General features: G+C 40.0%; 8 protein-coding genes and 2 non-coding genes across 16 annotated transcripts; 8 read left to right on the forward strand and 2 right to left on the reverse strand.

The window, feature by feature from the left end:
* Window positions 1-2,143: 2,143 nt before the first annotated feature.
* On the forward strand, window positions 2,144-12,778 carry prim1 (DNA primase subunit 1). Its single transcript, XM_042492144.2, has 13 exons — window positions 2,144-2,630; window positions 7,598-7,755; window positions 7,843-7,949; window positions 8,035-8,108; window positions 8,196-8,332; window positions 9,356-9,414; window positions 9,596-9,705; window positions 9,826-9,917; window positions 10,013-10,145; window positions 10,238-10,307; window positions 10,403-10,515; window positions 12,311-12,409; window positions 12,487-12,778. The coding sequence occupies exons 1-13, from the start codon at window positions 2,522-2,524 to the stop codon at window positions 12,504-12,506; spliced, it is 1,281 nt and encodes a 426-aa protein (XP_042348078.1). The 5' UTR covers window positions 2,144-2,521; the 3' UTR covers window positions 12,507-12,778.
* Window positions 12,779-14,353: 1,575 nt separating this feature from the next.
* On the forward strand, window positions 14,354-23,300 carry naca (nascent polypeptide associated complex subunit alpha). The gene is made up of 9 exons (XM_042491378.2): window positions 14,354-14,473; window positions 15,933-16,007; window positions 18,526-20,346; window positions 20,915-21,000; window positions 21,296-21,373; window positions 21,464-21,610; window positions 22,623-22,751; window positions 22,848-22,970; window positions 23,181-23,300. Exons 2-9 carry the CDS (start codon window positions 15,938-15,940, stop codon window positions 23,193-23,195), a joined length of 2,469 nt encoding a protein of 822 aa, XP_042347312.1. The 5' UTR covers window positions 14,354-14,473; window positions 15,933-15,937; the 3' UTR covers window positions 23,196-23,300.
* LOC121947599 (small nucleolar RNA SNORD59) lies at window positions 21,118-21,191 on the forward strand. The gene has a single exon (XR_006106089.2). It is a non-coding gene; the product is annotated as a small nucleolar RNA SNORD59 (small nucleolar RNA).
* On the forward strand, window positions 23,031-23,104 carry LOC121947596 (small nucleolar RNA SNORD59). Its single transcript, XR_006106088.1, has one exon. It is a non-coding gene; the product is annotated as a small nucleolar RNA SNORD59 (small nucleolar RNA).
* A 3,489-nt stretch (window positions 23,301-26,789) lies between the features above and the next one.
* On the forward strand, window positions 26,790-32,798 carry LOC121946797 (prostaglandin E synthase 3). Its single transcript, XM_042491552.2, has 8 exons — window positions 26,790-26,998; window positions 28,675-28,788; window positions 28,932-29,001; window positions 29,136-29,234; window positions 29,380-29,469; window positions 30,796-30,852; window positions 30,954-30,981; window positions 31,756-32,798. Coding segments are annotated over exons 1-8 (480 nt in total). The 5' UTR covers window positions 26,790-26,996; the 3' UTR covers window positions 31,776-32,798.
* Window positions 32,799-35,301: 2,503 nt separating this feature from the next.
* baz2a (bromodomain adjacent to zinc finger domain, 2A) lies at window positions 35,302-56,338 on the forward strand. 3 transcript variants are annotated; one of them, XM_042491044.2, is made up of 30 exons: window positions 35,302-35,415; window positions 36,728-36,851; window positions 38,032-38,940; window positions 40,451-42,520; window positions 43,492-43,767; window positions 44,169-44,543; window positions 44,661-44,724; window positions 45,759-45,867; window positions 46,009-46,110; window positions 46,270-46,492; window positions 46,926-46,987; window positions 47,079-47,144; window positions 47,240-47,620; window positions 47,709-47,963; window positions 48,702-48,916; window positions 49,210-49,284; window positions 49,393-49,567; window positions 49,651-49,713; window positions 49,807-49,951; window positions 50,463-51,082; window positions 51,185-51,542; window positions 51,758-51,913; window positions 52,132-52,292; window positions 52,501-52,566; window positions 52,683-52,966; window positions 53,052-53,187; window positions 53,309-53,455; window positions 53,786-54,006; window positions 54,152-54,295; window positions 54,482-56,338. In XM_042491044.2, the coding sequence occupies exons 2-30, from the start codon at window positions 36,728-36,730 to the stop codon at window positions 54,639-54,641; spliced, it is 8,142 nt and encodes a 2,713-aa protein (XP_042346978.2). In that variant the 5' UTR covers window positions 35,302-35,415; the 3' UTR covers window positions 54,642-56,338. The 3 variants fall into 3 exon arrangements, with proteins under 3 accessions (XP_042346978.2, XP_042346976.2, XP_042346977.2); XM_042491042.2 differs by having other exon boundaries at window positions 35,333-35,523; XM_042491043.2 differs by lacking the exon at window positions 35,302-35,415 and adding an exon at window positions 35,646-35,806.
* Window positions 56,339-59,837: 3,499 nt separating this feature from the next.
* Window positions 59,838-91,906, forward strand: LOC121946417 (aquaporin-4). Of its 4 annotated transcripts, XM_088081981.1 has the most exons (7): window positions 59,838-60,036; window positions 60,701-61,122; window positions 61,515-61,709; window positions 62,505-62,666; window positions 62,765-62,929; window positions 90,019-90,099; window positions 90,587-91,906. In XM_088081981.1, the coding sequence occupies exons 2-7, from the start codon at window positions 61,108-61,110 to the stop codon at window positions 90,800-90,802; spliced, it is 834 nt and encodes a 277-aa protein (XP_087938107.1). In that variant the 5' UTR covers window positions 59,838-60,036; window positions 60,701-61,107; the 3' UTR covers window positions 90,803-91,906. The 4 variants fall into 4 exon arrangements, with proteins under 4 accessions (XP_087938107.1, XP_042346897.1, XP_087938108.1 ...); XM_042490963.2 differs by having other exon boundaries at window positions 59,838-61,122; XM_088081982.1 differs by having other exon boundaries at window positions 59,838-61,122; window positions 61,518-61,709.
* Window positions 91,907-94,495: 2,589 nt separating this feature from the next.
* Window positions 94,496-97,012, forward strand: mipb (major intrinsic protein of lens fiber b). Its single transcript, XM_042491823.2, has 4 exons — window positions 94,496-95,291; window positions 95,582-95,746; window positions 95,828-95,908; window positions 96,170-97,012. The coding sequence occupies exons 1-4, from the start codon at window positions 94,932-94,934 to the stop codon at window positions 96,353-96,355; spliced, it is 792 nt and encodes a 263-aa protein (XP_042347757.1). The 5' UTR covers window positions 94,496-94,931; the 3' UTR covers window positions 96,356-97,012.
* Window positions 97,013-99,116: 2,104 nt separating this feature from the next.
* rbm38 (RNA binding motif protein 38) lies at window positions 99,117-123,877 on the reverse strand. Of its 2 annotated transcripts, none has more exons than XM_042491718.2 (5): window positions 123,750-123,877; window positions 119,673-120,094; window positions 118,171-118,294; window positions 115,597-115,651; window positions 99,117-100,764 (listed from the first exon to the last, which is right to left on the reverse strand). In XM_042491718.2, the coding sequence occupies exons 2-5, from the start codon at window positions 119,892-119,894 to the stop codon at window positions 100,413-100,415; spliced, it is 753 nt and encodes a 250-aa protein (XP_042347652.1). In that variant the 5' UTR covers window positions 119,895-120,094; window positions 123,750-123,877; the 3' UTR covers window positions 99,117-100,412. The 2 variants fall into 2 exon arrangements, with proteins under 2 accessions (XP_042347652.1, XP_042347653.1); XM_042491719.2 differs by having other exon boundaries at window positions 119,673-120,090; window positions 123,750-123,859.
* Window positions 123,878-126,714: 2,837 nt separating this feature from the next.
* LOC121946689 (nuclear receptor coactivator 3-like) lies at window positions 126,715-205,126 on the reverse strand. The gene is made up of 23 exons (XM_042491374.2): window positions 204,861-205,126; window positions 159,014-159,102; window positions 150,566-150,673; window positions 148,934-149,094; window positions 146,962-147,062; window positions 146,310-146,484; window positions 144,337-144,519; window positions 143,794-143,880; window positions 143,492-143,632; window positions 141,767-141,914; window positions 140,936-141,465; window positions 139,220-140,340; window positions 138,947-139,079; window positions 137,867-138,028; window positions 137,012-137,242; window positions 136,247-136,352; window positions 135,965-136,136; window positions 135,321-135,647; window positions 134,230-134,328; window positions 133,061-133,313; window positions 132,558-132,735; window positions 131,506-131,710; window positions 126,715-130,079 (listed from the first exon to the last, which is right to left on the reverse strand). The coding sequence occupies exons 3-23, from the start codon at window positions 150,652-150,654 to the stop codon at window positions 130,068-130,070; spliced, it is 4,614 nt and encodes a 1,537-aa protein (XP_042347308.2). The 5' UTR covers window positions 150,655-150,673; window positions 159,014-159,102; window positions 204,861-205,126; the 3' UTR covers window positions 126,715-130,067.
* Window positions 205,127-218,492: the final 13,366 nt, after the last annotated feature.

Below are 218,492 nucleotides of genomic sequence, written 5' to 3' on the forward strand. Positions count from 1 at the left end.
AGTAGTGATGTTGGTAGAAAGAGACAGTGTTCATTCAAAATCCATTTCAAATAATTTCCAAGAAAGGATTGAGAAGAGAAAAACCATCACCACCCTTATGGCTTGCAGCAAAACTATTTGCATAATTCAAGTAAGACGTGGTTGAGAGCGTTTGCATTATGTAAATCAGGGTATGATTAAAGAATATTACCATAAACACAAGTGCAATCATCAAGTGGAAATGTATTGGCATGCTTGTCTAATAATTGCTCCTGAATGTAGCACAGTTCAGCAGTTCAGGAGAAACCGTTAATCCAGTGCACATGTATTTCACATATTGTAATATATTCTGCTAACAGCTGGGTAATTGCAGTGGTGGAAGGTGCTCACTGTCAGAGCTAGCTATCTGAATGCTGTGAAAAAAGTGCATGGGTTAAATGGAGTGCAGAAGAATGGAGGAGTCTTGGTTGTGCAGAAAAAATATTGATGTGCTTCATTTATATATTTATTTTGTGTCTTAAAAGCTTCATATTTACATTTCACATGCTGCAAGTTAAGATGTGAATAAGGGAGAAATTATTACATCTGATGGCAGCTGCACTGTATTTATATGCAAAATGCCCTCCCATTTACATTCTGTCAAATTTCCATTTTGTGTGAAATAAAGACAAAATGACAGAGGCGTGGAGGGAAATTGGAGCGAGAGGTTTAAATGAAAACAATGGCCAAGTCAAGAGATGAGACAGAATGAATAAAATTGCGGAGAGACTCATATTTAACGTACAGCAGAGGTAGACAGGGCGACTGGTATTTCATATCAGAAGTACAATAACTGACAAGGGCTCTTCTCACTGCTCAGCCCTCAACCTTTGGTGTGAACAGCGCCACTTTAGCAACGTGGAGTTTGAGACTCTCTGGCTGAAAATACAGCAGTAAAACCGCATCGTTATTAAGCAATCCATGTTGCCACTAGACTGTGTGAGGAGTGGGTAAGACAAAAAGAGGCACCAGTGCTCCTTCTTTTGTCTTGAAAGTAAAAGTGCCCTTTTCAAATGTCAAAGCAAAGGTTGTCCTTGCAGAGTGCATGTACCTACAACTGTGTCTGACTCAAAGGGGAAAGGCATGAAATAATGAAATGTATCCAAAACAAAAAAAGACAGTTGTGTGTAAACATAAACACGTCACAACCCTGCATCCCAGCCACCTATAAAACCAGGGAAGTGACTGTTAGATTTTAACCTTTTTCCTGAGAGTATCTGTATCTTTACTTGTATTTTGTCTGGTTTTATAGTATTTCTGCAGCCTCAAGAAAACAGATGTTAATGAATGTTTCAGCATCATTTATCTGCAATGATGATGATAACCATGACATTCCCTAAAATGGGGGGTGAGGGTGTCAGTGTGGAAACCCTGAAAATATTCATATTAAACTGTACTGCCCCCCAAAGGTGCAGTAAAGAAATTACAGTCTAAACTGATTACAACACATTCAACAGGAACTCTGCATTTACAACATAAAGCTAGAGTCTTTTTTTCCCCCAAATTCACAGCAGATCTATACTAGATTAAATGACATATATATATTTTTCTCACAAACATGTTATTGTTGTAATGAAGCTTATATTATAAGATTCTCTTCTGTTTTTTGACTGTTACAACTATTTTCATTAGATTATATTAACTCCCATGTCTTTAAGATTTTTGCTTACTATATTACGTGTAATATAATTAATCTGTCATCTTGTCTTATTCTTATACCATACCCTGATTGTTTGTGTGTGTGTGTATATATCTATCCATATCTATATTTCTATCTATCTATCTATCTATCTATCTATCTATATAGATAGATATATAGATATATAGATATAGATATAGATATAGATATATCAACCTTAGGTGTAAATAAGTAAATCTCCCTGTCCATTCTTTTTTATTTCTCTTTTTTGTCCACTGTATTAATTTTTTTTTTTTAATTATTCATTGCTTTTGATTTGTTCGGGTATTCTTTTAAATTATTTCGGGTCTATCTTTTAGTTGTTGTATTTATTTCACTTTATAATAAATAACTGACTAACTAAATAAAAAATCAATATATAAATAAATAAAACAGCACAGTCAAATAACTACAAATCCCACAATCCTCTCTGTGTCTAGCAACACTTCCGCCTTCACTTACGTCGTAGGACATGCATTAGAAGGTTGAGTCAAACGTTGAAAATTTAGGTTTCATAGCGCAGCAAACATTCACATTTTTCTTTCTCTTAGCAAATTGTCTTTACTTATCATTGTTGCCTGATCCGGTAGAGAAGATATTTTGGGATAAAGACCGATTGCTTGCGAAAACAGTTTCCGCATTTTATGACGCGTTTGTCTCGTCCTTGTCCCATTGGTCTTCTCCTCCGCTCAAGAGATTTCCCGCGCTGCTCGCTGTAAAACAACACACTGAGCTGTCAGCCTGTAGCAAAAGCAAGCTAACGTCCTAAAAGCGATTTCACGTACTTTTCCGCCGGTACCGGGGCAGTTTCTTTATAGTCAGGTAATGCCGTCCTCAGATTATGACTCTGCCGCTCTGCCGGATTTGTTGCCGCTGTACTACCGACGGCTGTTTCCCTTCTCACAGTATTACCGCTGGCTGAACTATGGAGGAGGTGAGTGTCCTCAGACAGGCCGAGATAGCTTCAGTAATGTTAGCAAGGTTAGGTATGACAACCAGCCTGTATTTATATTTACCTAGCTGTATGTGTTAATGACATAGGGGACAGTAGTGTGCCAAATTGTCTGTGTCTGTGTCTGCAAAGTATGTGTAGCGTTATACATACAAGGAATTTGAATCAGTTTTTCTGCATCTCTTTCATACACAGAAACAGACATAACAGCTAGGAACAAGGATAACAAAACTTGACAATCAAGGGTAGTAAATAGACAGGATGTTATGTACAAAACTATGTGAAAAATAGACGCATAAAGGTTTATTTATATATATATATATGGGAAGAGTGGAGTCGTAGCAGAATGACACCACGAGAAAGTCAAGTCAAGTCAAGTCAAGTCAAGTCAAGTCAAGTCAAGTCAAGTCAAGTCAAGTCAAGTCAAGTCAGTTTTATTTATATAGCCCATTATCACAAAACAAGGTTTGCCTCAGAGGGCTTTACAGTGTACGACATCCCTCTGCCCTTAGACCCTCACATCACCCAAGGAAAAACTCCCCAAAAAGAACCCCTGTAACGGGGAAAAAAAGAGGAAGAAACCTCAGGAAGAGCGGTAGAGGATAGTGAGGGATCCCTCTTCCAGGACGGACAGACGAGCAATAGATGTCGTAAATAGCAAGTGAAATACAATCATGGCAAAAAGGAAGAAAGAGAGGGGGGAGAGGGGGAGAGGGGGGCACAGAACAATAGAAACAGATGCATGTCAAATTACAATAATGGTAGGTGTGAAATTAGTAATTGCTGTCTATGATGATGTTGATAGAGATGATAACAGTCTCATGCATATGTGAAAGGGAGTTGTCAAAGGCAAGATCACAAGCATCGAGCAACCAGGACCAGACCACGATCAGAGGCCAGGGGCACAGAATCAGTACAGCCACAGCACGAGCACAACCAAAGGCAGGGTAGCATCAGCACAGCTATCACCACGGTCAGAGGCACAGTCAAGATTCTGACGGCCAGGATCCAGGAAACTAGGAAACAAAGGAGCAGGAGCGCTCCCGAGAGAGCAATGGGATTAGCGTGGTGCAGTTCAACAGACCCAGGCTCTGTAATTGCAGGCCCCAGGCAGTGAGAGTACCACATGGCTATCACAGAGCTAAGTTAAGCTTGCACATGGCAATGCAGTAAACAGACATGCATGATTTCTGATGGCAGCATTGAGAGAAGGAAAGGAGCTCAGCGTATCAGAGGAAGTCCCCGGCAGGTTAAACCTATGTCAGCCTAACTATGGGCTGGACCAGGCAACCTGAGCCAGCCCTAATTATAAGCTTTATCAAAGAGGAAGGTCTTAAGTCTACCCTTAAAGTTGAAAGCGGTGTCTGCCTCCTGACGAAAATGGAAGATGGTTCCATAGGAGAGGGCGTGGTAGCTGAAGGCTCTGGTTCCTAACCTACTTTTGGAAATATTAGAATCACAAGTAACCCTCGTTTTCAGAGCGCAGTGATCTTGAGGTTGGTAAGGAACTATGAGCTGTGACAGATAGGATGGAGCCTGACCATTTAGAGCTTTATAAGTAAGGAGGAGGATTTTAAATTCAATCCTGGATTTCACAGGGAGCCAGTGCAAAGAAGCTAAAACAGGAGAAATATGATCCTTTTCTTGCTTCCCGTTAAAACCACGAGCAAGCGTTCTGCACCAGTTGGAGAGACCTAAGAGATTTGTTTGGGCAACCAAATAATAGGGAATTACAGTAATCCAGCCTAGAGGTGACAAATGCATGTACTAATTTTTCAGCATCTGTTTGTGATAGGATATGTTCTAATTTTTTGCGATGTTCATGAGTGAAAGAAAGCAAAGTCCTTGAAGTTTGTTTTTATATGGGAGGCAAAGGATAAATCCTGGTCAAATAAAACTCGAGGGTTCCTTACAGTTGTGCTAGAGGCCAGAGGTAATGCCATCTAGAGAAATTAAATTGTTGGAAAAGGAGCTTCTGAGGTGTTTTGGGCCAAGAACAATAACTTCAGTTTTGTCTGAATTCAACATCAGGAAATTACGGCTCATCCAGGCTTTACATCCTTAAGACATGTTTGAAGTCTAGATAGCTGATCAGTTTCATCTGGTTTCATAGATAGATATAATTGCGTATCATCAGCATAACAATGGAAATTTAAGGAATGTTTTTCTAATTATGTTGCCTAAGCGGAAGCATATATAAAGTGAAAAGGATTGGTCCGAGCACGAACCTTGTGGCACTCAAAGCAGACCTTTGTATGTGCGGAGGGTTGATCATTGATGTGAACAAATTGGGAGCGATCTGATAAAGTATGACCTAAACCAGGCTAGTGACGTTCCTTTAAGGCCAATTGAGGGATTCAAGTCTGTGCAGTAAGATTTGATGGTCAATGGTGTCAAATGCAGCACTGAGATCTAATAGGATTAAAACAGAGACCAGACCTGTGTCAGAAGCGATAAATAAGTCGTTATTAATTTTTACTAGTGCCGTCTCTGTGCTATGATGAACTCTAAAGCCTGACTGAAAGTCCTCGAATAAACTGTTGTCTTGGAGAGAAAGTCACAGAGCTGATGAGCAACCACTCTCTCAAGGATTTTAGAAATAAAGGGAGATTAGATATCGGTCTATAGTTAGCTAAAATCTCAGGATCGAGAGTGGGCTTCTTTAGAAGAAGATTTAATGACAGCTACTTTAAAAGACTGGGGTACATAACCTGTCAATAAAGGCAGAGTTGATTATATCTAATAAAAAGTTGTCTAATAATAAAGGTAAAACTTCCTTAAGGAGCTTAGTTGGGATGGGGTCTAGCAGGCATGTTGATGGCTTAGATGCAGAAACCAAAGTATAGAGAGTTGATGAAGGTCAATGGGGAAATGGTCTAGATAAATTTGGTCTTGCTGCCATAATCAGGCTATCTGAGTCCGGGGTCAGGTCAGTTGAGGGTAAGTGGTTATCTATTTTATCTCGAATAGTTATGTTTTTATTATTAAAGAAATTCATAAAGTAAATGCAGTACTGCTGAGGCGAAGGAATACAGGGCTCTATAGAGCTGTGACTCTGAGTCAACCTGGCTACAGTGTTGAAAAAGAAACCTGGGATTGTTTTGTTTTCCTCAATTAGTGATGAATAATAGTTTGCCCTGGCATGGCGGAGGGCCTTCTTATGAACTTTAAGACTGTCCAGCCAGACTAAGCGGGACTCTTCCAGTTTGATGAGCGTAATGTCTTTCAAATTTTGGCGATGTTTGTTTCAATTTGCGAATCTGGAGGTTAAACCATGGGGCTAATTTTTTTGTTTCATTATTTTCTTCTTGAAAGGGTTAACAATTAGAGCTGATGGCTTGTGAGCCAGTAGCATTATCGATGAGACAGTCAATTTGGGAATGACTTAAGTTAGTAGTAATTATTGCTCAGGAGTTGTAAGACATGGTAATGATGTCAAAGCAGAGGAATTAGTTTCTTAAATTCAGCCACTGCTGAGTCAGATGAACATCTAGAAGAGTAGCTCTTACTGGAGGCTTGTAGTCAAGTAATAAAAAATTAAAAAGTTATCAAATAATGGTCAGACAGAGCAGGAATCTCAGGAAAGACTGATAAATCTGCAATATCAATGCCCGATAAGGACTAAATCGAGGGTGTGATTGTAGCGGTGGGTGGGTTTATGTACACACTGACTGAAGCCTATTGAATCCAAAAGTGTGGAGAAAGCAGAACTAAGGCTGTCACTATTAACATCCATGTGAATGTTAAAATCCCCTACGATAATAATTTTGTCTGATTTGAGCACTAAACATGATATAAGCTCAGAGAACTCAGATAGAAATTCAGAGTATGGCCCGGGGGCGCGGTACACTATGACAAATAGAATTGGCTGTAGAGTTTTCCAGGATGGGTGAGAAAGACTAAGAAAAAGGCTTTCAAATGAATTATAGTTTAACTTGGCCTTAGTGTGAATTGCTAAGCTTGAATCAAAAATAGCAGCGACTCCCCCTCCTCGGCCAGTGTCCCGCGCAACGTGACTATTTATGTGACCAGGAGGAGTGGATTCATTCAGGCTAACGTACTCTTCAGGACAAAGCCAGGTCTCAGTGAGGCAGAATAAATCAATATGGTTATCCGATATTAAATCAGTGACTAAATGAGCCTTGGTTGATAAGGATCTAACGTTCAAGAGTCCGCATTTAATTCTCCTGTTATGATGCTGTATGACAGGAGATGAGTTAATTTTTATGAGATTTTCATGTACAACTCCCCTTTTGTTTATTTTAGTATTAAACAAATGAAGTGGTCGGGGGACAGACACTGTTTTTATAACATTTACATTATGGGTGTGTGACTGTGCTAGAAACAAGAAAATACATAAAGAAAAATAAACAACAGCGTAAATTTGACTTACTTTGTTGTTCTTTCCTTGTTTATTTGATTATGTCCTTTCAAGCAGATAATGAGGAATCAAATGTCTTTTTTTCACTATTTGATTTATACAGAAAAACAAATAAACAAAATTCTCGCTCGTTTATTAGCTCTCCAGGCATAATTGAATAATTGAATGAACGGATGATACACAGACCTGGATGAATCACTGCCAAACACTATTTGATCCAGATCAATGGTCTACACTGAACACAGCAGAGAATTAATTGTGACCTGCAGTATGCATATTGGTGCATTAAAAACTGTAAAATAATCATCTTTCATGGGAGCCGCAGTGGAAGTTTTGGTGTCACAGTGTTTTTGACATTGAAAAACTAATTTAGAGTGACAGCTGTGAGGAAAAGGTGTTCATTTGTCTGGTTGTTTTGGCGTACAGGGTCCTGTAGAGCCTAACAGAGGTGAGAAGTTTGATCAGTGCAGTGATGTCGGTGCTCCTCTGCTCCCTCCCATGTCTGCATCACAGCATCAGCAACACTATAGGAAACTAATGTGTCTTTTTTTGTCTTCCGCAACCTCAGTGCAGAAGAACTACTTTCAGAACCGAGAGTTCTCCTTCACACTCAAAGATGACATCTACGTCCGCTACCAGTCTTTCAGCACGCAGACGGAGCTCGAGAAGGAAATGCAGAAGATGAACCCTTACAAGATTGATATCGGAGCCATCTATAGTCACAGGGTAAGACTGCATGCATCTACCTGTTCTTTCTGTTTCTGCATCACTGTACACACATTATGGATAAAGTTTAATCTGTTTGTCACACAGCCCAGTCAACACAACACAGTGAAGTCAGGAACCTTCCAGGCCCTGGAGAAAGAGCTGGTGTTTGATATCGACATGACAGATTATGACGATGTCAGAAGCTGCTGCAGGTAAATTGATCACGTGACTCTTTTTTTTTCTATTCAGTATATTCTGACAGTCACATCACTGAGAAAACACAAACTCTGATTTTAGTGCTGCAGACATTTGCAGCATGTGCTGGACCCTGATGACCATCGCCATTCGCATCCTGGACAGAGCTCTTCGAGGTTTGTTTGGCATCGATTTTGTGTCATATGACCTTCAATGTTCTGCAGAATTAGAGTCCAACACTTTTTTTTTATGTGATCTTCCAGAGGACTTTGGTTTCCAGCACCTGCTGTGGGTTTATTCGGGCAGAAGAGGAGTGCATTGCTGGGTGTGCGATGAAGCTGCGAGGAAGCTCTCTGTAGCAGCGCGCTCGGCCGTTGCAGAGTACCTCAGCCTGGTTAAGGTAACAGTATTTTAACTTTTTATTTGATCTTTAAGACAGATTTATCTGTTTGCAGCAGGGTTTTGTTTTCATCACTGTGTTTATATATCTTTGTTTTTCTCAGGCAATCTAGAGCAGTGTGAGCCCCATAATTTGTCCATTTTATCTCAGATATTTTGGCAATGACAAAAGTAACAAAAAATTGTGCAAAAAAAAAACTAACTAAAAATGAATTTCGGTTATTTTCAGTGTCTTCCAAACAGAACTTCTCAACCAGAGAGAACTCAAAAGTTTCAAAAATTATTTATGTATAAAATATATATTGGTATATAGATCATTGTCAGATCATAACCCTCAAATAGAGATACTGATACTAGCCCTAAATTTATTTAAATTTGGGGCGTCCAGTGGCTTAGTGGATAAAGCAGACGCCCCTTTAATAATGGCACTGTCCTTGCCGCAGCAGCCGCGGGTTCAAGTCTACCTCGCGGCCCTTTGCTGCATGTCATCCCCTCTCTCTCCCCCTTTCACGCTGTTGATCTGTCCAATCTAATAAAAGGCAAAAATACCCCAAAAAATTATCTTAAAAAAAAATAAAAAAATTAAATTTGAATAAATACATTTTCATCACTGTGATGTTTTATAGACCAAGCTGTTTATTGCCGAATTGTGGGAATAATCAGCATATTAATCAATAATGAAAACAGTCCTTACTTGCAGCCTTTGATGGGACACAAGAATTCCCATAAATCTTCTTTTCCTCCAACTAGATACATTTTCAGAAAGAATCATTAATACTAATTATAATAACTTACCACAATTTACGTTTTTTTCTTGTAATGACTTCTATATAGAAAACCAATGGGTTGATTTTTTTTTTTTTTGCCCCCGTTGAAGGGTTATTTAACCTCATCTGCTGTGAGGGTCCAAGGACAGAGGGATGTTGTATGTTGTAAAGCCTTCTGAGGCAAATTTCGGTTTGTGATAATGAGCTTGATTAATAAAACTGACTTGGCCTGATATTTATTCACTGCTATTTAACAGGGAGGAGACGAGACGGTAAAGAAAGTTGTGCTCACAGATCCAATTCATCCTTTTATCAAGTAAGAATCTGAACATTTTCTGAGTGGCGTTACAGTTTGAAGCTGTAACAGTTTGTTCTGTTTTGATGTTTGTGTCTAACTGAGGATGCTGGTGTGTGTGTGTGTGTGTGTGTGTGTGTGTGTGTGTGTGTGTGTGTGTGTGTGTGTGTGTGTGTGTGTGTGTGTGTGTGTGTGTCCACAGAGAGTCTTTGTCGGTGGTGGAACGATACTTCCCCCGCTACGCTATACAGGAACAGGACATACTGGGCCGCAAAGACTCTGTAGACAAAGTGCTGGCACTTGTTCCTGAAGATATCCTTTTTGCAACATTTATTTATTTAAAAAAAACTGCATTTTCTTTCTGTCAGTTGTAAATTAGATATGAGTCTGTGATTGTTTTTATGATTAGGATTTGCTTAACTCAGCCCTTACATGTAAGAAAAGAATTACAGCAGGACTTCCAAAGCGAGAAGAAACCAGAGACCCGTTGGAAACTGCTGAAGGAACAAGCCAACAGGAAACAGGTCATACTGACAGCTGTTTAACCTTTAATTTAACGTTAAATATTACAGCAGGAGCGCTTGTAATAAACACAATGATAAACTCTGTCTTCCTTCAGGCCACTGCCAAAAAGAGCCAACACTTTGAGAAAGAAATCATGCTGCAGTATTGTTACCCCCGGCTCGATGTGAACGTCAGTAAAGGCGTGAACCATCTGCTGAAGAGCCCCTTCAGTGTCCACCCCAAAACAGGTGAGCAGGAATCGAATGAGATTTAATCAAGACGGTGCCCTGAATGAACCATCAGTCTCACTGTGGTTTCTTCTCTTCTGAACTCTGACCAGGGCGAATTTCTGTTCCCATTGACCTCAAAGAGCTAGAAACGTTTGATCCCTTCGCTGTGCCCACAATCAGGTAAGCGATAATTTAATATCTCATGCTTTGATGTGTGTTGTGCGGATATTTTCCAGAGCTGATGTTATTATGTTGGGTTTTTTTTTTTTTTTTAGTCAGATCTGTGAGGAGCTGGATCGACCCAGGACGGGCGAAGAGGAGGAGAAGTCAGAGGACACCAAGGAGAAGGAAAACGGGACGGACGCAGCAGAGAGACGAAAGATCAGAGGTGAAATACTGAAGTCTGAATTTCAGGCTCCTCGTGTCACACACAATGACCTCACCTGTTAATTTAATCAACAGGTTTAATCAACTGGCTCAAAATGAAGGATATGATACATAATCAATGACGTGCTGAAGCTCACTTCATTTGTCTTTGATGTGAAAATTATCTAAACATGTAATTTAGCAGATGTGTGAAGGCCTCGTCTGCCTCTCCTCCTAAAAGAAGTTCAATTAGGGATCGCTGAAATTAGGCTCCTGTTTTAGCATCATTAAATGATTCACTAAAGGAAAACTTCAGTATTTCTGAACCTGGACTTTATTTTCTTGTTTCCCATCAATGGTTTTTGAAATTGGTCCAAGAGAGAGCACTGCAGATGCAGGGGCCACACGCGCTGCAATGTAATCCCTGTCTGCAGATATGAACCCTCTAATTTACATCCATTAGAAGTTTTAAAGTGTTTTTGCCAATGACGGGCTCAGATCCATCCATCCGTCCATCCATCCATCCATATTCTTCCGCTTATTCGGGGTCGGGTCGCGGGGGCAGCAGCCTAAGCAGGAAGACTTCCCTCTCCCCGGCCACTTCGTCCAGCTCTTCCCGGGGAATCCCGAGGCGTTCCCAGGCCAGCTGTGAGACATAGTCTCTCCAGCGTGTCCTGGGTCTTCTGCGGGGTCTTCTACCGGTGGGACGTGCCCTGAACACCTCACCAGGGAGGTGTCCGGGAGGCATCTTAATTAGATGCCCGAGCCACGTCATCTGGCTCTTCTCAACGCGGAGGAGCAGCGGCTCTACTCCGAGCTCCTCCCGGATGACTAAGCTTCTCACCCTGTCTCTAAGGGAGAGCCCAGCCACCCTACAGAGGAAGCTCATTTCGGCCGCCTGTACCCACGATCTTGTTTTTCAGTCACTACCAAAAGCTCGTGACCATAGGTGAGCGTAGGAACGAAGATCGACCGGTAAATCGAGAGCTTTGCCTTTTGGCTCAGCTCCCTCTTCACCACGACAGATCGGTGCAGAGTCCGCATCACTGCAGCCGCTGCACCGATCTCCCGCTCCATCCTTCCCTCACTCGTGAACAAGACCCCGAGCTATTTAAGCTCCTCCACCTGAGGCAGGATCTCTTCCCCGATCTGGAGAGGGCACGACACCCTTTTCCGGCAGAGAACCATGGCCTCGGATTTGGAGGTGCTGATTCTCACTCTTATTTTAAGTCTCCGACAGCATTATGTAAAAGTTCCTACGGAGAACTTAAAGGTTTTTCCAAATATTTCCCTGATCCAGTCCGTTTGATAGTGTGTCTGTCCAAGACATTCACATTTTCAAAACCGGTAATTGAAAATCTTTTAGACTACTCAACAAACTCCTCTCTCCAGCGCTCATTAATGTCTCCACTGCTCACCTCCTGCAACAAGTCATCTCTCGCGAGATTTCAGAACAAGACTTCTCCCTGAGCGAACTTAGTCAAAATAAAAAACAGACCACTAAAAGTTTCTCTGAGGCTCATCTTCACAATAAAAATTTGAGCCTGTCAGTGGCAAAAACAAACTTTTGTTAATGGACATAATTGACGATGCGCAATTGCTGCAAGGAATAAACTGTAGCCTGTTTAGCTGCGGCGGCTGCAGTGCTGTCTCTCATTTTGACAAATCGTCTCCATCAGCCACAACATGTGAAAATAGGCTCCAGGTTGAAATATACTGGACTAACCACCAATTAAAACACATAGTTTTGGTTTATTATAAATTATTTGAGCAACTGAAGAATGATTCAGCTCGCTGATTTTTTCTTTTTTTGACAGATTACAAGAGAACAAGTCTGGCGAAGTACGTGAAGCACTTTGATCGGTTTGTGGATGGGATGGCTCGCTCGTGGAAAGGAGAACTTCTCAAAAAGAGCGGTACGTTTTATTCTTAGGAGATGAAGTAAGCGCGGAGGGAATTTTCTTTCATCTTATATTTTTTTCTTTTCTTTTAGATCTTCAGAAAGACTTCTGAGCTGGATCGACGATCAGGCAGTGAGACACGACAGAAACTGTTAAAGCTCCTTATTACTTTCTGTGGATGACGACACAAACTTTCCTGTTTTGGGGGTTTCATTTTTTTCTGTAATGTTGACATTTTTCTGATGAACAGTAATTTCATCCAGATCTAATTTCCAGATTTTCCTAATACAATAACAGTTTTACATTGTTTGTTTGCTCTTTCCTACATTTTTCTGTTGTACAGTCATTTGTGAAAATAAATTTGGTATTTCAACTTTTTCAAAATCTTGTATTCTAGTTACTTTTAATAAGAATAGAAAATGGTTTGAATATTTAATTTTTTTTTTTGATATTTGGAAAAACAATCCTCTGGGTTTGTTCATTTAACAATTATTCTAAGTAAATATTTTAAGATATTGTATGCCAACACTGTCACAAATTTGAAAAAAAGCAAACAAAAATGTATCTTACCAATTAACTTACATTTTTCACTGATAAATACTGTGTAGGTCATAGACTCTTGGTTCATAGTTGTAGTACTTTGCACTTTGTTTTTTTGAATGTTACAATTCTGTAGTGTACGGTCCAGGTTTTGCTGATAGACCTATTGTACATTGTGTGTCATTTGCCTGTAAATGCAAAATTTGAAGTCTAATCTTTTTTTTCTTTTTTTTTTTTTGCAAAAGTACAGAAAAAAAATAACAAGAGAAATACCATTATCAAAAGTACAATTATTATGCACAATATCATATAGGATTATTATGACTTTACTGCTAGGTGATATAATTTATAATAATTCTTCAAATTTAATAAGCTGATCTTATTTGCGTTGTAAGTCCATAGTCCATATATAGCTGTCAAATAAATGTAGTTGAGTAATAATATAAAATGATGAACCTTATATATTTACAATTAGCCACCTACAACCAGTAATTTGTTGAGCAGAGGTTCAATATTATTATTATTCAATATTGACTGATATTATTAAAAGTATAGAAGTATGAAGTTATATAAAATAAAAATAACTGTACAAATACTCAAAATTGTGATTAAGTGAAAGGTTTTTTTTAGTAACAGGGATAATTTCTTTTGCTTAAAATTGGGAAAAGTATAATGTAACATAAAAATATCTCAATAGCCCTACAAATACCTCAAAATTTTGGCCTACTTGAGTAAAATGCTGTGTTTTTTTTCTTATGACAGGTAACATTTATACAGTTCTATTGACTGGAATTTGTAAAATTATAAATATAATGTGACATTTAATGAAATACATAAGTACAAATACTCAACATTGTACTGTATGGAACTTGAGTGAAATGCAGATTTATTTGTTTTTTAGTTACAGATGCCAGATATTTTGACCAACAGGCCTAACGTTATTTAAGTTCTTAAAATATTGAACTAGGGTGACATTTTTTTTTTTTTTTTTTTGGCAACCGCTGAAGGTCATTTTGACTGACATTTGTAGTCTCAAAGTAAAAGTATAGCAAAAATGAAAAAATGCAAGTAGGCAAGGCAAGGTGGATTATTTTTATAGCACATTTCATACAGGGCAATCAAAATTGTTAAAAGTGCTTTATAGAGCAAAAAATTATAAAACATTATAAATAATACAATAAAGGAGTAAAGGGATAAAGTATAAAAAGTCAAATTAATTAGTAAATGAGTTGCATTTTTTTAAAAAATAAAAACATCTATAGAAAATAACAAAAGATAAAAAGATTATTTAAAATCAGTTTCAACCATGAGTCATTACCAGCCAAACTTGTAACGTAAAATACGTTTTTTTAGTTAAATTTGCAGTGTGTGGGTTTAATTTTAAGTCGTATGTGTCAATGAAATCGTAAAAAAAAATACCGATTGTGCCTTTATTGAATAACCCGGAAAAAGAAACCGTCCCTGTAAACCGGATATTACCGAGAAACGGAGGTCAGAAGTTCTCTCTCACAGCCATCTTGGATATAGCGTCCCGAGTCGGTGAGTGTCTCTGCTGATAATCCAACATAATCCAGCCGTTTCTAACATTTTCCCATCTGTATCACAGGTTTCATGTGTTAGAGGAAAGTAGCATCACCGGGCTGATACAGATATTTGATATCCGCGGTGCCTCTGTTCAGTGATATATGCGCCGTTGTTCCGCCGTTTACCGGCTCAAAATGGGGGGACATGGTGACTGCTAGTTTACTAGCAGCCTGTCAGGCCCGCACGGAGCTGTGTGACAAGCGGCGTGGGGTGTATTTGAGTGACAACTAGCTGGTCACTTTTATCAGTTTATATTTGGTTGAAAAGTGACTGTTGGTTTTTGTTATTCGCCGTTAGATTTTCTCCCGTTGAGGCAGTGAGCTAACCGAAGCTAACGTTAGCTAAATGTTGTTCCGCAGATAGTAGAAGAGGCTGAGCTAAAAGCTAAAGCATGGGCTCCGTCACCTGTTCAACCAGTGTGACAACTGCAAGTCAGCCCGTGAACCGGCTAACCACACCGAGCTAACGTGTGATTCTCCGCCACATAAATGATCTTTACTGCATTTAAAGTGCAGCACTAACTTCAGTAGTGTTGGGTCACTTCTGTTTTGTAACAACATTAATGTCCCCACCAACTACGTCGTCATATATTTTTTAAAATGTGTTTCAAATAATACTTGACCTGAATATATATATATATATGTATATATATATATATCATATATTGAAAACGGGTTTCATTTTATTTTCCACTGCCCCCCCTTTTCACGTGTAACTGCGTAAATTTTTGTTTAGTAATGTAAAAACATAAATATATAGATAATGTGCAAAGGTTAAGGCGGTTGTACGTGTGAAACTTTTAGATTAACTCATTACCTGGAGAAAGCATGGGAGAAAACAAGCTCTTTATCAAGATAAACTATATAACTTGGAAAAAGTATTCTTCACTGTATTTTTTTTTCCAGAATATTGGTCACATATTAGTTTGTAACTTCATTTATTGTGTACCTACTTTTTCTTTTTTTGCTGACATTGTTAAAACTGGAATATGACACATGCTATGTATTGTGATAGTGTCATGTAATCTCACGCGGGAGGGGCCAGAAATGGCATGACACAGACATAAAAACTAACTAACTAAAATCTAGCTCGACATTAAGGTATTCTTTATTACAGATATAGAATAGTGCATGGTAAAAAATAATTTAAAAAGAGAGAAGCGGGGGTGAGGGGTTGGTAATGTAACATGCTTGGTTTTTTAAATGTACCAAACTACAAAAACAGTATACAGTAACAGTATACAGTACAGGGAGAAGCAAACAATTGAATGGCCTCATTTGAATTTTCCACCAAAAAAAATTGACAGTGAAATATGTCACTGTTACTATATGATGAAACAGACAGTTATGAGGCTGGAATTTTGCTGTATAACAGGTAAGAAATAGGTAATTAACTCTTGTCTTTTCCTGAACAGCAACCATGCCTGGTGAAGCCACAGAAACGGTCCCAGTCACCGAGCAGGAGATGCAGCAGCCTCAAGTGGAGACCGGTTCGTATATTTTAACTCCTCCATAAACGCGCATGCAAGAATGCATATTAAACAGCGGGGTCCTGGAGCTCAAAGAACGGGTGAATTGTACAACAAATGGCCTTTTATAGAAGATAATTTGTTGAGTTAGAGGAAAACTATTGCATCTTTGGATGATTATTTGCTTTGGGGAGTTGACCCAGCTGGCTGGTCACTAAGATGGTGTAACAGGTGATAGGTGGTTATTTTGACGCAGCCATGTGTTGGGACATTTGCCCTCGGAGGGGTCTGCAGTGGGGATATTGCAGTGCTTCGTTTGAAAAGAGTAATCCAGGACCCTTCATTTTATTTACACAAACTCACAATGGTGTGTGGTGACTTGCACTGACAACTGGATTTAGCACACAATGCATGGTGTTGTGTGTTTGTGTGTGTGTGTGTGTGTGTATGGTATCCCCTGTGCACAATAAATGCCCTGAAAATCCACTTTTGTAGATTTAAAGTAGTCTTGTCAGCAATGGCACTAAATCTTTCTTTTTTGCATTTTTATTTTAGCTTGACTTTCAAACGGTACTATTGCATATTTAAAATAAGAACTGTTGGATCATTATTATATAGGGATGTGTTTGTGTTGACATTTTCTCACACCAATCCATAACTGCAGACCACACTGCTCTTATCTTTGAATTAAGGCCTTTGAAATGGATTACAAATCGATTTTGAATGCTAACCGAATATTCAGATGTTAAGTGGACTCCACTAAGACTTTGCCATGAAGCAGTGCAATAATTTACACATACCGAGCTGTCAAATTTATTTAAGGCTTTAGTTAATATAACCCATTTTCATGCATATTTGTGCATAGATCCTCTGGTGTTTATCTCACATTTGAACTCTGCATGGAGTTTGGGACATGGTGATGTTTTTTTCTTTTCCTTGCTGCACCTAACACCTCCCTTTTTTATACTTTACCAAACCGAGAGCCAGTAACACGCCGATTAACTTCTCACAAACTCATCGTTCCTGTTCACGTGTCGGGCACAGTTTCTTTTCCACTTCACGGTGTCTTCACGAAGCTCTTGAAATTTGGGTTGAAGTAAAATTTCCCCCCAAACAACTACTGTGATTGCTTTTACCCCATTACTCCTGCTGCCTTTCCTTAATCAGCTGCGGGAGTAGTAAATACTTCTGCCCCTGCTGAGACGGCTGCTCCCGAGATGGCCATTCCTGTGAGCAAAGCAGTTACACAAGATAATCCTCCAGAAACCTCTGTTCCTGCTCCAGAGAAAGGCTCCTCAGAAGAATCTAGCAATCAGATTCCTGGTGATCAAGCTAATGGTGTGCCGGAAACTCAAGAAATGACCGAGCAAACTGAAGATACCGGTTTGGCGGCAGCACCTGTCTTGCAGCAGGAGACGGCTGCTGACCCAGCAGAGGCTTCAGCTGACTTGTCAGTTCCTGAAGAGTCTGCACCTTCTGCTGAGACTCCTATTGTTTCCTCAGAAGAGCAACAAGCTCCTGAAGACGCAGCTCCAGCTGCAGAGGTCCAAATTCAGGAAACTGTTGTTGCTGCTGAAGAATCGGCCAGCCAAGAAGTGGAGCAGATTTCTATGGAAGCAAAGGCCTCTGGAGATGAGCCTAGTGCAGTGGCAGAAGAAATTCCAGATGATCTGAAACCATCTGCTCCCGAAGGCATCAGTGTAAACACTGAAGAAGTGAAGACAATTGAAGCCCCAAAGACTGAGGTAGAAGACTCAACAAATCTTTGCCCGGACGCAGCTCAAGATGATGTATCGTCTGGTGATGTGAACGTTGACGTGGCTACTCAAAATGAAGATCTTGGCAAGGAAGAGGCTGTTACACTTCTCTCCAAAGCCGTTCAGTCAAAGGAGTCCTCCAAATGTGATGGCCCATCTCTTTCCTCTCGCCACCTTTCAGGTTGGTCTATCATGAAAAGCCAGCCCCTCTCCTCACTTGATGTCGCAATTTTTTAAACCATCTTTTTTACCACGCTGGGCATATTTTTTTGATGGTCATAATATGAGTGATACAAGTTTAAATTGTCAAAAGTTTACTCCTTCTGCGTCCTCTTTTATAGTGGTTTTTGCAAGGGTGGATCACGGCTTTTTTGAATCTCTGTGTTTGTATATTGTTGCACAAGGAGAAGTTATCATTTCTATTTATATCTCTATAGTGATACATGCTCAGGAAATTTCAATTGCAATTGCATGGTTATTTAGCTGTGTTTATGCACCTGCCGTGTGCAAATGTGATGTTACATCATAATGTGATGTGATATGCATTGCAATTATGGTTTTAAGTGCATCCTGACTAAATATATAATGGTTTTCTGTGTGGAAGTAATTAGTGTGTACTTTGCATTCTGAGTGGTATTTTGCTCAAACTCAAGTTGGGCAGGTTTGTCTTTTTCCTAACTAAGCAAGAAGTTTGCGTCATGGTTTGTGATCACTTTAACCCGCATGAAAAAGACCACCCATTTTCCCGTCAATTTATTTTAAAGAATGATTTCTTTGTTCAGCTACACCTCCTGCCTCAGCTTCCTCCCAGAGCCCTCAGGCAGCTTCTGGCCCTGCAAAGCCCAAAGGCAAAGATGCCAAGAGTGCACAGGGTCCCTCTGCCCCAAAGGCTGTTCCTGGCAGAAGAAAACGATCCTCCATGTCTGCCTCTTCCTCCTCTCCCACCTCCCCAAAATCAACTTCATCCAATACCCCCCGGTCCCCTGTCGCATCTCCCCTAGCTACCTCACCCGGCGGTGCATCTGCTAATCAAGCTAACCGCTTCACCCCAAAAGTTGTCAAAGCTGGCAAACAAACAAAACCTAAGAAAGGAGAGGCATTTGTGCCTGCTCCTGCCCCTGTGGAGTGCAAGGTCACATCAGAACATGAAAAAACAGTTGAGGCCATCCCCAAGCAAACTGTAGTTGAAGCTAAACCTGATGCATTTGTGCCTGCTCCTGTGGAATGCAAGGTCACACCAGTACATGAAAAACCAGTAGAGGCCACCCCAAAGCAAACTGTAGTTGAAGCTAAAGCTGTTGTAGTTGAGGCAAGCAAACCCATACCAGCTGCTGCTGCAAAGCCTGTTGTACCTCCACCTGCTTTTAAAGTTACCTCAATGCCTGCTGTGGCAGCTCCAGTTTCATTTTCAGGTACTCTTGCCTCCAGCCCCCCCTCGTCATTTGAGTTGAAGACAGCTTCACCAAAAGCTGCTCATGTTATTGCAGCTGCTGCTGACGATGATCTGCCTCCACTTATCCCACCCGAGAAGCCAGTTAAAATGCCAGAACCAGAGGAGCCCAAGTCTGTGCCTGTAGAGGTTGCCAAAGCAGCAGCCGTGGTAAAATCTGCTCCTGTGGAAAGTGCTAAAGTGGTTGCTAAAGTTTCAGCTGCAGCTGTTGAGGCTGCTAAACCAGCTCCCATTGAAGCTCCTAAAACTGCCCCACCCAAAACTGAGGCCATTAAGGAGGCTCCCGTAAGCAAACCTGCTCCTGTTGAGGCCGCTGTGCTAGCTGCTGATGCCAAACCTGCTCCTGTTGAGGCTGCTAAGCCAGCTGCTCCCGTTGAAGCCATTCAGCCAGTTGTTGAGGCTGCCAAGCCCGCTGCACCTGTTAAAGATGTTAAGCCAGTTGTTGAGGCCAAACCTGCTGCTGTTGAGGCTGCTAAGCCAGCTGCTCCTGTTGAAGCCAAACCTACTGCTGTTGAGGCTGCTAAGCCAGCTGCTCCTGTTGAAGCTGTTAAGCTGGCTGTTCAGGCCAAACCTGCTGCTGTTGAGTCTGCTAAGCCTGCTACTCCTGTTGAAGATGTTAAGCCGGTTGTTGAGGCAAAACCTGCTCCTGTCGAGGCTGCTAAGCCAGCTGCTCCCGTTGAAGCTGATAAGCCAGCTGTTGAGGCCAAGCCTGCTTCTGTCAAGGCTGCTAAGCCAGCTCCCGAGGCTAAACCTGTTGCTGTCGAGGCTGCTAAGCCAGTTGTTGAGGCCAAGCCTGCTCCTGTAGAGGTTGCAAAACCAGCTGCAGAACCCAAACCAGCAGTCGCTGAGGTTATCAAGCCAGCTTCTGAGTCTAAGTTGGTTGAGGTTAAGGAGGTAGCTGCTGAGGTTCCTGAGCCTTCCAAACCAATAGCAGAGCCTATATCTGCTCCCCTAAAACCCACTCCAGTTGAGCCTGCTGTTCCTGCCCCAGCTCCCCATAAACTAACGTTTGCTGAGGCTGTTGCAAAACCCGCCCCCGTTAAACCTGAAGTAATCAGTAAAGCTCCTTCTGAACCCATCTCACCACCCAAACCTGCCCCTACACCTGCTAAAACCCCAGTCAAGGTGGAGCCTGTGATCAAGAACGACAAGGGTATTTTCTTCTTTCTTTCTCCTTTTGTGCCATCTGTTTTTCCAACTGTCACTGCATTCTGGGAACCGCTCAGAGACCTAGATATGTCACTCCTAAAAACCTGAAACTGTCCTGTCCTGTACTGATCTAGTTGTTGATGTGGATGCTTCTGTTATCGGAAACGGTCAGTTCTGTTGTTGCATACTGTCAGCCAGGTTGTGTATTCCTAGGATGTGTAATTGTCAGTTTTTATTTAGTCAGTCAAGAAGTTCAGTGTTGGTCCGGCGAATGTGGTATTGAATAGGAGGGTAGTAATTTCAGCATACTTAAGAATACAAACATTAGATTTGAAGTTAAATAGTTATCGCAGTGACCCTTTTGCAAAATCAAGTTAACAATTTTTTTTATTTTGGTGAATGTAAGTTCATCTTGGGTAACGACAAACATAGTTGGGTGTTTTTTTTTTTGTCACTATTAACCTTCATATTTTTGTTCCCCAGGATTGATGCATAATGACTTGCAAATATACATGTATGTGAAAGTTTGCATGTTGTGACTAAATTTTGTTTTCTGTCGGTGGTGTCTGTAGGATCTGGTACTGAGTCAGACAGTGATGACTCAGTTCCTGAGCTGGAGGAACAGGACTCTGCACAGACACAGACACAGCAAGCTCAGGTGAGAGTTCAGTCTGGTCTTAAATATTGTTAAATATTGTGTCTGGTGTCGACTTAAACCTAAACAGAAAATAACAACAATGTGAAACACTATGAGTCGATGCTGTTTGTCCTTTACTCTTCAGTGATGATTTATACAGTGACTTTCGTTCTTCTGAGCCTCCTGAAGCCATCATTTCTGTCCTGAGAAGAGAAAGTGTTTACACAATGACGAGCATTACATGAAACTCATCAAATTCCTTAGTCTACATTTACCTCTTGACATTAATCATGGATGGATATTCTGTCTCTTACAGCTTGCAGCAGCTGCTGAAATAGATGAGGAACCCGTCAGCAAAGCCAAACAGAGCCGCAGTGAAAAGAAGGCACGAAAGGTAATGACCTAAACGTTAGTTAATGTAACTAACTCTTTTCTGCCGTCTTTGTGAAGGCCGCATTTGTAAAATGACTCATATTTCTTGCAGGCGATGTCAAAGCTTGGTCTCAGGCAGGTAACAGGGGTCACCAGAGTCACCATTCGCAAGTCAAAGAACATCTTGTTTGTCATTACCAAACCAGACGTCTACAAGAGCCCTGCATCAGACACATACATCGTCTTCGGTGAAGCTAAGGTATGTAGCCAACAACACTGCAAGTCACCTTAGATCACATCCACTCGAATACGTTTTCATTATAAGATGGCATTTTAAAATTAAAACCAACTCTATACACACAAGCGCACCCAAACACACCTAAAAATGCATATTACATAACCATTCACATACACTATAATAACCACAACAATAAACTTTATTTATATAGCACTTTTCTTAGGGTTACAAAGTGGTTTTCAGAGAAACAGATTAAAAAAAGGTAGCAATGTAACAATAAAATAACATGCACTAACATGAGCATGTCAGTGTAAACAGGAAGCAGACTGTCTACTGGTTGGTTGCTTAGTTACAGAAAATACTCCAGAGATAACAAAAAGTAAGACTGGAGATTTCTTTGCTCAGACAGACGACGTGATAATGTTAATGAAAGTAATACATGACTATAAGGCAGTCAAGGTGGTGGAAAACGGATTAGGTGTTGCAAAGGAAGTACAGCGACATATTACAGTGGGACCTGGAGCTTTATCCATTGCTGGAGGAAACTTATGAAATTGAGTACCTTTTATCCACAAAAAAGGGATAAATTCGCAAAAGCTGTTTAGGACTAGCTAAAATAACTTGGCTTGGCACGTTGTAGCAAATAGGACCCATTCATGAAGTGAATAAAGGTTTCTTCATTATCGTTTTCAAAGGTCTCCATTTCCACGTGTCAAGACTAGAATGCAACCCAGTGTCTGCAGTGTTTTTTAAAGATGTCTGTTTTAGGGTTTCAACTTGTCAGAGGAATGTGGATGCTAGGCGTAAATGTACCAAAAGTTACACGATTAAAGTGTTACGGTAGCGTGGATGCAGCCTCAGTCTTCAAGTCTAATGATGATTCCTCTAACTGTCCTGTCTAGTCTTGGCTTTCTGCAGTGCAGCAGAATACTGATTGAATCATGGTGATCAAAATTGTTCAAAGGCTCTCATCTGAATTTTTCTTTGCCAAATAATATTGTATTGACTTGTCGTTTTATTCTTTGTTCCCTAGATCGAAGATCTTTCCCAGCAAGCCCAGCTGGCAGCCGCAGAAAAATTCAAGGTACAGGGAGAAGCTGTATCAAACATCCAGGAAAACACACAGACGCCAACAGTACAGGAGGAGAGCGAAGAAGAAGAGGTACGATGCAGTTTGATTCAAGCGAATATGACTTATGAAAAATATTATCAAAAGAAATAACAAATCATTTGACTTATTTATTTTCCTTTTTTAAAGGTGGATGAGACCGGAGTTGAGGTCAAGGATATCGAACTCGTCATGTCACAAGCCAACGTGTCGCGGGCGAAGGCTGTACGCGCCCTGAAAAACAACAACAACGACATTGTCAATGCTATTATGGTAAGATTTCAGAAACTGTTTCAAATGGCAGTAAAATGGTTCAGATCTCTGTCGATAAACTCTTCAGTGATGATTAACACAGTGACTTTCGTTCTTCTGAGTTCACTGAAGCCAACATTTCTGTCCTGAGAAGAGAGAAAATCTTTAAATTACGGTGAAAAACAAACTAATACGTAAGTTAACAAATTTTTTTTTTGTTCCATTTTGCAGGAGTTGACGATGTAAGGGAACCCTGGCAAAAAAGGGGTTGAAGAAAGGTTGCTGATTTAAGCTCGTTTATACAATTTATACCCAAGATGGAAATAAAGTTGTGGCTTGATAAAATGAAAATTTGATGTTTTTGCACTTCATTGGGAAATGACTGGGAGTTTTTATTGTGGTCTGGTTGTGGGATTGTTAGCCTGATGAAGGCAGGTATCCCTCAGGAGGGGACGTAAATTACTAGAAATATTGTTTTATAATGTGGATTCTTCCATATATTTTCTATTTTAACGTATTTCTACTGAAGGGTCAGTGAACTGGACCGATCCCGGTGTACAGTTGACGTAAAGACCCGTTCAGGGACTAAAACTGAGATTTAACCCTGTGTTAAACACTAAGCCACTGTGCTGTCCTGTCAGTCAATAAAAATACATACATTTAAAACTACATGTGTTTGATGAGCCCAGTTAATTTGCTTTTCACTGCCTTGAGCATAAACACACATCACTGGGTAGAAAATAGATTGATCCAGAATTGAGCAGTTTTTGGGTCATGTGTTTTGAGAGATCTTCTGAGCTGCTTGAAGGAAGCTGAAAAATGGGCCCATTTGGAAAGTTTTTTTTCAAAGGCCACATGCCGATAAAGGTTAGATAGGAACTACTGGTATACTCAAAATTTTTGTATTTTAAAATGTAAATCCTAATTCTAATAATTAGTAATTACAGCCATTAAATAAATGTAGTGGAGTAACCAGTACAATATTTCATTCAGAAATACAGTGTAGTACATATATATAAAGTAGCTTCAAATGAAGATACTCAAGTGAAGTAGAAATACCTCAAAATTATACTTACAGGTTCACTTTGGAGCTTGATCTCCAGTTGCCTTTGGAGCTGTTTTTATCAGTTAGTCCCCATCTGTTTTATCTCATGCATGCAAAAGAAGGCGTGCACATGGGTGACACATACAGTCCTATCAATGGTGTCCCATTACTACACTGGTCACCAGGTGGCTGTAACACCCCATAATATGCATCAGTGTGGCAGTAAAGATGGTGAAGAAGAAAACTGCAAGCTGGTAAACATGAATGTAAGCAATGTGGTCTTAAAATACTCCAAAAAGGTCTTATGAGTGAGGAAATGCACTTGGTTTGTTGGAGCGTGCACTGCATTCTGGTTCTGAATGTTAATGTAACTTTAGTTTGTTTACAGGAAAACTCTGGGCTTCCTGCAGATCCTTAAAATCTTAACAGGCATTGACTGCATTCAAATAAAAATATGGCCTTAATTGGTATTACAATTTCTAAAATCAAACTTTTAAATGTCTTTAAAATGCTAATACATGGGAGGGAGGATTTTATGATTTTTTTTCTGACGTTGCACTATAAAATCTTGAGATAAATGGTACCTTTAAAATTAATAATTAACAATTAACAAAATAAAAAACAATGGAATGCCTCTCACATTATGCCATTAAATCAACCCAAAAGTCAGGCCTTATGTTTCAATAAATATTAGGGCAAAATTATCCCTCATTGATGTGGGTTTATTTTTTTTTTTGTAGTTTTTTCAACAATATTGTTTTTTTTTATATATAAAAAATGTTCTTGTATTTTATTCTGGTTGGCATTAAAACATCCTTAAAAAGTCTTAAATCCCACTCGCCTTAAGTTGTAGGAACCCTGAGCACCAATCAGCCCCTTTTAAGCAGCATCTTACACCACTGGGAACAAGCGTATTAAAAGTTAATTCTGTGTTAATTTCAAAATGCTTCTTGAATGTTCAATTCTCTCACTGACAGAAAATCACCAGCATGGACAGCCATTTTAGTGTTAGCTGCATTGTTATTAGACTGTAGATTAAAAAAAAACGCTCAGAACTCCATTTTGTACATCACAATACTGTGATGCTGAGTCACTCAGTGAAAGAGATAGAGGCAGATTTACACAATCGATGCAGCAGTGTGGGGTCGGCTCATAAATAAATGGGATCCTTCTGTTTATTAGAGCCTTTAACATCGTTTAACCTCTGCACCCCCTGTGTTTAAAACTGACTTTCAGTGAAAATGTGTCATCCTAAAGTCCAAGCTGAGGTTTGACAAACTTTCTCTGGACCTACAGAGGACACTCCCACTGTTTCATCAGGCTGATGACTCATGACTTTTGTGAGTTTGATCTGTTAAAGTTGCCCTTTTAAAGACACTTAGGGCATCCACACGCCCATCCTGCTGCACTTGTTTGGGCAGGACAGATTGTATAGTATTGACTTTTATAACAACTGGTATGTAGGGTTTACTGACTTAGTGAGACTCCCAGCTGAAAATCTGCCCAATCACCAAAAAACTGAAAACACCTGTGTGGGTGTGCAGGTAGCTACTTCTTGCCATGCCCTCTTAAAACCTAATTTCTTTGGAGATATTACATGTATGGAAGCGTTCACAGTCTGCCCTTGCTCACAGCTGGAACCAGGTTTCCAAGGGAGAGAAGCAAAAATATGCAACTTTTTAATTGAGTAAAATACAGCAGATGTGTGGAGGATTCAGTGGCATCTCGCAGGGAGATTGCAGATTGCAACCTGCTGCTCACCTTTCCCTTTTATTGTAGCATTTCTTGTGGAAATCATATGGGACATAAATGGATACTCCAAGTATTATTCTAGTATGTCTTAAGGGGATTTTTAACCATTTGAGGGCAACACAAACTGAGGGGGACTGTGAAATGCCCATTGCATCCATGAACTAGAGCATTGACTCAATGGATCTCACTGAAAAAATATATCACTATAGCTATTAATGTTATGATTTAGTCGCTCATATTATGTATTAAATTGTTAACTTTATATTAGAACTTTGTTGTGTTTTTTACAATCACTGCTACACATGCGGATAGAGCTAAAAGGGATTTTTGTTTTTATTAAGCTGCGAATCAGCAGCTACTTTAAGTGTTTGCTGATATTTACTGTCTATAATGGTTAATTGGAAGATATGGGGATATGTCAATTTGGTTCTCCATTATATCTCAAACAATACTTTATTACAGTCATGTCTATAGTCATGTTTGCTTTTTAATGCTGCATTTACTTGTATATTATATAATATTATATTTCTATCCTTTTTGTTCTCTACTTTCTCTAGTTATCTGAATTAATTTCAATCCTCGAGCTACTGTGCCAAATTTGTCCTCTGGGGATCAATAAAGGCTTATTTTATCCTCCAGAGTTTATTTTCTATTCTTTTGTGCAATTATTTATATATTTACCTGTTTGTTTGTTTGTTTGTTGATGAATGCACCTAAATGTAATAATAATAATGATAATAATAATAATGCTATTATGATGAGTGATTATGAAGATTGTGATTATTATTATTATTATTATTATTATTATTATTATTATTATTATTATTATTATTATTATTATTATTATTATTTGTGGATTGCGTGACGCCTAACCTGAAACCCTACCAGTTTCTTCTGTAAATGCTCTGCTCGTGATGATTATGTTTTTTTCAGGCGATCATCCTGTGTGGTAGGGAAACCATAGCAAAGCACATTAAATGTGATCCACATGAGATTACACGGTGCCTCCTTCACATCACCCGCAGCTGTGGCTGCTGCTGCTGAAACCTCTAGAAACGTCTAGTACGCTGCATGTGCGTCAGCGCCGTGATTCTCATCCCGGCGTACGTAAGAAGATCCGGAGTAGAGTCCACGGGCTACAGGCGTTTTCATTGCTCGTTTGTGGGCAGCATTCCTTCTTTTTGCAGACATAACCTTTCTTTTCATAAGATTGTTTTATCACCAAAAAGAAGATCACTTCACTTCGAGACATGTAAGTGGTGTAAAGTTAATAATGAGGGTGAAACGGAGGGAAAGTGCGATAGTACGACCTGCAGAGCTAGCTAATGTTAGCCGTCTAACAACATGCTTTTTGCAAAGGCGGGAGGTTGGCCTTGCCTCGGTGAAATGTGAGCTAACGGTAACTCGTGACCTAGCTTGAACCTTGTAGACTGTGCAGAAAAATGCAGGGTAGCTAAGGTGTTATTATAGCAAAGCATGTTCCCCAGCATTTCCTGAAAACTGTGCTTTCCTTTGCTCATATCATGAACCCGGCGCACCGCATGGCTTAACTAACGTAGCGGCTAACGTCAGCGGTGTTAGCCTGGTTAGCAGAGTGGTCACTGAAAGCTACCATAAGATTAGCATCAGGTCTGTGTGAGAAGTCGTGATTTCAGCGCTAGAAAGATGGGATTTGTTTGTTAAAATCTAAGCTAACCATATCAAGAGATAGCGGCTTGATCGCAAAGTGAGTGACCAACGTTTAATCAACATTTTTAATGCTAGCTACGATGAACGCTAGCTCTCGAGCGCTGCCGTGGCTGGTCCACGTTAATGTGAGAGGATTTAGCTAATGAGTCCATCAGGTTAATGTCAAAGGCGATAAAATGTAAATATGCAGATGAAGAAATGGTTAAGCATCCCTGTAGTTCACATAAAATAAATAACTAATCAATAAGCAGACCAGCGTTATTGATAAACGGTTGTTGTAACCAGCGACATGTATCTGTACTGGAAGTCTATCCCTAGTTTAAGTATAATGTATATATAATTACATATTTATACGTTAACCATTAGATTGTTAATCCTTACCTTTTGATGTTTGAAATTGTAAAAGATGAGGACGAAATACGGAAGCTGATTTTTTTTTATGCTCGAGGGTTAGTTCATGCAAATGGTTTATTTGTGACCAAATGAAAAATCATTATGTAAAGCTCAGACAGAAGCTTTCCTCATACGTTGTTGTAGGAATGTTGATTTGAAAATAGACGATAATTTCTGAATTTTTCATTTTTTAAAGAAAAATTCTGCAGTAAAATAAATACAAAATATAGCCATTCAAATTTGTATGCCCCCCCCCCCAACACACACACACACACACACACACACACACACTCATAAATAACAAACAGTCACTCGAAATATTAGTCTCACTCAAGATTTCTCAAAATGGATTGAGCATGATAATTTTTGCACCCATAAGGTTAAAATGTAACAGTACTATATAGGGAAACCTAAGCTGATCCGATCCAAATATCTTTTTAATTTGACTTCATGTGTAGCGTGCACAGATGTTTAATGTAAGCTTTGGGGGCCTCTTGATACAAGAGTGCACAGTGTAACTGGATGCTGTGTGGAAATGTGATACATAGGCTTTTTGATGCCTGAAGTCTTACACACCAGGTGTCACCAGCACTAGTACCCTATGCTATGTATTTTTTATGCAATTTGTGGGTCTGATGTACTTCTACACCACAAATAGAAAATGTTTAATTGCTTTTTTGGGGTTAAACTGATCCTAACATTTTGTTGAAAGCTCTGTCTGAAGGGCCATGAGTTGAACTCTCACTGAGCATGGTGATTTAAAATTGTCTGCTGATTTGTCTAGAAACTACTTACTCTTTAGACCATTTACTCGTGTTAATGTTTTGGTGTTTTTTTTCTTTACAGGCATCCAGCAACTGCCAAGTGGTACGATAGGAGGGACTCCGTTTTTATAGAGTTCTGTGTAGCAGACAGCAAAGATGTTAAAATCAATTTCGATAAAACAAAGTGTGGTTTCAGGTATGTTTCATGTTGATAAAAACCTTTAGTTGTATGTAACCATGAATTACTTGTTTGATATACTGTTGTTGCCATCTATTTTTGGCAAGTAACCTGTGTTTGTTGTTTTATTACATGTTGTTTCTTTTTTTTTTTTTGCACAGTTGTCTCGGAGGAACTGACAATGTCAAACATGAGAATGAAATAGACCTTTTTGAAGCCATTGATGAAAGTGTGAGTTACACTGAATGTCTTGAGTTGCTTTAAATGATACATTAGGACATTAAAACTGCATTTTTGGTTGCATTTTACAAACCCAGGTTAAAACTGACCACATATTTCTTCTTTTCATTTTCATGTCAATGCAGGAATCCAAACATAAACGCACAGATCGCTCAGTGTTGTGCTATTTACGAAAAGCACAGCCGGGGAAGCCATGGCCGAGGCTAACAAAAGAGAAGACTAAGGTCAGTTAAACATAAGCACAGTCAATAAATGTAAAGGACAGTGTGTCTCAGAAATATAAATATAAATACTAACAGTTAACAGTACAGCACAGTTAAAAGCACTATAGTGTCATAAATGAGAAATCACTATTATGTGTGTTTACAGCTGAGTTGGCTCAGTGTCGACTTCAACAACTGGAAGGACTGGGAGGATGACTCGGATGAGGAGATGGGCCAATTCGATCAATTCTCAGATGTAAGCACAATAAGCATTGATCAGTATGGGTGAAGTGATTGTAATTGCTTGACACAATGTTAGACACAATTAAGAGCTTTTCCAAATTATTGGCTTTTAATACCATCTGTTGAAGACATAAATGGGTTGAAGAACTTTCAGTTTTCCGGTTTTCATCCAAGGAATGTTTTTTGTTATCATTCATTTAATATAATCTGATGATACAAAGAAGAAATTGGATATCTGTATTTTTCATATAACAATAGAATATATTCACACTGCATATAAAACACCAGTCAAGTACCGAGCATAATTTAAAAAAAGAATGGGAGCGTTCCTGGTTTGTGCGTGACAGATTGTTGCATGTCATTTCTGACCTTTCTCTCCCCTTGTTTTACATCTTATTCACACTTTCTCTATCTAATGATAGAGAGAAATAACTATTAGAGAAAATAAAAAGAAGAAAATATGGCATTAGTGTTTAATTGTCACTTCATATAGGTCAGTATTAGGCATGTCACGATAATTACGTTATCAAAATGGACATGACTTCCATCATTTTGCCTACCTCAATATTGCCCGTTGTGTGTATGTGCATGTTTGTTTACATACGATAGTCACCAACACAATGTCAGAATAAATTGCAGAGTTATTCTGACCATTGTGAGACTTGGGGGAAGGAATTCACTTTTTTCTTTCTCCACACCCGTCTTCTTAAAAATACACACTTCAAAGAGAATACAGCATAGTTTACCAGGAGCCTGCAGCTGCGCTTGTAGAGGTAAACCACTGGTAACGTGCCAAAAAGTCTGTCATTTGCAGTTTTACCCTCCAACGACTTTATCTTCCACTCCGTCAATCCACCAGTAAACTGCCTGGCTCCCTGGCCGTCCATCACCAGCGGCACTCAGGCCGGTGTTGCCGTAACTGCGGTGTCCTGAAGCTTTGCTAACCTTGTCTATTAGTTGCAAGAGGCACAACTTTTGTTCTTTTTCCCATAATTTTGTGTTAACTCTCATACTGAGTCCTTCTGGGCTTCTCCTATAAAGGGTCTGTAATTTCATACATACTTTATTGTTTGTATTAATGTGTGAGTTTTTAAAATGTCAAAAAAAAAAAAATCCTCATATTCCAAATTCTGAATACTTCCACGAATATTCTTTGTTCCTTGCTCTTTAAACGGGTGCACTTGCATTATTTTGCTATTATGTTTATATTTGTGCATAAAATTGACTGATAATTATAAGTGCTGAAGGTAAATTCAACTCAGCAGCTCTGTGTTTGAATCATTCTGGGTGCCAGTTTGACAATTTTGATTGATGTATGAATCAAACCTTAATATTTCAGATGATGAACAACATGGGAGGCGATGATGACCTGCCTGATCTAGATGGTGCAGATGAGGTAAGGATGTTTTTCCCTTTCTTTGGTGCAGTAAGCCAACAAGTAAGGATTAATGTTAAACTTTGTTCAACCTTATCTCTCTTTTTTTTTTGTCTTTTTAGGATGATTCTGCAGATAGCGATGATGAGAGTGAGTATTGAAAAATTACATCTGTGCATGAAGCTTTCCATTTTTGGACAATAAGTGTGTTGTGATTTTAGGGTTTAAGCAGGGTTCCTGCTGAGAGAGAAATGAGGCTTTAATTGGGGGAAAAATCTTCAATTTTAAAATCTATTTTGAAAAATATTTTGAATTTTTTTTTTCTGAAGTTGCATTTTAAAATAAAAAATGGAAATGTTTGGTTTTCAAATAATTCATTGAATGTATCTTGCACTAATATACAGATAAGGATAGCAAAACCACCAACACTAATATACATTTACCACATTTCAATAAATGACAGATTAATAAGCTTTTTTTAAGCCAAACCAAACTGATACTTTTATGATAAGATTATTTAGGTAAATAATGAAAAATATGATTATATTTTTCAAAATCAGAAAAGGATTTATTGTCACTTACAAAGAATTCACTTTGGTATTTTGGTGTATATATAAAACTTACATTAAACATATTAAGAGGAATAAAAATCAGGTTTTGGTCCTGATGGGCGGCAGCCTTCTGCCAGAGGGGAGTTTAAAATAAAACGTCATGTTTTGTGTTATAATAAACATCTGTGCAAAATTGTCCCTAACTCTTAAGAAACTGATGTTTTTTTTTCTCTTTCAGTGTTGGTTATTATAAAATTGGCCTTAGATTTAAATCCAAGTGGCATTTTAAAAACAAGTCTTTTAAAGTCCGAAGTCTAACTTTCATTAAGGTATGACCGCTGTTAATGTTGTTTCTGCTCCTTTTTGATTTCAGAATTGCCAGATTTGGAATAGAAGACTGTAAGACTTTTGAAAGGAAATGGAAGAAAACAGAGGGCAAGAGGAATCATAACAAATGTATATCTTGAAAATGAAGGCAGTGACAGACAACTGTACATATGAGTCAGTAGCCATATTTAAATCCATAGCCTCAGCTCCAAAACTCTTGACCGATCAGTACACTGAAGGTTGATATGCATGGTATTGTACAGAGCAGCTATCTCCACTTCCATTTGCTGTACTGCACCTTTTGGGTATCTTGTTTTACTGTTAAATATTACAAGTAAGCACACATTATTTGTTGGAAAAGCTGTATAGTTGTCCTCAACTGAGCAATACGTGTTAACAGATTTACAATTTGTTTTCAAATTAATTGTGGTTTAAAAGGATTAGGCCCACCCATTCCCAATGTTGTGGTTTTAAGTAAGTCGACCAGTGTAGTTTATCTCTTGATTTAAAAAGACACTAGCTATGTACATCATAAGAATTAGAAGAATTTACTGATTGGGTTCCTCGAAAGCCTTCCATGTGCTGTGAATTAGATATCCGGGAAGCCAGTCTTTTGTTTCTGTGGCTTAACCTTCCAGCTTACATGTTTCCCTTTTACTCCTTGTTTAATGTTTGTAAAATTGGAATATTCTGAAATCATTGCAGCATCTTCCCAGTTTATCACCTACTTTGGAAATCTGAACAAGTTCCACATATTAAGTATCTTAACAGCTCCTCCCTCCATACCCACCTAACACGCACTCATGTTCAACTGCAAAAGCAAGGTGAAATGTTTCGATAACGAGGCCCAAAGCTCAGTCGGGCCTCGGCATCATGTGGTTTGTTGCTATTCTCCAAGTTCTTTCCGTTTGTTCATCTAGAATGATCCTCCCTTCTCAGCGAGGGTGTGTCGGAACGATATGGCGATGTGTAATGACCAAATTATATTTGCACTGTCAATAAAATGTAAGGGGAGACAAATAATGTTGAATTACAGTGGAAATTCTTTTTTTATTGTCTACATCTTTCTAATAAACTGTTTAAGAATCATTTTTATATGCTTTTTTTTTCTTAAATGACATTTCACTTGTGTTTTATTAACTTTTGCTTAACCCTTAAAGACCTAGGACAATTTTGGGGGGTGCCAGACTCTCCTGTTTTCCAGCATCAAGTGCCATACATTATTTAAGTCAGGATAACTCTAAGTTTCAGCGTGGCTCATTTAAATTCCCAGTAATACATTTAATTTTTTTTTAAATTAGTCTTCCAAATGAATTATGGTCCATATCAATCCTTCCCTAAAGAGGTTACAGCCATTTATTATATTTCTATGTTAGTGCTTTCAGTGAAAAACAGGTGTATTCCTGTATTTATTGTAACTGCAGCTTCTAACCTGGATGTGAATGTAAATTTAAGAACTCTGTTTAATATGGTTTTGTAGCTTGAGAACATCCACAAGTTGGCACATTTATTTCTACTGAAATATATTGTGGATAAATTATTTTAATTATTGAAAACCTAACTAAAACCATGCTGTAATGAAAATTTGAACTTTCTCTCATTTGTTGTTTTTATGAGTGGGTCACGTTTAGAGATATTCACTAGATTGTAGAGGGATTAATGCATATTTATAATGGAATTTAAAGATATACAGCCACTATTTGTGTTGTGCAAAATTCAAAGTAGTTTTAAAACATGTTTAATCTTGGTCTATAATAGAGGTAATACTTATAATACAGTATTTCTACTTAAATTTTATGATGCTGTAACTCCTATTTCGGTGCTAGGACCCAGGAACCTGCAGGCTCCTTGGCCCAGAATATTAGCATACTTCCTCAACAGGCCTGATTTCCTCGCTGCCGTTTCTGAGAAGGTGGCTGTAATTTGCAATAGTAGTTTCCTGTTCTCACCATGAGGCGCATTAAAATAAAAGCGTAATTTGATGGTCAGTTTTTAACTGTAGGAGGATGACTAGATTGGATTATCACTGCATACTTTAAAAAGATTTCATGATCTAACCTGGTCAAACAACTAATATCACCCCCTCCCCTCTCATAAATAACAAGCAGAGCCTTAATTTCAAAAGTAACCTTCCAACGCTGAAAAAAGCACTTTTATTATATACTACCAACCATTATAGATCAGCATATAAAGGTATGGCAGGTATCACATTAATGTTACATATTTATGCATCAATAACAAAGCAATAATGCAGGATAAAAACTGTCAAAAGCAATTCTTGCATAATGAATAATTTTATTTAATTTAATTGTATTTTTTGGTATTTTAATAACATTTTGAGGACACTCTTTTTTTAGTACTGTAGGGGCACTTATTATTATTATTATTATTATTATTATTATTATTAGTATGATAATAAGAATAATGAGACCTTAATTTGTATTAAAATGTCATAAATCAATATTTCAAAAGTCTTAAAAATGCTAAAACATACAAGAAGGTAGCATCTGAAAAAGACCATCTAACATGACCTGAAAAGTCATGTTTTCTATTATAATAAAAATTTGGATATAATTGTTCTTAACCCCCAGTAATTTATATTAGTGTATGTTTTCATACATTTTCATTTCATTTCATTTATATTGGTTCATGTTTTCATTTAAAAATATATAATTTATTATTATTGTTATCATCAGAATTATTATTATTAAAAGCTTAATTGATATTAAAATGTAGTAAATCAATCTTTCAAACGTGTTAAAAATGCGAAGACATGGCAAGTAGGATTTGTGAATCTTATTTTTTTTCTGAAGTTACATTGTAAAATCTCAAAAACTGGTAACTTCTTTTTTAAATAAATACTGAATGTTTCTTATATCAACATCACGCAGATTAGAATAGAGGAACCACCAACAGTCATATACATCATGGCATATCCCATCAAATGACAAATTGACAACTGACAGATGAATAACTTTCTCATGGGTACTTTTATAATAATTAATAACGTATAATAACTAATAATAATAATTAACCCTTAGTAATTAATGTTCTTTAAGTTTTTTTAATAATAATAATAATAATAATAATAATAATAATAATAATGTGAGTTTTCATGTTCATGTTAGATGGTCTTTTTCAGATGCTACCTTCTTGTATGTTTTAGCATTTTAAGACTTTTGAAATATTGATTTATGACATTTTAATACAAATTAAGGTCTCATTATTCTTACATCTTACATTATTCTTATAATAATAATAATAATAATAATAATAATAATAATAATAATAATAATAATAATAACAATAATAATAATAATAATAATGTGAGTTTTCAGGTTCATGTTAGATGATCTTTTTCAGATGCTACCTTCTTGTATGTTTTAGCATTTTTAAGACTTTTGAAATATTGATTTATGACATTTTAATACAAATTAAGGTCTCACTATTCTTACATCTTACATTATTCTTATAATAATAATAATAATAATAATAATAATAATAATAATAATAATAATAATAATAATAATAATAATAATAATAATAAAATAATAATGTGAGTTTTCTTGTGAAGTTTCGTGCAGTAACGTGACCGGATGTGTGTGTGGTTGTTGTCGGGACGTTTACACCGCTACTCTCCGCTCTGTTCTGTGATCATGGCTGCACCGGACCACACCAGCCATGTTTGCTAATTTAAAACCCAAAGGTTAGGGAATAGTTGTTTATTATTTACCGCTGTGCCATCTTCACCCGCATAACCGCTTAGACGAAGGTTTAGGGGCGTCTTGCGCCTCTGAAATCCCAGGACTGAAAGGTTGGAGAGCTTTAACTGAATTACCAGAGAAACTTTTGATGGTGGTAGTGTGGGAGGATGATGCTCTGCAAAATTTGTCTGTGTGCGTGCAGCGTAAACAATGTAACTTCATCTGGCTGCTAGCTAACGTTAGCCCGTGAACAAAAGGGGAGCACGCCTCCCATCTGTTAGTAAGCGAGGCTGAGTTAGTTAACGTTTGTCGTTATCAAGAGACCGGCTGATATTTATTTTCATCCGAGGGGCTCTCTATCGGGCATCATGGATCCACAGCAGCGTGGTTGCGGTACCTACTACCTGGCTATTAGCTAACATCGCAGCTTCTGTGCTTAAACGTTGATGATGCTATCAGTTAGCTATCTAGCTAGCGTGTGTTAGCTAGGTTCTATTGTGATGATTTAGCTAAATAACCTTGGAGCTGGAGCTGGGGGTGTTTTTACCCCATGTTTCACGGCGAAGTTAACATTATGTCAAACCTAGTAACGAGTTTAACTCGTATTTAACGTTTACAGTATCAGTTGTTAGCTCGGCTGACTAGCTTTAAAGTGAATTGTTCGTTTGCAGCTAGCGCGACTTGGCTAACGCGGCGTTTGCAACGGCCTTGTTGAATTAGGAAATCTAGTATGAATTGAAAGCACTTTTGTATGACGAGGACATGGAAGTGTTAAGCAGCGAGTGGTGTGGAAACGGTGCTTCAGGCCTCGGAGTGACTGTAAAACATCGCCGTTGATCTCCATTGTTTCTTGGCCGAGGCTGCCGGGTCTTGGGTACAGTGTGTGCGGCTGTATCTGCCCGGGCCGGGCATGTATCACGGTAGATTGGGGAGGATGTGCTCACATTAGCAGCGCCTCATCAGCGGCGGTGATGAGCCTCTATCGTAATATTTCGTTTTTCCATTACGGCTCGGTAGGGCCTGGCATCTGCTGTTGCTGGCTGCGACATTTTGACGGTTGTTGTTGTTGGAGCGAAATGGTGCTGTCACAAGATGCAGCTGCCAAAATCATTTAAGAAAGAAATGTGTGTATTATGTAGCGTTTTTAAAGCTGCATGGGAATGAATTAAATAATACATTTGTGAATCAAAAAAGTGATGCATAGCGTGCATAATGCATCTTAGCACAGTGAAGCAATCTACTTCTATACATTTTTCTGAATGAACACGAGAGTGAAAGTCTGTGTATTTATTTATTTATTTCACTGTTTTTCAGATGGAGTCAAATAATCATTTCAACTATGGCACCCACTCCTCAGCAAACTCAGGACTGAAACTCTCCTCAGGGGATTCTCTTTATACTAACGGGTCCTCCATGAGTTTTCCTCAGCAGGGGAAGAGTGAGTATTTTCAGCCATGTGCACTCAGTGGGGTTCCCAGGGATCCTTAAAAAGCCTTAAAAGGCATTAAATCCAGTAATCTAAATGTAAGGCCTTAATTGGCATTGCAATGTCTAAAATGAGTATTTCAAAAGTTTAAAAATGCTCTGACATGGGACGTAGCGTTGTTTTTGTTGTTGCTGATCATCTTTCTCTGACATTGCATTGCAAAAGCTCAAAATAATTGGTAACTTTAAAAATACTACTACTAATAATAATTGATGGTTTATTTTGTGTTAACTTTACTAAAAAGTCATTCTTCACATTACAATATTCATTTAAAAGTAAGTAAGTAAAATGAAATTCTCCCTAACCTTAAGTTATTGATGTCAGTTTATACTCCCCCCTCATTATTAGCTACTGTAAAACTGGTCTAAAATTTAATTCCAGGTGTAATTTAAAAAAAAGTCTTAAAAAATCTTAAATCCCACTTTTTAAATCCCCACATTTAGTTATTTACAATATTCAAAAAAAAATTCAACTGGACAGAGAATCTCATTTATAAAGGAGAGACTCAATAAATAGACTTAAAAGATAGTTTCAAATTAGTACTAAAGCATGTGTTCAACTAAAAAACATTCCTTTGAGGATCATTTTAACAGATAATAATAGTGTATTACCATATATCGTGAAACTGTGATATTTTCTGAAATGGTATCGAATTGTGAAAAAATCAGACCATTGCAACCCTAATTAAATGAGCTTTATTGTAAGAAAAAACAAAAAAACAAACCCAAAAACTATGTAATCTATAGTGGTGGTTCGCAGTTCAAAAGTGGGTCACTGGTTATTCTGAATGGACTGCAAGTGGCTGGGGAACATGTCAAGTTTGTTATAAGAAAAACAACTTTAAAATAGCAACTTTATATAAGTACAATGAATTTCCAGCCCAGAGCTTTTATGTTGAAGTGATGTTTCTGTTTATTCTTACAGTATATTTTATTTCTTCGTCTTATAAGCCACTGTGTTGTTTACATTTTGTAAAATAAAATCAAATATGTGGTAATGTATAATGTGTGGACCTTTAACAGCTAAAGAGAGATCTGGACTTGTTGGGAACCTCTGCTCTTTAGAAGCAGATTTCTCTCTCTCTTTTTTTTTTTTTACTTTTTAAGTTGACTCATGTTCTTGTGTCTAACAGATATGAACGGCGAAATGAATGTGAATGGCGTCACTACTGTACTCGGGTCCGGTGTGTCTGGTTCCCACCCACCAACAGCTCCTTACCCACACATGAGCAACCACCACCAGAGCAACATGGGCTATGACTACTTGTGGGGAGGACACCCTCAGTATGGTCCAGCCATGGGCTCCGCTCCTGGGCACGGGATGCACCAGAAGCAGCCTACACCTGGGATGGTGCAGCCTCAGTCACAGCACCACTTCCAGGGTCACGGACAGTACCAGCTGAATGGGGGTATTGAAAGCTCCCACCAGCCCCCTGTGTCAGGCCCACCAAACATGCCTCTTACTGGGAGCCAGTACTGGAACAGGAGTAACCCTGGCCCACAGCAGATAGGTTATAATTCCCACAGTATGTACGGATCCTACCAGAGTCAGGCACATCCTGGAATTACACCGTCACAGCATCACCAGCAGCAGTCTTTACAACCGGCTCCACATCAACCATCACAGCAGCACCTCCACTCCCATCGTCACCCACACCACCATCACCAGCAGCACCAGCAACCACAGCATTATGGCCTCATGCCTAATGGGATGCCCTACTACCAGCATCAACCCCAGCACCCGTCCCTGCCATCTCCCCAGCAGCAGCAGCAGCAGCAGCAGCAGCCGTCACAGCAGTCCCAGCCCCAAAGCCAGGCTCAGATGATGCCCCCAGCTGCCCAGAATTTTACTCCTCCACGTGGCAGCCCACAGCACCACAGTTTAGGCAGAGGGGGCACTGGTAGTCCTCTACCCGTGGGGATGTCCTCAACACCAATGATGTCAGCTGCTTCAACAGTACAGGAGAGCGGATCACCCAAGAGCCACAGCAGGGAACGGAGCCCCCATGCTAGCAATGTGGGAATGTCTACTGTCATGCAAGGTGACCACAGTACATTTTTTACTTTACAGATGTGTTTGTAATACTTTTTGACTCATTTTTTCCCGTCATTCCCTTTGTGTTTCTGTAGTTTTCCTTAAAAAGTAATTACACTTATGTTTGTGGCTGGAATTAATTACTTTTAATATGTATTTGTGGTATCTAACAAACTTCCTCATAAATTAAACTGTTTCCTCTACTTTACATTTCCTCCTTTAATGCCACCGGTTGAGTGACACTCGTATAGTCATATGGTCTTCTTCCTCTTTGGCCTGCGTGGCCATCCCAGCTGCTGATCATATTAAAACCTGACACTCCCTTAGTTTCCAAAAAAATCCATTTGTATAGGAGAGTATTTTCCAGCACTGGCTAACCATTCTTCAGGCAAAAAATGTACTTTTTGCAACATTTATGGTTCCAGCTTCTCAAATGTGAATATTTGTTGTTTTTTCAGTTTCTTTTTGTTGTTGTTGTTGTTAACACTGTTTTTTTCTTTATCTCTTTAGTCTTACATTATACTAAACATTTTGCACTTTTGGTTATGCAAAACAAGACATTTGAATTGGTCACTTTTGGCTCTAGGAAATTATGATGACCGTTTTTTGTTATATTTACAGACAGAAGGATTAGTTTAGAAAGTAGTCAGCAAATGACTTGAAAATGACAGTGTTGAGATGAAGGCCTATGAGTTATTTCTTGCTCATGCTCATGTGGATCCTTAAAAAGTCTTAAAAGGCACTGAATTCTTTCATCTAAAAGTAAGGCCTTTGTCAGTATGCAAATTATTTTCTTTTTCTGATGTTGAGTTGTAAAATCTCAAGAAAATTGCTCACATCTGTTTCTTTTGAATAATTTACAGTATGCTTCTAGCAATAACCTCATGGAGATCAGGAAAGAGGAACCAACAGCATGTTGGTCAAAGCTGAGGATCCACTGTCAAATTCAACAAAAAAACGGCTATGTAACCAAGATTTTGCAGCATGTATGAAACAAGTTTAAGGCAAGGAATACAAGTCTTGGTGCGCTTTATGCAAAAAAGTTTTTAAACTCGACATGATGGGAATTAAGGTAGTGGAATGTCACACGCAGAGTGAGAAACACAAAATTGCTAAGAAAACTACCCTCTTCTCCACCAAATATGATTATTCTACAGTAAAAAATTGGGCAAAATTTGTCCATAACCCTAATATTGTTTTTTTTCCTTTAATTGTGGTTATTGTAAAACTGGTCTTCAATCAAATTGAAACTGGCATTAAAAACACTGAAAAAGTTTTCAATTGAACTTGCCTTAAGCTGTAGGAACCCTGACATCAAAGTCTTGTGTTGGGCCAGTCTCACAGTCGCTGCTCAGCTGTGATAGTGCTGAGATTCAACCAGTAGGTGCCACTGTTTGATTATGTAAAACAGTGACCGTCAGCCTCTTCAATACTAAATACCCTCTCTGTGAATTCATCATATTAAAAAGGCTTGATTTTTTTTAATTGACCTTTTTTCGAAATTCCCTTCTTTTTAGGGCATACGAGAGAAGCTGTCAAGGAGATAGACTCAAGCTATAATGGCATGGAAAGGGCACCTGTTGCCCACAGGCTCCCCAAAAGTGCCGCTCATGTGGGACCCGATTATCGTCAGCACTCTGAACAGCCAGCAGCTCAGCGTCCAGAAATGGCTTCCCCTGTCAGAGAGACAGCCGTTAACACACCTTCCCAGTCTGTCTCATCTCAGCTCTCTGAGTCTACCAAGGCCTCAACACCTCCTCAGGTCCCTGCAGCTCCTGCTGTCTCTGAGTCTCCCACATCCGCCTCTGGGCCCCCTGTAGTATCATCTGCCGATGTAGAATCTACTCCACCACAAGTCTCAACGCCCCCCAGTGTGTCCTCTGCTCTGTCTCCAGCTGCTCCTCTAAGACATTCCTCACCTTCTCCAGTGAAGCAAGGCCTCAGGCCTCCCACTTCTGCTGTGACTGAGACGTGCCCTGCTGCATCCACACATCAGTCAGCAGGGTCCTCTTCCTCCTCCCTGCCTGCATCACCTCAGAAGCTATCTACACCTCATGCTTCGACTGATAGTGCGTCTAGACCTTCAGAAGTTTCTTCAGTCCCTCCAGTCTCCTCTCATTCATTGGAGTCTGTGGCTCATCAAACCAAGTCTTCACTGCCTCGTACAGCTGTTACAACTGCACCCATCTCCTCCCTTCAACAGATGGTTCAAGGGTCAAATTCACCTTTGACCACATCTTGCTTTTTAGACACATCTGGAGCTCAGCTTGAAAAGCCCGGACCACCAAAATTAGTGTCTACTGCTTCGTCACTGGGTGCAAAATCCTCATCTGCCGGTGTGGTTCCACCTCTAATGTCTTCAACCTCAAGACCACCTGGCTCTTGTATATCAACATCTGCATCTCCCATGTCTGTGTCAAAAACTCCTTCAGTTGTCAGTAAACTTTGTGACCCCACACCCCAGCGTCAGACCAACACCCCTCCAGCTGGTGACTCTGGTCTTTCCACTGCTTCTGCAGCATCACCACCACCAGGAGCGGAGAATTTACCCTCCCTAGCAGCCCGTGAAAGTCTTACAGTCCGACCTCTGTCTACCCTACCTCTACTAACCACTCAAGCCTCCAGGACTGCACCCCTGTCCGCCCCTCCTGCCTTGGTGTCTCTGCCCTTTGCAAAGGGTACGTCTTCTGGAGTGGTCCAAAGCTCTGACTCTAAGCAGCATCCTCCTGACACCACCACTCCTCATGCGCTGAAGCAGTCGTCTCTCAAGCCTGAGCACCAAAGTGATAGTGAGGATAGGAAAGTGTTGGCTAATAAAAGAAATGGGGAACCACAGGAACACCTCCCTCGACTTGATTCAGGTGTAATAAAGACAGCGCAGAGGGTGGAAGCTACTGAGACGAATAAATCTGACATTCGCTCACTCAAACCTCTCACTGATCTTCCTGTGAAACCTTTGCAGACCACAGTCGCTCCTGATCAAAAGCCCAAGAATAAACAAACCGCTTCTGAAAAGCAACTCATGCAAAGCTGTGAAGCAGACGACTCCATGGTAGAGCAGACTCCACCCAAGATAGCTTCGCATCTCTACAGCACAAGAGTGGAAAGTCTGACTGATGAAGAAAGTTTTGATAACTCTTCACAAACAGCTTCTCGCTTTGAAGGCAATTCAACATCCGACACCCCCTCAAGAATCGATGTCAGCTCTGTCTTTGAAAAGACCTCTCTTCTAGGCGGCGACAGCTCACATGTAGATGACTCCGCTCACTTTGACAGCAGCTATCACCTGAGAAAGGACACTTCTCAGTTTGACAGCACTTCTCATGCAGAAGAGGAACCATCCACTGCGTTTGACACCACTAGAGAAAGCAGCTATTCTGTGGAGGACTCCAGAGGCGACACGCTGGACTCCAGCAGGGGAGAGGGAACGTCTGAGGCAGAGGAGACCCAGGACAGCTCTCAAATCACTGGAGAGTCCATGATGGAGTCTTCCCTGAACAATACCTCTCAGATGGAAGAGCACTCTGTCGACTCCTCTGACGTGTCCGACTCACGCTCATTTGTGCCATCGCTGCCAGGCCGTCAAGGTACATCCTGACAAAGCATACTTTGCAGATTTTCAACCAGCTTTTTATGAAAACAATGTGGGTAGTATGTGTAAACGAACTGTGGTAAACTTAGCTCCATCTAACCAGTGCCCCCCCAACAAAACTCAGCTAGATGACACAAATTAATGCAAAACACTTCATCTGGCAGAGTTTTGCTGGCTCTCCTAGGTTGTTGCTTGAATTACAGGCTTAATTTGCACATTTTTTAATTGCCCACCACCCACGCTGCCATTGTGCACACAAACTGTATAAAAATGCATCAAAAGACAGACCCGCCCCTCCCCTTTCTCAAACTCAGACCGAAATTTGATCAAACAGTAAAACATGGCAGTGCTGATCGAATTTGAGTCAAGAATATGTTACTGCACTACGGATATCTTGCCTAAAAAGTTTCCAGAAACACATTTTAGTGCCCGGTTTAGCTGTAATAGCGAGAGTTTGAGAACAGAAAGTGGGCACCATACTGCTTCCTGCACAGTGGAAACACAGGCTGAAAAAACTCTAATCAAACTGTAAAACTAGGCAGCACTGATCAAATATAAACCAATAATCTCTTCCTGTGTTGCCTATTTCTTGCCTCTGTTGTTTTCAGAGATGTGTTTTAGCTTATCGTTTAACTGTAATACGAGATTGATTCTTACTGGCCGGCCGCCACCCACTAGCTGGAGCGTTAATTGGTCCGATGCAGCGCTGTGCATTTTGGTAGTTGTAGGTGTTCTACTTCTCATGCAAAAGCAAATGCCACAGCCCTTTTTCTCTGTTTTCTCTGGTCACGTAGCACCAATTTCAAACGTATTTGTGTCTTTCTACTGCCTTATTTTATTAAAAGGCCAAGTTCATAGTCATGGAAGCTACTATTTAGACCACTGGTCAGTCTGTTTTGTATATCTTTATCCCATATTTCTAAATTCAGCTTACACAGTTTTAACGTTCTTGTTGTTTCATCTCAGGACCTGACACAGAGTGGGGACCCAGAGGACATGACACCGCAGACTCAGCTGGACGCATTAGCATCAAGACCACTGTTAATGAGGCAATGACTCCCCCCAGTTTCAAGATGAGAGATGAGAACTTCATCGCTTTCAGTACTCCAGCAGAGAGCCCAGCTGTACACCCTCTGCAACCTGTAACTGATCAGACTACACCAGTTGCTGGGGGACTTCTGAAAACCCCAGGGAAACCACGGAAACCTCGAACTCCAAAGGCTATATGGATTAAAACATCAGGTATTAAACAGTGTGACTTAGGGTTGGGTAGCATTTTGTTTTTTCCCAATAGAGGTGCCAAATTGATACTTTTAAAACAGTACTTGGGCCTTTATGGTGCCTTAAATGATACTTACAAAATAACGGTTAACAATGTGAAAAAACTGCTTTTTTTAATTGCACTTAGGCGGTATATGATGTATCACTGTGCGGCGCTCACTCTCTCTCAGCTGCACACTCGCTATGCACGTAATGTGCCACAGAAATCTGCATTATGATTCAGTCCACTAGGTACCATTTGAATAAGAACTGGTGCCATAGTAACCTGGGTTTCGGCACCCATGTCTGATTTCAGCTAAATGTAAATGGTAAAATGTTAGATTTCATCTAAAACATTTCTGTTTGTCTTTTTCCCATTGAAGCTCCTGACGAGGCCGAACGGAAGCCTCGGGTTCGAACCCCTAAAGCGGAGAAGATGAAGACCGATGAAGAAGGAGGCGTTAAAGAAGAGGTAACCAAGGGCAGGAAGAGGAAGAAGTCTCTGAAGGTGGATGTCAAAGAAGCGTCAGATGTGTGTGGAGAGGCCGGGCCTCGCACAGCCGGCGTTGATCCCATCACAGCCACGATTGACGCTGTTCTGGCCTCAGCTATCAACACAGCAGTCGAGAAGCCCAAAAAGGCAAAAAGGGTCAAGAAACAAGATCAAGACGGAAATGAGGCAAAAACACCCAAACAAGAAACTGAAACAGCCACCGCTGATGATGCTGAGGAAAATGAGGATGATGACTCCACTGCAGGTAATAAAGAGGGTTCATAATTTTTTTGTGAAGAGGTTCCACATGAAGAAATGGTATTTTGTTGCAACATGATAAACAGTCTAATCTAAATGTGGTTTTGTACATTTTTCTAAACAGGTGAATCTAACAGACAGAGGAGGGTTGCAACTGAGGAGCAGGTTCAGTTCCCAATGCAGCACGGGTAATGTTAAATTTGTCATTACATTATCTCATCATTTGTCTTCTTATGCTGCTGCACTGTAGATAAGAATCACAGTTGGCTTGCGATGTAAACTCATTTTCAAAGTAGAATTTATGCAAATTGAGTTGTCAGAGGACTGCCATAGTCCAAAATTTTAGTGTCTGCACAGTTGATTTCTTTTTTCTCTTGAAGCCTCATTTATTAGGAAAATCTTAATATTAGATAACCCTGATTATGGGCGTGAACCCTCACGGCACTCAGGTGAGGTTGGAGCTTTTTAAAATGAAAGCAACCCTGTGCTAGACCGTAGTGACACAGTGTCGAAAAAATTCAAGTATTGCAAAGTGAAATGCCAGACGAGAGTGAATCTGGCTTTGTCTTTCACTTTCACTTTCGCTGGCAAGCGAACATAAACCAACAATCCTGCATAGTATACCTTCAACCAAAACAGGGCAACATGCATGATTTCTAAGTTAGCTGGATAACCACCATAACTAGCTAACCACCGTTTTACTCAGCAAAGTCATACAGATCATTTAGTAATCTTAAAGTAAAGTTTTCTAAATTGACATGTCCGTCTGACATGTTGATTCTAGTAAAAACATATCCCTATATACAATTCATATCTATGTAGGAAACATATTCTCTCCCATGGAGCCTGCCATGTTGCACCTCTTGTTTCTACAGTAGCCCAGAACAGACAAACCAAACACGGGCTCAAGATAAGGCCTTTTTTGTTTTCACATAACCTGAAGGCCACCGTAGGTTCTACTACATGCTTGGAAGGGGAGGGTTGAGGGGAAGGGTGTTAAGTTGGTTGCAGTCTGCTACCTCCCTGCTAGATGCTGACACTCTGCACCTTTAAAATTAGCCGGGCTTACCACTGTAACACATTTGGTTTGAGGTCTCAAAAATGTATGTTTTTATTAAGCTGTGAAAAGGTTCTAAATGTGTGCAGTATTTATATTATTGTTACTTCACCGCCAGTTTGTTGGCCATGCTCCTGTTGTAATAATGAACTCTTTTACCTGCAGCTGGAGGAGGGAGATCCGTGTGAGGAAAATGGAGAACCGCATGAAGGGCGAAACCTGGTACTACACACCTTGTGGAAGGAGGATGAAGCAGTTCCCAGAAATAGTCAAGGTAATTTTACGTTGCTGTTAAAAAAAACAAACTATAAATGTATTTTAAGTGAGTAAAATCAAATTGAGAACAGATGATGTGTTGATGTTGAAACACTGATTTTCTTTTTCTGTTACTTTTCCTCCTAATTGCTTCCTCCAGTACTTGAAGAGACACACGGACAGTGTGGTCAGCAGAGAACACTTCAGCTTCAGCCCACGCATGCCTGTTGGAGATTTTTATGAAGAAAGAGAAACTCCTGAGGTCTGTATATTTTTCCAAGTACTGCTCAGTTTGTTTTTCTTTCTAAGAACATCAAGAATAAGAAACAAGATCAAAACAGCTGCACACTCTCATTGTGTTACACACAGAAAAGTGTTGGAGTCTTTTTGGGGACTCATCATTCTGTACAATATGTTACAGGGTAAGCAGTGGATCCTTTTGGCCAATGAGGAGGTTCCCTCTATGATCATGGCCATCACGGGGCGGCGAGGTCGACCTCCAAACCCAGATAAAGATAAACCTCGCAGGGTTCGTGGCCTGAAAGGAGGGCAGGCCCGCCGCCCTGGTCGACCTCCCAAACCCAAGATGATTGACCTCCTCAGCAAAGTGGATGCCAAGCTTTTGAAGCGACTTGAAGCCAAGGGTGAGTGTATGTAGACGGGAAGAGGCTCTTGAATACAAGCGAGACAAAACCAGTGCAGAGTTTAGATAAAAATTAAAATAAGAGGACAAATAATGCAAGATGTAGGATGGAAAATGTCGGTATAAAATAATACAAAGAGACAGAAAAAACAACAGAAGCAACTAGAATCAATAAATCTACGATTAAAACAAAATAACATAAATAAGACAGAAATGAAATAGGTGAAAAAATAAATAAAAAGATGACATCACATAAAAACAAGTTTAGAAAAATGGGTTTAAGAAGTGATTTCAAAGAAGTCATTGATTCTGCGAGCCCTATCTCCTCAGGCATGATGCTCCAAAGCAGAGGGGCCCCTGATGGCAAAAGTGTGTTGATCTTAAGATTTAAGTGTTCACTTTTATATTTAATTGTTTGTATTTCTGTTTTACAGAAGCCCTCACGGAAGAGGAAAAGGAGAAACTTGCAAAAATCAAAAAGAAAATGAAGAGAAAGGTATGTAGCTCACTTATTGTAGATTGCAATTTTGAGCTGTTGATGCTGTTGATGATTTATCCTGATTCTGTTCCTGCTGTTCATTATTCAGGCAAGACTGAAGAGAAGGGAGGATGCGAAGATTAAGAAGATGAAAGCAGAAAAAAAGAGAGCTAAGGTACAGACAAACACTCATGATTTGTCAGCTTTTTTCCTCAGCAGCACCACCTCTTCCTCACCTCCACTTGTTCTTTTGTTTCTTTCTGGTTTCAGCTTGAACAAGAGGCCAAGGGCGTTGAGCTGAAGGCTGAATCAACCGACCTGACAGCCCTTCAGGTCACACAGCCAGCGGCAGAGCCCAAGAAGCCTGGCCGCAGGAGGTCAGTCAAAGTCGAGGCTCCTCCACTAGTGCAGCAGACTGATGAAGAGCGGATTGCACAGGGTAAGAGGGTCCTGGGTGCTCGGAGTAAAGCCAAGGCTCTGGCTAAAGCCCAGGCAGAGGCGGAGGCGGCAGCTCGGGCCGCTCTGGCAGCTAAAAGATCAGCAGAGAGGAGAGCGCAGGCCCAGAGACGTTTAGAGGAGCGAAAGAGGCAGCAGTTGATTGCAGAGGAGCTGAAGAAGCCCACAGAGGACATGTGTCTCACTGACCACAAAGTGAGTTTTATCATTCTGTTAGTCTGCTTTATTTTCACTGTGATTCCTGAGGATTTTAATCAAAACATTTGAACTTTGTCTCCATCAGCCCCTGCCAGAGCTGTCCCGTATCCCTGGTTTGGTTCTTTCCGGCAAAGCATTTGCACATTGCCTGGCTGTGGTTGAGTTCCTGCACGGCTATGGAAAGATCATCGGTTTAAATATACCCAAGGACATCCCCAGCCTCGCTACGCTCCAGGAGGGCCTGTTAGGCCTGGGCGACAGCCAAGGAGAGGTCCAGGACTTGCTGATAAAGCTGGTGGAGGCTGCACTCCATGATCCAGGCCTGCCCTCATTTTATCAGGTCTGTGATACGCTTTGAGTATTTTCTTCATTAATGTACTCCCTGATTAAGAATGATCAAAGCTGTTTCTCACCAGTGTGATGCACGAATACGAAAAACGGTCGTATATATTTTTAGCATAACAACTTTGGTCACCGGGTCTGGTGTTAGTCATCAGCATAGCCTATTCCATTTTAATCAGACATAAATAAATAAACAACATGCATGAGGCCCAATGAGATTCGTCTCAAATACAGCTCGTTTCCAATCAACACAACAAAAACCCTCCAGACAGGGGATGTCTCAGGGGCAAACGCTGACTGCACAATACATCAACTAATCAAACCCCAAATTTTGTTTTGTAAGCAACATATATGTTAGCAAGTGCGTATCGGCTAAATCAACATCTTCATGGCATCCCAGCTGCAGGGTGATCTCGAGCCATATATTGACCTTTGTTTGGTTGTTGAGGTAGTCTTCGCCATGTTTGTTGTACAAAATCAGGTATTGAAAAACCTTATGTTTCATGTTTCCCCATTTTGGCAGTAAGCTAACAGTGATCTGGAGGTATGACCTCAGTTAAACGATTTATTTAGTCAAACATATTTCTGTGAGTGGAAATCCGCTGAAATCCACCCAGATATGTTTTCCTCACACAAATGTTATGTTCTGTGTTGTTGTTTTTGGATGAAAAGCCATGCTTGGTTTGAAACAACATCAAATCTTTAAATCTTCATTTCGTCTCCATCCAACCTTCAGTCAGTAAAGATCCTTGGGGAGAAGCTGGTGGAGTTGGAGCTGACCCGCAGCACCATCTCAGAGGTACTTCGTGTCTTTTTGGAATCTCATGGTTATGAAGCAGAAGTGTGCAACACGCTGAGGACCAAAACATTTCACGCCCTGCCTCCTGACACCAAGGCGGCCATCCTTGGTTTCCTGGTGGACGAGCTCAACGGCAGCAACATTGTCACAAGGTCAGAACAAGCACTCATTATTTACAGGTGCTTTCTGTAACTCTGGAGAAAGACAGTTGACTGTTGAGTCTCATTTCCATGTCGTAAAATACCAACGCTTTCAGCTGGTGGTTCAGTCCGACCACCAAATCAAAGCATCAGCATGTGACGACCTGGAAAATGAGACTCAACAATCAACCATCTCATTCCAGAGCTACATACAGCACCTTAAATCTGTGGGATGCTCTTTATCGTAAAGGTTTGTCACAATCACATTTCTGTTACTTTATTAATGTACACGTTTTCTTTTCCAGTGACATTGACAACACATTAGAAAACATGGCAACTTACAGGAAGAACAAGTGGATCATTGAGGGGAAGTTGCGCAAGTAAGATTTTCTCTCTTCAAATAAAGAGAAACTCAAACATTACTCAGATATTTTCTGTTCATGAAGTCCATTTGACATGTTGACCCTGACTGTTTTACCTGCTTTCAGACTGAAGGCGGTGCTAGCGCGTCGCACAGGACGCTCGGAGGAAGAGCTGTGTTTTGAGGAGAGGAGGCGCAGTGCCAGAGTGGCCGAAGAAGAGAACCTCAGTCTGGAGGAGAGTGGCCTTCTTCCGGAGAGAGGCAGCCGCCGTGCACGCAAAGAAGAGCCTAAACTCAGCGATGTACGTGCTAGCTGTTGTATTTTTATTTTCAGTATCTGAAACTGATCACTCTCACATTTTAACGTTTATCCTTTCTGTCACAGAGCGAGAGTCCCACCACTGCCAGCATTCCAGAGCTTGAAAGGCAGATAGATAAGCTAACTAAGGTAAGCCTGATGCCACACAGACACAGTTCATATTCACATAATACATTTATGTTGCTTTCTATAAAACACACCTCTGCTTTTGGATCTTTACAGCGCCAAGCATTTTTCCGTAAAAAGCTGCTACAGTCGTCTCATTCCATGCGGGCCGTATTGCTCGGCCAGGACCGTTACCAGCGCAGATATTTGGCTCTACCTCATCTCGGAGGAGTTCTGGTCGAGGGGCCAGAGGAGCTGCTGAGTGAGTCTGAGATTAAATCTGAAGGAAATGTCATTGCTTGTACATAAATAGGGATGCATGATAATATCAGCACGTCATTGGTATCGGCAGATATTGGCTTTAAAATTAAATATCGTAATTGGACAACATGCTGATTTCTGCCATTATAATAATGAGACATTTTATTTTATTTATTCTTTTTTATTAAACATGTAAAAAACATCAACCCTAATTGGAAATATTTTTCTTATTTTTGCACAATGAATCAATATTACATACACTGAAAAGCATTGTATTTTATGTCTCCATCTGCTGATGGGGCATTACGATGAGAGTATGCATAATATGATGTTAATTCAACTACAGAAGAGACTGACCCCTAAAATTAGGGTGGCTTTATCAACACCCGTGTCAGTTATCGGCCAAATGGATATTGGCAAAAAGTCTAATGTAGTGCATCCCAATTTATAGACTGAACAAACCCTTTATTTGTCAAATTTTATCTAATTTTTTTCGCATTTCTGTTGTGCAGCTTCTGGGGAAGTCCTTGTCGCAGAGGTTCCCGTCACCTTTCTCAAAAAGGAGCCCAAAGTTGAGGAGACCCCGATGCCTACTACCCCGCCTCCTACTCTACCGTCCTCTCCTTCCTCTGCTACCCCTGCCCAGCCTCAGCCCTTGTCAGCAGAGGACGACCCCCTCCCTGGTACTGCGTCCCTCATGAGCAGGCCGAGAGGACGAGGGCGTCCCCGAAAAATCAAACCAGAAGTGGAGCTTCACCTCCGCACAGCAAAGATTCGTCGCCGGCGTCGGAGTAGCGCCAGGTCAGCGGGTGAAGAGGGTCCAGGATCCCCGAATGGCGGCATGCACGACCTCACTCAAGCTGCTTTCCAGAGCTGGCTCAGCCAATCACAGGAAGTGGTGACAAACGGCACATGCTCAGCAGCAGGGGATGCTCCGGAGGGCAATCGACCAGAGGAGAGTGTGAAGGAGATGGCGGAGAAACAGGGACAGTGGTTCAACCTGCTCCCCAAACAACCGTGTGACGATAACTCTCTAACTGATCCCCAGACGCCCTCCTCACCCAGCTCGCCCCCAAAACTCTTCCCTCAGATCCCGAGCGCTCTGCCCGCACTCGCTGCTCCGCTCTTGCAGGTTTGCCACAATCACAACTAAAAATACATTTTATCACGCTAAAATTATGCACTTTGAGTCTTCTGTGTGGTGTTGATTAAATAATCTCTCCCCGCACCTCAGCCGGACCCGCTCTTGCCTGACCTGACTCCTGCTGACCCTGTGACCTCAGCAACACCACAGGACATTCCCTCTGTTCTGCCTGCTCCTGATGCTCCTGATGCTCCTGCTGCTCCTGCTCTTGCACCAGCACCTCCTCTCCCTCAACTTCTTCCAGCTCCCATTCCTCCTGCCAGGCCTGCTCTCACCACCCCCACCAGGCCAGGTCGCAGGCGGCGGAGAGGAAGCAGAGGGAGCAGTCCTGCTCGCAGAGGGTCAAGAGGAGCTGCAGCCAAACGCCGGGGCCGCCCTCCCAACTCTGTGTTCCAGGAGCTCGAGCAGCAGTACTTCACACAACTGGTGGTCAAGCCCACACCAGCTTGTACGTAGTATCTGGTTAAAAGTCTCTTTTTATAATTTTTTTTTGACCGCTACCACATTTAAAAATTCCTGAGGACAGTTCAGAACTGATCGAAGGTTTTATGACTTCACACTTCTGATCGTTAGTGTGCAAAAATGTCATTTATTACTCTTGTTGAAAACCACAGGTAGTGTGAGTCTTTTTTAAATTGTAATGTGCATATGTTTCTTTCCCAGCGATGGTGCGTGGCTGGTGGTGGATCAAGGATCCAGAGGAGCTGTACAGCACCTTACAGGCCCTCCATCCAAGGGGTGTCAGAGAGAGGGTGCTCCATAAACATTTGGCCAAACACATGGAGAGTTTAGCCGAGATGTGCACCAAACCTATCGATGGTGAGTGTTGTTAGTAAGTGGATGAGCTCAGTTATGTCTTGGGATTTGTCACTGGGTTAACATCTCTCCCCCTTTCACGCTTAAGCCGTCCTATCAAATAAAGGGAAAAGGCCCGAAAATAATCTTTAAAAAAAAGATTGTGTAGAATTTCCTCCTGCATGTTTTCCCCTGTTGCTCTGTGTTCTCCTTACTACTGTCCATGTGTTCTCTCCGACTAGACCCGATATTTGAGTTGAAGGTGGAGGCGAAGGATGTGCTAATGGAGGCTTTGCAGCAGCCATGGCAGGTACAGGAGAAAGCCATGGAGACTGACATCAGCGCCCTGCAGTGGGTGGAGGACCTGGAGCAGCGGGTCATCGCAGCTGACCTCCATCTCAAGGTGAGAGATCGCTTCTTTTTGTGTGTCTCTTCATTGCATCGTCTGATTAGTTCAGGTATCCCAAAACAACAACTTTAAAGTTCCTGATCTTTTTTTCCGTGCCAGAGATAGCCGGACACCCTTAAGTTAGAGCTGTGGTGGGTCTTACTTAGAAAACATTTGGGAAATAGTAAAATCTCATTATATCTGCTTTTTGTGTTTCCTCAAGGCACTTCCTCAGAGTGCAATGAATGAAGCTGAGTCTAACACAGAGATACAAATGGCAGAATTTCAGGTAACCATTAAAAAAACTTCATAAAATCCTTGGACCTTAAGTTATTTTTATATAATTCTATATAACTGGTTGGTTCTCTCCCTCACTGATACTTACGCTCTGCCTCTTTTCTTAAGCCCTACACAATCCCAGATCCAGACTCCACACGTGAAGACCTCCAGTACTACGAACATGACGCCGACCCGCGTGATGACTGGATTGTACGGACTAAGAAGGAGTGGTCTGGCCTGCCACGCATCGCCACGCATCCACTGGATTTGGCCGTGCTGCGGTTGGCCAACCTGGAGCGAAACATTGAGAGGCGCTACCTGAAGGAGCCGCTGTGGAACCCATCCGAAGTGATGCGCCTCGCTCCTCTCACCCCGACCCCGGGAGAAGAGCATCCCATGGACGTCATCAGGTGAGCACGGGGCTTCTTGGGAGTGGAAAGGAGGGACTTGTTTTATTTTATGAAGTTTTTTTCTCATCATTTTCTTTTGTTCCAGTCTGGAAAGTGAGATCACTTCTCGACTACGAACGTGGCGACAGGCTCTGGATCGCTGCCGCAGCGCTCCCCAAGTCTGTCTGTGTTTACTGCAGCTGGAGAAGGCCATCGCTTGGGAGAGATCCGTGACTAAAGTGGTAAGTAACTTGACTTCACAAGATTGTTCTTGGGCTCTTGTGTGCTTATTTTTTGGACAAATGACACCAAATCAAATTTGTCATCAGTTTAACAATAAGGATATTTTCTTTGTGATTGCAGACTTGCCAGGTTTGCAGGAAGGGAGACAATGATGATTGCTTGTTGCTGTGTGACGGCTGTGATCGTGGCTGCCACATGTATTGCCTGAGGCCCAAAATCACCCAGGTGCCAGAAGGAGACTGGTTTTGTCCTGCCTGCGTCGGCAAGGTCAGAAAACAATTTCAAAAGGAACTGAACTCAAATTCAGAGCATTTTTTGAATGTCAGAGCATTTTACAGCAATTGTTTCCTTCCAAGTTTGTTTGTTCTCCACTACATCATAAACACATTCATTGCTAAGTAGGTTTTCATTTACAAGGAATTTGCCTCGATATTTTGGTCCACAATGAAAAAAAGTACCACAAAAGTCAAGAGTCATAATAACAAAGTCGAAATTTACAATAATATATATTGAAAAATGTTCAAAATATGTCCGCTAAAATGAAACGAGCTGTTCCTCTTCAGCTCAACCTGCCTCCTTATTTGCTCTGTCTCTCAGGAGGAACATGATTCTCCGCGCTCGTCCAAAAAGAGGAGGGTGAAGAAGAGAAGATATGAAGACGACAGCTCTGAAGATGAGAGGACACCACGTCGTAGTAGCGGCGGCATGGCAACACGGCACAAGGAGACCGCAACACCCCCCTCATCTTCCCGTCACTCAGAGGGCGCAAAACGTCGTCGCATGACAACCCGCAACCAGCCTGACCTCACCTTCTGCGAGTGAGTCCTGCCTTCAGCACACGCAGGATGATCTTAATATCGTTACACAACAGGATTTTAGAGTCATGTCTAAGTCTGCGGGGTAACATCTGGTCCGACAGTTATGTGGTGATGGATTTGTGTTAATGACTTTATTTTCTGTCAGGATCATTCTCATGGAGATGGAGGCCCACGCAGACGCCTGGCCATTCCTTGAACCTGTCAACCCCCGACTGGTGCCCGGTTACCGGCGCATCATCAAGAACCCCATGGACTTCCTCACCATGAGAGAGAGACTGCTACAGGGAGGGTAAGGACGGGTCATGCTACACTTCTCATTACTGCTTTATTTATTAGCTCTTACGCACACATGTTTACTAGCAGCTCTCTGTAACGCCGCCATCCAGCCCTGAAAAGAAGCTCTCCAGGAATATTTTGTCCCTCTCTGGCTCTTTCCAACATCAGTCCTTTCCGTCCTCTCGTTTCCTCGTCACAGGTACTGCAGCTGTGAGGAGTTTGCGGCGGACGCTCAGCTCGTCTTCAACAACTGTGAGCTGTTCAACGAGGACACGTCTGAGGTGGGAATGGCTGGACACGCCATGAGGCGTTTCTTTGAGAGCCGCTGGGCGGAGTTCTACTCAAACAAGGACAAATAGGATCCTATGCCGTTCCCCCTGATGGTGGGGCTGTAAACTGTTGGTGCTGTCACCGTCCCAGTCACACTCTCCATCACTGCTCTGACTGTCTGGAGGTTATTCCAGCTCTGTGTACTCCCTCATGTATAGATATATATGTATAGATTTTGGCTATTTGTCTGTTATTGTTTCCTCTACCGGCCGAATCTTTTCCAGGCCCACAGCTGAGCTGGCCTGAACTCGTACCCATTCCCCGTCACACAGAGAGTGAAAACACTCTTCACTTCTCCTCGTGTCTCCTCATGTTCACCTCAGCACCTCATCTCCTGTTGGCGTTCTCCTGTCACGTCCTCTCACGAGCCCCATGTCGTAGCGAGGCCTTCTGTCAAACCCTGCTTGTGGGGTGATGACATGGTCTCCGGCCCTGAGTATTTTGGCTCTCGGACTCATACTGAAGGTCAGGGACTGATCACACTATGGCAGCCTCGCTGCTGCGTACTGGACCTGCTTAGCGCCGCTCGACGACTAAATGGATCAAAACTCTTCACTGAGCTTGGGCCATTTCTTACCTGTTCAATGGAAATGTAATGTACCGTGGTCTTATGCCTAGAAGTAATTTTTTGCTCAATATATTTTTATTATATATTCTATATATAAATATATATAAAGATTACAATAGCTGGGATTATTTAATAGCAATAGCTTGTAGTGAATGTGTACAGATTACCTTATAGAGATGTCTAGACGATTTTTCGAAAAGGCCAGTTAAACTCAAAGGAATCTGTTCTTGGACTGTCACGAGTAGACGTTGTATAACCTCCACTTAAAGTCTTGCACGCCACACAAACACATGTTTCACCAACACACACATTGACATGCACATGATTTCACACACACATACCCACCTTCTGCTGCTGTGTGAAAGACACTGGTTTCTGGAAATGGGTTGTTTTTTTTATTCGTGTTGGTCAGTCAGTTTGGACTCATATTTTACTGTCCCTCTTGTTAGGGTTAAATTATCAGCTAGTTTCACCTGATCTGTGTACTGAAAGGATGCTACTGCAACGCACGACTGACATTTTGCTCTTTTATACCAGGAAATTGCCCTGAGACAAGATTGTTTGCGGCTTCAAAATTGCAATTGATCATCCGATCCGCGTTGAAAATGTACTTTGTCTGTAGCTTGTCAGACCAGGTGAAAACATCGAAAGGTGGTTTTGTGCGAAGCTAAAATCCTCCCATTTTTAAGACTAGACTTACAAAGAAGCTCTGATAGTGCGGCACATTCCTGCCCAGTTTTCTGTCTTACATTCCTTTTTTATTTTCGCTGAACAAGGGCCAATGTATGATGTTGCGCGGCATGGTCGGTGTGCTATGAAGGCGACAGGATGACTCCACAGTCTTTGGTTTTATTTAAACGTGTTTCTTACACTGAATTCAAATAGGAAAATAAACTTTGATGTTCCTTATTACACTTAAAGGGACAGACGTTTTTTCAAAAAAGACAAAAAAAAAGACATGAAAACCAAACGTGGTGTTAAGTGAATTTTTAATAATGTACAGTTTTGGTGACTTTAAATTTGTTCCTTTATATTTTTAGGACCAATTCATCATTTTTAAGAGGAGGTATTACAAGACTCTGTTGTATTAAGGTGATGTAACACGTGTGCATCTGTAGAATGTACTGTGAGTTGAATAAAAACCACATCTAGTAGAGAGTTTTTTTTTCTCCGGCCTTCTGTTTAAATATTTTCTGTGTATGTTTTTCATGTTTCTCTTAAATTTGGGGGTTTCCCATTTCCTCTCACAGTCCAAAGACATGCTGGGTAGCTCACTTAGCAACCAAATAACCCATAACTGTGGATGTATCTGTGTAGTGCATGCTATTTTTACACCCACCTGACTCTGGACAGGACTAGAGAAATCTTTATGAGCCATGTGCATATAGCGCTCACACTGTAAGCTGCCAGCTCAACCACCTCCATGTTGAGAGCTGTATGCACACAATCCCAGCTCAGATACTGAATTAGAGATATACTGCTTTTAGGAGTAAAAAAATAAAAAAGAGTCCTTAACCATGATGGAAACATGCTCAAGTGTTTGAGCGCTGCTCCGTGGAGAGTCCTGTCTGAGGCACATGCTGCTGGGAACATCCTGCCATCACTCCCAGCTGACTCGAGTGCGACACGCGCTCACACACACACGCTTGTATTCTAACACTTTAATCTACAAAGCATCAGAATAAAAATAACATAGATATACTCAGATTTTTTCAAAAAAGTGTATACAGTTTTTTGGTGCATTTCTCCCTCTCTTTTTGCCCTCTGTTGCTCACTCAAATCCCTTAGCTGGCACTTTGAGTGTGTGTATATTTTTTTTGTGTGTGTGTGTGTCTGTGTGTGTAAAATTGTGTCAGTGTCAGCACTCTGGGTGGAGGGGGCTGAAAACTCCCCACGCCAGCGGGTTCCAGTGCGCCCCCCGCCCGTCCCGCTCCACACAGTTGGGCTTAGCCCCACAAAAGGGGGGATAACAGTTTAACAGTTGCCGTGGAGAGGAGGGGGTAATCCACGGCATAATGGGGCACACCAGCAGCACCCCGACACCCCCTTCACCGACCAACCAACCAGTTCATTCTGGACTCGGTCTGCCAGATTGAGGGCCCCTGAAGCCTGGAGGGTCAGGAGAATCAGATCCAACCATCTCCACATCATGTCAGCTTCTAAAACACACAAACTGTAGTAAAATAAAAACACATTAACCCTTTGAAACCTGGACAGACATCACTTTTTCTTCAAATTGCAAATTGTTTTGATTTAATTCAAAAACATGGGAAGAAGGCAGAATGTCCCGCAAAAATTAGTAAAAGGTGAAAAGACTATGACCTGGAAAATATCCTTATAAAAAGAGAGAGAATCATTATACAATTATCAAATAACTAGGAAAATATATGGGGGAAATTATATTTATGATTATAATTGTACATTTAAAATTAGGTTTTATTTGTATATATGTATAGTTTGTTTTTGTTTCATTTTTCAGGTAAATCCCTGACTGTTATTTCTAGGTTGATTTCAGGTGATTTTACCACTTTTTTGGAATTTTTTTATAGAGTTTTTTTGTTAAGCTGCTCAGTCTCTTTTTTCATGTTTTTGAAAGAAATCAAGCCATTTTTTTCAGGGCTTTAAAGGGTTAAAAACATCGATATTTGGATGCTGCAAAGCAGCTGTAACTTGTTGCATCGCTGACACTGCCATTATTCTCAGTTTTTAAATCGGGAATTTTGTCGGTTTTACAAAACGTCTTTACAAGGTGTGTGTGTGCGTGTGTTAGAGAGAGAGAGAAAGAGAGAGATATTCAAAGAGTGAAAATGAAAAGCCTGCACTGATGCAGCATCACAATAGGCTCTATGGCAACAGCATCATGAAAGAGTTTGTCCCCATGGTGATCAGAGCACAAGGAGATTGTGGACGGGGGGAAAACACAGAGGGTGGGAGGACATCATATTTGAAATCTCTGGGTTTACAGTTATGTAAGGTTGTACCTGTAACACCACTCTTACTTGGACTAATATCTCTTTCACAGTTTAACAAAAAAAAAGCCTACATAAAATGAGAGATGAAAGGAAGAGTCTTTTTTTATCTGATACTGAAATGCATCAATTTAAAGCAGAGGATGTGGTCGATTCTTGTTGCTGTGGTCCTCTTTGCTCTCTAATTGTCCTTTTTTTCTCCCTATAATTGATATGAAAATCAGGCTGAACAGCGGTGATGGGCGCCAGGTGCTCAGGACACACCACAAACACCTTTATATTATGTTAATAATGTTATATTGTAGTCTTTACTTTAAAGTTTTGTTTTTTTACCTGAAAAAAAAAGACAAAACCAACAAGTATCTCTCAGTATTTGTTGGTTTTATCACTTCCTCTGTTATCGTCACTATGATCCCTAAACACTAATCAAGATTAGAGTCTACAGGTGTGTGCGAAGCAGCTCTGTGCAGCTTTACTGCAGCACAGGTTTTACTTATGACACTAACGATCACTTTGTGGTATCCAAAACTCAAGTGACAGTGAGCAAAGCATGGACAATATCAGGGAACCGGAAGTACCTGAGCTGCTGAATTCTCCTAATGTCAAGGACAGATGCGTCAGTGCTTCCTCTATAATCTCCTTTAGCATAGGATACACTGGCTTTACCAAAGGAAAGAAGATAATTCATCCTACAATTCTTTGCGGCGACGACTTTTAAAGTGACGCGCGACATCGGCCGCTATTTGGGGAATCAGCTGTTTCATTACATCACACATCCACAGTCTGTATGAGCCGAAACAACCTTAAAACACTATCACGTCAACACGGAGCTGCTTACTGAGCTGTAAAAGCTGCTAATATCTGATTATAAGCCTGTGTATATAAAAAGGCTTATAATCAGATCTTTGCCCTAATTTAGGCTATAGACCTGTATTTAGCAAAAACACATTTATTGCTTCTTATATTCTCATTTTGTTATTTTTTTTATCATGTTTTATGTGTATTAAAAATGTACTATTGATCGCTCTCTCTAATAGAGCTTCTAGAGAAAATATAGTTACAATAAACACCTGTTGCCCAGAACACCAGGGGATGTTTTAAGACAAGTAATGTTTTTAATTCATCACGTTTGAAACATAAGGATGATCATATGTACAGTGGTGGATCTAATGCGGCGTACATGTTTTCATATTTAAGTGGGCTATTTTCATGAAATCATATAAGGATTCATGACGATAAATATGAGGGAAAGGAACAGTGAGTTTTTCTTTATTTTTAATTCTTACCTTGGTAATAATGCAATAGCCTATTTTTCACCGGGTTGTCCTCATTTAGCCTTTAAAATGCATTAAACAACGTGGCGAGTACGCACGGAGCGAAGTAGTTCTGATTAAGATGATAACGATAACAATAATAATATTAATAATAATAATAGCCAGAATATTAATACTTAGAGATTATGGCGCACTTTTCGAGATCCACATTACAAAGGGTTTGAAGAAGGTAGCAAATAAAGTTTTTAAAAGAAAACACAGATAAAACAGTTAGGAAAAAAACACCTTTTTTTCTGCATAAAAACCAATCCAGTGAGGATGTCCTTTTTGTAGTCCATTGTGTGAAAATTGTAGTTTCATCACAGCAGACCTACGTCAATAACATCCGCCGTCGCGTCATCACAGAGCCGAGGGGAAGTGCAGTCTGTAAACACCAGAAATCACAGCGATCATCTTATCTTAGTCCATATCAATTAAACTTCACATCTTTTCTCGACCTCGTTACGTTTTCTCTGGAGGTTAAGGAAAAGTGTTTAGAAAAGGAAATTATTTAAACTTTTCGACCGCAGCCTTTGACCCAAAATCAGAGCAGCTAAATGGAGTTCAGAAATTGGTAATTGAATTATTTACACCTGTGTTGTTCCTACTGTGACCTGTGAGACTGTCTGCCCTGAAAAAGGCATGTGCTAACGTGACACCAATGTGTTCACTATGCCAGAGCTAACATGCTGAATTTTAGCAGCTATACTGTTCACTATGTTAGTTTAGCATGTTGGTAGCACCAAGCATAAAGAGCAGCTGAGGCTGATGTGAGTGCCTTTACCTCACAGGGTTAGTATTTGGCCCTAAAGCTGAACACTGTTATTTTTTAGCAAACAGAAAGCAGTAGATTGCACATATATTGGGAAAATGTTGCTCTGTGCTGTAGCAGGACAATGCATTGACAATGGATTGACTCAAGATAGATAATCTAGCCACTAGGACTAAAACAGACAACTGTCACTTTCGAGTGCAGAGGTATCATAACTATAACAGCTAGACGATAATGCCGAAACACCAGTTTGGATACAATGCTTCTCAATACTATTTAATATGATATATTTCTGTTGATTAATTTTTGGAAACTTGCTGGAATTTAGAGATGATTTGTCCTCTTTTGAGCTTTGTATGTTGTGTATTTTAGTAGCCTACTTTTACTGAGCTGATGACTGGCAACCAACTTTCATCACTTTTAAAATGACCCACTTTTGCAACAGTGCTTATATTTGTGATTTCAGTCCTCCTCCAGAAGTGGTTATATCATTTTATGTCCCGACTGCCTCTTCTGAAGTGGCCACAATCACTTCAGCTTCGAGATAAGTGAAATGCTCCTTGTAGTTTCCTGAAGATGTGTTAAATTGGTCAAGGTCGGTAGAACGAGAGACGTCGTTTCAAGGGCTTGCGCTGACTAGTGTTTGTGCACAGGAGGAGGTGATAGGGCCTGAGGTGTGGGGTAAGGAGAGAGGGAAGCTGAGAGGGGGGAGGCTGCTCTCATCAAAGGACCTCTCAGACTCTACAAGTTAATGAGGGATGTAGCAGAGACCCTGACGCCCTCAGACTCCGACAGCTACACACAGACGCACCAACAGGCAGAGAGACAGACGGACATACAAAAAAAATAAATAAATAAATTACAGAATTTGAAATGACGTGGCGGGAGGTAAGCTTTTCTTTTAAAATTACTTTGTGTTGAAATTATGTCATGATTTGTAGATGTTTTTTATGTAAAGAGAGTGTGTTACAGTGTTGAAAAACAGGTTTCTGACACAAAGTGGCTTGTTTATGTATAGTGAGAGAATCAGAGTTTTTTTTATGTGTTTTTGGATGTTTTTAGCACTCCTTGGGTCATCTTTAACAGATTAAACATATTTCAATATCAGTTTAAGTGATTTTTAAAGAAGTTCATTGTAAAACGTAATCATCAGCATAGTATACGTCTGACGATATAGATTAGATCAGCATGTCTTTGATTATGTTTCCCAGTTATGTTTGTGAAAAGGTGTCTGGTGATCTAAATATAGGCCGCCTTTGTTTATGTCCCCTTCCTCCGAGGAGCTACGCAGTCGGCAGTTCTGGCGCGCCATAGTTGCAGAGCTGCTCGGCACCCTGGTTTTAGTGAGCGCCGTGCTGGGTGCCTCTGTGCCGGGCCCTGGAGAGGCCCCCACGGGACCCCTGTACCCAGCAGTGGCAGTGGGTGTGGTGGTTGTTGCACTGGGACACTGTTTTGGAGAAATAAGCGGGGCACAGGTACTAACACTTACCTTTAAAAATATTTTTTTTGGTGGTAAAGATATGATAATTTACTTGAGTACCAATACTACAATGTTTTGCGTAAAAGTCTGGTATTTATAATGCTACTTAAACACAAACAATGCAGCATTTTCCTAAAAAACAAAAAAAAAACAACCCAAACATGATCACTAATGATTCACTACAAGTGTGTGGCATTGTATTTATCTGCATTTCAGATTTATAAGGGTTTATAAGTTACACTTAGAGTCTTTGTTCACTATCACAGCAGAGCGTATTTTTTTTTCTTGTTTCTATCAATAAACAACAGATTTTTAAAATTCGGGTTATTTCTATTTCTATATCTCTGCTTTTATTGTCTTATTTTTTTTTTTAAAAAAAAGGAACGTTGAAACTTTTGAGTGTGAAATACTTAATTTTCTGCATTCTGGTGATTTTTTTTTACACACACGTGTGCCTTCTCTGCATCTATATAAGGTGGAAACATCTTTAATTTCATCAAAATAAAAGTCCTCTGTTACGTTCATGCTTTACATTGGGGAGGATAAATGTACATCTTTAGTTTTTAAAGTTTAACTTTAAGTAACTAGAACTGCAGGTTTCAGATAAAGGCAGTGGAGTAAAATTTCCTTCTTGCAATCAAAGAGAAGTATAAAGTATCATAAATGACACATACTCAAGTAAAGTGCAATAACCTGAGTGAAGTACTTATTTTATATCACAGTTTTTTCATTCATTTAATTATTTTTCAATATTTGTAACATTGTTAGCATGTTTGTGCTCTGTGACCAGGTGAACCCTGCACTGACTCTGGCTCTGCTGGCCACTCGGAGGCTGGATGTCCTCAGGGCCGTTGTTTACATGGCTGCACAGTGTTTGGGGGCCACTTTAGGAGCCGGGGCACTCTATCTGGCCCTGCCAGTCAAAACGACTGCCGACCACTTTGTCAACAAGGTCAGATTATTAATTAATGAAGACATTACATTAGACATAAGACATTAAAATATTCCCGCTCCTCTTACTCCTGCCCTACTGCTGTTTTCCTTACTCAGGTTCCCATAGAGCTGAACGCAGCTCAGGCTTTGGGCATCGAGGTTTTGTGCACCTTCCAGCTGGTCTTTACTGTGTTTTCTGTGGAGGATCAGCGACGGAGGGAAAGTCCAGAACCAGGAAACCTGGCCATTGGATTAGCACACACTGCTGGAGTCCTCATAGGGGTAAGAGGAGCTTCCATACAGAATGATTGTATACATGTTAAGTAAACTCATATTTTTTGGGTCCTGCAATGTTTCCACAACTGTAGACAATTCAAGTGAAAATAACTTTCTTAATCCAGTGCCATGATCGATTATTTTATAGCATAGTATATGATATATTTTTTATGCAGTACTGTCACAGCCCACAAAGAGGGAGATCACACAAGACTAATGTAAACAAATATATTTTTTATTTGAAACTTTTTTTCATTCAATATTTATTGAAGAAATTAAGAAAGTGTTGTACATGAACCGAAAGCTATTACAAGATGCTTTTTCAGTTTTCTATTCAGTATTGTGGTTTCTTAACCCAGAACCCCCGTCCTCCTCCCACACAACTAAAACAGACAGACAGGGCAAAACAGCAAAAATAAGTAAGCACACACACACACACACACACACACACACACACACACACACACACACACACACACACATATATGTGTACATATTTGATATTTGGACAAAATACTACAGTTTGTTTGACCTTTTTGTGATATTTTGGATGGCATACTGTTTACGGCAGATTATAAGCTTTTCCTTTTGTTGTTATACAAAAGTAAAAAATATATATAAGTATGTTCTCCTCACAGTACGGTGATTTATTGCGATTGGTGATTTATGCCTATTCTAGGGACATGTCAAATTTCGACGTTTTTCCCCTTACAATAGTATTGCATTTTTGGTTATTTTTTCGACATGCCAAATTTTTGTGTTTTTGGCATTTTTTTTCCTATGCCATGGGGTGTTTCTGCAGGCGATTCTAGGCAGTTTCCAGCTATTTTTGGGACATTTCAAATTTTCACATTTTTCGCCATACTGGTGTTGCATTTTCTTTCATTTTTTTGACATCCTAAATTATAGTGTTTTTGGTCCTTCTTTGCAAATTTCTATGCTGTTGGCTGTTTCGACAGGCTGTTCTAGGCTGTTTTTGCCACATGTCAAACGTTGACATTTTTCGCCATACTATAGTATTGCATTTTCTGTCATTTTTCAACATACCAAATTATGTGTTTTTAGTCAATTTTGCAAAATTTTTTGGAAAATCATATTTTGACATTTTTGCCATACTATAGCCTTGCTTCTTTGGTCATTTTTTCAACATGCTATATCATGATGTTTTTGGCTGTTTTTGCAGCATCCTTTACTATGGTGTGTTTCGGCATGCTGTTTTATGAGGTTTTAGGGGGTTTTCAGCAGTTTTTTGGAAAATCATATTTTGACATTTTTGCCATACTATAGCCTTGCTTCTTTGGTCATTTTTTCAACATGCTATATAATGATTTTTTGGGATGTTTTTGCAAAATCCTTTGCTATTGCGTTTCTCTGCATGCTATTTTATGAGGTTTTTTGTGGTTTGCAGCAGTTTTTTGGAAGTGTCATATTTTGACATTTTTGCCATACTATAGCCTTGCTTCTTTGGTCGTTTTTTCAACATGCTATATTATGAATTTCTGGGATTTTTTTCCAAGATCCTTTGCTATTGCGTGTTTCGGCATGCTATTTTAGGAGGTTATATGGGCTTTTCAGCAATTTTTCGGAAGTGTCATATTTTGACAGTTTTGCCATACTATAGCCTTGCTTCTTTGGTCATTTTTTCAACATGCTATATTATGATGTTTTTTGGTCGTTTTTGCAAAATCCTTTGCTATGACGTGTTTCAGCATGCTTTTTCATGAGGTTTTAGGGGGTTTTCAGCAGTTTTTAGGAAAATCATATTTTGACATTTTTGCCATACTATAGCCTTGCTTTTTTTTCTTTCATGTTTTTCAACATGCTATATTATGATGTTTTTGGATGTTTTTGCAAAATCCTTTGCTATTGCGTTTCTCTGCATGCTATTTTATGAGGTTTTTTGTGGTTTTCAGCAGTTTTTTGGAAGTGTCATATTTTGCCATTTTTGCCATACTATAGCCTTGCGTCTTTGGTCATTTTTTCAACATGCTATATCATGATGTTTTTGGCTGTTTTTGCAACATCCTTTACTATGGCGTGTTTCGGCATGCTATTTCATGAGGTTTTAGGGGGTTTTCAGCAGTTTTTTGGAAAATCATATTTTGACATTTTTGCCATACTATAGCCTTGCTTCTTTGGTCAATTTTTCAACATGCTATATTATGGGTTTTTTCAGATGTTTTTGCAAAATCCTTTGCTATTGCGTTTCTCTGCATGCTATTTTATGAGGTTTTCTGTGGTTTGCAGCAGTTTTTTGGAAATGTCATATTTTGACATTTTTGCCATACTATAGCCTTGCTTTTCTTCAGTCATTTTTTCAACATGCTATATCATGATTTTTTTGGCTGTTTTTTCCAATAACTTTGCTATGGCGTGTTTCGGCATGCTATTTAATGAGGTTCTATGAGGTTTTCAGCAGTATTTTGGAAATGTCATTTTTTAGATTTTTGCCATACTATAGCCTTGCTTTTTCGGTTGCTTTTTCTTCCATGCTATGGTATTGCATTTTCGGTCATTTTCCCAGTGTTATAGTATGGTGTTTTTGGACTTTTTTACGACATACTACACTATGATGTGTCTGGACATGCTAAAAGTGTATTTCAGCAATTTTTTTGAGGTCGTATGTTGACATTTTTCACTATACTATACTGTGCCATTGTCCGCTGTATTTTCAACAAGATATATCGTGAAATTTTTGGCTGATTTTCGACATGCTGCACTTTGACATGCTTCAACATGCCATCCTTTCAAGGAGCCTTAGCTCTCCTCTTGAAGAGTCTGTGTCCCCCCTTTACTCATTCTATATAACTGAATTCTACCTCAGTCCTGTGAGACAGAGGCTCATTAAAGAGCTTAGGTGTGTTTTTATTTTCTGTGTGATGGATACTCATCAGTGTTTACTTTCACTGATCACCAGACCAGGAGATTAACCCCCTACCACTCAGGACGGGGGAGCATCTCCAGTCCATCCCCTCTTGGGGAATCCAGAGCAGCTCTTGGATTACCTCTGATATTACCCTCCTTTGGATTTTTGTGAGTTTTTATTTATTCATGGTTGGTCATAGCCAAGCAACAAACTGAAAGTTCGCTTTTGTTGGGCAACCTGTGTCTTCTTTGTTATTCACCATATTCTCAAAAGGATGAACTGCGAACACCCAAGGATGGTAAAAAAAAGGTTAAAACTGCTCGAGGCAGGCTTTAATCACAGATAAAAATATCAAAAGCATAAATCAAAAGCAACAGTTACCTCACTCCCTTTTACAGGAGCTACATATACCGTCTAACACAAGATCTAAGCAATATAAGGCAACACCACCAAAAGCCCCAAAAATCACAAACAGTGATCTGTTGTTCCTCTTCATCTGGAGGTCCGACGCGTCATCACTCTCTCCACTCTCCGTCTCTCGTCATTGACTGGCCCAGGGGTGGCATGTTCGAGTAGAAGCCTTCTCCTGCTGCTTGGAGTGTCATTTTTGGGTAGAAGCTTCTTTCTCCTGCTGCTGGGGAATTTCCACCCCTCTGCCTGTGGTTTCCTGTCACTGATTGCTCAAACGGCTGCTGCTGCTGATTTATGAATATGTTAAACATGCTGATGAGCCACGGAGCGGCTGTTTGCATTTTCATGAAGGGGTTCTGTTTTTACAAAATCCCTTACTATTGCGTGTCTCGGCATGCTATTTTAAGAGGTTTATGGGGTTTTCAGACATTTTTTGGAAATGTCATTTTTTACTTTTTTGCCATACTATAGCCTTGCTTTTTCTGTCATTTTTTCAACATGGTATATTGTGATTTTTTTGGCTGCTTTTGCAACATCCTTTGCTATGGCGTGTTTCAGCATGCTATTTTATGACGTGTTTTGTGGTTTTCAGCAGTTTTTTGGAAAATCATATTTTGACATTTTTGCCATACTATAGCCTTGCTTCTTTGGTCATTTTTTCAACATGCTATATTATGATGCTTTTGGCTGTTTTTGCAAAATCCTTTGCTATGGCGTGTTTCGGCATGCTATTTTATGAGGTTATATGGGGTTTTCAGCAGTTTTTTGGAAATGTCATTTTTACTTTTTTGCCATACTATAGCCTTGCTTTTTTTCGGTCATTTTTCAACATGCTATATTATGATGTTTTTGGCTGTTTTTGCAACATCCTTTGCTATGGCATGTTTCGGCATGCTATTTCATGAGGTTTTCTGTGGTTTGCAGTAGTTTTTTTGAAATTTCATATTTTGACATTTTTGCCATACTATAGCCTTGCTTTTTTCTGTCATTTTTTCAACATGCTTTATCATGATGTTTTTGGCTGTTTTTGCAACATCCTTTGCTATGGCATGTTTCGGCATGCTATTTCATGAGGTTTTCTGTGGTTTGCAGTAGTTTTTTGGAAATGTCATATTTTGACATTTTTGCCATACTATAGCCTTGCTTCTTTGGTCATTTTTTCCAACATGCTAAATTGTGATGTTTTTAGCTGTTTTTGCAAAATCCTTTGCTATGGTGTTTCTCTGCATGCTATTTTATGAGGTTTTCTGTGGTTTGCAGCAGTTTTTTGGAAATGCCATATTTTGACATTTTTGCCATACTATAGCCTTGCTTTTTTTCTACCATGTTTTTCAACATGCTATATTATGATGTTTTTGGCTATTTTTGCAAAATCCTTTGCTATTGCGTCTCTCGGCATGCTATTTTATGAGGTTTTATGTGGTTTGCAACAGTTTTTTTGAAATTTCATATTTTGACATTTTTGCCATACTATAGCCTTGCTTCTTCGGTCATTTTTTCAACATGCTATATCATGATGTTTTTGGCTGTTTTTGCAAAATCCTTCGCTATGGCATGTTTCGGCATGCTATTTTGTGAGGTTTTCTGTGGTTTGCAGCAGTTTTTTGGAAATGTCATATTTTGACATTTTTGCCATACTATAGCCTTGCTTTTTTCTGTCATGTTTTTCAACATGCTATATTATGATGTTTTTGGCTGTTTTTGCAACATCCTTTGCTATGGCGTGTTTCGGCATGCTATGTTATGAGGTTTTCTGTGGTTTGCAGCAGTTTTTAGGAAATGTCATATTTTGACACTTTTGCCATACTATAGCCTTGCTTTTTTTCTTTCATGTTTTTCAACATGCTATATTATGATGTTTTTGGCTATTTTTGCAAAATCATTTGCTATGGCGTGTCTCGGCATGCTATTTTATGAGGTTTTCTGTGGTTTGCAACAGTTTTTTTGAAATTTCATATTTTGACATTTTTGCCATACTATAGCCTTGCTTTTTTCTTTCATGTTTTTCAACATGCTATATTATGATGTTTTTGGCTATTTTTGCAAAATCCTTTGCTATTGCGTCTCTCGGCATGCTATTTTATGAGTTTTTTTGTGGTTTGCAGCAGTTTTTTGGAAGTGTCATATTTTGACATTTTTGCCATACTATAGCCTTGCTTCTTTGGTCATTTTTTCAACATGCTATATCATGATGTTTTGGGCTGTTTTTGCAACATCCTTTGCTATGGTGTGTTTCGGCATGCTATTTTATGAGGTTATATGGGGTTTTCAGCAGTTTTTTGGAAATGTCATTTTTTACTTTTTTGCCATACTATAGCCTTGCGTCTTTGGTCATTTTTTCAACATGCTATATCATGATGTTTTGGCTGTTTTTGCAAAATCCTTTGCTATTGCGTGTTTCGGCATGCTATTTCATGAGGTTTTCTGTGGTTTGCAGTAGTTTTTTGGAAAATCATATTTTGACATTTTTGCCATACTATAGCCTTGCTTCTTTAGTCATTTTTTCAACATGCTATATTATGATGTTTTTTTGCTGTTTTTGCAAAATCCTTTGCTATGGTGTGTTTCGGCATGTTATTTCATGAGGTTTTTGGGGGTTTTCAGCAGTTTTTTGGAAAATCATATTTTGACATTTTTGCCATACTATAGCCTTGCTTCTTTGGTCATTTTTTCAACATGTTATATTATGATGTTTTTTGGCTGTTTTTGCAAAATCCTTTGCTATGACGTGTTTCAGCATGCTTTTTCATGAGGTTTAGGGGGTTTTCAGCAGTTTTTAGGAAAATCATATTTTGACATTTTTGCCATACTATAGCCTTGCTTTTTTTCTTTCATGTTTTTTCAACATGCTATATTATGATTTTTTTGGATGTTTTTGCAAAATCCTTTGCTATTGCGTTTCTCTGCATGCTATTTTATGAGTTTTTTTGTGGTTTGCAGCAGTTTTTTGGAAGTGTCATATTTTGACATTTTTGCCATACTATAGCCTTGCGTCTTTGGTCATTTTTTCAACATGCTATATCATGATGTTTCTGGCTATTTTTGCAAAATCCTTTGCTATTGCGTCTCTCTGCATGTTATTTTATGAGGTTTTCTGTGGTTTGCAACAGTTTTTTTGAAATTTCATATTTTGGCATTTTTGCCATACTATAGCCTTGCGTCTTTGGTCATTTTTTCAACATGCTATATCATGATGTTTTTGGCTGTTTTTGCAACATCCTTTGCTATGACGTGTTTCAGCATGCTTTTTCATGAGGTTTTAGGGGGTTTTCAGCAGTTTTTAGGAAAATCATATTTTGACATTTTTGCCATACTATAGCCTTGCTTTTTTCTTTCATGTTTTTCAACATGCTATATTATGATTTTTTTGGATGTTTTTGCAAAATCCTTTGCTATTGCGTTTTTCTGCATGCTATTTTATGAGGTTTTCTGTGGTTTGCAACAGTTTTTTTGAAATTTCATATTTTGACATTTTTGCCATACTATAGCCTTGCGTCTTTGGTCATTTTTTCAACATGGTATATCATGATGTTTTTGGCTGTTTTTGCAAAATCCTTTGCTATGGCGTGTTTCGGCATCCTATTTCATGACGTGTTTTGTGGTTTTCAGCAGTTTTTTGGAAAATCATATTTTGACACTTTTGCCATAGTATAGCCTTGCTTTTTTTCTTTCATGTTTTTCAACATGCTATATTATGATGTTTTTGGCTATTTTTGCAAAATCATTTGCTATGGCGTGTCTCGGCATGCTATTTTATGAGGTTTTATGGGGTTTTCAGCATTTTTTTGGAAATTTCATATTTTGACATTTTTGCCATACTATAGCCTTGCTTCTTTGGTCATTTTTTCAACATGCTTTATCATGATGTTTTTGGCTGTTTTTGCAACATCCTTTGCTATGGCGTGTTTCGGCATGCTATGTTGTGATGTTATATGGGGTTTTCAGCAGTTTTTTGGAAATGTCATTTTTTACTTTTTTGCCATACTATAGCCTTGCTTTTTTCGGTCATTTTTTCAACATGCTTTATCATGATGTTTTTGGCTGTTTTTGCAACATCCTTTGCTATGGCGTGTCTCGGCATGCTATTTCATGAGGTTTTCTGTGGTTTGCAGTAGTTTTTTGGAAATGTCATATTTTGACATTTTTGCCATACTATAGCCTTGCTTTTTAGGTCATTTTTTTCAACATGCTAAATTATGATGTTTTTAGCTGTTTTTGCAAAATCCTTTGCTATGGTGTGTTTCAGCATGCTATTTTATGAGGTTTTCTGTGGTTTGCAGCAGTTTTTTGGAAATGCCATATTTTGACATTTTTGCCATACTATAGCCTTGCTTTTTTTCTTTCATGTTTTTCAACATGCTATATTATGATGTTTTGGGCTGTTTTTGCAACATCCTTTGCTGTGGTGTGTTTCGGCATGCTATTTCATGAGGTTTTCTGTGGTTTGCAGTAGTTTTTTGGAAATGTCATATTTTGACATTTGTGCCATACTATAGCCTTGCTTCTTTGGTCATTTTTGCAACATGCTATATTATGATGTTTCTTGCTATTTTTGCAAAATCCTTTGCTATTGCGTCTCTCTGCATGCTATTTTATGAGGTTTTCTGTGGTTTGCAGCAGTTTTTTTGAAATTTCATATTTTGACATTTTTGCCATACTATAGCCTTGCTTCTTTGGTCATTTTTTCAACATGCTATATCATGATGTTTTTGGCTGTTTTTGCAAAATCCTTCGCTATGGCATGTTTCGGCATGCTATTTTATGAGGTTTTCTGTGGTTTGCAGCAGTTTTTTGGAAATGCCATATTTTGACATTTTTGCCATACTATAGCCTTGCTTTTTTTCTTTCATGTTTTTCAACATGCTATATTATGATGTTTTGGGCTGTTTTTGCAACATCCTTTGCTATGGTGTGTTTCGGCATGCTATGTTATGAGGTTATATGGGGTTTTCAGCAGTTTTTTGGAAATGTCATTTTTTACTTTTTTGCCATACTATAGCCTTGCGTCTTTTGTCATTTTTGCAACATGCTATATTATGATGTTTCTTGCTATTTTTGCAAAATCCTTTGCTATTGCGTCCCTCTGCATGCTATTTTATGAGGTTTTCTGTGGTTTGCAGCAGTTTTTTGGAAATGTCATTTTTTACTTTTTTGCCATACTATAGCCTTGCTTTTTTCGGTCATTTTTTCAACATGCTTTATCATGATGTTTTTGGCTGTTTTTGCAACATCCTTTGCTATGGCGTGTCTCGGCATGCTATTTCATGAGGTTTTCTGTGGTTTGCAGTAGTTTTTTGGAAATGTCATATTTTGACATTTTTGCCATACTATAGCCTTGCTTTTTAGGTCATTTTTTTCAACATGCTAAATTATGATGTTTTTAGCTGTTTTTGCAAAATCCTTTGCTATGGCGTGTTTCAGCATGCTATTTTATGAGGTTTTCTGTGGTTTGCAGCAGTTTTTTGGAAATGCCATATTTTGACATTTTTGCCATACTATAGCCTTGCTTTTTTTCTTTCATGTTTTTCAACATGCTATATTATGATGTTTTGGGCTGTTTTTGCAACATCCTTTGCTGTGGTGTGTTTCGGCATGCTATTTCATGAGGTTTTCTGTGGTTTGCAGTAGTTTTTTGGAAATGTCATATTTTGACATTTGTGCCATACTATAGCCTTGCTTCTTTGGTCATTTTTGCAACATGCTATATTATGATGTTTCTTGCTATTTTTGCAAAATCCTTTGCTATTGCGTCTCTCTGCATGCTATTTTATGAGGTTTTCTGTGGTTTGCAGCAGTTTTTTTGAAATTTCATATTTTGACATTTTTGCCATACTATAGCCTTGCTTCTTTGGTCATTTTTTCAACATGCTATATCATGATGTTTTTGGCTGTTTTTGCAAAATCCTTCGCTATGGCATGTTTCGGCATGCTATTTTATGAGGTTTTCTGTGGTTTGCAGCAGTTTTTTGGAAATGCCATATTTTGACATTTTTGCCATACTATAGCCTTGCTTTTTTTCTTTCATGTTTTTCAACATGCTATATTATGATGTTTTGGGCTGTTTTTGCAACATCCTTTGCTATGGTGTGTTTCGGCATGCTATGTTATGAGGTTATATGGGGTTTTCAGCAGTTTTTTGAAATGTCATTTTTACTTTTTGCCATACTATAGCCTTGCGTCTTTTGTCATTTTTGCAACATGCTATATTATGATGTTTCTTGCTATTTTTGCAAAATCCTTTGCTATTGCGTCCCTCTGCATGCTATTTTATGAGGTTTTCTGTGGTTTGCAGCAGTTTTTTTGAAATTTCATATTTTGACATTTTTGCCATACTATAGCCTTGCTTCTTTGGTCATTTTTTCAACATGCTTTATCATGATGTTTTTGGCTGTTTTTGCAACATCCTTTGCTATGGCGTCTCTCCGCACGCTATTTCATGAGGTTTTCTGTCGTTTGCAGTAGGTTTTTGGAAATGTCATATTTTGACATTTTTGCCATACTATAGCCTTGCTTTTTAGGTCATTTTTTTCAACATGCTAAATTATGATGTTTTTAGCTGTTTTTGCAAAATCCTTTGCTATGGCGTGTTTCAGCATGCTATTTTATGAGGTTTTCTGTGGTTTGCAGCAGTTTTTTGGAAATGCCATATTTTGACATTTTTGCCATACTATAGCCTTGCTTTTTTTCTTTCATGTTTTTCAACATGCTATATTATGATGTTTTGGGCTGTTTTTGCAACATCCTTTGCTGTGGTGTGTTTCGGCATGCTATTTCATGAGGTTTTCTGTGGTTTGCAGTAGTTTTTTGGAAATGTCATATTTTGACATTTGTGCCATACTATAGCCTTGCTTCTTTGGTCATTTTTGCAACATGCTATATTATGATGTTTCTTGCTATTTTTGCAAAATCCTTTGCTATTGCGTCTCTCTGCATGCTATTTTATGAGGTTTTCTGTGGTTTGCAGCAGTTTTTTTGAAATTTCATATTTTGACATTTTTGCCATACTATAGCCTTGCTTCTTTGGTCATTTTTTCAACATGCTATATCATGATGTTTTTGGCTGTTTTTGCAAAATCCTTCGCTATGGCATGTTTCGGCATGCTATTTTATGAGGTTTTCTGTGGTTTGCAGCAGTTTTTAGGAAATGCCATATTTTGACATTTTTGCCATACTATAGCCTTGCTTTTTTTCTTTCATGTTTTTCAACATGCTATATTATGATGTTTTGGGCTGTTTTTGCAACATCCTTTGCTATGGTGTGTTTCGGCATGCTATGTTATGAGGTTATATGGGGTTTTCAGCAGTTTTTTGGAAATGTCATTTTTTACTTTTTTGCCATACTATAGCCTTGCGTCTTTGGTCATTTTTGCAACATGCTATATTATGATGTTTCTTGCTATTTTTGCAAAATCCTTTGCTATTGCGTCTCTCTGCATGCTATTTTATGAGGTTTTCTGTGGTTTGCAGCAGTTTTTTTGAAATTTCATATTTTGACATTTTTGCCATACTATAGCCTTGCTTCTTTGGTCATTTTTTCAACATGCTATATCATGATGTTTTTGGCTGTTTTTGCAAAATCCTTCGCTATGGCATGTTTCGGCATGCTATTTTATGAGGTTTTCTGTGGTTTGCAGCAGTTTTTTGGAAATGCCATATTTTGACATTTTTGCCATACTATAGCCTTGCTTTTTTTCTTTCATGTTTTTCAACATGCTATATTATGATGTTTTGGGCTGTTTTTGCAACATCCTTTGCTATGGTGTGTTTCGGCATGCTATGTTATGAGGTTATATGGGGTTTTCAGCAGTTTTTTGGAAATGTCATTTTTTACTTTTTTGCCATACTATAGCCTTGCGTCTTTGGTCATTTTTGCAACATGCTATATTATGATGTTTCTTGCTATTTTTGCAAAATCCTTTGCTATTGCGTCTCTCTGCATGCTATTTTATGAGGTTTTCTGTGGTTTGCAGCAGTTTTTTTGAAATTTCATATTTTGACATTTTTGCCATACTATAGCCTTGCTTCTTTGGTCATTTTTTCAACATGCTTTATCATGATGTTTTTGGCTGTTTTTGCAAAATCCTTTGCTATGGCGTGTTTCAGCATGCTATTTTATGAGGTTTTCTGTGGTTTGCAGCAGTTTTTTGGAAATGCCATATTTTGACATTTTTGCCATACTATAGCCTTGCTTTTTTTCTTTCATGTTTTTCAACATGCTATATTATGATGTTTTGGGCTGTTTTTGCAACATCCTTTGCTATGGTGTGTTTCGGCATGCTATGTTATGAGGTTATATGGGGTTTTCAGCAGTTTTTTGGAAATGTCATTTTTTACTTTTTTGCCATACTATAGCCTTGCGTCTTTGGTCATTTTTGCAACATGCTATATTATGATGTTTCTTGCTATTTTTGCAAAATCCTTTGATATTGCGTCCCTTTGCATGCTATTTTATGAGGTTTTCTGTGGTTTGCAGCAGTTTTTTTGAAATTTCATATTTTGACATTTTTGCCATACTATAGCCTTGCGTCTTTGGTCATTTTTTCAACATGATGTCATGATGTTTTTGGCTGTTTTTGCAACATCCTTTGCTATGACGTGTTTCAGCATGCTTTTTCATGAGGTTTTAGGGGGTTTTCAGCAGTTTTTTGGAAAATCATATTTTGACATTTTTGCCATACTATAGCCTTGCTTTTTTCTTTCATGTTTTTCAACATGCTATATTATGATTTTTTTGGATGTTTTTGCAAAATCCTTTGCTATTGCGTTTTTCTGCATGCTATTTTATGAGTTTTTTTGTGGTTTGCAACAGTTTTTTTGAAATTTCATATTTTGACATTTTTGCCATACTATAGCCTTGCTTTTTTCTGTCATTTTTTCAACATGCTATATCATGATGTTTTTGGCTGTTTTTGCAAAATCCTTCGCTATGGCATGTTTCGGCATGCTATTTTATGAGGTTTTCTGTGGTTTGCAGCAGTTTTTTGGAAATGCCATATTTTGACATTTTTGCCATACTATAGCCTTGCTTTTTTTCTTTCATGTTTTTCAACATGCTATATTATGATGTTTTGGGCTGTTTTTGCAACATCCTTTGCTATGGTGTGTTTCGGCATGCTATGTTATGAGGTTATATGGGGTTTTCAGCAGTTTTTTGGAAATGTCATTTTTTACTTTTTTGCCATACTATAGCCTTGCGTCTTTGGTCATTTTTGCAACATGCTATATTATGATGTTTCTTGCTATTTTTGCAAAATCCTTTGCTATTGCGTCCCTCTGCATGCTATTTTATGAGGTTTTCTGTGGTTTGCAGCAGTTTTTTTGAAATTTCATATTTTGACATTTTTGCCATACTATAGCCTTGCTTCTTTGGTCATTTTTTCAACATGCTTTATCATGATGTTTTTGGCTGTTTTTGCAAAATCCTTTGCTATGGCGTGTTTCAGCATGCTATGTTATGAGGTTTTCTGTGGTTTGCAGCAGTTTTTTGGAAATGCCATATTTTGACATTTTTGCCATACTATAGCCTTGCTTTTTTCTTTCATGTTTTTCAACATGCTATATTATGATGTTTTGGGCTGTTTTTGCAACATCCTTTGCTATGGTGTGTTTCGGCATGCTATGTTATGAGGTTATATGGGGTTTTCAGCAGTTTTTTGGAAATGTCATTTTTTACTTTTTTGCCATACTATAGCCTTATGCCTTTGGTCATTTTTGCAACATGCTATATTATGATGTTTCTTGCTATTTTTGCAAAATCCTTTGATATTGCGTCCCTTTGCATGCTATTTTATGAGGTTTTCTGTGGTTTGCAGCAGTTTTTTTGAAATTTCATATTTTGACATTTTTGCCATACTATAGCCTTGCGTCTTTGGTCATTTTTTCAACATGATGTCATGATGTTTTTGGCTGTTTTTGCAACATCCTTTGCTATGACGTGTTTCAGCATGCTTTTTCATGAGGTTTTAGGGGGTTTTCAGCAGTTTTTTGGAAAATCATATTTTGACATTTTTGCCATACTATAGCCTTGCTTTTTTCTTTCATGTTTTTCAACATGCTATATTATGATTTTTTTGGATGTTTTTGCAAAATCCTTTGCTATTGCGTTTTTCTGCATGCTATTTTATGAGGTTTTTTGTGGTTTGCAACAGTTTTTTTGAAATTTCATATTTTGACATTTTTGCCATACTATAGCCTTGCGTCTTTGGTCATTTTTTCAACATGCTATATCATGATGTTTTTGGCTGTTTTTGCAAAATCCTTCGCTATGGCATGTTTCGGCATGCTATTTTATGAGGTTTTCTGTGGTTTGCAGCAGTTTTTTGGAAATGCCATATTTTGACATTTTTGCCATACTATAGCCTTGCTTTTTTTCTTTCATGTTTTTCAACATGCTATATTATGATGTTTTGGGCTGTTTTTGCAACATCCTTTGCTATGGCGTCTCTCGGCATGCTATTTTATGAGGTTTTCTGTGGTTTGCAGCAGTTTTTTGGAAATGCCATATTTTGACATTTTGCCATACTATAGCCTTGCTTTTTTCTTTCATGTTTTTCAACATGCTATATTATGATGTTTTGGGCTGTTTTTGCAACATCCTTTGCTATGGTGTGTTTCGGCATGCTATGTTATGAGGTTATATGGGGTTTTCAGCAGTTTTTTGGAAATGTCATTTTTTACTTTTTTGCCATACTATAGCCTTGCGTCTTTGGTCATTTTTGCAACATGCTATATTATGATGTTTCTTGCTATTTTTGCAAAATCCTTTGCTATTGCGTCCCTCTGCATGCTATTTTATGAGGTTTTCTGTGGTTTGCAGCAGTTTTTTTGAAATTTCATATTTTGACATTTTTGCCATACTATAGCCTTGCTTCTTTGGTCATTTTTTCAACATGCTTTATCATGATGTTTTTGGCTGTTTTTGCAAAATCCTTTGCTATGGCGTGTTTCAGCATGCTATGTTATGAGGTTTTCTGTGGTTTGCAGCAGTTTTTTGGAAATGCCATATTTTGACATTTTTGCCATACTATAGCCTTGCTTTTTTTCTTTCATGTTTTTCAACATGCTATATTATGATGTTTTGGGCTGTTTTTGCAACATCCTTTGCTATGGTGTGTTTCGGCATGCTATGTTATGAGGTTATATGGGGTTTTCAGCAGTTTTTTGGAAATGTCATTTTTACTTTTTTGCCATACTATAGCCTTTGCCTTTGGTCATTTTTGCAACATGCTATATTATGATGTTTCTTGCTATTTTTGCAAAATCCTTTGATATTGCGTCCCTTTGCATGCTATTTTATGAGGTTTTCTGTGGTTTGCAGCAGTTTTTTTGAAATTTCATATTTTGACATTTTTGCCATACTATAGCCTTGCGTCTTTGGTCATTTTTTCAACATGATGTCATGATGTTTTTGGCTGTTTTGCAACATCCTTTGCTATGGCGTGTTTCAGCATGCTTTTTCATGAGGTTTTAGGGGTTTTCAGCAGTTTTTGAAAATCATATTTTGACATTTTGCCATACTATAGCCTTGCTTTTTTCTTTCATGTTTTTCAACATGCTATATTATGATTTTTTTGGATGTTTTTGCAAAATCCTTTGCTATTGCGTTTTTCTGCATGCTATTTTATGAGGTTTTTTGTGGTTTGCAACAGTTTTTTTGAAATTTCATATTTTGACATTTTTGCCATACTATAGCCTTGCGTCTTTGGTCATTTTTTCAACATGCTATATCATGATGTTTTTGGCTGTTTTTGCAAAATCCTTTGCTATGGCGTGTTTCGGCATGCTATTTTATGAGGTTTTCTGTGGTTTGCAGCAGTTTTTTGGAAATGCCATATTTTGACATTTTTGCCATACTATAGCCTTGCTTTTTTTCTTTCATGTTTTTCAACATGCTATATTATGATGTTTTGGGCTGTTTTTGCAACATCCTTTGCTATGGCGTCTCTCGGCATGCTATTTTATGAGGTTTTCTGTGGTTTGCAGCAGTTTTTTGGAAATGCCATATTTTGACATTTTTGCCATACTATAGCCTTGCTTTTTTCTTTCATGTTTTTCAACATGCTATATTATGATGTTTTTGGGCTGTTTTTGCAACATCCTTTGCTATGGTGTGTTTTGACATGCTATGTTATGAGGTTATATGGGTTTTCAGCAGTTTTTGGAAATGTCATTTTTACTTTTTGCCATACTATAGCCTTGCGTCTTTGGTCATTTTGCAACATGCTATATTATGATGTTTCTTGCTATTTTGCAAAATCCTTTGCTATTGCGTCTCTCTGCATGCTATTTTATGAGGTTTTCTGTGGTTTGCAGCAGTTTTTTTGAAATTTCATATTTTGACATTTTTGCCATACTATAGCCTTGCGTCTTTGGTCATTTTTTCAACATGCTATATCATGATGTTTTTGGCTGTTTTTGCAACATCCTTTGCTATGACGTGTTTCAGCATGCTTTTTCATGAGGTTTTAGGGGGTTTTCAGCAGTTTTTAGGAAAATCATATTTTGACATTTTTGCCATACTATAGCCTTGCTTTTTTCTTTCATGTTTTTCAACATGCTATATTATGATTTTTTTGGATGTTTTTGCAAAATCCTTTGCTATTGCGTTTTTCTGCATGCTATTTTATGAGGTTTTTTGTGGTTTGCAACAGTTTTTTTGAAATTTCATATTTTGACATTTTTGCCATACTATAGCCTTGCGTCTTTGGTCATTTTTTCAACATGGTATATCATGATGTTTTTGGCTGTTTTTGCAACATCCTTTGCTATGACGTGTTTCAGCATGCTTTTTCATGAGGTTTTAGGGGGTTTTCAGCAGTTTTTAGGAAAATCATATTTTGACATTTTTGCCATACTATAGCCTTGCTTTTTTCTTTCATGTTTTTCAACATGCTATATTATGATTTTTTTGGATGTTTTTGCAAAATCCTTTGCTATTGCGTTTTTCTGCATGCTATTTTATGAGGTTTTCTGTGGTTTGCAACAGTTTTTTTGAAATTTCATATTTTGACATTTTTGCCATACTATAGCCTTGCTTCTTTGGTCATTTTTTCAACATGCTATATCATGATGTTTTTGGCTGTTTTTGCAAAATCCTTCGCTATGGCATGTTTCGGCATGCTATTTTATGAGGTTTTCTGTGGTTTGCAGCAGTTTTTTGGAAATGCCATATTTTGACATTTTTGCCATACTATAGCCTTGCTTTTTTTCTTTCATGTTTTTCAACATGCTATATTATGATGTTTTGGGCTGTTTTTGCAACATCCTTTGCTATGGTGTGTTTCGCATGCTATGTTATGAGGTTATATGGGGTTTTCAGCAGTTTTTGAAATGTCATTTTTTACTTTTTTGCCATACTATAGCCTTGCGTCTTTGGTCATTTTTGCAACATGCTATATTATGATGTTTCTTGCTATTTTTGCAAAATCCTTTGCTATTGCGTCTCTCTGCATGCTATTTTATGAGGTTTTCTGTGGTTTGCAGCAGTTTTTTTGAAATTTCATATTTTGACATTTTTGCCATACTATAGCCTTGCTTCTTTGGTCATTTTTTCAACATGCTTTATCATGATGTTTTTGGCTGTTTTTGCAAAATCCTTCGCTATGGCATGTTTCGGCATGCTATTTTATGAGGTTTTCTGTGGTTTGCAGCAGTTTTTTGGAAATGCCATATTTTGACATTTTTGCCATACTATAGCCTTGCTTTTTTTCTTTCATGTTTTTCAACATGCTATATTATGATGTTTTGGGCTGTTTTTGCAACATCCTTTGCTATGGTGTGTTTCGGCATGCTATGTTATGAGGTTATATGGGGTTTTCAGCAGTTTTTTGGAAATGTCATTTTTTACTTTTTTGCCATACTATAGCCTTGCGTCTTTGGTCATTTTTGCAACATGCTATATTATGATGTTTCTTGCTATTTTTGCAAAATCCTTTGCTATTGCGTCTCTCTGCATGCTATTTTATGAGGTTTTCTGTGGTTTGCAGCAGTTTTTTTGAAATTTCATATTTTGACATTTTTGCCATACTATAGCCTTGCTTCTTTGGTCATTTTTTCAACATGCTATATCATGATGTTTTTGGCTGTTTTTGCAAAATCCTTCGCGATGGCATGTTTCGGCATGCTATTTTATGAGGTTTTCTGTGGTTTGCAGCAGTTTTTTGGAAATGCCATATTTTGACATTTTTGCCATACTATAGCCTTGCTTTTTTTCTTTCATGTTTTTCAACATGCTATATTATGATGTTTTGGGCTGTTTTTGCAACATCCTTTGCTATGGTGTGTTTCGGCATGCTATGTTATGAGGTTATATGGGGTTTTCAGCAGTTTTTTGGAAATGTCATTTTTTACTTTTTTGCCATACTATAGCCTTGCGTCTTTTGTCATTTTTGCAACATGCTATATCATGATGTTTTTGGCTGTTTTTGCAACATCCTTTGCTATGACGTGTTTCAGCATGCTTTTTCATGAGGTTTTAGGGGGTTTTCAGCAGTTTTTAGGAAAATCATATTTTGACATTTTTGCCATACTATAGCCTTGCTTTTTTCTTTCATGTTTTTCAACATGCTATATTATGATTTTTTTGGATGTTTTTGCAAAATCCTTTGCTATTGCGTTTTTCTGCATGCTATTTTATGAGGTTTTCTGTGGTTTGCAACAGTTTTTTTGAAATTTCATATTTTGACATTTTTGCCATACTATAGCCTTGCTTCTTTGGTCATTTTTTCAACATGCTTTATCATGATGTTTTTGGCTGTTTTTGCAAAATCCTTTGCTATGGCGTGTTTCGGCATGCTATGTTGTGATGTTATATGGGGTTTTCAGCAGTTTTTTGGAAATGTCATTTTTTACTTTTTTGCCATACTATAGCCTTGCTTTTTTCGGTCATTTTTTCAACATGCTTTATCATGATGTTTTTGGCTGTTTTTGCAACATCCTTTGCTATGGCGTGTTTCGGCATGCTATGTTGTGATGTTATATGGGGTTTTCAGCAGTTTTTTGGAAATGTCATTTTTTACTTTTTTGCCATACTATAGCCTTGCTTTTTTCGGTCATTTTTTCAACATGCTTTATCATGATGTTTTTGGCTGTTTTTGCAACATCCTTTGCTATGGCGTGTCTCGGCATGCTATTTCATGAGGTTTTCTGTGGTTTGCAGTAGTTTTTTGGAAATGTCATATTTTGACATTTTTGCCATACTATAGCCTTGCTTTTTAGGTCATTTTTTTCAACATGCTAAATTATGATGTTTTTAGCTGTTTTTGCAAAATCCTTTGCTATGGCGTGTTTCAGCATGCTATTTTATGAGGTTTTCTGTGGTTTGCAGCAGTTTTTTTGAAATTTCATATTTTGACATTTTTGCCATACTATAGCCTTGCTTCTTTGGTCATTTTTTCAACATGGTATATCATGATGTTTTTGGCTGTTTTTGCAAAATCCTTCGCTATGGCATGTTTCGGCATGCTATTTTATGAGGTTTTCTGTGGTTTGCAGCAGTTTTTTGGAAATGCCATATTTTGACATTTTTGCCATACTATAGCCTTGCTTTTTTTCTTTCATGTTTTTCAACATGCTATATTATGATGTTTTGGGCTGTTTTTGCAACATCCTTTGCTATGGTGTGTTTCGGCATGCTATGTTATGAGGTTCTATGAGGTTTTCAGCAGTATTTTGGAAATGTCATTTTTTAGATTTTGCCATACTATAGCCTTGCTTTTTCAGTTGCTTTTTCTTCCATGCTATAGTATTGCATTTTCGGTCATTTTCCCAGTGTTATTGTATGGTGTTTTTGGACTTTTTTACGACATACTACACTATGATGTGTCTGGACATGCTAAAAGTGTATTTCAGCAATTTTTTTGAGGTCGTATGTTGACATTTTTCACTATACTATACTGTGCCATTGTCCGCTGTATTTTCAACAAGATATATCGTGAAATTTTTGGCTGATTTTCGACATGCTGCACTTTGACATGCTTCAACATGCCATCCTTTCAAGGAGCCTCAGCTCTCCTCTTGAAGAGTCTGTGTCCCCCCTTTACTCATTCTATATAACTGAATTCTACCTCAGTCCTGTGAGACAGAGGCTCATTAAAGAGCTTAGGTGTGTTTTTATTTTCTGTGTGATGGATACTCATCAGTGTTTACTTTCACTGATCACCAGACCAGGAGATTAACCCCCTACCACTCAGGACGGGGGAGCATCTCCAGTCCATCCCCTCTTGGGGAATCCAGAGCAGCTCTTGGATTACCTCTGATATTACCCTCCTTTGGATTTTTGTGAGTTTTTATTTATTCATGGTTGGTCATAGCCAAGCAACAAACTGAAAGTTCGCTTTTGTTGGGCAACCTGTGTCTTCTTTGTTATTCACCATATTCTCAAAAGGATGAACTGCGAACACCCAAGGATGGTAAAAAAAAGGTTAAAACTGCTCGAGGCAGGCTTTAATCACAGATAAAAATATCAAAAGCATAAATCAAAAGCAACAGTTACCTCACTCCCTTTTACAGGAGCTACATATACCGTCTAACACAAGATCTAAGCAATATAAGGCAACACCACCAAAAGCCCCAAAAATCACAAACAGTGATCTGTTGTTCCTCTTCATCTGGAGGTCCGACGCGTCATCACTCTCTCCACTCTCCGTCTCTCGTCATTGACTGGCCCAGGGGTGGCATGTTCGAGTAGAAGCCTTCTCCTGCTGCTTGGAGTGTCATTTTTGGGTAGAAGCTTCTTTCTCCTGCTGCTGGGGAATTTCCACCCCTCTGCCTGTGGTTTCCTGTCACTGATTGCTCAAACGGCTGCTGCTGCTGATTTATGAATATGTTAAACATGCTGATGAGCCACGGAGCGGCTGTTTGCATTTTCATGAAGGGGTTCTGTTTTTACAAAATCCCTTACTATTGCGTGTCTCGGCATGCTATTTTAAGAGGTTTATGGGGTTTTCAGACATTTTTTGGAAATGTCATTTTTTACTTTTTTGCCATACTATAGCCTTGCTTTTTCTGTCATTTTTTCAACATGGTATATTGGGATTTTTTTGGCTGCTTTTGCAACATCCTTTGCTATGGCATGTGTCAGCATGCTATTTTATGACGTGTTTTGTGGTTTTCAGCAGTTTTTTGGAAAATCATATTTTGACATTTTTGCCATACTATAGCCTTGCTTCTTTGGTCATTTTTTCAACATGCTATATTATGATGCTTTTGGCTGTTTTTGCAAAATCCTTTGCTATGGCGTGTTTCGGCATGCTATTTTATGAGGTTATATGGGGTTTTCAGCAGTTTTTTGGAAATGTCATTTTTTACTTTTTTGCCATACTATAGCCTTGCTTTTTTCTGTCATTTTTTCAACATGCTATATTATGATGTTTTTGGCTGTTTTTGCAACATCCTTTGCTATGGCGTGTTTCGGCATGCTATTTCATGAGGTTTTCTGTGGTTTGCAGTAGTTTTTTGGAAATGTCATATTTTGACATTTTTGCCATACTATAGCCTTGCTTCTTTGGTCATTTTTTCAACATGCTAAATTGTGATGTTTTTAGCTGTTTTTGCAAAATCCTTTGCTATGGTGTTTCTCTGCATGCTATTTTATGAGGTTTTCTGTGGTTTGCAGCAGTTTTTTGGAAATGTCATATTTTGACATTTTTGCCATACTATAGCCTTGCTTCTTTGGTCATTTTTTCCAACATGCTAAATTGTGATGTTTTTAGCTGTTTTTGCAAAATCCTTTGCTATGGTGTTTCTCTGCATGCTATTTTATGAGGTTTTCTGTGGTTTGCAGCAGTTTTTTGGAAATGCCATATTTTGACATTTTTGCCATACTATAGCCTTGCTTTTTTTCTACCATGTTTTTCAACATGCTATATTATGATGTTTTTGGCTGTTTTTGCAACATCCTTTGCTATGGCGTCTCTCGGCATGCTATTTTATGAGGTTTTCTGTGGTTTGCAGCAGTTTTTTTGAAATTTCATATTTTGACATTTTTGCCATACTATAGCCTTGCTTCTTCGGTCATTTTTTCAACATGCTATATCATGATGTTTTTGGCTGTTTTTGCAAAATCCTTCGCTATGGCATGTTTCGGCATGCTATTTCATGAGGTTTTCTGTGGTTTGCAGCAGTTTTTTTGAAATTTCATATTTTGACATTTTTGCCATACTATAGCCTTGCTTTTTTCGGTCATTTTTTCAACATGCTTTATCATGATGTTTTTGGCTGTTTTTGCAACATCCTTTGCTATGGCATGTTTCGGCATGCTATTTCATGAGGTTTTCTGTGGTTTGCAGTAGTTTTTTGGAAATGTCATATTTTGACATTTTTGCCATACTATAGCCTTGCTTCTTTGGTCATTTTTTCCAACATGCTAAATTGTGATGTTTTTAGCTGTTTTTGCAAAATCCTTTGCTATGGTGTTTCTCTGCATGCTATTTTATGAGGTTTTCTGTGGTTTGCAGCAGTTTTTTGGAAATGCCATATTTTGACATTTTTGCCATACTATAGCCTTGCTTTTTTTCTACCATGTTTTTCAACATGCTATATTATGATGTTTTTGGCTGTTTTTGCAACATCCTTTGCTATGGCGTCTCTCGGCATGCTATTTTATGAGGTTTTCTGTGGTTTGCAGCAGTTTTTTTGAAATTTCATATTTTGACATTTTTGCCATACTATAGCCTTGCTTCTTCGGTCATTTTTTCAACATGCTATATCATGATGTTTTTGGCTGTTTTTGCAAAATCCTTCGCTATGGCATGTTTCGGCATGCTATTTTGTGAGGTTTTCTGTGGTTTGCAGCAGTTTTTTGGAAATGTCATATTTTGACATTTTTGCCATACTATAGCCTTGCTTTTTTCTGTCATGTTTTTCAACATGCTATATTATGATGTTTTTGGCTGTTTTTGCAACATCCTTTGCTATGGCGTGTTTCGGCATGCTATGTTATGAGGTTTTCTGTGGTTTGCAGCAGTTTTTAGGAAATGTCATATTTTGACACTTTTGCCATACTATAGCCTTGCTTTTTTTCTTTCATGTTTTTCAACATGCTATATTATGATGTTTTTGGCTATTTTTGCAAAATCATTTGCTATGGCGTGTCTCGGCATGCTATTTTATGAGGTTTTCTGTGGTTTGCAGCAGTTTTTTTGAAATTTCATATTTTGACATTTTTGCCATACTATAGCCTTGCTTCTTTGGTCATTTTTTCAACATGCTTTATCATGATGTTTTTGGCTGTTTTTGCAAAATCCTTTGCTATGGCGTGTTTCGGCATGCTATTTTATGAGGTTATATGGGGTTTTCAGCAGTTTTTTGGAAATGTCATATTTTGACATTTTTGCCATACTATAGCCTTGCTTTTTTTCTTTCATGTTTTTCAACATGCTATATTATCATGTTTTTGGCTATTTTTGCAAAATCATTTGCTATGGCGTGTCTCGGCATGCTATTTTATGAGGTTTTCTGTGGTTTGCAGTAGTTTTTTGGAAATGTCATATTTTGACATTTCTGCCATACTATAGCCTTGCTTTTTCGGTCATTTTTGCAACATGCTATATTATGATGTTTCTTGCTATTTTTGCAAAATCCTTTGCTATTGCGTCTCTCGGCATGCTATTTTATGAGGTTTTCTGTGGTTTGCAACAGTTTTTTTGAAATTTCATATTTTGACATTTTTGCCATACTATAGCCTTGCTTCTTTGGTCATTTTTTCAACATGCTATATTATGATTTTTTTGGATGTTTTTGCAAAATCCTTTGCTATTGCATTTCTCTGCATGCTATTTTATGAGGTTTTTTGTGGTTTGCAGCAGTTTTTTGGAAGTGTCATATTTTGACATTTTTGCCATACTATAGCCTTGCTTCTTTGGTCATTTTTTCAACATGCTATATCATGATGTTTTTGGCTGTTTTTGCAACATCCTTTGCTATGGCGTGTTTCGGCATGCTATTTCATGAGGTTTTCTGTGGTTTGCAGCAGTTTTTTGGAAATGTCATATTTTGACATTTTTGCCATACTATAGCCTTGCTTTTTTTCTTTCATGTTTTTCAACATGCTATATTATGATGTTTTTGGCTGTTTTTGCAACATCCTTTGCTATGGCGTGTTTCGGCATGCTATGTTATGAGGTTTTCTGTGGTTTGCAGCAGTTTTTAGGAAATGTCATATTTTGACACTTTTGCCATACTATAGCCTTGCTTTTTTTCTTTCATGTTTTTCAACATGCTATATTATCATGTTTTTGGCTATTTTTGCAAAATCATTTGCTATGGCGTGTCTCGGCATGCTATTTTATGAGGTTTTCTGTGGTTTGCAGTAGTTTTTTTGAAATTTCATATTTTGACATTTTTGCCATACTATAGCCTTGCTTTTTCGGTCATTTTTGCAACATGCTATATTATGATGTTTCTTGCTATTTTTGCAAAATCCTTTGCTATTGCGTCTCTCGGCATGCTATTTTATGAGGTTTTCTGTGGTTTGCAACAGTTTTTTTGAAATTTCATATTTTGACATTTTTGCCATACTATAGCCTTGCTTCTCTGGTCATTTTTTCAACATGCTATATTATGATGTTTTTGGCTGTTTTTGCAAAATCCTTCGCTATGGCGTGTTTCGGCATGCTATTTTATGAGGTTTTCTGTGGTTTGCAGCAGTTTTTTGGAAATGCCATATTTTGACATTTTTGCCATACTATAGCCTTGCTTTTTTTCTTTCATGTTTTTCAACATGGTATATTATGATGTTTTTGGCTGTTTTTGCAACATCCTTTGCTATGGCGTGTTTCGGCATGCTATGTTATGAGGTTATATGGGGTTTTCAGCAGTTTTTTGGAAATGTCATTTTTTACTTTTTTGCCATACTATAGCCTTGCTTTTTTCTGTCATTTTTTCAACATGCTTTATCATGATGTTTTTGGCTGTTTTTGCAACATCCTTTGCTATGGCGTCTCTCCGTACGCTATTTCATGAGGTTTTCTGTGGTTTGCAGTAGTTTTTTGGAAATGTCATATTTTGACATTTTTGCCATACTATAGCCTTCCTTTTTAGGTCATTTTTTTCAACATGCTAAATTATGATGTTTTTAGCTGTTTTTGCAAAATCCTTTGCTATGGCGTGTTTCGGCATGCTATTTCATGAGGTTTTCTGTGGTTTGCAGTAGTTTTTTGGAAATGTCATATTTTGACATTTTTGCCATACTATAGCCTTGCTTCTTTGGTCATTTTTTCAACATGCTTTATCATGATGTTTTTGGCTGTTTTTGCAAAATCCTTTGCTATGGCGTGTTTCGGCATGCTATTTTATGAGGTTATATGGGGTTTTCAGCAGTTTTTTGGAAATGTCATTTTTTGCTTTTTTGCCATACTATAGCCTTGCTTTTTTCGGTCATTTTTTCAACATGCTTTATCATGATGTTTTTGGCTGTTTTTGCAACATCCTTTGCTATGGCATGTTTCGGCACGCTATTTCATGAGGTTTTCTGTGGTTTGCAGTAGTTTTTTGGAAATGTCATTTTTTTACGGTTTTGCCATACTATAGCCTTGCTTTTTTTCTGTCATTTTTTCAACATGCCATATCATGATGTTTTTGGCTGTTTTTGCAAAATCCTTTGCTATTGCGTTTTTCTGCATGTTATTTTATGAGGTTTTCTGTGGTTTGCAACAGTTTTTTTGAAATTTCATATTTTGACATTTTTGCCATACTATAGCCTTGCTTCTTTGGTCATTTTTTCAACATGCTATATTATGATTTTTTTGGATGTTTTTGCAAAATCCTTTGCTATTGCATTTCTCTGCATGCGATTTTATGAGGTTTTTTGTGGTTTGCAGCAGTTTTTTGGAAGTGTCATATTTTGACATTTTTGCCATACTATAGCCTTGCGTCTTTGGTCATTTTTTCAACATGCTATATCATGATGTTTTTGGCTGTTTTTGCAACATCCTTTGCTATGGTGTCTCTCCGCACGCTATTTCATGAGGTTTTCTGTGGTTTGCAGCAGTTTTTTGGAAATGTCATATTTTGACATTTTTGTCATACTATAGCCTTGCTTTTTAGGTCATTTTTTTCAACATGCTTTATTATGGTGTTTTTGGCTTTTTTTGCAAAATCCTTTGCTATGGCGTGTCTCGGCATGCTATTTTATGAGCTTTTATGTCGTTTTCAGTAGAAATTTGGAAATGTCATATTTTGGCATTTTTGCCATACTATAGCCTTGCTTTTTAGGTCATTTTTTTCAACATGCTATATTACGATGTTTTTAAGCTGTTTTTGCAACATCCTTTGCTATGGCGTTTCTCGGCATGCTATTTCATGAGGTTTTCTGTGGTCTGCAGCAGTTTTTTGGAAATGTCATATTTTGACATTTTTGCCATACTATAGCCTTGCTTTTTTCTGTCATGTTTTTCAACATGCTATATTACGATGTTTTTAAGCTGTTTTTGCAACATCCTTTGCTATGGCATCTCTCCGCATGTTATTTCATGAGATTTTCTGTGGTTTGCAGCAGTTTTTTGGAAATGTCATATTTTGACATTTTTGCCATACTATAGCCTTGCTTTTTGGTCATTTTTTCAACATGCTGTATTATGATGTTTTTTGGCTGTTTTTGCAAAATCCTTTGCTATGACGTGTTTTGGTATGCTATTTTATGAGGTTTTATTGGGTTTTCAGCAGTTTTTTGGAAATGTCGGTGAAATATGGTGTCCTTGGTCCTTTGCAAATTTCTATGCTATGGGATGTTTTGGCAGACAATTCTAGGCAGTTTCCAGCTGTTTTTGGGACATGTCAAAGTTTGACATTTTTTGCCATACTGTAGTATTGCCTGATCGGTCATTTTTTCGACATTCCAAATTATGGTGCTTTTACTTTTTTTTTTTTTTTTAGAAATTTCTATGCTATGTTTTTTTTGCAGGCTATTCTAGGCAGTTTCCAGCTGTTCTTTGGACATGCAATCTTGACATTTTTTGCCATACTATAGTATTGCATTTTCTGTCATTTTCCCAACATTCCCCATGCATATTTTTGGCCCTTTTTGCAAATCTCTATGCTATGGCATGTTTTGACAGGCTATTCTAGGTGCTTTCCAGCTGTTTTTGTGCCATGTCAAATTTTTACGTTTTTCGCCATATTATAGTATTGCCTTTTCGGTCAATTTTTCGACATCCCAAATTATTTAGTTTTTGGCATTTTTTGTGACTTTCTTTGCTGTGGCGTGTCTCAACAGTCTATTTTAGGCAGTTTCCAGCTGTTTTTGTGACATGTCAAATTTTGACATTTTTCGCCATACTATAGTATTGCATTTTCTGTCATTTGTTTTCGACATCCCAAATTATGGTGTTTTTGGCCCTCTATACAAATTTCTATGCTATGGGGTGTTTCGGCAGGGTACATACAAAACTGTAAGTTTTTTTTCTTTTACAATGTTCTTCATGAAATAGTATATTACTACGTTTTCTATGTTTTTTTAAAATAAAATACTATATTATTACAATTTTAGTGATGTAACTGGGTACCATGAAAGGCTATTAAGTGAAGACAAAGATACCTTGCAAAATTATTTGATTATTTCCAGCTAATAAGCTAGAACTTCATTTACCTTTCTGCATATAATTAAATTAATTATTTGCTATACAGAAGTCTGGAAAAGATGATGATTCACATGGAATATGGTAAACAAATAAGAGTTTAAATACAGAATAACTTGAAAAGCAAATCTATATAGATTTCTCATCTTCCCTTGATAACTAGTTGTAAAGTGTGTGCTTGTGTTGTTTTTTGCATATTTTAAACAACAATATGCGCACGCGCGCGCGTGTGTGTGTGTTTTCAGGCACGGTTCTCTGGTGCTAGTATGAATCCTGCACGTTCTCTGGGTCCCGCCATCATTACGGGCTTCTGGGAAAACCACTGGGTGAGAGAGAGAGAGATGTGAAATCCAAATCTTTCTTCATGGATTTTAACAATGCTGTTTATGTTTGAGGTCCACTAATGGTCAGCGTAACAACATAGCAATAATATTCACTGACTAATCCAAATCAATTAATATTTGATATTGATTGAAAAAAATTGTATTGCAGAAGTACTGATATTCTTTCTTTTTCCATCAATCATCTCATGACCTCTCATATGTATTTTATGACCCTTTGGGGGGTCATTTAAAAACTTTAAATCAAGACTTTAAATCTAGCTTCACATTGAGCAGCAACAGCAGTCTAACAGTATCTAATAATGTTATGCATAATATGTCAGTCACAGCATTTTGAGACTTTTATAGTTGCCAATACTTGTGTACTTGTCACTTTGAAAGAAACTTTTACCTGTTTCATTCTCCATATAGAGTAATCATAGTGTCGAAAATGTCCCTTAAATCTCATTATAACCTGTTTCATTTTTTTTAGGTTTATTGGATCGGACCAGTGATTGGTGCCATACTTGCTGGGGGGTCCCATGAGTTTTTCTTTGCACGCAGCGCTTCTCGGCAGAAGCTGGTGGCCTGTCTGACCTGTAAGGACATCGGGATTGTGGAGACGGCCAGCATGACGGGATCGTCTCTGTCCACGGTCACACAGAATGCCATGAGAGCCAAGCAGGCCAGCAAACAAGAAAACAACTGAGGACACATGAAAGAAAAACAACACATTAAAACACATTCTGCAGTATTACAGTGATTCTTATAAACGTGCTTAGTGTGCAGCTCGTCTGTCAGGTTTGTGCAGTGACTCCAAATCATTCAAGGGAGGCGAAAACGATCTCATGGGAAAATAGGTGTCGGGGTTTATCCATTATTTAGTGTTACTTTTGAGTTGGAAAGCACTTTATAAAGAATTACTGTATTGTGATAGAAAAATACTAAAATCCTTTACTTAAGTGGAAGTAGTAACACCTTATGAAGTTTTAATTGACATACTGATGGTTTGATCCTCGGCTCCTCCTGTTGAACTGTCTTAGAAAGACACTGAGCTCCCAAAATACATCTTAATGTAATTAATCTGGTGGATCCTTTCTGTATGTCAGAATTTGTCGTTATCATTACCCAGAACATCAGATTAAGTATTTAAATGTTTTGTCTGACCAACAGTCTAAAATTCAATGAATTCAGTTTACAGTTATATAAAACAAACAACAACAAAAAACAAGCAAGTCATCATTGCTGAGAGCTGGAATCAATTAATGTTCAACATTTTTGGTTAAAATACAATTTATAAATTATCCAAATAGTTGTACATTAGTTGTCTGAAGAGTGTGATTTACCTCAAATTGGAGATACAGATTTTACACCCAGTGAAATATACTGTATCTCTGGTGTTGGAGGACTGCTCCACTTCAGATACTGTCCAAATGTCAGTCTGTCACTGAGCTGAAACAAAGTAAATATTCTGTTAAAACAAGACTTCTAGACCTAAACAGCCATTTTTTATGAGTCAGTGTAAAATCAAAGGAAAACTAATTAAAACAGACATATTTAGTGAAAGAGTATTATTTCAATATTTCCCTATAAAGCAAAGTGGAAAAGACCCAGAAGGTGACGCGTTACGAGCACATTCTGGGTAAAATGACTCATTCCTTGATGTTTTTGTTGCACATGAGAAAGCTGTATTTTTAATGTGACCTTTTAGGTCTTGGTCGGCTGTCATTAGTGCATGTGAAGGTGTAGCCAATAGTGTGAGATTCAGCATTGTCACTTTCAAATTTGCACATCATTAAAATGTATAATGGAAGCTCATTGAATCCTTGCTGAAAAACAGCCTCATGTGTGCCATTTTCATTTTCATCTCGTGTCTGTGAATGCTTTGAAATGCTAAAGAGGTCCTTTCCCTGCACTGTGGGTTCAATGATACTCTCAATCAGTCCAACGTCTCTCTCATGTCTGTGGCTGTTAGCGGCCGTCGCCTCTCAGGCCTCCTATTCACAATCAAATGGGCCTTCATACCTGTAATGGCTCTAAAGAAAGAAGACAGTTTGTTATATGATGGATATAATAAGGGTGTGAGAGACAATACTTTTTTGTTTTCGTGTAATCCTTCCACATATGTGTGTTGTTGCCTCTTTTCTCTTGTCTCAAGATGTAAATTTGGTATTTTTCGACCTGAACTCTATTCCCATGTGTCTGTGCCTAAGTGACAAATGGAAATGACAATTTTTTGATCTTGGTCCAGATTTTGGTGAGAGGACTACAGCTGGGACACAGGCTGCAATATTACCACTTGTGGCGTGTGTGCACCTTCAATTTATGCCAACTAACAATAATAATAAAAATGTATAAAGGACTTAAAAAAATGCTTTGACAAACAAAACAAAGCAGAAGTAAGAAGGGTTTCTTGCAGTGGGAATTTAACTATAGGAACCAAACAATAATACTGAACAAAGGTCAGACAAAAATTAGAATTAAACAAGAGATGACAGGCAAAAATATATTAGCAAGAAGACGCATGTTAATGAGAAAAAGAGATAAATACAATTTTTTAAAAAAGAAAAAGGAAAAAGAAAAAAAACATACCAACTGATCCTGTCAGTGGGAAAACAAGTTATTTTAGTGAATGTAAATTAAAGATGTTAACATGCCAAGTGTATGCGTACAGCCAGTTTCGTCGCTGCTGGCTGCAGTGCTTACGCTCAGTAATGGACCAATATTAAAAATGGTTGTTTCCATTAGTCACGTAGAAACATGAAAACAATTAAAATATGGTTTACATGTAATAATTACACACACACACACACACACACACACACACACACACACACACATATATGTAACCTTTAGTGATATATAGACATATGTCTTAATTTTGTGACAATGATCTCTTTTATAATTTTGATGAACTGAAATTAATATAATATAAAGTACATTTATTATGTATAATTATTCATAATTGAGGTACATATATTTTACACTATTTTCTGGATATGACAGCAAGTCTAAAATAAGACCATGTTAGCGTCAGTATCACTACAGCAGTGTAATTTAAATACACACACGTACGTAAACTATTTACACACACACAACGTTCACAATAGCTATAACTGCTGCAGTGCTGCCAGCATTTTGCATTGTGTGTGTTCTTTCTAACATGTATAAAAGGGAGTCAAAACAGCAAGCTCAGCACTCTGCATTCATCACTCTCTCACCCTCCCTCCTCACCCCCCCAACAGTGATGGCTCTCGACTGGTCAGCGCGATGCCCCCGGTGCCGTCAGTAACCCCACGTCCCCCCACACATCCCTGCTGCCCTGCTGCACCTCTCCCTTTGCCCCAGCTCCACACACACGCAGAACTTTCAGGGCTTTAGTCGTACATCCTCCCGCAACAAACACACACTCTCACATAATGCCGAGCACCTCCTAGAAGCCGCAACAGAACACACAATCCGCTGTGTTGTGCGAATTATTGTTGGGTTGCTGCTTGATGTTGTTCCTCATTTTCTCAGTTTTCCCCCTCCATTGTTTTTTCCATCTTCTGCTGTCTCTGCTACGTTGCCGTCGGCTGTGGAGCAGCCACAGTGACGGCTCTGAGCTCGGAGGCAATGTCAAGTTCACGTCTTAGTGTTCACAATCACAGGCCTCAGCAATGACCGCTGACACTTCCCTCCATTTAAAGATGACTAGTTATCATCCAGAAGCAATAAATGCCGAACTTAACCTTTGCAAATTTAAGAAAATGCTTTGTTGTCCATTGCTTCTGTGTTTTAGTTTAATATGTATTTTTGTCTCCGTCCATACGTGGCCCACATGCTGCGTTCAGACAATGGTTTCACAGGGTCAGGCATTTCAGTGTATGGGTCAGTTCAGCACTGTTAGCTTTGGGCACTTCCGTCCGGGGCCCCAACTGTATTATCTGCACGTGTGTATATGTGTATGTGTGTGTGCATGCATGTGTGTGTTTTCTGTCCTTGTCCATCAGCATTTGTGTCCCCTGATTATGACAGTTATGATATGTCAACAGATGACATATGCCCCAAAGAAAACTTTCTCCCTGCAGCTCCAGCTGCTCTTCACTGTGGCTGTTCTTCCAAGTGTCCAACTCCCCCCTGAATATAAGACGCAAATCTTCCAGTTGTCTCTTTATCCGAAATGTCTCCCAGTAAATGCTTTTCACAGATTTCCAATCATTCTCGCTTTATCTGTTTCTCTTCTCGGGTACACTGCCGCTCTTTTGGTTCTGTTAAAGGGGGGCGACAGAGGGGTTAAGTTTGTTTGATTTAGGATGTCCAGCACTGCCGCCCCCCGCCCTTGGCCCTACAGGGGGATTATGGCGTCACCTGGGGCCCCTGGGGGGGTATTATAAAGCCCCTGTCTGGCCCTCTCCCCTCCGTCAGAGAGGCTAAAAGGTCCACCGGACACTCTGTCTATCCCCGTCTCTACTTTAGAAACACCCCTTTAGCATTGATGCCCACCTCCTCTTGACAACTCATCTCACCTGAGATCTCCACCCACACTCCCACACTATCTCACACCTATGTCTTTGCGACAGGTGGATAGAGGTGGCAAGCAGCTGAGTTGACTTTACCAACCCAGTTCACGGCTTGGTAAAGATCCGTTGAGTGGATTCGTCCGTTGACGTCCTGAAATCCTGTTTCGTCTTTGAGCTGACTCTCTGATTGTTTTCCGTCGGCTGAGTTAGCTGACTACGAAAGGGAGATCCTTTTTTGTTATTTTTGGCATCTGAAGAGGACCGGAAAGGTTACCTTTTCTAGATTTATTCCTAAAGAATCTTCATCTGGTGGAGAGCCTCAAGTGAACAGTCACCATGTGGGAGTTCCGGTCCATGAATTTTTGGCGGGCGGTCTTCGCAGAGTTCTTCGGGACCATGTTCTTTGTATTTTTCGGCATGGGTGCCGCCCTGCGCTGGACCACCGGGCCTCATCATGTCCTCCATGTGGCCCTGTGCTTCGGGCTGGCAGCTGCCACTCTAATCCAGTCCATCGGCCACATCAGCGGCGGCCACATCAACCCTGCCGTCACGTTCGCCTACCTTGTTGGCTCACAGATGTCTCTTTTCCGTGCCATTTTCTACATGGCTGCCCAGTGCCTGGGTGCTGTAGCCGGGGCTGCTGTGCTGTACGGGGTCACACCCGGCAACATGAGGGGCAACATGGCTATGAACACGGTAAGGACCCGTCATGGATGTTTAAGGAAACAAGGACACAGATGATGGGAGCAGTGAGGTAGAAGTTTTTCCATTGATGGAGCACATGGTGAACATTTTAGAGTTTTAGGTTTAGGCCATCTATTGAAACAATGGATTCAAATACAAAAAAACAAAATACAGTATGCCTAATTATTTCCAATAACTTGTAGTTTTTCTGAATAAAAGGAAAAGTAGTTTGTGTTCAATATAGCTTGAAGATTTTTTTGACTTGCGCAAAAAAATGTTTTTGTTCATTTGTGTACCTGCAGCTGCAGCCGGGCATCAGTCTGGGAATGGCCACCACAGTGGAGGTTTTCCTCACCATGCAGCTTGTGGTGTGCATCTTTGCCGTGACTGATGAGAGGAGGAATGGACGCCTGGGATCTGCCGCCCTATCCATCGGCTTCTCCGTCACCATTGGACACCTCATGGGGGTGAGACACTTGGAAACACATATTCAAGTGACAATTAAAAAACTTAAAACACAATGCAGTAACAAGTGTCTTGTGTTTTAGATGTACTACACCGGTGCTGGAATGAATCCTGCCAGGTCCTTCGCCCCTGCCGTGCTCTTCAGAAACTTCATCAACCACTGGGTAAGACCTGCAGTCACACTAGTTAAGTTTTTTTACTTGCACATTTAGATCTAAAAAAAACAACAGAAAAAAAGAGTTATAAAAGAGTTCATGTGTGCAGGCGAGACAGAAACCCTCAATAGGATTTTCCAGGGACCTTAACTAAAGAAAAGAATAAAAGATACAAACATTTGAAAATACAACATAACGCAATCACTGATGACATTGATCTGATGTTATCAATGACAGAAGCATGTGTTAAGTGATGTTTTTTGCTGGCAGGTGTACTGGGTTGGCCCCATGATAGGAGGTGCAATGGGCGCCCTCCTGTACGATTTCATGCTGTTTCCACGCATGAGAGGTCTGTCCGAGCGCCTGGCCACACTGAAGGGCAGCCGGCCCCCCGAGAGCGAGACCCAGCAGGACACCCGCGGGGAGCCCATCGAGCTCAAGACGCAAGCCCTATAAACCTGCCCCTGCCCCCTTCTCCGACTGGGGCCAAGGGATGAGGGACAAGGCCCTGAGCTACGCCGACCCCACCTCCACTGCCGCCCCACCACCCACCATGCCTCCACAAACACAGCACAAGACTAACCCAAATACTCACATCTAGACTAACACATGATCATTTTTTTCCACTGTAAAAACAGAAAAAGGTTCACAACCTTCAACCTCAACACACAACAAGACTCCTCTTCCCTCCCAGTCCTCACTCTGTATTCTGAACTGGACATGTTTTTGATAAATGGTGACCAGAGCTGGAACCAGCCTCGTCTCTGCCTCGCCGACCCGCCTGCTTCCTCCTCTCAGCCGGGCGCTTATCTGCGACCCAGAGGAAACCCTGAAATTGAGCAGACATGTTGAGGTGTTCAGGGGGAGGGGGGAGGGTAGGATGAGGGTGAGGCGGGGATGTGGGTATGATATGAGAAGGGTATGAGGGTATGGGGCAGGTGAGGGTGGAGTAAAGGGGTAGAGGTTGGGGTTTGGGTAGGATAGAGAGGGCAAAACTCTGGGTTTGTGGTCGTTTCAAGTTGGGTTAGACCAGTGAAGATGGGCATGCTTTTCATTATTCATCTGAATTTATCTCCATTTTTAGTTTTTTTTTTCATTTCGTTTTCTGCACTTCAGACACAAGACGTGGATGTATGATACCATTAGATTTTACCAGGGTTTCACTATTTTCAATCACTACATTTTATCTGTGGGTTTGTGTTCGTGTGTGTGTGTGTGTGCGCGCAAGTGTGTGCGTGAGAGTGAGCGTGTGTGCATGTGCGTGCGCCTGCCCGTGTGCGTATGAGTGTGTTTGCAAGTGAGTGTGTATATGTGTGTATGTGTGATCAAGATTGCCGATACAGTACTTTTTATTTCGTTTTTATTTTCATTACCGCTCTCCTGTTTCGTACCATTAACTGTGTTTCATTTTGTCATCAATTTTTAAGACATGATCATTTCTCCTCCCCTCACTGTGGTATTTGCTATGATATTCATTTTTACATAAACCATCTGCTTTTTTTGTTCTGAACCAGCGCAATCCAAAGGAAATGTTGTATCCCAGACTTTGATAGTAGGTCTGTTCACTGCAGATCGGCTGTGCAAGCTTTACATTGAGTCTCCTTTTATTATTTGATCCTTACTGGGAGCACAAGGCGTTTCAATAAACATTTCAATGATAATAAACATAAAAACTTGCTCATTTTTGTTCCTTTAAAAGTAACATTTTGTTGAGTTACTGCAAACATGGAAGAAAAATCTAATCTACAATAAATAGCTTTGGCCAGAAGAGGGCGACTCACGCATTTAAAATTAAATTAGCTGAGGGAAGCTGAATGATTTTTGGACAGAAATTGAGTACAGTTCAGTAAGAGGTGACAGTTCACAGTAGTAAGTGTGCTTTAAGAAACATAATACTGTAATAGATTATATTTGGGGTAGGTGGGGAAGTGTAGTTAAGGGAGCGGTTCTTTTACTAAGACAGACTTCACCCAAAGGAGGACGATTGCTCATGTTTGATAAGAAACACAATCATTTATCTTCCCTCTTCTGTTCTTGTGCATCACAGCTGATAAACTACAGAATAACTCCACCTCTAGAGCCCCAGCAAAACAGAGGAAGTTAAAGGATGAGTCTGGTAATAGTATATATATATATTTTTTTACAGTCAACAAATCTCAAAAAACATCACAACAGCGATTGGTCTCTGCACTGAAAGCTTGGCATATCTTATTTCTCTTTCCTAAAAGAGCTCCTTTGTTGTATAAAAACTAGAAATAAAATACATAAATGAGCCACACAGTTGCAGACTGATGTGTCCCAATGCAGGTCCTGTTAGCGATTACAAGCCATAATGTACAGGAAATAAGCCCCCCAAAAATAGAATTAACACCTCATGGTTTTATGCCTCTGCCAAGCAGTTTCAAGTTAGTTTACATCCATGTCTGTCCAGACTCAGATGTAGCCATGACAGGTGACAACGCTTCAAATTTTGCTGCAAAGAAGCTACAAGTTCTCAAAAATCGTCAACCCCCCAGCACAGAAGATTGGCAGTCAGCAGTTTTCAAGACCCAAGATTGTTGAATGAATGTTCTGTTCCTGAGTTGCAAACTGTTACATGAGAAGATTGATAGCAATAATATTTATCCTACAGTCAACATTAGACAGACGCAGCTGGTTTGCTTTGTTTAGCAAAAACACTGGAAAAGTGGAAACAGCTAAACGAACATAATCTACATACAAGTCTCTCTAAATTCACTAATTAACATCTTAACTGTAAAGCTTGTTTTTCTGATAACTACAAACTAAAGTGCAAAAACAACAATTTACTGGGGTTGTGAGCCATACCATTTCTAACCTGGCAACTGGAGGAAACAGCATAAAAACACACTGTATTATTTTGATTTTGTTTTGGTACAGATGAAACACACAACATGTAAATATGTTCAACAAACAGTACATTTACCGTACTGACACGAGACTGAGAACGCTCGTAATCTAATTCTCAACAAGAACGCAAATAAGCGTATTCACTCAAATGTTGAACCCTTATAACCAATATAGCGTTCACCTCAACACTTTTACCACTCCTTTAGTGCAGAGTATCTCAGTGACACAGTGAGAGTCTTCTATGACTCATGTGTGACTCTCCAGCCTCACAGTCTCAAGCAGCCGCTGTTTCACACAGTTCACCACACTTAACTGTCATTCGACCACACTGACAAAACAATAGCATGACTTACTTAGAAATATTGACTTTATTTTGCATATTTGTTTTAAATGTGATGTATGGCTTGGTTCATGACTTTACTAAGGTGGCGCCACAGCACCGTGAGACTCCAGTTTCATCACTTAAGCATCAGTCTGTATTCTGCAGCGAGAGAAGAAAAAAAAACTAAACAAAGAAATAACTGAGCAGTACAATGGGCTGGAGACAGAGCTCGGTCCTGACACTGGCGTATACTGCATCGCTCTATTTCTCTCTCATTCAACACACACACACACACACACACACACACACACACACACACACACACACACACAGAGAAACAGACACCAAATACACTCACACATATTCACTAAAATCACCTACACCCACACACATTGACTTGATATGTAATTGTAATTTAAGTACCATAAAACCAAACAGTCTCCAAAGACTGAATCCAGACACTATTGCTCCAAAAGTTACAGGTGTAAAATAGCCTAATAAGCTGCTGCAGGTGTTTCATGTGATGACCGTTGTGTTTTTAGGTGTTAACAAAGTCTCAGTAATGTTCTAGAAGTAGCAATACAAAAACAAAATATCAGTGTTGTCTACCTTATTCATGCTCGTCCTTTATCACCATAATTGCATATTCTGTTAAACTGTTGATTATCACCGTGTAATGACTTGCCAGCAGCAGATAAAAGGAACTAAAGGGAGCACAATAAACATTTTGTTCATTTGAGATGAGAGACTAATAAAACTGACAAATTGAACCAGGTACAGAGAGAGAAAGAGAGAGAGAGATCTCTAAGGCCATGGACAGAAAGGTAACCTTGAAGAGGAGGTAATTGAACCTTTGTTTCTGAAAGAGGAACTGGCTCTCAGCTTGGCGAATATCCAGCGTTCAGCTCGGTACAATTGGAGAAACTGCAGCCGCAGCATCATGTCAAGCAGACATATTTCTCATTGTCTTCACCTGTCCACTCTCCAGCAGTCGGCCTGCCTCCAGCCTCGGTGCTGAGGGTCAGCCGTGTGACAGAAACGTCCAGAAGATTACCAGTCGTCTCACTCCAGTCCCTGACGTCCTCGTGTATGAAAGACATTCAGATCCTGTGCTGATGACAGTAGCAGTAGAACATTTTCATCAACTATTACAACAACAATAATATATATATATAAAAAAACAGGAATGAGAGTGCTTTCTAAAAGCCCTTTTGATTACACCACACTCTCTCCCTGGTTAGTCTCATCCTGATGATGTCACAGGCCAACAGTCACTCTGTTTTGAATCATCAGTATGGCAGCTGCAGCTCCACTCAGAGCAGCTCACTGCATGCGGTCAGGCTGGTGCAGAGGGTAGTGCAGGAAGGCCTGCGGGGCGGCAGACATGGTGGTGAGGGCAGCCAGAGGAGGATGGATGGCAGCCGGAGGGGTCGGGGATGCGGTGAGAGCGGGCGCCGGTGTGCCGGGGGAGAAGGTGTAGCTGAGGTAGCCAGCAGAGGGCGACGGTGAAGGGGTGTAGGGGTACTGCTCCAGTCCTGTGGGGGCGTAATGGCTGTAGGCAGCACTGTAGTCCAAGTAAGGGGAGGCGAGTGCCGTTGCTGTGGGGCTGAGCTGGGACTGCAGCACCAGGCTGGGCTGGAGGAACGCCTGGGGGTAGACGTACTGCTGGGCGAGCCTGGACGGACAGCAGAAGAAGAGTAGGTTAAATGATGCCAATTAACTGACTGGACTGAGCGTTGGGATGATAGATTAACACTTTCAAACGCAAACAAAATGTCTTCAAGCTCTTCAAATGTGAATTTTAGGATAGATTTGAATGTTCTTTTGAAGCTCTTAATGGTTTGGGACCAGCCTGCTGCAGACTCTCAGTCGTTCTATAATCCCTCACGAGCTCTCAGTTCTTCTGCTGTTGGCTTTTTAAATGCACAAAAGAAAAGCACAGCTTTTGTTAACCATGCTCCAAAATTATTGAATACCCGTCCAAAAGGTAGAAAAGAAGCGGGCTCTATGAACATTTTGAAACAACAGCTGAAAACTTATTTAGTTGGTCTGGCTTTTATAAAAAAAAAATAATTCCTGTAATTATTATTTTATATCAGTTCTCTTATTTTCACTATTCTTACTACTCACTGTAGTTTTTACTTTGAGTTTTTTATATTGTTTATCACCACCTGTCGTTTGATTGTCTAATCTTGTCTGTTTTTGTCTTTTTTCTTCATTCATGATTATGGATTATGGTTTTCACGAATTTGTGCATAAAATTTGGATTGAAATTTGGATTGTTTACATTAAAAATGTGAGCACAAACAAAAGTGATGCATATGTTTTTTGTTTTGTGTATTTGACAGCTTTGACCATGAAATTGTGAGAAAATAGTGAAAATACTCATTACCTGCAGCACTAGATTTGGAAACATACTGTACACTCACATATATAACGCCACATGTAAGTGGACGAACTGGAGAGGCAGCATTCTTTGTGTGTTTTCATATAAATATACTGTAGGCCTATGCATATGCTCTTACCACTCTCTCTCTTTCATCATCTTTGAGTAACTTCTTTAAACGTTGACTCCCATAAACCAGACGGGAGGATAACCTTCACTTTCTTTTCTGTAAAACCAGAACCTAAGATATCACGGTGCACAGTTGTTAAAAAGTAAAAGACATGCCACTTTGACATGTTTTACTAGACTGTGTATCTTATATTGGATAATCTGGTAGTTTTATTTTGTTATTTTATATCTCAATCTTTTGTGAGCCTCATATTTTCCTTTTTTCTGTTTTTTTTTATTCATGTTTTTTATGTTGCACTTTTAGCTGGTAAGCTGCTGTGTAAACCCAGGGGAACTTTATGTCACATTTGTTTGGAGGATTGTTGTCTTTTTTGTGTGAGTTTGTTTAAGTCTTTAGTGTAGTTAAAGGGACAGTTCACCCAAACTACTCCTACTAACCATATCACCGGGCAGAAGGAAGCCTGCATCTACTCAGTCAAAAGGCTCGTGCTTGTGACAGCATGAGGTGTAAACATTAACAATGTCCTCCTCTGCTGAGCTGCAATGTTGGTTGGCTCAGTGGTGCTAGGTGAGCTAGCACTAGAAGTACACATTAGGCAGCTGTAGTTCAGTTTCAAATGATTTTTTTTGGGCACCACAAGCTGAGTGCCATCTAGTTCTTTTTTTCGTGAGAAGGCAGACAATCTCCAATACTTGGCAACTCACACCAAAACAATGTAGACTGATGAATACTCTTACAGGTAAGATGAAAAATACTGTCCCTTTAAATGTAAAAAAGACAAAAAATTAAAACATCTTTATGCTAAGCTAAGTCCCAAGAGTAAGAGATGTAATAGAAGAGACTGTTTCATAAAAATAGAAAAATGGCACACACGGGCCTGATCACATCCATATGAGATTGAATATCTGATGACAACATCTGCAAAATCTGATTAAAGCATTGAGAGCTGCCACTCCGTGTGAGATCTGATCTGATTATTAAATGTCATTTAAACAAGAGTAACAAACACATTGCATGTTTGAGAAATGGGCTGCAGTTTTTTCAGTGACAGCTCCTTTTCTTTATATCCATGCATTAAAAACTTGAGTCTTATCACGGTGTCTTCCACCTCTTCCTTTAAGAGCAATTATCAGCACTGATAATTACAGATCTAAATAGACCTCCTCCCTTGTGTACTAGTTTAATTAGCACACTGCCTTAGAAATGTTCAAAAAGAAACGCTTTGTGCCGAACAAAATGTCAAAAAAAAGAAAGAAATAACTATCAGTCTAACTATTAGTCTTGTTTCTTAAACGAATAATTAAAAATTAGGCCTCTGAGTTGAATGCCTGTGCACTCACTCACACACTCACACAAGCTGCCACAACAGATGCAGTGTTTGAGTGTGTTGATACTCCGAGCCACGGCAGTAATGAGAGAAAAAAGTGCTCCGCTGTCCTCCTGTATTCACTCATGCCCTTGCCTGAGGCTGCCCACTTAACCTGAACTGCCTCAGTTACATCTGGCAACAGCTACAGCGATCATATCAGAGGAACTGGGTTATGCTGCTTAAGTAAAAACAACAGAACATGACAGTATTTAACACTTACGCTCCAGTGATCAGTCAAACGTATTAACCTGACACTAACCTTGTCACTGAGTCTGAACAGGTGATCTGAGCAGCGAGAGGCAGCCTGCTGCTGCTGCTGCTGCTGCTGCTTACCCCTAAACAGAGCCGGAGCAGGGATCAGGTGTGCTTACACAACAAATATAGAGGGACCAGGTCTGTTCACACCCTCTGCTGTATACACAACGAACAGGCACACACCAGTTCATGCAGCGTGTCTGCTAATACAGTCCCATATGACCCATATTTTAGTTTTAAAGTTATTTAACCTTACTTAGCTCTTCTATGAACATATTTAACCCTACTGTTTCCAACTGAGGGACTCTTAAGCCTCCAAAATTCCTGCTAAATTTCTTTAATAAACTGGTAGACTTTATTCTGCCAGAAATACCCACTTTCTGAACACACGGGTGTTTTTGAAAACGTTTTTTTTTCTCTCCTTCATTCGCAAAAATCAATCCTGTCCACAAGCACTGTTTAAAAAAAAAATATCCAAATGAAAGCGCAAAAACACTTCTGAAGTGCTGCCAACATTTTCATTCTGGAAGAAGTTTTACAAAAGGTCAGTTTTAAAATGGTAACTTTTTTGGCTTTTTGTCCAAACATTTTGTATAGACAAAAGGCCAAAAAGTTATGGTTAAAAAAAATATCTGTGTACATGTGAACTAGGCTAAACTCTCTGCCAGAGGGCAAAAAAGTATATTTACTAAAACTGTCAAACTATTCCTGATGACTGTAGATGTGTTGAGCATCATATTTAACACACTTCTTAGTTATTCTGTCTGACACAGTTGATACTTTTTTGAAAACGGAACTAGGATTTCATATGTTCTCAGAGTTCAAATAAATATATAATGAGGAAACAAAAGGGGGAAGTTATTATTGGCTCTGTCCAATGAAAAAAAATCTGCCAACCACCAAGCACCTCTAAAGCTCACTAATTAACACTTAACCTTCATAAAAACCCAAGAGTAAAAAACAATTAAAATGTTTCCTTAATAAACAAATAAGACAGAAAGCATTAATTTGTGAGCTTTAGGGGTGATGTTGGTGGTGTTAAATTGTTAAGGCTTTTTTTTATATAACTAGGGTAGCTCTCAGTAAATTTGGCCTTGTCTGTACATTCAAGAAGACAAGAAGGTTGCACAAAATCTTTAATATGCTAAAAGTTCTGTAAAATCTCAGAAACAATGCCTGTGGCCTTTATTATTGGTAGAACAGTATGTGAAGTTTTTGAAGACAATATTGATCATGATATTTACCACTTTTTGTGTTAAAGCCCAGCAAGACATGTTTGGTCATGCTCAACCTGCAAGCAGGATTTTAGTTCGGCCTTTAGGCTGAAAACACAAGCTGCGCAAGGTGAGGTAGGTGGTATAGTGGCCTGGCAACGTCAACAAACAACCACACAACTGTCATCACATTTTGATTCAAATGTAAAATATGGTAACATCACCTTCATCCAAATGGGCCTTGTCCAAACCAAACTGGAGCAGAGAGTACGAAGTGCAGTGTGTGAACAGTTTAGGCTATTTGTCAATGAATAAATGCTACAACTCCTCAAGGCCCAAGCAAAGCTCTGATGTCTTGCTTACCAACCACTAATAAAAGTAGAGGGGGTAAGCTCCAAAGCTAGCAAGCTAGGTTGGCCTCTTAGGCTCCCTTAATTTGGACTGTTGAGGTGGACCAGCTGTTCTCATTGTAGTGACAGTCTTAGTCACTCCTGAACAGATAACAGAGACATGTCTGTCTGCGAGACAAAATATGACATGTCAAAAAAACAGCTGAAATACACATAGTAGAGTATGTCGAGACACGTCATGTTGAAAAAACGGCCAAAATCATCATAATATAGTATAGTATGTCAAAAAATGTCAAAATATTACATGTAAAAAAAAAAAGCTGAAAAACACATAGTATAGTATGGTGAGACACGTCACAGTATAGCATGTTGAAAAAAACGGCCAAAAACCGTGATAATATACAGAACAACATCACTCCCTCTTGTGTGATATTGCTTAAGTATAGTATGCCGAAAAATGTCAGAATATGACATGTCAAAAAAACAGCTGAAAAACACAAACTAGACCATGCAGAGACATATAATAGTATAGTATAAGTATAGTTACAGCAGTTTACAGTCCATGTATGAGGGACAACAACTCAAGAGAGACTCAAGTCTCTCTTGAGTTAGTGAGGCAATTACAGATCCCAAATCTGAATTTATTTTGCTGTTAGCCCTGTGAGTCTTGTAACTGTTTTTTTTTAGTGTTAAATTAATTAAGTTGAGCTTATTTTTATTTAGAAGGTGAATTTGTTGATAATGCTTTGCATTTATCCATATTTAACCTGTATATTTAAGTGTACTTTAAATCATTAAGTATAGCTTGCCTTTGCAAGAAAAAACAAATTCTTTAGTGTCATCTTTTTTTGTGTTTTTTTTCTTCCAAGTATCGTTTCAGCACCAGCACAGTTTTTAAAGTATCGTTTCAGCACCAGCACAGTTTTTAAAGTATCGTTTCAGCACCGGTATCGTAACCATTTGAACTGAGTTTGGTCTGCGTTTGGGAGAGAGAGAGAAGAGAGAAACTCTTTGTGTCTGTGGTGTCGGGCAAACAAAAATGCAGAATACAATGTGTAGTTTGAGCAAGCCAAAAGCCCCTACATGAGGCACTGAGGGAGATGAGCAGGGAGATCTGGGCATTGGTAAGATGAAGGTTTACAACAGTTTGTTTACACAAACGACCCACACTGTTATGACACAGAGCTGGTTGAAAATCTTCAAGTATCCCTTTAAAGGAGTCAAAACTCACAGACTAAAGACATACAGCTGAGGCTGATATCGGAGCCCTCCTCGACCCCTCTGTATCTCATCCCTCCTCACTCAAACTCCCTCAGTCTCTCCCAGAGCAGAAGTGCAGTGTCATTCCCACGGCTGTGTGCCGCTGCCTGCTTGTGCACCGGTCTGACTGATTCAATGTGACAGCGGCATCGTATGAGAGAGAGCTGCGCCTCGCCTCTCTCCTCACAGTGCCTAGCATCATTGGGGGCTGTCAAACACACATTTATGTATACAGACACAAACACACACACACACGGGCATGAGACACACATGCACACAACACACATCAATTACAGAGCTCAAATGCTGACAAAAGTGAACACGCAAGTCTGAAAGAAAGGCGTATAAGACACACTTAAAAGGTTGTTGCAGTCAGTTAAGCAGCTTAGAAGAGGATGTGAATGTGTGTGTGTGTGTGTGTGTGTGTGTGTGTGTGGGGCGAGTGGGGGGTTCAGGCGTAGCAGGGCTAATTGGCGCAGCTGCATGGGTGTACGCTCACTAACAGACCCACGAGAGCAGAATAACCTCCACCGACTTCACTCTCCCTCCCCTCGCTGGGTTCACTCCCTCACAGCCAGCTTCCTCTGCACTCCCCCTCACTGTCCTTCCTTAAAACCAGGCGGTGGCGGCAGCAGGATAAAAGAGATAGGATGTACTGAATAAAAAGAGGGTCGAGGTCAGGACTCCTTGGGCAAGGAGGAGTGAGCGGGAGGGAGAGATGCTGAGAGGTGAAGGATCAGCCATCATATCCCTCATGCTGTAGGACAGCCGCGCTTTTAATAGTTCAGATCAGGGATGTGAGGAGGGTGAGTCAGACGAGGAGACAAACACACACTTATGGAGACACACACACGACCATCTCGATAAACACACACACACGGCTTGAGGGAGGGTGAGAGATAGAAAGGCCAACATCAGCGCTGGACACTCAGCTCTCATGTCAGCAAGAAAGACTTTTGAATTAATATATCAGTATAAACGGGGCTGCGTGATATCAGAGAAAATGTACAGTAACTGACATGTTTACCCAGTAAACATCATTTCAATGTGTCTCAGACTGTACATGCTAAAACTAAGAGATTTGTCTTTGTATCAGTGTAAATGAGATTAAGGTCTGTACGCAAATTTTTTTGTTTTGTTTTGTTTTTTAAATGGCGACTGACATACCTGTTTTTAAGAGGCTGTACCCACTCACTACAGTGGTCCCTTGACCTCTGACCTCAAAATATAGCTGAATGAAAATGGGATCTATGTGTACCCATAAGTCTCCCTTTAAAAAGTAATGTCCACTTTCTGCTAGTCCCATTCAGTTCGACTCCTAATCAAGACAATCTGGTAAGAATCACTTTATCTTGTCAATATGGACTCCAAAACTGTTTTGAAATGCAAAATAATGGAATTGAAAACATGATTAAAAATGTGATTGCAATTAACTATTGAAATTCTGCAATTAATAGCAATTTTAAAAATCAAATGTTTGAAAATCCTACTTAATAAGTCTGGTAAGACCATCCAGATGACCTGAGCTCAAAATTCTGTTTCACTCTGTGAATCAGTCAGGACTCTCTGCTGCCCCAGAGACTTTCAACCCACTGCAGTCCAGTCGGGCCAATCGGGGGTCCACTCTGTAGCTAAAAATGTCGGCAGCTAATCAGGGACTGCGTTATAGCTGATGATGTAGCATGCAAGCCTCTGCTTTGAAAACAGTAATGGCAGCTCCTGCAGCAACTAGTGCTGACTTTAGCATTAGCAGAAAAAACACAGCGATAAGTGAAATTTATTCAGTAATAGAGTTGAGAACAACAATTAAACAAGAGGACACATTTGAGAATACTTTTTTTGTCATTCTTCTAATCACGGCCATAAGGATCGGTGTTCACAATGTTTCGGACAAACAACAAGGACACTGCCAGCTGGTATTTTGCAGTCCAGAGGCAGCTGGGTGCTGAATGAGAAATGCCGAAATATACTGGCAACGCTAGTGTATCAAAAAAACTTAATGGGGATTGTTGTCAACAAGGTACATGTCACATCAAAACGGTAAATATAAATACACTGTATTTTTTAGACCATTACTGTCTAACTAAAAACGTATTTGTGAAGAAGAACAGATGCTAATGCTAATGTCATGATTGGCTGAAGACGTTTGTCTGTCAAAGCGTGTAACTCGTGCCCACTGAAAGTACTGTGAATGGCAGCGAGTCAAGACTGACACAGAGAGAGAAACAGAATGTAGAGCTCACGTCATCAGGATGGTGTTACCAGGCTACTACTTGTTGCCCATCAACAAAAATTTTAAAAACATCCAGTTCTGATCCACTAACAAGAAACAAGAAACTAATCAATCACAGAAAAAGATCTGACCTTAGATCTAGATCAGCTTATTTCAAGTTACTAGTAAGCAGCTGTTTGTTCAACATCACCTGTCTGCAGATGCCTTAGATTAAAAGTAACACTTAATTTTAACGTAATTAATTAACAATTGACAAGCATTATATAAAACCTTGGTTTGGTTTGTAATGCACATAATGTAGCTGTAAACAGTGGTAAGAACATTTTATCATTTTAAAAACGTGAAACTAGAGTCCAAGTTGGAAAAAAAAATTGAGGTTACCCTTTAAAAGTCAGCCTCAATCTGGATTAATCTTATATTTCATATAAATATAAAATTTTGTTATCAACATCAGTTACTGCTGCAAAAAATCCAGGAGAAGAAAGTGACTTTAGTGACAAAAAACAACAAAAGCTCAAAATGCAGATGAAAATGTGTCATCTGCTAACAGACAACTGAACAAAATGGGAGCTTTCTGTGCTATGAAAAGCTTTCAACATGACCTTTTTTTTTTTTATTATATTGTTTTTCAAATTAGGTTTTTCATCCGACAGAAGTGCCTCTCCTAATTGGGTCCCTGGATAAGAGAAATATACACTTGAGGATTCACCGTCTCCCTAAAACCCCCTCGACAGACAGATAAGAGTGATAACTACAGGCAGAGAAAGAAAGATCATTTAGAGGGGGAGGAAGGCAGCCAAAGAGGAAACCGGAGGAAGAGAGAAAAAAATCAGAGATGTAGAAAGAAAACAGTCGAGGACTTGAACATATCAAAGGAGTCAAAACTCGTCTGTGCTGTTTTATGATTCGTTTTTCACTGAACCATAAATCTTTTTCAAACACAGAAACAAGCTCCAGCGTCACGTCGACCACCAGGCCCTACAGCTTCACTGCACCCAGCCACAACTACACCCGGCCACAGGTGTGCTCTTAGTCTGTCACCCCCCCCCCCCCCATTAAACTGCTTCAACAGGAAGTACTGACACCCCTCCACCTTCAACTGCCTCACCACACATCCATCCCCTTTCTTCTCTGAAAAAATAAACACCACAGCACTTTCCCCCTTTTTTTTGGAGAAAAAATAAATTTCACTTCTGCCAAGCACCGACGTTGGGTGCTAAAGGCAGACAGCAGGCAGCCATGGGCGACAGATGTCCCCCCTGCCTCAAACGAGAACAGCCCCCGCCTCCTCCCCCCACGACTCAGCTGTACCTCAAAGCCACATTTGGCATCAGCCCGTCCTCTGTCCTCTTAAAACTTAAAGCAAATACACAGAAGCAGCAGACAGAGCTGTGCTTTGTTTGAGTTTTGCTGTTTACTGAGAGTGTCAGACCCTGAAGCCCCCAGGAGCCCCACAGCAGTGAAGACGGAGGGCAACAAAAGACCTGCAGACATATTTAGATCTATAGCACTCATGTTTACAAGAAAAAGAATAAAAACTGAAACTCTGACAGTACGTGTAGAAAGACTGGTTAGATCTCACCAGTATATAAACCACAAAGGAATAGTTAGGGGTTGTTTTTCAGGGTCAATACTAATACCGTTTATTAGTAGTTAATGAGATCAGAAACAGATATTTGGAACCAATATGCATTTAAATTAAAAATGAAAATCTTTCTGTCAATACTTAAAATTTGGAATAAAACAAACTCTAACACAGACCTTTGTTTGAATGCCTTCAGCAAACATTTATGCAAAAGTGAAACTTTCAACATCATATATAGCACGTTCCCTCTAACTTTTTTTTATAAAATCATCTGAAAATTTAAATGAAAATGAATAAACTAATAGCTTGCTAAAGTTTTAAAAAGTAAAAGTTCCTGCCATGCTGGTGCTTTCGTTGCACTTTTTAATGAATTTATTTTATCGGCAATCATTAAAATAAAACGCCAGATATCAGCCCCAATAATCGGCCAGGCTAATAATCTGTCGACACCTAGGAATCGTTCAATATTTGTTGAGTTTGATGAGAAGATCGACACCACTCTCATGTCCGTATGATAAATGCCAAGATACAGCTAGCAGCCCATCAGCTCAGCACAAACAGTGAAATCAGGAGGAAACAGCAAGCATCACTCTGTCAAATGTTTCCAAAATTCTCCAAAACACACCTCTAAAGCTCTTTAATAAACGCATGATGTTACTTATCATGTTGATTAGTGAGCTTTAGAGGTGGATTTTGCTTTTCGACAACGCAATACAAGCTGTGTCTCCCTGTTTCCAGTTGTTTAGCTAGGTTAAGCTACCCTATGTGTGTGTGTGTGTGTGTGTGTGTGTGTGTGTGTGTGTGTGTGTGTGTGTGTGTGTGTGCGAATGAATGAAAAAAAGTGCCACCAGTTTGTGTGTCATCTAACCTAACATAAAATTGAAACTGTATTATAGAGATTTTAAAACAAAGAAGAGATATTGCTGTCAGTGAATCCTGGGTAATTTTGTGATGGATTAAAACGGCTTCTTCTCTTTATCAGCTGCAGAGGCCTGTTTAAACCTAGGCTTGTTCCTAAAATAAAAGGTCCTTCACATCGCCAAGAAATGTTTGAATCTGACTGCAGTCATACTGATCATGTCAAAGGCTCATCTTGCCTCAGAGCAGAGAGATCTGAGCTGGACAGATGCGCCCTTTGCATGTACTAAAGGCTGAAAAATATTAAGATATGAGAGCCTGTATGGTTTACTTATCTCATACTTAAACATGTACTGTGAGTCTCTTCTGTAATGTAGAGGAATTAAATCACAGGCGCTTGCAAATTCATTTATAGAGTCAATATTACCTCAATTCTCCTTTAGACAAAGAAAAGACCTTTATTAGTGAGCTGTTTAATTTATATGTAGTTGGAAAGACAAATATAAGGTGTGATAGTGATTTAACATGAAGTGAGTTTCCTGCTGAAAAAAGTGAATCTGCCATTCATTTAAAGTGCAACACATCGTGCAGCTGTGCAGTACTGAGATCTCTTGAGGTTACAGTTGTTGCAAAAACTGGTATCGCTTCTTCTTCTAAAACAACAGATTTTAAATACACACCAGACAACGAAACTGACTTGAGTTTTCCAGATACATCGTAAACAGATTTCTTCCTCAGTGTGTTGTTTTGAAAAGGAAAGCCATTCAATTATTATTTGATTAAAGGGGAACTACAGTCATTAAGCAATGCACTTCAAACAAGTTGTAGGACTTTTGAGAGATATATACTGTATAAATATGTATAAAAGAAGGATCGAAATCAGAGCAACAGAGGACAAAATAGTCTGACATAGTTTCCTAGTCCAACAACACTGGATCCAGCAAAACACTGGAATCTGTCTGTTAGCAATTTGTTTGCTTCTTTTCTCGACTTTACATCTTTATAGATTGAATATCTATCTGTTTAGGCAACACATTCTCACATGCCAGTGGCCCTTCACATCAAAATATGACAAGCCAGGTACCCCTCCTGCATCAGTTTTGGATGGTCAGGAACAGTATGTCAATTTCCAATTCAGTTTCTGCTTATAATATGCTTCCAGTCTTTCAAAATAAACTTGTAACACTGGTAAACACTTTGTTCTTATGTGTACTTCCCTAGGTTTAGGCAACAAAAGCATCATGCTTTTGCATAAAATTAGTAGGTTTGTTACTTGAATAATGCAACATCACATGATATATGTAACATATGTCACTAGCACAGTAGGCACACTCCACTGACTTTTGGTTTTACAAGGGACACAAACAGCAAGCTCCTGGGTTAAAGTCTCGAGTTTGTTTGACCCGTCCACCTCCCCCTTCCATCTGCCCTATGGGAACTTTCATGCTCTTCTCACTACAAACGTCAACAAATACTACGGTCTGAGGCGTCTCATACCGTTGCTTAAGGGTGTTTAAGCAAGACTCTACATTTTTTTATATGTTCTGATATTACATAAACTACATAATTTGTTAATTACTCAAAATGGAATTCACAGATTAATTGATAATTGAGTGACTGGGTTGTGCTTTCTGGAACGAGACATTGCTGTTGAGTTTTCAAATGTAATTTTCGGGTGTTTTGAGCACCACAAGCCGAGTGACATCCAATTCCAGAAAAGGCAAACATCTCTACGGGCAATATCTCCAACACTTGGTAACTCACACCAAAAACAATATGGATTGGTAAAGAGCACTACAAGTAAGAGGAAAAATATGTAGCTCAGATTTTGGTGTGAACTATCCCTTTAACGCTTGAATTTGCAGGTGTTTCTACACTGATAAACAAAGTGTTGTCCTCTGTGTGTGTTTGCCTTAAAGGTGTGTTAGTTATTTAATGTGCCAGGTGATGTTTCCACCTCTTTTTTTTCAGTTTGCGAGGTGTCAAAGCTGTGAGACTCTTCCTGGAAGCAGAGATTAAAACTCCCTCTGCTTCGAAAGTCCGATTTCACTGCGGGAGACTTTCAATCAACCCATCATCACTCATTCATAGACTCATCTGGGTCAGCCTCAATTCCCTCATCACTCATTCAGAAATTGAGGACTGCAATATTAATAGCACTCAGAACAGTTGAGGTTTTTAATGGACTCTCTGTAGCCGCAGGATCAAAACTTGTCATTCTGCAGAAAGTCAGTGTGAAGAGTTCTTTTTCTAAAATAAGACATCATACATGTTACTTAAAAACACCTCTAAAATAAAGAAGATCCAGTCGGTAAACTTTCTTATCAACCAAAGATCAAAACATGTTTTGCACTCTTTTCTCTAAAGAGCAGATATTTCATTGTCAAAGTCAATAACACGCCCACAAACATCAAACAGCTGTGACATTAGCTGACAGCATCTTCATCTAAGATTACCTAAACAACATTCATACACCAAATATCTGAGTCAAGCCTCAGTAGGTGCTGTAGGTGTTCGACCTGCAGCGTCACTCTGCTGTCTTTAACAGTCCTGGGAATGAATCATCTTTCCATGATGTTTCACTCAGGAACTGAGTCATTAAGGTTTCCTTTTGAGTTCACACTGAAACTCAGAGAAACTAGATGAGGAGTTTCCGGGCTGGTCAAATTCCTGACAAAAACACCAGAAGTTCCCATGATGACACTGTTCAGCTATCCAAAACATTAGGAGGAACAAATCCTTCATCATGGTGGATGCAATATAATTCTGTAATATTGAAATATTTTGTGATATAGCAAATCTTCCAGAAAATCAATCAAGAGACTATTATTTGATAAGATCAAGAGAGGAAGGTCTTTGTTTCCGATTTATCCAACAAATTAAATACCAGACAAATAGTTGCCTGATAGATTAACTAATTGATTAATAGACTTACTGTTGCAGCTCTGACGCCATAAAAAAGTCCTGATCATTAATTTTCAACATTGCCTACAGTGGAATACTGGGGTGTCTGACCTTTTTGCTAAAAGTAAAATCTATAAACAGGACAAGTTTTGGTATCAGAAGCTTTCTAATTTATGGTTTTATGCTGTTTGTAGTCTAGGTAAGTAGAAGTGACAAATCATGTTTGAGCCGCAGCTAGTCTGTGAGGAGAGGCAGAATGCATTGGCTCAAATGCAGTTTGATTGGCCATTGTCTGATGATGATTTAGTTTTTTAATACATTTTTCTTATTTATATACATCCATATGCAGATATCTGTTTATAGAGATTACCTAAAATTAATGCCAAACAGAAGAGTTGGCCTTGGCCAAGTCTTGGCCTGACTATCAGCAGGCTACACTGGATCGCCCAAAATATTGGCCCTGAGCATGAAGTTTGCCTTTCTAGCAGAAATCTATTGACAACATTTTTTTTCATTTCACCCCGTCACAGCACCACTACAATGCAACATGTATCAATGCGATCAATGATTGTAACAGATTTAAGGGACACTGTCTACCATGGAAAATCACCAACAAAAGGAAATTCCTCAAGTTTCAGGATATATGATCCAAAATCAGGGAGAAATTAAATACATCAACAACCGAGATAGCATTTTCCCCAACATTAGCATGTAGCTACATGCAGCAGTATACTTGAAGTCAATGAATGACTCTAACTGAGCCATGAAAAATCACCAATAAAAACTTTTAAACCAAAATCTTCATAACCGGACATATTCCAACTGGAATATGAATCAAAATCAGGGAGAATGAAAAACATCAGCAACCATAATTACATGTTTCTCTCACATTAGTATGTAACTACATGTAGCAGTATAGGCCACTTAATAAGACACTGTAACACTTTCAGTAGCATGCCGAGAGCACACAACCATTACAAGTAATCGAGTTGAAAAATTTCTGGAAACAGAGTATTCAAAACAGTCTAAAGCCCAAAGACTGTATGCTTAATATTAATATCTGACTGTGACATTATATTTGGCAGAATATAAGAAAAGGCATGATAGGTCCCCTTTAAGGAAAAGGTTTGCAGTGAAGACGTCTTGGCTAGCTGTATGTTACTGGAAAGAAAAAGACAACTTTCTGACCAATCACAGCTCTTGTTGTCTCCTGCAGTTCTGTATCACAGTGGCCACTGTAGCTCAGACGTGTAGTTACATGTATAAGGTCTACATCTGTAACCCCTTATTTTCAGAACAATGAATTCAGTTTGTGACCCATTGTGGGACTTCTCCTCCCCAGGCTGGGAATCACTGACCTACACCCAGAGATATTATATAGATATGAACATGTCTCTACATGCACGAAGATGAGAAAGAAAGCAATCTGAGATAATGGCAGCAGTGTGCATGTGCATGTGCGTGTGTGCATGTGTGTGTGTGTGCATGTGTGTGTGTGTAGAGGAAAGAGAGAAGGGATGCAGGGAAGTTTGACTGAATGGCTTGATGCCTCAGTAAAGCCCAACTCATGCGAGAGAGAAATTCACAATTGAGCCTCTCGTGTGTTTAATGGCCCAGAAAGAGAGAGAAAGAGACAACAGGAGACAAATCCAAATACGATGTACAGATACAGATATGAGCGCAGGGCTGAACACGTCTTTGAAGCATCATTTGTGCTCTATGTGATGGCTATTTTTTTCTTTCACATTGCAGAGTGGCATTAACTACCACAACCTGAGTGGAGAACAAGAGTGCTCACAAATGTCAAGGACGGAGGAGTGAGATGTATTGTGTTGAGGAGGAGGCAGGTGAGAGAGAGAGAGAGAGAGAGAGAGAGAGAGAGAGAGAGAGAGAGAGAAAGAGAGAGAAAGAGAGAAAGAGAGAGAGAGGTGGAAATAGAGGTATTGATTCTTCTCCGTCTTACCCGTATTGCCTCTGAGCCCACGTAGGATGGACTTGCTGAACTCCAACGGAGAGACCTGCAGACAAAGAGAGGCAGAGCGGTGAGGAGGGATATTTTAGCTACCGGCTGCACAGACAACGAGAAAGACGGGCAGACAAGGACAGAGCTGATTCTCTGCCTCTCTGCCTCTGCTTGTTTGTCTCAGATGTTTGCATGTATGCGGGGTATCTGTTTTTCCCTCAGCGCACACACATGCTCGACACAAATAATAATGCACTCTATTGAACACAAACATCTGTGACCTCGCTGCCTCCAGAGTTCACCAGGAATCAGCTGAGGCTGACTAAGAAAGAAGAAACCTATCCTCCTCCTCTCTGCCCCGCCTTTGACTTCATGTTAACATTCCTGCAGCTATACTGTTCCTCCTTTCACAGCACAGCTATGACTATCAGCACTCCTCTTGTTGTTAGAACATATATCTAAATGCGTTTTTCTTTCTTTGGCAGCACAAAGAAGAGACAGACACACTGTTATTTCTTGCTCTTAACAGTCCCATCCCCTCCTGCTCTTCTTATTCTCTCCCTCTCCTATTCTCTCTCTCTCTCTAACACACAACAACAAAATACCAAGCGCTGCCATCTCCCATCAGCTGCATGCTTGGGGAGTTGCGTTGCGAGCGGCGGCCACGGAATAAGGACACACAGTCAGTTGTTGTTGGCGCCACTGTTTGTCAATCACACCTACGCTCGGCGGTATCTCAGCCAGCGAGCTGTAAATGAAGCAGCGAGGGAAGAGCTGCTGTCAAGGTCTGGTGTGCAATGAGACGTCGGAGGGGAAGTGCGGAGCGTGTGCGCTGGTGGTTAACATAGAAAAAGCCCGGCGGCATGAAAGCTGTGTGTTCAATCAAATACACAAAGAGTAAATGTATGGTGGGAATGAGCAGAGACTGTTGGCTGAAAGAAAGGTACCAGTTATTTTGCATATTTTATCCCACTAACCTCAAAATTTGTACACATATATCTGTTTTTAGATTTATGTCCTATATTCCATGCAGCTGTGGGGGTGTATTCAATTCACAGCAACATGAAAACCAACATAAAGAGACTTGACACTTGCTTGAGAGCCATTAACAGTGATTATTTAGCTGCCTTCATTTTTCATCAAAGTTAGACTATTAATCATTTGGTAATGTCAAGACAAGCGAGAAATATCTGGATGTGTTTTCCTGCACTTGTGGGAAGATGCGATATTTGAGATGTAACAGCTTCTGAACATCAAATCTTTTCATGCAGGAAACTAAGAAATATATCCACTGATATCCATGTTCCAAGTTGAATAAATGCAGAGCTTTACAATTTGACAGAAATATCTTTGACCTAAAAATGCAGAAAACTTCTGTATTGAACCACGGTTCTTGACTAAGCTTCAAGTCTCTGCAAGCCATCGGCTACCTGGAAATTAGGACACCACTTTGCAAAACTACAGTGCCCAGCAGTTTTAGTCTTTTTTAAAAAAATGTGAAACTATCTGTTCGTTACCTGTTTTTAAAGATTTCTTCAGTAGGAAACACTGAGGCTCAGGAATGAGTGCCGCAGGCAGGATATGAAGTCAGAAAGTATTAAGAGAAGTATTAACACATTATTGGTTTTGATCTTTTACCAGCTTAATCCTTTTTTAGGTATTGGTTTAAAACTATAGACTGTTGAAAGAAAAAGACATAGCCACTGTGACATCAACCATTGGTTTGTGGACTACATTTGGAAGCCTCGTGTTTGGCATTTTGCCCATCGCCATCTTGGATTTTTAGATTAATAAATTACCATATTTGGACGAAAGGGTTGAGCTCTTGAGGAGTGAGGGGTGGATGTCCCTCATGAGATATTTTTAAACAGAGATCCTGCTTTAAGGCAGCAATGGTGACCCTTTATTACACCTGCTTTGCTTCTTCATATAGAAACAAACAATGCCAGCATCATGCTGCCTCACTGCTTTTTAATCTTTTCAAACTGATGATGAGTCAGTCACATCAGTCCAGTCCTGCCACCTGTCCCTTTAACACAGGCGTCAATTTGGGGTTGTTACTACCTCTGCTGCCAGTTTAAAGGCAAAACAACTTTCCCTCATTCTGTGATTGTACCTTTAATACAGACCAGTGAGGTGGAATAACAGATTAATATTCCCAGCTTGAAACATGCAGTGTAAAAGGGGCTGTGGTGACACCTCACAGTCTATCATTATGCACCTCATTATGCAATCATGCGTATCTTTAAGACTTACAATGAAAATGGGTGAGTTACATAAAAATTCAACCCCTGCGCAGTTGTCCTGAATGTGTAAATTAGCTATAAAGATCAAAACCTTTTTTTGAATCAGACTATAAACATGTTTATTTTTGCTGTAACGTTAGGCATTTTAACAGGGACGTCTATAGAACCTGACCCGCTTCAGGAGCCAAGAACGGCAGTTTTAAACATTTCTGCGTTGGCTTCATTTTTCAGCCCTCAAAGTTGCCTCTTGGTTAAAACATGGTGAAAAAAAACCTACTGATTTGACCCTGTAAATCATGTGTGTTATGCAGTGATCTAACACACTTACTTGTCTGTGAGCTGCGAGGCTTTGCTCCCAGGTACGCCAGGTTCACATTGGCCTTCCTGCCATCGATGATGGGGTTTGCATCTTTGCATGCCCGCTCTGCTGCTCCTCTGTCCACCATGGTCACCTGTTGACAGCGTCACAGCATTATTGATTGACAATCTCTCTTCAAAACTTCATAATAGCGTGTGAAAGCTTCTCTATCCAGGGTGAAGGAGTAATATTAACATGATGTAGCAACAGAGCGGGGAGAGGAGGGGGGTGGCCCTGAGGTAGCTGCTGTCCTTGTCTCTCCTCGAATGATTCAATCTTTTGGCTAAATGCGTGAGGAGACACTGACTCCACCAGATGAAGACAGCCATCAGTGTCTTTTAACGCTTCCAGTGGAGCTTATGTGGGAGGCAGATCTGTTTTTTCAGACCGAGCTGCCAAGGATGAGATACTGGAATCTACCTTGAGGGAGTGAGTTGAGGAGTGGGCAGATAGCAGTGGGAAGGGGTGGTGGAGGTTAAGACGCACACAGTGCAGTTACACTTAATATGTGAGGTAAACTACAGCTCCAGTGCCAATAAATGGGACACTGAAAGCTAAAACTGCCCCCGCTTGCTTTCGTTTCACAGCGTCAGACTCTGGATTCTTATGCAAACTGTGGCAGCGGATGGTTTGAGATCGCCAGGGTTCAAGAGGCTGCTGCAGGGAATTAAGACTGCTAAGAGGAAGTCAGGGGTGAAATAAGCATTGCTGTCCTTAAACAACTCAGCACTGGTCGCCTCAGCTGATTAGCAGCTATGCAGAGGCTTATCTTTTCTTTCACATATCTTTTTCTCTTTAGCACACAAACTGATAGTCAATCAACAACCAAACACATCCTGGCAGACCGGGGGGAAGGGCTGCATGGGAGGAAGTCAAAATGAAACTACTGCAGCCTTATCTTGCAGGGCCAACTGACGTGTCACACCTCTGTGACCAAGGAACCCCCCCCCCTCTCCTTTGTCTCACACAAACACAGCAGAAAGAGAGACATCTGTCCACAGCTTAACTCAACTTGTATCCCTGTCTCTCTCTGTGTATCTGTGCTTCTTTCTACACACACTGTAGCACAGTCTGTTCATTGTACACTCCTGTGTGTCTGCCTGCCTGCTCATTTGTTGCTCACTTTGGGACCTCAGAGATAATTGATGACACACTTATAAGAAATAATCTGCTGCTCATGCTTCAAGCATGTGACTGCCACCACCAGACACAGTGCACATGGCTGCTTGCAGGAACAAAGTGGCAATATGTGCAACTTCCCAAGGCAATAATAACATACAATTAACCATAAAGATAAAGTCGCTTCAAACTCATTACTGGCTGCTACAGACATGATCTAGTGAGGCTTCAGCCCCTCTGACTATCCAATTAAAGCCAGAGCAGCTGATAAAACCTTAATTAAAGCCTATATTTCACTCTACATGTGTTAACTCATTTATTCGGCCAGAAAACAGCAACTTAAATGAACTCACAAAGCCGTATCCTCTGGACTTGCCCGTCTGTTTGTCCGTGATAACCACCGCCTCGTCGATGTCCCCGAAAGTCTCGAAATATTTCCGAAGTGAAGCGTCGTTGGTGTGATACGGCAACCCGCCGACAAAGATCTTGGTGTAAGTCGTGTCTTTCTCCATGGTGGGGTGCATTATTTCTAACGGGACCCCGACCAGCTGGCCTAAAAACAGCGGGGAACTCATGCGGCTTCAGATTAAAAAAAGAGGAATAACACAAAGAAAAACAAGAAAGCAGCAGGACAACTTTACGCTCCTTGGTCACCGAGAGGCTATAACGATAACAGCGCGTCCATGGTTGAACACAGCAGCCTCCAGTTGCATCACATACAGCTTCTGGATATGTAGTCCTCCTGACAGGTGTCTCTGAACCTCATGTCTCCTGCCTCGGAGAAGAAAAAAAAACGAAGTGTTAAAGGCTCGGTAGGTGCGTCTTGTGTGCGCCCACTCCGCGTCTGGGCCAATAGACGAGCGGTGCGTCTTTTTCATTGGTCCATCCCGCCTCCTGCTCCACCCTGCTGCACACACACACACACACACACACACACACACACACACACACACACACACACACACACACACACACACACACACACACACACACACACACACACACACACACACAGGAAAACCCCCAAACAGCAGCTGAAACTGTTGAATAATTTGATATAGTGATGAGCCTGCACCAAATGTTATTGTAAAGACTGCCAAAACATGACTCATAGTATATTAATCAAATATATAGCCTACTGACATCTCGGCTGTAGCTAAAAGAAAGAGAAACTGACATTTGTTAACATCTAAGGACTGAAGATAGTTAAAATTAGACATCAGCTGCCTCATTCTTAATTTAGGATTTTTCAGAATGGTAAAACCCCCAGTGTTGGGGAAGTTACTCTGATAACAGCTTTGCAAGCTACTAATAATTTCACACTCGAAGAAGTTGACACTAGAGCAAATCCCAGGGAGAAATCTAGTTAACTTAATAGGCTACATATAAAAGGTCACATGCCAGCATAAAAATGCCTTTTAACTGAGATTACTGAAAAAAAGTGCCCACTTCTTCGAAGTTGTTGTCATAAACAACAACAAAAAATTAAAATACCCCTCTATTCATGAGAAACTGCACCAGTGTCAGCTTTGGTTTCGTATGTCCATCAGTCAGACGCCTGTCTCCATAAACTATAGTTCAGATGGGGGGTACTGCACCAAACAATCAGTTAGCCAGGTAATTTCTAAAATAGCATGCAGCAACTTCTCTGGTCATTTTTTGATAAGTAGCAATAATCAAAAGAGAGTTAATCACAGTAGATTAGCAATGGCAACATTTAAAAACCCTATTTTATGGCCCCAAACTGGTTATAGTTTCAGTAATTAACAACAAAAAATGGCTTACAAAAAAACCCTACATGTGCAAACATGAATGTAGTTCAACAACCAGCAAAACACTGCAAAGTGTAGTTAATTCATTGTTTACTGACACATAGGTCGCTACTCCCCCACACTGAAAATCTTATTTAAAGGGGTTCCTGCGGGCTAAGGGCTGATCCTGCGTCTGCAGGAAGCAGGATGAGGTCATCTGGCACAACCTCATCTACTGCCAAGGCGTATGATGAAGGGAAATAAATCTAAAGGGGTCGAAACTTCAGCAACATGTATTGTATTTATAACAACTTTATTACTGACTGGTTTGTTATTTATTTAAGAGTCTTAAAAGATATAAAACAAAATAATCCTGACGGTTAGCTATTCATGAAAAAAGGTTTTGTTTTTTATTTTTTCCCAATTTGTTACTTTTTTCAAGAATCATCAGGGCCCTTGGAGACCAAACAGAGAAATAAGCTTCAATCAGTCCAAACTTACGAAGACATTAAGCTACATAGACCTTTTTCAGACAGTGGGTTAAGTTAATGACAGAGAATGCATCATTTCAGTTAATGATAGCCAACCAGCATAACTGTAGAGAATCATATTTGCTTGTATTGAATCGTTCACTTCCATAAAAGGATTAAACACATCATAGGAGCCATACACTATAATGCACTGACCTTATCTGCTTTTTGCATATACATCTCATGTCATACTAATATTATGAATATTTTTGTTGGGTTTTGTTTCTTTTACTTTGGGTGTACCATAAGGACTTATCTTTGTGTTCAGGCTTGATTTGGAGAACAGGTCATTAGATGTTTCCTACAAGGATTAGTGCTGTGCTGATGGACTTTTGATTCATTAAAACCCTTAAATGGTTTCTGTATCCTGGGGGATACAGTTATTTGGCAGGCTGTGGAGGTAGGGGCATTAAGTTGGTGAACTTAATAATAATGTCAAACACTGAAGGGGGAGATGGGTCAGCTACTACGGTCATGTGACTTCATGCCAACATTACAAAATATACTCATAATAGGTAGCAAAATCCAAAATATAATCTTACATTAACGAAGTTGATGGCCATGAGGTACGCGTCATTGTTTTTTTCATGTTTATAACAACAATTTGCTTTGCTGCGCCACTCTATTCTTCACTCTACTAACCAAAACAAAAGTACCCTGAAACCAAAGCAGGTAAATAGAAATTGGGCATTGTTAACTTTATTGTTTACAACTGTGTTGTTCCCACTGTGTACTGTCCTATCCTCTAGAACAATCTTTCTCAGTTCATCAGATTTTCTGAGACCTTAGATTGTTTTAACCATTTGAAACCTGAGTAAACTGGCTTGATTTCTTAAAAAAAAGCATGGGAAGAAGGCAATGAGCAACTTTAGAGGAAGCAACCTATTCTTCTTTGTAAAAGGTACAAGAAAATTATCTAAATAATTAATAACCTTTTTTTTTTAAATCAACAACAAATAAGAAAATAGCCTTAAAATGTGCTTCATAATAATAATATTAATATTAATAATAATGTTAAATATCTTTAAATATATACTTCAGACAATTATAATTGTTTTTTGGACCTTTTGTCCCTAATTTAAAAAAAAAATCCAAATCTACTACTTTCCTGCAATTTGCGGAACACTTCCTGCCAAATTGCTCATTAAGCTTTACCCCATCTTTTCAAAAGAAATCATATCAATTTGCTCTGGTTTAAATACTTGTTAAGGAGTCTGAATGCAGTCCAAGAAAAGTGATGCAAATCCACGTTTCAAAGGGTTAAATGTCTTCTAAAAACCCACCTTTATAGGCAAGCCTTACTATAAAGCAACTCCATGTGTTTCTCTTGGTTTGTTTTGGTCTCGTCTGTCTCTGCACTGTGTTCCATATTGTAATTTATTAAAACTGGATTAATTATTCATTTCTCTCATTTTTAAAAGTTTGTGTACATATGTTTGCTTTAAAAAGTGCTATATAAATAAATATTTACTGACTTACATGTCAAAATGCCTTCAGTGAAAGCGGCCTATTGTTAAAAAATTCACTATTGCCTGTATATGGTAACCTTGGTGTAACTGTAAGGGGTTTAAGTTTAAGTTTAAGTTACTAAATTACGACTACTACCGTTACTATTACCGTTAGCCTACTATCGTTACTGTGACGAACAAGGGGGTCTACAGCTAACCTTTAACCAGCAGCACTCTTAGCATTAGTGGTGGCGGTGCTTTAAACTAAATGCTAACAATAACATTAGCCTCCAGCAGCATTGGTGATAATATTTACCATGTAATGTCTTCGTTTAGCATGTTAGCATGCTAGCATTTGCTAGGTAGGACTAAAATAAAAGTACAGTGGAGGCTAATGGGAATATCGTTGAGGGAAGTTCATGAACTAATGTCAGTGTTGAAAAAACATATCTGTTTCCAGTATTTGCGTGAAAATAAAGAGCGACACATTCACATATTCCCAAACCGCACTTAAATATTGCGTTACTTGTCTTGTGATCAGTGTCAGTGTTAGTAACTTTTCTAGCTAGCTAAGTCATTCAACTGTGAAATGCAACTAACGGTTACAATTTAGCTAATCCCAGCGCCGCCGAAAAACAAACATATAAACGTTGCGAATTACATGTGTTTATGCAATACGCTAACAATAAAAATGTACTCACCATCAGCCAAATATTTACTTTCGTCCGCCATGTTTCTGACGTCGAAGTCGGCGTAAGTCACGTAGCGAATTTTCCGCCAACTTTCCCTGTTGTTGTTGAGCCTGACGGAGAGTTCAGGTGAATTTCCGCAATCGGAAACACGAGTTTCCGGTTCTCGTTGAGATTTATAATAATACATCCAGTAGTTTCTCTCAAAATTCATGTTTCCGATTATTTCGACAGCACCTGAATGCGCTATATAACCAAATACCTAACACCAGATAAAAATTTATTTATTTATTTATCTATTTTTAAGATTTGTATTGATTTATGTAGGCTGTTGATATTACGATTATTTATTATTATTATTTATTTTTTATTTTATTTCTGTGTAGAATGTCAATTATATGTGCCCTCATGTATGTTTGTGTTCTTGTTTATATGGCATATTTTGTACAGATTTTTTTTGTTCAATAAAGCTATGAAAAAAAACAAATCTAAGCTATTGATTTCAGATCATCCTGAGGGGAACATAAAGATATTGAGTAAATTCCATGATAATGCATCCAGTAATTTATTTTAAAACCATACAGTATGAAGGCCTAAACCTGCTGGTGTCAGTTCGGTTGGGGGGAAAAGATATAACTAATAATAACTAATAATAAAAGCAATTTTATTTGTGTGTGGCAATATTGTATTGACATACAGAAGCCAAGTATCAGTTTTTTTCTATCATGCAAATTATCAATATTACAAATACATATTAAACTTCTGGTATAAAAATCAATTGCCTTTTCAGTCCACTATACATTTTGCTGCAATGCAAATATTTGAAGTGAGAAACTTTATCTTTTTAAACTTTATCTCATTAGATAAAACTTATGTTGACCATTTTTGTCTTAAGGGACATCATTTTCAGTTGAAAAATATATACATAAATCACAATATGGATTGCATTACATTATTGCAATACTCAGTATATTGCAAAACATTTAAAATCACAGTAATATTGTATTGTAACTGAAAAATTGTGAAAATATTGTAATTTCCTCCCTCAAAGTCAGCTGTCTTGAGAACAAGAATGTCTGTGCAAAATTTTATGTCAATCTATCATTGTTATGAGGCTGAAGCAAATGAGGATCAAAGACTAAAAATCAAATAGATACAACAAAAATATTAGTGTTATTTCCACAAAAAATTATCACTGCATTTAAAACTCAGATGAAAGAAAAAAATGCCTCCTCTCAAACCATTTCTCCAGCTACAAAAGGTTAGGTGAGTCAGCCAGCAGTGACATGACAGACTCTGTAATTTTAATACAAATGACTCTCAAGTCTAAAAAGAAAGTTATTTAAAGCTCGGGACAGGTTGACAGGGTTGTGTAGGTTCTGGTTACAGTAACAGCAGCAAGCAGCAGGGCTGTGACAGCCTGGAGGTGTGAGATGTTACTGTGGGGTGCAAAATCATTAAGAGAAGGGGAAGAAAGTGGGATGATTGATGACAAAAGCTCAAGGTCTGGGGAGTTGACCAGTGGCAGGAAACAAACAGCAGATGAAAGCGAAGCTGCAGACGGCCGCACGACCTTCAGTGTCACCGACAGCAACAAGTCTGAGAGGAATCTCGTCCTTTTCAGCTCGCTTCTGAGGATTTGTCACACAGTCGTCCTTCACACTATGAACTCCCTCCTTCCATCCACACACTCACCTCCCATTTCATGCAGACTGGCAGACTCATGTCATTATAAATGATGTGGGGAACCTCTGGTTATAACTTGACAAGCAGTGAAACACACTTCCACTAAAATCTACTGTATTTGCTCTCTGCCTGCTGACAGACTGGACTGTGGCTGCAGGACCATCAAGTCATGTACAAAATGTTTGGATGTGCAAAAAGCAGAAGTGGGTGCAATTATTTTGCATGTCACAAGACAGTCTCAAGTTTGTGCATGCAAGTGAAGTCACAAGTTAAGACTGATGAATCCAAAGTCAAATCCCAAGTACTAAACATTTATTTTCGAGTTTTAAACAAGTCATAATGTGCAACTAAATTAAAGTAATACCAGTGTAAAATAATCAAAATCATGAATGCTTTTAAAAAATTGCATTTATTTGTCAAATTATTGCTAATTACATCAAATTGCTGTTCTTTGTGCAACTTCATTCTTCAAAGTTAGATGTTGTTGGTTTTTGTAATATTTGATGCACATGTTTTGCATACTGCAATCCGTTTTTGTTGATCACTGCTTTGTTTTTGTTTTTGTACGTAAATTAAATTATCATTGGTGTAATTTTTTCCAACTCAGTAACGTAATGTTTGTTCTTCATGGTTCTCTCTCGCAAATTGACTGGATGTTGCTGGATTGGTTCAAACAAAGTGGATAATCTGGGGAATTAAGTGTCAATTTACTGAGATTAAATAGGTTAGGTTTCTTAAATATGTTAGGCCTAGGTTATGTTTTAAGGAGGGGTTAAGGGGTCCAAATTTTTTTAGCAACATATAGTTTATTTTCTGCATTCTGATGCATATTTTATGCACCAATTTATTCCCTTTCTTAATTATTTTTTGGTGAAAAGATCTTTAATTTTGTTAAAATAAAAGACCTCTTCTACTTTCTTGGGTTTTTTTTGGGTTTTTTTGAGGGTGCAAATGCATGCTCAAAGCATGGAGGGCAATGTGTCCCCTGCATCCCTCCTGAAACCTGTGCTTAAGAGCGTTAACATGAGTTGATTCAAGAAATGGAGAAGACTAATTTATTCATGGCACCATTTTTAAATAACATACATTTTAATCTTTGGGCTTGGTCATGAAGTCTTTTCAAATTAAACGGCTCAAGTCCAAGTGAAGTCACAAGTCATTGGTATTAAAGTCAGAGTCAAGTTGCAGTTTGATTGTGTCAAACTGAATCTAAAGTCATCAAATTTGAGTCTTCAGGCCAAGCCATGTGACTCGAGTCCACAACTCTGGCAAAAAGACAACAGAGACACTGTAATGTTTAAATATAAATTTGTATTTACATCGATATTAACATCAAGAAACAAGGTAAGAAAAAAATGCAATAGTATTTTACATCCTGTAATAATAATGACTGTAAGTTTCCCAGATGTGTTTTATCTTTTCTTTAGCGCAGACAAGGCGCTGAGAGGAGTTCCTTTCCTTTAAAGCAAAAAAGACATTTTTTTGTTTATATTTGTAGATGTCATGTTCGTCATTGAGACTGGGGTTTTAAAAAAACAAAACTCCAAGCTAAGACATAATGACATCAATGATGAAACCTCCTTTCCGGCTTAGAAAAATCTCGACATTCTCTTGTAAAATAAACATTTGCAGCACCACAATTCAACTGGCCATAAGTTCTACAGAAAGGAAGAAACAACCACAAACAGAAAACTCAAACCACCTCAGCAGAACCAGACTCGTTTCTACTCTATGTCATACAGATGGGGGATATAATATATGCAATTAAACATGTTAAGTTCAATGTATATTATAGGTTATGTGCGACAGTAAAAGCACACATGAGTACTTGCACGATCTACGTCAGGAACTGTTTCTACGCACTGCAGAATGACAAACAAAAATCTTTGGATTGAGCGTGTGTTCAAAGGTAGATTTCTCAAAAACAGGAAATACAATAAAGGCAAACTTAAATGGAAAAGAGGTTGATGGGTATTCAGGGGATCACACTACATCATGTGTTGCTTCCATCAGGATTTTAAACATCTGCGAACAAACCAAAAGGACTTATGGACAGTTATACAGCTGGGCTGATTTTCCAAAATCTGTAAAATTCAAAGCACATAAAAGCTCAGGAGTGAAACTTTAAGTCACACATGGAAGCATGAGGTTCGGTTCAGAAAACATCAGCCGCCACATACTGGTAAGACATCCTGGCCTCTAGAAACCTAACACAATCATGTGTCAACTCCTTTCGTATAGGCATATTTTGTGTGTGCGTGTGTGTGTGTGTGTGTGTGTGTGTGTGGGTGGGGGGGGATGGGGGGTTGTCAAAAGAAAAATAATTTATATAGAAAACAAAATTACACACTAGCACCTCTTTAGCTAAGACTGTCCTCAGAAAACAAAAGGCTGCTTTCTGAGAGAAACAAAGTGGCAGTATGAAAAAAAATCTACACGCACCGCTTACAAAAAAGGAGGCCCTTCCTTTTCCAACTGATGTACTGAAAATAAAAGCTGACCTATGGCAGATTAAGAAAATTACACTTTTAAATATCAAGCCTTACAATCTGTGCAAAAACAGTATGTGACCTACAAAAGCATATATATATTTATATATAGTACATTTGAAGCATATTTACAATTCATATTCACAGACAAAAGAAGAAAGGGGGAAAAAGCTCCAAACAAGACATCATGTCTAATACTGCAGTGCCGTCACTTTGAGTCAATGATACTTCAGCTTTGACCTCAGAGGAAAACCAGGAGGAAGGATTATTGCTAGAACTTTTCTCTTACAGTGGGAGCTCATAGAGACATAATTTCTCAATTGGCAATTTTTATTTCTGCACTTCTTGTAAGACTGTAACTTGGTGTGAGGTAACCAAAATATCTGCAATATTTGGGTTAAAAATGACCTCTGGAATGATAAAACAACCAGTGAATCTGTATAAATATAAGCAGACATTAATAGAGGTGTGTTTGCCTCCAGCATGACTTTAAAATTACTTAAAAATTTCTCTTCTTGTAATAAATCACTGTAGATGAGAGCATTGGATAAAATCTGTGCTTGACGCCTTTCTACTGGTTCCCACTTTAGAACAAAGACCCATTTCCAATCAACAGCCCCTGTTACCCACACTGTAAAATCTGACAAATTGAACTTACTTTTTAAAAGTTTTAAAACCGACTGCCTTGTAAAAGAAAAGTAACTATAACCACAAATCTTAATTTATGTTTACTTCATATCTAATTGTTAAGTTTACTTAAAAAATTATCTACATTTACTTTATGGTGTGAAGTTGTTGCAACTTAAAAATCGCAAGTGGAATTACCTTGTTCTTTTTGAGCGTTAGCAACTTCGTAAACCAAATTAGTCTGACTTTACTTGATCATGACAGAGAGGATTTTGCTGATGGCAGCTTTATATAAATAAAGCTGCCTTGCCTTGCCTAATGATGAAGTTAGGAGATCTGCAAGTTCTGTTTCCTTAATATGTTTAGGAAAATACAAATATGATTGACGAGTTGGCAACCAAAAGAATTCAGATATATAGCACCGTAAACTGAAGTTGCTTAAACTTAGAAAAATTGATTTAATTGAACTTGTCATTTTTAAGTTGCAAAAACTTCCCAATATTAAGAAAATATAACAAAATTTTAAGTAAACTTAACACTTAGATATACAGTAAACATCAGTTGGACTAATTATATTTACTTACATTTTTCAAGGCAATCGGTTTCCCAGATATTTTTAAAAAGTTAAATCAACTTGTCAGATTTTACTGTACAGAGCGGAAAACACACACACACACACACACACACACACACACACACACACAAATAATAACTAAAACAAACAACTGCTGCTATGCATTAATTCTTGGGTAAAGGCCTCTATATTGCCACAATCCTTTTGATGTTGGCCTCTCCTTAAAGTGCAATCAGCCAACAAGTAATTCACTCGTACTTTAGCTCAGCGGCGTCCTGGAGGGACGAAACAATGTGCTACTGCTTTAATGACATTCATCTGAGTGTCACAATCTGGCGGCTCGTCATTTTGAGCCACATTTACTCTAGAGATCCTCCAGGAGCAGCAGAGAGACGGCGGGTAAAAAAAACCAAAAAAAATCCCACGAAGTTCAGAAACAAATAGTGGAGTCTCACATTTTAAATCTGAACACAGCTTCATGGTACATTCGACAGAGGAGAGGATGTCTTTAACATGTTTGACCAAAGTGTCCGTCCACCTTCACTGTTTGGTCCAGCGAGCGGCGTGTGTTCACTGAGGCACACACACGCCGCTCATAAAGAGAGAAATATTAATCTACAGTCTACGAGAGGAATCACAGGGCTGTCTTTAGGATTTGTGTGTAAATGTGTCACAGTGTTTCTGATTTTTATGAACGCTGTGTGTTTTCATGTACGTGTGAGACAGTCTGTCTGTTTTCCTCCACGGTTGCCAGACTGCCGTTACTGGCCACGAGTCCAAAGGAAGTTCACTCCCCCGTCTGGTGGGAGAGCAGCACTACACACAGACACACACACACACACACACACACACACACACACACACCGCTGGGTCCTCCACACACACTCCAGAGCTGCAGCCGTGTCCTATCTCTGAATGGAGATCACAGTGAGACAAATGCTTCTGTCACGATGCTCAGCAGTATTTCTAGATTGAGGGGAGAAAAAGAAAAAAAAGTGAAGAAGAGGAAATGCACAATTGACCAAAAGCATTGTCTGTTCTCAAAACAGCTTACAGAATCAGACAGGATAGATTCACTATCTTTAAACAATACTGACACGTCGATATGAACACTGAAATGGTTATTAGTTACTGTCATTGTTCCTCCTGTCCATACTGTCCACAAAGAAATATCTTCATAAAGCAATTTCAATTTAAGCAATGTGGAATAAATCCACAGCCCGCAGCTGAAATTAAAGCTACAGCAGGTAACTTGTCATATTTGCTGAACCTGTTACTGTATCCTGACAGTAATATGTCAGAAAGATAATCTGTGAAAAAAGAATTACAACAATCCCCTGTGCCTGAATGAAAACAACCAATCAGAGCCAGGAGGAGACTCTAACGCAGCTGTCACTCACTGCTCATATACACGGCTATAGTGACCATCCTAATGTAGCCTCAAATTTTAACAGAATTTCCAGAAAATCTGCAAATTTCAATCCAGTACCATTATGTTGTCTCCAGTCAGGTGTCATTAAACTATTGCAGATGAAGAGGATGCAACGAGATAGATGAGAGCACCAGTCAAACCACATATATTTGAAAAAAATGTAGAAAACATGATGGTAATAATAGTAAAATAGTTTTATAGTTTTAATAGTTTTTTTACTATTTGACACACTTCCCCGAAATAGTCCGAGGCACAGACTACTTGCACGCCTGAGCTATTTATGCCGAAGTGTTTTAATAGGATATGTGTGTGGGTAGTACTGAGCATAGGACTGGATAAATGAAATTTGGATAATGCTGCACAAGTTGTGTGAGAGTTTGTAAACACATTCTGAAATTGTTTTGCTCTTGCATATCTTCAATTCATCAAGATTTTTATTTCAGGTTTTGGATTCTCTCTTCTCTGGCATGTAAGAAGTTTTGTTCACAAACTCAGTGTAACATAGGGTGAGTAATTATATATGAATGATCATTCGGGGGGCGGAGTATTCCTTTAAGTTGCATGCTTCATAAATGTTAGGATGTCTGCTTCCATTGCATTTTGCCATATTTTGCTTTTATTGATGCACAAACTTTTCCACCTCAGCCAAGAGAGAAATGTGCATAAAAGCAGGTGGATGAATGCACTCAGTGTTTCCTTGCTGAGCTGAAGCAGACACAAATTTGGTACTAAAAGATAATAAATGTGGTTGGTAAAAAAAACTCAGACTCATTTTGTCCCCCATCTCTTAAATTTCAGTTTCTAAGAAGATATTTCTTTGCGCCCACTATTGACGGGAGTAAGGATTACATGTACACATTTCAGTGTTCGTGTGAGCATGTCAATACTCATTTAAGATAAACCTGAATAAATGTGAACCTGTCCTTCAAGCACTCAGACTCTCCCCCCCTCTGCACCTACCTGATCAGGCCCCATCGGCATGCGCCCCATCACCATTGGGTTCATACCCATCTGCCCTCCCATCTGGCCCATGTGACCTCCTCCTCCGCTGGCTGGCATGCCCCCGTTCATCATCATGCCCCCATACTGGCCTGGATTCCCTTGCTGCCCAAACTGCTGCTGCCCTGGAGGTCCCTGCTGCCCAAACTGCTGCTGAGGGTACGAACTGATGAGGGAGAGCAACAGGGAGGAAGATGCATTCAAGAAGTAAAAATTAAAAGTCAACTTTCTCCCATATCTGACGGCACAGTGTTCTATTATCTTCTCATCAGGGGTCGACCGACACTGTTTTTCAGGGCCGATACAGGTACCAATTATTAGCACTTAATGAGACCGATAACCGAGATTTAAAACCGATATGCATTTACCATAAAAATGAAACTCTTTTTGTCAATATTTAGAATTTGAAATATAACAAACTCCATCACGAAACATTGTTAAATGCCTTTAGCAAATGTGTTATCAAAACTAAAACTTTAAACATCATATACAGCAAGTTCCCAATAACTTTTTTATCAAGTCAAGTGAAAATTTAGATAAAAAATGAATAAATATGAATAGCTCCCTGAGGTTTTACAAAGTGAAAGTTCCCCCCATGCTGTCACTTTCTTTGCATGTATTGCAAACTGCCTTCTCTGGTGTTGGTTGACTGTAATAATACCGTACTGCACTTTTGGATCTTTTCTTTACCATCACAGGGGTAAGTGGGGGCGCATCATCCATCCTTATATAGTCTGTGGTGAATCTGTATCATCGATTATTAAAATAAAATGCTGATAAAGATAATTAGAAAAATGCCAGATATTGGCCATTTTATAATTGCCCATGCCTATAATCTGTCGACCCATATTTCCCATCCTTTGTATAACTGTCTTATAAGACTTGATTTAAGTCCCATCGTCAGTCCATCGGTAATCACAGTTTTATGTTTCATTAGGGTTTCATTCTAGAGAATATTGTCCTTTCATTACTGTTTTAAGTATTACCTGTTCTGTATGTGTTTGATTTCATACCTGTTGCGTCCCATGCCTCCCTGCGACCAGCCTTTCATGTCTGCCCCCTGGTACATGGGACCACCCTGCGGGTGCTGTTGCATCATGGGGTTTTGAGGCCCCAGGCGGCCGGGCATCATGGCGTTAGGAGGACTGCCACCTGATGGGCCAAACGAGGGGTCTCCCTGCTGGCCCATCCCTGTGGAGATAAATCACCAGCCTCAGCTCTCCCCTCTCGCCACAGGAAACACATAATTGATACATGGAGATAAATAAAGACAGATGATGAACTTGCTGCGTGGAGTGTGCTCTGAAACTTACTATCCCTTCAATGTGATGTGTGATGTGATCTGATTATAAAAAATAGAGATAAGAAGGGTGTACAAGCAGAGCCTACTGACAATATTTTTTCATAAATCAACCAATATATATACAAATATAACAAATGTGAGAGCCATGCAGTGCGTCAACTCACCACCAGGGAGCAGCAGTATACTGTTGGGCACCAGTCCCAGTGAACTCACCATAGCTCCCACCATATCCAAACTGCTGGGGGCCGGGTTGGCCCATGTTTGGGCCTCCCATAGGGTTCTCCATGCCACCAGGAGCCGTGACGTTTGGAGGGGGACTGAATCCTCCCGCGGCTGCAGCTGCGGCGGCGGCTGCCTGCTGCTGCTGTTGCTGCTGCATCAGCATCATCATGCGCTGCCTCCTCATCTGCAAGGTGACCATCTCTCTGCTGCGCTGAGCCATCATCTGAGCATTGAGGAAGCCCGGCTGCACGAAACAACACAGGGAGTTTGAGGAGGGTTGACACTTAAATACAATTTAATTATATTTGGAGCTTTAGTAAAATATATATGTTATAAAATATACAGTATGTAACGCTAAAAATGGATGGCTGACAAAGTCCTATGTGGATGCAGGAGCTCTAAATTGTTATATAACATCAGGATGACGATTAGAGAGATGCATCAAAAATTTCTTTAGATAGTAAAAATATAACATTCAAGCAAAATGTTACCAAATACAATATATTTCCACCAAGACTGTAAAGGCTCTCCAACAAATCAAAGTCAACAAACAACACTTGCATCATCTGATATGGTGACGAATATGTATACAGACAAGAGGTCATAAACACTCGGGCTCCTGTCTGCCTCTTAACTGAACACGATCCAGTGAAGACAAAGAAAATGCCCCCAAAAATAAGATGTATATGAGACAGTAAAATGCATAATTCAATAGGACTGTGGTAGCCATGGAAACCTTCAGATTTCTGGGATCTATAATCTCCCAGGACCCCAAGAACGACTGCAAAAGGCTCAGCAGGTGATGTATAGTTGCTGCACTTGCTGAGGAAGTTGAAAAAACCGCAGGCTCTGATGAGAACAGTTCTACATGGCAATCAGTCTGTTCCCTTCACGTCAGTCACTGTCTGGTTTAAACTGGCTACCAATCTGGACAAGAGGACAATCAGGTCAGCAGAAAGGACCTGTTCTGTATTCTGATAAGATGTAACTAAAACGTTGCACGTAAGTGCATCCAGAACTACAGTGTGGTGGACATTCTTGGCAAACTTGATTCTGATATTAATTCAAAATCCATGGCATTAAGTCTTAAATCACACAATCATTATTACAGTGTTTCATCCAAAAGTTATCATTTAACCGAAGAAGTTTTGGTCGTCTACCTGTCCTCCCATGCCGGGCTGCATGCCGGGCCTCATGCCAGGGTTTCCTCCAGGGTTCTCCATCTTCATGCCCATGCCCTGTCGCGTCTGATTCATGAACTGAGGAGGGGGAAAAAAAACATTCAAGATAAGAGGGAGGAAAAAATGTCACTCTTACCTTCTTCCACATCCATGCTGTATATTTACAGACAAATTATACATATAAACTAAATGCACTAGATAGTGTACTATTTGTTTGCATCTGTATTAATGTTGTGACTGTCACATACAGCTCCTTAACCCTTTGAAACCTGGAGCGACATCACTTTCCTTGTGCTGCCTTCAGACACCTTTAACAAAAATGTAAACATTTGAACTCTGAGCAAAGTGGTGTGACTTTGGAAAAAAGCTTCACAAATTGCAAGACATAAGTAAATGTAGATTTTTTATGAAGATAGGGAAAGAAATGTCTAGGGCAAAAGAAAAAAGCTAGGGAAAAACTATATTCATGATGTTACTAATTACATGTTCAAAATCATTGTACTGTTTTTTCCAGGTCATTTCTGTGTCGTTTTAAACTTTCTCCTCTTTCTTTCTTTTTGTTTTAACTTTTTACTGAAGTGATTTTCTTACTTTTTTACCAAAATCTTGTAATTTTTTGGGTCATTTCTTCTTTCGTTACTCATTGTCTTCTTCCCATGTTTTTGAAAAAAATCAAGCCAAATTGGTCAGGTTTCAAAGGGTTAAGTAAGTGATTTTTGTAATACAGTAAATTATGGAGCTCCAGGATGATATTCACTATTTAATAATTTCAGTTAACAAAAGATAATAAGTTAATAGCAGGTAAAATATGCATTGCCAAGTTATTTTTCATCTGTTTGTTCATTTCCGGCCATTTTTGCAACACTGACATTTTCATTACTTTCTCTTGAATGTGATTTGATTTTAAACTGCATGCTGGCATTTATAGTTCACCTATCTTGGTAATTCTTTCAGTATGAAAACACTATATACTACCATGGTTAGATGAGAATCTACACCATACTGGATCAACTGGGAAAAAAGCTAACTGTTTGCAAGCTGGTGAATCAGTGAGCTTCCTGTGTTCATACCTGCTGTCCCTGCAGCCTCTGCTGTAGCTGGAGCCTCATGGGCTTGTTGGCGGTCATCATCCTGGGCCTCATCATGTTGGCGCGAGGGTGACCCATGCCGCCCATCCCACCCATACCAGGGAAGCTGCCGCCTTGGCCCATCTGAGAGAGCATGGGCCCAAATCCCCCCTGCTGGGCTTGTCCCTGCATGGGGTTCCCTCCATAGCCGGACTGCATCGGCATGGCGGGGGGTCCGGGATAGCCCTGTCCGTAAATAGGCTTCTGGTCCAGCACCATGGACGGGTCTTGCCCTGGAAACGGCTCCATCTGCTGCTCGCCTCCCTGGTTCTGGAGCAGACAGGACAAGAGGACAAAAAGAGAACTTTGTCAAAGCTCTCCATCTAATTGATTAATTTCCAACTGGTTGGCTCTGTAATTGTCTTTTTCTAAGCAGCACAGACAGATCCCTCTGGGCTCATCTATCTCCCTTCAGTGAGAGAACAGTCTGAACACGGTGAGTCATGACTGAAATATCTAATGCAAAGATGAACGTACGGCTCACTTATGAGTCATGACATGCAGACTGATTATTTCTCCTTTCACTTTACTTCTGAAGGGATACAGAGGAGCACAGAGATGAGAGTGTCGTTTTTCTGATGGCCTACCTGGCTGACGAGGTCTGGGATGCCAAGTGCTCGGTCTATCTCCTCCAGAGCGATGCCGTCTGTGTTATTCAGCAGAGAGTCCAGCTGGTCCAGAAGCGCCCGCTCGTCGCTCTGGCCCTCACTGGTGGTGGGAGGCACCAGGAGATCATCTAACGTGTTGCCAAACTGGCGTCTACGAGGCAAACACACACACACACACCATCAGGTTCACTAACAACTCGCTCCTGAACTTATGGCAGCTCATGATGAATAAATACAGACGATGAGGGATGTTGCACTAACCTGTTACCCTCCATGCCCATTATAGCGTCCGGCCAGGAGGGGGACTGGTTGGGCTGGCCCTGCTGGCTGAAGGGGCTCATACCCATGCCCATGTCAGCAGAGCCTCCTAAACCACAAAGACAGTACATAATTCATATATACACAAACAAGATACAAACATCAAACTCACATCAAATTCCTGTTAAAGCAGCTGAAGAGACAAAAGCAGCAGGAAAAAATGACTGAGTGAAGAAAAACAAAACAAGATACAACACCACAAAAATAATACAACTAAGTTGGAGGAAAATGGTAAACACACTATATGCATAAATTTATCTCACATTTCATTTATACAGAATTTAATTTATACAGCCCAATATCACAAATCACAATTTTCCTGAGAAATCTTTTCCAACATATCAATCCCTCTGTCGTTGGACCCTCACAGCGGATGAGTGTCCTCACATTTTTTGGCCAGCTAATGACGTGAATCACAGTGCTGCAATGTCAGTCTCTTAGCCAAGACTGAAATATCTCAACAATCATAAAATGGAAGATTTAGTGCAGGCATTCGTGTTTCTCTCAGAATGAACTGTATTAACTTTGGCAATGCCAAATCCTTTCATCTAGCGCCATCAGGTTACATTTTTTATTTGATTTATGACCCATTACATTCACATCAGCTTCAACTGTATTTTATTTTCATACTTTTTTATTGTCACATAAATGTGTTGATGATCATTTTTCCAGCATCATCAACACCTGGCAGCAGTATGACAGACGTACCCATATCCATGAGCTGTTGCTGCAGCATAGACCTGGTGCCCGGGACGCTGTTGGAGCGGCTGACCATCGGTCCTGACATCATGCCCTTACTATTGTTGTACTCCATACCCTGACGCATCATGGAGGGGTGTCCTGCTGAGCCTACTGGACTGCCACTGGAGCGGGTCATGCCCCAGTCCCCTGAACCCCCCATGGGAGACCTCTGGGGGACCATGCCGCGATTCATTGGTCCTGGTGATACATAAACACCATATGTGCATGTGTCAGTATCAGTGAATTAGTTTAGGAGAATACTGTGGCATACTCATGGTCCTCAACATTTAATGTCCTAAAGCTGTGTCTTTAAAGGGGCAATTCACACTAAAATCAAAAACACATATTTTTACTCTGAGCTGTTGTGGTATTTATTAATCTAGATTGTTTTGGAGTAAGTTTCAGAGTGTCAAAGATATTGGAAACAGAGATGTCTGTCTTCTGCCAGAAATCATGACCTGGTTACTCAAGATAAGTTTTAAGTAGGAGCTAATTTCTTTCTACAAAACTGCACCCGCCAACTGCATCACTGCGCAGAAGAAACCTCACAGATGAGAGGCTCGTGCTTATGATAGCATGAGATGTAAACATTAATGGCGTCCTGCCAGTTCAGTGGTGCCAGATGAGGTAGAAGTAGATGCACCCTTACTTCGACACTATGTTAAGGGTGGCAGGTGTAGGTTTAGTAGAAAAGAAAAAGTTTTCTACATAAAACTGCTGAAACTAACAGGATAAAAATTCAACTATACTGAAGGACCTAAATTAGGTAACTCATACACAATGAAAATGTGCTCAAAATGTGCTGAGCACTTGAACACTCACCCATGTTTCCTGGGTAACCATCTGGGCTGCCCATCATGTTCTCCTGCTTGATAAGCATGGGGCGTCTGCCTGCTCCTCCAGGCCCACCAGGACCAGGCTTCCCATCCATGGACATGGTCCTCTGGAAGGGCCCCCGAGGGCCTGCACCCATTCCCGGACTCCCTGTAGACAAAAAAGTACAAACTTATTGGTCATGCGGAAAAAGGTAGAATAAATCTGTGTTGCATGACATTGGGAGTGGGTGATATTGGGAAAACTAATATCTCAGTACCCTCTGGCACTTTGGGAAATATTGATATCTTATGAGATTTTCAGTGTTTATAAATTTCACCTACCAGTCACCCACCATAAATAATAAAGAATAGTTTCATAAAGTTCCTCATAACGTAGACACATTCACCTCTTCAGCCTCACCAGTGTGGTCTTACAAAGCATCAAGAATTTAGAGTGTGGATGTATAGAGGTATATTTTTAATACTGCTATAAAAATAAAAAAATAAAAAAATAATACAAAATGATTTAATCTGAGCTGTCTACTTCTTTTATTGCATTCTTATAGATTTTTATTTCTTGTTTATTATCTTGATTTTTAGTTTTAGTCTTGTTGTATTTTATCCTGGTGACCTTTTTGTCACATTTTAGTTCATTTAATTCCCCTTGTGTTTTAAATGTGTTTACTTTTAATGTAAAGCACTTTGTAACTGTGGTGTAAAAAGGTGCTACATAAATAAAGTTTTTTATTATTATCATTATTATTTTTGAAAATTACCAAATCATGTAGAAACACACTTTCAAATAGATGCATTGTTTACAATTTTCTCAATTTTCTAAATTAAATGTAATCAAATTAATAAGTGTTATTCCTACAAATAAAACAACAAAAAAACATGGCGAAGGGAAGAGAGTCAGAAAATAGTGATGCTTGTATTTGTAGCATGAAGACCAGAACTAAAGCTCAGCACACACTGCCAGGTGCAGCTTCACTGGCATTTCATATTGATATCATCATGTATGATGTCATGAAACCTGCCCTGCATGTAACTGTCACTTCTTAAAGGCTTTGGTCTTTGAAGCACTTACCCTGCAGGCTGTCGTCAAGGCAACCCTGGGGTTTGCTTCCTGTGTCATTAGCCCCTCCGCCACCAGCCTGATCTGGGTAAAAGTCAGAGCTTGAACCCCTTAAATCTCCGAGGATGGACTCCAGGTTGTGCAACTGAACATGAAAATAGGCCAGATTAGTTATTACGTAAATGTCTATGAAGATTTAAAGTCAAAGTGCAGATACACTCTTCATGGCTCGCGAAACGCCGATAACAATATTAGAGCTGCAATCATCGAATCAAGCAATCTTACGTCATCAGGTGGCTCTGACTTGATCTTGCTCTCAGGATGTTCAGGTGCAGGGCCGGGCCCAGATCCAGGGCCGCCCCGTGGAGGACCGCCAGCGGCCCCTGGGGCTCCCTTCCCCTCCAGCTCTTCGAGTTTAGGCTTGACATCCACTGGCTCTTTGGAATCATCCTTGTTGAGGAGGTAGTGGAGGAGGGCGTGGGTCTTCTCCTTCTTGGGGCTATGCTGCTCCTGCTTGGGCTCCGTGACCATTCCTGGCCCAGCCCCGGCCCCTGATCCTCCAGACCCAGCCTCACCCCCTTCCTGGCCTCCCAGCGTCACCTTCCCTGTCGCCTCAGCTGTGATCTTCGCCACTTCATCTGGGGTATTTCCATTTTGAAGAAGCTTGTGGAGGATCTTGTGCTTTTCTTGCAGCGTACCTGTGTAGTGCGCTGACGATATCGATGCTGACACTCCCCCTGGCCCGGTTGCCTGGCCTGGATTGGCACTGGCTGATGAAGAGGAGGACACCCCAGTAGATGAGGGGCTGGTCATGCCTCCAGTGGGGTCCTTACTGTCTGAGCCTGCAGGAGTGCTGCTGCCAGTTGATGGGGGCGGTACAGGCGGCCCTGTTGGCCCGCTGCCACCTATTCCCAGCTCCTCAGTCGGCGAAGTCAGTAACTGCAGCAACTTCTTGTGCCCCTTACTGTCTGGCACCCTCCGAGGCGGTTCAGAGCTCGCCACCCCCGCCTCATTGCTTCCCTCTCCAGACTCTTTAGTCGCTGCAGCTGCCTGGCTGTCTGGTCGGTCTCCAGAACTCTCAGCCTGAGGATGCTGATGATGGTGATGATGGTGCATGGGGTGGTGATGGTCGCCGGGACCAGGCCCCAAGCCTCCCGCTGGGCTTTTGGAGCCGTCTTGGCCCGGTTTGGCCGGCTGACTGGGCTGAGAGGAAGAGGACGAGGAGTGGACGCTGGGAGAGCTGTCTGGTTTGTGGGCTGGGGAGGGCGACGTTAGGGTGGAGGGGAGGGAGCTCCCTACTCCTTCACTGATCGCTTGTAGGGCATTTAGGGAGCTGCTGGAGAAGGTGGTGGTGCTCCCTCCGCTTCCTCCACCACCGACAATACCACTCATGGGAGAGTGTATGCCTGGGGAGGAAAAAAATAACTCAAATCAAACAAACAAATGACTCAAATCAAACAAACAATCAATCATTGTATAGCCTGGAAAGGAAAAAAAACTCAAAACAAGCAAACAATCAAAACAATCAATCAATTCATAAATAATTGATGCTTGAGTCTTTGTAACCTGGATTGACTTCAGTTTCTTTTGTTAGGTTTGGACACCTTTAACAAGCATTTAAACCTTGAAAACCTGAGCAAATTGGTTTGATTTCTTTTGAAAATATGGCTAAAAAGGCAACAAGCAACTTGGCAAGAGATGTCCCACAAATGACAAGAAAATAAACTGAAAGTTAGTTAAGAAAGAACAAATTAATAAAAAAGACTGAAAAAAAGAGTGAGAAAAATATCAGAAAATAGTTAATGAGTAATTATTTAATTATAATTACATATTTAAAGTTAATTACGTTTACATTTTAAGTTTTTCCAAGCCATTTCTTTTTTGTGTGCTAATTTTCAAATAATTTTTTAAAAACCTTTTACTATTTCCTTGCTAATTTGGGTAGCAATTAAGCCAGTTTGCTCAGGTGTCAAGGGGTTAGTTAGACTCTGATAGACTAACCTCCAGGTGAGAACTGGTTGGCGCCCATCTTTGGGCTTCCTCGGTTACGGGGTGACATCAGGAGTCCCTGCTGGGGGCCGCCCATTCTGGGGCTTCCCGAGGGGCTGTTCATGCCACTCAGCCCAAACCCTCCGCTGCTCTGAAACGGGGGCTGCTGTGGGTGCTGCTGCATGCCTTGGCCCGGGTGATTCATGGGACCCATTTGATTCATCTGATTCATGTGCCCCACCTGATTCATCTGCCCCATCTGATTCATCTGCATCATGCGGTTGCCCATGCCTCCACCTCCATTTCCCCCTCCACCGCTCCCTCCATACATAGAGCCGCCTCCCATCGGACCCATGTGACCCATGTGGCCCTGCTCGTTCATGCCGAAGCCCCTGCTCATGCCGCCCATGCCGCCCATGCCCATCCCTCCGCCAGTGTTCATGTTCATTTGGGCGTTGGGGTTGGGGCCTCCCATGCCCTGTTGTCTCATAGTGTTCGGCATCATGTTCCCACCCTGAGCTGAGCGGTAGCCGTTTGGTTCCCTGTATGGAAAACAAGCACAAGGTTTGAAAAGATGCCGAAACCTTGAAAACGCTGTATCACCCACAATAACTGCTCTCAGACTGCAGACGCTCACTATAAACGCAACTAAGATACAAGTTCATGTGTGGTGTCTTCTCACTGTTCACAGGACTTCAGTGTATAAAAGCTACTTCAGCTGCTACTTCAAGTATTTGTATGGCATGAAAGCCTTGCATAGATATGCTTGAAGTGCCTTTTTGTCATGATAGTAAGTGAAAAATCTTTTGCTGTGTCTGAATGTTTGTATTTTCAGGTTCTGACCTCTGCAGCAGATGAGTGGAGATGAAGCCCTGCGGCTCGTTGCTCATGGGGTGACGGTACAGTTTGCTCTTGGTCTGGGCTGTAACCGGAGTGCCATCGGACAGGGAGAAGCGGTACAAGGGTGTCTCAGCATGACCCTGCAGGAAGGCTGCAAAGACGGGTAAAACGACAAATCAACACCCTGAAACACTTATCTGATAACAGACATCATCAATCACTGCCTTGACGTTAAAACCAACTCTGTGATTACGGTGAGGATCAATGTTGTAGCGCTCAGACATTTGTATTCATGAGATCAATATTGATACACTGATGCATGAGGTGTGTATGTGTTTATATTATTAACCAGTAGGTCTCATGAGATTCATTTCTGAAGAGAGGCCTGGCCAAGATAGGCAGTAACAACAAATTAAAAACAAATAATTCAATATAACTACAGCATTGAAAGAGCGGAGATTGAATACACAACTGAGCAAACAGTTAATTAAATACAGCTACATCCTGATGATTTTGCCTCTGGCTCTTTCTTTGTGGATTTAAAGGAGCACTTCACCATCAAATGATCATTTGTATATCAATTACTCACTGCGTGTTACACTGAATTCATGAAGAAACCTTTGTTTTTCTTGCATGCCTCAATGGTGAACAGTCAATCCAAATACAGAAAAAACTCTTCATGGATTTAAGTCAACAGGGGTCCATGTTTTAACAACAGCAAATCTATATCAAAACATCTGTCTACAAACTCTCACACAGCTTGTGCGTTATAAGTCTCATTTATCCAGTTGTATGCTCAGTACCTCCCAAACACACAGCCCTTTTTAAAGGGAACAAAAAGTAAAACTTAACTGTGTTCTCTTTAAAGCCAGACTTCATTGACAAAAAACGTAATTATACCTCTCTGACCATGGGAGCTGCTGTTCTACCACTATCTCTATCAGTTTGTTTGTGTTATTGTGTGACTTTGGTGTTTCAATGAGTTTGTTTAGATTCACCAAACTTATACAATAACACAATCACACAAAATAACAGAGGCAGCGGTAGACCAGCAGTTCCCGTGCTCATTGAGGTAAAATTAAGTTTTTTTGGCTTTGAAGAGAACATTCAACTTTCAGTTCAGTTTCCTGTCATGAGGGGCTGTCTATTTGGGAAGTACTAAGCATTCGATTGAATAAATGAGACTTATATTATACTTAAATTATACTGCACAACTTGTGTGAGAGTTTATCAATGGATGTTTTGAAGTTTCAAACTTTCTCAGGTTTTGAATTCATCGTTCAACGCGGAGGCATGCAAGTGAAAAAATCTTTTTCAGAAATTCAACATAACTCTGGGCGAGTAATTCTTATACACATGGGCATTTTAGTGGCAAAGTATTCCTTTAAAATACATGATTTGGTTTCTGAGGAGAAATTTGGGGCTTTAGGGTTCCTCAGTCAGACACATTAGGAAATACTAAGTTACCTTAGTAAATACTAACTTTAAAACTGTTTTGGTGTTTCGAACTTTCTCTGTTTTTGGATTCTTCGTTCACCATTGAGGCGTGTGTGGAAAACAAAGTTATTCTCACAATTTCAGTGTAACACAGGGTGAGTAAATGCTGTTCAAATGGACATTTGGGAGAAGTATTCAGTATTCATTCAACAGCCACCCTACAAGATTAATTCACTCAGTTTGAAGTACTTCAGTTGATTCCAGGTGGGTGTATTCGTGCGTGTGACCCACCCTCATGGTAGTGGCGTTTGTGCGACCATGGCTGCCCGTCACTGTGCTGAAGGAACATTTGAATGCAACGCCTCAACAAATCCTCCCAGCCTGGACGCATCGATGCTCGCAGAGAGTTCTGGTCGATCTGGATCAGTTTACCTGCCGGGGAGGACAGAAAGAGGGCGAACGGAGAGGAGGGGAAAAAGAGAGATGCAAGAAGAGATGAGTCAAACCTGGTCATGGATAAAGAATGAATGCCACAGCCTATTTGGGCCTTCTGTGTTTTCTCAGTGAGCATTTAGGGCGATGCCGCCCCTCACCTGAGAGCTCATGTCGGGTGTTGAAGCTCTCCGTTCTCTCCATGGCTGTCACCCGACGGGCCACACAGATCATACATGACTGGAGGTCTGCAGGTGAAAGGAGAGGAGGGTCAGTCATGTTTCCATATCATGTGCTTGAGGCTCATTGTTTCTGGTTTTTAATAAATTTCTTTCCCTTTATTCATTTATTTACCAATTACTGCATACACATGCAAACCATATGGACATTCTAACAAAGACAAAAAAAAGCAACAAAAGATGCACAGATGTTACCGATTTACAAAACATAAAAGGACACATGAGGTAAGAGGGGACAGCGTTTGAAGAAAAGGAAGATACTAAATAAAATAGCTTGAAAGGGAAAAAAAATAAATTGAAAATCTAGAAAAAAAGACAAGAAGAAGACAAATTGAAAAGTAAGCAGAAGGGAAGAAAGTACAAAAAAAGAGATGAATGTGTTATTTTTGCAACACTGTAAAATCCTAAAATAAACTCCTTATCATGAACTAAACAGTGTGTATATTTGTGACTTTGCCAGCGTACCTTCCCCCTCCTCGATCATGGCCTTGGGCTGAGTAAGAGCAAAACATTGCATGGTCTCGTAGCGCGGCCCTCCTGGCCCCTCCTCCATGGGGCCGTGGGTGTGGCCAAACTTGACCAGCATCCGGCAGGTGAAGGTGTGACTCTTCTGTCGGGCCGCCTCGCTTCCCCACGACACTCCATTTACTAAAAAGAAGGAAACACAAATAAAAAGGAGATTTACTCTTGTGAGTAAAAATGGAAAAGAGGCGTGCAACACAACAGCTCACACCCTCTTCCTGAGAGACACACACACACACACACACACACACAAAACAAACAAAACCAGACTGCAACATGTATTTTTCCTTCTTAAATAGAGAAGCAGAAGACTCTCCTGCTGTCCGGATGCCTGGCTAAATGGACCATGGGATTAATGTAGCCAAGGTGTCGATTTCCAATATCTCTCCCTCTCAGTCTGCTCTGCAGCGGGCAGAGGCCAGGGACACTCAGCCATCTATCCTCATTTAGGCTCTGACTTCTCATCACAGCTCACACACACACTCACACACACTAATTTAGACTGGGGTCACCTTCATAGGGGAAGAGGGAGGAAAAGACAGAAAGGGGAGGCAAACTTCAGAGAGACATCCAACTGTCCTCCAAGGTCTGCGTGGAGCCTTATCAGGGGCCTTGAGTTGGCCGGAGGTTTCTGTCTGGCAGGTGCAGGGAGGATACAAGAGAAGACCCATGAGAGCGTGTTGTGGTGGGGGGGCGCTAACTGATAGTGAGAGGTGATTTAACAAGGCCTTGGGACAGCGAGAGCGCAGCCCAGTCACTGGGGCCGACACCTCCCCTCAGACACAATTAGCCGACAAGACAGAGGGGTCAAAAAACACACTCGAACAAAAGCTCCAACATGTTTTGTGCACGAGCGTCTGTTTTTGTTAGTGTGTATTTAACTGAAGCTGGTGTGGTCAGTGGTCATCCCACAGGAATGTGCAGCGAGAGCGCATTTCATTCATGGGCCCGAAAGATAATGAAGGGGCAGAGCAGCAGAGCGAGACACAATGAGGGGTGGGAGAGAGCAGAGAGGGAGGCAGGTTGAGAAACAGACAATATTTCGTCTTAGCAGGAAGCCGTATCAAGTATGAATGAGGCTGAGAAAGAGTCGAGAGAGAGGCACAAGGGACACTCGGAGGAAAAGTAGATAAAGATGAGTCTTAAAAGATAAAGAGAGTGACTGAATAAAGGAGCGTGCGGGGGGAATGGGAGGAATAAGTGAGAGAACGTGTCAATGACATGTCGGAGCCGCCGCTGCTTAGGAACATTACTGCGGAGTTAATCGAGTAGCAGGTTCAGTCGAGCACACATATCCATAATTAATCAGCTTTATAAATAGTTCTCTGTGCTCGTGGGCTTACACACACACACACACATGCAGGCTGCAGCTTTAATAAATACAATCCTATTGCTGACATAGGCATGTAAATATATACAATAACACACATGCACATGCAAACACAAAGTGAATTAAGTAGCAGGAAAGTGTGGAGGTGCATTATTCAGCAGTAAGTAGTTTCCAGATGGCTGCCATGGGATCTGAATAGAGCTCAGGCCTGTTTTACACTGTCTGGACCACTGAGTGTGACTGACAGCTGCGCTACGCTCTGCCTGCTTAGCACCGAGTGGGTGGGTGCTCCCGTGCACATGTGTGTTTTGTCAGGTGTGCGTTTCTGAAAAGCTCTCGTGCACAGGCTTCCCAGGAGCTCCTCATTATAACGAGAGAAGGAGTTAAGAGCGAGGAGCATGAATAAATAACTGAGTGAGTTTACGTTGACGTGCGAGTTGTTGTAACCTCTCAAAGTTTGTTTTATACCTCGGCCCTGCGGAAGATGTCAAGCAGGGTTTGCTTGTGAGCAGATGTGCAGCTTCCTTCTGTGTGTGTGTGTGTGTGTGTGTGTGTGTGTGTGTGTGTGTGTGTATTTGTGTCTCACTGCTGGTCTTGGGCAGGTTCTTGTGGAACTCCTCCCTGTCGTCCTCATGGAGAATATTGTACACGCTGGTGTTGATGAGTTCCTCCTGTTTGTACTGCAGGTACTGCGTCACGTTGTCCGACACGAACACGATGCTGCCCTCCCGGTTCACCACAAACAGGAAGCCGTCCAGAGCCTGAGAGCACAGCGACAGGAAGTCACCATCAGCTCAGCAGGCCCATGAATACAAATTGTCTGTTTACGCAATATTTCAAATGACTGTCATCAGATATGAAAGCTAAGATAAAAGTACTGATGACTTTGTGTATGCACACTTACACGTGCTGATGTGTGTCTGTATATGTGTATGCATGTTGTCATGTCCTATGCTGGCCAAATGTATCCTCTCACTTAAGTCTATGAGTTATTGGTAAATTATACTTACGAATTGAAATTTATGTGACCAGTTTATTTTTTTTAAATATCATCTTACATATATGTACCAGTTATTTATTTATTTTTTTTTACTTATGTTTTGTATTTTTAGCTTTTTGTATTTTTTAACATATATTTTTTCTTTTCTAATGTACTCAGTAACTCCAGTGTTACATTTTTCTTAAAATGACAAAAAAAACAAACCAAAACAAAACAAAAAAAAAACATCAGTTCTCACCTGCAGCAGGAGCGGCCCCAGGTGGTCCTTGTCGATGACCCCCTGACCTGTCGAGGACACGTCTGATTTCTGGACGTCGTCGTCGTTGGATGAAGCTTTCCCTATAAGAGAAAAAAGAGATGAAATGCATTACAAAAAAACACGAACAGCCATTTCAAGCCAAGCTGCCGACAAAGAAGCAAAAAAAAAGAGCAAAGGAGAAACACAAGGAGAGATACCTGAAACTGGAGGAAACAGTCATTCACTACTACATCTGCGCCAGCAGGGGGCAGCGTTTCTCAATCTTCACTTTTAATTTTTTTTTTAAATTTAAAACTACAGGTGAGGAGGGAGACGGACGGAGGCAGGTTTCTCTGAGGAGCCCGTCAGGAGGAGTAGAGGGCTGGGTGCATGTGGAGCAGGTAGCAGCCGTCCTCTTGCTTTATATTCAGTGTCAGACTCTGAGGGACTGTCTGGTAGGCTGGGGCTGAGAGAGAGAGAGCGCGGGAGAGAGCTAGAGAGGCTCTGGAAGCCGTAATGGTGCAGGGGCAGGAGCTGAAGGCACCTGAATTAATGGAGGGGCTGAGGCTGAGAGAGAGAAAGAAAGATGGAGAAAGCGAGAGACAGGGAGGACCGGAGCTGGACTGGAGGGATGTGGACGATGCTGACAGAAAAACGGCTGGTGTTTTGGTTGTTGTATTAATGCAGGGTTTGGTCTGAGGAAGAGGCGGGGGCTGCTTGGCTACAGGAATCATTCTATCTGATTAGCTCCCAAGGGGCACTGATACCCACACAAAGAAAAAAAGCCACTGCTGCTTACATCCAGGCACAAGTAAAGGTAGAGAAGGACGGAGAGAAAATGAGACACAAACAGAGTGAGCGTGAGACAGAAAGAGAGATGCTGCACTCCATCAGTTCACTCAATATCTTTAAGATGCTGGGAGCAAACCTGAAGATGCTGCAACTCATTGTGCTGAAATACAGATGAGAGGGTGGGAAAAAAATGGGGAGCAGAAGAAGAGGAGGAAGACGCAGGAGCAGAGTACATAAGTGAGATGAAAAACAGAAGTGATTGATGGAGAAAAGAGCAAAAATGAAGAGCGGCAGAAAGAGCAACTGAAAGTGAGAGGAGGAGAAGAGGAACAGGTAGAGAGCGAGAGACGAGTCTAAACGCCCGTGTCATTTCTGTCTTCACTTCCTGTAACTATGGCAACCTGTCAGCAGCCAGTCAGGGCCAGCTGTAGCCTCTTCCCCTTCCTGTCGAGGTGGCAGACGCTGACTGAGCCGAGCAGAGACATGAGAACAAAATTCACCCCTGATCTCCAGAAATTCACTTTGAACAGAAAAAACTGACACAAAGGTCCAAATGTGAGAGTTAAAATATGTCCGATCTGCGCCGACTGACGTGTGTGCAAAGCAAGAATCTTAGTCCTAAGCTTTTTAAACTGTTCTCTGTGGAAATGACCGCTGCATAATGGATACAGAAGCACAACAACAGCAGCTGTAACAGAACTAATAATTTGGCAGTTCAGCAAAATGGATGGGCATGTGATTACCTGCAAACGTCCAATTAAACAGCCCCTGGCGAGGGCAGCACACAGCTGTGGATGCCCATAACACACACACACACACAGTCAGTCACACACAACACACACATGAATGACAGGTTCACAAAGCACTGCCAATGTTTCCTCCCAAACATAAACAGTTGAGGCTGTGAATTTTGTGGGAGATGAATGACTGATTCGTCCTTGCACCTGGGCTCTGAGAAAGCACGTGTGTGTTTGTTTGTGTGTGTGTGTATGTGTGTGTGTGTGAGTGTGTGTTTCCAGCTGTCTCTTCTCTCTCTCTCTCTCTCTCTCTCTCTCTCTCCTCAACACCTTCACCATGTTTCCTACACACACTTCTCAGAGGTCTATCTGACTCTCGGTGCACCTGTCCAGCTCCGGCTCTCAGCAGCCTTCAGTGATTTCAGACGACGGCGTCCACTCACCCTGCTCTTTGATCTGACGGATCTGGCGCACCGTCTCTTTGAGGATGGCACATTTGTCTGGTTTGACGTTGAAGCTGTCGATGTCGCTGAGGTTGGCAGAGATCAGCTCCGCCAGCTCCTCTATGTATTTGCTCTCTTGCTCCCGTCGCTTCCTCTCACACCTGCAGGGGGCAATGTGCAAAGATGAAAGCTAAGCTAATGCTGCCCCACTTTAATCAAATGTCAGCGCTGTTTATGTATCTGAAACCATTACAACTACATTCCTAGATTAAAAGTCAGCAGCAGTTTTGATTACATCTGGAGCACACTGACTGTATTGCTGATGGCATTCCTGAAATTAGCTTGCAGAACTGTCCACCTTTCATGCTGAGAGTTAGATGTACAGATCGATAACACTCTGAAGTCTGTACGCTGAATATGAAGCTCCAGTCAGTGGCCAGTTAGCTTAACTAAGTATAAAGTCTGTAAGCTGCAGGAAACAGCGAGTCTGGTGACAGGTTGTCTTTTTTTGTTACGATGGTTACAACAAGACTCCAGGAAGTCAGTGCACTACCACAAATGTCCAATTTGTCACTTTTCCACTTCATTTTTGTCTGGATGAAACAAAAATGTGCTATGCTCATACAGCGGTTACCGCTGATAACGCCATCTTGACCCACGATGGTGGAACAGCAGCTCCCACCCTCCAGCTCTCAATCTCCTCCAGGTTAACACCTGAGCTCTGTCAGCACTGTTGTCATTGTTAGTGCGTTTTTTGGTGTTAGCACCTGACTGAGTCACCTCCATGTAAAAAAAAAAAACATTTACTGACAACCTCTGAATATAGAGATCCCGCAACAAAGACTCTTGTGTGATTTTAGGTAGCATGCTGGGAAGCAAAACTGGCGTGATAGATGTGACATATGATATACCAGCTTTGTCCGCTAATGTGCATGTGACATACAGCACTTTCTGGACGATAACAATAGAATTTCAGTCAGATACAAAATGATGAGGTAGAATAACGTTGTGACAGTCCCTCCTTAAACAGTATACTCTGAAAGTTGCATAGAGCTTCTTCAACTTTGGATCAAGCAAGGTGAGTCATTTACTGTCTTTATGCTCAGCTAAATTAACTGCAGCTTCATTTTTAGTGTACAGACATGACATTGGAGTCCATCTTCATATCTAACTTTTGACACTAAAGACAATAAGCATATTTTTCATATTTCTTAATTTATTACTACTGTACATTATATCTGTATTTATGGCCTTTTTTGTTGTCTTTATTTCATTACGTTGAGTCTCACTGTTTTGGCAATGGGATCGAAATGTTGTCTGCTTAATTAAATTTGTAGTTTGGAGTTTGTGCATATCCCTTATTTTTTGGGGGGAGAAGATATTAAACACAATTAATCTTTCACCACGTTAAATCAAATTATAAATAGAAAATAAAAAAACATCTTTAAAAAAGGAAACGGGGTCTAAAAAGTGCTTTTCCTAAACAAACTACAACAAAATCTTCTTATACTTTTGTCCACATTTAGCTTCTTACTCATCACAGCACACAGAAAAGCCACATGGCCCGGCCTCCAGAAGCCACTGACCCAGTAGCCCACTTTCCCCTCTCTCGTGCTGATCAGACACACTCACCCCAGACCAGGCGTGTCGCAAGTGGAGAGCTTGCGTTTCCGGTTTTCTGAGCTCAGAGGCTCCATGGAGTTCTCCCCCAGTCCGCTCATCGTGTACACATATCAGCACCTGAGAGGAAGGAGCACACACACACACACACACACACACACACACACACACACACACACACACACACACACACACACACACACACACACACAAGTGTAAATAAGGCTTTAATACAGGCAGAGGAGGGATTATATAGTCCCTTTTAGCCCTTTAGCTCTTATTATATACCTAATTGTGAAGGGGAGAAGACACGGGAATCGTCCTTTTGAACTCAGCAAAAATAAACCAATACAGAGGCAGCGTGTAAAGTGGATACAGTGAGAAACAGAGTAACACAGCAGAGTAAAAATATGCTTATATCATGCAAATCGTATTCTCCTGGCAGAGACTGACGAACATAAACATGTCTCGTCTGCCTCCTCCTCGTCCTCAAAAAAAGAGAGTAAGCATGTGAGGTTGTGTTTGTTTGTGCGTGTGGGCCTGTGCATGTATGAGTTCATCAGCTCATATGGTGCATCCACACACACACACACACACACACACACACACACACATATACACACAGGATTAGCAGTGTCTCTGATGATAAGCCACGCTGCACAACTAACCCCGTTAGACAGCCGTCTGTCTCCCATAATGCATCACATTTCGTCTCCAGGAAGTGAGCTGATAAAGGTTGTGGGGAAGAGAGGCAGATGGGACGAAAGGAGGCGAGGAGGAGGAGGAGGAAGAGGAACGGAAGAAATAAGGAAGGGAGGGAGATGCTGTGAAGCGAGCTCTGATTGGTCACTTTCTTTGCCACAGTGACAGCAGCTGACACTGGGGAAAGGTAGGAGGGAGGGCGGGAGAAGAGGATGGAGGAAGGGAGGGAAGAGAGGAAAGTGAGCACAAATATAGTGGAAGGATGTACAGAGAAAATGCAGAGGGAGAAAAAATACAGAGGGGGGGAATCAGAGCAAAAAGAGGCGGAGGCAGTGGGAGGGAGCGAACCGAGAGAAAGAGAGATAACAGCGTGTCAAAGAAAGACGGGAGGGAAGGAGAACAGGTGAGAGGGGGAGGAATCAGAGGAGGAGATGTAATGTTCAGACTGTCTGGTGTGTGTTTTGAATGCATGTGTGGCACACAGAGTGGGCTGAAAGCTTCCAGTACCCCTCTTAACCTTCACAGCCAGAGCGGCTTTTTCATTCCATTGATTACATGGTTATCCTCTGACCAGAGCACTGCCTCTCCTGCATAGCAAATCAGGTCAACGGCAGGGGAGAGATGCCGGGCCTGTTATTTAATCACCATGCACCATCATCTCATGCTCCTTCTTGTGGGATCAGAGCGGTTCGCGGAAAACGTCTGATTGCGTTCAGTTCCTTTTTTTTTCTTGGATAGAGTTTTAAATCTTGGCTCGCAAAACAAGATCCGGCTGAAACAAGCCGCAAACGCGCCTTCTTATTGAGGCAGAATCAATGTGAGGGGCTCACTTTCATGCACATCTTCAAGACCAGGTGAAACACAAGTGTATTCCCTTGCAAGACAACAACGGGGAATACTCGTGAATCTTCTTCTAAAACCAAGAGAGGCTCTGAAGACGCGCCGATCCTCTTGCTCAATCCCTCCCGCTTTGGGTTTCTTTCAAATTTCTCTTTTAATCTCTCCCTTGAGTGCCTCCCATCTGACTGTCTGTCTGACTGTCTCGTTGCCTTTGTCTGCTTGTCTACCTGCACCTCCTCTTGCCTATCCTCCTCCTGTCTGCCTCCCTGCGTGCCTGTCTACCTGCCTCATCGTTAGACAAAACCCCCGCTTGCTGTTGTCTGATGAAACCTACCACGAGGGAGCCGAGGAGCAGGGGAGGCAAAAAGCAGAGAGGGGGAGGTACAAAGTCGGGAGGGCTCAGAACTCGAAGAGCCAAAGCAAAGTGTTTGAGTGAAACTCCGTCTTTGCTCCTCTGACGATCCAGCCCGCCCGCCGCCTGCCTGGCAGCCTATTGATGGAGTTCTCAAAGGGGGAGTTGCTCTAATTGCGGAGTGAATGAGGCGGCCCCAGAGAATGGTTGATTAGGAGGCTGCTGAATGCCCCAGGGAAATGGGTCACCTCCAGCCTGGCGCGGGCCGCCCGCTTTTCCAGTGCAGGGAGAAAGTCAATTACACGCCACAGGCAGTGTGGGGCCTGGTGGCAGAGAGGCAGCGGGGCTGCGGTGGGTACAATATAGCAGCAGGGGGCGGCTGGAATGAGACGCGTAAAAGAGGGAAATGGGAGAGGGTGATGGCGGGATGGAGGACAGCGAGAGGGAGAGGAGAGATGGGCATGAAGATGGAGAAAGAATGAGGAGAAGTCAACGTGAGAGTGAAAAGCAAAAAGCAGACACCAAGTCATTTTCTCTGCACCTGGAATAATGCACATTTTGAATTAGAGCATTGAAAACATTAGAATAAGAACTCTGGAATTAAAAAGACTTGTATGAGTTAAAAAAGTTGTTGAGAAGATGTATAAAATCTTTAAAACAGTAGAAAAAAACAATTATGTCGACAAAGGAAGCAAAAGATGAATGAAAATAATGAATAATAAACCACTGTATGTATACATAAATTAATACAAGGAATTGACCAATTATTTATTTATTTATTTTCTCAGATTGCATCACAACATGAACTTCTAAATGTACCCCGCTCAGTTCGATACACACCTAGCATGAAGAGCATATAAGAGAATTGAGATGGAAACGGTGAGTGGGAATTGTTTTGTAAAAGGGGCCATCATTCATGACATCGACAGAAACAGACACAATGCTCCTGACCAACTGCATGTTCATTTAACCCTATAAAACCTGAGCAAATTGGCTTGACAAAGAACTTCGGCGTAACAAGAAAATTACATGAAAAAAGACAAGAAAAACAAATTTTCAGTGAATTTTCTTTCCTCTAATTTCTTGCAGTTTTTTGGGACAGTTCTTGCCAACTTGCTCATTGCCTTTTTATCCATGTTTTCAAAAGAAATCAAACCAATTTCCTCAGTTTTCAGAGGTTTAAATGCATGTGAACGCAGCACAAGGAAACTGATGTTGTACCAGGTTTTAAAGGGTTAAGCCTATAGACTAAATCATAAAGTCGAAGGTAACTGGAAGGCAATAATTGGGCCAGACGTAATAGTAGGAAACTGGTAATCAGCATGCTTACTAAGCAGCTGCTTGTGGTTCGGTCGGAGAAACAAATAAAAAAACTGGACAAAGACTTGAGCTCCCAGCGGCTGAGCCGTCATGGTGGCGTCCTCTGTCCTCCTGATGACATGTACAGGTGAGTGCACCCATGCAGGTAAACAGCTCTGGAACTTTCACACTCAGTTTGACCCGGGTCTCAACCCTGATCTTGACCCAGTGATTTCAAGGGGTCAACGCCCTCATGCTGACAGCTGACCCACATATTTTCCGGGTCATTAGATGGGCGTGAAAGGAGGATCACGCAGGTCAACGGTGCCATGGCATCACCTGGGGTGAAGCTAAACTCCTGCGGCCGCTATAGGACAGCGGCCTGCCAGTGACCCCGGAGCCTGACGCCCAGTGGGAGCGCTGCTCACGGGGCACCACGGAGTTTATGGCAAAAGCAGAGGAAACAGCTCCCCTCGTAAACTAGAAAGCATGCAATCCAATCCTAGTAAAGTTCACAAGCTTCAGGACAAACAAATATCCCCTTAATCAACACTTTGTTTCCATGACAAGGTAACTCGAACATGTGAAGGCAGGTTTCTGTGACTTTTACTGTAGATATTCACCGTTCCCAGAGGATTTCTTGTTGACTCCCTGACCTTCCTGCTCCCCTCACAATCAGGCCAAAGTTTCCTTTTTCAAACAGGAAATATAAATGTTTATTTAAAGCCCCTTTTAGACATGGAACACATAACATTGCTGGACTCATCTTTCTGTTACAGCTACAGTTGGTAACTTTTGTATATGGCCAATCGGTAAATAACTTTTTGTCACCGTTGCTTAAACTGTCACAATATTCAGTACGGTACTAAAAGAGACAGAAATCAGTGGAAAAAAATCGTGTTACTCTGATTCCTTTTGTAAAGCGTACAATAGCATTATCACACGTAAACCAAGAATACCGAATTAGAAATGAGAAGCCTTTAACGCAGCTCTCAATCTTGACCGTCACTTCTCTTAAACTGCTGTCAAACTAGGTTACTACATAGCCTCTTGCTCGCCTTAAATGTTTTCAAGAACATATTTTAGTGTACTGATTAGCTCCATTACCTGGAGCAAACTTTCTCATTTTACAGTTAAACAGCGCAGTAACATATGAATGAAGAAATGGGCAATGCAGTAACAAAATCCTGATTCATATTTGGCTGCCTAGCTTGACAGTTTGACCGCAGTTCACGACCAGTGACTGACATGACCGACAGCTGCATCGGCTCAGATTGGTTGCTTTCCATGAGTTGCGGTGGTTTCTAGCAAATGCCATTAGGAGACCCATGAGGAGAAGCATGATTTTTTTTATTTAGGGGTTTTTTTTTTTGTTTGTTTGTTTTTTTTACAGATTATCTGTCTCACGTACTTCAGTGTGGATGTATTGACAGTTTCAGCATATATGAAAAAAGTCGTTTTTTTATAAAAGTTGACAAATGCATCTGTTGATTGGCCACTGTGTAAGATTTAGGGGGATTTATGGGGATTTAGTGGCATCTTGCCGTGAGGATTGCAGATTGCAATCAGCTGAAACTTCTCCCAGTTAGAAATCCTTCAGTGGTCACTGTTAGGTGGTTTCAGTGGGAGCTGAATTATCTGCAAAACAAACAGACCAGGTCATCTGAACTGGTAAATGCTGCTCGTCATGGAAAGGCTGCTTACTACTGTTGCCAACGCAAAAAAGCAAATGGCCCCGTCTAGATTCAGTGTTTGGTTTGTCCATTCTGGGCTACTGTAGAAACAATATGGTGGAATCTGTGAAAGAGGAACTACTCCCTATGTAACCTAAACGGCACCAAAAAAGCACAATGATTCTTACCTTCAAGTATACAGTAAAAAAACATACTTATAATATTATTTTCCATGTTTTTCAATACATCTCCTAAAATCGCACACACACACCCTTTAAAATTGCAGCTTTTTATCATTCAGACACTGGTCTCTTCACATAAATATTCCTTACTTCAGACATCACAGGGCTAATGGATAAAAGTCAAAAAGTTTAATATTTATTTCTATGTTGCATGTAAGTCATTTAACTGGATTTAATCATTTTCTTCATGGAGCTGGCATGTTATGTATAAAGTTACGTTGTTTGTTTTGTATAACTGAGATGGATGTGACATTTCAGCTTCTAAGATTTCTGTTTTGTATTTCAGTTCAGAAGAAAATTAAGTTTGCAAAGAGATTTTATTGTTTCTAACAATAACTCTGAAAAAGTTTGTAGAGTTTGTGGATTAAACATTCAATATTAACTTTTCATTTCACGGATATCAATCAGATAACATTTGTTCTCTACAATTTGAGAACGGAATTAGTTCTGTTTTCAGTGTTTTGGGAGGAGGGAGAACATTTTTGCAGAGAGCTGTGAGTTTACCCAACATAACTATATATTCCAGACATCCTTTACAACTATGACTTTGCACAATGGTGCAGTATCCCTCTGTGTGTGTGTTTTTTGTATACTTCAGTGTACACAATAAAAGTAAGATGCAATAAGAAGAGCAGAGCTTCAATAACGCTGATAAACTCATGGACTCCAGGGGAGCAGAGTGGAAATAGATGAGCAGTATCTACAATCTGAAAGCAAAAAAAAAAAAAAAAAGAGGCTTTGGAAGACAAAGTGGAGAGACGACAGACTTCCCACGACAGAGTGAGTCACGGCAGGAAAAAAAAGCAATGCAACAAACAAGAACGTGTCAGAAAGAGTTACTGAGAGCAGACGACGAGTGCACGGGAAAACTGGCAAGAACAGACACAATCTAGATTTATCTTTAATCTGTGATGTACTTAGTCTGTACACAGGCGGGTTTATTTCTGTCTGAGCATCATCTTAGGTCCCCAGAGTGAATCCAGTCAAGCTTCATTCAGGGTCGAACCGAAACTCTTACGGCTTGTTGTGCACGAGAGACACTGTGTAACGCTTCAAGGTTACACAGAAAGTTTGTAAATATAATAAAAAGTTAAAAATTGGGAGTTGTTTGTGTAAAACAGTGGTTGGCTGTTCATTCACCATCTCTCAAACGCTGAGGTGGCAGAACTGTGGCGCTCAAACTTCCTGTGTGTTTGTTTGACAAGCGTCTCCATTCTTTCATTTTTAGCAGATAGGAAGGCAGAGGGAGGGAGGAAGGGGGAGGGGAGGTGACAGAGTGAGCAGGGCAGGCGGGTGTTTCTCAGGCCGGATGATGCAAAAAGCCCCGCTGTCGCCTCCCCTCTCCACCTACCTGCCTGCCAGCCGCTGTTTTATAATCTCTGTTGACAAAACAGAGGCACGCGACCCTCATCTGGCCATGTAAACTCACAACAGTGACGTTACAAGAGCTGCTCTGCCTGGAGGATTCGAGTCACGACAGTCCTCACCGCTTATGAAGAAGGATGTAGAAGAAAGTGGCTCCCAGCTCGACGTCTGATCTGATTCTGCTGATTTAAGTTGGTCTGACCCAGTAGGATAGATTTCGGGAATATTTTTCCCTTCTGTAAATTCCCATTTCAACATTTTCTTTTAATGATTTTGTCATTGGTCCTCAAGATTCAGAAGAGCTTTACTGTCTCTGAATGACTATGCACTTCACTGGAGAAGCAACTGCAATGTCAAAGAAAATAATAACAACATAAGAAAGAAGCACATAAATAATATAATATAACGGATGATCATCTACATAAGTAGTATTATTTAGTTAGTATTATTTGTTTATATTATGGTCATCAGAGACAAATTGTGATTTGTGATAATGGGCTTTATAAATAAAATTTAATTTAATTGAAACTGAATCAGTTTGAACTATTTCATCTTTATCGGGCATGATGGATGGTGGCGCTGCATTATTCCATTAACTGTTTGGTCTACAAAATGTCACAAAATTGCGAAACCGAGAGCCTAGAGTAGAGATAACATATTTTTAATGGCTTGTTACGAGAGCTGCCCCTTAAAAGTTGGAGATTTGAATCATCAGTCAGAGAAACTGACATCCATAGAAGTTACATCTCATTTTGAACCACAGTATCTGCAGTTTAATTCCATACTCGACATGTTATAAATCATTAAGTCATCCTTAGTTCGAGAAGATGAAATAAAATAGTGTTTTTGTTATCCTCACTGCCATCTTGACTACCTGACCAACCAGTAAGGATGATTCTATCGGGCGCAGCAACGCTGCATATATCGCTCAGAGTGGCTACAGTAAGTTGTGGTGGAGATCTGCGGTTTCCGAGCTCACTTTCATAGTTCAGTTCTGTGACTGAATATTTCTCACCAAAATGCTCACACTGTCCTTATGTTTCATGCACACCGGCTTGTACCTTAGATTTTTACTAAGATAAATTTGGGAAGCACAATGGCTTTTTATTTTTAAGTGCAATATCGCAATCTAAATTGTTTTTTAATTCAACCGATTATTCATCACAAAAATATCATTATTAGGCCATTCAACAATGTTAGCGCATATTTTCCTAAAACTCTGCAGCCTTAGATTTCATGCACTTGCAAATTTTAGAAGTGCACCAACTGCCAGCCACCAACATCATCTCTGTCAAACACAGACTTTTTACTTTCTTGCTTCAAATCTTTGTGGAAGAATCCAGGAGCCACCTGCCTCCTCCTCATCTTCATCGTCTCTATTTTTCCTCCTGTTCATACCCAGTATCTCCTCTGCCTCCTCCTCTCTCTCACCGACCTCACTCTGCACACAATCACCCCTGCTGTCTGTGCAACGGTCTGCAAAAGCGTGTGTGAGACTGCACGTGAACGAAAGAGAAAGTGTGGTTTGGTTAAGTCTGGGCACATTTATATATATGTTTGTGTGTATGTGTGTGTGTTGTTGTCAACTGCAGACGGAGGTAAAAGATTAATGCTCTCTTTCAGCCTCTGTGGCAGGTAGAGCACAAAGAATAATTTGATTTCTCCTCCTGTCTCCCTGCTGCCTTCCCACTCTTCATTTTCTCATCTGCCTGAAAATCAGCCGCTCAACCCTCTTTGTTTCCACCATCACCACCACCAATCTTTCCCAAAAACTCTTCCACCTTCCAAAAAACATCCAAACCTCAAACACAAAACACCTCCATAAAACATTTTGCTCCAGAGAACACGCACTGCTCTCCGTGTTTCAGTGTTCAGGTCAGGAGGATGTTGCAAGAATGTGGCAACAACAAGAAACTGTCTCTGGCAAACCGCTCAACCTAAACCCAGCAGGCCGTTACCATGCCAACCATATGGGATGTTAGCCCACCTTGTGACGGCGCCCGAGATGATGGACGATCAGATCCCCCCTCCCCTCTCTCTGGGGGGTGTGGTCCTATGTGGGCTGGTCAATGGAGTCTGGAGAAGAAAAGAAAAAAGTTTATGCTCAACAGTGCATGTTCATCGTGGTGAAATTAATGAATAACAAAGCAGCATTATTAATCAGCGGCCTGACGACACATGCACAGGAAGAGCTGCATTAACAGCTTAATGAGCAGGAGGAACTGTGAGGCAGCCGTGCCTTTCACTATGTGCTTTTGTCTTCATTACGGGTGAACGCGTACGGAGAAAACACACTGTGGCTCCTGTGCATTTGCATTAAAGAAATATTTCACTGCTGGAAAGATGGCCTTTTCATAAAACTGGGCTGTTTATGCAGCAGAAAGACAGAAATACTTTTGAAATTTGTCCTAAGTGACAGGGGTGGGCGATATGCCTCTAAAATTATAGTCACAATATTTCAGGGTTTATTTGTGATAATGATAGTCTGGCTGATTTGACAAAATACTGAAAAATACATCATTTATTTCAAGAACATAAAATTGCAACAAAAAAGTACTATAGTTTTAAATGTCAGCATAAAGTTTGCTTTTAAATCTTCAGTGTGGAGATTTTGCCTTCAGCCATGCTTGTTGTTGCCATGCGAATAACAGTATGACATAATTACATCAACAAGTCAAAATATTAGCATTATCATGACAGAAATATTTGTTAATCATACTAAAACCATATATTGCATCTATATACCAGAATTACCACAAATGATATGATATGGCACACCCCTACTACATGACTAGAGAAAACCAAAAAACAACGCTTTTGCATAAAAGGTAGAAAACCACAACTACCAGATTGCACTGCGCTGCACCAGACCGATAAATGCTCCAGCTGGTGGGTAACACGATGCAAACTTTAACATGTGACACAATGGAGGCAGGCAAAAAATGATCTCATATAACAATAAAAACAATAAGCTAAAACCAACATGTTCTCATCCCAAGTCATCACATATCGCCACTTTTTAAGTGTACTTTCACATCTACATATTGTACTCTAGGTATGATGTGTTTTAGCTCAATTTGTGTCATCCAACAGAGTTTCACCATGGGGGGAGGAGGGATGTCTCAGCACTGGTTTGATGGAGAGAAGTTTACCATAGTTCATCTACACATACTACCCGCATCGTTTTGATACAAAGCTGGTTGAAAATCAACAAGCTTTTTGCTATGTGCTTTTGTCTTCATTACGGATGCACTCATACGCAGAAAACACACCGTGGCTCCTGTGCATTTGCTTTAACACAAACTGCTCCCACAGCCAGACCACACACACACACACACACAAAAAGGGATGTTGAGACACAAGTTTTACAGGAAGCCAAACCGTCAAAACCTGAAACTGACGACATGCAATTCAGCTCAAACTATAAAAGGTAAAAGTAAGTGCCTTTCCACTAAATGTGCACTCCCGATCCACGCAACTGGATTTAAAGCCTTTATTGGCAAATATCTCTCATGCTTTGTGGACTCTGAGCAAGATTACGAAAACAGACTATTAGGCTAAATCACCGCTCTAATCCCAAAAGCACATAATAGGCTAATTTGTGTCCATTTAGATCCTGATAAGAAACAATGTGTGTGTGTGTGTGTGTGTGTGTGTGTGTGTGTGTGTGTGTGTGTGTGTGTGTTGACCACACCGAGTTGTTGTAGTAGCTCAAGTGTTCTGTCTGAACAATCATAAGAGTGTATCCCGTTGGGGTAAAGAGTGCGTAACCATGGAGAACGTTGGGCGTTTCCATGACACCCTGTCATCAGTGAAGCACGCCGCCAGGATGTCTCATGTTCATCTGTCACTGTGCCTCAACGTGTGTATGTGTGTGTAAATGCTTGCATTGGCTACATTATGAGGACCAAAACATGTCTTTTACCAGCAGAGTGAGGACATTTTGGGAAAGTGAGGACATTTAGGTCGGTCCTTACTTCCTTAAAGTCAAGTCACTTCTATTTATATAGCACATCTAAAAACAACAGGAGTAGATCCAAAGTGCTTTCCAGTCGGTTAAAATCTGCCTCAATACAGGTTTACACAATGAAAGAAGTAAAAGGTGCATAAAAGACAGCAACACAGACTGCAATACAATAAAACAAACCGAAAAAAAATAGTTAATGCATAAGAAAGGTGAAGAAGGCTAATAAAAGCATGCAGAATTCAGAGTAAGAAAATTAAAATTTAAAAAGGTAAGAGGATGTTAAAGGGTGAGCCTCAGGCTGAACTAAAAGCAAAAAAAACATGTTTCTTTAATTTTGATTTAAAGGCCTGTTTGAGGGTAAAGACTTGGTTTTAAAGTTTAGGTTACAATTAGGTTTAGGCTCAGTTAAGAGCAAGGGCTGGTTGAAGGGATAGTTAAGCAACCCCAGTTTGGAGAAATGGGCTATCTGGGGCCAGATTTGGTCCATGGGCCATAAGTTGAGTATCACTAGGCTGGGGAATGCATTATGTCAATGAGGGTCCTCACAAATATACAATTACAAGAATGTGTGTGTGTTAGAGAGAAAATATAGTTTCATTTTGTCACCAGGATGTGTGACAGCGTCATGTGAGAGCGCACGCTTACAAGCAAATATCTGGACACGCCTACATGAGCATGTGTGTGTGTTTGTGTGGCTGACCTCATGCCCAGCGTGCCAATGTTGTGTATGTTTACGTGTGTGTGTCTGTGTGTCTGTGTGTGTGTGTGTGTGTGTGCGTGTGTGTGTGTGTGTGTGTTAGGGCGCCATTCACCGTCAGCGACCTGACCGCTGGCTGCACCCATGATTGGGAGCAGATGGGAGCTGTCGGTGTGTGTGTATGTGTGTGTGTGTGTGTGTGTGTGTGTGTGTGTGTGTGAAGAGGAAGGAGGAGGAGGGGTGGGTGCTCTAGTTTAGGTGATGTATGGACTCTCACACACCAACAAAGACCCTCCTTCAACCGATGTGTTTCCTATTAATTGAAAGGGGAGAAAAATAGAGCCGGAGAACGGCTGCTTAAGAAGGAAGAATTTATAGCTCCGCTGTGACAAAGAGTAACGGACTCCATTTTTTTGGTGCAAAAGTTGAACAAAAAAAGTATTTCTCCTCTCCATGCACGAGTTGGAACAAGAGAGCCTTCAGTGTGATCATTAACGCTCTTTGTGCTCACTTTGACACAGACATGAAAACCGGAGTGAATAAAAACGGTAGTTAACGGCATGTGGCGTTGCTCATACCGCCGTAAAGCCTTGAATATAAAAGCAGTGTGAATGAGCTCAAGATGCAGAGGTTGAGTCTACGGAGAAATGTGAAGCACGCAGTCGTGGCAAAGGCCTTTTCACAGTCCGCTCTCTAACTCTCAACACACGTTTGTTGTGCTCTTCAATTACTCGACACCAGAGAGCGAAACAACCTTTTATTGTGTGTGTTTGTGTGTGTGCTCGATGCACTTGAGCAACACAATAAATATCTTACACCGCAGCGTCCTCCTCTTGTTAAAGCAGCACACTTTAAAGGATGCAATAAAGATGCAGCCAGAGTTCACATTTTACTGTGTATGCTCGTACAGAAGCCATTAACTTCATGAACTCGATCCGCTCAGTATATCATCAACAGTGGAGAGGAGCTGATATCAGAGATCTCATCGCAGTGACAATTCTGCATCTCAAAGCCGTTTCAAAGCTGATTTAACTCTGTGGTCAGTTTGTTGTTGTGACTTCTGAGAGATTTCTTCCTCTTTCCATGTTACCATAATGCAGAACTCACTGCTGATGAATCAATGTTTACTGGGCCTCAAAGGTGGGAGTAAGTAACGCCCAAATCTAAGGTAAGTCCCAAGTTACTTCAGTGAGATTCAAGCAAGTGGAGTTCCTGCTATAAGTCATGCATGACAAGTCAAGTCATATGAAATTCTGACCATCAGCCAGTAAGACAATAACTTAGCTAAAAAGACAAATTCCTTCACTTTTCAATGTTGGTTGTGTAGTCGCCTGCTCACCGGATGTAGACTGTGGATTTAAGCCTGTCATTATGCTGCTGATTGCATTCTCCCTTCATTCTGCTATCTGAGTGCTACCATTTCCAAATCGCCTTCAGTACAGGAAACAACAACAATATCCTCCAAGCTTACAACCTACACACTGAAAATGGCTAGTTTTGATGAAAATTTGTATGGTGCAGTAAGGTATGCCTGCTTTCTTCTTTCTGTGAATTATCATAAAGATCTACTACAAATAAAACAACTTGAGAACGCACTTTGGAAAAGCCATACCTTTTCAATATATGGAAAAATGACATTATTTAATTAAAAGAAGTCAAGTCTTTTAAAGTAAATTGTAAATGGACTGTACTTGTATAGCGCTTTCTAGTCTTATTGACCACTCAAAGCACTTCTGTCATCTGTCTGAAGTCCTCAAGTTGAGTCTTTTACCAATGTTAGTCAAAGTCAAGTCTGAAATTTTTGACTCGAGTCATGTGACTCAAGCTGACAAAGAGGTCCACCTCTGCTGTGTCTCTAAGTTGCTTTATAATACTCTCTTAAAATTGTGTTTTGTTAGATCTCTATTAAAGCTGATATTTGGGGGGCGCCCGGTGGCTGGGTGGATAGAGCGGCGCCCCATATATAGAGGCTGCGTCCTCGCTGCAGCGGCCGCAGGTTCGATTCTGGCCTCGGCCCTTTGCTGCACTTTCCTTTCAAGGCATAAAAGCCCAAAAATAATAATCTTAAAAATTTTAAATAAAAAAGCAGATAATTGGTCATCTTAATTTTATTTAAATGTAATCAACTGAAAACTGTTCCAAGTTATTAAGTGTTGAATCTTCATGACATTTGATGCATGTCCAAAACAGGAAAAACTGCTTTTCACATTGAGTGAGAGGGACTTAAGGAAATATTTGCTCAAAAATACACAAACTACTGGGTCCATGAACTGAATAAACTAGAGTTAAAGAAAAAGCTATTGCCTTGTTGTTTCTGTCACTTAATCTGAATGCACCCGAACCAGAAAAAAGAAAGGACGCTTTCTAAGTTTGTGTGTTAGTGATGAGTGTGAAGGTGCACACAGCCGAGAAACAACCCTGATAAGATAAAGATGGTAAAATCGCACACACACGTCCTCATCTGTCACCTTCAGCTGAACCCGGAAGAAAACTGAGAGCCACGTGCAAAAACTGGGTGAGAGAGCGACAGCATTATTTCTTTTGGAGACAAAGTTCATTTGAATTTTCATCCGTATGAGATTAATCAATCAGTTTGTGACGTTTGTCAGGATCCACTCAGGTATTTGACAAACTGATACGACAACTTGATACCTGCGGCGACACAACATCATCCTGTTAGAATGAGGATAGGTGAACATTCAGACCCCAAAAAACAGCCCTGCATTAAAAATGCATTAAAATGACAAATGCATGGACTTTGTGTCAATTTGGAAATATAAATCTATGAGTTTGAAAATGTAGCCGATGCAAAAACAAATGCAACACTTTAAACACCTTTTAAAAAAAAGCATTTCATGTTGAGACAAAAGATTCTCCACCTTTAAGAAACGTCTTCAGGTGACAGAAGAATCGGAAAATAATATTCAGGAACATCCACTAGTTGTTTCTTTGTGAGCTTTAATCTTTTCTTTCTTCTTCTTGCTGGTTCTGTTTTTTTATAACAGGATTTTTCTCTCCATGTGTCCGTCTTCTGTAATGAATGTGAATAAGGGAAATTGTGAGCACCGGCCAGCATACACAACGGCACAGTGAGCAACGCATAAAAGTACATTGTGTGTCAGTGTGTGTACTCCGGGTAACTCCGCTTTAGTTTTGCTCTCGCTCAGACCCCTCCAACAAATACAGCACTCACACTGGAGCAAAATAGGAGCCAAGCCACATCTTGGCACCTCGCCTCCCCTTAAACAAATCAGACCACAGAGGCTAATAAAAAACTCCACGTCCAAAGCTCGCCTCCTCAGACGTGGGGGTACCGAAGAGGGGAGCCATTCTCAGCTACCCCGCTCGGTCTAAAACGAACAAGACAGAGCGCTGCTTTTCAGCTCAGACAAAAAGTGCCAGTCTCTCCACTGTCTCCATCATCCCGACCCCCTTTTCTTTGCTGTTAAATAGCGCTCTGATGTTACATTGTTCTTAACTAGCCTCCCTTTTAAAAAAACACTCATTGAAAACAAATTGCTTCTTAGTTCAGTGACAAAGTGAGCGTGAACTTTCCATCTTTAGACCAATTACTGCTATCATAGCACACAGCCTGCTGCTTCAAACTTCACACTTCAGAGCAGAGGGATAAGAGGGGGAGGAGGATGAAGAAAAGCAGTGGGAAAGCGTCTGGCTCAGGGCAGAAATAGGCCAGGCAGGTCTAAAAACTAAAACTCATCCAGCCGCCCAGGGTGTGTCTGCTGTAGGCTGCCATCAAACATGCATCTACATATTCAAAAAAGGAAACAGGCGTTTGCATGAGTCATCCTTTCCAAGAAGGTAGAGGAAACTCGCAGCACAAACGCATCACGCTTCAGTGTAAAAAGTACACAACAATGAATCTGCAGTCACATGAGCAGCTAACTAAACTCCCGGAGAGGACGAACCGTAAAAAGAAATAAAGAAAAAATTATTGTATTAGGGTTTTTTGTAATAATAGCTCAAGGCCACTTTAAAATGACTTTACTGTGCAACATCTGTTTTGAGTACGGGCTGACACTCAATGTAATAAAACAGGCAATTTTCTTCTCTTAGAATTCACGGAGTATCAAATACTGTAAGACCACGTTTGAAGATCAAAAAATGAGGGGATCACTGCACACACGCACCGCTGCTCTTCAACAGCGCTTTATTTCTGTTTATATTCTTATTCCTCCTGATGAACTTAGTCTACTATTGAAACTCGTGCAGCCTGACTGTGGTTATCTGTGGTCGTGTGAGCCTGAAAAGCTCATTTATCCGTTATTTGGTCCTGTATGTGGCAAATATACAGACAGCATAGATAAGTATATAGAGCCAAGTTACAATTTAGACATGCACACTGTGGCAGCTTATTAATTACATTTTTTCAAAGCAGAAGACTTGTATTTGTCAGACTATCGTTCCATTACTTTGGTCCAGACTAAATATTTGAACAACTTGAAATTTTTTTGGTTGAAATGTATAACAACTATTGGATGGATTGCTATTAAATTTTGTTCACATGTTCATGTCCCCTTCAGGTGTAATATTTATCACTTTGGTGATCCTTTAACTTTCCATGAAGTGCCATCATCAGGTGAAAATACTGTGCAATACTTTTTGGTACATACTTTCACATAAATGTGTCCATGATACTTTTTTTCCAGCACCATCAACACCTGGCAACAGTATGAAAGATGTGCCCATATCTATACAATCCAATCGCCAGAATAAATGCTGGCATTGCACTTTTCTGCAAACAACAGTAAATTAACACTAATTACATCAAAACTTTACATTTCTTTACATTTGAAAAACTGGAGTTATCATGTGTTTTACCTTAGGCACAAAAACCACTCGCTAGAAACACAGCGATTTCTTGCTTAAACACAATTGGTTTTGTTATTTGTTGGTCTCAAAAAGTGGTCTGCAGCTTGGCAGCTGTCACACCATCCTTCCAACTCGTGATGACAAAGTCAGCTTATATACGTGCAATCAGAATACGTCACTTTAGAAACATCAATATAAAACATGCAAATGTGACGTATCAGCAGTTTGCGGAGGCATAAAGTGCCAACATTTTCTTTTGGCAACTGGGCTGAGCTGTTGCTGCAGCATAGTATACTGTGTTATTGTTTTATAACATCCTTTAGTTCAAATTAAAGAGTCTATGCAAAATAAGTCACTGCAGTTGTTGCTTAATACATAACAAGTTTTGTCTGATGTGATGCATAACGGAAAAAATTCTAAAGTTTACTTAAAAGTATTTTGTTATTAATATCTTTGTTATTGAGTTTCAATGCTGACTAAATGGAAAATATCAGTTTACTATCATTCAGCAGGTTTCTGTTAAGATCACATATTGGGGAAATAACTGCAGGTAACAGAGGCAACATTATTTCATTCCCAGTTCCCACACTGGTGAGAAGTGACCCAAATAATAGCAAAATTGACTCAAAACTTTTAAAATAGAATATGAAAATTGAAAAACAGTCTCTCTTTATTTCTTTTGATTTGTGATCACAGCGTTAGTAGTATAATTCTTTCTGAGTTGTCCTGAAATAGAAATAAAGGACTTGCAGGAGGGAACACCACCTTCGCTTCACATTGTCAGCTTCATTTTGTCCATTACTGTGTTGTATCGAGGAAAAAAATACACTGATTAGTGACAAATTAAAGGAAAAATCAACTTAAAAACAGGGTTCCCAACTATTTTCATGACCAAAATTTCAAAATATTTCCAGGACTTTTCTTTTTTATTTGTTTACCATCACATGCACTTTACCATCACATTTTCTCCCAGTATTCCCTTTTTTTTTTTTAACTTTACTGTTTTAACTTAATCAGCAGCCTTATGTCTATTTAACCAACTTCATCATTGTAAGAGTTGGACAAATACAGTGCAAAATATTAAAGGATGCATGTTTATTTGACCAATTTAAAAAGTTTTATTGCATTTTGTTCCTGAGTCCATTCTTCTCCGGGGATCAGGATAATCCTCATTTTTGGATTAAAGGTAACCAAATACTACTAAAAAGTCCTAAGTATCAACACAACAGATCGAGATCAAAACCAGGAATGGATTACATGGTCTAATCAGATTTCAGATACCTTTTTACAAAATGCAATCTAATCCAATAGCCATAATTTTATCATATCACTGAACCACTGGGTCCAAAAAATAACTGTAACAGTTATTTTTATCACAACAAAATTCCATGACTTTTCTGAACTTTTAATGAATTACAAGCATTCATTGATTTTTCCAGTCCTGGAAAATGTGATTTGAAATTGAAGGACTTTTCAAGTTTTTCCATGACTGTAGGAACCCTGTAAAAACCATCCAGAAGCCACCAGAAAAGCTTCAGTGTTGGAACCATTCAATGACCCTGGTAAACCCTGTACGGAAGCATCTGTATGTTACACCTTTCCGTTTGTTAAGTCACATTTTCCCTTTAATTCGTCACCAGTCAGCAACATTATATACGTAGAAAGACTTTGCTTATTTTTCTTTGTCAAAACTTGCAAAACAAGAATTTAACAGTGTTTACTGTGACACTGTGTTTGTGTGTACGGTAAATTAGCGTTTCGACAGTCAAGTTTTTCTCCACAGTAAATGAGGGCTGACAGAGGTCATTAAAAAGCTTCACTGAACTGTAATCTCACATTGCAGTCAAACTCTGACAAGCATAAAGACTGCATGTTGTCAACAAGAGCTCCTGAGACTTCATCTGAACCTGTCCACGTGCATCTGAGGGAGCGAACGCTTCCTTGTGTGTTAAGTGATGACAGTAGTGTTGCAGAGCAAACAAACGGCCTTGATAAGATAAGGACAGTAATCCACACATGTCCTCATTTGTCTCCTGCAGCTGAACCAGGAAGAAAACAGCAACACGTGGACGCATTTTGTGAGTCAAGGTGTGTAGAAATCTCAGGGTCAGGACGCGTACAGAGAAGTGCAACACGTATCAAACTCACAGTCTAAACACGCTGCATAGTCAAGCGAAGAACTGGGTTAAATAAAACGCCTCATTGGAAGCCATCAATTATGCAGGAGCTGTACATTATCATAACATAGGGGAACATTTCTGTGAGTTAATTAACAATGAACCGAGAGGCAAGGCTGTCATATCTGAGAGCGATGAATGACTGGAGCTTTGGTAAATACTTAAAACATTCTTGTCATCACAAAGAGTAAATTACCTAGTTACAGGCCTCATGGGGTCGAGAAAGAAATGCAATGAGACGGCAGGAAAACAGTTGTCACCTGCTTTTAGTTACCGCTGGAGAAATGAAAACGAGGGAAAAGCACAAAGAGGCTGAGGAGCTGGGTTGTTTTGTGGATTGTTCATGCCTAATTAGTGTCAACAGATCAATCAAGGACACGCCCCTCCATCTTTAACCCCGCCTCTCATGGTCATTCTGCTACCATGGCAACAAAAAGCCAAACACAATGATCCACACTGATAACAACTTGAACTAACTGCAGAGGACTTTTAATTTGAAACAGAGGAAGGAAAGTTTGAGTAAAACAGATATGGTTGTATTTTCTCATTTCTGGGACACATAAAGATATAAAACTGTAATTAGGTGGTATAGAGTCTATATAATTATTAAAACACAATTTTCACTGTATTTTTACGCTGACAACCGCCACTCTTTAATCTGGGTCAGGTGGAAGCTAGATAGCAGCACCGCCCATTCGCCAATTACTGTTAGAAACACCGCCCTTCCTCGGGATGTCAACAGGGTTAAAGGCAGAGAATATATCTGCACCTCAAGGGTCTGGTGGCAGCTATCCTATCAAAAATGTATAGATTTTGATTGACTTTGATGTTTGACTGTGCAAAATGATTTCCGTAGAGTTTGTGTTCAAATTCATCTGCTGAAGTCAGAGGTCTTTTTCAAAGATTTCTAATTTTCCCAATAAGGCAGAAGCCCTAGACACACTTTTATTAGATTTTATTATTTGTATACATCTTAAAAAACATGTCTGAAGAAAACCTTTTTTTAATTGCTACTTAACAAAATACATTATTTGCATTTATTTGTTTTTGAATGTTTTTACATATTTATGTGAGCACTTTCAACTGCTTTTTATTCATGAAAGGTGCAAATATCAATAAAAATATCTTATTTAATTTATCGTTCACATTTGCAGAGTAGTAAGTGATTGCCTTTGTTTGCATGAGCATGTCAGCTTTTACAAAGTGTAAACAACATTAGTGGTTGGTTTTTTTGCTGCACTGCATTATGGCCTGCGAGGCTGCTGATGAAGAGATAGGCATCTCTGCTACAATTAAATACTTCCTGTATGACTGAGACAGAAGACAAATGTTGGGACTCTAAAAGTCATTGTTTTTTTCATGCCGTGAGACCCAAAAAAACAGCTGTTTCACATTTCAATATATGAATAAAGGCTGTCCTGAATGTCTTTTTGGACATTTGAAAATTTCTATTGAAATTTTGAAATAAAGCTTTGAATGTATGTAACCATAATTTATTGTGTCATCTCCATGAAAAGGAAAATCCTTGAAGGAAAATCTTGATTACAGTAATTCATCGGATAAAATTAGACTTTTTTAAAATTATTTAAATCAGCTTTCTTACATATATAAATGTTAATTTATGGTGCTGTTAGATTCTTGCTATAACGCCTTGTTAATGCAGGTGTGTTTTTTGACTGCTCACTTTCACTGCTTTTCACATTTTTGCCATTTTAGGATTCTCTGAGCTTGTTTAGACCTGGTAACATGTGTTTGGGTGATCCGAAAAGAAGTGGACAGCCAAGACACATCGCTGTTCACACCTGTGGCTATTATGCGGCTCCAGCTCAACACTTGTGTCCAGATTTTCTACCTGCCCCGCTTATGCTTGCTCGTCACCTGAGTGGTTTTGTCAGTACAGCTGGAGATCTCGTTGTCTGCAGATTTCAACACGACTCCTTCCACAGGACAAAACAATGGATGGTCATGTAAAACTTGATCCAACTCAACATAAAATGGGAGACTTATAGAAGTTAAGCTCGCTGTCACCAAAACAACACCACATCCTGCACTGATACTGTAGTCCTTGTGGGGGATGCATCTGAACGCATTAGTGTTTACAATACAAAAGACGTGTGGTCAAATGTGTCCCAGACCACCTCCGAAAGTGGTTTGATTGAATCACAATACGTCTTGGTGGTCGTTTACACATGTATTTAGTCTTGTCCACTTGTGATCTCCTAAGACGCATGTTAAAACCAAGTGGAGACAGAGTGAAGTCATAGAAAAAAACACAAATTCAATGCAACACTGTGAGTAACTGATATACAAATGGTGGTTTTGCATGTGAAGTATTCCCTTAAGTCTTTGAAACCTGGAGTGACATCACCTATCTTATGCTGCTTTCAGATGCCTTTCACAAGTATTTGAACCTTTGAAACCTGAGCGAATTGGTTTGATTTCTTTCAAAACTTTGGTAAAAAAGGCAATGAGGAACTTGTTAAGAAATGTTCCACAAATTCAAAAGACATGAGTACTTTTAGAAAATTATTTCTGGGGAAAAAAAGAGAAAAGCAAGGAAAAACTGTATGTATTGTTATCACAATTTCATATTTAAAATGTCAGATTTATTGTAATTTTTAAAGCACTTTTTCCAGATCATTCTGTTGTTTTTTTGTTTGTTTGTTTTTAAACTAATTTTCTTGTAATTAGTTAAAAAAGACAATTTTGGGTCGTTTCTTCTTTCATTGCTCATTACCTTTTTCCCATGTTTTTGACAGACATCAAGCTAGTTTTCTCAAGTTTAAAAAGGTTAAGTTGATTTCTCTTTTACTTTTTTGTGAAAGATCTGAGTACTTCTTCCACCACTGTATGAAACAAGTAGTGACAACCAGGAATAAACCTGTGACAAAAGTCAAATGTGAACGGTCAAACATGTTCACAATAATGCATGAAATGCAGGGTTTGTTGGTGACTGTGGTTTAAGATTGAAAGGTTAAATGAAATTTGGTGGAGTTTAAAAAGATTTTTTTTCTTTTTAAATGATGAGGGCGGACTAAGTTTGGAAGAACAGTATGTCAGTGTAAAGGTGTCCCCCCCCAAAAAAAATAATTGGATGCAGATAAAACTCAAGCTCCTCACTGCTCGAGCTGCCAGGAGAACGAGCACTTCTTTTGCCGACGCGCGTGTGTGATGATGAGTGAGTGTGTCTGAGTGAATAAGCTGCGAGACTTTCTTCAGTGGGAATGGGACATAATTGGCTCACAATGACCCATCAGTGTGGTCTTAGCGAGAGAACACCATCTTCTCCTCCACCTCTACTTCCCTGCTCGCCTCCTTCCTCACGCTCTCGTTCTCCGCGGTGACAGTGAGGGAGCAGACTCACCACATAAACACCCCCCTTTCTCCCCCCTCCTCCCTCTATTTATTTGCTCAGAGTCCAAAAACTGCACAGCACAGGGAAAAAATGATGGGGGGTGGTGGAAGAAGAGAGAAGAAGAGGGGAGGAGGGAGGGAGGTGGATACACAAACACACACTGCAGATTCAGCTGCACACACGTGGATGGGACACGCACGCATGCACACACAAACACACACACATACACACACACACACACACACACTCCTGGTGGAGCATCTAAATCACATTAGCTGCCTGCCTGACATCCATCACTCCCACAGACAAAAGCACATGCCGGAGAGGAAGGGAAACTGCATGGCAACATGCATAACCACCCACAAACAAACACGGTCACAGAGCAGCCGACACACCTTGAAACCAGACGACAGCGTGCAGCAGAAAGCAGTCCCTCCTCACACACAATATTCCCCAATCAGAAATCAACTTGCATTCACTTGCACGCACATCACTGTCAGCGCACATCAACCGTACGTTCTGGGATCGCCTCATTCGCCTCTGTGCTCCGCTGCTGCTTCTGTGCACTCGCCAAACTTGCATTAACATCACAGAAAATCAACAATTCCATGATAACACAATGGGGGGAGAAAAACACACCATGGTTGCTTTAAATATTTAAAGCGGAAGGAGCTAAGCAGGAGCAGAGCGACATCTTGAGAAATCTTTTTCTTTTCTGTCCGTATCAATCTTCTTTCCCATTAGAGGGGGATGGGGCCCTTATCTAACTCTGTGTGTGTGTGTGTGTGTGTGTGTGTGTGTGTGTGTGTTTGTGTGGACCCAAATGTTTGTTGGGGGCGCCTCTTATCTTGAGGATGGTGCTGGGTGCATGTCAGTGGGGTGCTCCTTACCTAATGAGTTACATGGTGAGTGAGTGTGTGTGTGTGTGTGTGTGTGTGTGTGTGTGTGTGTGTGTGTGTGTGTGTGTGTGTGTGTGTTATCTAATGGGCTTTCTTGAGTGACGTAATTGGTTGGCAAGATGTTGAAGGAGAGGAAGACTGAGAGAAGAGAAGTGGAGGTTTTGGGGAGGAAGGAGCGGTTTGATGTGTGCTCTATACGTTATGAGACCATATGGTGCCCAGTGTGCAGCGGCACAGCCCTCATCCACTCTATCGAGCCAGTCTCTCAGCTCCCACTGTTCTCCCTCCCTCTCTGTCTTGTTAACTCAATAACATCCACAGCCTCCTCTCTTAACTCACTGTTTTTGATTTTTACCGGCGGAGAAAGCAAAGAAAGAAAAAAATATCTCAGCCTTCTTTCTCCTCCTGCTTCCTCTCAGCGCGGACGACCGGCTCTGGCTCTCGTCTCCTCCACACCTTTCCCCCGTTAGATGCTGCACACTCATCGTAGAGCTTAATCCAAACCAAAAAGGATTATTTCAATCGCATTAAAATCTGAAAACTGACGGCCCTCTTATGTGCCATCTCGTTGATGACAGGCATTGCGGCTGTGTTTACACGTGCATGTGTGCAGCACAAGACGAGGAAGACACTAAAATAACTTCCACATCCTTACTGGATTCAAGGAAGACCCCCGATACTGATCCGAGTCGTTTAACATTTAGAATCTGCTGATACAGAGTGCAAACCAATACTTTAATTTACTTGAAATGTATCAGACAGAAATTAAATCCGTAGACGACTAAATACGACCTTATTTTTACAAGCACCTTGATCCAAATCTTGAAAGTCACTGGTTGAAAAATATGAGGTTTTAAGTTTAACTTACCAATATGATCTGGATAAAAGTTTAACTGAGAGAATTTCAAGTGCTGGGATTGACATGACCCGAGACACTAAAGAGAAGACAATGTCTCACTTTGCTGGAGTCGTTGGGAACACTCAGTCCACTCGTCACTGTGCAGAAAGAGTGCAGCTTCTTTCTGCACCAAACTGCTGAGAATTACTCTTGCATAGCGAGATCTCACTTTGTCCCAGAGCTGGAGAAAGGTCTGGCTAACCGTAAAATAAGGGCATGGTCACACGTGAGCAAATGCAGACAAGTGACCAGACAAGTGACCACTGCCTGCTGAGACGATATTAGTGCAGAATGTGGGCAGTTCCGCATTTGACGCGCACATAACACTAGCTTGTGTTATTGGCACATTTTCAATTATCTTACATTTCGTGCCTGTCTCCTGACTAACCGCCAACCAGGCAGCGTCTATCATGTGGGGCAGTTTGTAATTTTCATGGCAAATATCATCTGGTTAAAACACGTCTCCTCCACACATACGTCTTTGCTGTTGGTTGAGGCTGCGACTTCACTGGTATGAGTTCACCAAAGTTGAACTCCAACCAATGCAAAGATGCGAATTTGCTTTGCCATTGGAATCGAATGTTTAATTTGCGTCTTTGCTCGCAGCGAAAGACAGTAAAGTGGAGGTGGGCCTTATTCTCTGAGAAGAACACTGGTTTGTTTGTATTTCTTTAAACCCATCACATTTATCCTGTGCAATGCTAAGCCCCAGATGCAGCAACAGAGCTCTTACAATAAAGTATCTGGAGGAAGATAGGTCTGGCTATGCATGACTATAGAATTTTGAGAACAGGGAAATAAGCTGCCAGCGACAGGCTTCATACCCACAGCCTGAAGCTATTCGGGGAAGGCTATGTAGCAAATCAGGGCTGGATTCTCAGGTGATCTCGTCTGCCCCCGTCTCACCTGCCTTACAAGTTTGGGAATTTAAGCAGACATAGAGGAGGAGAGTGAAGTTTTAAATACAGAAACCTCTAACAATTAAAATGATTGTTCTCAGGGAGCTTAAAGACTTAATTTTTAAGTAATTTTAATTTCACAGTTTCTTTTGTTTTTAACACGTGTTCATGTAAGGCAGTTGTTTTTGTATTTAAGTTCTGAAAAAAAAAGAAAATAATCAAATGCTGAGGTATGATAGTTACATTGAATAATTCTTAATCTAATTTACAGAACAATTGGTATGCTGTGTTACATACTGTTATCTTGATATAAAATAACATATACCTTAATAAAAGGATTTTGGCCACCATTCCCACCCCTAAAACACAGTATATAATTTTCAACCAAAGTAAACATATATAAGCAGGTTTTACTTGTTTTTCTTTCTTTTTAAAAGGATATCTGTTACTTATTCAGTTTCTCTTTCAAACTCTCTGTGGACTAACTGTGGCGCCACTTTATTGTATTACGCAGGAAAAGAAACTGGCGTGTCCATTCACGTGTCAACACTGACTGTAACCTATCCCACTTCAAGACAAAAGCCCAAAATTAGTTGGTGTCAGTGGGCTCTTTGTCTCGTACACTGTAAAATCTGACAAGCTGATATTACCAAAAAAAAATCTAGGAAACTGATAGCCTGAGGAAATGTAAATATACATAATTATTAATATTAACACATCGACAATACAACAATATCTAACTATTACTTAAAATTCAGGTATATTTACTTAATTTTGTGAAGTCGTTGCAACTAAAAAACGAAAAGTTTAATTAAATCAATCTTTCGAAGTTATAGCAACTTTAGTAAACCAAGTTTACTGTGCTTTATATCTGTATTCTGCTTGATGCAAACTCGTCATTAATATTTGTATTTTTTTTAAACATGTCAAGAATACCGAACTCACAAAATCTCCCGACTTCATCACTGGCAAAATCCTCTTTGTCATGATCAAGTTAAGTCTGATGAACTTGGTTTACAGAAGTTGCACTTATACACCTTTTCCACCAAAATAAGCATTTGCATGCTGTTTTTTTAAAACAATGGCAAACCCTCTAAATATGAGTGATTGTCTGTATTCCAACTGAACTCACTCAACCTTGGTGCAGACTAATTTGGATCGGAGTTTTAGCGCTGCTTTGGAGGAGAGGGAGGGTAATTAGTGATGGCGCATTATTGCATTTTACCGGTTAAGGAGCTGAAACTACCGCGTTCACACAGGTGTTGTATTCCCATCAATGCTGATCGGAGCTGAAGGCGATAAATTCTCGTGTCTACTGCAGAGTCATTTGACCAGGATGTAAATGCCGATCGAGAATGAGGCTTAAGAAAGAACAAGGTCATTCAACTTTTCATTTTTAAGCTGCAACAACACATAAAACATAAATTAGATAGATTTACTTTCCTTTTTTCTGTTTTGAAGATTATTTGAAGTAAGAATAAGTCAACTTATTAGATTTTACATTGTAGAAAATGGGCTTATTAGAGTTCAGTAAAGAATACATGAGATTTTTATCACTTTAGCCGATACAGATCCATTAAAACAAGTGATACAGATACTGAGGACCAGCTTGATACATCTCCGCCTGATTGTCTACTTGTGTACAACAGCAGCAATTACAGCAGACAGTCCTCCACCTCACTGTGTAGTTAAGAAATTGCTAATGGCTGAATGCAGCTGCAAGCCTGTGTGTCTACGTGCATGCAAGCGGCATCAAAGCAGCAAGCAAGAAGGGTTGCTCTTTTAGTTGGCTCATGAAATCATTTAATATCGGCCCACTCCGCGCGCACACACACACACATAAACACACTCCCCCCCAGCCGTTTGATGTGTAATGAGAGAAACCATTAGCAGTAAAAATGGGCTCTCCCCGCCCTGCCGCTCAGCAGATCTTACTCTGAGCCACAGTTACATGTCTATTTATACATTCACTCCTCTTTAGATTTTCTTCCTCTCTAACGGGGAGCAGTTTGTGCAGCACACAGTCAAGAAGGCTGCATTCCTCCTGCCCTTCCTCTCCCTGTGTCGTCTTCTTCTGCTGCTCCTCTCCCTCTGTCTCTCCTCCCATCCCCCCTCTCTCTGGCTGTCTCCTCCCTCTCCATACCCTTCCCCCAGCTTTTTCCTGCTCTGTGCCTCCCCTCCCTGCCTCCCTCCGTCTCATCAGGCTATATGCAGCAAGGCACAAATTCATCGGGGGGGAGCGAGGCAGCGAAGGAGAGCTGGAGATCTAGAGAGGGGGGTTTGAAAACCAAGGAATGGACTGAAAGAGAGCAAAACAAGAGCGAATAACGGGGAACGAAGGGGCAAAAGAAACGGAGAGAAAGTGAGGGTAAAGAAGGAGGGAGGGGTGGTGGGAGAGCAGTGAGGAGGAGGAGGAGGGAGAAGCTCGCTCTCGTACAGTGATGGGCGTTCCTCTCCCTGTTCCTGCGAGGTCAAAAGTTTACCGTGGTTTTAATTTCACCTTTCCGCAGCCAATCAGAGCGCGTCTCCAGCTGCTGGGGGAACTTTGACCCACTCTGAGAATTTGACTGTAAAAATCTGAAGCTCGCCTCTGCTTCTCCACCAACTCTCTTGTTTTTCCTCTTTCTCCTCTTTTTTTTTTTTAATTCCCACCTTTTCTACACAGACGTCCCTCCTGCATGTTTATTTGTCCTTCATCGCAGAGGACAAAAAAACAAAACATAGCTGTTGATCTACGAGGTAAAAGGAGAAGGGGGATGAAAAAAAAGACATTTTTTTGTGTATTTCAGTACTTTTCCTTTGCCTTTCTGTGCAACCTAGATGGCGTGTGGGTCGAAACCACAACATCAACAGCCTCTGCTTGAGGATGAACAATGGATGACACACACTGACACACGAGTCCATGTTAACGCCACTTGATCAAAACAACATAAATACTCGCAGACCAAGCAGGAGACATGCCCCGCAGTGTGCAGTTGTATGAGCACCCCTGTGTGTTTGTGTGTGTGTGCGTGTGTCTGTGTGTGAGTGTGTAGGCATGTGAGCATGGAGAGATTGTAAGTGTGTGTCTATGAAGGGGGAGGAGGCTGCAGTTAGATCATAGCATCAGAGAGGGGAGGGGCAGGTCTGCAAATAGAGCGAGCAGAGCCGGCATGGCTGGCGACGGTAAGGAGAATGGCTTCAAGCCTCTTGTAAGGAGACGAGGCCGGGTGTATGTGTGTGTGTGTCTGTATGTGTGTATATGCGTGTTTCAATAGCCTCTTCATCACTGTCTGTGTGTGTATGTGCGTGTTTGATTAATTAACAGCCACGGTCACTGAAGAAGCTCCCTGTTGTTCTATTCTCCCCACATCAACTGCACAATTGCCCCCACCCTCCTCATCCTCCTCCTCCTCCTCCTCTATCCACCTGACTGCGATAATAAGGCAAACACACACACAAGAACACACACCCTCATGAGAGCAGCAGGCTGTGAATATCACAAGATAAAGTGTGGACCAGAGCAGACTCCGAGACGTGTCGAGATGTACATCCACCTTCCACCTGTAGCTGACTTTCTCTTCTCAGACACTACATGTCCGTCAATAAAATATATTAAATGTCAGTTACAATCAGCTGCACTTAAAACGACAAGTCTGGTCATATTTTATTTTTGTCGTTCTGTCAATAAACAAACAAAAACCAACAACAAATGTATCATGTATTGTCTGATATAATATCTTATTCTTCTGTGCCATAGAGCTCTGTTTTTGCGCTGCAAAAAAATACACAAATGAGGCGATTGTTGCACTGAGTGACATGTTCCTTCATTACCATGAACACCATGGGCACTTCAGTTTATTTTCAGTCAATCCCACACACACCGTCCTGCTGCTGTAAACACACAGTAGAGCACCGAAGATGCAGCTGGAAATAGTCCCCTACAGATGCACTATGAAGCAGCCCAGAGAAAGTGAGCTCCACACACGTGAGCCATTTCTAAAGATTTAGGTCTTCGATACAAAAGAATGGACTAACTGATGCTTGACAGGGGCAAACATATTGTTGGTTTTGTTTTCTAAATGTTTATTACATTTATAAACGATGAATACGCAAGAAGTCTTTCAGGATTCAATGTTAAAGGGACAGTTCACCCCAAAAATCAAAAATGCATATTTTTCCACTTTCCTCTTGGTGCTGTTTATCTGTTTAAATTGCTTTGTTGTGAATTGCCGAGTGTTGCACATATCGGCTGTGGAGATGCCCGCCTTCTCTCCAGAATAATGGAAATAGATGGCACTCAGTTTGTGGTGCTTAAAGCGGCAAAAAAATACATCTGAAAAACTCAACAGCAGTGTCTCTTTCCAGAAATCATGACCCGGTTACTCAAGATAATCCACAGACGTTGTGAGCAGTTTCATGTAGGAACTATTTTCTTTTTAGCAAACTACAGCCAACAACTGAATCACCACACAGAGGGAGGCATCTTCTGAAATAACTAACATTACAGCTCAGTCAAGGAGGACTCCATCAATGTTTACATCTTGTGCTGTTGTGAGCACGACCCTCCAGTCTTTAATATGCACACTTTCTTTTGCACAGTGATACGGTTGGTGTGTGTAGTTCAATGGAAAGACAATAGTTACCCAATGAAACTGCTCACAACAAGGTCTGTGGATTATCTTGAGTAACCGGGTCATGATTTCTGGAAAGAGACACTGCTGTTGAGTTTTTCAAATGTATTTTTTTTCCGCTTTGAGCGCCACAAGCTAAGTGCCATTCACTTCCGATATAAGAGAGAAAGCAGACAGTTGATATCGCCAACACTCGAAACTCACACCAAAACAATCTATACTGATAAATATTACAACAGGTAAGAGTTAAAATGTGTATTTTGGAGTGAACCGTTTCTTTAATATTATTTAGCGGACACCCTCTCCATGATCATAAAAGCTGGTATAATTAGAGCTTCCTAACTTTTCTTCCTCAGCCTTGGTGGAAAGAGTCAAAGAAAGATGTGAAGAAGTCATAAGAAGTTACAGAAAGACAACCAAAGGACTAGAAGAACTACATATCCAAGCGTTATCTTTCACAGTATCATTTGGTAAAAAAAAATCTAAAAAAACCCCCCAAAAACTGCACTACAAAGTAGGGCTGCATGCAGTGCTGAAATTGCTGTTTTAAGAAGTAAGAGCAAAAATTCAAATGAGAGTTGGATATGATGTCTTTAAATTGCCTTCATCCAACCAAACAAGACCAAACATGTCCAAAACCTAAAGATATTTATTTTCAACAAACCAGCAAATTCTCACATTGGAGAAGCTGTAAACAGACAACATTTGTCATTTTTCACTCATTAAATGACTTATGAAAACTGCTGTTCGACTGTTGTTGGATTAATTACATAATTCTTTCATTAATGCTAAAACGGAAGATCCCCATTTTCTTTGTAAAGGATGTTATTCTTTTCCCAAAGAGGATTGTATCTAAAGTAAAAAGAAAAAATCAGCATTTTTCTTACTGTCTTATCACGGTCATCTACAGAAGATACTTCTGGGATAATTAATGAAGTACAGAAAGGGCAAATTCTGGAACAAATTTTGGCTTTCTGGTATTTTGTTGTATTTTTGTTGTTGTCACGATATCTACAGGATGTCCAACAGAACTCAAACCTTTCAAACTATCCAATGATGCAAACTTTGCCAAAAAGTGCTTGGATAAAAATCCAGCTACCAACAGCCAACCAACAAGTAGAGAATCGCCTCTTCGCTGAGATTTATCTTTTCACAACCACGAGTCATTAAAACACCTTCAGTGTCTAAACAGATCACCTTACAGCTCCCTCATTCTCTCCAAGTGGTGCTTCATCCATCTTTCTCTCAATGCCTCATTCTGTCTTTTTCCTCGTCTCAGTTCTCCGGCTGAACAGAGAAGTCTTTAGTTTTGTGGCAGTGTCAAATTCAAGTAGGTTTGAGTGATAGTGAAGGTGTGAAGACCCGTTTGTTATCTATCTTCCTTCCTTTCCAAACTTCCAAAGTTTGTTTCAAAGCTGAGTTATAAAACTAATTTGCTTAAGTTATTGTTTTTCAATTTTATTTATTACCTTTAGAGAAAAAGAGATACATTCAGGCACTGTCCACATGTACAATTTTTTTTTTAAAAAAACATTTTTTTTTTTCTCCTTTGTTTCCCGAAAAAAGAAAAGAAAAATCCCATCCCCACAGTCACTGTTAAAGCTCTGCCCAACAGAAAATGTAAAATCACCACTGAAGTGCTTTCAAAACCATGCCAAACCATCAGGTGGCCATACAACCCAAACACTAAAACAATGATGTTCAATCACACAAAGAAGAGGGAGTTTTTGGCCAGTCAGAGGCCTCGAAAAAAAGCTGTTACCAGACGGCCACCTGGAGCACTGACCTCCGTCATGCACTCTGATGCCTCTGCTCCTCAATATAGGTAGTGTATATCTACATGTAAACATGTAAAAAAAAAAAGTCCTTTCATTGCATGAAAGAAGATAATGGCGCAAACTCTGACAATAAGAGCCCAAAATATTTTTTTTTCATCTGCCTACACGTCAACACTGAAAACAAAAAAGCCAATATAAATAGAAAAAGCTGTGTATTAAAATAATCATTATTAGGCTTGGTTGGTGTCTCAGTGTTCAGTTTACCAGGCTATTTCAAAAACCTAATGGTATGACTTCCAGTACCATCAATAATACAGATGGTCTTCTTTCTATTAAATTCATATGGAGATGTTTTATCAAGGATGCATTGTATGTAATGCACATCAATCCGCATCAGAGGTCAGTCACTACTGGTGGAGCACGCAGCTTAACTGACAAACATGGCCACTGCGGATAACGTGGGGATAACGTTACAGAACTAGTAAAAAGCCAGCCTGCAACAGCAGAGAGAGGGGGAAAAACAGATATTTTTTTACATCTACAGCCTACTGCAGAAGAAGATAGAAGAAGGTAGACGGTAGATTTATTGGTTATATTTTAAACAAAAAAATGTGAATGTGAGATTTTTGCAATCTTTAAGTTTGGTGTACATCAAGTTTGATGTATGCAGACTGCTCAATGACATTGCCTACTAAAATGCAGGCTAAGACCTATGCCCTTCAATGTCAACATGCAAGAACAAAACAGCGTCGGCATGCGTCATCCGTCTACGCCGCTATAGCCATAAGAGGAAAATAAAAAACAAACAAATTGAGCCCTCACTGTGCCAACATTTATGTGAGTCTGGAAAAGTCTAGAGAAGAGGAGGAGGAGAATGTGGACACGGTCGTAGCTGGGGATGAGAGGTCAAATTGAGGCATGTCAGTTTTGCAACAAGAGCTTGGAGTAAGTATTAGCATCTACTACTTTTTAGTATGCACTAAGGTGGGTTGTTACATAGCACAGCACGCAAATCCTGACATATACTGTATACACCGGCGTAATTTCCAAAAGGTATGAAAAAGTAGATACTGCCAAAGTTGAATTCCCGCGTACCTGTGGACTAGGCTTTAATCTGTGCAAAAGTCTTGCAAATATGGGAATTTCACAATCTGTAAAACATCCCAGAACAAGCAGAAGCACTTTAACCTGCCCAAGCTGCAACAGTAAAGTGGTCTGTAGCACCTTGACTGAGGGAGAGAGGTCTCAGTGTTACCCCGGGGTTTACGGTTACACAGTAAATGGACTGTTTGAGAAACACTTGAAATTTAACAATGTCTACTGCATTGCCCATTCTTCTGCTGCTTGAAATCCCCCAACCCCCCTGTGGCACTAAAACCAAAAACCTTTCTCTCCTCCCTGCCTTCTTTCTCTCTTTTGTGTCAGAGAAACTGTGAAGGAGGAGAGCCGGTGGAAAAATCAGCATCGCTGCGTCCCTCACCCTCAGCCAGGACCTCAGTTTCTGTTGTTGGTAAATACAAACTCTAAAAGCGCTCAGAAACAAACACACCCTGCACAGTGTTTGCCATAGCAGCGTAATCACGCAGCAACAAGTTGCCTAACCCCTCCTCGTAACTCCTCCGGCTATATTTCTGTTCTTTTGTGCAGCTGAAGTGTGGCGGGACAAAGGTTAAATGCAGAGCCGTCACAAATTAGTACTGACTAGTCAGGAGTTGAATATATGTCTGTGCTTCTGAGTAATGTGGTGTTAAAAGGACAAGTAAAGCGACAGAATACATCAGTGAGGACAAACAAGGACTTGTCAGCATGTTAGTTTTGGAGAAGCCTCATGGTTCAAACTTTCTAAATAGGTTTAATTATTTTGAATCAAGTGTCATACAGCCACGTCTGAAAGTCAAACTATTGACTGAAATGACACAACTGAGTGTGAAACTTAGAAACTGGCAGGATCATAAACAGTGCTACACGCGAGTTGCTGTGTATCGCAATACTTTGCTGTTGTTTTTTTGGAGACAAGAAGTCTTAGATCAAAGTGCAGATCAGTAATTCAGATTCAACTTTCTCCTGACAGTTTTAGCTTCACTGTTTCCTGTTTTACATCATTTGCTCTGCTTTGTCATGAAGTCAGCTGCTGTTTACAATGCAGAGGTGAAAACAAGTTACTGTTTCGCAAGTCACATGAAACTCTCAAGTCTTTGCACTCCAGTGCCAAGTCAGGTTCTGTGTCAAAAAATGAGTTTTTAGTCCTGAACAAGTCATAATGCACTCTTCACCAAATTAAATGCCAACAACAGAGCAATAATGTACTGAATTAACAAAAATCATGAATGTTTTTTTAAAATTTAAATTTATTTGTAAATACACGTTTGTTGGAAGTCTGTCTGTAATTTTTGACTCGAGCATATTTTGAATGCTGCAATCAGTTTTTTTGTTGAGCATCACATAGTTTTTGTACCAAAACAAAATGATGATGTTTGGTATTATTTCCTCCAACTGGTGCTCAGTCATGAGAGATCTTCACGATTTTCTCCTGCAACTTGTTTGGATGCTGTCGTATTGGTTTTAACAAAGTGGATCAAGAATAAAAAGTGTCAACTTGCTGTGAACAGTGATAACGATAGTTGATTCAGGAAATGAAGTTACTAAAATGAACTAATTGATTTGTGGCAAACGTTTTAAATAACATACTTTTTAATCTTTGGGGTTGGCAGAGGGTGTTTTCAAGTCACATGGCTCGAGTTCAAATGAAGTCACAGGTTACAAGTCTTTTTTTGATTTTGTCAAGTTGAATCCAAAATCTTTAAATTCTGAGTCGAGTCCTTACCATTGTAACAATCATTTCAAAAGACGTAAAGTTCTAAAAAATTTAACTTCTTTGATGCTCCATGTCTGAAATTCGGCTGCTTCCAATGATTATTTTCATTGTCAACTGATCTGTCAATTATTTTCTTGATTAAATTGATTAGTGGTTTAGTTTATATAATGTCAGAACATGGTGAAAAATGCTGATCAGTGACGTCCTCAAATGTCTATTTATGTCTACAACACAAGAACACAAGATATTCAGTTCTGTCATCGGAGAGAAAAGAAACCAGAAAACGGTCACATTGAAGAAGCTACTTTTTTTCTTCAAAAAAGAAAAGCCAAACTTTGAAAGATTTTGGAGGATGACAATGAGATTTTTCAAAATGTCAGTAGTGTTATAGTATCACTATAACAGTACATTTTTTCGGACTCTCCTAAAGTTTACTGGGAGAATGAAAAAAGGAGAAATCCTGAAATTGGACAAACTGAACCACTGCAGCTGATCTGGCTTTGGATGTGATTTGTGCACGGAAGGCTGTGTGCGACTGTCAAGGAACTTGTTTTAATAACTGTTCCCAGAAGAAAATATTCAAAATCGTTAATTGATTATCAAATTAGTTGGCGATTAATTTAATAGTTTACAGCACTTAATTAATTATTGGAGCTCCAGTCTGAAAGCCAAAGTGGTAATACTTGTTCCAGAAGCAGAGTATAACCTGCGCTCATAGAGAGGAGTGAGAAACATCAAATTGTACAAATTGTCTCTCCTCAGAGATGTTCATGGTGTTGCACTCATTTGCACACACAAAAAGTGCGGGAAGTGAAAAAGAGAGCTTGAGAGAGAAAAGTTCATATCCTGCTTGCTTTCACACCTCCACACACCTGGCTGAACACTGCATGAAGTGTTTGTGCTCATCCGATTGTTTCAGAAAGCTACAAAAACTGCAGTACGCAGACGTGGGAAAGGTGTGAGGGGGAGACAATGCAACAAGTGCTCCATTTGAAGCGCACTGAGTCCTTTAGCCCGACAGCTAATTCAACACTTCCTGCAGCTGCTTCACAGTAAAAACCAGCTGAATCAAACCGAAAATCATTAAGTGTTGTGCACTGGACTCCTACTGCAGAAAAGCAAACACCAAAATAATTCTTTGAGCGAGAGCGAGATGATTAAAACACCTGAAGGCTTTCTGTGTGGAGCTGCAGCAGGAAGTGGGATCAGAAGGCGAGGTGTTAGAATCAGAAAACAGTGAAGCTCAATTCTGTCTTATAATAGAGCTTGATAGGCATTGACACATGCAGATTAATAAAAAGCTCCTCAGTTATTTTTTTTATAACCCTCTATCCATTATTAAACAATTGAACGCACCCTTTCCCTTTCTTTTTATGAGGTTATTTTAAGTGGGCTGTTTTTTTCTATGTAGATTTTACTGCCACTTTATTTTCATATTCTCTTCAAAATCATATTCTATGAAAGTAACGTAAACCAAAACGCGAACTTAGCAATCACTGCTGGAAAGGATTCCTGTAGATCCTTAAAAACTCTTAAAAGGCAGTAAATTCATTCATCTAAAATTATAACTTTATATAGTATTAAATGTGTTATATCAATCTTTCTTTTGTCTTAAGGTTTGTTTTTTTTTTAAAAAAAGAGTGGATTCCCGAACGTAGAATAAATAACTCGAAATTGTGAAGAAAACCTGCCAACCAACAATGAGTATTTCCAAATTCTGTTTGAAGCTCATCTCTGTCACACCAGACCCAACTCGACAAGTTCTGCTGCTTTGTCATTGGACAGCGGCAGCAGACAAAAACGTACACACGCACCCTTTGTGGCGATATGATACAAACAGGACAGCAGCTGTTTGTGATGCGACCGGCAACTATTGTATAAAGAGCGAGAAACTCTGCACAGGGCAGGTGGGAGCAGAGGCTGATAGGTAATAAACTGTGGACTTTCACCCAGGAACCTGCTGTTTGTGTCTCGTGTGAAACCAAAACTCAAGTCATTTGAGTTAGTGTGCTAGTATAGTAGCATGATAATGACATTACATGATGTTAACAGACGTACTCATTTTAACTCAAACCATGATGTCATATTTCTAAACCTATCCACTGTCTTTTGTTGCCTAAATGTAAGGAAGTAAATAAATAAATAAGGGAGAAGAAGACCTTTTCTGCACAAGGTTCCTAAACTCCGAGATGTTGTTTAAGGTGCTTTTCCCTTCAGTTTTGGTTATTGTGGGTCACACTGAAAAGCAAATCCAACAAATGTGAAAGCACATTCCTGGTAGATGACTGTTTAACGGGGTAACTGTACTGTTCACCTCAAGTCTGTCACAAGGAAGTAAATCTTATAAATTATTTTTAAGAACTGTAAAATCCTGTCCGATCGCAGTGTTTGCCATCTGGCAACCTGTGAATCTTTTACCTAAATTTTCCTTCCTGGATCATATCTAATCTTCTCACTTGTACCTGCATTTTCATCACAGCTCTGTTTTGGGTCTGAACACCCACTAACCACATGGGCACACCTGGCTGGTCGCTGTGGGCTCACCAGACGGTGCACACCAGTCTGATCATGTGAAAGAGTTTCCCAACACCACGTAACACTTTGTTCTTTGCTGAACATCACTGACCAGAACTAAAGGTCGAACCAGAAGTGTCCTCCAGGTAAATTATTAATGACTTGTTTTCTTTTCCTCCCTGCACCTCTGCTCCCCCTCCGTCCGTCTCCTCTTGCCTTTCTCTCACTTTGATTGTTGTTTTCTCACTCTGCCTCCTTCTCATCCCCACCTTCTCCCATCCCTCCTCCCTCTGTGTTCTCCCTCCCTCCTTTTCTCTGTGTAAGTCTGGTGTGGAGACGGTGTTATTTTTAGCCCTGGTGAGATTCGAAGAGAGATCGTGCTGGGCTAACACGTACTCTCCACAAGGCCTTTACTAGAGGCCCGTCACCGATGTGTGAGCGAAGAACAGTTTTCAGTTAACACTCAGAGCGTGCACGCATGGCCGCCGTGCGTGTACTCTAGTAAACCATCGCTGCTTTCATTCAAGTAGACAGAAAATTCACTATGAGAACAGACAACCACTCTGCTAACCCCTTGAAACAAGAGCAAATTGGCTTGATTTCTTTCAAAAATGCGGGAAAAGGCAACGAGCAATGAACAAAAAAATGACCCAAAAATTACAAAGAAAGTGCAAAAAAAAATCCTGAAAAAGCTAGAAAACAAAAAATTGCTTAAAAAAAATTCCAATTCTTTAACATAATTTTAAATAAATAATTATGAAAAAATTATAATTTCTATTATTTCCCTAGACATTTTCCCCAGGTTTTTAAAAACAATTTTCAAAATGTACTTGTAATTTTTAAAATATTTCTTGCCGAGTTGCTCATTGCATTTTTTCCCCATGAAAAGTTTGAAATACTCGTGAAAGGCATCTGAAAGTGGCATAAGAAAAGTTATGTTGCTGGAGGTTTCAAAGGACAATCCGTGCTGCAAATGTTGTCTATCAGCCGTTAAGCCCAGTTGGCCAGGTTAGCTACGTTTAGTGGACAACGATTTGTGTGAAACTGTATGCTGACATTGTTCAACTGAATTCGGGTATATCTGTGAAATTGTATTTACAACGTGAACACCTGAAGCTGTCTTTTAGTCAATGAGACAAAAACAGCCTGGAAGGCGAGTCCTTCTCCCAGCATTCAGTCTGATCAGGCTAAACGAGAAGTTTAGCCACTCAGCCGACAGAAGTTTCTAATGCACTTGTTCTACTGGCTCCAGCAGGGGAGGATGCGGGTAATTTTCGAGAAGTAAAAGTTTTTTGGCTTAAAGTGCCCCTGAGCAACTTTTATATGTGCCCATGATTCAGGCAGCTTCTCACTGCAGATTCAGACTGCGCCAAAGTAATAAAATGTTCTCGAGTGTAAATCGCTGCATATATGCAACAACACTTGCATATACGCCCTAGAGACTACTGAATTAATGCAGATAGTCAAAGTGCTGAAGCTACAATGTGCTTTCATGTGTGGATTTTAATCAGTTCATTGTGCCTGCTTTATATAAATGAGCACAAGCTGCAGTTCAGGAATGACAGTTGTGTTATTTATTTTTGTCTCATTGACAATATGCCAGTATTTCAACTGTTGCAGTGGGGATTGCGGCTAATAACCCACCACTGAACATTCACAAATTTTCAAAATAAATGAAAAATATATATATATATATTTTCAACTTTTTAAAAAAATTTGCTTTGCAGTACCAAAACACAACCAGACCATGACCACCAAAGTGAACACTTTTAACTCTTCCGTCGCTGCCAGCACTCTTTGATATGAATATCCTGGAATATATACAATCAACACAATTGCACAGATTTGGCTTAAACGACTGAAGCGAGTGGGATAAAGGAAAGTGAGCAGAATCCATTCTTAAACAAAGAAAATTGTATAATTTATGTTATATCAACAAAAAAAAATCTATTTACAAAACATATATACAAAACATTTGGAGAAAATAGCAAAATATAAGAGTGTCTTTATCTAAAGACATCCTGAATCGCACGTTACATGTCCACCCTCCTCCTTTAGTTTCCTTGGCGGTGTGAATATATATCGTCATGAGCAGATGCTGCTGAGTGTTAACACAGTAAAAAACAGAGGAGCAGCTGCTGCCTCGGTCAGGGACACTTTGGGTGATTTGCAGTGGTGTGGCATGTCATTAAACTCACAATGACGCAGCATTTTGAGGCCATTTCACCACTTTAACTTGTTGTGCTTCCTGTCAAAACATCAAAACAGGATATTGGGGATGGAGCAGAGAGAAAAACCAATCTGATCCAACTGGAGATCAGTTACGGAGACTAGAGAAGGTTTATTTAATGGAAGGGACGGGACATTAAAAAATCTGTGTTGTTTTTACTGGATGTCCTTTTTACTGTACTACAAACACAGTACACTGCTCATCAGGAATAAGCCCTAGTGGGACATAATTGGCTTAACTGAATGTATATTATACATAAAAGTAGCTAAAATTGTGGATTTTTTTATTTTCCCTCCAGTTATTCAATCCATGCAGTTTTTCACAGTGATGTGACAAAGTCATGTAGAAAACAGTTGGAGGGGAATCAGCGGTATTTCTTTCATCACACAACACCTGAATCTACCAGCGATGTCAGCAGTCTATTAGTCACTCAGTCCTCCATTAGTCAGGCTTGATCGGCTCAATAAACATCACCAGCAGCCTTCTAGATCTGCAGGCGAGCCGAGGCTGTTCACCTGATGGTTACCTGAGTGGGCAGCCGAGTCCAACAGGAGATGATATTTCATCCTGGGCATCGTGTCTAACTGAGACACGAGAACATGCACGTATACACAGCGAGAGGTAGAAGAAGAGGAGGAGAGTCTCAACACAAGCGAAGCCTTCTTTTTAGATAAAGCCTGATATGCTGGACAACACCTAAAAATACACAAACAGCAGCTATAAAAAGCCCCCAGAAAGAGGAACAGGAGAGGAACCGGAATCTTTGTCTCACATTGCATCAAATCAATATTTAAATTCTGGCCTCTTTTTTCCTCTGAAGAGAGCATGCAGATGTCACTGCCTGTTTACTACGACTCGGATCTCACAGGACTAACAGATTCATTGTGAGGGAGGGAGGTGGTAAAAGAAAATGAGAGGGGGGTGGGGGTAAAAAAGGAAAAGCTGATTCAACCAAAGACGCTCCCTCCCCTCTCTGAGCCGAGGCTGATGCACGGAGGGCTTCTTTCCCTCTTTCCAGCCTGGTAGAAACAGATGGGTGAAGGTAGTAACTCTGCAGAGTCCCCCGTCCACGGCAGAATGTGAAATTCAGCAGTTTGTCTAAAGCCTGAGCCTGCGTCTTCTCTGCATGTCATGTGCACGCTTTCAAAATCTCCTTAGTCATATGTTTCACTGAGCAGTCTCTTATACAACAGTTTCATAGGGTTTAAGTATTGATGTCACCTACTGAACCAAAATGGGATCAATCATTGAAGAGGTGGGAGCTGCAGAGAGCAGAGCAGAGAGAGAGATGTTGAGTTTCATTTTGTTACTAATTGGGTGAGAATGAACGAATCAGCTATGAAAATCATCATAACTAAATATATTAACAAGATCCACTCTTTATTTAGAAACTTTCTGTTCTGTTTTTTCATGCGTTTGTGTGAACACAGCGCAGGCAGACCTCTGAATGAGATCTTTTCTTTCCTCAGCGGCAGTTTGTGGAGTTTCAGTTGCAGGGTGGGTGACTGATCAGTGGATCCGATCACAACCGATCAGTTTAGACCAATGGATAAGAGAAGCAGCTCCTACAGAGACGAGGGAATGCAAACTTTCAGACCCAGCGCAATGAATGATTAAGTTTCACTTTTACTGCATGTGACATTCTGCTGCTCCGTTTGTGGCCAGAGTACGCTCTGCCGTCCAAGAGCATGGTGCAATAAATAACCGGATTGTATATATATATTGTAACAGCGCTCCTGGTCCAGCTCAATAAATAGAAGATCAAAATGGCAGTGGCGGTTTTAACCATGGTGGGCTGCCACAAATAAATGATAAAAATAAATAAATGAAAAATTGTTAGAACAGGAGAAAGACTAACCAAGACTGTTTTATTTTGTTTCTGTCAAGTTTGAATAAATTTGGTTTTACAATGCCTTAACAAGGAAATTAAGGGCCACAGCACAACAAATCCATATTTTTTGTCTGAAACTGTAATTTAAAATTAAATAGTACCTCACCTTTTGTCAATCACATTACACAATTAACATTTTCATAACAGGTTCAATTTTCCGTGTTTTCTGGCATCCATAAGGAGCCTTCACAGAGTTGTACGACAAAGAAGCACTGAAGAAAATGTGCCGTAACCTGCACGTACATCCGCAACAAGAGAGAGGAATGGGATGCAAAGTACTTTTTTTATAACTTGGGTGATGATGAAGAGGAGGATGTAGAGAATAAGGATCGCACACAGACTGAGCGACAGTGTGGGGACCGAGAGGGAGGACAGCGGTGCCCCTTCAAGTAGCTGTAGTGCCAAATGAAAGATGCGGGCGGAGAGTGTCAGGAGCCGGGGAGGCACCTCCAGTGGAGGTCTGTCTAGTATTTCGAATTTTCACAAATGGAACAATAAAACACACAGACCTGGTAAGTAAAGACCTTTAGCACAGGGAAAGCCAGAACCCTGAATTCAAAAGGTGTACGGTTGTATTTTTCTGTTTATAAAGGAAAACAGGACACTAACACCAGCATGAATAAATCAGTATACGCTGATTTGTCGGGCTAAGAGTGGCTAGTTGGAAAATGTTAACATATTACCAAACCCTCATAACAGCTCACTTGTACACATGCATGATAACTTTGTTGATTAACTGGTGTGTCAGAAAGCATCAATCTGTCCAAGAGATCCTGTCGAACCTGCTTTATGTTGAACATAAGGTCATCAAATGTCATTACAAAAAAAGGTTAAAATCTATAAAACTTTTCAGTGAATACAATATTTAATAGACAGCTTGGCATATTTTGTGTTGTGTGCCTTTATCAGCTATTTCAACAACAAACTTACCATTTGGGGGGGAAAAATAAAGTAAAAGCCATCAGTTTCTCCAACATGTAATCAAGTTTCCACTTTTCCATTATTATTGAATCCTCAAGTTTCAAGCATGTCCCGAGAGGCTTGCCGACTTGTCTTGTAGCTTGTTTAATTGATAAGGAGTGATTTAAAATAGTTTGTTTTCAGTGTTGTGTTTGTGTTGACCCCAAGGAGACGAGCGACTGCCTGATGGGGATCCAAATAAAGAAAAAAGCAATCACTCATGATTTTATGTTTATTCAAGGTGCTGTTGTGTACTGTATGTTGCAACAGAGCTTGACGGGAGGTTCGGATAAACAAGACTCTGTGACATCACAGCATCAACGGTGTGACCTCATAGGGGAGGTGGAGCAGCAGCCAATCAGACGAAGCCTGCTTGGCCGGCCCGCTGCTCCACACCAAGGTGACGAGGTGGGGGTAGCGGACCTTGGAGTGTTCGTTATCCTGAGATGAGTGATGCCGCTGCTGGTGACACTAGAGGGAAGAGCGGGTGGATGGTGTGTGTGTGTGTGTGTATGTGTGAGGGGTGGGGATACAGTGATATAGGAGGTGTGGCGGCAGGATGGGAGTGAATTAAGTTGAGGAGGTGGTCACGTAACAGCCGGGTTCAGGCAAAGTTGAAGCCACTTGCTCGCTGTGCTGCAGCTGGTAACATTTACCTCAACTCCAAGACCATAAATGTTTGTGCGAGTGTGTGTGTGTGTGTGTGTGTGCAAGGGCACCTAAAGGAGCTCTAAAACACATAAACTAGGTCTGGGTTTTTACAATGGAAAATAAGTAAAAAAACAGAACTCCCCTTCTGAGACACACACCCCTCTGAGGACCCCTTTAATAAGCATCTATTACCTTACAGCAAGGAGAAACGTGAAACTAACCCCCTTCTCCTCCTAAAATCCAGCTCCCCTCTGCTCCGGTCTAACAGAGAGGTGACAGATTGTGTTTTTCTTACTCCCTTTTAAACAGCGGTACACATACACACATTCATCGGCACTAAACCATCATGTCACTGACCACAAAAAGCAACACGATTGCTCTCCCTGAAAAGTTGGTTTGTGAAAATCCTGCTGAACTCTGTGTGCACCCGACGAAGAACAAAGAGAGAAAAAACAGGAGCAGGAGAGGAAAACCACCCTCCATATTAGACACCAGCACATGTTGTCTTTACACGATTCTGTGGCAGATTCAGGAATATGTAGACAAGTGCTTATCTGTTACGCTTGATGACGGCGGACTCCTCCTATCTCACCCTGATGTGTTTGCACAGCAGCAATGCGAGTGAGGTTTCTTCAGGCCACCACTGTGAGATTACTTGGGTTGCAATCACCAGAAGCCCCACGATATGATATTATCACAGTACTTTTGATGCACAACACAATATTACTGCATTTTTAAACATTTTGTTGAGTATTGTAATACCATATTTTGCAGTATGTTCCAATGTATTACCTTTTTCCAACTGTAAAGTTTTCAGTCTGCTCATCTCACTTCAATTAGCTTGTTTACAATGACCTAAAAACCTAACACTGAGCTATTTTACTTTTGTAAAAACTTGAGAAAACGTCCTTTTTATCCCCAACAATGTGCTTGTCTCTAAGTAATTACTGCTAAGTGAACATAACAATGTCATCAATCAATCATTGCAACCTCAGCTGATGTAGATCTCGACTCAGTCTGTCACAAGATCACTGTAGAAACAAGACGACAACGGCAACATACTGTGTGTGGCCTTTTGTTACATAACGCACCACCTCCCCTCTTTTTCTCCATACGGTACATGTTATCAAACTATTGTTTTTTTGTATTTTTGGAAACAATGGTTAACGTCACATCTTAATAAATATATACAGTATATATATATAAAGTTGCAACTATGAATTATTTTTATTGTTGTTAATTATTTTCTCTTCTTGATTAATCAATTTTGGTCTATAAAATGTCAGAAAAAATGTCAATCAGGGTTTCCCAAAATGTTCCCAAATGTCTTGTTTTATCTTGAATCAAAAGATTTTCACTTTACTGTCATAAACCAGTAAACAAACCAGAAAATACTCACATCTCAGAAACTGGAATCAGAGATTTTTACTTTTTTTTCTTTAATTAATCGATTAATTGCTTCAGCTTCAACATTAGACATTGTTGGGAATCAATATAAGAAAACTGCTTTATTTTCTAATCTGCAAAAGTATTCCTTATCCGATTACTTTGATTAATTGATGAAATTATTGTTAGAACGCTCTAGTGCTAAAATAATCATGCAGCAGCAGCCCTGGCTATCACACAATGTATCGGGGCCTTTAAGGTACAATGTGTGATGTGCTGAGTCCAGTCAGCGGCGGCAAACATGCAGCAGAGCCCCTGAGGGATGCTGCAGCCCTCTGAGGAGACGAGGGAGAGGAGAGCAGAGGAGAGGAGGTGGAAGAAGCCCCAGGTAGCCTCACAGCAATGCACCATTAGAGAAAGGGAAACACAAAGCCAAGCTCCACTGCTCGCTTCTTCTCCAGCCACCGTATCCCTCTCTCTCTCCCACTGACCAGCTAAATATTTTATCAGCTGGCAAAAGAACCTACAAGCCCCAAGGCCAGGGGTTCTTTTTTGTTTGTTTCTTTATTGAAGAAAGTAAGTGTGTGTGTGTGTGTGTACATCTATATGTGTGTGTGTGTGTGTTCGACGTCACAGAAGGGCTTTTGATTGGTCACTTTGAAGTAGTTTTTCTGTTTCTCTTTCCTCTCTCTCTCTCTCTCTCTGTCTCTCCGTTGTGCATCATATGTGCAGCACGCTGCTCAGTTCAGAACTGGATGAACGACCTTGAGCAGGCGCACAGGGCTGTGTTGCCATGGCAACGAAGCCTCGCGCAACCAGTAACAGCTGGATGCAACAGCACTCCCTGAATTTTAGCGGGAGTCGCCACGTTAATAAAACGACTCTCCATGTCTCCTCCCCCCCCCTCTCCTCCTCACTCTCTGCCCCCCATCTCTCTCTCTCTCTCACACATTTACCTGTACTAACACAAAAGAAAGCCGCGCTTGTACAAAGAGGATGTGTTTATTATTCACACATAAACTTATTTATCTTCAGTGATACAATTCAGACGTAAAATAACATAAAAGTCCTGGGCCCCGGCTAACTGCACGCCTCGACAAAGAGAGACAGCCAAAAAGACAAAGACAAGAGGAGGAGGGAAAGACGGAAATCAAGAGTGAACCACAAGTAACAAAACAAAACACAGAACAGGGAGAAATGCACAGAGATGGGCACTTGACATTCCTCTCACAGAAGAAAAAGCTCTCAGAAAAATAAAGCAGCAGAGGACACGAGCTGCACTGAGGCATTCTGGGGAAAGAAAGGAAACAGCAAGCGAGGAAACAGTCGACAGCTGTTATGAAGGTGCACTCATCCCTCCAGCTCTGTTTGATATTTAGTTATTCCACAGATAAATGCAAAAAAAACTACTTTTAAGCTCCATAACTCCAAAAAACTGTTTATAAATCCAAAATAAATTTTTCTGCTGTGATGAGAAAACAAAGATCAACTGGGGTTCCTGACACGTCAAACAGCAGAAATCTCTGACGCAACTCTTAGATCAATTTCAGATCAAAACGAGGACATGACCTGTGTTGGTCTGAACGGGTCAACGCCAGTTAAGTGACCTAGTTTCATGACTCGCTTCATATCAATGTTTGTCACAGTCCTAATAAGAGCAGGACAACATAAACATTACCTCAATAACAATAACATCTAATATCTAACTATTTTTACATTTAGGGGGGATTTTTATCATCAATTGATCTGTAAAGTTGAAAACAAAAGCCTGTCATAAGTCCAAAATGTCTTCATGCTGCTTGTTTCTGATCAACAGTCTAAAGTGTAAAGATATTTTATTAACAATAATATAAAGCATTTGAGAAGCTGCAGCCAGAGAACATTTTAAGTACTTTGTTGGATAAATAAAAGGTCCAGTATGTAGGATTTAGGAGGATGTATTGGCAGAAATTAAAAATGTAGAATTATCTTTTCATTAGATTATAACCACTGATACTAAAAGTTGTGTTGGATTTAGCAGGTTTAGGTTTTTTTTAAGTAAATACATTTAATGTCTCACACACCATCTTATTTTTAGACTCTAAAATTTAAAGATGTCGATTTATTCAAGCTCTTGTATAAATCTAATCTATGACATCATGTGTGACAGGACGATGACAACGATGTGATGTCAAAGGTCAAAGGCAGTTTGATGAGAAGTTTGTTTTCTGCATCATGCTGCGTTCCATTGTACTCGGAAAAAAATGACCTCCGACTTGGAAAAGTGCAATGAAACGGCCATTCAAGTCAGGAGTCAGAAGTCGGAAACATGTAGGTCCTCGGTTTATGCTTCTGATGTTCGGTGGCGAGTTTAAGAAACCTCCGCGCATCCATGTTTTCCCGAGCAAATGCACTGGAACGAATTTAAGATCAGAAGTCCGAAAAACCAACGCTGAATTATCGTCTTCCGACTTGCAATGGCGCACAGCACCATTGACATGATTGTGCGTGTGTTTTTAGTGCCACACTGCTCGAGACTACCCAAACTGAAGCTTCCATTTAACAAGAATTTCTTCTTTGATTAAATTTTAAGAGACATTTCCCTCATGAAATGTTTCACTTAATATTTTCTGACAAATTCTTCTAATTGTATAAACCAATAAAAATGCAAATCAGAGCAGAGACCACTTATTTACGCTTTTAGTCAATGTTCTCCATTCTTAATAACTGTTTGGCTCGCCACTTAAGTGTCATCTCTCTTCTAGTGCATCGGTGACAGATGACAAATGAGTCAATCCCCCGAAGATTTTTTAAAATGTTACTTTTGTAATTATCCTTTAGGGCTCTGTTTTCCCTTCGCACGTGAATCCCGGCTTGAGTTTCCCTGGCTGTGGGGATGAGTTGGTTATGGGTGTGTTTTGTTTTCATAGCGGAGCTCTAACTCGAAACCCTGAAGGGGATAATGCTATTAGAATATGAGTTTAGGAAAAAAAAAACATGTTTATCCAGATGCATGAAAAAAATGTCACATAAAAAGAAACTTTCTGCAGCGCTGGTCACCTGGATCCAGCGCCTGACCTCTCAGATCTGGTGACCAATCACTGCTCTCCAGTTAAACACCAAAGGTCAGTCATTTAGCAGCTAATGAGTCAGATAGTTGCCTCAGGAGTTGGTCGAGTCCAAAACAAAGTTAAAAGGACAGTGAATATGGGACTAACTGTACATTCATCAGGTGGCAGAAACATAACTAGAAACATAAAAGCTCTGGTTGAATTTGCAGCAATCATGGCAGTTGCAACATCCAGAAGGAGCTGGATAATACGTCAGCGCTGTAGCCAAAAAAAAAAAAAAAGCACTCTGCGTATACATTTAAAAAGAAAAATATTTATTTTAAACTGCTCTGTAAAATATATTGCAGCTATTGTCGACACTAAGCAACATCATCTTTTCCTGTATCGTCCTCACTCATAAAAGCACATCAGCTTCCGGCACAAACACTACAACATCGACTCAAACACACACACATAATACACACCACCACTGGCAATAAGATCAGCAGCATAAAAAATAACCAAAGGAAGTTACCTTTGTAAAACTAGATGTATAAATATAGATCATTTTATGATACGAGTGTAAAATACTTGGGCTAATGTACTATCAGGAGGGAGACACAAAGGGGAAAGCTGTCTAGAACAAAATAATCAAGTAATTAGGATCATTTTTAAAAGGATAATTTACATCTCTGATGTTAAACAAATAAAACTAAGAGCTTTGAAAAGACACTCAGTGAAGAGCTTTCATTGACAGTTAAGTGGAGAGTGGCCTTATGAGCCTTGAAAGCAGCCAGGATGTTTTTCTTAACGGGATGTGGGCTGTATTTCTGGTTTCAAACTGTTAGCTGTGAGATAAAATAGAGCTCATTTGGGTGTCAAAGCTAAAGCCAACACATAAATCCCCTGCCTATCTCCAATTCATTATCACAAGAGCAGCAGCAAAAAGTGTCTCTTGATAACTTTGCAGGCGGAAACGTTGGCTCCGTGGTTTCAGGCTTCAGAGGAGAGCAATAAATAATGGCAGATATTGACCCGACATATGCAAAATCTCACGAGCTGGAATTCCGTTTTTGTGTTTCCCGTTCAAGTTTACAGAGGACTGACGGGTGAACCAAACGAACGCAAGTCTTGAGCGTTACGTTCCAAGGTCAAGGAGCACATTACTAACTAACTACATGTGGCATTGGCAACGTTGGTTAAATGTAACTATGACACTCACAGAGTACAGCTGTAGGTGTCGCTATTTTACTGCGTTTTCACTTTTCGCAAGTTAAACTGAGACATTTTCGCCGCCTTAAAAAGTCTTCTGCTGTGTTTGGTTGTACCAAAAAACCCTCTGAGGAGTCAGATGTTCAGGTTTTATGACAGGTACAATTTGTTTCAATACTTTTGAGTCTGGTTTTCCTACAGCGAAAATTTATCATTAGCATAATCACAGCTAACCACAGCTTTAAATGTGCCGTGCTAGTGAGGTTAGCAGCTCGGGTTAATGCTGTCCTCATATGCTTCTCGGAAATATCGCATTTACTGTTTTACAAGTTATGAAATGGGAAATTGGGAAATTTTGATGATACCAGAATTGCAAAGTTGCATGAGGTTTCGGCTGCAGAAATGGCAGAAAGCATGGAAACAATGACAACAAATACTAGCTAATGTTAACATTATTTAAGCTTATTAACAAATTTAAACGTCATCTTTACATATCTCATGAAAACATCAGCTACAAAAAAAACAACCTTTTCAGTTCTAGCATCCATGCACTTGAATGCCTATATGTCGCAATTATGACTGCCCAACAGGGAAGAACGATATTTCCGCGTAGCACGTGAAGGCAGCATAACGCCACCCTCTTGTCCAAATATATCACTCCTGGCTCCAAAATCAGAGATGGAAACAGCCAAAATGCTAACTCAAGGCTTCAAAACAGGAGTCCACAAACCAATGACGTCACGCCCATTTCGTTATATAGTCTGGTACCTCTAGTAATGTCTGTTATTTTAATCTCATGTGAATCTAACTGAATGAAATTTGTCAAGAAAAAATCTATTGCAAATTACCAACCAAATTTCGCCAAAAGAGACTTCATGTGATAATATTAGTCCTATATATAATAGCGTCTCAGTGGTTAAGGGTTGCGGTGTTTTGCAAGGTTGTTTGTTTTGTGCACGCCTTTTTTGTGCCTCTTTCCCAGTCAAGAATTACAAATCAAAGTTGTGACAGCACTTTTAGTGCAAATTCAGGAGTCTCATCTTGCTACACAGAGATGTGCGGAAAGAGCAAACTCAAATACCTCAAAGAGCGCGAAACAGAAAATGTCGAGCAATCTTATAACAGCGTCATGTTAATCAAAATAAGGACACTTGATGGAGTCTGATCTGGCCTTTCTAATGTTTTTGAGGCTGCCACAGTACTTTCTTCACAAGTAGCCTTGACATCATATCCAAGATATGATAACGCAGACTTACTTATCCCATCTGAATGCACCGCACAAAACACTGACATAGTGGGGGGAGTAATGTCTGTATCACAAGGTTGCCTGGTAATAGGCTACCAGTTTAGTGCAATTAGGGCTCTGGAAGCATTTTGTCTTGTACACATACTGTTTAAAAAACAAAACAAGTATGTAGGCAAAGCAGCTAAACACCAATTTCCCCATCACACTTGTAAGACCTGTCTCATGCTGCAACACAAAAGCAATGCTGTTTCTTTATTTTCACATTTCTATCCTCAACCTGGTGAGGATGCTGATTCTTTGCCTGGGGATGTGCAGCTTTAGCCTCAGGCTTTCAGCATTATTTCATGTATGTAGCTATAAAGTGCATATTTAAGATCCATTTCTCATTTCAAATTATAACCAAGTACCCACTGTTTTGAAACATGACTGCTTAAATACTGATTTTATATCACTTTTGAGTGATAAATCCTCACTTAAGACCTTTACACACTGGGAGTGTTCGCTTTTTTGTTGTTTATTTGTTTGTTTGTTTTGTGGGGTTAATTCACGAGTCAATATATTTTTTCGAACTGTTACTTTTGCCATGAGTACTTTAACACACAATTTTTCTGAGCTTTTGCACTGTAAAATAAAGAAATCAACCAATCACATTGCACCTCTACTTATAAGGATTTACATAACAACACAAAGGATCTGAACCAAGAAGGCAAACTTTATTACTCCTTTAGACCTTGACAAAAGCAGCACATACCAGATGCACTCTATACATCCTTGCCTTTCACAATAAAAGCCCTTGACATATACACTGCATACGTGTCTACAGAGAGAATTATATATAACTTCAAACTGTGATTTTTATTTTTTTTTGGTACTCTGAATGTAAATAAAGTGCATAAGTGCATGAAAAAGCATCAAAAGGCTTGTTTATGAAAACTGGCAATTCATTTACTGATAAATATTATTAATGTTTGTTTATTAAATGGCCCCGGGCCTCCTGTCATTCTGTGAAAATGGCCCCGGAGCAACTGCCAGTGAAACTATTTGCATTAAAACTTTGTACTGAACAAGTGTGACAACTGTCGCAAATTTGCATCCCTGCTGGTATGAATAGTTCTGATGTGAATTTTTTCATAGTCGATTCTTTAATCATGCTGCCTCTCCAGTGTGTAAAGGCCTTTTGTTTTTAATCAGGCAAGTCCTAATGTCTATGATACTTTTGCTGTTTTTATACTTTATTTTATGAAGGAAAGGCTCTTGGTTGTTTTTGCTTAGACAACATTTAACACTTGAGATGTTTCCTCTGTTTGAATTTTAGCAAATTTTTCTATTTCTTAAATTTTTAAAACCTGGATCAACATCAGTTTTTGTTTGCTGAGTTCTGACGCGTCTCACAAGCTATTAAACCCTTTAAAACGTGAGCAAATTGGTTTTTTTACCTTCAAAAATATGGAAGAGAAAGGCAATGAGCAACTTGGAAAAAAACATCCCACAAATTATGACGAATTAAGAGTAAGAGTAACAAGAAGATAACCTGGCAGTCAAAATATGGAAAAATGTCCAGAAAACCATATTTATAATATTACAATTATATAGGATATTTCATTTACTTTACAGAACAAACGTGTATTTTTTTTTAATTCATTGTTTTTTTTTTGTTTTGCTTTTTACTTTCTTTCTTTTTTTTTCTATTTTTTCTTTTTTTGCTTTATGTCAGATAACTTTTGTTGTACCTTTCTACTTATTTCTTGCTAAGTTTTGAGTCTTTTTAAATTGCTTATTGCCATCTCCCCATGTTTCTGACATAAATCAAATCAATTTTGTCAGTTTTCAAAGTGTTAAAGCACAGAATGGGAAAAAACTACTGTTTGGAAGAGATTTCAAAACTCAAACACTACATCATCAATAGTATCAGAAGATACCCAGCTTTCGTTATTTGGGACAAACCTGGTAAGAAGGGGGGGTGGGAGGAGGTGTCCGTCGCTTTCACTGCAGATGCCAAAGTAAAGGACAATAATGAGTGGGATAAAAACAAAATTTAAAAAGACCCCTCCTACACAGAGTGAAATCAGTGAGAGCTGGTGAAGATTAATTCCTATTTAACACATCCTGACACATGGGAGAGGGGCCCCAACAACAACAGGACAACAGTTCAGCGCACTTCACTGCAGTTGGGGGAGGCAGGAGACAGCGAGACAGAGAGAGACATACCACAGCGAGAGGAGAGAGAGCAAAGAATGTGGTCCGATTGAGTCAGAAAACTTCCTGATTCCACTAAAGAGGTGAAAACGACAGAGCAAAGTCGAGGAGGGCTAAAACAAGATGAAGTAAAAGACACAAAAGACAAAAATACCAGGTAGAATTCCAACAAGAGGCTCCACCTGAGCCCCGCCCCTTATCAGACACCCCACTCTCTCCTCCTCCACACACACAAACATCGATATTCCCATGCTCCCGGGCTGGTGTGTGTGATGCCCTCCCTCCCGTTCAGCCTCGTGAGCCCTGCCCCCAGCGCCTGACCCAGTCACCAGCATCCCCTGCTAACCTCTGTCCCCTTTTTCCCATTCAGCAAACATCATGCATCACTGTCACCCTCCTCCTCCTCGTCCACGCATTCAACCCACCATTCGCTCAGCAAAGACCTCTCTAGGGTTCGAGCGGCTTGCACACACCCCTCCCCGGTCCCCTCGATTCCTTGTGAGCAGGTTGTAGGCGCGTGTCGGACTGCACGTGTGCAGAGACTTTGGGCCACAGAGCAGACTGTAAATCTGTCAGGAGAGGGTTTAAATGGAACAAGACGAGGGGCTTCTCGTCACCACACCCCTGCACATGGGCGGCAGACAGACAATTCGGCCGTAGAGCTGAAGCAGTTGGTCGAGTAAAGGATGAGTCGTTCAATAGATAATGAAATCACCCCCGATTTGATAACTGATTCATTGTTTAATGCCTCAAAAAGCAGCTGGTTGCAGTCTCACCCCGGAGTTACTGAACTATAAATGGACTGAAATCAGAAAAAAAACAGCGAGACAAGAACCTAACATCACTGAGACAACGTTTTCTAACAGATATGCGATCAAAACAGAGCAGCAAAATTAACAGAATAGGCAAGAAAAAGACCTCACGGTACATTTTTACCATTTTCTTGCATCTGTGGATTTGGTTCAGAAACACTTTGCCTAACTATTTTTGATTGTCAACAGATCATAAAACAGAGTTAATATATTAATGTGTGTATGAAGACATCAACTGTTACGACTGCAAACAAAATAACTGTAATATTTGTGAAAGGGCAAGAGGGGTGAGGCTGAGAGGTTAAAGACGTGAGCAGCTTTTTTTCTGTACTAATACTTGTATAATTTGCACGTTTGTATTTTTATGTCACCTTGTGATGATGGTGTGGAAATTCAATAAAAAGTTGGACACAAAAAAGAAAAAAGTACACAAAGAATGAGTGTGCGTCAAAGAAGAGGTCGCTTCTTAATGTAATTTATCAATCAAAAACACAAACCATTATGTGGCTGCAGCTTCTCCAATGTTAATATTTGCTGCTTCTCTGTGATTTATATCATCTTAAGTGAATATCTTTGAGTTTTGGACTGTGAGTTTGGACAAAATACGACATTAGAAGATGTTAACTTGGAGTGTGGGAAACTTTTATAAACTCAACCAATGAGGTCATGTTTACGTTTTTTTGTGTTTATCTGTTTGTGAGTAGGATTACAGTAAAACAATGAATTTGGGTGAAAAGCATGGATTATAGAGAAGACTCAACACAGCATTGGAGGCGGGGTCCCGTTCATTCACATGAAAGTTGCTCATCAGCACAAGAAGCTGGAAAAAAGTTTAGTTCTCTCATTTAAAAATTACCCAGATGATGTGTGGATGTATTAAGAGACGTGGATACAGTTTCCACAGTATGAAATTACACTTTGATTGGTGCTGCTCTGCATCATCAAAGAGCAGGCGCACTGGAGACTTTACCATCAAGTGGGCTACTTTGGTTTAGTGCTCTGCTAACTTGAATGGGGATAAAATGATTTAATCATGTGGCTGTTCTACACTTAAGAAATGTTATCAGACCAAATGGATCAAACTAAGGCGGCAAAATAATGCTAAACAGTTAGACTAAATTTTGCCGATGGAAAAGCAGCCATCTCACAGGGATCCCTTGACCTCTGACCTCAAGATATCTGACTGAAAATGGGCTCATGAGCCTCCTCCTTTACAGACATGCCTACTTTATGCTACTCCCATGCAGTTTTTTTGCTGTCTTTAGATTCCTTATCAAGACAGTCTGGTTAGAAATGCTTTGTCGATATGGATTTCAAAACTGTTTTGTCATGCAAAATAATGGAATTAAAAAATGTGATTAATCACGAATACCTATTGAAATTCTGCACACACGGTTTGAAAAAATTAACCGTTTGACAAACATAACTTTATAGTCCACCACTATACACCATTCTAAATATACAATAAAATTGTATACAATTGTTGTGTAAACCTAAATAATAGCAGAACCTATATTATAAATCATATACCAACACAAACACGTTTTACCAAGTATAAAATATGAGATCAAGTGGCTCTTACAACATGCCATAGTTATAAAAATGACAATAAATTTTCAGCAACAAATACAAGCAAACTGATCTAAATTTAAACGCTGACCTCAGTGTAATTAACTCAACCTCACATCCCTCACCTGCCCACACTGACACACAAAACCAATCCGCATGGTTTCCATTCAACTACTGTTTACACACACTGAAGAATACACTGCTATTATCCAGCGCGAGCAGGTATTGTAGTGGGGCTCTGGTGTCATGCTCAAGGACATGGTTGCTTTTCATGCACACACACACACACACACACACACACACGCACACACACACGCACACACACACACACACACACAGCACAGGCTGGGATCATCAAACCGTGTGGACCTTCAGGGTTACAGGAGAGTGTGTATGCACGGGGCCACGCTACTGCCCCCTGCAGATATACAGTGAGACATAAGGATGAAGCGGATGACAGGAGGAGACCTGAGCACGAGCACAGCGATCGTTCACTCTTTCACCTCATACATTTACAGGCAAAGCATGCTTCAGTCAGTGCATCGACCTGCACGCTGGAGAGATACAGTAGAGTCGGTGCACTTTTTTATCGCTCGGCAGTCAGGAGCGGGATGGTTGACTGACAGTCAGCATCGTCTGTCTCTTCCCGCATCGCATGTTTGCAGCAACAAAACCAGTCAAACACACCAGTGTGATGATGCACATGATACACAGCTGATGCACTTGATCAGCAAACGTTTCGCTCCGTGTTGCGACAGCTGTTGTACAGTTTCCTATCACAGACACGCGAGAGAAAATAGTTAACTATCGCCCCTGTTTGTGTGTTTAAGCGTGAGTATGCGCGTGTTCAAGCGTGTGAGCTCCCCCCTAAAAAACTTCCTCTGTGTCTATCTGGTAACACTTCTGTGATCCCACCAGCTTGTGCGTAAACTGTCCAGCTTCGCGTGATCAAGTTATCAAAAATATCTCATTTTGCAACACAAACAAACAGGACACGGCGCGTGCACTCCATCGCCGTCATGAACAGGTTAGTAAATCTTTGCTGTCATGTACTAAATGACCATGCACTGTGCCCTCCACACCGTAGCGATGCTTGTGTGTGTGTGCACACTGGGAACACAAGTCAGTACATTTCCGTCTTCTATCGAAATGCAAACCAAATGCAAAGTCGCGTGGGATAAGGTGAAGCAGACATGTAGCGCGAGCTTACCTTACGGACGTATCTCTCAACCGGATCGATAATTTCTTCTTTACACCATTAACTCTCCGCCATCTTCGGCACTGTTTGTTTAAATGGGAAACACTCCCGAAGCCCAAGAAGCCAGTTCTGTAAGTTGAGGCGTCGCGGGGGCTTCTGGGTGATGTAGTTCGTTTGAATGGAGCGCCCGGCGTTCATACTGCGTCATCCAACCCGGATGCGGACTACAGGTAGACTCCACCACCGCAGGGGTGAGGAGGTAGAGGTGGTGGCGGAGGTGGGGAAACAGGCAGCGTCTGTCTAGCAGCCTACAGACGGATGTCAGCGACAGAGCGGAGTGAGATGACACCGTGTGTGTCTGCAGTTAAACGAAGAGCAAACACTGAATTGTTTGCCTCGTGGGGCCCGGAGGCTAAAAAAGCACCATTTGCAGACTTTCCACCAGAAAGAAGGCGTTTGGCTGGAGGGGTTGACACAAAAGTAGACAGACTAAACTTGAGAGCAAATTAGGACGCGGAGGTCTTATCCTTGTCTGATAGCGATGAGTTGGTCCGTTTGGATAAAGAAAAGTCTCGTTTATGTGCCAGTGGGATTAGTTTTTAACCCTTTGAAACCTGAGCAAACTGGCTTGATTTCTTTTAAACACGTGAAAAAGTAAAAATTTTAAAGAAAATGACCTGAAATTTAGCAGAAGGGAGAAAAGATAATAATAATAATAATAATAATAATAATAACAAATACAATAATAACATTTTAGGAAACCCTGATTGACATTTTCACCATTTCTGACATTTTATAGACTAAACAACTTATTGATTAAATTAAATAAATAATAATAATAACAATCTGTATTTGCATAGCACCTTTCATACAAGAAATGCAGCCCAACGTTCTGTACAACAAAGAAATTACATGCACCAAGAACTTTATATCAAAAGACATAGAAGACATAAAGACATACTAAAATCTGCATGTAAAAAATAAATAATTGACAACAAAATAAATATTTTTTAGTTGCAACCCTTTTTTTAATCATTTTCTAAAAACTAATTTTCAGGTCAGGTCATTTTTTTCCTTATTTCTTGCAATTTGCAGGACATCTCTTGCCAAGTTGCTCAGTCTTCCAGTATACCTAAGGCACTGATTATTATATAGAAAGGGGGAGGCATAAGAAATACTTTTTTTAATCATTGGGGAAGGATGTATGGTTTTGTTTTGTTTTGGGTTTTTTTTTTTGGCTTAGGGGTGGGGCATACACCATTAAATGTTTGTATTTTGTATTTATTTTTGCTGTCATTTAAAAAAATGCCTTCACTTTTGCATGTATTTTTTTTAAAAAAATGCAACAATTACACCATCTGTCATAGCCACAAACCTTAAATATTATTGGATTTTCAAATTTCCTAAGCTCCTTGCACATTGTGTGGAACAAAGAAAGAAAAGAGAGCAAAACAAAAAAAATCTAAGCATAAAATAATGATATTTCATCAAATCACTTCATTCAATGTGTCTCATATAATATTTTTTAAAAAATCAACTATTTGCAATCAACACTGGTATTGCTACTTTTACTGAAGTAAAAATCTGAGTACTTTTTCCACCACTGTTATGATTTATCTATTTTCAAAATAGTTGATTTTCTGTCAGTTGATTTTCTGTCAGTCATTTCATATCCAATGTTTTTTTTAAATACTGAACTACTAATTATTATTTTGTACATCATGCAGTTGATAAAATGTAATACCAGAGAAATCATAATTTATCATATGAAGTATTTATAGAGAAATTTAGGTCAAAACTCCCCAAACTTAGATATAAAAATAAAACCCTCTTATTTGTATTATATAAATTCATATGGCACATTTAGGTGAAAAATACAATCTTAAAAATGAATACAAGTCCAAATAGAAATGCTATTTCTTTGTTTGCTAAAATCAAGATGTTAGGGCAAAATTTATATTATAATGTGCATCAGTATCTTTTCGTTCTTTTATCAAAACTTGGGTTTGTTGTCTTCACATAACAGACAAAATGTCACTTCACATCCTGAAGCCTTTTTCACGGAAGCCAGCCTTCTGTGATCTGGGTTTGTTTCACTGGAGGGACTGTGGCTCCTTCAGGCTGCCGATCTCTTATAGATGAGGCCCATATGTGGGCTCCATATGTGAGCTGGCAGGGTCAGCGTGGAGCTGTGACGTCGGAGCCGGGTGGCCTATGAACTGGGACACGTCGGCACAGCGCCCCGACTGCTGCCAAGATATACAAGGCAGGGACTGATAGCACCAAAAAACCCGTCACTATGGTGATGCCAGGCGGACAAGAGCACAGATAGACGGATACACACACACACACATACACACACACAGAGTGAGTAAGGCCCCTGTTGTGTCGATGACAGTGGGAATGAAAGAAGATGAGAACAGGAAGGTGAGAGAGAAGTGAGACAAGATGATGAGATAGTCGAGTTTAGTTTAAGGCAGTTTAAAGGGACGCAGAGACAAGATCACAGATAATGATAAATGGTGCCTATTGCCTGAAGAGAAGGGTAGCAAGGAAAAACCTATAGGTGTTAAAGAAACACAAAGTATGAAAGGAGGAGAGAAGAAGCAAGTGTGGAGTTGTCAGTGTGATGGAGGAGAGGAAGTGTTGTAGCTGGAAGGAACATAGAGGGAGTGAAAATAAGGTAGAAGTACACAGTTTGACTCTGGAGGTGAGGGAGGGAGGGCACACAAGGAAAGTGTAAAAGACTACAGAGAGTACGGAGATGTTGAAATAGGGTTGTGGAGAAGGCTTAAAGCAATTAGCCTCGTGGGTCAGGCGTAATTCATCAGGCAAAACTAAAAGAGCCGCTAAGGAGGAGGAAAATGTGATTAGAATATAACTGAGAGAGGGATGCAAAAATGTGAATGTTCCTGGAAAGCAAAGATTACATTAGTAAGATCCCTAAAATGTAATTTTAATAGAGCTACTTTTACTGTGAAAATGTGGAGCAGGTTTGGAAAAAGTTTGATCAAAGTTTATGTACAAAAAGAAACCAACAGCTCATTTCAACAAAAAAACCCCCCAAAAAAACAGTCAAACAAATGTGTGTTCTTTGTGCTGCACTGTAACCCTGTAATACACACATTCACACACTTAGTGACACATGGGGATAAGTCCTCGCCAAAGGATTTAGAGACATTTAAGCCTCCTGTAAAATAAATTAGACTTGGTACACATTTGTGTTCCACTGGCAGCCTTCACTGAATGTCTGTACAATTTAACAATAAGTGTTTTTATTTTTATTTTCATTTATTTTAACATTTCTGTCATTAGACAGTAAATAAAGCCACTATGCACTTCCTTGTTGTTAGGGTGGGCACAAGATAAAGATTAAAAACAGAACGCTTAACATCAACACAGTTCGTAATTCTGAATTAACCCTGATGACATCATCAGGGGTTTTTCTTTTTCAAATTTTGGAAAGCTCCTCCAGAGATACAGAAGATTATACATCTAATTTCCTCATTGAGAGTTGAACTTCATTGTCAGCATGTCGCGTTGAAGCTGGGGGAGGACGTTTTCTTGATAAGGCAAAAAAAAAAAAAATATGTAGAGTTTAAAAAATACACCCTCCTCTAGTGTTTTTTTTTTTGTTACAAATTCACTTAATACTAAGCTGTACAGAAAAGGTAAACCACCTTCATGTAAGACCATTGCATCTTCAATCCTCATATTGCACAAACTGAAATTGTGAATATGAAATACACCAAATGGAAATATGTCATTTTCAAAAAAAAACCCCATTTACGGTCACGTGTTACTGCATAACTCTTCAAAAGTTGAGTGGATCATCCGCAAGTTTTGAATCCACAATTCCTCTGTGAAATTGTGAAATATTACCCACCAGAAATCCTTCATATGTGGCTTCTCCCACGTTTACAGGGCTTGTCTTTTTATTATTGCTCGCATAACACGCCTACGTCGCCTTTGATTGGAAATATTGACGGGTAATGTGGTGGCTGCAATAGAAATAAACCTGCTAATGTTTTGAACATCCATCGCCATGCTTCTTGAAATGTTATCATGAAAGAAAAAGTCACGTAACATCTATTACTGGAAATGCAGTCAGCTCACAATTGGGGTAGACACTTCGAAAATATATATAGTTTGGTGCAAATCTGTAATGAAAACCCACCTACTGACTGTAGCCACGAGCCGTTGGCTGTGGTTAGGAGAAGAGTAAACCATTAGCAAGATTTTATCTCCATCTCTGAAATGCTCAGCCGATTTTGACAAGTATTTCATTGTTTTGCAGACAGTTGTTGCCTATGCTGGAATAATTTCTGCCATTGAATCAAGCTCTTATCAAAGGGATGTGTGTGCACATCTGCATTTGTAGAACAGCCAATGGGAACACACTCTCTTCAAAACAACCTGCGATTGGGCTAGATTTTCTAAAACCTGAATAGAGTCAAGAGGAGCTGCAGAAGTCTGGTTTTCTCTCAGCTCACCTGAAATACAATTTCCTCAAAGGTTAATACGGGATTTTTGCCCAATCACACTAAATAAAGCGGCCCTGTGCTTTAACTTATCAAGCTGCTGTAGTGATGTTAAAGTGTACTGCGGGGTGTATTAGTATACCATAACATCACTTACATGTGCAACAGGACACCTGACCAAGCCCAACTTCACCCAGTTACCTTTAAGGCTTTAAAACAATAAGTCACATTTTTAGCAAGTTGACCAGCTCATTTTTTCTTTCAAATATTCTAGATACAATGAACAATATCTTATTAATGTCCCCTGTTTCTTAAAGGGCCATAACACAATTGTGTTTTGGCATATTTTAGTTAACCAAATACAAAGCACAAGTTGATTTTCATTCCTTATAAAAATTAGGGGAAACTAATGGCTGAGTGAAAGGTAGAAAAAAGACATTTAACTGTATGCTTTGGATAATGGTTGGCAGTAATATGAGGTATGTTTGAAATAAATGGACCACAGCACGCAAAACCACTGCTGTGATCCTTTAATAGACTTTAGTTATTCTTGAATTATTCTTAGTATTAGCAAAATGAGAACTGGATGAAGGGCAAAAGCTGCAATTGGATTATTTTTGGATTTCAGAGTTGTTTCAGACCTTTGCTTAAAAATAATTACCTTTAAATAAATTCTTTGGAAATATTAACAGCTTTTGAGAATATTGGCATGCTTTCTTTTAAGTGGTTATGCCATTATTGCATTTTGGAGTGAAACACTTTAAGTCATTAGTCCTTTTCCTGATAGAGTGAAACAGCGGAGAATTGTTTTTCTCTAACCAGATGGCTTCAGGTTGCAGTTCCACAATATTTAAAACCACATTATTATGCTGCTTATTGTCCATCATTTGGGAAATTCCATAGTGTTGCCTGAGGCTGAAAGAAAACGGAAATGGCGGAAAATGGAAAGTAATGTGAAGAAACACACGCACGTACACACACACACACAAACACACGCACATCAAACAGAGTCACTTTAGCATCGAACTGCGTCTTCACAATACGACCTGACTATAATCCTCAAAGATACAATAAAGCACACTTACTGGTTAATATCACTCCGTTAGATGTTTACAGATGCGGACAGGAGATGATCATGTTTTATTTACCTGCACACAGTTCATTGCTGAGTGAGAATTTAAGGGACTGCAGAGAGAGTTGTGGGAAGGTGAGAGGAACGAGGAAGCTGTTTAAAATTCTAAACAGGTACGGAAGAGGCTTCAGGAGGGTAGTGGAACAGCTACCAGCACGCACACACACACACACACACACACACACACACACACACAGATGTGAAACATGGAATAAAAAGAGGCAATCCGCATGCAGAAAATGCTGCATTTTTATGCAGAGCTGAAATCACGAGTCGATTAACCCTTTTCAGAAAATTATTGTGCAACTTTGTGTAAATTATTAATCATAACAAACATTACCCACTTTGTCTTAAAATGACTTGAAGTTAAGTCAGTGATTAAAATAATTGTTAGTTTTTGTATGTACCGTGTGTGAATTTAAACACTGTCAATAATGGGACAGGTGAATAATTTACTGTTCACCTTACAGGACCAGTGTGTAGGATTTATAAGGATATATTGACAGAAATGGCATATATTATAATAAGTATGTTTCGTGTTTTATCGCATAAAAATAAGAATCATTGTCTTTTCGTTAGCTTAGATTGAGCTGATTATATCTATGTAGGGAGCGGGTCCTCATCTACAGAAATCACCATGTTGCACCGCCATGTTTCTACAGTAGCCCAGAACAGACAAACCAAACACTGGCTCTAAAGATGGCCATTTGCATTTTCACATGTTTATGTCAACTTCCATAGTTAGCAGCCCCTCTGCGATGAGAGTGTTGGTAAAAAAAAAAATAAAAAAAAAACTGACTTGTAATGTAAAACTTTTTTTATTCAGTGTTTTTACTTGTTTAAATCAGTGGGTAAGTTTGTTTTGGAGAGGAAGAAGCCTCCCAGGTAGCCAAAACTCAACATGCCAGAAGAAATAAGTTGGGCCGCATCCGGTTGCCCAATTCAGCTTAGCCTCAGGATAAATGACACCGCAGAATCTGGCCAAATAAACAGGCCACCAACACTACCATCACTGGGCCGTTATCAAAAATGACCTGGCCCAGCACTGGACAAGCCAAACAGTGTCGCAGAAATACTGATTATTAATGTAAAACTGTTTTATTCTGTGTTTTTAACAGCTTAAATCATTCGTTCTGTATGTTTGAGAGGAACAGACCACTGCTGCCAGTAAAAAACACATTCTCGCTCCGAACTTGCACATGGTGATGGTCGGTCAGTGACCTTCCACGTCAACCTATGATGTTTTAGGTATCTTTGCCACATCAGACTATGACGTTCCAGGATGCTGCTACGGTGATGTCAACAAATGCATTTGTGATGGGATGACACACGGTTACCATGTTCACACAACAGCGTTGAGTGTCACGATGGTTGGGATTAGACACCAAAGTCACGGATGGTTAGGTTTAAGCAAAAGAGGCAAATGGTAAGGTGTAGAAAACACGCGCACACATCCACAAGGGACGTGAACTCCTCACTCATGAAAGATGGTTGTTTTTGGAACCCACGCACTCTATTAGCACATTTGTGCTCCTTATATTAAGTGGTTAACCAACCCGTTCTAACTCCAGACTTGGAACGTCATAGGTTGACGCAGCAAGGATACATAAAACGTCATAGGTTGACATGGAGGGTCACTGACCAACTGTCACCATGTGACGACTTCTAACTGAGAACGTCTTGCAGTAAAAACCTCCTGAACGCGTGGATCAAAAATAAAGTAAGCCCACATAAGTGAGCAAAGAAAATAAATGAACACTCATTAGTAGGTGATGTGCTAATGGGCCATCTGCCACATGCTGAAAATCTTTCGGAGAAACACTGATTTTTGACATGAAACTGCTTTATGTTTTTACCAGTTGAAGCCACTTTGTTCAGAGGAAGAGACCTCTGCAGATAATTCGGCTCCCAGTACAAATCTTCTGAACAATAAACACTGTAGATATGCTAACCAGATGTTTAAGATGGTTTCAGTGTGCAATCCTCATCACTAGATGCCACTAAATCTTACACACTGTTCCTTTAAGACCAAATGTTTGCGTATGATACTTTTTTCTTCAGGCTAGTTTACAGCGTCAACAGCACAACTGACCAATGTGGATTCAATTTGGAGGTGAGGAAGGTTAAGAGGTGACCTCGACTATGTAGTTTAGACTCACATGGATCTTTAATGTATCAAATTGTATTCAAAGAGGAGGAAAATTACACAAAAGATCTGGCCACAAATAAAGCAGGAAAGGTAAAGGTGGAGCTGTGGGAAACAATTAGTTTGTCATACATTTGTGAATCCACCATATGCTCCTGTCTCATTTAGCTTGTGAAACCTACCTCAGCATCATCCAATGCAAAATCAATACAACATGATTGAACAGATAAAGCAAAAACGGGGGCAGTTGTAGAATCACTGACTGGAAAGCCTCGAGGGAGGATAAAGTTGCAGTTTGGAAAAACAAAACCCTCAAAGGCGGCAGAGGAATAAGTGAGAGAGAGAAGATGGAGCCTGGCATTGTGTGTTTACTGTCACAGTGGAGGAGTGCACAGACTGAGTGTTACCGAGAGAGTTCAGGCGACGGAGGAACAGATGAGACTGTATAAACACACGTGACCCTGCTAGTGCTGTCAGCTGTCCCAGTTACCGGCTGGGCCATGCGTGTGTGTGTGTGCATGCACATGCGTGTAGGTGTGTAAAGATTCATGTTCCAGATGCACAGCTTGTTGGTGCACGACTGCATGTAAACACACACGTGCAAAAAACATTCCACACTGTCTAGAGGACGAACACAAATCATATTTTCTCTACATTTTTGTGGATTTCTGTGTGGACGCCTGAGGCAAGAGTGACACGTGCTGACTCTATAACCGAGGTCCTCACTCGCTCACACTGCAACATGCCGCACAGTGTTTTGCTTTGGTCTTGCAAACAGCCAGCAAGGACTGACCAGATTAGCGAAAAAATACATAATTGCCATATGTAGGTCAATTTATTAATTTCAAAGTGAGTGTAACCGGTAGTGTTCAGCATTGTGTTTAGATGAAGAGGCCAACAGGATATCTTTGGAGGCGATCTCCCTTTATTCTGAAAAAAGATGTAAATAACAGAATCCTCCGTCAATCGACATTTATGTGACTTGAGCCCTTACACAAATTAAATGACCGAAATGTGTTAATGTGCTACACAATAAGCTTAACTCTTTGAAACCTGAGCAAATTGGTTCAATTTCTTTCAGAAACATAGGAAAAATGCAATGAGCAACTTGAGAAGAAATGGCCCCAACATTAGCAAGAAATAAGTAAAAAACATAATAACTGAAAGCAGAAATAGCAGAAATTAGCAGAAATAATAAAAAAGGAAGGAAATGAAAAAGAAAGTAAAAGAAAAAACAAAACAAATAACATCAAGGAAATGACCCCAAAAAAGTACTTAAACCTAATTCTGTAAAATAATTAAAAATATATATCATTATGAAAATTATCATTCTGTTTTTTTGGGGGACATTTTCCCCTTGCTTCCTAAAAAAATAATTTCCAATAATAATTTCTTGCAATTTGCAGAATGGTTCTTGTAAAGTTGCTCATTGCCTTTTTTTTTTCTTGTTTTCAAAAGGAAGCAAACCAATTTGCTCAGATTTTCGATGGTTTAAATACTTGTGTCGGTTTTGCAGCACAAGAATAGTGATGTTGTTACAGGTTTCAAAGAGTTAAGCTGGAAGGTAAACTTATAAATGTAGTTAATGTAGTTCAACAGAAAGGCTACAATGTGGAAATGTCTGTGACCACACTGCAGGTTATCTCTCATATGGAGAACAACAGCAAAAGAGCAGATGTAATATATATATATATATATAAATATATATAAGGCCTAACATGTCAGGTTATATTATACAGTTACACATTACTAACAGATGCACTACTCTGCCACACATACTGCTGATGTATAACTGATTTTGTTACATGAGCACAGAAAAAGATGTAATCAATCCAGATGTGAGAGCACGTGGGAACAGATTTGGAAGTGTGAAACGAGTCTTATCCGCAACATCCTGATATTTTGCGCATTCTGTTCAGCATGTGATCTTTCAATTTTCGCCAGCAGTTAAAGCAGAGACAAAGTTTGTAGGAGAACATTCTGGCTTTGTAAACTTATATCTAATACACTGTTGTGTCCTGGGACAAACGGCAAAGCTATAACAGACGACGCTGGAAGGAGGAATTACTGAAGGCACGCATGCAAATGTAAAAAATTTACAAATTCATCAGCTTGTCCTCACAAAGTTAGTGTTGTTAGGCGCTTGGTGATGTTGTTACTTCTAAAATAACATTTTCTTTAACCCTCTGAAACCTGGAACGACATTACTTTTCTTGCACTATTTTCAGATGCCTTTCATAAGTATTTAAGCTCTGAACCCAGAGCAAATTGGCTCGATTTCTTTCAAAAACATGGGGTAAAAAGGCAATTAGCATCTTGTCAAGAGAAGTTCCACAGATTGCAATTAGTAGATTCGTAAAAACATATTTAAAAAGAAAAGAAAAAAGCAAGGGAAAAATGTCTAAGGAAAAAAGATGAGGGAAATTATTATAACTACAACTATTTTCATAATTACCATAAAACAGATTTTAACTATTACAGAATTTTTTTCAGGTCACTTCCTCGATTGTTCATATTTGCATTGTTTACATTTTTTCTTTTTTTTTTCTAATTTTCAGTTAAAGTTCCTGTACTTTTTTTTTTTTTTAATTTACTAATTTCTTGTTCTTTGCCTTCTTTCCATGTTTTTGAACGTTTGTTTAAGGGATTGTACGTCAGTGGCTTGGTTGCTCACAGTACAATAAGTTCAAGCTCTTTATTCAAAATATGCATTTGAACCATTGACTGTCTTATAAAATTAAATCTTCTTGTGGAGGAGTTATTCCAACAAAGGAAGGTTGAATAAAAGCCAGCACTGTCATCTGGTCGGTTGTGTGTATTCAGAGGTTCATCAAAGTTGAAAAAAATGCTAAAAATTCCTCTCATCCCATAAGTTTGACATGATTTTTTTTCTTCACTGCACAATTTTTCTGTTTTAAATGCTGGTGTGACTGACCATAACACTTCAATCAATCCACTGGATTTTACTTCGTTCTCAGTGTTTAATTGCTTGCATGGGACACAACCAACAAACGAGCCCTTGCTTTTTCAATCTTGTGATAACATTTGTCTGCCGGACATTTAATACACTCAATTGTGTCCCTGCTTATTCTCAGAACTTATTTCTGTGCTTACTCAAATCTTCACTTGAAGACTGATTTCCATTTAAATTTGTTTTATGCCCTTTCAATTGTTTCGCCAGTAATGAACTTCTACATGAATGCAGTAATATTTAACCTCAAAGCCTTTTGATTTCTATTGTTATCTTTCTATTTGCATGTCCCTCAATTTTGGATCAAGCAGTATTTTGCTTTTTCGCCACAACTATTACTAAATAAGATTTTTTTTCTAAACTGATTTGCCTGAAACACAAACATGCATATACTGAATGGGAGAAAGCTGGATATTAAAGGTGGGGGGATCCAGGGAAGAACAGTGTGTAAGATTTAGAGGCATTTAGTGTCTTCTAGCAGTAAGAATTGCAGATTGCAGTCAGCTGAAACTTCTCCAGGTTAGGATTCCTTTTGTATTCATTGTTCAGGACATTTTTACTGGGAGACGAATCTCTTCCTCTTCCAAACAAACAGACCAGGTGATTTAAACCAGTAACAACACTGAATAAAGCAGTGTGATGCTATGAATAGGTGTGTCTGCAGCACTGCTTGGCATGTCACAAATGAGCCGCTAGCCCAACACCTGCTAATGAGTTCTCACCTTTTTTCTCAGATAACTTAAAGTCCAGACATTCAGTAGGTTTTTACTCAAAGCGAAGTTATTAGCAAAAGTCTCTTCCTGTCCAAAAGAAACAGACCTAGTGATTTTAACTGGTAAAAACACAGAATAAAGCAGTTTCACATTTAAAAAAGGAGGTTTTCTGACACTGCTTGTTGAAGAGGGCTGCTAACTACAGTGGCCGATGCCAAAACAGGAATGGCCCTTTCTAGAGCCTTATTCTGAAGTTGTCAAATATCATTACTTTCGCTTGATTTCAGCATATGGTCCCAACACCAAAAGCTACCATTCACGGCTGTATGATACACTGCCAAGCAGCATCAGCCAAGCAGCATCAGCTGAGAGCGTGGCTGGACAGAACAGTTTGTGGTGTAATAATACACCAGCAGACGGCTGGATGGCACCTGCCGCAGCAGCGAAATATGCGGCTGGGCGGAGTAAGTTGAGAATGTGACAGACAGAACCTGTCATGTCCAAACGATAAGCCAGTAGACAGCATCAGATTGAAGCGCTGCTGGTAACAACGCAATAAATGGAGCATAAAGGTCCCTATTGGGTGGACGGAAAGGGCGGTGGATGGTTTCTACAAACCCTGGACTTTCATGCTGGAGTCTGTTGTTTGCTTCCTGTCTGAATGTGATGTTTTTTTTCTACATCTTACCAGGTCTAATCCTAACTATCTGTGTCATCATGTGTTTTTGTTTTTTTTTTTGATGTCCTGGCAGTGCTTTTGTTGCCTAAACATAACCACATGCAGCACAATTCCACCATGTGCTTTTGTTCAGGCATCGAAGGAACATCAACAGCAGACGCAGAAGGATGCCTAGAGCGTAATATGTAGACGCAAAAGTCCACTGCAAAGTGGCAAAATACGACAACTTGGGATGAGAGCAGGTTGCTAGAGCCAGTGATTGGTTTGTGCATTGGGCTACAGTAGAAACATGGCGGTGCAACATCATGATCTCCGTAGATGAGGACAAGCTCCCTATGTAGATACACTGTAAATGGCTCATTCTTAGGTAACAAAAACTTTCAGGTGATTAAACACTAAAGAAAACATATGTCTTGCGTTATATTCTTTTTCTGCCAATATATTTCCCTAAATCCTATACACTTTACCTTAAAATGGGGGTGATTCTGGATAAAAATGTACCTAATAACATCTTTTTTTTGTCCTCCCATTGAGTCATTTAGTCTGTAATCTATCTCACTGTTGTCTCTCTTCATCTGTAGGATTTAGGAGTCTGCTCTAATTTGCATTTGCTGGCTCTGATGGACACTGATAGGCCACCGCTCAGCACACACACTCGTCCCTCCATTATCCTGCTTAGTTCTACTGTAAATCACAGCCCTCTTCTCTCCGTCTGTCTGTTTCTCTACCTCGCCCTTCCTCTACCGTTTTGTCTTCACTCCCTCCGTCTGCTTCTCATTCCCATGCCTCTGATCCCTCCAGATGTTTCCACCCCAGCTACACTCTGCCCTTCATTGGTCTACACCTGCTCTATTGCTCACCTCGCTCGCTTGCACACTCCCCTCTCGTCTGCTCGCTCACAAATAGCCGTGAGGTCACGAGCGTCTCAGATCTCCTTCGTGCTTCATGGGTCACTGCAAGTAAACCTGGCTGGGAGAGCAGCTGCTGCCCAATTTGCTCATTTGAGACAATCAATGAAAATAACACAGAGGGACGACAATACTTCAGAGAGATTACACGGACACACACATTTACAAACACAATGGCACACACTCACACACACACACACACACACATGCATGCTCGAGTCCTGCTAATTGTTGGCTATTAGTCTGCAAGTCTGGGATTGCATGTCTTATTAAATACAGAATTTCAAATGAGCTTCGTTAAATAAGAAAGTACTCCCCTTTTAATGAAGCTAATTTATATGGAAATTACACATAATACTGACGATTCAGCGAGAGATTTATCCTCATTGGATGAAGGGGAGGTATTAAAGAAAAAAAAGAGAGGAATAGTGATTTTTTTTCTCCCTCTCGCCTTAGCTGGTCCCTGAACTCTTGCTGCAAGTTTGCTTCTGAAGCACCACCTCAGAGGATTTAGGTCATGTATATGTTTGGGGATACAGCCATTTGTGTGTGTGCGTGTGTGTGTGCGCGTGTGTGTGTGTGTGTGTGATGGAGAGCGTGTGTGTGAACTCCTG

This window comes from Plectropomus leopardus, chromosome 9, assembly GCF_026936395.1.
Source record: "Plectropomus leopardus strain MGB_pleo_1.0 chromosome 9, ASM2693639v1, whole genome shotgun sequence".
Lineage (NCBI taxonomy): Eukaryota > Metazoa > Chordata > Actinopteri > Perciformes > Serranidae > Plectropomus > Plectropomus leopardus.

Bases quoted from the DNA above. Each gene is read 5' to 3' on its own strand.
- baz2a (XM_042491044.2), top strand. From the start codon at position 36,728: ATGGAGTCAAATAATCATTTCAACTATGGCACCCACTCCTCAGCAAAC. The intron at 47,621-47,708 runs GTGAGTTTTATC...TGTCTCCATCAG, and splicing joins TGTGTCTCACTGACCACAAA to CCCCTGCCAGAGCTGTCCCG. The intron at 54,007-54,151 runs GTGAGTCCTGCC...ATTTTCTGTCAG, and splicing joins CCTGACCTCACCTTCTGCGA to GATCATTCTCATGGAGATGG.
- prim1 (XM_042492144.2), top strand. From the start codon at position 2,522: ATGCCGTCCTCAGATTATGACTCTGCCGCTCTGCCGGATTTGTTGCCG. The intron at 2,631-7,597 runs GTGAGTGTCCTC...CCGCAACCTCAG, and splicing joins CTGGCTGAACTATGGAGGAG to TGCAGAAGAACTACTTTCAG. The intron at 9,918-10,012 runs GTCATACTGACA...GTCTTCCTTCAG, and splicing joins AACAAGCCAACAGGAAACAG to GCCACTGCCAAAAAGAGCCA.
- rbm38 (XM_042491718.2), bottom strand. From the start codon at position 119,894: ATGAGTTCCCCGCTGTTTTTAGGCCAGCTGGTCGGGGTCCCGTTAGAA. The intron at 115,652-118,170 runs GTAAGTGTGTTA...CTTTGTCTGCAG, and splicing joins GCCTCGCAGCTCACAGACAA to GTCTCTCCGTTGGAGTTCAG. The intron at 100,765-115,596 runs GTAAGACGGAGA...CTGTCCGTCCAG, and splicing joins TGGGCTCAGAGGCAATACGG to GCTCGCCCAGCAGTACGTCT.
- mipb (XM_042491823.2), top strand. From the start codon at position 94,932: ATGTGGGAGTTCCGGTCCATGAATTTTTGGCGGGCGGTCTTCGCAGAG. The intron at 95,292-95,581 runs GTAAGGACCCGT...GTGTACCTGCAG, and splicing joins GCAACATGGCTATGAACACG to CTGCAGCCGGGCATCAGTCT. The intron at 95,747-95,827 runs GTGAGACACTTG...CTTGTGTTTTAG, and splicing joins CCATTGGACACCTCATGGGG to ATGTACTACACCGGTGCTGG.
- LOC121946797 (XM_042491552.2), top strand. The intron at 29,235-29,379 runs GTCAGTTAAACA...GTGTGTTTACAG, and splicing joins TAACAAAAGAGAAGACTAAG to CTGAGTTGGCTCAGTGTCGA. The intron at 30,982-31,755 runs GTGAGTATTGAA...TTTTGATTTCAG, and splicing joins TGCAGATAGCGATGATGAGA to AATTGCCAGATTTGGAATAG.
- LOC121946417 (XM_042490963.2), top strand. The intron at 62,667-62,764 runs GTCAGATTATTA...TTCCTTACTCAG, and splicing joins CCGACCACTTTGTCAACAAG to GTTCCCATAGAGCTGAACGC. The intron at 62,930-90,018 runs GTAAGAGGAGCT...GTGTGTTTTCAG, and splicing joins CTGCTGGAGTCCTCATAGGG to GCACGGTTCTCTGGTGCTAG.
- naca (XM_042491378.2), top strand. From the start codon at position 15,938: ATGCCTGGTGAAGCCACAGAAACGGTCCCAGTCACCGAGCAGGAGATG. The intron at 21,611-22,622 runs GTATGTAGCCAA...TTTGTTCCCTAG, and splicing joins TCGTCTTCGGTGAAGCTAAG to ATCGAAGATCTTTCCCAGCA. The intron at 22,752-22,847 runs GTACGATGCAGT...CCTTTTTTAAAG, and splicing joins AGGAGAGCGAAGAAGAAGAG to GTGGATGAGACCGGAGTTGA.
- LOC121946689 (XM_042491374.2), bottom strand. From the start codon at position 150,654: ATGAGCGGACTGGGGGAGAACTCCATGGAGCCTCTGAGCTCAGAAAAC. The intron at 146,485-146,961 runs GTGAGAACTGAT...CTGTGCTCTCAG, and splicing joins TGGGGCCGCTCCTGCTGCAG to GCTCTGGACGGCTTCCTGTT. The intron at 141,915-143,491 runs GTGGGTCACACG...CCGTCTTTGCAG, and splicing joins CAAACGCCACTACCATGAGG to CCTTCCTGCAGGGTCATGCT.